Source organism: Sturnira hondurensis, unplaced genomic scaffold (genome assembly GCF_014824575.4).
Source record: "Sturnira hondurensis isolate 20B ecotype Veracruz unplaced genomic scaffold, ASM1482457v3 Scaffold0007222, whole genome shotgun sequence".
NCBI classification, from domain to species: domain Eukaryota; kingdom Metazoa; phylum Chordata; class Mammalia; order Chiroptera; family Phyllostomidae; genus Sturnira; species Sturnira hondurensis.
Window position 1 is genome coordinate 1,032,953 of NW_028079853.1, and position 282,402 is coordinate 1,315,354.

At 41.2% G+C, this 282,402-nt stretch overlaps 5 protein-coding genes across 8 annotated transcripts; 2 read left to right on the forward strand and 3 right to left on the reverse strand.

Annotated features, from left to right (window-relative positions):
- Positions 1 to 5,006: 5,006 nt before the first annotated feature.
- On the reverse strand, positions 5,007 to 80,946 carry SLC49A4 (solute carrier family 49 member 4). Its single transcript, XM_037051472.1, has 9 exons — positions 80,179 to 80,946; positions 69,769 to 69,862; positions 52,635 to 52,900; positions 43,704 to 43,833; positions 36,191 to 36,299; positions 33,009 to 33,076; positions 29,561 to 29,688; positions 13,983 to 14,165; positions 5,007 to 6,229 (listed from the first exon to the last, which is right to left on the reverse strand). Exons 1-9 carry the CDS (start codon positions 80,531 to 80,533, stop codon positions 6,114 to 6,116), a joined length of 1,449 nt encoding a protein of 482 aa, XP_036907367.1. The 5' UTR covers positions 80,534 to 80,946; the 3' UTR covers positions 5,007 to 6,113.
- Positions 80,947 to 81,897: 951 nt separating this feature from the next.
- Positions 81,898 to 141,739, forward strand: HSPBAP1 (HSPB1 associated protein 1). The gene is made up of 8 exons (XM_037051473.1): positions 81,898 to 82,115; positions 96,951 to 97,136; positions 107,415 to 107,596; positions 120,839 to 120,975; positions 123,089 to 123,260; positions 125,271 to 125,354; positions 140,923 to 141,033; positions 141,148 to 141,739. Exons 1-8 carry the CDS (start codon positions 82,052 to 82,054, stop codon positions 141,679 to 141,681), a joined length of 1,470 nt encoding a protein of 489 aa, XP_036907368.1. The 5' UTR covers positions 81,898 to 82,051; the 3' UTR covers positions 141,682 to 141,739.
- Positions 141,740 to 150,398: 8,659 nt separating this feature from the next.
- PARP14 (poly(ADP-ribose) polymerase family member 14) lies at positions 150,399 to 201,197 on the reverse strand. The gene is made up of 17 exons (XM_037051475.1): positions 200,891 to 201,197; positions 194,782 to 194,915; positions 193,583 to 193,616; positions 186,894 to 187,103; positions 182,092 to 182,328; positions 177,158 to 179,403; positions 174,646 to 174,879; positions 173,895 to 174,116; positions 171,643 to 171,727; positions 167,346 to 167,495; positions 166,567 to 166,629; positions 166,056 to 166,223; positions 162,389 to 162,595; positions 158,514 to 159,113; positions 157,121 to 157,254; positions 152,542 to 152,716; positions 150,399 to 152,212 (listed from the first exon to the last, which is right to left on the reverse strand). The coding sequence occupies exons 1-17, from the start codon at positions 201,075 to 201,077 to the stop codon at positions 151,926 to 151,928; spliced, it is 5,373 nt and encodes a 1,790-aa protein (XP_036907370.1). The 5' UTR covers positions 201,078 to 201,197; the 3' UTR covers positions 150,399 to 151,925.
- A 47,378-nt stretch (positions 201,198 to 248,575) lies between these two features.
- On the reverse strand, positions 248,576 to 279,805 carry PARP15 (poly(ADP-ribose) polymerase family member 15). Of its 4 annotated transcripts, XM_037051477.1 has the most exons (14): positions 279,462 to 279,711; positions 274,204 to 274,323; positions 270,592 to 270,828; positions 269,386 to 269,607; positions 267,967 to 268,045; positions 266,593 to 266,742; positions 263,524 to 263,586; positions 262,025 to 262,192; positions 258,857 to 259,063; positions 258,625 to 258,771; positions 253,431 to 253,567; positions 250,289 to 250,463; positions 249,756 to 249,982; positions 248,576 to 249,268 (listed from the first exon to the last, which is right to left on the reverse strand). In XM_037051477.1, exons 1-14 carry the CDS (start codon positions 279,543 to 279,545, stop codon positions 249,245 to 249,247), a joined length of 2,040 nt encoding a protein of 679 aa, XP_036907372.1. In that variant the 5' UTR covers positions 279,546 to 279,711; the 3' UTR covers positions 248,576 to 249,244. The 4 variants fall into 4 exon arrangements, with proteins under 4 accessions (XP_036907372.1, XP_036907374.1, XP_036907371.1 ...); XM_037051479.1 differs by having other exon boundaries at positions 248,576 to 249,982; positions 279,462 to 279,805; XM_037051476.1 differs by having other exon boundaries at positions 248,576 to 249,982; positions 274,204 to 274,311.
- Positions 277,380 to 277,962, forward strand: LOC118990744 (ATP synthase subunit d, mitochondrial-like). Its single transcript, XM_037051480.1, has one exon. It carries the CDS (start codon positions 277,411 to 277,413, stop codon positions 277,891 to 277,893), a length of 483 nt encoding a protein of 160 aa, XP_036907375.1. The 5' UTR covers positions 277,380 to 277,410; the 3' UTR covers positions 277,894 to 277,962.
- Positions 279,806 to 282,402: the final 2,597 nt, after the last annotated feature.

Here is a 282,402-nt window from a genome sequence, read left to right on the forward strand (position 1 = left end):
GGAGAGTGGACCTGAATTTCTGAACTGGAAGAAAACTCAGGGAACGTCTTTGTTCACGCCCTCATTTCAGAGATGTGAATAAATGAGAGACGGCATGACTTGCTCATGGTCAGATCGCTGAAGATGCTGGACCCCAGACACAAGCCAGGCCGTGGGGCTCCTAGGCCAGGGTGCTTTCTCCGTGTCCGCTTTCACCTAGTTCGTGAAGAAATAGCTCCGCCAGCCTTCCTCTCTGATCTGGCAACTCAGAGAGCCTGCATTTCACACTTGCTTCCAACAGAGTCAGAAATACAACCAGAACCCAACCAGAAAGGAAAAGCTGGACGGGAAGGCAGGCTGGAAAGAAAGTGACCGAACAAAGTTGAAAGTCCTTGTCCTGCTGGAGTTCATTGGTTTTACCACGAGCTTGAAGGTAGGATAGCTAAGGAAGTTCATCAGGAAAATAGTAAGGTTCCCAGAATCTTCATCACCTATTATTTTTTCAAAAGGTACTCCCACGAGCTGACTCTCTCGACTTTCCACAGTGCTGCGTGCCTCGGCCGAGTCGGAGAGCCAAGACGGCCCTGCCAAGGGAACCTGTTTGGCTTTTGGGAGAGACTCATGTATTCTCTTCTCTCACAGTATAGAGACCTCAGTTGGTGACATAAAAACAGAAGCTGTATTTCCTACAAGAAAAACAGCATATTGCATATTGAAATTCACCTTCACATTTTAGAATATGATAGAGCTTGATGGTGCTGCCGCTGCCTGAAAAGTCAACGCCAACGTGGCCTACAGCACGGCTCCCTGAGCACTTGATTTTAAATCCCTGTAAGCATTTATGCACATGCACGTAAGTGCACAAAAAAAGTCCTGACTCTTAGGGGTTACCTCTGGAAAGAATGGATTGGCCAGCACTTGTCAGTAGAGTTCACTTTATATGTCTGTACTGAGTATCTTGTGAGTATCCATTCATGCAGTTCTTGTTTGATTTTTAAAAATTTAAAAGAAATGAAAACGTTTATTTATAAGAATTTACTTTTGGTTAACACGTTGATCCTTTATAGAAAAAAGGCTGGCCTAGTAGTTGGCGACCTGCTAACCCGACCTGTATCATTTAACTTAGGTTTTCTGTTTACTTATTTATAAAATGAGTGGTTGGATTAGATCATCATTTTGATTCTATGATCCTTCTGGAGCCAATCTGAATGAGAGGAAGTCCAAATTAAATTGTATTTCTTAAAGAAGTATCATTTTCTAACGTTAAAGTACATGAAAAGTCATTCTGGCCATTTTGGTCAAGGCTGCAGGACCCTCCCTTTTAAACTGGAAGAACCGGGAGGGAGCCCTGAGAGCCCTGTGCTGGGGGCTGCCGGCCGGCCGTTACTTTGGAGGCCCAGGCCCTGCAATGCACCACGTCCAGCATGTTTGGAGCTAACACAGTACGATGTGTGTGGGTTTTTTAAAAATCATTTGACCAAAGTTGCTGAAATGAATTCTGTACTTTGTTTCATTTCTTAGCTTTACAAGGAAATTTTTAATTTTGCATTCTTGAATGTACAGTGCAGCTCTAGTGGGATAACTTTTTTATAGTTAGTATTTTTATTTAACAATTTTTTTACATTTTTTAATTGTATTTGTTTTCCATTATGGGGTGAGATAACTTTTTGCTCTGTTTGCTAGTATGGGCTGAGGTGGAAAGATACTGTTTGAGGCCTACCAGGTTCCAAAGCACAACAGAAAGACAATGTAATGTAATTCAATGTCCGTATCTGAAATGTAACAAATAACAACTATAGAAACGTGTTAGAGACCTTTGTAATTCTCATTTCAGGGAATCAGCCTAATTTATTAGACTTGGCCACGAGAAGAAGTGTGAAATCTTTCTGGAGTACCTGGGTTTACAGATGTTCTGATCCTGTTAGCATCCTGTTCAGGAGAGGGAGGTGTAACTTCCTGCCAGGACCTGACCGGGTTTCTGGCCTCAGAGCTTAGGGAGGGGCTGAGGGGGTGAGGGTGCCTGGGCCAGGAAGACAGTTCAGGAGGAGGACATCTGGGAGCCTCAGGGATGGAGCTAAGGTGTGATTCCTGCAGGGGTCGGTTCAGAAGGCTTCGGAAACCAGGTAAGGAGGGTGAGTGCAGAGCCTCAGAAAACTGTTCTGTGAAACAAGAGGCTGACATTGTTTCAGTCCCAGCCCAGGGCAAACTTAAACTGTTCACAAAAAGGAGCACGGCTCAGGGCAGAGACTGCCTGTATTCTCTGCCCGCAGCCTCCATCACTCCCACCCCCTGGCCAGAAATGACACTTTCAAGGGCCTTGGGATTAGTCTGCCTCCTGACTTTCAGGTTCCAGCTGAGCCAGGACACTATGTGAAAGGGAATGAATGTGCAGGGCAGCCAAGGTGATGTCTTGCTCACTGAGCAGACAGCTCGCCTCTACTGTGCACAGAGTGCCCGATGGATGCTGTTATAAGGGAAACTCCAAATCTCCCTGCCAAATTCTGTTCTTCTAGGACGGTCCAACACTTCTCTCCAAAATACTGCTTGCATTTCCTAACATGCTAGCAAACTGCTTGAGAGTATGGAAATAAACTTTATCTCTTTCCTTTCTGTATAATTCTATTTCTCCTATATTTGGGTCAAACAGGCCTGATGGATTTTTCTCATATACATATATTTAATATGGCATTTTCTTCATATCACAGCTTTTGCTCTTGCTTGATATTATGGTATAGTTATACTAATTCCTGTAATTATTATTTCAGGGACAAATGTGGAATTAAATGAGGTTTTTAACATTGATTTAAAGCAAATTTACTATGTATCCATATTTGATCAGGAGTCAAAATGAAGCATGTACTTATGCAAACAGCAAGATGAGTACCTAGATTTTAGTAAATGTAACAGTAAAAAAAAATCAATTAAAAGATAAGTAGATGAGAATTTAATCTCTTCAATTTAAAATCTCTTAGCTTGAATCTCTCAATAGAAGGGCTTCATAAAAAAACAAGTCATAAACATTTTCAATAATTAAATATGAATATGTGATCTATGATAAAATTTAACCCTTAGGCCATATATGCTTAACTATACACAATTACACTTGTATGGGTTCCCTCTTTCTATCAGTTCCATCTTCCAGTGCAGAGTGTGTGTGTGTGTGTGTGTGTGTGCAGCCATCTTGTTCCTATACCTCCACCATGGACCATATCAAAAAATGCTTCCTTCCCCCTGGCTGGTATGGCTCAGTGGATTGAGCACGGGCCTGCGAACCAAAAAATGCTTCTTTCCATAGACTGTGAAGAATTCACTGATAAGTCACAGGGAACTTAGACTATACCATTTCCTTCCCAATTAATAAGGCTGTTGCCTTGATTTATGTGGACTGAATTATTCATCGGAATCTTTCTACACCATCTCACAGCAAGCTAAAACAGGGATGTTAGAGCACCAACTGCATTAGGATGAAGGCAGTAAACTAATTTTACTTAAAAACCAAATAATCACCTCAATTTAATCCCTGTACTTTCCACACAAAGTAGCAGTTTACGCTTAAGCCCCATTGCTTCTGAACGTGGGGAGTATTCATGGACACCCCCGAACGTCCAAACTGAGCTGCAGTCTGCTTTGTGAGTCAGCAGATGTGGGTGTCACTTCCGCTTTTGTCACACCCCAGGGTTGTGACCTCGGACAAGATCCTTTACCTCTCTGGGCTTGTGTCCACAACCTCTAAAATGGGGGCTTGGATTCATGGAGGGTTAAGATTTCTTTTTGTTATAAAATTTCACCAGAGCTCTATCATGTTTGTTTAGAAGATGCAAAGATAGCAGCTGGCCTATTTTAATGCATCCTAGAAATAAAAACGAAGAGAAAAAAATACATAATTTGAAATGCTCAAGTAAATAAATAGTATGCAGCCCCCCCCCCCCCAAAGCATGTTGGTTCTCCTTCTATCAGGTTTGGCGTATGAGGCTCTGGTCACTTGAAACAGCTGTGGTGTGTGATCAGTTACCCGCCGGAGGGGGGAGGGGCTACGACGAGGCAGAGGGGCTCATGTGTGCCGAACGCAGCGGTTGGTGTCTGGCACATGCAAGAATTTTTAATCACCACCCACTTGAGATTTTTTAAATTAATTAGTCATTTAGGTAATAGCTTTAAAGTGTTATTCTTTACTTTGCATTAAAACTAGAATTAACCATAATTAAAATGTTCTTCATCAGCAGTCTTATTACAGCAAAGTTTTTTTATGCAGCAATGTTCTCAATCACAAGAGTTCTGACTGAAACCAAACGATTTAGTTGAACACTTAATGATGCTTCCCTCTGCTGTCTATCTGCTAAATAGAAGGGCTGGTGGTGATTTTGGCATCTGAAGCATGAACTACTGATATCCTTAGTGGCTGGCTTTCAATCATCTTTAAGAATTCTGTTTTCTTTTTATTTTATTTTTATTCAAGAATAATGATAGTTCATTGGAAATAAGCCTAGTTTTCATGGATATTCTTCTATTTTTTAATAATTTCCTTGGTTCCTTTGGTTCTTGTTGCTAAACCAGTAGAATGGTTATAAAAGGGACATGATTTAAAGGTGACTCACAGATGTTAAATTTTAGGGTTTTCTTACTTTCCAAGTTGCACAATTTAGGGTCTTAGAAGGCTCAGCAGTAATGGAATCTTCCTGCATAACCGAGGTGGGTTAATGAATAGCACCGAACTTATCAAGGGGGCAAGGAGGGACAGTTGGAACTACGTGAGTGTGTGTGACGGTGCGTGCACACAGGTAGAGATGGCCAGCTTTCCTTAACCATACTTCACTGTCTCGGGTAGCCAAAGGATCTGCCTTGTACTCTGCCCCAAAGTACAAATTATATACATATCTGGCTGACAAGGAAGACACAATTTCAAGTGAGGAAAAAAGAAGAAGTAGGGTAAGTTTCCTGTGTGAGGGGAATTAGGTAAATGTGAATAGTGGTAATGATCATAATCCCGCCAGAGAATATTTTATGTCGAAGTGAAATACATGTCTGAGAGCCATTCAATGAGTCATTGTTATTTTTTACAAAGTTATCATCCATAGAAAGAAAACCAGTACTGACAAAATACTGCCCTCCCCAATGCATTGACTTCATATGAAACTGAATGTTTTACAACCTGAATTGAATACAAGAATGTAATCAGAAATCACTTAACAGAAGTTTTAATGTTATAAGTTGTTATTTTCAAACAAGGCTCATTTAATAAAATATAACCCCTGTAAGTAATAGCTGATGTTGGATTTAACATCATATATATATATATATATATATATATATATATATGCTGAAGACACAGAGTATTCTATGTAATTTGTTGTATTTCTCTTAACAAAGTGCTAAATCAGAATGAAATTACACTTTGCATACAATTTTAATGAGTCTGCATCAAACATTTAGTCACCTTTAATATAACTTTTAAAAGCCTAATAGATGAAACTGTATTTCACAGAAACGAGGGTAAGTTAACACCGAGACACAGTGTGTTCTGAAGACACTGGAAAGTACGTGACCACCATCGTAAAGGTGGCCACTGGTTTCTGACCTAATTAAAAATAAGGAGTCACGTAAGAAATGGCTTTATTAGGAAAAAAATGTAGTGTACACATGGCTAATCTCTATCATCGATAAACCTCTTGGCTGTTGCAGAGTTAAAATTGCAAATGAGGTTTAAACTTCTTTAGAAGTTGTCGGCATTTCTTCCTATTCTGATATGTGACTTGGGGAGGGTTATCTCCATGGGCAGACACTCTGTTTCTTCTCATAACCACCAGTGGGTCCGTAGTTTTAGCACTGGCACAGAACACAGAGGGAATTATTCAGGCTGTGCCTTGTGTGGGAGACATCAGTCACACTTCCAAACCCAGAATCACGCACAGGCGTGCCCTTTCCAGAATTTTTAAGTCTCCTTTTATCACTCAAGTCCCACATTATTATTACTTAGTAGTAATTAAATCAATGTAAACCATCTGTAACCCAACAAAACCTCTGAATGAAGTTTCTCTCTTCTCCTTTTCATCCTGTTAGGTGTACAAGTCCAAGCAAATGTGCAGGATGCAGTACTGATTTCCAGTCTCTTTGTAAACTCCTTCAGGTCTGTGCTACTAAACGGAGACAACCACATCAAGATAGAGTCTGTCATAGGATTCCCTGAAGCACAGAATGAGGAGGAGACTGAGCAAACACGACCCAGGAAGGCACCAGTTGAACCAAGACAACTCTGTAAGACAAAAACATGTGGATGTAAGCGTTGGGCGGCCTGCCGGGAGCAACCCGCTCTGCGTTCAAAGGCACTTGGGATCGATGCGCCTTAGCAGGGCCCGACGACCGGCCTTTGGTAAACAGTGATGCTCTGGAGTCGATGCATGTCACATATTACAGAGCTCTCATGTGGAGTGTTTTTAATCAGTGATGTTCATAACTTTTCATCAATTGAATCCACCTTGACTTTGATAGCAAAAAAAAATCTATTAACTACAAAGAAAGAAACAATCACCTTTAACTTTTAGTTCCCTAATTTTTTTTCAGTGCCCTCTAATCACTCTCACTCTTGTCCTTGTTTAGAAATATCTGCTGGATTAGAAAGACAAATAAAATCACCTGAACTTTGAGATAACATTGTCATATATTTTTTGGACAGAAACATCTAATTCTCAGCAAAAACATCAAGTAATAATTCATTGTGAAACAGATGAGAAAATATATTAAAAATAAAGTAAAACATAAAAAAGTTAATACTAACTCTAGCCTCAGAGAAACTACTGTGACTGTTTCGGCTTATTTTTCCTAGTATTTTTCCCCCTGCAAGCATAATCATTATGTGTGATGCCAATTACCAGAAAACCTATAAGAATCACCTAAACAGACAATCTGTTGCGATCTGATTTAAGAGAATGGAGAACATGCTTCTTCATAGAGGCTTGCTCACGACTTCCGGACCCTGCAACAGCCCGCGCCTGGGTCTCTTGCTGGGGCTCCAGGCCAGCTGACGGAGGCTGCCTCCGGCTGCTTCCTCCAGCTCCAGCAGCCCTTGAGCTCTGCATCTGTTCGGCTTTCCTCCGCCCGACCCCTTTACCAGCCCGTCCAGAGGCTCTGTGTGCAGAAGTGAGCAGCTTCTTGGCACTGGGGGCAGGGTAGGGGATAACTTCTGTAGTTTAATATTCATTCAGCAGTTCCGATTTTGTAAAACAACAAATGAGATAAAGAAGTTCCCTGGTACGTTTTTCTTTGGGCCCTGCTATCGGTTTATATTTTTCCTTTGTACTTCTAAAGAATGCTAATCCTGCTCTAATCTTCAAAAATCACCCTAAGATTTCCACTCTGCTGCTTCAGTGTAATCCACAATTCATATGACTAAAAGAGCAATTTATGCCAAGAATGAAAATTCAACAACAAACCAGTGCTGAAATACCTTTTTTTGCTGTACTATGCTCACAAAACATGCCTCCTCGCCTCTCAATTTCTACATTTTAAAAGTTAGACATGTAACAAAGACATGTCTTTCAATGATACTTTCATGCACAACCATTTTCTGTGCTTTTCTTGGATTCAATATAATCTAACATTCAGAAAGGCTGTGACCTCTGGGATCTGGTCTTTATCCTGATATTCCCTGGAGTGACACACAGGTGTTTTCTGTTCTTATATTAGCCACACAGCGTCTGGAGTTCTCTTCTGGAGGAAGAGAAAAAGCAGCAAACAGTGACAACAGCGCACGGCTTGTGGCGAGCATTTGGACTTTAAAGTCAAATTTGCCACTGCATTTTATGGGGAGCTAGAACAAACACAGAATGTGTCCTTGCTCCTCTTAAATCTCATCAATTTTTTTGCCTAAGCAGACCTCATTTTATCAGAGTTGTAAAAGTATCCCTTCTACCTGGGTATGAATGAACCCTTAGATACGCCGCATGATGGCCTCATAGTGTCACAGCGGGTTGGCTTGTTTTTAGTTACGCCTCTCTCTGCAAAGTCAAGTCCACCTGTCAGGGAGTGCACCTGACTCGGCCAACTGAAAGTGTTCTTTGAAATCCTTTGCCTTTTAAGAAAGCAAAAGGTCCAAGTGGGGAATGGGCACACTTCCCGCTGATAACCACTCACAAAAACCGCAAGTTAGGTGCTCTGACGAACCGGAAATGGTTCCAAAGCCTCACTGCTGTCCGGAAAGGACAGCAAAGCCAACTGCTGTCCTTTCCAGGCCCGGTGTCATGTGACGTCACTGAGCCAACACAGTCCTTATCCAAGGAAATTTTCTTATTCTTACCCTTGAAATCTTTCAATGTGAGCACATTTTCTAACATCCCTTCCCTTTGTCCTTAATTGGAGAAAATGTAAATCCGTACTCTAAGGCTCCACAATCTGCCTCTATATTTCTATTATTTATTATCCACACCCTAACCTGAGTACTCCCTTTGCTGATGTGTGTAGTTCAGACAGGTGCTGCTCCCCTCAGTGAGGAGGACTCCACCGAGTGGTGATGCTCGGTTGGGACCAAACCAATTAGGATTCTGCTCATCCTCTTGGGAAGCAGTTTCCTCCAGAAGCAGTGTGGTACTTCCCAATTCCCACTCCCGCCTTCCCTTCAACGACACCAGGTGCTTGTCTGGTTCCATGTACCGTCATCCAGAGCCAACCTTCTATTTTTGCTTGGTGGTTCAACCGGAATCACAATGATGTAGCAAAACTGTCTCCATTCTCATTTAAGAAGAGCCAGCTGACACCGTGATTTCACACACAATATAACACCCTGCTCCCTTCGCCCCTCAGGAATTACCCAACAGACCTGACCATTGACCATCGAACACATTGCAGTGTTTTACTCCTTAGATATAAAAATCCTTCTCACCAGCGCACAATCTGTTGAACCTGCTCTGGTAACCAGTAGTCAACGCCTCCTACCTCAGCCAGTCGCCTGAATCTTTTGAGCCACAATGCAGCCTCACATTCATGGTCAGCTACTTTGAAATGAAAGGACTGAGGTAAAAAACAAAACAAAACAAAACAACCTTCTATTGCTTTTAGTCAAAAGCTGTTGCAAAGCTTCTAGGACAACAACCAAAAACCCAGATAATACAAACTTCAGAATCAGTTACACACCATAAAATAGAACACTGGAACACGTTCCAGGGCATCTGAAGAATACAAGAACATTCCCAATTGACTCTGTGAGTGAAGTTCTCAGATTGAGACAGCACAGTGCCATCTGAAACAACTGGCCGAGACTCTCAAAGCAAGTATTATAAGAAGCAACTGAGTTTTACATGCATGTTTATGTTAGGAAACAAGTAACAATTTTTTAAAAAGTGACCGTGAAAAAGCCAAGCCAAAAAGCTCTTAAGAAACTTCCGACACTGTCCCAGTTACCCAAAGCAGAATCAAAACAGAACGTGGGAGACCGGTGACCTCGGCCTCCGAATAAGCCGGTGGCACTGGCATAGGACCCCCTGTGACATCTGCTGTCAGTGACGGTGATGGGCACAATCTGCAAGCAAATCACCAGGGGAGCCTTTCTTGCCAAGCAAATCAATCTCATGTGGTCATTTTGGGGTTCGTCTGCACAGCCCTGAACAGCTGCCTCGGATATAACTGCCTCCCAGATCACACTGTGAGGAGATAAAGCCCCAGTTAGGACGTGCAGCGCGTCTTTGAGGAGAGACTCAAAAACCCACAGATCCTTGTGATGATGAAACAGCTGGCCCTCTAGTCATGTGACTAATAGTTGAGCTATAACATGTAACTTAACTTCTAGGTATGTTTTTCAACTTTTAAAAATGCCTAAATTACGACATCTGAACACTGGCTTTAATGGAAGGGAATTCAATTTATCACAGAATTTATTGAGCCCTGGCTGGGTGAGCTCTCAGTCGGAGTGTCATCCCATACACAAGAAGTTGTGGGTTCCACCCCCGAGCAGGGCATGTGCAGGAGGCAACCTGATCAGTGCTTCTCTCTCACACCTCTGTTTCTCCACTTTTCCTGGTCCTCTCTGTAAAACCAGTAAAAACTTATCCTTGGTTGTGGATTACAAAAGAATGTCAAGGGTGAAAGATATTTTTAGGAAATAATTTTACAGAATGCTCAGATTTGCAATTTTGGTGTCCCCATACTTCAGCTGTAAGGCAGGGGGAATTGGTTACACAACACCCTAACACAACAGGACTTCTGGGACAGCATCAGCTCATTCTGCGTGAAAGCCCCACAGCAAAGTTTTCACAGGTCTAGCGGCCATAGCCTTTGAGAGACATGGGGTATGTCTGTGTGTGTTCAGTGGACACACTCACAAACATACACACAAAAGCATCTCTTTCAAACTGAAGCGTAGATATTTAAATTCCTAACTCCAACCAGTTACTTACCTAGAAAGAAATAAAACAAGTATTTGGGGAGTGCCAGTTATGCCCTGGTCTAGGCTCTTGCACAGAGGCCTTCTCATTAACTCTATAAGATGTAAAAATGTGCTCAGATTTTTCTTCCTGAAATCACCTTGTTGGAGTAAAAATGTTTATTTATAGGAGACTGTTCTGCGTGGCATGGGCCCAGCTCCCACTGGGAGATGCACAGGACCCACGCCCACGGATAGGTTCTCCCATGGGAAATCAGGCCTGCATTGTACCTAGGCTGCTATGAGACTTGCTTTTGCTAAAACTCCCTCACCCTAAATTGAGGCAGAAAACATTTACTGCAAAGTAACTTCCTAAAATCCATGCTAAACCTTCCTAGGACCAGTGTAACCAGTTCAACCACTTTTGCCTTTTCATTTGTAAATATCCCTCTTCTGTGACGTGATTAGCAGCAGCCTCTCCTTTGTTTTCTGTATAAGGTAATCACCTAAAATGCACCTGTGCATAATTGATGAGGACCTTCAAGTAACCCAGAAAGACAATAAAAGCCCATCGAAGCAAGGTCACAAACTTTTGGCTCCTCTTGAGAGCGAAACTGCCCGCCCTTCTTCTCCACAGAATTCAGTAGTCTGTGTGAATTTCTTCTGTCTCAGCTACAACGCCGTGGACCCCACAAGCCAGGGTCGGTGACAATTATTTTAAAAGTTTCCATAATGATGAAGTTCAGGCAGAAACCTTTAACATTTACACAGACATGTCTAGGAACATGTGATCAGACACCAGCCAAAAAGAGGAAAGCTTTTTTTCCCTTGCTAGATAAATCCTTGATTACATCAGTGAGACAGGAAGTAGAAGAAATGCTGCTAAATGTTTCTTCTGCTGGCTGGGCCAAAGAAACAAAAGTATCTGCTTATATCTGGCCACTATGAATCTGCAGAATGAGAGCCCATTGCCTGATGTCAATATCAGTGAACTCATGTTCAACAGATTGACAGCTGCAGCTGGATCTAGGGGAGTGACAGAGACGTGCTACTGGCCAAGCACAATGGCCAGGAGTGCACTGGGCTCCGCCACAGTCAGTGTAGGGATATTCCCTGCCTTAAACTGATCAATAAATACATGTTACAGTCTAAAGACCGCATGCAAGAGGTGTATGAGGGAATAACATTATCTGGCATCTACTGCTGTTTTTAAATATTTGGAGGACGTAACCCTACTTCCAGCAGACAGGACAACCCACGCGCTAGTGGGCTGCAAGGGCCACTGCCCACGCCTGTGCCCATGAGCTGAAAAGCTGCCCTGGAACAGGCAGCACAGCCACCTCTGATACTTTACCAGGCAAAAGAGAGGCCCTGAGCCTCTTAATCGCAACTGTGACATGAGTGAAGTTGATTAAAGCGGATATGTCATAATTATCTGATGATTCTGTTTAGAAAACTCATTGGAAGCAGATACCTTAGTCCAACGCCTGGGGACAGCACGCTCCCGAATGGAAACAAGGTTCCCGAAGGACAGCCAAGAGTGGTCTGATGCCATTAATGGCACTTCCTTCACACGATCAAACGTACACCAAGTCTGACCAAGTTACAAGCTACTTTACACACATTACTCATCGACAGAAATAATCTAGTTTGTTGTTAACTAGAACAAGGAATTAATATATCATTTGTATGCTTTTTGCAGTTAGGTGAAAGTACTAGGCCAAAAGCTGAATCCCAGGGCAAATTCTGTTTCATCAGCTTTGAAAGTTTCAAAAATTTATTTTCCTAAGGAGGTTAACATGGTTACTATTTTAACTATAAGCCTGTCAGAAAGTCTTCCATTAACAAGTAGTCCCCCTGGAGCATCACATTTTAGACCATTTATTATTACACTTGAATCTTACAGATTCCTTTATGCACAGATTCACCAAGTGGACTGATATTTATTTGATGGGTAGTTAGGAGAACAGCAATGGGCGGGGTGAGGGAAGGTAATAAATATTAGATTTGTTAAGATGAGAAATAAAATAAAATATAAACCTTACAGAAATTAATAAAAACTTTATATTCAAGAATCACAAGTATAAATTCTTATTTTAAGATGCAAAATAAGCCCTGGCTGGTGTAGCTCAGTGGATTGAGCATGGGTTGCAAACCAGGGGGTTGCCAGTTCGATTCCCAGTTGGGGCAAGTGCCTGGGTTGTGGGCTGGATCCCCAGTGGGGGCCACCTGGGAGGCAACCACACATTGCTGTTTCTCTCCCCCTCTTTCTCCCTCCCATCGCCTCTCTTTAAAAATAAATAAATAAAATCTTTAAAAAAAAAAGATGCCCCCAAAAATCCTAGATAATTATGTCAAAATTTTCTGAAATAGTAAAACAGAATTTGGATTACAGAAGACAGAATATCAGAACATCAAACATCTGTTCAAAATGAAGCCAGTACAAACCCACGGACGCCAATGGCAGCAGGGCCTGCCCTCAACAAGCCCGGCAACCTCTCCAGCTGTCCCTGTAGCGCCTCCTCCTGGCCCCCTAAAGGTTGTCTGAAAGTCTCATTCTCTCCTGAAGTCCCTTCTCAACTTTCTTCCCATCAAATCTTAATAGATCAACAGCCTTCCAAGCAGAAAGATAATGCCACAAAGAAAGAACTCCTTCAACAGTCTGCCCAGCGAAGGTATCTGCCTCTGGGCCCGCTGACACTGCCTTCTCCTCCGCTGACACTGCCTTCTCCTCCGTCTCCTTTTGTCCAGGGTGAACCCCCTGGGTTCAGGACTCCATCGCTGCCTCCTTTGTCACGGCTCTCCCTTTTCTTCAAAGGTATAGCCCTGGGGTTCTAACCTCAACCCTCTTTTCACTCTATACATGCACTGACCATGTGTAGCTGTTAAAACTTAACAAGATAAAAAACCCAGTTCCTTAGCTGCACTCACTTCATGTGGCTAGTGGCTACTGTATTGGACAACACAGACAAAACACATTCGCGTTATCACAGAAAGTTCCGTTTGGGCAGTGCCGTTCTGCACACCCTGTGCACTCCTTGGGTGAGCTCTCACTCACCGCTAAGGCTTTAAACTATGTACCCTCGACATTATCAGCAACTAACACTCTATGTTAAGACAGGAGATTCTAAGTATTTTTTTTTAAGATTTTAATTTATTTATCTTTTTTTTAGAGGGGAAGGGAAGGAGAGAAGGAGAGAGATATCAATGTATGGTTGCCTCTGGTGTGTCCCCTGCCGGGAACTGGCCTGCAACCCAGGCGTGTGCCCTGACTGGGAATCGAACCGCGATCGTGTGGTTCGCAGGCCCGCGCTCAATACAATGAGCTACACCAGCCAGGGAAGATTCTAAGTATTTTTTAAACAGAAACAAGAACCTGCATATTAGAATCACCAGTGGGGCTTTATATATAAATGGTGGGCTCCAGTCCAGGTTAATTAAATAAAAAATTCTATGGGGGCAAGGGTGCATTAGATCAGATTAGGATGCATTTTAAAAAATAAATAACTGGAGGTGTTTTCTTTTATTGGTATGTAAAAGCTCAAATAAAGTAATATGCCCTAGTGAGAATTCTCCATATAAACTCCCTCTACAGCAGTGCCACAACCTCTCTCATAACACAGTTAGATAGTAATCAAAAAGTCAAATTTCTTACCTGTGTGATAAAATGTGAGAAAAAATAAAAGTACTCCCATGAATATATTACTTAAAAAAGTGACAACTCCACAAGTAATTCCTTCTGGAACTGGGTAGACAGTTTCCACAAAAAGCTCAAAAAATATAGGTATACTGCTATTCAAGAAGACTCCCAGGAGGATACAGGAGGCGTACAACGTCACTGAAAGAAAAACACAAACACTTTAGTTCCCCGGCGGCAGCAGTGAGTCCTACCAGACAGACCTTCTGGGTCTTCTTTCTGTAAGATTTGACTCTGCAATTTCACCTCTTGTCACTGTGGCAGTTGAGGAAGTTTGACAAAAGCATAGTACACCTGCCAGCTCTTCGCTCAGGTGAGCCGACAGGGAAAGGTTTTGTTGCTGGATGATTACCAGTGTATGTGCTTTATCTTTTTGGTGGATTATTCCAAAGCACAGGAACAATCCTGCCATTATAATATAATTTAAAGGATTCTTACTTCTTAGTCACACACTCCTGGCAAATAGAGAGATAGATAAAATATAGCAACTTAATGTGAAATCTAGACTCATTCTATAATTTTAAAGAGAACTTAAAAATCTAAGAATAGACATAAGAAACATTAAGTGTTACTGAAAATTATATATTTAAAGGGGCTGGTTCATATAGCCCCTCAAGTACAAAATAAAATTCAGTATGCAATTCCGAGAGAAATGCTTGAAATAGAACTAGTTCTCAATTGTTTTAAAATTTGTAATATTTTGGAACAGAAAAATTTTACCCAGAAATATATAATCAATCCCCAATTAACCAACAAACAGCTTATTTACCTCATTCTGTAGTGAAATCTTTGAATAAGGACATTATTCTTTTTCTTAGACAAAAGTTTAAAGAAATACATCCCACTTCAAATAACTATCATTTGCTATTATCTGCATACAAACCTTCATAAACTTTAGTTTGAAAGTGTAAATAGAACCAATGAGGAAAAAAACTATATCCTATTTAGAAATCTAAAACATCTCCTATAGACTAGTGAGTATATCATACCCACTAGTGATAATGAGTAGAATTTATTCTAAGCTCAAGGTTACCAAAAAATATTTTTAATAAAAATATTTGTTAAGGATGGGGAGCATTGGGGGGTGGGTGGGCTGGTATGGGAATAAAAGACAGAAAACTGTACTTGAACAACAATTAAATTAATTAATTAAAATATATTTGTTAAGGAAGAAATTTCTGTACAGGAACTACAGAAAGTGAGGGAGTTATCTAAAACCTGTATGTATTATTCACAAAATATATCAAACTACCAGAATTTATCATAACTGATTACAATAATTAACAGTCCATGACACTGTTGAAGAGGTAAAAACATAATATCCACTGTTTTCTAATAGAATTTCTCCATTCATCTCAACTCCCACTTCTTCTTCCAATTATACTGGTCTTTCAGGGTCATAAATATTTTGTGCATCCAATTAACGTAAACAGCTGGTGATTTGACTTTCTTTGCACACACAGCACATGAGAACAGAGAACAAAAGATGACAGTGAGTAACAAACACACTACTGGTTAAAGTGGTGACCATGTGATCCACAGAATCACATGGGAAGCATTGGATACTCACAATAAATACCATTTAAATCACGAAGTAACAGTCAAGAGAGTCTTAGAAACAACAAAACCTAACACTTCTCGATCACTGTTTATTTGCTAGACATAGATCACGTACATCAATCAACCCTTTCAACTTAACAACATGACTCATTAGCAGCCCATTAAGAAACCTAGGGATGGAATATCACTGATGGATTTTGTAGAATATTCTATCTACAATACACTTTATAATAATTTATTGGTCAGTTAGTGGTAATCAGAGCAGAGATGGCCAGTGACCCAGAGATGAGTCTAGGAGTTTAAAAATGACAGGAAAATGCAAACCCTTAAGACCCCAAAAGTGTTACTTCTAAGTAAGAATTCACAAACCAGTGATAGACTTACCATTTTTTAGGAAATATGTTTGGAAATAATCCTTTTTGACATTTATATTTCTGAAGGAAATATGCCCTCACATGTAATTTGTGATCAGGCAAATTTAAAATGTAATACCTAAAAAATAATCATAATCTGTATTTAATAGATTAAATACATGTTGTAAAAGAAAGAATGGTAACATAATGATGAGAATATACTGTAAAGGGACTCGCAACTGGTTTAAAGTCTTGAAGACAGAGATTTGATTTTATTGATTTTTATTAACCATGATTTTAAAAAAAGAGCAAGAGCGGGAGAGAGGGACATGGGATGTCTCCGAGGCGGGTGCGATGAGACAGGGCCTCGACTGAACCCCTCATGGCCATGCCACGCCCATGGCCTCATTTTATGCTCTGCACAAATTTGTTGACTTTGGTTTCCTAGGTATCTAAATTCTGGGAAGGGAAGAGGAAATAGTTGTCACTGGAAAAACAAAATTTGTATTGTGATTAAACTTTGTTGATGGAACTGTAAATAGTTCCTCTTGTGGTGGGTAATTGCAAATGCCTCTCAAAATAAATAACGCACACTGCTTGACCCAGCAATTCCAGGTCTAGACAGTCATCCTGCAGCTTTTCAGGTACAAGTATGTAAAGCAGACTCACTGAAATGTTGTTTGTAGTATAAAATGTATTAAAACCAAGCTACATGTCTATGAACAGGAGGTTGGTTGTTAAAAAACTTACCAAACAAAGGAACACTACGCAACCACTAAAGAGGAATTAATTCCATCCAGCCCTGACCAGGTGGCTCAGCTGGTTGGAGTGTCAATCCATACACCGAAAGGTGTGGGTCTGATCCCTGGTCAGGGTGCGTATAGCATGTGGGAGGCAAGCAATTGACATTTCTCTCTCACATTCATGTTTCTCTCTCCCCCTCTCTCTCAAATCCATAAACATGTAAGAAAAAAATGAGTTAACTCTGTAGGTACTGATATTAAGAACATCTGCCCTGGCTGGTGTAGCTCAGTGGACTGAGAGCGGACTGTGAACCAAAGGGTCGCTGGTTCGATTCCCAGTCAGGGCACATGCCTGGGTTTTGGGCTAGGCCCCCCAGTGTCAGGCATTCAAGAGGCAACTACACATTGCTGTTTCTCTCCCTTTCTTTCTCTAAAAATAAATAAATAAATAAAATTAAAAAATTAAAGAAGAACATCTAAGATATATAAGTAGAAAAGGTGCTAAAGTGATACATGAAGGCCTGTCCAGAAAAAGTTCAGCCACTATTAATATAACAAGAACAGTTTGTGCAACATCAGTGTAACCTGGGTGCCAAGGAGAGTGGACTGGAATGCACATGTGTGAACAGTGAACAATGATGACTTCACTGTACTAGTCAGTGGGAGTGGTAGATGCTTGAGTGAGCATGTGCACTGTGTGGCCATCACATTCAAAATGACTGAGTGAGAAGAGCAACAGATCTGCATCAAATTTTGTGTTAAGCTTGAACATTCCTCCACGGAAACTATTCAGATGATTCAGAAAGCTGCGGCTATGGGCAAGTGGTTGACTGGCAGTTTCATCACAACATGCCCACTCATGCATGGCAACTCATGCAGAGTCTTCTGGAGACACATCAAATCTCCCAGGTGACTCAGCTCCATTACATCCCAGATTTGGCACCCTGTGACTTCTGGCTTTTCCCCAAACTAAAATCACCTTTCAAAGGGAAGAGATTTCAGACCATTGAAAAGATTCAGGAAAATGCAACAGGGCAGCTTGTGGCGACTGGGAGAACTATGTGAGGTCCCGAGGTTCCTACTTAAAGGGGACTGAGGCATCATTGACCTACATACCATGTTTCTTGCACCTTGTATCTTCTTCAATAAATGTCTATACTTTTCATACTACATGGTTGGATACATTCTGGACAGACTGATTTTTTTAAAAAAGGGTATGTCGACATTTGCAAATGTATAGAATACTCTGGGCAAATGCTCAAGAAAGCGAGATTCAGGGTTGCCCCTAGAGAGGGAAACTGGGGATCGACAGGGGGGTAGACCCTTTTTCTACTATTTGAATTTGACTTTTTTACTATGTGTATATCTACCTATTTGACAAAATTAAAGGGGAAATTTCACTGGTAATAAAACAGTGAACTGGTAGCTGACCCAGCTCTACTTCATACGAGTCTGTTAGTGCACTGGCTCGTCAATGACGTCTAGGCCCAGGGGGCACGTGACCCAGTCCTGGTGCAGGATCCTGCACCTCAACACTCCCACTTCATCTGTGAGAGCCCCCGTTACACGTGGGGAAAATGTGCCTTGATGGATGATAACCGCAGAGGTCGGTAATGGAAAAGCAAGTATTTTCATTCAATTCCTTCACTCTCAATGTTTGCTTCCTGTGTTACTATACACATGACGAGCTAAGGGTTGTTTTACACTGGATAGATATACTGAAATCACTTCTTATTGTGGAAACAAAAAATCAGAGTAATTTGCAAGGAAAGGGTTAAATTAAGATCTTCATAATCAGAATAGGGGAAAGGTGGCTGTGTCATGACTGATTGAATCCATTCCTCCCCAGTGTTCTGGGGCATGCCTAAAGTAGAGGCTGATTATTTAGAGTCTGAATTTGACTTCCATTTCACTTTTCAGCTTAGAGTCTGATGCAGTGTCTTTATACACTGGTCTGGCAGATCTTGTCGGTGAGTGTCAGCTATTAAAAGTTAGGCAGACAAGATAATTCTGTGCCCACCAGAGAGAGCTCAAACTACACAATCATTAAATAGTTCCATGGCTTTCTATAGTGCTGATGCTAAAATTGTAACAAACTGTATTTTAGTTAAAGACTCAAGGTAATTTAGCAGAACCAATACAATGCTTATGAAGAGTTCTTTCAAAGAAGCTAATAAAATTCACAAATTCACAGGCCCATGATTTAAATTGGAAAAAAACCCACCTCCCATGTAGCGTAAAATACAATCACAATGGATGTGTTTCTAGAACATAAATCAGAGTAAAACCCTGAAAGTACTGGTCCCCCAATCCCACTCCCAATTTTAAGTTACTAAAATTCAGGGAAATAAAACTATGTGTAAATACATTCTTATTAACTAAAACAATCAAAGTTTAGATGAGTAGCAGTTATAAAGCAAATCACAAAATTTCAGATAAGAATAGTAACTATTTCCATTCAACATTTAATGATAGATTCTCAAGATATCATCAATAACAAGAACAATTCAAATCTTAGATTTATATAACTTTTAAAACATTAAAAATGCTTTCAAATATATTATTACGTTTGATCATCCTACCAATTCTTTGAGGCAGGTTAGGTATTTTACAAATGAACTGACCAAACAAAATTCTGAATGTCAAAATGACTTATTTGGAAACAATGCAGGTTAGCCATGGCAATAATAATATAATCAAGGCCCACAAAATCTAGAACATTTCCCACCAATCCACTGTGTCAGATTGGGGAAAAAAAATAAAAACAAGCTTGGTATTTCTTTTACTCAATGGTACTGACACAATAGGCATGCTCCCCAAATCTGTCTTCAGCACAAAGCTGGAAGTGGTGCGCACTCAGACAGACGGCAGAATCAAAAATAGAGCACTGAAAGGTTACAAAGGAAAAGATGAACTTTAATCGCATAAACGTAAAATGGGTCCAAAAATTATTGCTTAGATATGTAATAGGGAACACTGGAGCTTCAACCTGTCTTCCAAACCATTTATCAGGGGCCTGCTATCTGTGAGCCACTAGGCTAGAGCGATAAATAGGACATACTCTGTCTTCGAATCATTCCCAATCTAAAGGAATATGAGAGATGCCTATTGGCTCAGCAGCCAGTTTTGTGCACAAAAAGTATTCAGAAGGTGGTTATACTTCATTGTCTTAGAAAAAGCTACGTCTAATCATGAGAAACAAGAGCCTCCCAGTATTAGGTGCTGAGTGCTGCAGGAAAAGCATGCGACATCCTAGGAATATATTTTAAGAAGGACAATGACAAGCCATAGTAGGTTTACAAGAGAGGTACCACGCTGGTCAGTGATGGGAATCCATGCTCAGTGAGAAAAGGCTGTAAGAACTAGAGGATGTTTAGATTAAAAGGCCAAGGTCAGACATGATACATATCTTCAAATGTCTGAGGACCATCAATGGAAGAGGGAGGGAGCTGACTTGCACTGTGGAAACTGTTGTTCCAGGTCAGTTATCTCAATAGGAGGACGAATTTCCCAGGACCCAAGCTGACTAACAACAGAACTGGCAATGTCTTTCCTCTTTTGAGAGGTATTCAAATTGCAGTCAGAAGAAGATCTATCTGGACTGTCATGGAAGAGATACACTGATACATTTATGGTATGATAAGTTATATCAGATGATGACTAAGGTTCAATAAGTACATCATTAACAAAATTAAATTGATGTAGGTAGGCAAGCTTAACTAGGACATTAAAAATAAAAATGTTACAGGTGATCTAGGTAGTTAATAATAATAGAGGCCCTGACTGGTGCGGCTCAGTTGGTTGGCCATCATCCTGCAAAGCAAAAGGTCAACAGTTTAATTCCCAGCCAGGGCTCATGCCTGGGTTGTGGGTTTGGTCTCTGGTTGGGGCTCATGTGAGAGAGGCAACTGATTAATGTTTCTCACATTGATATTTCTCTCCCTCTCTCTCTCCCTCCCTTACTCTCTCTCTAAAAGTAAATAAAATCTTTTAAAAAATAGAGAATTTGTTTATAGTTTTATAAAGAAACATAAAAAAGAATTAAGAAAGATTATAAAACAACACTACATTTTCATTGTGAATTATGTTAAAGATTATCATTGAGAAATTTCCCTAAAGAGTAGGTTTATAAAATTAATATACTTTATTAGATACATTTTTATTACTGTGCATACTGACTGAATTTTTATTTTATGATAGAGTTAGAAAAGTTAACTGGGAATTATTAGATTAGACCTTTATTAAAAATATTTTTACAACCTAAATTTGGTATCACAAGTGATAATAATACTTTTGGAAATAAAGGCACATGTACCTACAAAGAGTAAACATCCACATTGTGGACTTCCAGCCAAGATGAACACATAGGTGGATACACTTTGCCTCCTTGCCCAACCAAAAGAAGGACTACAAATTTAAAAACAAAAACAAGCAGAACTGCCAGAAAAATCAAACTATATGGAAGTCCAACAACCAAGGAGTTAAAGAAGAAACATTCATCCAGACCAGTAGGAGAGGTGGGGATGAGCAGTCGGGGCAGAGAGGATGTGTGGCAAGGTGGAGGACCAGGTGGGTGAGGAGGCAGCGGGTGGACGAGGCAGCCCCACATTCATATGCAGATAAAGTGGGAAGAACAACTGGAGAGCCAAACAGATTGTGCAACCCAGGGTTCCAGCGATGGGAAATAAAGCCTCAAAACCACTGACTGTAAAAATCTGTGGGGGTTGTAGAGGTGGCAGGAGAAACTCCCAGACTCACAGGAGAGTTTGTTGGAGAGACTCAGTGTACACAAAACCACCCATCCAGGGAATCAGCACCAGAAGGGCTCAATTGCTGGTGGGAAGCAGGGGAAGTGACTGAAAGCTGGTAGAGAGCTAAGCAGATTAGCATTGTTTCCTTTTGGGCCCCTCTCCAACGTACAGTGCCACAGTACAGTGAAGTGGGTTGCCCTGCCCTGGCACATATCTAAGCCTCTGCCCTTAGAATGTAACAGGAATGCCAAGGGGGGAAAAAAAACTCCAGAAAACAACAGATCAAATCTCCAAAAATAGAACTGAGTGGTGAAGAGATAGTCAACCTATCAGATGCACAGTTCAAAACACTGGTAATCAGGATGCTCACAGACATGGTTGAATGTGGTCACAAAATAGAGGAAGAAGTGAAGGTTATGAAAAGTGAAATAAAGAAAAATATACAGGGAACCAAAAGTGAAGGGAAGGAAACTGGGACTCAAATCAATGATAGGGAGCAGAAGGAAGAAGTAAACATTCAACCAGAACAGAATGAAGAAATAAGAATTCAAAAAAAATAAGGAGAGGCTTAGGAACCTCTGGGACAACTTTAATCACCCCAGTATCCAAATTATTGCGATGCCATAAGGAGAAGAAGAAGAGCAAGAAATTGAAAATTTATTTGAAAAAATAATGAAGAACTTCCCCAATCTGGCAGAGGAAACAGACTTCCAGGAAGTCCAGGAAGCTCAGAGAGTCCCAAAGAAGTTGGACCCAAGGAAGCATACGCCAAGGAACATCATAATTACATTACACAAGATTAAAGATGAAAGAATCTTAAAAGCAGCAAGAGAAAAGGAGACAGTTACCTATAATGGAGTTCCCATAAGACTCTCAGCTGATTTCTCAAAAGAAACCTTGTAGGCAAGAAGGGGCTAGAAAGAAGTATTCAAAGTGATGAAAAGCAACTGTGTTGTCATGTAGGTCCATGAAAGGACCTACAGCCAAGATTGCTCTATCTAGCAAAGCTTTCATTTTGAATGGAAGGGCAGATAAAGTGCTTCCCAGATGAGGTTAAGTTAAAGAAATTTATCATCACTAAGTCATTAGATGAAATGTTAAAGGGACTTATCTAAGAAAAAGAAGATGATCAAAAATATGAACAGTAAAATGACAACAGACTATCACAATGATCAACAACTGAACCTAAAAAAACAAAAAGCCAAACTAAAACTAAGCAAGCAAGTAGAACAGGAAACACAGCCACAGAAATGGAGATCACATAGAAGGAAGGGGAAGGGAGAGAATAGGGTAAAAGGTACAGGGAATAAGAAGCATAAATGGTAGATACAAAATAGGGAGAGGTTAAAAATAGTATAGGAAATGGAGAAGCCATAGATCTTTTATGTATGACCCATGGACATGAACTAAGGGCCGGGGGAGAAAGTAGGGAGAAATGGGGTGCAGGACTGAAGGGAATATAGGGGTGGAAAAATGGGACAACTGTAATAGCACAATAAATAAAATATATTTTTAAAAATCCACATTTTTAAACAACATAGTTATTTTTTCATAGATTTTGAGCATGTACAATAGACAGGATACATATGTACACACACATAGATATGCATTTCTGTATCACAGAGCTGCGTCTCTCAGAGACTCATATTTTCTACCTAAAAATGACAGCTGTGGCCTTTACCATCTACTGCTTATTAAAATATGCAGTGCATGAAACTGTGGTTCCCAAAGAGGATGGATGGACATATTTTGTTGCGATATTCATTAATGGAGACGTTTTTTTCTGTCTTTGTGCTATTAATCTTTGGTGTCCCCTGTTTAGCCTTTTTGTTGACACAGTCGAGTCCTATAAAGGTTGACAGTTGTGTGCAGTGTCTAAGGGCTACATGGCAGAGTAATTATCTCACAGGAATGATGAACAACTAATAATCCTTTGTAACACTGGGCCCAGAGTAGAGACCAGTTGTGAAGCCAGGTATCGTAGAACTAGGTTTAATCAGTAACTTCCATGCTGACTTATGGTTCTGGAGAAGGCCGTGCACTATTAAGTCACGAAACACCGACTGACGCCCTGGTCAAGCCCTCTATTTTCAAGAAGTACAGATTCTGCTGGAGGGCATATTTTTTCCTAAAAATGTCACGGATAAACAAATAGCACAGGGCCATCCTCATAGGGCCCTAGGAGCATTTCATGACTCTTAAGACTTCACAAATTCATTTTCTTCTTTTAATTTATGTTCTATTTTTTTTCATTCTCGATCAGTCATAAACATGAGTAACAGTCACTTTTAGTTCATAAAACTGAAAATAATTAAGTCATTTCCAGCCTTCTTTCCTTAAAGCTTAAAACCACTAATTTCCTTAATAACATGCATTTGTTTAATCATGTTCATCATTCTTTTCTGAATTTTCTTACTTACCACCCATTTTTTGGCAAGTGTTTGTATTTCTTTGCATGCTAATTAAAATGAAAAATAATTACCTTAATAAATGCAAAATACATGAAAATATATTAAAAGGATTACTCTTCTACATGTGACCTTTCAATATGACCAAATATTTTTCCTTTCTTCGAATACCACCTGAAGTCAGCTTGCAGCCAGCTATCACTCCCAGGGGGCGAACGTCTAGCTAATCCCCCTCTCTACTTCCCACCCACCGTCGTGCTGACCTCTCCGTCATGGCCGGCTGGAGCTTGAATCAGATGAAGAACCTCTCCCAAGGCAACTTCTGTTGAACACTCAGATTATTGTTTCAGCAAACTCAACACCAAAGTGCTAACATTTTTCAGAATGCCATTTTCAAAGGATTCATCTGTTCTGTGAAAAATGACTGGGTGGGTTGTGGCTAACAGGGCTGGATGTCAAGCTCTCAGATGAGGTGAGTAATGTAGTTTCATAATTTTGTTCACGGCAGAAGCTTCAAGACTTTGAAACGTACATTATCTAGTCATGAGTTAATTTATTTGCCCTATTGTAGATACTTCAATGAACGAGGATATAATGTAATTTGAAATGCTGAGCTTCCTTAAGGAAAGGAAAGCGCACTGCTGTAGTCTCCAGGAAGATGTGTGTCAGCAAGTTCACACACCAAAGCAGTGTCCTCCACACGCCATGAAATGACCCAGCTTTCCTCTGTATGGCACAGTCACGCCGGGACCAGGGGGCTACGGGCAGACTGCAGGAAAAGGTCTTGGTGGCAGGGGCACTCACAACGGACACATGGGTTGAACAAAATTAACTCGTTTTTAACTTACGTTGACAGTCATAATTAATGCATGTATTTGCAAATACTTTTAATGCACATTCTTCTTACATACAAAGAGCAGTCACAGAGACACTAAGTTTGCTAGAAATGAGGAATAAGACTAGATAGTTCCCTGACTAAAAAAAGAATGACTGGTAAAAAAAAAAAAAAAGAAACACGAATTTGCTGTTACTGACTCTAAGTAGCCTAAAGGTCTAACTTTGTCAATGATTAGATTTTAAAATAAGTTCCCCTTTGTGAAGCCTCTTCTACTTAAAAATTAAGTCAGATTTGTATAAAGGCTATAAGAGTATCTGTGACAGATTTATTCAAATGCTCCATTGTTCCTTTAAAATGTGCTCTTTTGTCTTGCTACAGTGAGTGCCAAATAACGAAGAGTGGCCATGATTGCTGACTATTACTTGCAATAAGCCATATCTCCTGAAATTAAACATGGAGATAATATACATTACCTCCCTCCCTTACCTCTCCCTTCCTTACTATGTTCTTTCTCCCTCCCTTACTTCTCCCTTCCTTCCCCAGGGCTTCTGGTAGGTACTGTGCTGGGAGTTGAGGCCAGAATTTACAAGGCACAGGTCCAGGCTGCAGATTTTCAGGCAGGTAGGGGAAATGCAACATATATTCAAGTAACTATTAAGTGGTATCCGAAAAGAGAAATAAATATACTATAATTGAGAAGGAATGTGAACAAATCTAATCCTTAACCCAGTATATTTATGAAATATAAATATGCACAAATATTAAAAATGCATCTTCCAGGAGTATCTAAGTGACATTCAAAAACTTACTTGCAACTGAAAACAACAGTAGAATTTATAAATTCAGTAGGTAAGATAGCTATATCAAATTCAACCTCTCAGTAATGGTTTTGATTTAATTTAGAATTCTGCTTTCCTTTCTGTCCAACACAATTATTTTCAAGGACAGACTGGGGAAACATCTTGACCTGGGTTAATTACATCACTTTTAAGATTAAAAAGATGTATTATGCCCTGGCTGGTGTGGCTCAGTGGATTGCATGATGGCCTGAGAACCAAAGGGTGGCTGGTTCGATTCCCAGTCAGGGTACATGCCTAGGTTGTACCCTGGCCAGGTCCCCAGTAGCAGGTACATGGGAGGCAACACCACATTGATGTTTCTCTCCCTCTTTCTCCCTCCCTTCCCCCCTGTCTAAAAATAAACAAAACCTTTAAAATATATATATATATTGTTTTCAAATACAAACTTTTTCCTGATTATAAAAGTAAACATGTTCACTATACAAATCCCAGACAAAAAAAGGAGGTAAAAAAATTAAATTCATTCCTAGTGCCTGCATTCCGGGACAAAACTGGTGATTTATGTTAATTAGAAAATACATAAAATTTAATGAAAGTACAATCTTATAATGAATGTCCTACACTTAATTCAAAGAAAAGAAATCTGCTTGTTAGGTACTTGTGAGTGTTCTTGTTAAACCTAGCAGATGCACACTGACATACAGAATCACAAAAAAATCTGAGGGGGATGCCATGAATAAAAAAAAGTTATAAACTAAAACTGTTCCACCAGAATGTTGTACAACTGCTAAATTATGAAATTATACCAGAATAAAATAAAATAAAATTCTGGCCCAGAATACTTTCTCAAATTGCTCAAAACCCAAAAGTTAGTGTATAAAAGCACATGGTATCCAAAAATTATTACTCTGGATAACTGGGCTCTACAGGAAAAGCGATAAACATTACATACATGGTAACGGAGAAATAGGATAAAAAATGAAAAACCAGCCAAACACTAGAGCAGGAGAAGGACCCGCGGCGCCTGCCACAGAGCAGCGGCCGCCACGCCCGCCTTCCCGCACTCTTAGTGCCGCAGCGAGTTTCTCACGGTGCTCTGAAGCCAAAAGGAACAGCAAATAATTCTCTTAATTACATGGTTAGATCCAATTTAAAAAATATACATCCTAACAGTTTAGTAGCTATTTAAAAAACAATACCCACACATCGAAAGAACTATGTGTTTATTTCATTCTTTAGTAACCACGAGTACTTAGTAATGGGATGTGTGCATGAGACGGGCACTGTTTGGCTTCTCGAATCTTGGTCAAGGTCGACACCGCCACTCTCATTTCCTGTTCTACACTGATTTTGGTGCAGTATTTGCTTTTTATTACAGCATCCACAGAAAGCCTAACTTGCCCAAGATAGGCCATTATCAAAAAGAACATGGCAGGCTCTAATGCTGAAAGTGGGGACGCCCTGGAGCCAGCGGTTCACACAGGGTTTGGCAGATTCTGAGTATCAGTTTCCTTTGGAAATTTAAAATAACTTCGTTGCTCTTGTGAGTTTGCTGTGGCACTCCAGGGCAACTGGCTTGGCATGGTCTGGTAACTGTGGCTGTAGGACCACCTTATCCCATTGCCCTGTTGTTACCATGAAACTGGCAGGAACTCCCGAATAAATAGGTGTCTTGGAAATATTTGATGCCTCTGATGTGTAAGCTGCTGGCCCTTTTATCACAGAGCATGCAAGTGCAAAATGGGACATGCAGTATACTTAGTATTCCGTAGACAAAAGGCCCTCCTCTCATGGAGTCCCACAGAAACACACGCTACTGGGTACTAGGTGGCTGTAGAGACACTTTCAGACTGTTTACTCCGACCCACGCAAGTGCCTATTATAACAAATAATCCTACAACCTAGCTTTATAACAAATACTCCTATAATTAAACACATAATCCACTGGGTGGCTAAATATCATTTGCAAATAGAGTAAAAAATATTGTCCTGGGTTGGCCAAAAAGTCCATTTAGTCTTTTCCCTAAAATTAAAGACACGGTTTTCATTTTCACCAACAACTTCATTGATCTGCACATTTTGAGTATGTCAGCTATCTCCCATGTGGTAGAACATTGACTGTTCTCAGTTAATGTCTTGATTTGATTGCTGTCAGCTCCAACTGGTCTACCTGACTGTGGAGCATCGTCCAGAGAGAAATCCCCAGCATGAGAAACTTCACAAACCACTTCTGATGTAGTGGATTAGTCACAGACCTTCTCTCTACACTGCACAAATCTTCTTTCAGTTGTGATTGCAGTTGTGTTTTCACTTGTGTTTTTATCTTTCTTGAAATAATAATGCATAATATACTAAAATGTCGTGGATTTTCTTCCATCTTTAATATTTAAATGGCTACACAAAAATTCACCAAATTTGAGAAGTTTTTTAAATGCACACTGATATGAAGGCTGTCATAGCACAACTAAGCGCTACTAGAGCCATCTTATGGGAAAGAACAAACGGACGTTTTGGCCAGCCCAACACTTCTCTCTAAGGTGCGTGGTTTTGCTTTCTGTGGTTTCAGTAACCTGAGGTCAACTTCGGTCCAAAAATATTAAATGAAAAATTCCAGGTAAAAATAATTTGTAAGTTTTAAATTGCACACCTTTCTGAGTAGCGTGAAGAAATCTCTCACCTGGGACGTGAATCATCCCTTGGTCCCACACGTCCACGATGCACATGCTACCTGGCCGTACTCACTGACTAGCCTTCTCTGCCACCAGATCAACTGTCATGGCATCTCATTTTACTTAATAATGGCCCCCAAACATCAGAGTAGTGAAGCGGGCAATCTGAATGTGCCAAATAGAAGCCATAAAGAGCTATCTGTAAGTGAAAAGTTACGTATGTGTAGGGAAAAACATAGTCTATCCAAGGTTTGGTACTATCTGGACGTTCAGGCATTCACTGTGGGTCGTGGAATGTACCCCCCGGACAAGGTGGGACTGCTGTGTGCATCTTAAACGATCCCTGTTGAAGTAAAAGAAGGAGCAATCCCAGAGCCCTCTTGGTTTATAAGATAATCTGTCATAGTAATTTTACAAAGATTCTGTGGTAGGCAGAATAATGTCCTCCCAATTCCCATTTCAAAATATATTCATGTCTTAGTCCCTGGAACCTGTGAATATGTAACCTTACCTGGCTACCAATGGGATTAAGGTTACTAATCAGTTGACTTTAAAAATGGGATACTATCCTAGATTATCTGAATGGGTTCAATGCAATTACAAGGATCCTTAACTGTGGAAGAGGGAGACCACACATGAGAGTTCAGAGGAAGATCTGACCTTGGAAGGAAGGTGCAGATGGTGCAATGTGAGAGGGTTGTAACAGGCTGTTTGGGGCTTTAAAGAGGAAGCAATCACAAGCCAAGGAATGCGGGCATCCTTTAGAAGACAGAAAAGGCAAGGAAACAAATCCATCCCGAGTCTGCCTGCATTTTCATTTTAGCCTAGTAAGACCCATGCTGGACTTCTAATGCACAGAAATATGAGGTGATAAATTTGTGTCGTTTTAAGCCACTACCTTTGTGGTGACTTGTTATAGCAGCCAGAGAGAACTAATATAGACCCCCCAATGATACCAGTAACAGCAGGAAAAATAGCAACTATAGATATTTCAGGTCAAATGGATGAGCTAGGTAAGATGCTTTCCTGGAGTGGGCTAAAAACATCATAGCTTTTTGCCTGTGTTCACTGGCTTTTCTGTTGCACAGTGATATAATAGCTGTGAAGAAGAAAAACATGTTTGTATTACGCTTCAATATGAAATTTAAAAGCATATAAGATTTTCCATACTTTATAAGCTTAGGTTAAGGATTATACATCTTTTTTTCATATGTAAAATACCAGTGAAAATATTCAGTTATTTATTGAGAGTTGTTGTTTTTTTAATGGGATGATGACTTGATGGCTGGACAAGGGGAGACCTTTTTGTATACGTAAAAATTACTTACAAAAGCAAGAAAAAGCCTTATTGTCAGAGTATACATACTTCTATGAACTAAAAATACTTATTCAAAGTTCTAAAGTCTGTGTTCACCTGTGGTTAAAGGCAGGTGTGTGAAGCTGTTCAAACAGGTCAGGGTAAACCACGTGGATGATAGCGTAGCCCCAGAAAACAGGAGGAGAAGAATTAGTTTCAGCATACCCCTGATAAAATCTGCAAACCTAAAACAGAAACAACGTTCTATTAATTCTAGCTGGATTTAAAAAACAGTATTTACGTCGGTGATACACTTTCATTTAATAATTTCTTAAAATTCCATACATTCTTTTAAAAGCAAGTTTAAAAAAATTTTAAATTGATGCATTTTGCATGTTTGATAAATGTTACTTTGTGATAAATGTTTTTTTCTCTTACAAAACACACAAAAGGTGATCTCTCTTCAGGACCTATAACTTACAGGGTGCATTCTCAGGTTTTAAATGCCACTTTTTCTTTATATTTTTCTATAATTGCTGAACACCCCATAAGGAGTGCATATTGTTCTGGCTTTAGAAACCAGGCTAACTGGTTGACACAATCTTGCAGAGATGGCTCTCCCAAAACTCAAACTCAGAGAACAAATACCAATGCTTGCAGGAGAGTCTCTGGTCCTACGTGATCCAGTCTCTGCCTCCAGCCTCCCTTTGCCTGTGCTCCAGCTGGACGGCCTTGCTTCTGCCCCTCATGCATGCGGGGCTGCTCCCACAGCAGTGTGCTTGTCCTGTCTGCCTGGAATGCTGGTGCTTCCTCCTGCTTGTTCCTCAGGTCATTCCGGTCTCAGTTCAACAAGGCTCTATGCTCCCTGAGAAACCCCCTCCTGCCCACTGCTTGATTTTCACAGTATTTATCTCTGTTGGAATATTTTTGCATTAGTTTATTTTCTGTCTTCCCTATTGGACTGTAAGCTTCATGAAAGCAACAGCATAACTTTTGGAATAGTGAATACTATTCTTCAAACCTCGTGTTCCATAGCATTTGAAGTGCTTAAAAATCCCTGCTTTTTCACCCTGAATTAATAGGAAGCTAAAAAGCACCTGAGATGCTCATCATTTAGTTATGATCAAAAATTTTCCTTTTGTCAATTGCTTTTCCTCTTCCGCTGACTAACGGTTGGTGGTAAAGGCACAACCCTCTGGCTGTGCCTGCACACAACTTACTCCGTCCTTCGACTTGTTCCTATCGCAGAAAAACAGATCCCACCCCAAATATGACATTTACCATGTTCTCTCGTTTTAAAATGATTTTACTTTCAATTGGAATTATGTGGCTGTCCCTGTCAACACTCTCAATACTCGCTTTCACTTTGCTTATTTGACGTGATGTGGTTCATCACGTTTGTAAGCACTCTCTGGTCTAAACTGACTGCCTATGAGGGCTGGTGCCACCTTTTGGTGGGAAAAATGGCTGCACCTTTGCCCAGTGAGGTTTGTTCTCAACTATAAAAGTTCACAGACAGAAAATTATTTTGAAAAAGATTCCACAGCTTGATAGCAATGTTCCTCAAGAAAATCTAAAAAGTTTGTTTTAATCCCATGTTCACCATATACTTTTGCGATCTGTATTTTTGGTATGCTGCCCAAACTTCCTTGCCAGGTGGACAGGTGGCCAGGTATGAGAGATTAAGACAGTTTCTGGTACAATCAGAACCGAGTGAAGTTGAACAGGGAGACGGTTTCACAGGGCCAGATCACCAGGAATAAACTGACCACTGGGATCTGCTCTTTTTGGAGACCTAGCCCGTTCAAATGGGTCAATAACATCAAAGTGTACTGTTAGGACCAGAGAAGGACATTTAGCAGTGGCCTCTGGCAGCATAATTACATTAAAAATCATCTGAAGCGCTCAGGTCTATAAGGAGATTGCATTCTAGAATGCAATTACACCAAATGGTGTTATAAATGTAATTTTATGATTTACTTAAGGCCTAGGAGATACCTACAATTGACTTCAAATCCCAGAGTAAAGATAATACTTTTTATTTTTTTATTTTTTTTTTAATTTTTTTATTTTTTTTTAAAGATTTTATTTATTTATTTATCTTTAGAGGGGAAGGAGAGAGGGAGAGAAACATCAATGTATGGTTGCCTGTTGTGAGTCCCCTGCTGGTAGTTAGCCTGCAAGGAACCGGCATGCAACCCAGGCATGTGCCCTGACTGGGAATCGAACCGCGACCGTCTGGTTCGCAGGCCCGCGCTCAATCTCCTGAGCTATGCCAGCCAGGGCTTAAAGATAATACTTTTTAGAACTTCCATTTCAACAAATTAAAAACAGAAATGTCCTCATGTTAATTTTTCCTTCTAGTTCTATTTCTGTGTAGTAAAGATTTATAGAAAGAAAATAAAGAGAAAGGAGAAATTGAGATGTCATTTCTGATATATAATGGTTCCCTCCAACATATTTGGTGCTCAGAATAGAATTTGGTAAATGATGACTCACTCTAATTGTCTTGGACATTTAATACAATAATTGGGCATGATTTTTGTTACATGTGACAGGTCAATGCATTTTGGTATCAGCATAGTGATTTGCTACAATAGCTATCTTCCTATTCCTCTTCCTTAGCTTTTAGGTTTTATTCTTATATTTTATTAACTTATAAAAACCTCAAAATAGAAATCACAGTGTCAATTTGTTCTTTCATTATCCCAGAACACTATGCAAACTTTAAGATCTAGATATAACTCTATCCTGTGTCAGTCATGTTTAGGTGTTTAGATACTGAGGTGACTTACACCTACCTTATTTCATCTCTCCAAATATGTAATTAGATTCTTCCTCTCCTGGTAAAGCTAGCTGCCTGATTTTGTGTTTGATTAAATATGGTAAAATTATTTGAGAAGTGAGTATCACCTCTTTGGAAAGACCAAGAGTAGTTTTATAGGTAGTCACATGCAGGAGTGACATTCATTCTTTTCTTTTTTTTAGAATGAAACTTTTTCCTTCTTCTGTCTCATTCTAAAAATGTGTTATCACAATGTGTTAGATCACAGGCAGTTTGATGAAACTGTAAGTCTTTGTGGATATTTTTCCACCAAAATGGAATAACAATTGAGACACACCTGCTGAAAAACCCAGAAATAAATACCTGCTAATTAGGGTTTGGCCTTTTCATGAAAAATCCTAGACACGCTCTTACAAATGATTCTTTACAATTCTTTCCTGTTCTCGATAACTATCAATTTGCCTTTATTACTGTGAAACCTTTCCCAGGGTTCTATTTGTAGATGTTGTTCTCTAACAAAATGGACAGAGGCAGTTTAAATAAATACACCTGAAACAGGTCTCCAGTCTCCAAAGACATTTCAGTACAAACTGCTCTTAAGAAGGTTTCTTATGGCAGCAAATTCTACCTCCTGCACGCCGATTTTCTCATAGCCCGAACAAGGACCTTGGCCTATTTTACTTTTCCTTGAATTCTGACATTTACTTAGGGGAGCCAATAGTCCCTCTGGGCATTTTGTTTGTTTCTGGCAACTCCATGTTTAACATAAAATATTTTTACCTTGCCATGGCTATTCCGACAACACAGCCTCCAACTATTGACCAAAATCCAATCCAGCCAGCATCTACCTGTTAAGAGAGTGGTAGACACATTTAATACAAAACTATCATGTTGCAATTTAGAAGGCATGAAAAAATATCCTCTATAATCAATATGTTAATAGCTAAATAGCAACAAATCTAGGAAACAGCACTTAAGAAAATGAAGCAAATGAAAGGATTCATGTGTGACTAATACGAATCTCAGTAAATACATCCTTAACCTATTGAAATATTTATATCAACAAAATAATCAATGTCATAACAAATATTTTTCAAATATGTTCTACATACCTAGCATTATAACAGGAACTCAAGAAACCAGGAAAATGACAAATGAGGTCAGTGACCTCAGAAAGTTTAAACATAGCCAACACACTAGGAATTACATCCAGCAACAGCTAGTGATGTATTAACAGAACACGTATGGGATGAAGAAGGTAAATATGGGGCAAATACAGATAAATGTTGACTGTGTAAACAGTAACGATAATGCCTTGTGCAGTGTAAAGTATCTGACAGGGATAGCACAAAAACTCTAGACGGTTAAATGGAGTTAGAGGGTTCTAAAGACTTTTTAGACTATTTCAATAACTTGCAAAAATCAACTATACTCCTCTATGCCAGCCAAGAGAAAACGTAATTTTTAAAATGACCAGTTATAATAGCTTCAAAAAGTATTGAGTATTTGGGAATAAATCTAACAAGTATATCGATGGCATCTTTGCAGAAGATCACAAAGCATCACACTTCAGAGACATTAGGGACTAAGCAAATGAAGGAAACAGAATAATCCTGGTTTGGAAGACACGGTATTACAAACAAGTTAATTCTCAAACTGATGTATAAATTTAAAAAATTTTTCATCAAAATCTGAGTAAAAAGGGGTATTATTCTACTGGACACCAAAACTTACAACATTAGAAAACTTAAGACAATTTGGTACTGGCACAAAGAGAGACAAACAGGCTGGAGGGGGAAATGGGTCAGAACCCATTCACGCACACGAGAGCTCTTCCCAATGACCAGGGTGACACCAGAGAGCAATGGGGAGAGCAAGATCTTCACAAAAACTGCTATAGGCTTACGGGTGTTTACATTGGGGGAAATTAACTCCCACCATGTGACAAGCACAGGATCCAATGGCAGGTTTAAATATGACAGGAGTAACGGTAAAGCTAGAACAGCACTATCCAACAGAACTTTCTGTGAAGCTGGAAATGTAACAGATCTGCACTGATCACTATGGTAGCCACAAAGTCACAAGCGGCTTGAAAAGCAGCTAGTGCCATTGAAGAGTGAATTTTTCATTTTTATTTCAACTTTTTAAAATGTGAAATTAAATAGCCATATGTGGCTAGTGGCTACTGCACTGGACAATGTAGTTCTACAAGGTAACATAGGCGAAATACATTTATGAACTTGGAACAAAGATTTCTCTCTCTCTCATTATAGTCTGTCTGCTAACTCCAACAACTAGACTGCCTCCAAGTTGGTTTCTATTGACTACATTATTTGTTTTGTTTTTTAAAATATGGGTCACATTTTACTGTTTCTTTGCATGATTTATGTTTAAGTGTTTTTTAAAAAAATGTATAGTATATACAATATAGTATATATTATATATAGTATATACTATATAGTATATAGTATATACATGGGCAACACAATATAAAGATTCTGGATAATTTCGTTTTTCTTTAAAATAGCTCATTTTTATGTTAGTAGGCAGTTTGATTACTGCATGAACTTGCATGGGCTTGATTTTGCATTTTGTTACGGCAGAGAGGTAGAGACCAAGTTGTTTCCCAAGAGCCTGTCGCGTGGTAGGAGTCAATCGACAAACTGTCTCCTCTGCAGGTTTTTGTTGGGGCTTGTTTGCAGGCTTTGTTTACAGGGGTGTAAGTAGGGTAGGTCTCCCTCTTTATAGGGCATGGTCCCATAATCTGTAGTTTGGCCTTTCTGGTGTCTCAGCAGAACCCCAAGGTGTTAATGAGGTCTTCCCACTCTGGCTGGGCCAGAGCTCCAAGCGCCCAGCAGTGCTTGCCCTCTCCTGTGTGTGTTCTGCTTTCAAACCTACAGCAGTCTCTCTGTCAAACCTCCGGTAGTTTTGCCCTTTACATGTGCAGTGCACTTCTCATACAGTGGGGTGCACACCCCACACAGTCTTCTGGGGACCCCTTCCACACAGCTCTCTTCTTTACAAATCAGTAAGAAAAAGAAGCCCAACAGGGGGCAAAAGACGTGAATGGGTGTGTCACAAAAAAAGAATATTCAAATATCTAACAAACACTTAAAAAGATGTTGTAAAGGTGTACAACTGCACAGCCATCAGGATGTCTAATTTTAAAAAGGCCAACTTTGTCAAGTGCTGGCAATGATGTGGAACAATGAGAACTTTCAGGCACTGCTGGTGGGACAGTAAGCTGACACAACCACCGGGCGGATGTTTGGCATCACCCATCAAACCGGGTGCACACTATAACCAGCAATTCCATTGCTGGCTACATACCCAACGGAAATGCGTACGGAGGGGCGTCAAGCAGCATGCATGGGAAGGGTTACTCGGCACTGTCTGCGCCAGTCAGAAACCGGAAACAACTGAAATGCTCACCAAAAGCAAAATGGAGAAACTGTTTTCTATGCACACAGTGGAGTATCAGACCAGTGTGCCGATTTCTAGCACGTGCCCCCCTAAGTCTCTACCCCTTTCCATCACGCTATCTGGAGGCAAGGGGAAGGAATGAACAGCATCGAGAATACAGGTGAAAAGGCTATTTTGAAAGACATGAGGTATTTTCATCCTGAGACTGGAAAGACAGTAAGAACTTAGATGGAGGACTAGCCATATATTCTATGATGGGATCTTAATATTTACAAAATATAAAGTAAGAAAAAAATGGAGCCAATAAAACTAAGTTTTTTTCCTTATTTTTCTGTATATTAGCATCATTAATAACACCCAAATAGATGTGAAATTTGTGACTTAACAAAATCCAGGAAGAAAATCAATGTTGTTTATAACTATTTCATACGGACCTTGCTTTTGCAACAATGGTATAGAATGATGTTTTACCCAGGCCTTGGAGCCGAAACCAAGAACACGTAAGACACCCACAACATAAAAAGAAATAAAATGCTTACTTGGCTGACATGCACCGGTGTTAAAATTAAGTCCAGAACTCCAGACCAGCCAGCAAATACTCCAAGTGGTATGGCATATGCTAAAGCAATCATCAAAAATCTCAAATTGCTGTAAGAGATAAGTAGGAGAAAACATTACAGGTTCAAAATCTAGAATTTAAACTCTTACTCATGAAAACAGTCATTTGAGAACTGGAACATAGGAATCAGAAATAAAAAACATTTGTCAGTTTGTTAATAAATTCAAAGTTCTTTAAATTTTTTACTTTTATAAGAATGGTCTTTTTTGTTTATATTGTTTAAAATTGTCAATGTTTATTACATAGATAAATTACCAACATTATTTCATAGAATAAGTACATAGGTTCAGTTCAAAAAGTTCTTATTAAAAGGACAAATTATAGTTGCTTAGGTGGGTACTAGACTTATCAGGTGATCACTTTTGTAAGTTATATAAATGTCTAATCACTATGTTGTATACCTGAAACAAAATCATATTGTTATGTCAACTATAATTGAAAAATAAAAGACTCAAATGTTAAAAAATTACTGTTTCTCTTCAAACAAGATAGAGAAAAAATGATTAAAACCAAACACGTAATTTGTTAGTTTTACCATTTTCAGAGTAGTTTTAATTTTTATTATCATTTGCCTTACTATTATTTTTTGTTTTATAATTATTTAACAGGCAATACAATTCAAAAGGCTCAAAAACAAACAGGTGTAAACACAGGGGGAAGCCCTCTCCCTGTAACCCTTACTCCCCTCCTCCCACAATTACCGATGTTACCACTTTCTCGGATAACTTCCTAGAAATAGTTCACAGTACACAAGCCAATACAAATATGAATGTATACACCCCACTCTTACACAAATGATAGCATATTACAACCATCGGCTGAACTTTACTTTTTCAACTTAAGCCTTAAAGCTCCTCTACAGTCAATACATAGAGAGCTTCCTCACTCTTCCTTCTAGCTGCACAGTGTTCCATTATGTCAGTGTATCACAATTTATTTAACCAGCCCCCTGCTGAGATATAGATATATAATTTTATATATTTTATGTCATGTATAGTTTACACATTTATCTATATCATACAATTTTATTCCTTTGCTCTTACAGGCAAAGGAACACACGTGAACACAGGTGAAACCCGTGGGCACTAGCACAAGGGAAAATCAGTTTCTGGAAGCGCATCTGCCACATCACGGTGTATGCACATTTGCAACTTTAATACAGAACGCAAACTGTCCTCTACAGAAATTGTACCTCTACGTACCTATCAAATGGCTAAAATAAAAACACAGTGACAACACCAATGTCTGGTGAGGATGCACAGAAACTGGAAAACTTGTGCACTGCTCATGGTAATGAAAAATGGTGCAGCCACTCTGGGAAATGGCATTTGTAAAAAATGAAATATGTAATTACCATACAATTCAGCAATTTATTCCTGGGCATTTACTCCAGAGAAATAAAAACTTATGTTTATACAAAAACCTGTATACAAAATTTATAGCAGCTTTATTTGTAATAGCCAAGAAAAGTAGAAACAACTCAGATGCCCCTCAAGAGTTAAATAAACTGTGTACATGAATACTGTGGAGTACTATTCAGCAATAAAAAGAAATAAAAATTGATACACAAAACCTGGATGATTCTCCAGGGAGTTACACTGAGTGAAAAAGCCAACCCCGAAATTTTTGTACTACGTGCTTCCAGTTATATAACATTGCTGAAGTGACAACATTATAGCAACGAGTCCCGATGAGCTTTGCCAGGGGTTAGGGAGTAAGTGGGAGGGAAGTGGGTGTGGCTGTGCAAAGGCAGCTGGAGTGATCCCGGTGGCGATAACAATGTTCTGTGTCTTGAACGTGTCAATGCCAATATCCTGGCTGTGAGGCTGTACTGTCGCTGTGTAAGGTGTTATCACTGGGGAAACTGGGGGAAGGGTCCATGTTTTCTGTTTGTGAACCTATAATTATCTCCCAATAAAAAGTTTAATTTTCTCCCTCTTTTTTATTGCCATTCAAGGACAGTTGTCTCCATTTTCTCCCCACCCCTCCCCTCCCTGGACCCCAGCCATCCCCACCGCCCACCCTCCATCCTACCCCCCTTTGGCTTTGTCCATGTGTCCTTTATACGTGTTCCTTGACAACCCTTCCCCTTCCCGCCCCCCCAAAAGTTTAACTTTCAAAATATAATTAAAGGTAGATATTATTCACTATAGCTACTAACAGTCTTTTAAACTATAAAGTAGCAACAAACTGCAAAGGCCCAAGACCTGGGCTGGGGAGCAGCGGAAGAAGCGAGTTTCAATCGAGAGAACAGAAGATGATCTCAGCAGGCGAAGAGCCGTCAGTGCTGTCAACTCACCCCAAACTCGTCTACACGTTCAACACGGTCACAGTTAAACTTTCAGCCGAATCCTTTAGAAACTCAAGAACTATGTTTTAAAGCTTATATGGAAGAATATAAGTCCTTGGAAAACAAACACGTCCTTAAAAAAATATGAAGACGGAGGCCACTGCCCTATCAGATATTAGGACAAACCACCGTACACAGCCAAAGCAACAAAAAATGTATGGGACTGGCTCGAGAACAAAGAGGACGATGGAGGAAAATAGACGCAGAAACTCAACATACGCTGAAGGTGGCACTACACACGAAAGGGCTAGGAAACCTGGGGCGCATGGTACTAGTTCATTTCGTGGAGAAAACCCCCCAGAGAAACCCTGCACCACTAGTTAATACCACATACAAAGGTGGATTCTGGGTAGGATGAAAACCTAAAAGAGAAAGAGAAAACCAGAAAATTGATAACTATGGAATTCATGGACAAAAATTAGTAGGCAGAACGGGAATAAATATTTGAACATTAAAAATTTTACATCAAGCCCTGGCTGGTGCAGCTCAGTGGATTGAGCATGGGCCTGCGAACCAGATGATCGAGGTTCGCTTCCCCGTCAGGGCACATGCCTGGGTTGCAGGCCAGTTCCCAGCAGGGGATGCATGAGAAGCAACCATACATTGATGTTTCTATTCCTCTCTCCTTCTTTTCCCCTCTAAAGATAAATAAATAAAATATTTTAAAAAGTTTTAAATCAACAAGGAATTTATACCTAGAATATATAAATCATTAAGAATATCATAGTAACTACTATTAATAAATGGGCAGAAACTAAAAGGAATTTATAATAGACAAAACCTAAAAAGCAAACAATTACATGATGAGTCTCAAACTTATTAATAACCAGGAAATGCAAATTAAAGACATATTATTTTATACCTACTTGACTAGCAAGAACTAGAAAGATGGATAATAGTGTGTTTGCTGGGCATACAGGGTAAAGGCCCTGCTGATAAGTGCAGGCATTTTTTAGAACAATCAAGCAATATCTGGCAAATTAGACTCAACATATCTATGACCCAGCAATCCTATTGTGGGGTGTGTTTTCCAAAGAAATTCTCAGATCTACTGTGATGCCTATGAGGATGTCACTGTAGCAGTATTGCGGTGACAATGAATTGGAGGCAATTTGGGTCCACAGGGGGAGTGGGTTGATAAAACGTGATGATTTCATACCATGGATTACAAAGAACTAGCTGTATTCAATCTTGAAAACAGGGTGCTAATATCACAAAAATGAATTATCCAGACACCATATGCCTCCTGATGGAAGAAGGAAGCATCACGTATGAAGTAGTTGTATAAAATCAAAACCGAAGCAAAAGCAAAAACATGAATCGGAACCTAGCTTTAGCTAACAATTTATAGGCGATATAAAGGGCAGAGACACATGGCAAACTATACCAGAAAGAGGCAATCCACAAAATCCAAACACTGGAGACAAAAGAGTTGGCTCCCCAACAAATAAATAACCAAGAAAAAAGTGAGGTAGAAAGGAAACCTATAGGTGATGATAACCAATAGATTCATACAAGTGCACTGTGTGAATCTAATTTGGGCCTAATTCAAACAGTCTTAAAAAAATTATGACATTTATGAGACAACTGAAAATGTAAACACTGATGTGATATTAGCAAACTACTGTTCAGAAGTTTTTAGGTGTCACATATATGTTAAAGAGTCCCTATCCTTTTAACATATATTACATATATTGAAATATTTATGGATGAAATGATTTGTCATCTGGATTCATGACCTTGGACATGAACAGAGATGTGGGGATTACCTGAGAAAGAGGGGGGTGCTAGCTGGAGGAGGACAAAGGTAAAAAAATGGGGACAACTGTAATAGCACAATCAATAAAATAGAATTTAAACCAACATATAAAGGGAGAGAATGTTGACATTTGGTTACACAGATTAAATGCCATGAAGATACAGGCATCATAGGAACAGTAAATAATTGTGGTGGTAACTTTGGCACGTAACTATTGACTATTTCCCCCCAGAAAATATAATTGGTCTAGAAAGGAAATTATTCCAACTAATCCAGAAAGTAACAAGTAATCAGGGGTTCTTTGAAGGACAAGAGAAAACTGCATTGGCAGGCTAGGGAACAGAGCATGGTGGGCTCAAAGAACTCCCCTGGTGAGCCCAAAGGCAGAAAGAAGCAAGCAGCCCTGCAGAGCGAACCAACGAATACAGGATGAGACAAAGGGATGTTGGGCATTAGTAATAAGGGTTTTTTTTTAAGTAGAGAAGAAAGATCTTACACTTTATGGTTTAAACTGAGCATAAAGATCTTGATGCTAGAGCAAGTAGAAGCAAACAGAGGTTGTTCAGAGAGATCATTTTAAGTTGTTTTTTCTTACCAGAATAATCTTTTATGTAACTCCTTACCTTAAAATTAATGATCCTTCAATGACCACTCATTCCCCACATCTTCCAAAATTATTAGAATAGCATGCTGTGACCCTAACCTACATCTCTAGCCTTAGCCATTGCTATCTAATCTCTGGCTTGGCGTAATAAAAAAACTTAAGTAACATTTTAAAAAACCTATCACTTTACCTGTCATCTCACAAATGTCTGCCACTAACAATAATTCAATTTAACTACTATTTTTTCTTTGCCTGTTAAGTGGAAAGTAATGTACTAGGTACCATAGAGATGTGGTTCTCCAAGACCCTCTATAGCACTCCAGAGTAACAACTACATTTATTTTGTGACCTACCCATGTATATGTGTATATACCCATATATATGTGTGTATATATATATATATATATATATACACACACTGAAACCAAAGTCTAACAAGAGATATATCATTACTACATGAGATGCAGTATTATCTATTCTATTTTATTCCATTTTACTTTAAAAAAAGGTGATAAACCTACTTTACTTGGGTGTGAACCAAAGTTTGAAGAATCATGTTACATAGCTATGCTAACATGGTAGCCACTGGCCAAGTGTGGCTAGTCAGCACTTGCAGTGTGGCTAGTGCAATTGAAGAACTAATTTTTAATTTTAGACACAACTTTATTTTTTTGCTAGAACTACAATTCACTTTAACTCTGCACTGGGTAAGAAAGATATTGTATGCATGTTGTGGTATGTGTTGCTTTTTGTATTATAACCTGTCAGTGATCATCTTGGTGTCAGTGAACTACCTCATTTCTAAATATTTTTTTACATAATGACACAACATTATAATTTTCTTATTTGAATATTTTATGGAGAAAAGAGTAAGAGACTGGAAGAAAATATGTTGCAAATTTCACAATGAATGGCAATTGCAATTTGCTGCAGGAGAGCAATGTCTGTTGTGTAAAAAAATTTTTAAGATAAGTGGGTAATATTAAGAGACATGTTCAACAAATACACAGTGAATTTTATACGAAGTTTCCACAGAGGTGAACTAAAAGATCTTCAATTAAGGCCCAAACTTGTCTGTAGAATATAAGGCCTTTCAAATAATATCAGAAGTGTGTCAAGCTTGAAAAATTGCTGGTATTTATTTTTAACTTTTTAAAAAATATATTGATTTTTAGAGAAAGGAAGCGAGGAGAGAGAGAGAAGGGAAGAGAGAGGAAGAGAGAGAGAGAGCGAGAGAAATGATTTGTTGTTCCACATTTTTATGCATCCATTGGTTGCCTCTTGTACGTGTCCTGATCGGAGATGAAACCTGCAACCTTGGTGTATTGGGACAACACTCAAACCAACTGAACTACCTGGCCAGGGCCTAACCCTTATTTTTATTTTTAAATAAAATAATGCAATATGGGAGACCCTGCTCAGTTGTTAATTTAATAAAATTTAAGTGCAGACCAAGTATTTCTAATGAAAATTTAGCATCTGGATTTATATAAGCTGTAAGTGTAAAATACACACAAGATCCCAAAGGTTTTGTATGAATAAAAGAATGTATAATATCTCATATAATTTTGAATATGGGCTACAGGTTAAAGTAATATTTTAGATATAATGGGTTAAATAAAATATGCTACTAAATTCATTTTTAGCTGTTTATTTTTACCTTTTTAAATGAAGCTACTAGAAAAATTTAAATTATCTATTATGTGGTGCATATTTTAATTATACTAGACCATACTACTATACATGACAAAAAGACATAGTTCTTGACCACAAGGAACTTACTTACCATCTGGTGGGAGAGGAACACTAGAAAAGAAAGAACCAACCAGAGAGAGTTGGTAATGAATCACTAAAGACAGGAGGGAAAAGTTCAAGACCTAAGTTCTTTTTGTTTTTTTAAATATTTTATTTATTTATCTTTAGAGGGGAAGGGAAGGAGAGAGGAAGAGAAACATCAATGTATGGTTGCTTCTCACGCAACCCCTGCTGGGAACTGGCCCCTGCCAGGAACTGGCCTGCAACCCAGGCATGTGCCCTGACTGGGAATCGAACCGCGATCATCTGGTTCACACGCTCGCGCCTCAATCCACTGAGCTACACCAGCCAGGGCTAAGACCTAAGTTCTAATGGCCCAACTGCAAACCACGATCACCAGTGATGGTCTATAAAACTAAAGAATTGATTTCAGCACTGCAGCACTGGAGCCTAATTTAAGGGCAGAATTTAATCTAATTACATTTAAATTATAGCAATAAAGTATGATCCTACTGAAGGTATATAGGCATTACTTATTTCATTTACTTTGTTTTGCCTAGCATTTGTTTATTTTAATATGTATTAAGAAATACAGAATGAATAAAAAGAATTTACTTATAGGAAAAATATGATAAACACATAAAACTCATGATTTCACAGGTACTATTACATGATATGGTTCCTCATAAAACAAAATTATTTAAATAAAAGATATGGTTTTTAAAATATTAAGTAAGTAATAATATAGGTGGTATGTAGAGAAGGCAAAAATTACAGAGGTTTTTGTTTTGGGCAATTTTTTAAGATAGATTTCTGATACGAAGGTATTTAATCAGTTTTTTATCAATTATTTACAACCTGATTAATAGGTTACTGAAAAATTACTATTTTAAATTATCTCAAAAAAGGTGGAATTATTTTGAAGGTGCTAGTCAAAACCACTCAGTGATTCTCAGAATATTTACCTTAACAATCTGCAAAAGCTCCGCCGATAACTCAGCCGCTGGCTCGCTGCAGCGACACTGGGAGGAAGAGGCGGCCGTGGCGGAAAATAAACTAGAGTTGCAGAAAACAGCAAGCAGACAACTCCGAATTCTGGGAGGAGGGAAAAAAGAAAATGTTAACCAGGCAACACAAACAGTTCAATATTTCAAGTATTATTTATCTAACAAGTATTTATTGAGCATCAACTAAGCATCAGGCATGTGAAGATAAACAAAAATATAGTACCTAACCAAAACGTCTCAGTGTTGTGAAAAAGATAATATATAAAGGTACAAATTTCAGCAGGTCATTGGTAAGAAGTCATACTATAAGCACAAAGTATGGTGATAGATACAACAGACAAGAAGATTGAGGTGGTGACCAAATGTGACGCTATGGAGAAAACACATTAAAAACCACAGTACTGAACTGTAAGAGATTGTGAAATAGGTCCAGGATGACTGTCTAATAAGCACGGTCCTCAAAAATAAAGAACATGAGAAAACTGGTAAAAGCAGGACAGGAGAAGTCTGTTTGGTCAACGATAGGATATTCTGATGCAGGACAGACTCAATTTACAGGCTACATGGGAATTTGAACAGAACAGGGAAGCATACAAAATAAGAAACCGAGAGACAGAGAGCAAAACTTACTAACACAAGACTAGCTAATGCAGAATATTAAACAATTGGAACTAAAATGAATATCCCAACAATCGCAGTTTGGCAGCACCACAGGGGAGAAAGTTCCTAAGTGTTCTGATTATTCCCCCCAGAGTTCCGTCTCCTAGAATTCCCACTTTTTGTTAACTGTGCCTGATTTAGCAGAAAAGTTGGGAAGCCTTGTAGAATCGACCTGCCTATGCTATTAACTTTGGAACTTGAATGAGTCACTTTCTCTTTCCCGGCCAATAAAGGGATTGGACTAAGTGATTTCCAGAGGCACTTTGAGCAGGATAATCCCAATACACAAGCTAAGAAAGTACAATGTACTATGAGACACTCAATCACAAACAATGTCTTTATTCTTTGTCGATCTGAGAAGCAACAAAAGTTAATGAATTGTTTTACTTTACAGTTCTTTTATTTATTAGTAACAGCGAATGAACATCTTCCACATGCCTCCTGGCCCTTTGTATTTCTTCTGTGGTTGCCTTGTTCATACTCTTTGCCCATTTTTTTTTACTGGCATTTTGGTAGACAGTTTGAGGTATAATTTACATAACATACAATTCACACATTTAAAGCACACAATTCAATGGTTTTTTGTATATCCACAATTGTGCAACTATCACCCAAACAATTACAGAACTTTTGCATCATCCCAGAAAGAAACTCTGTATTCATTACCTGCACAAATATCCCAGCCCTAGGTTACCATTAACCTACTTAAAGTATCTATGGATTTGAGTATGATAGACATTTCTTATAAATGGAATCATGTAATATGTGCTCTTTTGTGACTGGCTTCTCTCACTTGGCATGTTTCCAAGGTTCATCCATGTTGGAGCATATATCAGTACTTCTTTTTTTGCCAAATAATATTCCACTGAATGGACTATATCACATTTCCCATACTTTTCCTGTTGTTAGCTTAACTGTTGTTTATTTAGAGGAATAGGGCAGAAGGGGCAAAAAGGTTTGAGGTGGAATTAATTCAAATACAGGCAATTTGCAGAGCAAGTCCATCAGGTGAAGTTCCCCTGCTTTCGGTGCCAGTATGATTTGTTCTTGTGGATTCTCAGGAGGGTTTGGGCCATTGTACACAGGCTTTCACATCAGGCTTAGAACATGAGCATAAATATTGTAGAAAAATAACAAGGGCTCTTCCAAAATTATCTCTCCTATGGAGGCAGGATAGATGAGCATTGCTTCAGCATCCTTTTCATTCTTCCCAAGCAGGGGCCTCACCCCTGAGCGCCTGGTCCTGTTCCCAGACTCGCCTGGGGCCTGGCAGATCTTGGGTGAGCACAGAGGTGTCTGGGAACTGGGAGGACACTTGCAAAGTGCTTCCAGGAAGTTCAGCTGGGAGGGTGGGACCTGAACTCCTATCGAGTAAGAAAGGAGGATACTCAACCTAGTTATAAAACAAAGGAGTGCCCATCAGACTGTCAGCGGATTTCTCAAAAGAGACCTTACANAATGATGTCCTGAGTGTTGAGGGCAAAGGGGAACTAGCCAGAACATAGCTGTAAGGAAGCAAAAGGTGTTTTACTAACTAACACAAAGAGGCTCCGGGACACGCCCGAAGAGCAGGGTGTGTTCCAGGATGTGGTGTAAGAGCAACAAGGTTAGTCAGGCAGATAGCCATCTGGACAGTTACTAGGGAGGGAAATTTTACCCCTCCTGTGCACAAGCTCAATTGACCAATCAAGTAAAGGAGCACGAGCCAGTGCACGAGTTAACTCACCAATAATCAGTAACCCTATTGTGCCCCTGAGCCAACCACTAACCGCCACATCTGCTTCTGTATCCAGCTTGCTTGTGCGCCTCCTTAAAACCCTAAGCCTGTAAGCGTTTGGCGCGACTCTCATTTGCAGCCCTTGCGGTACCGTGTCTCCGGACACTTTGGAGAGTTCGCCCCTGGGCAGGTTAAACTTGGCCAATAAAGTAACATCTTTGGAACCCTGAAAGTCTCCGACATTTGTTCTCGCGGTTGGTGAATGCAACAATGAGCATTGCTTCAGCATCCTTTTCAAAGGTGCGTGAGTTCTTCCCAAGCAGGGGCCTCACCCCTGAGCGCCTGGTCCTGTTCCCAAACTAGCCTGGGGCCTGGCAGATCTTGAGTGAGCACAGAGGTGCCTGGTAACTAGGAGAACACTTGCAAAGTGCTTCCAGGAAGTTCAGCTGGGAGGGTGGGACATGAACTCCTATCGAGTAGGAAAGGAGGATACTCAACCTAGTTATAAAACAAAGGAGTGCCCATCAGACTGTCAGCAGATCTCTCAAAAGAGACCTTACAGGCAAGAAGGGGCTGGAAAGAAGTATTCCAACTCATGAAAGACAAGGACCTACATTCAAGATTGCTCTATCCAGCAAAGCTTTCATTTACAATGGAAGGGCAGATAAAGTGCTTCTCAGATAAGGTCAAATTCAAGGGGTTCATCATCACCAAGCCCTTATTACATGAAATGTTAAAGGGACTTATCTAAGAAAAAGAAGATAAAAAATATGAACAGTGTGAGGACAGCAAACTCACAGTTATTAACAACCACACCTAAAACAAAAGCAAACTAAGAGGACAGCTACATCAGGAGTGGAACCATAGAAATGGAGATCACATGGAGGATTAGCAACAGGGGAGTGGGAGGAGGAGAAGGGGGGAGAAGGTACAGAGAGTAAGTAGCATAGACAGTAGGTAGAAAATAGACAGGGGGAGGGCAAGAATAGTAGGAGAAATATAGAATCTAAAGAACTTGAGACACGTGGTCATAAGCTAAAGGGGGGGGGAGTGGTGGGGGAGGGGTGTGCAGGGTGGAGGGGAATGAAGGGGGGAATGGGACAACTGTAGTGGCATCATCAATAAAATACATAAAAAAAAAACACAGTGACTTTTCCTCAGGACAAAAATACCCACAGCACCAGTCAGCAGCTGGGGAGAATAAAAAGAAGGAAAGGGCCAGAAAACCCGAGCACCACTCTGGATCCTTCTTCCTCCCTTCCACTGTTAAATTCGTTCCAAACACTTCTGAGGAGAGGGAGCAGAAGACTTGGACAAGTTGCACAAACATTTAGCGCCTGGTTTCCCCATCTGTGTGTCACAGGCTTTAAAAATATATGTATATTTTAATGTGTTTATTGATTTTAGAGAGAGAGAGAGGAAGGGAGAGAGAGAGAAACATCTATTGGTTGCTCTCATAAGCACAACTAGAGCCTGAATTTGCAACCTAGGTATGTGCTCTGACCAGGAACTGAACTCCCAACCTTTTGGTTTACGGGATGGTGTGTCAACCAACTGAGCCACCCAGCCCAGGCTGTCATAAGGCTTTTGACTCCCAATACTGCCCATGAGGGAACTTTTAGCACTAGCTAAACTCGATGATGCATTTGGGTTGTTTCTACTTTTAGGCTATTATGAATGATGCTACTATGAACATCCATGTACAAATTATTGCATAAATAGATGTGCTTTCATCTCACTTGGGTATATATCTAGAAATAAAATTGCTGGCTTATATGGCAACTATGTTTAACATTTTGAAGAAATGCCAAAATCTTTCCAAAGTGGCATTTTATATTGCTACCAGCAATGCATGAGGGTTCCAATGTATAATTTCTGCACTCTCTCACCAACACTTATTTTCCATGTTATTGATTATAGCCATTCTCCTGGGTTGGAATTTTATCTATTATGGTTTTCATTTGCATTTCCCTAATGACCAAAAACAGTAAGCACTTTTTTCATGTGCTTATTGGCCATTTGTATATCTTCTTTGGAGAAATATCTATTCTGTTCTTTGCCCATTTTTTATTTGGGCTGTTCGTCTTTCTGTTACTGAATTGCAAGTTGTTGGGGTTTTTTTAAAGATTTTATTTATTTATTTTTAGAGAGAGGGGAAGGGAGAAAGAGAGGGAGAGAAACATCAATGTGTGGTTGCCTCTCACGTGGCCCCCAGTGGGGGCCTGGCCCACAACCCAGGCATGTGCCCTGACTGGGAATCAAACTGGTGATCCTCTGGTTTGCAGCCCGTGCTCAATCCACTGAACTAAACCAGCCAGGCAGAATTGTAAATTTTTCAAAATATATTCTGGATTAAAGTCCCTTATCAGATATACAATTTGCAATTATTTTCTCTTACTCTGTGGTCTGTCTTTTTACTTTGTCGATGGTGCTCTTTGAAGCACACAGGTTTTAATTTTGATATAATCCAATTTACATATTTTTCTTTTGTCGTTTGCACTTGTAGTGTCCTTTACAAAAAGGCTTTGCCTATAACAAAGTCATGAAGATTTACTCCTATGTTTTCTTCTAAGAGTTTACACTTTTAGCTTTCACATTTAAGTTTACAATCCATTTTGAGTTCATTTTGTGTATGGTGTAACGAAGGGGTTAGAATGGATTCTTTTGCACGTGGACATCCAGTTATTCCAGTACTATTTACTGAAAAGACTGTTTTTCCCCCACTGAATTGTCTTAGCACTGTTGTGCTAATTGCAATTGACGATAAATGCAATAGTTTATTTTTTGGAATTCACTTCTATTCCATTGACTTATACATTTATCCTTATGCCAGTACAATGCTGTTTTGATTAGTGTAGCTTTGTAGTAATTTTTGAAATTGCGAAGTGTGAGTTTTCCAACTTTGTTCGTTTTCAAGATTGTTTTGGCTATTTTGGGTCCCTTGCATTTCTGTATGTTTCAGAATTAGCTTGACAATTTCTGCAACAAAGGCAGCTAAATATTAAGTGGAATTGCTCTGAATTTGTAGATCATTTTGAGGATATTAGCACCTTCACAATATTAAATTTTCCATCACTTAAACATGGGATGTCTTTCCATTTCTCTAGGTCTTCTTTAATTCCTTCCAACAGTGTTTTATAGTCTTCAGAGAGCAAGTTTTATACTTATTTTGTTAAACTTATTCCTAAATATTTTACTCTTTTTGAGGCTATTACAAATTACATCATTTTCCTTATTTCATGTTTGGGTTGCCCGTTGCTAATGTATAAAAATCCAATTGATTTTGATATATTAATTTTGCATCCTAAAACTTCTTTTAGGATAAACTTGTTCATTCTTACTAAACTTGTTTTTATTTTAATTTTATTGTGTTTCTACTACAGTTGTCCCAATTTCCGCCCCCCTGCAGTGGCCCCACAGTCACTCCTCACCCTGTTGTCCATGTCCGTGGGTCATCCGCACATGCTCCTTGACCAGCCCCTTCTCCCCCTCCCACCTTCCCTCTGGTCACTGTCAGTCTGTTCCTTGTTTCCATACCTCTGGTTCTATTCTGCTCATTTGCTTTGTTAATTAGGGTCCTGTTTTCAGGACCCTTTTAATTTTTAATATTTTATTTATTTATGTTTAGGAAGAAGGGAAGAGAGGGAGAGAAGCATTGATGTGAGAGAGAAACATCAATCTGCTGCCTCTTGTATGCACCCCAAGCAGGAACCAAACCTGCAACCCGAGCCTGTGCTCTGACTGTGGAAATGGAACCAGTGACCTGTAACATTGTGGGACGATGCCCCACCAACTGAGCCTCATGGTCAGGGCTTAAACTTCTTTTTTAGATCTAATATGTTTTTAATGGATTACAGAGAATTTTCTATATTCAAGATGATGCCATTTTCAACTGAGATAGCCTTACTTCTTCCTTTCCAATTCAAAATGCCTTTTATTTCATTTTCTTACTTAGAAAATGATCAGATCACTGATCTCTCAGTGATCCTGGCTAGAACCTCCAGTATAATGTTAAGCAGATATGGCAAAGAGTGGACATCCTTGCTTTGTTCCTGATCTCAGGGGGTGGGGAGTAATGCATTCAATCTTTGACCAATAACCATGATTTTATTTGTAGATTTTTCATGTATGTCCTTTATTAGGTTGAGGAAGCTCATGTCTTTATTTCTGGGTGTTTTTTTTTTATCTTGAAAGGGTGTAGGATTTGTCAAATGCTTTTTTGCTCATCTATTAAGATGATCACATGGTTTTTCTCCTTTATTCGATTGATACGGCATATCCTATCGGTGAGTTTCGAATGTTTGATCAACTTTGCATTACAGGAATAAATCCTATATTGTTATGGTGTGTAATCCCTTTCATACGTTGCTGGATTTGGTTTGCCAGTATTTTTTTAGGACCATGGATCTACATTCCTCAGAGATACTGGTCTATTCATCTGTGGTTTACTCGTGATGCCTTTATCTGGAATAGTTCAGTTTAAGATTCATTAATGTTTTAAGGTAGCAGTTCTAGCAAATATTTTTAATGGAATGAAGGTTTATGGGGCAATATTTCAGGAATGCAGATTGGCGAATATAAAAGCAATGAATAACTGTGAAGCTTTGAGTAGGGTTATCTGTTATAGCAAAAAGTGCCTAAAATGCAGTCATTTAAAGACTCAATCACTGTTTAAATGTTCAATTAAAAATGATATAACCAAAATAAAAATAAAAATTTGTTTTACCTGCTTTAAGTTTGATCTACTTACTCACTTTTACATTTCACTATTTTTTTCTTTAAAAGGGGTAAGGTGTCTACAGGAGGGTTATACTGCCACTACTTCTGTTTTCACTTTTATTTCCTCCAAACTGTACTTCGAAATATAAATCTCATCATGTAACTCTCTAGAGTAAAATTCTTCAGAGTGCGGCCACTGTCCACAACGTTGTGAATGTCAAACCCTTCAGTCCTGATTAGAAGGTCTGCACGGCCTGGCTTACCTTCATCTATCACTGTCTAGCTGCATCTGTTACCTGTCTATTACCTTCATCTATTACCTGTCTAGCTTCATCTATCACTACTCTCACCAGATCTAAGCCACTCTGGGCTTCAGACTGCTTCAATGCAGCTCCTCTTACTGGGCTTCTCCTCCATGGTTCTCTCTGCCTAACACATTCTTCCTCCCAACCTTTGTACTTGGCGAACTCTGCCATCTCTCAGGTTCCAACTTAGACGCTTTATCTCCAGGAAGCTCTACTTGAGCTCCAAAACCTGGTTATCTGCGCCACCTCTGAGCACTTACAGCAACTGCAGGCCTCTGGCAATAGCACTTACCACCCTGTTCTACAGCCATGTGTTTACCTGTTTGTATCCTTTGGGTCACTCTAAGTCCTATAAGGACAGGAATCCTGTTCACCTCAGTGCCTGGTGCAGTGACAGATCCATAGGAGATCAAACTATATTTGTTAAGCCAGTAAGTGAATAAATAGATCAATACAAAGTTTATTATAACCTGGTCCCTTATCTCTCCAGCCTTATGTTATGCCACTTGCCGCCTACATCCAAACACACATATTTACTCTAACATAGCCTTACCAAATGACATGCAGATCCAAGACATACTGAGCTCTCTCCAGTTTCTCTGACTTTGCGGTTGCTGTTCCTTCTGTACACAACACTCTAACTCACTTAAACATTTAGTGAACTCCTATGAAATTCTTAATTTTATTTATGACAATCTTGGTGAAACCTTCCCCAACTCCTTAAATTCTTTCCAAACTCAGGCTGCTTAGGCCTTCCAAACTCTGTAAATGTCTATTTGTATTATAATGATCTCATTAGTGATCTCACCAATTTCTGGTACTTGGCACAGTGCTTGGTATAGAGTCAACATGCAAAAACATTTCTCAATGCAGAAGGAAATAATAAACAGGTGTATGGGGAAAGGAATGTATTTAAGGAGATCTGTAAGAGACTGTAATGTAAGAGTGGACTATGGCTCTAGAAATAAAGAAAAAGGATCTAAGAAGGTTTTAGAAGGATCATTATCCCTTATTCATAGACTAGACATACAGAGAGTAGGAAATGAAGGAAAGAATAAATTGTGGGTGACGTGGGTTTATTAGATTACAGAACATGGCTAATAAAGGGGAAACTGTAAGGGAGAAAATGGTTTAACACCTACTGTTGGTAGTGCTGTTTAGTTTTATATACCGGTAAGATATCTAGAAAAGGCATTAGACAATATGTTACACAGAACTTAACTGTAAGTGGATGGGAAAAGTAAAGTCAAGAAATAACCTTCCATGTAGCAATAACACATTTGAAACTTAATAACTTCCTAGAAAGGTTAAGTTTCAAATGGGCATCTCCATATTATGTACCAAAGAAAGTACATACATACATACATACATATGTGTATATTAGTCCTGTTAAGTATTCATAAGAAGTGATCTAGTACATAAAAGCAGAGTGAAGATGCTGGGATAAAAGACAAAATATAACAGGAAGAAAACGAACTTCAAAAATACCTGCATATAATACAGTCTCTATACGATCTTGAATGTGGGCCCTGCTATTCTCTGAAGCAAGAAAAGGCGACGTCCCATTGGGAGCTGGAACAAGAAGTGGTCCAACTAAAAACGCACATGCTCCACCAAGATAGCTGAGCATTGATGCAATAGCTGTGGCAGTGGCCCGCTCATCTGCTGAAAACCACGTTGTGGAGAGGAACGGAGCTGCATTCGTTACCGTTGGACCTGCCAGGCCGTTTAAAAGCTGTCCTCCATGGATCAGTCTGGAATTAAACAAATCGAAACGCTATGAGGTAGGTGAAGCAGGCATTTTCTACACAGACAGTAGCCAAACAGCAGTAAACTAGGACAGTAGGGAAACATATCCCACACCTGAAGGGTAAAGAACGGTGACTCTCTCTGAGGGAGATTAAATACAGTAATAGTTACCTCTTATTCATTTCACGGATATTTACTGAGGCCTACGATCTGTGCAACATACCAGACTAAATACTTCCAAATAACCTCGCTTCATTTGTTTTAACAACAGTATGTAGGAGCTATTATTGTCCCCATTTACTGAGATGCGAGACCTTCACTAAGAAAGAATAAGAAACTTGCTCAAGTGCTAACAGGCAAAGCAGACTTAAGTCTGACTCCAAAATCCATTCTCAGAAAGAGACCTAGCAAGTGCCACCAGCCTACAAGTAATACAGTCGGGGTCCACATTTCATGCCTACAAAGAAAGAGAGAAAGAAAGAAAAGAAAGAAAAAGGTTATTGGTGGAGGAATCAGATGACCTGGTCCACAACTAACTGGTTGAACGGCACTGAGTAAAGCATTTTTGGGATTCGATTTCTTCCATAAAATGAGATAAGCCACATAAGCAGGTACTAAGCATCGGTTACGTTAAGGTACAGTAGTCACAGGATCACTAGGTCCCTTCTGGTTCTAGGTCTCTGACTGGCACTAACTGCGAGGCTTGATGAGGAGTGCCATTCCACTGTCCGCTTGCCCTTTTCTCAGTATTCTATTCAGTGATTTGTCCCGCTCCTTGCTGACCAAACACTTTCCCCCCATTTCCTGCTCCACACCCAACACACACATTCCCATTCATGAGTAGTCTTGGAGAAGAAAAGAAGCCGGAAGTCCAAAAGTCAGAGACAGAAAAGGGAGGTGACTCCACTTCTCCTGCCTCACAGGTAAAGGGAAGGGCAGGGACAGTGCACACAACACACACGATAATTACTTTTCTTGGCTTATTTTGCTTTTTAATCACCGTGTGAGTGTTAAATTCTCTTTTTAAACAATTGCCAACTTAAGCTACCTATTTAAAGGTTTTTTGAATGCGGAAGGAATAAACAAACCTATGAGAGAGAGGTAGGGCCTCAGCGTAGAAGCATAAATGGGAAGTAAAAAATGTTAATCAGGCCTGCTCACATCTTTGTAAATGTTGGGGAACTTATTTAAAGGCAAAACAGCTCCAAGTGTCACTACTAAATTAAGACAACTAAAGACATTTGAAACTCTTCTTGTTTTCTTGAGGACAAAAGAACTATTTTCTCCATGACAAAAACAATTTAAAGTGTCTGTAAACCCAATACCTCCTCTGAAAGTCAGTGAATCCCCAGCTGTCATGCAGCAATTTCACATAGAAATATTCTTGAAACAATGTCATTAAGTGGTTTACTCATGACTCCCCTAACCACGACTTGCGATGGTGCAACACGCAGACAGTGCGCGATGGCCTGCAGAAGCAGCTGCTTTGACGTGCAATGCTGTTAATGAGGTGTTCCTGAAAGACTCATCTCATCTGTAAAGAGAAGGGTTAGGATGGGCATATTTAGTATGCCTAAGAGTGTTAAGAGTAGAAGGAGAACATGGAAGAAACAACCTATCAAAAAGACAAAACCAGGTACTTCCGGCCAAGATGGAGGTGTAGGTGGAAACACTGTGCCCCCTCCCACAACTAAGTTTAAACACAGAAAAGTTTTAGGAACAAAAACGCAGCCAAAACAGTGAAAATTGAACTGTATGGAAGTCCAACAACAACGAACCACTCAGCCAGACCGGTAGGAGGGGCGGAGTCAGCGGCAGAGCAGTTGGGCAGGAAAGATTCTTGGGTCCCACCGACCCAGGAGTGGAGGTGGAGGCAGTTGGCGGATCCCAGGCGTGAGGTGGTGACGGGCAGACCCAGTGAGGGCACAGGGCGAAGGCGCAGGGCGGCTGGCTGACTGCGGTCACACATTTGCATGCGCAGATAAACGAGGCAAAGGAGTGAACAGTGAGACAGACGGCTCAGGCTAGGGCCCCAGCGACGGAAATTAGAGCCTGAAAGCACCAACTGGAAAGACTTTCTCCGGGTCGAGGGGCCGGGAGAGGCTTCCAGGCTCACAGAGAGTTCGTTGGAGAGACCCACAGGGCCCTGGAGAGTACATGGGCCCACAGACCCGGGAACCAGCACCAAAAGGGCCCAATGTCCTTGTGGGAAGCCACAGAGGGAACAGAAATCTGAGAGAGAGTGGAGCAAAGCGCCACTTTTTTTCCCTCTCTGACCCGCCCCCACGTACAGCACCACAACCCAGCAACTGGGTTGCCCCGCCCTGGTGAATACCTAAAGCTCCGCCCCTCATACATAACAGGTGCGAACAGACCAAACATTATGGCTCAAGAACAGCTCAAAGCCCGAGAGCCTATTATTCTAAGTGACCAAGAAATAGCCAACCTTTCAGATGCACAGTTCAAAACACTGGTGATCAGGATGCTCACAGAATTGGTTGATTTTAGTCACAAATTAAAGGAACATATGAAAGCTAAACTGATTGAAATGAGGGGAAATGCACAGGAAACCAATAGTGATGGAAAAGAAACTGGGACTCAAATCAAGGGAGTGGACCAGAAGGAAGAAAGAAACAACGAAACAGAAAAGAAGGAAGAAACAAGAATTCAAAAAAATGAGGACAGGCTTAGGAACCTCCAGGACATCTTTAAATGTTCCAATGTCCGAATTATAGGGGTACCAGTAGGGGAAGAGGAAAACTTATTTGAGCAAATAATAAAGGAGAACTTCCCAGTCTGCCAAAGGAAATAGACTTCCAGGAAATCCAGGAAGCTCAGAGAGTCCCAAAGAAGTTGGACCCAAGAAGGAACACACCAAGGCACATCATAATTACATTAGCCAAGATTAAAATGAAGGAGAGAATCCTAGAAGCAGCAAGAGATAAGGGGCCAGTCACCTACAAAGGAGTGCCCATCAGACTGTCAGTGGATCTCTCAAAAGAGACCTTACAGGCAAGAAGGGGCTGGAAAGAAGTATTCCAAGTCATGAAATCCAAAGACGTACAACCAAGACGTACAAACCTTTGCTGGATTGCTCTATCCAGCAAAGTTTTCATTTAGAATGGAAGGGCAGATAAAGTGCTTCTCAGATAAGGTCAAATTCAAGTTCATCATGACCAAGCCCTTATTATATGAAATGTTAAAGGGACTTATCTAAGAAAAAGAAGATAAAAAATATGAACAGTGAAAGGACTGCAAACTCACAGTTATTAACAACCACACCTAAAACAAAAGCAAGCTAAGATGACAGCTAGATCGGGGGCGGAAACACAGAAATAGAGATCACATGGAGGGTTAGCAATAGGGGAGTGGGAGGAGGAAAAGGAGGGAGAAGGTATAGAGAATAAGTAGCATAGATGGTAGATGGAAAATAGGGGGGAGGGCAGGAATACTATGGGAAATACAAAATTGAAAGAACTTAAGACACATGGACATAAACTAAAGGGGGGGATGGTGTGGGAGGGGTGTGCAGGGTGGAGGGGAGTGAAGTGGGGGAATGGGACAACTTTAATGGCATAATCAATAAAAAATATTAAAAAATAAAATCAATTAACGTAAAAAAATAAACTTTATGGTCCAAAAAAAAGGACAATACCAAACAAAAACAGGACACAACAGTAGGAATCCTGATAGTTAAGGTTAAAACTCAAATTGTTGCCATGGCTTAACATTTGGTACCCACTCTGCAGAATCAGGAATAGACTATTTTTCAAATAGCAAACCCAACACTGAGAACACGTGAGCTTATAATAATGGAAGGATCATTCGAGTCCAGTTTACTTAAGTCTCAGATCAGAGTATTTCTCTCTACAATGTGGTACACTAGGTAAAGTAGAAACTAAAAGCAGGTATGATACCAGGGGCATTTCTAAGTCACTGAACAGGGGGGGTAAAACTAGAACATATGTATTATCATACTGAATAGTCATCTCAGGAACTAAAACATGCTGGTTTGGACCTTAAAATTACTCTAATTTAAGTAATTATGTGCTTTTTGTATCAAAGTCATCATACATAGCACTCTCCTCACAAATGAGCTTATCAGGAAAACTGGGACCTGTGGGATCTTGGACTTACCCTGTGAATTCATAGGTAACCTGGCAGGGAAGCCCAGTCTTGTCTTACCAGTATCTAAGTTTTTCAGCACATAGTCCTGCTCCTTCTCACACTTGTACCCCCGCGTCCTTCGGGACCTGGCAGTCACCAGTATACCTGGTGATAAGCACCTGCTGTCCTAGTGAACATAATTTAACACCAACCTGTATTAACAAGATATTTATGTCTGCCTGACACTATTTTCTGTCATCTATCATTAACTACTTCTATTTTATAATTGTTTGTAGAAACATATTTAAAAATAAAATTCAGTTTGGTACTTTTGGCCAAGATGAAGATGTAGGTAGATACACTTTGCCTCCTTGCACAACCAAAAGAAACACAACAAATTTAAAAACAAAAAACAACCAGAACTACCAGAAAATCGAACTGTATGGAAGTTCGACAACCAAGGAGTTAAAAAAGAAACATTCATCCAGACTGGTAGAAGGGGTGGAGATGGGTAGCCAGGGCAGAGAGGACTTATGGCAAGGTGGCGGCTTGTAGACAGGGTGAGGTGACTGCTGGCAGAGTGGGTGGTCTGACATTTATGTGTGGATAAACTGGGAGGAACAACTGAGGAGTGAGACAGAACACACAACCCAGGGTTCCAGCACAGAGTACTAAAGCCTCAAACCCTCTGACTGAAAACTCCTGTGGGGGTTGAGGCGGTGGGAGAAAATCCCAGCCTCACAGGAGAGTTCCTTGGGGAGATTCTCAGGGTCCTAGAATGTACACAAACCCACCCACAAGGAAATCAGCACCAGAAGTGCCCAGTTTGCTTGTGGGAAGTGGGGGAAGTGACTGAAAGCCTGCCAAGAGCCCCGCAAGAGGCCTGGTTCCCTTTTGGATCATGTCCCCTCATTGAGCACCATAACGCAGCAACACGGGTTGCCTCACCTTGGCAAATACCTAAGGCTTCACCCGTGCTGAGACAAAAACAATGACCCAAATGAAAGAACAAACCAAAGCTCCAGAAAAAAATACAACTAAGTGATGGAGAGCTAGCCAACCTATCAGATGCAGAATTCAAAACACTGGTAATCAGGATGCTCACAGAAATGGTTGAGTATGGTTGCAAAATACAGGAAAAAATGAAGGATATGAAAAGTGAATTAAAGGAAAATGCACAGGGAACCAAGAGTGAAGGGAAGGAAACCAGGACTCAAATCAACGGTTTGGACCAGAAGAAAGAAATAAACATTCAACCAGAACAGAATGAAGAAATAAGAATTCAACAGTATGAAGAGAGGCTTAGGAACCTAGGGGACAACTTTAAACGTTCTGACATCTGAATCATACAGGCAATTCAGATGAAGAGGAGGAGCAAGAAACTGAAAACTTATCTGAATAAATAAGGAAGGACAATCTGGCAAAGGAAATAGACTTCCAGGAAGCTCAGAGAGTTCCAAAGAAGCTGGACGCAAGGAAACACACACCAAGGCACAACATTACTACATTGCCTAATACTAAAAATTAGGAGAGAATCTCAAAAGCAGCAAGAAAAAAGGACACAGTTATCTACAAAGGAATGCCCATTAGACTATCAGCTGATTTCTCAAAAGAAATTTTGCAGGCAAAAAGGGGCTGGAAAGAAGTATTTCAAGTCATGAAAGGCAAGAACCTATATCCAAGATTACTATATCCAGCAAAGCTTTCATTTAGAATGGAAGGGCAGATAAAGTGCTTCCCAGATAAAGTCAAGTTAAAGGAGTTCATCCTCACCAAGCCCTTATTACATGAAATGTTAAAGAGACTTATCTAAGAAAAAGAAGATAAAAAATATGAGCAGTAAAATGACAGCAAACTCACACTTATTAACAACTACATCTAAAACAAAAACAAACTAAGCAAACAACTAGAACAGGAACAGAATCACAGAAATGGAGATCATATGTAGTGCTATCGGGGGGTGAGGGGGAGAGAGGGGAAAATGTACAGAGAATAAGTAGCATAAATGGTAGGTAGAAAATAGACAGGGAGAGAATAAGAATAATATAAGAAATGTAGAAGTCAAAGAACTTATATGTATGACCCATGGACATGAACTAAAGTGGGGGAATGTGGGTGGGAGGAAGTGCGCAAGGCAGAGGAGGATAAAGATGGGAAAATGGGACAACTGTAATAGCATAATCAATAAAATACATTTAAAAAATAAAAAAATCTCACTTATCTAACACACGCATCGCACTGGTTCCACTTATAAAGAGTTTAAATTTAGCAATATGAAAATAAGGTGTTTAACAAGTATTTTGAAAATAAAGCCTTTAAAAAAAGACATTGAGAGTGGTGAGGCCAACACTTTAGTGCTGTCTCAAGCCCAGTGGACCTGGGAAAGGTGGAAGAAGCTAAGAAGAGTGTGCGAAGGCAGTTTTGTCTCCTGGGCAATAAGCTCTGTAGCAGAAAGGGAGTTCTCTGGACACTGACTAATTAATGCAAGGGGTCTAATTCTTTTTAAAAATTTATTTATTGACCTAAGAGAGAAAGACAGGGTAGGAGAAGGAGAGAGGAAGAAAGGGAGGGTGTACAGGAGGGAGGGCAGGAGAGAGAAAGGGAAAGAGAAGGAAACATCAATTTGTTGTTCCACTTCTTTGTGCACTCATTGGTTGATTTTTGCATGTTCAACGACCAGCGATCGAATCCACAACCTGGGTGTATTGGGACAATGCTCCATCCAACTGGGCTGCCCGGCCAGGGCCAAGGGGTCTTACTCTTGCTTCCTCATTTGAAACTTCATGCCTGATAAAGATGGGTGTATATCCACAGTTAGGGGATAGCAACCCTGACCTTTGCGGGTCAAGCTGTGACAGATCATCCCAGTCTCCCCTCATTGATTCCTAAACTTACTCCTTTTCCCTGTCTCCCACCCTCTCCCCTTTTCTTCCTTTCTCTCTCAGGTCTTTTTTCTTTTCTCCTGTTTTCTCTTACCTAGCTTCTGTCTACGTCCAAAGCCTGGTTTGTGCCATGCCCATCGGCCAGGTGGAGAAACCGATAGGAGGTAGGGGAATTTCCACAGAGACTGAGAAGAAGATTAAAGATCTATATTTAAAAACTTATAATTCTGCCTGGCTGGTATAGCTCAGTGGATTGAGCACCTGCTGCAAAACAAAGGGTCACCAGTTCGATTCCCAGTCAGGGCACATGCCTGGGTGCAGCCTGGTCCCTAGTGGAGGCCACGTGGGAGGTGACCACACACTGATGTTTCTCTTCTTCTCTTTCTCCCTCTCTTCCCCTCTCTAACAATAAATAAATAAAACCTAAAAAAATAAAATAAAATTTGTAAGCTACTGTATTTAAAAAATAAAAATAAAATAAAATAAAATAATAAAATCTGTAAGTTTCTCTAGCATCTGCAGAACTAGATGGCAGAGACTCGGAAGGCTGAGAACTGCCCACCAGTGTCGGTATTGCTGAGGTTTGCTGGCCTGCGGTAGGCCAGGGGGACACCAAAAAAGCCTCACCAAGTCCTGCCCTTGCCCTGCACACCTTCTGCTTCGGAGAGGCTAAGGCCTCAGTGGCATGCAGTATGGCATTTGTACACAGCTTCATTCCTTTTCAAGTTATTCAATATACCACAGCTTCTCAAACAAAAGCCAATAGCTAAAGTTCAAACTGAAGACCTACAGTTCACATTTTCTAATGTACTCGACATTTCAGTTTGTATTTAATGACATTCTGGTATCCTAACCTTTTGCTTTCTGACATCCTGGAACAGATACCTATCATTTCTAATGTATTTGCTATTTAGAATAATATGATGCTTTAACATTAGAATTTTTATAGCTGACATGACCTGAAACCTCACCCAGATAACCCCCCCTTCTCATTTTATGATATAAAAATTGAGTTCCAGAGAGGTTATTAACATATTTAAAACCACACTCATAATTTTGTAACTTTCCTACCTCTTAAAGTACTGGGGGAGCTCCAAGGTCACACAACAAGCTGATGGCTAAGCCAGGACTGTAAGTAACATTGGAAGTGATTCCATCAGCCCATGAATTGCCCTACTTTTCCACCTGGTCTCATTCTGAAGGTTCTCTGCTCATAATAATAATAATAACAATAATAACAACTGATTGTGAAGATAACCTTAGGTTCTTGGATCCAAAGGCATACTGTAGCTAGCATATTTTTATTCTGTGCATAAACCTACTTTATCAACTTTCAGTTTATTACGACTAGCATTGGTGATAACCTTGGAGAGTTGGCCTCTTAGAAACTTAGCAGATACTTCCTTAGTGTAAGTACTGCATTTTAACTTAAATTCTATGTATTTTTAATATGAAATAACTTAGAATCTATAAAAATACTTGCCTCTAAGGCTCAATATGCCAGTGGTTCACAAATTTTTTCCCAATTCCTAATCATCTACATTAGAATAAACTCATGTTATTTCTAGCACTTTTGCTATTTTCAATATCCAGAATTTCCTGGATATTGAAAATAGCAAAAGTGCTGGAAATAGAACTTTTTAAAAAGAAGGAGCCCAAGAAAAAATAGGGCAATAGAAGTGGTCAGAGTTGTTATATATTAATTACAGGAAAAAGGAAGATAGGAAGGGAGAAATAGAGATGATGGCGGGAAGCAAATGAGCCTTCTAAACACTGTCATAATAGCCCCAGTTTTCTTTCATAAAAATCTATTTCATTTTCGTATTCTTAATGATTTTGGCCAATTATATTTCAATTAAAATATTTACTGAGTATCTATTATTGTCAAGGTGCCTGCAGCTAAACACTAAAGGGAATATATATAAAGACGAATGTAACAGTCTTGGCCCTAAAGAAGCTTATAATAATAACTAACAGTTACAGAAAGTACATAAAAAACAGTGAAAGAATATTGGATTAGGTATCAGAAGACTCAGCTTCTAGTCTTAGCTAAACTTATTAACCATGTAATCCTTTTCTTCAAAAGTACTTTATCTACCTCACCAGGTTTTTATTAAGGCCAAATGCATTAATCTCTTGGCAAGGTACAGAGGGAAATGAGCTGATCTGAGGTGTCTACCTCCCCTGGCTTTATCTTATAACACTTTTCTTGTCTTCTAACTTTTATTTTGAACTCTTAGCTTAAAAGTGAACAAGAATTTAAAAGAAAAAAGTACATATACTAGAAAAAACCTCAGGAAAAAAAAAAAGGCCCTGGCTGGTGTAGCTCAGTGGATTGAGCACGGGCCTGTGAACCAAAGGATCATGGTTCAATTCCCAGTCAGGGCACATGCCTGGGTTGCAGGCCAGTTCCCAGTGGGGGACACACAAGAGGCAACCATACATTGATATTTCTCTCCCTCTCTCCTTCCCTTCCCCTCTAATGATAAATAAATAAAATCTTTTTAAAAAGTATATATTTTTTCAGACTATAAGATGCACGCCCCTCCTCCGTTCCAGAGGAAAAGGGGGTTGTATCTCATAGGCCGAATGTGGCTTACCTGGCTCGCTGTGTGTGTGGGGGTGGGGATGGGGGGGCCAGCAGTGGAGCGGGGTCATAGGTTATTAAATTTTTTCCCACATTTTTTGCTTCAATTTTTTTTCCTATTTTTCTCCTCTAAAACCTAGGTGCATCTTATAATCCTAAAAATACGGTATTTTCATAGTAGAGAAGTACAAAGCGAAGAAAAATGGAATATATTCAATAATTCAATTAAATAACTCAGACTGCCACTACTAATATTTTGGTTTAGTCATTCTTCCTTCCACTTTTTCCCCAATGAATCTCTCAATCAATACTTAAGCATAGGTAACCACAGATATGACACACAATATACAGTTTTATGCACCAAGTCTTTTAACTTTACAGTCTGTCATAAAGATTTTATCATTTCATTAAAGATTTTTTATAATTTATAATCATAATTGTTAATGGCTCCATGATAGTCTATTATGTATATGTATAAAAACCCATTTAAGCATTTTTTAAAAGATTTTATTTATTTATTTTTAGAGAGGGGAAGGGAGGGAGAAAGAGGAGAGAAACATCAATGTGTGGTTGCTTCTCGTGCTACCCGCTCCCTGCACTGAGGACAAGGCCCGCAACCCGGGCATGTGCCCTGACTGGGAATCGAACTGGCGACCCTTTCGTTCACCACACCAGCCAGCGCTAAGCATTTTTCTAATATTTGCTAATATTAATAATGATGATGTGACCACCTTTACATGTAAAATACTTGCCACTTTCCCAATTATTTCTTTAAGGTCAATGAAGTGAAGGCACGAACATTTAGGCCTCATAGAACCTACTCCCAAATTGTTTTTCAAAAGGGTTTGTAGTAATTTTCATTTCCATCAGTAGTGGCTGACAGGACCTGCCGCACCAGCAGTATCACTGAAATATATATACACACACATAACTCGGTGCACTAATTTTCCACTGCTCTTATAACAGAGTACCACGAACTTAGCAGACTTAAAACAATGCACATTTATTATAGTACAGTTCTATAAATAAATAGTGCAACAGGGGTCTCACTGGTCTAAAATCAAGGTGTCTACACGGCTGCAATCCTTTCTGGAGGGAAAACATTACTAAACGGTTCTAGAGAAGTTTAAGACTGCTGCTCCCTAAAGCAATCCTAGGTCCCCAAATCAGCACCGGGCTGACAGTGAACTGCAAACACTGTGCAGCCCTCGCAAGGAGCATTTCCCCCAACATTCACTCACAGACGTGGCCACTGAGAACATGGGACCAACAAAGAGCCTTCCAGAGGGCAAAGCCAAAGCTGCAAAGAACAATCAAAGAAACAGTCCCAGAGAGCCGTGAAGACGGAACGGAACCCAGAAATTCTGGATTTTGAGTCAGATGCAACAATTGGGTAAGACTGTGGGTTTTCTCCTTTGAGGAACCTGTTCAAATTCTTGATTCTGGGATTCAATCCAGAGTCTGATGGAGTAGGACTGGAGTGAGGCCCAAGGATCTGTATTTCTAATAAGCAGGTAGTTTATGGACCATACTTCCAAAAAATATTGATCTAGATTCAATACATTGAATATGAACCTTAAGTATTTTACAGGGAAGAATCTTAGTTCTTAAATCTACCACTTGTTCATTTTTGCATCAAAAGGTTTACATTTCTGTACTAGGGAAATTTATGTATCTTGTATTTCTTGCTTTTCCTCCTGTTATTACTGAATCTCTAATTATTTTACTTAACTGGTGTTCTCTGTCAAAAAATAATATATTTGCACACAGTGAAACATATTCCCAAGAGTAGGAAAGAGTTTAACGTAAAAAGTATATCTCCTTTCCATCTAGACATCTAGTTCCCCAGAAACAAGCCATGGTAATGGTTTCCTTCAGAGACAGTCCTTGCCAAACAATGGCACATATATCCTTCCACTTTTTTCTATGTAGGAAGATATTAAACATAATATGTTACATAATAAGTAACCTTTGTCTTTTTATAAAACTCTAAAGTATGTATTTTGGAGATTATCCAATATCAGCACTTACAAAACTATATTTCCTTTTCACAGCTGCATACTATTCCAGTACATATGTCACCATAACCAGTCCTCGGTTGAAGACAGTGGGTTGTATCCAACCTCATACTATTACAAACAAAGCTGCACAAACACAGTTGTTCTTGAAAATTGGTAGAGCTTTACATGGGAGCTAATTTTCTAGAGGTGCAAATACTGAGTTCTAGGATATATGCATTTTGAATCTGCTGCCAAAATACTGTATCAGATGTATACATCTGATACAATGTACATAAAATAAATAACACATTTGCAGAGGTAGAACACCATTTGGAAGGTATTTAGGACTAGTTATGACTGAGGAAAGGGCTTGTCAGAAAGCCACTATTCTCGAGACTTGAGACTTACGGGAGCTATGAAACAGGAAGCCGGGGTGCAGGGACACTATTCCAGAAGGCTGGGTCAAAAGTTCAAAAAGCTCAAAAAGAAACAGGGCGGCAAACACAGACTGCTAAATGCCGTTTCAGTGCTGGACAAATGCACATTAATGGTCTTTGTCCCTTTGCACTGAGTGTCAGATGGAGACTGAAGCTTAAAAGGGATGGTCTATTGAACCTACTAGTCAAAGATACACATTCCAGTCATAGCAGATTCATTTTAATGGCTGTACATGCACTACAAATAATACGGCTTAAAGGAAATACTGCATAGACATAAAATGCAGTCTCATTTTAAGGGGATAATATTCCTACATTTTTTATCGGTGAACACACATGGATTGAAAATTCAATTTATATCCTTTTTTCATAAACAATTCAATCTCTCTGAACTCTTTATTTTACTTCTTCTATTCCCTTCTTTGTTTACATTTCTCTATGAGCTCTATTTCTTTTTCACACCACCTTCTCCACCAACAGTGAGTCAACTCTTTATTATTCCTTGAATTTTACATCTGGAAAGGATATGAGACTAGACGGAAAGAATAGTATGGATGGCCCAATACAGAAGAAAAGCTAACAAAAATATTAATAGACATTTTTAAACAATGCACTGTTGAATTTAAGTTTATACTGAAGTTTAAACTTAAAAGTTGTGGAAGTTTACAAAAAAAGTGGGTGCTTGAAAAATTTAAGAGCATCTCTTACACAATAATGAAGCTCATCTGCTAGATCCTCACACAGAAGGACAGAAAATAACATCAGCTTTCCACAGGAAGCCAAATCATGCTGCTGTCTTCCCTTTGAAATACGAAACACTTGGCCCCACCTGGGAATCAGCACCAGAAGGGCCCAATTTTCTCGTGGGTAGAGGGGCAAGTGACTGAAAGCTGGCCAAGAGCTGACCAAGTGACACTGTTCCCTCTTTGATCCCTCCCCAACCTACAGCGCCATCGCACAGTGAGCACCTAAGGCTCCACCCCTTACAACTAAAAGGGTACACCGAGGCAAGGACATATGGCCCAAATGAAAGAGCAGATCAAAGCTCCAAAAATAAAATTAAGAGGTGAAGAGATAGCCAACCTATCAGATGCAGAGTTCAAAACACTGGTAATCAGGATGCTCACAGAAATGGTTGAGTATCGTCATAAAATAAAGGAAAAAGTGAAGGCTTTGGAACATGAAATAAAGAAAAATAGAAAGGTAACCAACAGTGAAGGGAAGAAAACTGGGACTTAAATAAACAACTTGGAGGAGAAGGGGAAAAAAAATCATCCAACCAGAACAGAATGAAGAAATAGGAATTCAAAAAAAATGAAGAGAGGCTCAGGAACCTTAAGGACATCTTTAAACGTTCCAACATCCAAATTATAGGGGTACCAGAAAAGGAAGAGGAAGAGCGACAAGTGGAAAACTTATTTGAACAAATAATAAGAAAGAACTTCCCCAATCTGGCAAAGGAAATAGACTTCCAGGAAATCCAGGAGGCTCAGAGAGTCCCAAAGAAGCTGGACCCAAGGAGGAACACACCAAGGCACATCATAATTACATTAGCCAAGATCAAAATGAAGGAGGGAATCCCAGAATCAGCAAGATATAAGGGGACAGTCACCTACAAAGGAGTACCCATCAGACTGTCAGCTGATTTCTCAAAAGAGACCTTATAGGCAAGAAGGGGCTGGAAAGAAGTATTTCAACTCATGAAAGCCAAACACCTGCATCCAAGATTGCTCTATCCAGTAAAGCTTTCCTTTAGAATGGAAGGGCAGATAAAGTGCTTCTCAGAGAAGGTCAAGTTCAAGGAGTTTATCATCACCAAGCCCTTATTACATGAAATGTTAAAGGGACTTATCTAAGAAAAAGAAGACAAAAATATGAACAGTGAAAGGACGGTAAACTCACAGTTATTAACAACCACACCTAAAACAAAAGCAAACTAAGAGGACAGCTAGATCAGGAGCAGAGCCATAGAAATGGAGATCACATGGAGGGTTAGCAACAGGCGAGTGGGAGAAGAAAAAGGGGGGAGAAGGTACAGAGAACAAATAGCATAGACAGTGGGGAGAAAATAGACAGAGGGAAGGGCAAGAATAGTATGGGAAATGTAGAAGCTGAAGAACTTATGACACATGGACATGAACTAAAGGGCCGGAATGTGGGTGGGAGGGGGTGTGCAGGGTGGAGGGGAATGAAGGGGGGGGGGGAATGCGACAACTGTAATGGCATAAAATCAATAAAATATATTTAAAAAAGGACTTACCTAAGAAAAAGAAGATGGTCAAAAATATGAACAGTAAAATGACAACAAACTTAAAACTATCAACAACTGAATGTAAAAAACAAAAACAAAAACCAACTATGTAAACAACTAGAACAGGAAAAGAATCACAGAAATAGAGATCACATGGAGGGTTATCAGTGGAGTGGAGGAGGGGGATGGGAATGGGAGAAAGGTTATCAGTGGAATGGGAGAAAGGTACAGGGAATAAGGAGCATAATTGGTAGGTACAAACTAGACAGAGGGAGGTTAAAAACAGTATGGTACTTGGAGAAGCCAAAGAACTTGTACGTACAACCCATGGACATGAACTAATGGGGGGTGGTGCAGGGTAGAGAATAAAGGGAAGAAAAAAATGGGGCAACTATAATAGCATAATCAATAAAACATGCTTTAAAAACAAAAGAATGAAAAATTCCATTCCAAATGAAAGTCATCATCTTGTCCTTAAAATTCCCTCCTTCCTCCTCCTGGGTCCCTCTAGCAAAACCTCAATCACCTTGCCTTTGATTCCTTCCTCTCGTGTTCTCTCTCATCTGTGCTATCCTTTCCATTCCCACTACTTCCCAGGGCAAGAAGTCGCTTCGGACTCCACTCTTTCTCTTATTCCCCTTATCCAATCCATCAGCAAATGCTTCAAAACATAATAAGAATTTGACCACTTCTCACCACCAACAGTGCCTCCACTGTGGCTCAAGCCACTACCTAGTTTATTGCACTGGTTTCCTAACAGGTCTCCTTACTCCCACCCTTGACCTCCAGCCTCATTCCATAAAGCACACTGTGCCTATGGTTCTCCTTTGCTCAAAACTTCCGATGGCTTCCTAGTTCATACCCCACCGCCACGCATAACTGCTCTGCTCACATTTTCTATCACTCTTCATCTGACGCCTCTCACTGGGCTCTGACACACACCTCCCCGCCAAGCCGTGCTCTTCCCTTCCCACTTTTCACCCTTGCTATCTGTGCTTAAATTCTTGTCCCCTTGATAATGCATCATTCCTTCCGGTTTTTATCCAAAAAAACTTCCCAGTGAGGTTTTATCAACCAGTCTTTCTGAAATGTTACCATCCTTCCCCTGACATAGCAAATCTTTCTTCCCTATTTGTTTTCTGCACAGCACATACTAAATATTTTACTTGTTTAACTAGTTTATTGCCAGCCTCCCTAACTGGAATGTATACTCCATGAGGCAGGGATTTATCTCTTGTGTTCTCTGCTGTATTCCTCATGCCCAGAACACACAGTAGGATCTCAGTTGATTGTGCTGAATAAATGAACTAATACACAAACAGACAGACAGACTAAAGAATGCCTCCAGCTGGGGCTCTTACTGCATCTTCCCTGGTCTCTGGCCAGCAGTCTCTGTAACTAACCCTACGTGATTCTGATCAGTAGTTTGCCTAACACAGGTCTGATTCTATCGCTGCTCTGATGAGGAACCTACATGGCTCCCAACTGTCTGGGGAGGAAAATACAATGCTACAGAACGGCATCAAGACTCTTCATAATCTGGATGATCTTTTCTCAACTCATCTCTACATCCCATTCTTAGAGCTTATGCTATAGACCAGTGTCTCCCAAACTTGAGTGCTTTATGGGTCCTTTTTAAAAGGAAAAAATTCCTCAATGGCTTTCAAGGTCACATGTAAGGACCTCCATTTTAAGAAAATTAAACACTATTTTAAGAAATTAGCCCTGGCTGGTGTAGCTCAGTGGATTGAGTGTGAGCCTGTGAATCAAATAACCGCACTTTGATTCCCAGTCAGGGCACACGCCTGGGTTGCAGGCCAGGTCCCAGCATGGGATGCATGAGAAGCAACCATACAGTGATATTTCTCTCCTTCTTTCCTTCTCTTCCCCTCTAAAGATAAATAAATAAAATCTTTTAAAAAAAGAAAAAAGAAATTGATGTCCTGGTAAATAAAAATGTCTTTTAGTTACAGATTATTACTGGTAGAATAATTCTTATTATAACCAAAAGGAAAACAAAATTTAAAAAATCGTGTTATACCTTGTACCCTGAGAGTAAATCCAGGAACTCCAGTTGCAGAAATGAAATCACCTACCCACCTCGGAAGAGACCTGTGCTTACCTGGCTCCCTGTCTCTGTTCCTGCTATTCCTGCCCCCGAGTATCCTTCCCCTGACTATAGTTACCGAAACCCTACTCATTCTTCACTGCCTACTTTAATTATCACCTCCTTCATGAACTCATCTAAAACTTCTCTCAGTCTCTCAGGGCAACTGTATACCTCTTCTATGGCATCAACTACATTATTTTTCCTTATGTTACACTATTATTTTCCTGTGGTTATTATAGCACCTGGATAGCGTGAAGATGAAGTTGTTCTTTTTTTATTTACATACTAGTATATAGTATCTTTCATATGACAACTAATAAATGTCCACTGAATTAATCATTATAGAGGGGAAAAAGTAAATGCCACCATAAATATGACCCTCTACTGATTGTTTTAAAAATAGAACTGTTCACTAAATACTTATAAGCAAACATATATAACATACTCATAACGAAAGAAAAAATGTGGGGAAAAAACTTTAAGTGTCTATAGGAGTTACCTTCTTTTAAGCATTAAGTCTGATATAGGTATGCATCTTAGCCCAGTTCCCAAAACCATAAGGAAGGATGTCAGAAGCACAGTTATCCGAAGACCTGAAAGGAAACATAACACCTGGATTATTTTCTATTTTTCTCTTCAAGATAAGTACAATGTTAATGCTAAGAACAAAGATATTTTTACTCAATCATACTGATATTATATCCTAGTATTATAGCTTTCTCTATAACTCCCAACATGGAAAAAAGGACTGTACATGCTAAAAATGAAATTATTCTAACTTTTTTAAAGAGACTTTTCTTTGACCTTTTTTAAAAAGATTTTATTTATTTATTTTTAGAGAGAAAGAAGGGAGGGAGAAAGAGAGGGAGAGAAACATGAACGTGTGGTTGCCTCTCACGTGGCCCCCACTGGGGACCTGGCCCACAACCCAGGCATGTGCCCTGACTGGGAATCAAACCAGTGACCCATTGGTTCACAGCCTGCGGTCAATCCACTGAGCCACACCAGTCAGGGCAAATTATTCTAACTTCAATAGAAAACTTGAACTACCATATTAAGGACAGAGGAAGAAGTTCCACTAGGTCTCATTTTAAAAAGTAAATAAATGGCTAGAATGTTTTGTTCATGTTACGCTAAAAATATAGAAAAGAATTTCAAAGGACCAAGTATTTTAATTTTATATCTCTAATATAAAATTTCTCATTCTCAAGTATAAGCTGAAAAAACTCTTAAGCTTTGCCTAAAATATTTTTTTAATCACTTTATTGTTGTTCAATTACAGTTGTCTGCATTTTCTCCCCACCTATCCCCCTACTCCAGCCAAACCCATCTCCCTTCCTCGCTTCCACTCTCCCCCTTGGTTTTGCCCATGTGTCCTTTCGAGTAATTCCTGAAAACCCTTCTCCCCACTGTCCCCTCCCCCCTCCCCTCTGGCTATTGTTATATTGTTCTTAATATCAATTACTCTCGTTCTATTTTGTTTGTTTTTTTCTTTTGTTGACCTAAAATGCTTTTTATATGATATATTATTGCTTTAAACTTTCTCCAAAAATAACTGACCAATTACATATTTTATATTATAATCAGGATAAGCTAATGCTTGTTATAGGGTTACAAGAGGTGATTTTTAGAATCCTTTGATTATTAACACAATAATGGTCTTTCTCTTTATTTTTTTTTATTTATCAGATGGTTTTTCAACTCATAGAAAGATTTTGCTTTTAAAAAAAGTAGAAGATAATGTGGGTTAGATAGCTTTCCCCTTTGTATCCCAATACAATCAACTATTTTGAAAATGTGTGCCACTGGTTGGTCACATGGATATTAGGATAAAAGAGAATATGAAAATAAGGTTACCAAACATTGACACAATAACCTATCTATGGCAAAATAGTACAATGGGACTGTATCTGCTATTGGGAAGCTGAACTTATTACTATTTGTTGGCCAAAAAAGTTCGTTTGATTTTTTCTGTACGATGGCCCTAGCAGTGCTTAATTGTCTTTATCTTCATTTGAAACAATTTTGTTAGATTGTATTGTGACAGCTCTTGTATCAATGTACATTTAAAAACAAACTTACCAAAATGGGTAAATTTGTGCAGCCACTTTGATACTGAACATGGAAGAAAATACACATTTTCAGTGTATTATGCTTTATTATTTCAAAAAAAGTAAAAACACAACTGAAACGCAAAAGATGACTTGTGTAGTGTACGCAGAAGGTGCTGTGACTGACTGAATGTGTCGAAAGTGGTTTGTGAAGTTTCTTGGTACTATGGTCACTTTGGCCAAGTAATCCTTTGCTGTGGGCCTGTCTTATGCATTGGAAGATGTTTAGCAGAACCCCTGGCCTCTCCCCACTAGAGATAGCTTACATGCTCAAAATATCCAAATCAATAACATTACTGGTGCAAATGAAAAATGCGTCTTTTATTTTATAGAAAAAACTAAACAGAATTTCCTGGCCAACCCAACGCTAAACTAACACAGCCTTCCAGTTTGCAAGCAGCCACATCACCCAGGCAACTCACACTGAGCATGTGGCAGAGGTGGCAACGCTTCTTCCAATTGCTCCCAAACTCAACACCTCTTTGATGCCATTTCACAGTGAGTGGGCAAACTGTTTAACGCAAACTTTTTTCAGACCTATCTCTTGTTTTTACATAGGGAAGATGGTTAAATGGTTGGTTTTCAAAGGGCATGTTTGGTTGAAGAAAACTGAAAGTCAACAAAACATTAATTATTCAATTGAGGAAAATAAACTTGAGGTCTGGATTAGGCACATGCACGCTACACTGAGGATGACTGGTGATATGGCCTGGGTTAACTCTGTAATATTCGTACATGATCTGAACATGATTAATGCAACTTGCCAGAAGGAATAGCACATAAAATTGTGCTTCTCGATAACAAGTAATACATACATACTGCTCATTTATTGCTTCTACTAACAGAACACAGATTTTAAAATCCCATTATAGCCACAGCAAATAGAGTATAATTAATAAAAGCATATTTATAATCATCAGCATCCTAAACTTTTGAAACGTTGCTTGAATAAGTTATATTTGGTGCCCTATAAGATACTGAATAAAATTTTAGAGATTTGGGACTATAAGGCTTGTATTTTATATAATATTTGTTTATCCCTAAATATTTGGCTTGTAATTAAGGTAGACGGCCACCAAGTGAGCAGTGGGGCACTGCTCATGGCAATATGATCAAAATAACCAGGTTCTCTATTACTATAGCTCAAGGTCAGCACACTTTTCTACTCAATTATGCTTTTTATCAAGCAAATGACAATATAATGGCTAATATAAATACTTAAGAATAAAGCTGTAAAAAGCTGATTATTAAAGCAATCTCACAGATACAGCTTGTGGCTTTCCTGCTTCTTTTAAAGTGTTGCTAAGTATCACTGAGTCCACACCTGCTGATGCTCAGCTTTGCATAGAATGCTTTATTTCATTCAAATCTTGACAAGGCAGGACTCTATAAATGCATGTAATAGAAAGATGTCAACTGACTTTGGGAAGGAGAGGTAAGAAGACCCTAGGAAAACAGGCTTAAGAGACATCTAAGACATTTATATAAATAGATCCCAAGTGATTCCAGTACCAGAGTGTGAGTGCAAACACCATTTGATAAAACATACCAGAACAATTTCAAAAAACCAAGCATGACTAAAAATAAAAATAAATTCTATTAAAATATGGAGTTCAAACACTGCAGGGAACTTCCTTCCAGTAGATGAGATAACTCCTTTTTTGCTGGGAACCTATTTGCTATAGAAATAGAGTCTCTACAACAGGTACCTAAACAATCAGGATGCACATTGACAGGACGGACACACACACACACACACACACCCTTCGCTGAAGCAAGGAAAACCAATTATGGCTCCAAAGTTTATCTGCCCTTTTCAGGCTCCACACTTTTATCGGCTGGACTGAAGATAAGTTCTGCTTGTCTCGGGCAAGACCTCTAGTCTCCCTACGCCCCAAGGCACAGCCTTGCCACCACAATCTGCCTTGGAGACCATCAGGACTAATCACATTGTGTTTTTCCTGTTTACATCAGTCACAAGAGATCCTATGTTGGGAACCAAGTTGTATCCCAAAATATCGCTCCACATATCCCATTATCTAGCCTCCCCTCTGCCATCTCCCCAACGTTCCACCATGCCTGCCTTCTGAGGTACTCAGAATCAGAGGAATCCCTATATTCTCAAGCTCTTCTCTAAATATTCTCCTCACCATATTCCCACGGAAACCTCTCCTGAGGACACGGCTTCCCCAGCCACTTGCACAGCTCATTGTTACTCTTTTCTCCCAATGCTTTTAAGATTTTCTCTGGTTTTAAGCAATATGATTAAGATGTGTGTTGTTACAGCTTTCTTCTGCTGGGATTCTTGAATTTCTTAGATTTGTGAATATCAATTTGGTAATTTTAAAAAAGATTTTATTTTAGGGAGAGGGGAAAGTAGAGAGAAAGAGGAGAGAAACATTAATCGGTTGCCTCTCACATGCACCTCAACCAGGTACCAGGCCCACAACCCAGGCACGAGCCCCGAGCCCTGACGGGGAACTGAATGGGCAACCTTTGGCTGTGTGGAATGAAACCCAACCAACTGAGCTGCACCAGCCAGGGCAAATTTGGTAATTTTTCTGCCATTATTTCTTCATCTTCCCCCTCCCCCACTTCATCTCACTCCATACCCTCTGCCATTACCTCTGTGTTCTTCTTCTGGGACTCTAATTACATGTATATTATTAGGTCACTTAAAACTGTCCTGCAGCTCACTGATGCTTGCAGGGTCAGGGGGCGGTTTGTTTGTTTCAGCCTTTATTCTCTGTGTTCCATTCTGGATAGTATTTACTGCTATGTCTTCAAGTTCACTTACATTTTTTCTGAAACATCTAATCTACTGTTAAATCCTGTCCAATATACATATATTTTTTTACCTCAGACACAGATTACATTTTCATCTCTAGAAGTTTAATGTTGGTCTTTTTTTCTATGCCTCGCCTTGCTTTCTTCTACCTTCTTGAACATATGTAGTACATTTAGATTAGTTGTTTTGATAACCCTGTCTATTAATTCTATCATCTGTGACATTTATGGGTCTGTTTCTATTGATTACTACTGAACTTTCCTGCTTCCTTGCATGCTTAATAATTTCTGATTTGGATATCAGACCTTCTGAATTTTACCTTGTTTGGTGACTTTTTTTTTACTCCTTTAAATATATTTAAACAATGGTCTGGGATACCACTAAGTTACCTTTGATCTTTACAAGGAGTACTTCTAAGCTTTACTAGATGGAACCCAAGCAGCCTTTAGGCTAGCGATCATCTTCCTTTACTACTGAGGCAACGCCCTTCTGAATATTCAACCCAACCTCCCATGCATGTGTTATGAGGTTTCTCCATTATGGCTGTTAGGAAAGTGAACTGCTCTCAGCCTCGTATACACGTTGTTCTGCCTACTCCTTTTTGGTGCTCTTTTCCCTAGACTTGGGCAGTTCCCTTGCATGTGTCCACTGATGTGCTGAACTGAAGACTGAAGAGAAACTCCCTGTAGATCTAGACCTTTCTTTCTGTGAAGCCTTTTTCCTCTCTGGTAGTCTATCCTAAGAATTCTAGCTTGTTGGCCTCTTTGAATTCTCAACTGTCTCCCCAACTTAAGACAGCTGCAGGGCTTTATTTGGGTTCACTGTCTGTCCAGTGATGCTTGGAAATTCTCTCTAGGTAGTAAGCTGAAGCAATTATAGGCACCACTGTCCTCTCTGCCTGTTGGCCAATGTCTGAAAACTACTGCTTCATGCACTTTGATTTTATTTTTTGCTTTTGGTTATTTAAGATGGAAGAATGAATTCAGTCCCTATTTCTCCACCACGGCCTAAACAGCCGTTGAGTTAACTTTATCAGACTGTAATTCTCACCACTCCTGGCTGCCATTGTCTACAGATCACCACATACCTACCTCCAGGTCATTCACTCTCACTATTGAAAATGAATTAGCTCGTCATTACTCATCGGGACACTACTTCTTTCATAAATCTGGCGATTTCATATCCACTAGATGATGCTTTCAATAGCCTGGCCTCTCAGTCTCCTGACTTCTTATTCCACAATCACATCCTATACCCCACCTCAGTCATATACTCTCTCAGTTACACTCTGACCTTAAGTTTACCATAATTGCATCCATGACAATTTTAAGCATTCTATTTTTCAACCACACCTTGTTTCTTTCCCTCTAGTACGTTAAATCTTCAACTAATTGGAAACTGTCATGCACCTCATGTGTTTTCTTTTCTCCTTTACCCAGTTTAGATTCCATAGTCCATTGTTATCACTGTCTACAGAACCCTCTACTCTTGGCCTGCATTTTCTTAGTCCTACTCCCCTGGTAAACTGCAACTGTGGTTAAATCTCTCTGCCAACTCTGCCCATGCCCATGCTTGCCTGACAAAACAGGCTGGAGGAAAATACACAAACATGCTTTTGATATCAATGCCCTATAACAAAGCAGACCCTTGGTGTCCAATAATCCAACTAACGTATAGTTAGTTATGATGTTAGTTAGTTAGTTATGATGTTTCGGATAATCATAAACACATACAATGAGATTGGATTTGTCCTATAAGATTATAATGGAGAGGAAAAATTTCTATGTCCCAATTACATCATAGCTGTTGTAACATCATAGCACAAAGCATTACTCACGTGTTTGTGGTGATGCTGCGCTGCTGTATAAATGTATAGTGCATAGAATTACATAGAGTATATAATACTTGATAATGATAAACAACTATTTTACTGGCTTATGTATCTACTATACTATACTTTTTATCATCGTTTAAGAGTACTCTACTTATAAAAAAAAATGTTTGCTGTAAAACACTATCTATGTCACCCAGGCAGTGGCCGCATACATCTCGCCTTTACCACACACCTGGATTGCACCATTTTCTTGTATGTTTGATTTAATCTCATGTCACTTTGTACAGTAACAAGCTGTGCAGGCTTGCAGTCTAGGAAAATAGGCTATAACATATAGCCTGGGTGTGTAGTGAGCTACAGAATTTAGTTTAGTACAAGTGTACTCTGTGATGTCCACACAATGATTGTACCACCTAACAATGCATTTCTCAGAAGGTATCCCTGTGGTTAAGCAGCTTATAATGATAACTTCTAGGCCATCTTTCTCCACTTTCCTAGGAAATAGTTTCACAACTTATCCTTTATCTTCAATCCCCCAGTAACAGTTTCCGTATCTTCACTTGTGAGGTGACAATTTTGCTTCCTATTTTAATGAGAAGTATAAGCAAAGATAACTTCCACAAGCTCCTACCACTCACCATATGCATCTATATCTATATGCTCTATCTTCTCTCCTGCTACTACTGGAGAATTAGCTGTCGATGATTCTACCAAAGCTCACCTGTCTACTTGTGCTCTGGAGGACTGCACGTCTAGCCTACTCAAGGATATGGTGGAGCAGGCCTTACCTCTACCTCCAGCATTGTCAATTTCTATTGGGTCCACTAGGATAATGTATTACAGAAATATGCTTCAATATCTATTATCTTTAACAATGTCTTCTTAGTAGCCACCTTTCCTGTGGCTATTGTCCCATTTCTCTGCTACTTTTTATAGCATAACTGCTTGAAAGAAATAGCAACACTCCTCTTCTCCAACTTTATCCTTGGAATTTATTTTGAACTCATCCCACCACTCCAGTGAGACTATTTTTCTTAGAGGACACCAAAGCGCTCCATGTTGCTCAATCCAAGGCTCTAACGTCAGTCAACACTAGCTGGTTCTTCCTTATTGTTGCAACTGCTAAGTGTTAGAATGGCCACAAGCTCAGCCCTCTTCTGAAGCAGCACCTATCTCCACGGGTGATCTCTTTCAGCTCCAAGACTGAGTACGTTACAGGTTGGCAAATCCCAAATTTAGTGCTCAGGCCTCTCCCCCGCACTCCAAATTTTAAGTCCAACAGACAGTTTAACCTGTCTACTTGGATATCTAATAGGCATTTCAAACCCCTGATCTTCATGCCATCTGCCTCCAAATTGCTCCTTCTACAATCTTTTACATGTCAGTAAACTGCAGCTTGATTCTCTCATTCACTAATGCTAAAAAGTTGAGAAACATCTTTCCCTTCTTCTCTCTCCATGCCACCACCAATCCATCAACAAATACTGGTGTCTACTTTCGACATATACCTGGAACCTGACCACTTCTCAAACCCTCCACTGCTATCACCCTGGCTGGAAGTCACCATCAGTCCCATCAGTGTTATTCCATTACCCTGATAAGTCTCTCTGGCTCTTGTTCTCAACATAATAGCAGAGCCATCATTTTACTCTTCTGCTCAAAGTCTTCCTCAAATGGAGAGAGCCACCCTTATTCCTCAATGACAAATATCTGTAAGAATATTTATGTGGCCTACGAAGCCCTGGGTGATTCAGCCTCCCACTATCTCTGATCGCATCTCCCACTGCTGTTTTCCTCGGGGCTCAACTCAGCCGCACTGCTCTTGGATATGCCAAACAAGTTTAGGACATTTGTCTTTTCCCAAAACAGTCTTGTCCAGAACTGGCAAGTCAGGCTTCCTTTTAATCTCCGGTCTCTGCTCAAACACACCTTATCAGTAAGACCTTCCCTGACATTCTATACAGAGTATCACCCAATCACATCCCCTTTCTCCCTTGTCTCGCTTAATTTTTCTCCAAAGCACTTTTCACCATTTGACACAGTATATATTTAATTTTATTTTTGTTGGATCCTGGATCTTCTTACTAGAATGTAGACTCTGTGAAGGCTATCTCCCCAGGGCTTAGCACACATTCAGGTGCTTTCTTCTTCTTGAACCTGTCTTCATCTGGCTTCTAGGGCACACTAGCTTTTTGTTTTCCTGTTATCTCACTAGCTAGTCCTTTTTTATCTCCTTGCTGGAAATGAAAAGTGGTGAGTGAGAGCACAAAATCGATCTCAGGAGGATAAGCAGTCTTCTAAGCTAAGCTGGACAGGGCACCTGGCAGCAGGAAGGCCAGGGGGAAAGATACTTCAGAATGCAAGGGTAACAGGAGCTTACTTCCTATGTATGCAAGGGACATGTGCAGGACAGCCAACATATACGAGTTTATCAGCCTTCTCCCACTGAAAAGGAAAACTACTTCCTAAAAGAGAATTCTTAAATTTATTTTTTATTGCTTCAACCAATGGAAAATATAAAAATGAATTCACCACACAGTCATGGGAACTCTGAAACAACTCTTATGGTAATTTATTTTCTGAAGAGAATAGGTAGTTCTCAATTTTTCTGGCCAGGATAGTAGATAGAATTATAATAATAAGGGTAAAAATGAGCATTTCTCTGCCATAAAAAGAAGGTTGGCTAAATTTAGCAAGTAATACTGAAAAAATGCTTCTGATTAAAATAACTAAATAAATAGAAACAACAAAATAGCATTTCCCTCTAAATTTAGCCAACCTTATAAGAAGTGACTGAGGAATTGTCACAGACTGTGTGAGGTTAAAGGGAAATAACAACTAAACACAATTTGGAACCCTCCACTGTTCCTGTGGAACGGGGTGTGGTGGGGGAATATACTGGAGAAAAAACTGGTGAAATTTAAATAAAGACTATAATTTAGTTTAAAAGCAAACAAGCAAAGAAAACGTCCATTGAGCACAAGAACCCGAAACCCAACCTCAGCACCTAGTGCACGTTCTCTGCACAAGAAATTGCTCCAGGTGAAAGTCCCACACCAGTCAAGACACGCCTCCCAGGGCTGGGCGCCTTTCATTGTCACAAGGTTCTTCCTTGTGTGGCTTCACCCTGGGCAACACCACCCAGTTTAGTTCTTCCTTCCCGAACCACACACACATTCAATCTAATTCCTCTTTTACTTGATCTCCACGTTTTATATTCTGACTCAAGTTTCTTTTTGAAGCTTGACACACCCAGTTCCCTTTATGTTACACATCGTGATTTTTACATCCTATATTATTCTTGCCACACAACTTCTAAAGTACTCCATTTGTCAATAGCCTTCTTAAAATTAATGCTTAGAACTGAACACTGGAGTACAGCCTTATCAAATTATTTCTCTTCTTGTTTTAGACACTACGCTTCTCTGCCTAAAATCATCCTCCCTTCTTCCACAGCTACATCATATTACGAATCATTTACCCACACTTGTGTTGTAGAATTCAATGCCTTGACATTCAATCCTATGACCTTTCTATTTTCTTTCTCACAGAATCGCAAGTGGTAAAGTGAGGTATCTGCCCAGAGTATTCTTCTGTGAAGAGGAAGTCTCACTCATATGTACGTTTTATCTGATGACTATAAATCTCAATGGACACAGCCACCTAGTCACATTCACACACTTTAAAGCTGTCACGCACTTCTCCCCAGAAACCAGAGAGTCAGATCCGAGGTTCCCAACAGCTCTTCCTGGGCTAGAGTCATCTATTATGCAAAGGCAACTCATTACTTCCTTACATGTGGGCATCGTGTTTATTTTCTGATCTTTCACCCTCAACATTCTCCAATCCCTCTGAAGTCAAAGCGCCAGTCATTTTTGTTAGGTGTAAAAATGTACACAACACGTGCACAGGGATGCTCTGAGATCCACAGTATGCAAAATCGTGAACATAAAGAGAACGCTTAATCCCTGTTGTTGCATAATGGGCCTTGATAAAAATATAATAGCTGCAAATAAGGTTTCCCGGATTTGTTGCTTTGGGAACAGAGGGTTCCTAGTCAAGAATGGGATGCCGGCAACACTTCCGTCACCTCACACAACCTCTAAGACGAAAACCGAGGGAGGAGGATCCCCCCCAGGACGGACCGCGCGGGCCGGGTTTCCCGGAACCCCTCACCTCTCTTGTCCAGGAGCCACATAAACGCGAAGCAGGGCAGGAAACCTATGGGTCCCCACAGCACGAGCAGCGCGATGTCCCAGCTGGAGAAGCCGTAGGCCTGGCGCGCCGAGTTCTGGATGGGGCCCCAGGTGTTCCAGACCAGGCCCTGCGCGAACCCCAGCAGCGAGAAGAGCAGAAGCACCAGCCAACGGCGCCCGTACACCCGCCCGAGACCCGGGGTCGCCACGGGCTGGGCCGCCGCCGCCGCCGCCGCCGCTGCCTCCCGGCTTCTCCAGACAGTCCCCGGTGCAGGCCCCAACCCGGGCCCCAGCAGCGGCTGGCGCTCCTCCTCGCTGCTCCAGCCGGAGCCCATGGCGACGCGCGGCCCGCCGGGCCGGTGCCCAACGCTGTCCGGGTAGCCACCGACCAGCCCCGTGCAGGAGCTGCAGGAGGCTGGAGGAGGTGGAGACCAAGGCCGCTTCCGACGCCCTCCGCCGCGGGGGGCCGCGCCTGGTGCGCCTGCGCCGGTGAGCCGGGACGACTGACGGGCGCAGCAGCTGGAAAAGGCTGGGGTGCAGGGATGGGACGACCCCCCGGGGGGTGAGAGGTAGAGTGGAGCCGGCGTCCCAGAGGAAGGACGAGGAGGAATTGGAAAGGCAGGAAGGAGCGCGGCCGAACCAGGGGAAAAGGAAACTCCCGGAGAGACTGTATTAGAGGAGGTTGGGCCAGGAACCCGGGTTGCTTGAGGAAGTGTCCAAGTTGTGCATCATGTGCCTAATAAACAACTCGGTGACCTATGGTCACTTAAGCTAATGCTTACTTGTATATTGGGTTACTTTTTTTCCCCTTGGGTTTGCAACTTCATAAATTATAGGGAAAGGTAGCATAAGTTGGAGGCCTAGTACAGACCCAGATGTTGACACTTGGAAATCATTTTGTCTTTATGTACAGTAAGTACTGCCTAGTTTTACCAGCTTTTTGTATTACATACCCAATATCATAAACTAGCCAACTTTATTCATACATAAAAGCTATAGGAATGTTCCTACTTTCTCTTGTCATTAATAGGCGATCAATAAAGGACTGTGTTCATTAAAACTGGAAGGTTTCCCCCAAATGACTTAGATCCGTATCGTTATGGTTTTGACGTGACGGAGAGTAAACGAGAAAGGTGGGGGTTGTCGATCTCTTGATCAAGATGCCAGTTTATTTTGATCTACAAATCTAGAAGTCTGACAGCTGTCGGATAGTGCCTTTGAAAGCAAGCAATTTGACATGTGTGGGTAGGAAAAGGAGTCGCAGGGAACACAGTAAAAGGACATGTGATCTAGGTTCATACTCCCCAGCAGCTACTAAAACAAATGGAGTCATGCTGCTGTCGGAAGAGCAAAAGAGGTGGGAAGAGAACGGAAGAGCGTGAAATCCCCTATCGTGCAAGGCTGTAGCGGTAAACGAACAAGACCCTGGTCCCCCGCTCCCGGCCCCTCCCCCCAAAACCAAACAGCCCCTAAATCTGCAATACAACTGGGTAGACGAAAGCGCCAAGGCTAAAGGGAAGGACTCGACTAGAAAATCAGGAGAAGCAGAAACGAAGCCAAGAAAACAACATTGAAAGAAGGATCAAGTCTGGGTACGGTAAAAGGAGCCCCAACTGACACCATGCGGTTACATAACAACAAAGGCAGAGTAAAAACAAACCCGCGTGGCCCCGCCCGGCGCCCGTCACGTGACGTGACTTTCACGTGAGCAGCGCTTCCGGAAGAGCCGGGTGGCAGACGCTGCGTTGCATCTGGGGGGCGCTTTCCACACAGAAGTCTTTCTCCTCCTGGACGGGATCCCTCTCTGCTCCGCTCTACTTTTGGGTTTCCGGCGGCCTGCAGTGGTGCTGGCCATGGCGGCAGGCCCGGGGGCGACCGCTGATACGAGTCCTGCGGCTAGAATTGGAGAGGAGGAAGGTAGGTGCCAACTGACTCCCTTGGCACCTCTCAGGTGGCCGTTTGGTCTAGTGGCACTGCGTTGAGCTGTGAGGAAAACTATTTGTGTGTAGCGAACGTGGCTTTTCTCAGGTTGAGGCATCCAGATTTTTTATCCTTACCCAGGCCCTGCATCCCCGTATCTTACCGGGGGTGGGGTACGCATGGCGGGGTTTGAATGTTACGGTGGATTAAAATTAAAATTGTGAAATTGCAGCTCTCACCCTTGAGGTAAATGGAGGTATCTGGTATCTTTGTGAACAAGGATCATGAACTTTGTTTGATTTCGGTGGAATCCTGCTGTACAGAACGGTTGGGGTTTGTAAGCTCCTGAGACTGACATCCATGTTAGCAATTATTGAATGTGCGGTTCCTGGTTCTGCCCTGGGGACTGCCACAGGACCCAGAGATCGTTTATAACAATGCTTTTTCCCAGTCGAGTAAAGATATACAAAAGGAAAAAGAATGACTAACGTAAGTGGTGACGTAAATACTATGAGAAGTGCACCCTGGGTGAGGTCTGTCTCCGGGAGGAGAGTTTCCAGTGGGATACAAGACGCTTCAAGGTGCACATAGTTGGAGGTGGGCCTTCATGATTGGGTTAGGTAGTGACAAACTCAGGTGGTAGTAATGGGGAGGCGTGGGAAACATCAGGAAAGCACAGGATGGATATGAATGGAGATCAGTCATGTTTGCCTAGAGGGGGAGATGACCGTTCCAAAGAGAAGAAACAAATTATAACTTTCAGTCTGACCACAGTCTCCTGCCTTTATAAGGAGGAGACTCACTTGCTTGTGTACCCCAAGGAGACAGTTTTTGAACTTCATCTATACCTCCAGTTCATTGATGGTTTCTTTTCCTGCTCATCTGTATCCCCTAATCCGAGGGGATTAGAGTTCATGTCGTGGTTTAGCATTATGATCTCTCCCTTGAAAATACACTGTCTCTTGTCCCCCCTGCCTTTTATTCTTCTGGCAAAACCAATACTCTAGATGAACCCAATTTTTTTTCCCTCTGCACCTCCACCCATACAGATGAATTTTGCTGGGAAAAGCCCTGGCAAACTGATGATACTATAAAGTGGAAAGTGGTCAACTTCTGGAATATTCATTCAGCATTGGCCTGAGATCCTTTCGATCCTCTGTTTCTGTGTCAGCCTACTTGTACTCTATCTCTTTTTATTATTAAAAAGAGATAAATATTATGACCATGGGAAGCCTTTAATAAATGCACGATAAGCTTTTTATTTTTTATGGTATTCACAAACCATAAGTTCACCCTTTCAAAGTGTACAGTTTACTGGTTATTTTCAGCTGATGACTTCTTTGTAAATCAGGTCAATTCTGCATCTAATCCACCACCTTTACCTCCTTCACTATCAGATCCTTGTCTAGATTATCCACATTTCTCACCAAAATCTCTACTTCAGGTCATGTGCCCTGTTTCCCAACTGGTACACCTCTAATCCCTTCTCTGTTCAGGAGCAAAAAGTGACATTTCCTTACTTAAAATTCTTCAGTGAATTCCACTGCACTAGAACATAGAATAAAATCCAGATTCCTTACCATGGCCTACCAAAATCTTTGATGTGGGCTCTGCTCTTGTCTCCAGGAACATGTCAATCACCCCCTTCCTCTTAGCTGCTTTTCACATGGCTGGTTCCGTAATCTTCAGGTTTCAGAGTGTGTTACCACCTGAGACTTTATCAGAACAACCTATTTGAAACACTCTTTGTAGTTTAAATGGCCGCTAACCCTAAATGTTCTATAATACACCATGTTTCTTTCATTTTACTTATCACAGTCTGTAATTACTTGTTTATTATTAAACAATAATGGAAGAAACTTCTAATGGAAGAAACTTCCATTAGACCTTATGTATTTGGTGATAGGACCTATATCTGCTTTTGTTCACCTCAAGCAGCAAGTACAGTGCCAGGCATAATGGACACTTAATACATATTTGTGGAGGGAACGAATAGGGCACCCTGTGCCAAGTCCAGAGGCAGGAGAAGAGAGAGCTTGGCTTGTTCCAGGAACTGAAAGGAATTGGTTTGGGGAGTGGTGAGAGAAGAGGGATCCTGAAGGGCACCCTACACCAATTTAAGAAGTCTGGACTTTATGACCATGGGAAGCCTTTGAAGAGCCTGGGGTGGGGGGAACAAGTAACATGATCAGATTTAGTTTTAGGAAAGTTACTGTGGCTGAAAGGTAAAGCATAGAGTCAAGGGAAAAAGACAGAAGGACAAAGTACTTAATCCCCATTAGTTTCAGTTTTCTGTGTAAAATGCACAATTATTGTGAAAGTTTAAAGATACTTATAGATCATCTACCATAGTATCTGGCAGGAATTGTGTATTTAAGAATGGTAACCATTTTTATCATTGATGGAAGAAGCTGGCGGTATTGGTGACTGACTGATGTTGCAACTGAGGGAAAATAAATTAGGGATATCCGAAAATGTCCAGACTGAGAAATGACATATAAATTAGGAACCTGAAGAAGAGGGGAGATGGTTGGGGACAGCACTGTTGAGTTTTAATGTGAATGTGTAGAGTTTAGGTTCGGAAGGGTGCTGCTGAAGAAGATGTCAAGCGTGTGGCAGGGGGAGATAAGCTCTTTATTTTTTATGGTATTCACGTACCATAAGTTCACCCTTTTAAAGTGTACAGTTTGCTGGTTTTTAGTATTTTCATAAAGTTGTGCAGCCATCACTACTATAATTCCAGAACATTTTCATCACACCCAAAAGAAATCTGGCACCCATTAGCAGTTGCTCACCACTCACCCCTCTCTCCAGCCCCTGGCAGTCACTAACCTACTCTGTCTCTATGAATTTGCCTATTCTGGACATTTCATATAGATGAAATCACATAATACGAGGCCTTTTGTATCTGGCTTCTTTCACATAGTGTAATGTTTTTAAGGTTTACCCATGTTGTAGCATGTATAAGTATACTTCATTCCTTTTTATGATTGAATAATATTCCATACATAGGTTGGATGTACCGCATTTCGTTTATCCATTCATCAGTTGATGGGCACTTAGGTTTTCATTTTGGGGCTATTAGGGCTAATAACTACTGTGAACAATTATATGCAAGTTTTTGTATGAGTGTATATTTTCAGTTCTCTTGTCCAGCTTGCTGGGTCATAGGATAATTCCATATTTGGCTTTTTGAGGAAATTGGTGATTCTTGATCTGAAAATCCGAAGGAGAGGAAAAAGTGATCAGTTTAGTTTCATCCCTGGTAAAAGTGTACTATTCTGGTGAGTGATGTCAATAATGGGGCGGGAGGGCATACATATGTGAGTGCAGGGGATATGTGTGAAATCTCTATACCTTCCTCCTAAGTTTGTTGTAAACCTAAAACTGATCTAAGAAATAGCCCTAAACAAACAAGTATGAAACATTTTGTTAAGAATCAACTTAGATTCTGAGTGTGAGATGTTACGTCCAGGATCCCACATTGGTTAAAGCATTTCAGTGAAATAAAAATTGTAATTCTTTAAATCTGATTCTTTCAGATTTCACTTGGGCTCTCATAGTTTTAGTTATAGCTCGATTCATACCTCTATAAAGAGAAGGATGTGTTCTTCCTAACTGCTCCGCTAGTCCTGCCCAGGGAGGTATCTCATTCCAGGGTTGTGCAGACTTGACTCTCGTGCATGGCTGATGCTCCTATACAACCAGGTTTACTCTTTGGTAGTGATGCCATACTGTCTGGGTCATTCTTGTTCTCATTTTTTAAAAAAAGGTCAGGGGAGGCACAGGAATTTAAAGAAAAACAAAAATCTGTGTGATGTCAAAGAGTAAAAAATTCCCGTGCTAGAGCACATGTGTAATTCATATGTAGCTAAAATACGTCACACTCGATAATGATGAATAGTAGGAAAATAATACTATTGAATATTTTTTAATTGTGGTAAACAAGTAATGAAAAGTTTACCATCTTTGCCATTTTTAAGAGTACTGTTTAGCAGTGTTAAATATATTCACATTGTTGTGAGATACATCTCCACAACCTTTTTATCTTGCAAATGAAACTGCCTTCCCCACCCTCTGTCAGCTCTGGTAACTGCTGTTCTAGTTTCTGATTCTATGAATTTGCCTGTATTAGATACTTTGTGTAAGTGGAATAGTACAGTATTTATCTTTTTGTGATTGGTTTCTTTCACTTGGGATAATGTTCTCAAGGTTCATTTGTGTTGTAGCATGTGATGGAATTTCTTTAAAAAATGTTTTTATTTATTTAGTTTTAGAGAAAGGGGAAAAAAGGGAGAAAGAAAGGGAGAGAAACATAGATTGATTGCCTTTCACATGCCCCCAACTGGGGACCTGGCCTGCAACCCAGGCATGTTCCCTGACTGGGAATCAAACTAGTGACCCTTCGGTTCACAGGCCGGCGCTCAATCCACTGAGCCACACCAGCCAGGGCTCTTTCCTTTTTAAGGCTGCATAGTATTTCACTGTATGTCTGTACTACATTTTGTTTATCCATTCACCTGTCAATGGACATTTGGGTCGCTTCCACCTTTGGTTGTTATGAGTAGTGCTGCTGTGAATATGGATGTGCAGACATCTCTTCCTGACTCTGCTGTTGAATGTTTTTGATGACACTTGAAATAAAATAACCAAGTATTTTTAACCAATTTACTTAGTGGAAGCTGAAGAGATGGGAATATTTTGGTAGAAATTTTGAAGATACTTTGGAGCATTTTAAAGAGCTTTTATTTAGTCTTTTGAGACACTGTTCTTTCTAGTGTCTCATCTCACTTAAAATGTATATTTACTTTCCCTTGCTTTAGGTTTAAAACCAGTATTACTTTGGAATCTGTCTGGTTCATAAGTGGATTAAAGTAAGAAGGAGGGGTAACTGGGCAAGAGTGACCAGTGTAAGAAGATGGAGGAAGAGGGTGGTGGCTGTCCAGCATGTAATTGTCTCCCGTCTCCAGGTGAACTGGCTTGGTTGTTCACTACCTACCATGTATTGGCATTGGCAGGGTAAAGTCATAACAGCCTCACCATTTCTATTTGTGGTATCTTCAGTGACAACACCTCCTAGACCTTGAAATCCAAAGGTTTTATAGCTATTCATCCATTTACTGAAGTATTATATTAACTTCCAGAATTTTGTTAGTCTGTAGTAATGTCTTTTAAGTTAGTCTTTTATGTTTTAAAATAGTGACTGTAAAATTTAAACATTATCTTTGGCGTACATTTTACCATTGGGTCTTCAGTCCTTTTGTTAAGTAGTACTTGCATAATTCCATCAGTGTTCATTGTTTTTCTGACAAGGCCAGATGTTCATTATTTTTTACACTAATATTGACCATTCCTACCATCTTCCATTTCAGAGGTTTTAAAATTTCTTGTTTGTATTTTCACTAGTTGGCAGACTGATGAAACCCTCATAGGTTTATATGTATATATTTAGAAATAAATTAGATCACCATGCCAATTTTTTATTCATGCTGTATCACTATGGTGAGTCTTCTCTGTATTTTAACTTGTGATGTACTCTATTTTTAAATATTTTATTGATTATGCCATTACAGTTGCCCCATTCCCCCTTCATTCCTCTCCACCCTGCACACCCCCTCCCCCACCATTCCCCCCCTTTAGTTTATGTCCATGTGTTACAAGTTCTTTACATTTTATATTTCCCATACTATTCTTGCCCTTCCCCTTGTCTGTTTTTTACCTACCATCTATGCTACTTATTCTGTGTACCTTCTCCTCCTCCCACTCCCCTGTTGCTAACCCTCCATGTGATCTCCATTTCTATGATTCCACTCCTGATCTAGCTGTCCTCTTGGTTTGCTTTTGTTTTGGGTGTGGTTAATAACTGTGAGTTTTCTGTCCTTTCACTGTTAATATTTTTTATCTTCTTTTTCTTAGATAAATCCATTTAACATTTCATGTAATAAGGGCTTGGTGATGATAAGCTCCTTGAATTTGACCTTATCTGAGAAGCACTTTATCTGTCCTTCCATTCTAAGTAAAAGCTTTACTGGATAGAGCAATCTTGGTTGTAGGTCTTTGGATTTTATGAGTTGGAATACTTCTTTCCAGCCCCTTCTTGCCTGTAAGGTCTCTTTTGAGAAATCAGCTGACAGTCTGATGGGAGCTCCTTTGTAGGTGACTGTCCCCTTATCTCTTGCTGCTTCTCTCCTTCATTTTAATCTTGGGTAACATTACATATTACATAATTACATATTATGATGTGCCTTGGTGTGTTCCTTCTTGGGTCCAACTTCTTTGGGACTCTCTGAGCTTCCTGGATTTCCTGGAAGTCTATTTCCTTTGCCAGACTGGGGAAGTTCTCCTTTATTATTTGTTCAAATACGTTTTCCACTCGTGTTCCTCTTTCCCTTCTGGTACCCCTATAATTCAGATGTTGGAATGTTTAAAGATGTTCTGAAGGTGCCTAAGCCTCTCCTCATTTTTTTGAATTCTTGTTTCTTCCTTTTCTGTTTGGTCGTTTTTTTCTCCCTTCTGGTCCACTCCCTTGATTTGAGTCCCAGTTTCCTTTCCATCACTATTGGTTTCCTGTGCATTTCCCTTCATTTCTATTAGTTTAGCCTTCATTTGTTCCTCTAATTTGTGACTAAAATCAACCAATTCTGTGAGCCTCCTGATCACCAGTGTTTTGAACTGTGCATCTGATATGTTGGCTATCTGTTCCTCCCTTAGAAGTATTGGCTCCAGGGCTTTGCGCTGTTCTTCTTGAGCTATAATGCTTTGGTCTGTTCGCACCTGTTATGTATGAGGGGCTGAGCCTTAGGTGTTTACTAGGGCAGGGTGACCCAGTTGCTGGGTTCTGATGCTGTATGTGGGGGCGGGGTCAGAGAGGGGCAATGACGTTTGTTCTGCTCTCTGTCAGATTTTGGTCCCCTCTGCTGCTTCCCCTCAGTGCCGGCTTCCAGGTGTGTGGGCTTGTGCACCCTCCAGGACCCTGTGGGTCTCTCCAACAAACTCTCTGTGAGCCTGGGAGCTTCTACCCGCACCTGGACCCTGAAAGTTTTGCCAGTTGGTGCTTTCAGGCTCCCAGTGATTCCCATCACTGGGGCCTAGCCTGCGTGGTCTGTCTCACTGCTCACTCCTTCGCCTGGTTTATCTGAGTGTGAATGTGTGACCACAGTCAGCCAGCTGCCATGCGCCCTCACTGGGTCTGCCTGTTGCCACCCCACACCTGGGATCTGCCAACCGCCGCCTGCATGCCTGGGTCGTCCCGCCACTTTTTCCTGAACGACCCTGCTCTGCCAGCCGCTGACTCCGCCCCTCTTACTGGTCTGGATGAATGGTTCGTTGCTGTCAGACTTCAGTATAGTTCAATTTTCTGTCTGTTTTGGTTGCATTTTTGTTAGTAAAACTTTGTTGTCTTTAAACTTGGTTGTGCGAGGAGGCACAGTGTTTCCACCTATGCCTCCATCTTGGCCGGGAGTGTGTGGTATACTCTTATGTCACCTTCTGAAAGTTTTTGAATAATATTGAAAATATTAAATTTAAATTTAATCATTATGAAATTTTCTATTAAAATTCTATGTGACTTGAGCTGTGATTTAATTTTAATTTCAGGATCTTTGTCTTTGTTGTATTTTATTACTACTAGGAGAGTATTCTGGAAACTTGTGTCAGTACATGCAGATTCAGGGAAAGTTCCTGGGACTGAAAATCTACCTCTGTAAGAAGAGGGCAGGGAAAGACTGAAGAAAGAGGCTGACCACTCCAGTGTAGTAATTAGTGGAGATCAGTAAGGGAAATTTACATATGAGAAGCATCGTGTGTGGCTGCAGGATGAAATGGTTTTCTCCACCTCTTGGCAGGTGTCAAAGAATTACATGTGGTAAAGGGGGGCATATCATAGTTACTGGTACATGAATGCTACCAGGTACAGAAAATTACTTTTTTACTTGTTCAGGACAATGGCCTGTTCCAGGAACCAGCACCGAGTGAGAGGCAGGGAGGGGTGCTGGTTTGTGTCAGAGTGCACGTGGGTTACAATCAGACCATCTCTGCGGGGGTTTGTAGTAAGCAGTCTCAGCTCTGGCCCACGTGCAGCTCTAGCGGTGACGTCATGGAACAGTCTCTCCTTCACGACTTAGTATATTTTTCTTATTCTTGTCTTGAATTGTAAATCTCATGTACAAACCCACACTAGATATTAATTGACTGAAGCAGGTTGCTAGGAAATTCAGAAAAATTAGATTTCAAATTATGTTGTTCCTTTCATTAATTAACTAAAGAAAAAATTACTGAGAAAGCGCAGTTTGCTTTTTGATGGTATTTCATGATCTCCAAAGAATTAGTTGTTAATAAAGCTGTAGTAAATTGCCTGAATAATGTGCAATATTTAGAGGGAGGAGAGACTGTTGTATAATACCTAAATTACTAATTTTTTTAGCAGTTTCTAAGTCATCTAATTAGACATTGCTGCTTCCAGCAATTTTAGACTTAAATACACTATCCCTTAAAGGCTGTTAAGGTTGCTTCAATAATTTTTATAGCTTTTTGCAAATACTTTTGACATGGAATGACTGGTGCATCCCTAGGCTATTTAATTATTACAGTGTAGATTGCATTCTTCTCTAAAGGAAATTGTAACTCTTAAATGTATTAATTTAATGGCCCGGTTCATTGTTGAATAAACTTTCAGAAACCAAATTAGTTTTATCTCACAACCAGCTGATTGTTTTGTTACACTGATTAAAAAATTCTGTGAATGTGCTAATTTACAGAATTAAATTAAATCCTACTGCTCTGCACTGCATACATTTTATAACACTTTTCACTCACGGAGCAGGTTTGAGCATTCCCTATATTCCAGTCACTGGGCCAGCTGCTTTAGTTTGTAGACTTTCCTATTAAATAATGTCTTGCATTTTTAGATCAGATCGTTAAACACCTTAAAAATTTAACATTATGTTAGAGGAAAAATACGAATTTACTTCTTTGAAGCTATTCTGTCCAAACACTAGTCATGTTTTGGGAACTGTCAGAGCCATATGATCTGCTGGCTCTGATTTAAGATGAGCAGAATAAGTAAATCCCCCATCCCAGAGAGTTGGTGTTTCTATTTATCTCTGCCCTTTAAATTTCTAGAAGTAAAATGTTCAAAGCTTGAATATTTTGCAGCCTTAGAGCTGACAGAATGCTGCAGGGGATCAGACCAGCCATGGTTCATCCCACGTAAGCCACCGTACTTCCCAGGGATGTTAAAAAGAGAAAACAACAAAAAACAACATTCAGCTGAGTAAAGTGTAGACGTCTCACTGGCTTTATTCAGCAATTCATGAATCAGGCAGAGTGGGAGTACGGAAGTTTTACTAGCAAAAAGTGGATTGGTTGTGGCAAGATCATTTTCCTTAGAGAATGTCAGGGTCTGGCAGGCAGATTGCCTCACTACTGCTGACCAGGTGAGGCCTGATTGGTTTACATCCCGTTTCTAGGACAGGCTGAAATTGTAATTAAGTCTTGAATTGGTGACTTGGAGTTTAACATAAGTGACTCCATTTTGGGCCTGTTGTCTTGTTTTTAACAGAAGGAATATGGTTGTCCTTGAAAACAATAACCTCAGAAGGCTAGGTATCATACTAGTTATGCACTAATAGCAGAGTCTTGACTATAGGAGTTATTTTTTTCTATGTGAAAGGATCCAGGAGGTAGAATTTCGCTGGATTTGGCTTAATGGCACAAAGCTGGGCATCTTTGTCCCTTTCAGCTGAAGTTGCAATTTCCTGGGCCTTTCTTTTATCTTTCAATATGTCTAACCATTATGTCTGTTTTCTAGGCCAAAGGTAAGAGAGGAAGATAAGGGCAAAAAGGCTGACTAAGCAACTTCCAGATATAACTCTAGCCATACCCATCTGCAGAGGAGTCTAGGAAATGTAATTTATTAGCTACTCCTGTTGCCCAAAGTTCTTTTAGTAAAAAAGGAGAGAATGGTGGGTATTGGGTAAGGTAGGCAACCAACAGTCTCTATTGCAGGGGTTAACACCTCCCCCAGCACACACACATGGACACACACACATGTACACACCAAAATGTTTCTCCCTCCACCAAGATACATACGGATTTATTATCTATGAATCAATCTAAAGCTTTCCGGAATCTGTTCACCTTCTCAGCTTATATTGCCTCTCCTGAGTTTTTAGTGCTAGTGCAAGTCCCTCAGTCTCAATTCTTGGGACCAGGGTTGTGCAGGAGAAAGAGCACTGGCCTGGGAACCAGGGAACCTGACACAGTTCCAGTGCATCCCCAGGGTGTTGACCTTTGACATCTGAGCTTCCATGTCTTCCTTTGCGTAGTGGTAATAAAATACCTCCTCAGCCTGTGTTTTACAGGCTTCTTAGAGGATCACATGTGCATTTTTATTTTATTTTTTTTAAGATTTTATTTATCTTTAGATGAGAAGAGAAGGAGAAAGGGAGAGAAACATCAATGTATGGTTGCCTCTTGTGGGTCCCCTGCTGGGAACCGGCCTGCAACCCAGGCATGTGCCCTGACTGGGAATTGAACCACATTCCTCTGGTTTGCAGGCCCGCGCTCAATCCACTGAGCTATAACAGCCAGGGTGTGCATTTTTATTTTAATGTATATAAAAGTATATGGCAAATTTCTCCATCTTTACCCTCTCTTCCTTCATCACTGCCCCTCCTTGTTGTTCAGGGCCCTATTAGACTTCTCACATGGCAATTTCAGTAGCTCTCTGAGTCAATTCCAGTCCCTACATCTCTACACATTTCTACATAGCCCTTTATTTTTAATGGAGATAATCTACCATGGAGAAAATGTTTAGTAAATAGTTTTTTCTTTTAAACATTAGGTTGTTTATATTTTCAGATTTATGTTGTGGTAGTGGATATTTTATGTATTTGTGTATACATATATATGTGAATGTATATATTGCTTATGATTAATTATTTTGTTAAAAGCAAATTCCATACCCTGGCCGGTGTGGCTTAGCGGGTTGAGCTCCAGCATGCAAACCCAAAGGTTGCTGATTTGATTCCCAGTCAGGGCACATGCTTGGTTTGAAGGCCAGGTCCCCAGTGGGGGGCTGTACAAGACGAAACCTATTGATGTATCTCTCCTCTTTCTCCTTCCCTTTCCCTTTCTCTAAAAGTAAATCAATAAAATCTTAAAAAATAAATAAGCAAATTCCTATAACCTGGGTTACTAGGTTAGTGGGTGCTTCTTTGAGACATCTGCTTTATTTTCCCAGTTGTTTCTGAAAGCATAGTTCTAATTTATATGCCATGAATGAGGGAGTGTTATGAATGTATTGTGGCTTTTTATGCATAGTCTAGCAAAACTATAAAAATATGTAATAAAAAATGTAGCCTGTCCATTTTCACACTCATAGAATCTAGCGGCTGCGAGTCCAGGAAGACAGAGTGCACTGCCATCTTGGTAATCCTGTGTTTATAGGCCAGTATTGGTTCAGGCCTTAAAAGTGAATTTATCATGCACATTCAAAGTGAGAAAAGAGAAACATCTCAAGGAAAGAAAAATTTTTTATCCCTCATCACATCCTGTTTTCTGTAACAGGGCTCTTAAGTACTTAAAGGTCACTTTAAGATAGACGTGGGGCTTCTTTTACAATGAGAGCGAAGAGTGCCGGCACCCTTCCTTGCTCCATGTGGTCCCCAGCTCTCCTACGTGCCCGTACCCACTAAGCATCTCCACTGATTTCCTCCTTACTCGGAAGCCCTGACTATGTAGAAGGTCACAGATCATTGTCAAATGTCAACTGCTGAAGGCTTAGAGCCTGCTTATAACCAAGCGTTGACGAAAGGATTCCGAGTGTTTGTCCTTATCTGAGGAACAAGGCCAAATTGGCTTACATTTTTATTGTCTTTAAAAACAAGCCTTATATTCAAACAAGTACCAATTACTACTAAAGTTCCTCATTGAGTCCTTCCCCATCCCTCTTCCTTTTATCAGAATATTTAGGAAAAAGTTGGATGATGAGAGAATTTGTATTATTTATGAGCTTATTTTTTTTAGTGAAGTGTAACTATAGATTAGGTAACTGAAATTATAGATTAGGTGGTTTAAATGACTTAGAGACACATAAATACATGATTTGGGGGTCAGAGTATGAAGCGTTTTTTACCTTTGCCAAAAAACTTTCATCTTATGATGTCTTTTACTTGTTCTTTTATTTAACAACATTAATATTTACTATTCTATCCATAATTAACATCCTCTGATTCTGTGAAATTTATTGAAGCAGTTAGTGCATAGCCCGTATACGGTTTATAGATGCAATTAAGTCCAAGGATAAACATCCTAGTACCTAGTACCTTTTTTATCCCTTTAAATCTTTTTTAAAGTATATTTTATTGATTATACTGTTACAGTTTTCCCATTTTTTCTCCCTTTATTCCCCCTGCATCCTGCCCCCCGGCCGTCCAGCATACCCCCCACCCTTAGTTCATGTCCATGAACATATAGGTTGTACATATAAGTTCTTTGAGTTCTCTGTTTCCTATACCATTTTGATTTCTCCCTGTCTATTTTATGCCTACCAATTATGCTTCTTTTTCCTCATTATCCCACCCACTGCTCCCTCCCCACTGACATCCCTCCATGTGATGTCCATTTATCTGATTCTGTTCCTGTTCTGGTTGTTTGCTTAGTTTTTGTTTTCGTTGTTTTTCTTTCCTTTTAGGTTTACTTGTGGATAATTGTTTGCTGTCCTTTCACCGTATTTTTTATCTTCTTTTTCTTAGATACATCCTTTTAACATTAAATATAATAATGGCTTGGTGATGATGAACTCCCTTAACTTGACCTTATCTGGGAAGCACTTTATCTGCCCTTCCATTCTAAATGAAAGCTTTGCTGGATAGAGCAATCTTGGATGTAGGTCCTTGCCTTTCATGACTTGCCTTTCATGACTTGCCTTTCAATACTTCTTTCCAGCCCCTTCTTGCCTGTAAGGTCTCTTTTGAGAAATCGGCTGATAGTCTGATGGGCATTCCTTTGCAGGTAACTCTCTCCTTTTCCCTTGCTTCTTTTAGGATTTTTTTAGTCTTGGTAACTCTTTATTTTTTATCTTGGGTAACTTAATGATGATGTGCCTTGGTGTGTTCCTCTTTGGATCCAACTTCTTTGGGACTCTCTGAGCTTCCTGGACTTCCTGGAAGTCTGTTTCCTTTGCCAGATTGGGGAAGTTCTCCTTCATTATTTGTTCAAGTGAGTTTTCAATTTCTTAGTCTTCCTCTTCTCCTTCTGGCACCCCTATAATTCAGATACTGGAACATTTCAGGTTGTCCCAGTTTCTTAGTCTGTCTTCATTTTTTTGAATTCTTGTTTCTTCATTCTGTTCCGGTTGGATGTTTGTTTCTTCCTTTTGTTCTAAATTGTTGCTTTGAGTCCTGGTTTTCTTCCTGTCACTGTTGGTTCCCTGAATATTCTGCTTTATTTAAATTTGGATATCTTTCATTTGTTTTTTCATTTTTTTTGACCAAGCTCAATCAGTTCTGTGAGCATTTTGATTATCAGGGCTTTAAATTCTCCATCAGATAGGTTGGCTATCTCCTCATCACTTAGTTCTCTTCTGAAACTTTGCTCTGTCCTTTGACCTGGGCCATATTTCTCTGTCTCAGAGCACCTGATAAGTTATAAGGAGCGGGGCCTTAGGTATTCACCCTCCTTGCTGCACGTCGGGGAGGGGCCAGAGTGGGGACAGTGCAGCTCGCCTGCTGGGCTCTAGCCTACTTTCCAAGGAACTGTCGAACTTTCATGTGAGACTGAGAGTTTCTCCTGCTGCAGCAACCCCCGTAGTCCACAGTCAGCTCTGAGTCTGTTTCCCCTTCAGCCAGCCCACTCAGCGTGGTCCGCTGCCTGGGAGCAGGCAGCCCCGCCCCCACGGTCAAGTTGCGACACTGAGGTTTCTCAGCTGACCCTGCCTGCATGTTCTGCCACCTTGCCACAGGTTCTGGTCTGGTTGGTCTGGTTGACTGTTTCTTTAATTCCTTGGTTGTCCAAGTTCCATGCAGTTTGATTTTCTGTCACTTCTGGTTGTTTATTGACTTCAGATTGGTTGTTAAGCTCCTTTTGGTTGTGCGAAAGGGTTTCTACCTACACCTCCATCTTGGCCGGAACTCCCCTTTTAAATCTTTTAGTAAAAATAATTCCCCTTTTCCTGTTGACTGATGTATATTTATTAATTCATTAGTCTTTTTGGCATAAATGTGTGACAAAGCAAGTAGAATTGTTGCTAACTCCAGCAACTTGACTTATTCTAGAGATGTTTCTACCAGCGTTTCTTACATAATCTTCTATTTAGGAAGTAATATTTTCAAAAAATTGCACATCTTAAATAAATAGTTGGGAAATCTCTTAAAAACATAGAAAATTGTAAATATTTTCAAACATTTAATATTTAAAATAAGAAATATTTAGGCCCTGGCTGGTTGGCTCAGTGGATTGAGTGCCAGCCTACCAACGGAAAGGTCTCCAGTTCAATTCCCAGCCAAAGCACATGCCTGGGTTGCAGGCCAGGCCCTCAGTTGGGGTGTGCCAGAGGCAACTGATTGATGGTTTCCCTCACACATCGATGTTTCTCTCCCTCTCTTTCTAGTTCCCTTCCCTTCTCTCTAAAACTAAATAAATAAAAAATTTAAGAACTTTTAAAAAAGAAATATTTAAGAATTACAGTTGAGGCTAAATATTTCTGTGAAGTGTAAATGCAGTGTAATTACACAAAAAGATTTGCCATAATAAAAACAGTGCTAGATACTTTTTTATATTATATGAAATAACTTTATAGTTATCTGTATGTTGCTCCATTTCTCTCCCTAGGTGAGCATGTCAAACCTTTTACGCCAGAGGAAGCAAAAGAAATGATCATGTCTTTGCAACAACCTGCGGTCTTCTGCAACATGGTTTTTGATTGGCCAGCACGACACTGGACTGCTCAGCACCTTTCCGGGGTCCTTCGTGGCAAGCAGATTCGATTCAGGATGGGAAGGAAAAGCACAGATACAGGTAGGACCACAAGTGATCATAACAGTGTTGTCTCTTCAATGGCATTTCCACATTCCTAGTAGTGGTTTCTTGATCTCTAGAAATCCTTTATTTGTAATTCTCTCTTTGACCATTCGTAGATAGGGAATATTTTATTAGAAGTTCTAGAAGGAGATTTGTGTTCGGATTGTTTTTTAAGAAGGAACAACTTGTAGTTTGTAATTTCAAGTAAAATGTTTTTGTTCATGTATGTGATAGGCACGTCATAAATCATTGTTAATGTGCTATTATTACTGTTCCCATGTGACTGAAAACGACCAGTGCTAGTCTCGTAGATCCTCCCACTTGGACTCCTATCGAGCGTGTCCTTTGATTTGGGGCTTCAGGCACTATTTATAGTGCTCAGTCTTGGTTGATATTTTATCTCTGCTTTATCTGCTGTGTGACCTCTATTGCATTGCATAACTGTGAAACATGTAAAGCTGTACTTTTCATTCTCTTAAGCAGTGAGATTTTGCCAGCTCCCTCTCCTTCCCTAAAGACTTGTAACATTTGGGTTGTTTGCCTAGTCAGATAAAGCAGTTGTTGTTATCTCTAAAAATAGTTAATTTAAAGGGAAGGTGCCCTGGCCAGTTGGTTGGAGTGTTGTCCGATGCACTGGAAGGTTGCAGGTTTAATTCCCGATCACGGCACTTGCCTAGGTTGCGAGTTCAGTCCCCAGTTGGGGCATGTACAATAGGTAACCATTGATCTCTCCCACCCCGCACCCCACTTCTTCTCTGTTGGGAAGCAATAAAAAAATGTCCTCAGGTGACCATAAAAAATAATAATAAAGGAAGGAAGTAGTGCTGTTTCTAATCTAAAGGAATTCCTAGCCATTGGCTTCAGAATGTGTGCTTAACTTATATTTAGATATGGGTACATTTGGTAGTTTAGAAATTCAGTGTTTTAAGTATTGCTGCAAAGTGGTTCATGAATATCCATTAATAACTGAGATGGAATAGAAAATATCTCAGCTTCTCCAAGCTTCTTTCTTTCACAGTGACCCTCTAGGAGATAGAAATATATGGATTTTGGTGTCTAGAATCTCCTTGCAGTCCCATTACAGGTAAAGCGAGGTTAATATACCTGAAACTCTGTGGTGTTTCATTCTGATTACAGACCAAAATGTTTACTGAATTTTAAAATTAAGTGCTAGACCAGCAGCAGCTACGTAAAAGTCAGCTTGTGCTTCTTGATTGTAGTCAAATATACCTTCCACTTATTGAAGGCAGTAATTTGGAGAAACATAGGAATTGTAATTTTTTCCCATGTTGATTAGACTCCAAATATAGTACTATTACTAATAGCTAACAGTTATTAAGAGCTATTGTGTCAGGCACTGTTCTGTGTGATTTATACATATTAACTCTCTCTTTTTTTTTTAGAAGGCAAGGTAGATTTTTTAAAGATTTTATTTATTTATTTATCTTTAGAGAGGAAGGGAAGGAGAGAAGGAGAGAAATATCAATGTATGGTTGCCTCTTGTTAGTCTCCTGCTGGGAACTGGCCTGCAACCCAGGCATGTGCCCTGACTGGGAATTGAACTGCAATCTTTTGGTTCACAGGCCCGCACTCAATCCACTGAGCTACACCAGCCAGGGCTAACTCTCTTAATTATCTTCAAACCCTCTTAAAATGGTACTATCATTATCCTGTTTTATAGATGATGCACAGTAATTTGACATTTTTAGGTTGATATTAAGCATTAAACAAAGAGAAAGAATGTCTTGGTGATTGTGAGCAACTCCTCAGAGTTTTTCCTAGAGATATTTTGTTCTTTTTTTTTATGATTCAGATAAAATTCACATAATGTAAAATTCACCATTTTAAGTATATAGTGGTTTTAGCATTCTGACAGTGTTGGGCAACCATCACCAGTATCTAATTCTAGAACATTTTTGTTGGCCATAAGGAAGCCCAGTACCTGTAAGCAGTCGCCCCCTGTTCTGCCTTCTCCACGGCACCTGGCAACCACTGGTCTACTTTTCTGTCTTTATTGACTTGCCTGTTCTGGATACATCACATAAATGAAAGCACACACTATGTAGTCCTTTGTATCGGCTTTCACTCAACGTAGCGTGTTTTCGAGATCCATCCATGTGGTAGCATGTACCTGAACTTCATTTATTTGTATTGTTGAATAGTTTTCCAGTATATGTATATATCACATTTTGTTTATCCATTAATTAGCTGCTGGCCATTTGGATTGTTTCCACTTTCTGGCTGTTTCCATCAGTAAGGCTGCTATGAATATTTATATACAAGTTTTTGTGTGATTATATGTTGTCATCTCTCTTGCGTTTATACCTAAAAGTGGAACTGCGGAGTCATACAGTAACTTTGTTTTGTTTTTTTATACTTATATAATACATGTTTTAAAATTTATTTTCAGTTACAATCTGAAAATTATTGAACAAAAAATATAAAAACATAAAGATTAAAAATCTTTCTTTTCAAATAACAGAAACATGGGTATTGCTAAAAAACACAACCAAAAACTGTCAAGGTGAATTAATCAGACTTTTCAATAGTTGTCTTTGCAAACATTTGTAACAGTCACTGCAAACGATATTGCTGTCTCAAGGCAAGTATTTTGCACAGCACTTGCAACACTACTGTGATAAGGGATTCATTCTGAATTTACAGCACCTAATACATTTTTTCCTTTTTCTGCTTGTCAAGGGAGCTGTCTCTGTCTTTGTGAGAATTTCCTTCAATTTGTATTTGAAATTGATGAAGTTTCAGGTATAAAGGCTTACGCACACCTGTAGAGGGTTCTGAATACCTTTTTATTTGTTCTGACACTGATAGCATTACGAGATTTCTAATAAATATTCTGCTCCTAATTTTCACATTGCTGTTCAGCATATGACCAGTTGGAGGATTTATTGCTGAAATATTCAAAATTGTATAGAATATAACCATACGCCACCTCTTGGTGTTCCTGGCCACATTACATGTACCTGTCCTTTGGTCCACAGTGTCAACTCCTGACTTTGGTTGTAATATTCCATGACATCAGGATTTTGCAAATCTAAATTATGGCATCATGGAAATGCATATTTGAGACTAAAATTGCATTTTTTCCTATTGGGTATGAGATACAAGTGTGCAATCTGCACCAAAAGCAAGGAAGTTGGATTTCTAAGGCCCGTTTTTCAGAAGACACAATTCAGGGGATAGTTGGGGTTTATCCTTACAAACAGTACCTACATAGGAAAGTTGCTTCCCTTTCAAGTTGGAGATGAAATTTATATCAGTGAACCAGTTTTCTGCTATATTACATCCTGATATACAAATGGATTCTACAAGTCTCTTGATTATGCCTGCTGGTTTATTACCAGTCAAGTAAGGACCTTCTAGTTGCTTACTGGCATATATTTCAGGATTTCCTGTGTAAAATACTTTTGAACCGACCATAGCAAAAAATTTTATACTGTGTTTACTGGGCTTGGATGGAATCTAATGTCTAAACCCACATCGGCCTCTAATCCAGGTAACATTTTTCCTATTGTTATGTTCTGTCCCATTGAATGACGTACTTCATAATTTTCTACAAATGCTGAGAAAATGCCTGACAGCTGCTAATCTGTCCACTTTCAGGCGTTCTAAGCAGGTAAGTTTGTCATTAAACCTGATACTATTATGAATAAACCCGAATCTCTGTAAGAGACTCTGTAAGTTCAACCCCCCTACCATCCGTAGTCTGAAAATCCTGCTGATTTACCTGATCACTGACGCACACCAGCTATGTATGAGATGCCTAAAAATGCGTTCGATTCAGTTTTGTCTATTCATTTAGCATCTCTCGTCAAAACAGGTTTGAGATAGAATTGATGTACTTATTGGTATATAATAAGATTTGATCTAAAATATCATTTGTGGTAAAGCAGTTTCAAGTTCCGTCTTGGCATTTTTTGCATTTGGCCAAATTAATAGAAGTTGACCCAACATATTCTGTGGCTGTTTTCTAATTTGTCTTCTTATTGGATTTTTCCTTCATTTTGATTTTTCATCCTTTCCAAAAAAATACTCTTTACTCATGCCTAATTCATCTTCACTTTCTTCATTAGAAACATCTTGCTCAATATCTGAATCTTCTGAACGAACTTCCACATAACCTTCATTCTTCTAAATCACTTTCATTTTCACATTCGATTCTATCGTTCTGATCATTGGATTCTAGTAGCATTTGCTGAAGTTCTTCAACATCTCTGGGGGCTGTGCCTCTGGACACTGAACTGGGGGTTGCCTGCGAAATAGTCACAATGTCATCGTCCCCTCCATCCTCATAAAAGCTTCCTAGGGCGATCTGCAGGTCCCAGCTGGTCGACTCGAGGAAGAAGCGAGCCCGGTCTTCTTTGGTTCCCGTCATGGCCACGAACTCCCTCAGCGCCTCCTGCCTCTCGGCCGTCATCTTTGCCCTCGTAACTTTGTGTTTAAACCTTTTGAGGACCTGCCAAACAGTTTCCCAGAGCAGCTGAACCATTTTACATTCCCACTCCAATACATGAGCATTCCAGTTTCTCTGTCCTTGCCAACACTTTTTCCAGTTTCAATTCTAGCCATCCTAGTGGCTATGAATTATCTCATTATAGTTTTGATATATATTTTTCTTAACCAATGATATTCAACATTTTTTCATGTGCTTATTGACCACTTGGATATCAACTTTTGAGAACTGTCTGTCCACATCCTTTGCCCATTTTCTTTCTTTTTTTTTTGGCCAAACATTTTATTTATTTATTTTTAAAATATATTTTATTGATTATGCTAATACAGTTGTCTCATTTCCCCCCTTTATTCCCCTCCACTCCTGCCCACCCACATTCCCCACCTTTAGTTCATGTCCATGGGTTGTACATATAAGTTTTTTGGCTTCTTCATTTCCTATACTATTCTTACCCTCCCCCTGTCTATTTTCTACCCACCATCTATACTACTTATTCTCTGTACCTTTTCCCCTTCTCTCCCCCTCCCACTCCCCAACTGATAACCCTCCATGTGATCTCCATTTCTGTTCCTTTGCTTAGTGTTTTTTTTTAGACTCAGTTGTTAATAGCTGTGAGTTTGCAAGTCCCTTTAGCATTTCATATAATAAGGGCTTGTTGATGATGAACTCCTTGAACTTGACCTTGTCTGAGAAGCACTTTATCTGTCCTTCCATTATAAATGAAAGCTTTGCTGGATAGAGTAATCTTGGGTGTGGGTCCTTGCCTTTCATGACTTGGAATACTTCTTTCCAGCCCCTTCTTGCCTGTAAGGTCTCTTTTGAGAAATCAGCTGACAGTCTAATGGGAACTCCTTTGGAGGTAACTGTCTCCTTTTCTCTTGCTGCTTTTAAGATTCTCTCCTTATCTTTAATCTTGTCTGATATAATTATGATGTGGTTTGGTGTGTTCCTCTTTGGGTCCAACTTCTTTTTTTAAAATTTTTTATGTAATTATTGTTCAAGTACAGTTTTCTGTCTTTTAAAGTTTTCAATTTCTTGGTCTTCCTCTTTTCCTTCTGGCACCCCTATGATTTGGATGTTGGAAAGTTTGAAGTTGTCCTGGAAATTCCTAAGCCTCTGCTCATGTTCTTGAATTCTTGTTTCTTCATTCTGTTCTGGTTGAATGTTTCTTTCTTCCTTCTGGTCCAAACTGTTGATTTGAGTCCTGTTGGTTTCCTGTTGAAACTGTTGGTTTCCTTCTTGTTGCTGTTGATTCCCTGTAGATTTTTCTTTATTTCTCATAATGTGACCTTCATTGCTACCTAGGTCTTTTTTATGCTGTAGAAGTACCCAGTGAGTTCCTGCAGCATCCTGATAACCAGTGTTTTGAACTGTGCATCTAATAGGTTGACTATCTCTTCATCACTTAGTTATTTTTTTTTCTGGAGCTTTGAACTGTTTTTTCATTTGGGCCTTTTTTTTTTTGTCTTGGTGGGCCTGTTATGTAGTAAGGGGCGGAGCTTTAGGTGTTCACCAGGGCAGGGCAAGTCACTGGTTGTGACACTCTGTGGAGGAGGGGTCCGAGAAGGAACAATGGCGCTTGCTCCACTCTGCCGGATTTCAGTCATTTTCTCTGCTTTCCACAATCAAATTGGGCCCTTCTGGTGCTGATTCCTGGGTGGGTGGGCTTGTGTACGTTCTAGGACCCCGTGGGTCTCTCCAACAAACTCTCCTGTGAGGCTGGGAGTTTCTCCTGCTTCCACCTCAATGCCCCCAGGTGTTTTCAGTCAGGGTTGAGGCTTTACTTCCCCGGGCTGGAACCCTGGGTTGCAAGGCCTATCTCACTCCCCAGTTGTTCCTTTCAGTTTATCTGCATGCAAATTGTGGGACCACCAGTCCGCAAGCCACTGCCTTCTGCAAGTCCTCTCTGCCAGCTGCCCATCTCCGCCCTTCCTACCAGTCTGGATGAATGTTTCTTCTTTAACTCCTTGGTTGTCAGACTTTCATACAGTTCGATTTCCTGTCAGCTCTGGTAGTTTTTTGTTTTTGAATGTGCTGTTGTCCTTTTGGTTGTGTGAGGAGGCACAGTGTGTCTACCTTTGCCTCCATCTTGGCTGGAAGTTGCCTATTTTCTAATTGAGATTTTGTTTACTTTTTTTAATTGTATTTTTCCATTACCATTTGTACCCCTTATATTCCCTCCCTCCTGCAGTCACCACACTGTTGCCCATGTCCATGAGTGCTTTTTCCTCTTTGTTCCGTCCCTCTACCTCCTAACCTCCCCCCAGAGCTGCCATCCTGCTGTGAGTCTGTCTCTACTTTGCTTGCTAGTTCGGTTTGTTCATTAGATTCCACATATGAATGAAATTATATGGTATTTGTTTTTCTCTGACTGGCTTTCTTCATTTAACATAATGTTCTCCCAGTCCATCTATGCTGTCACAAAGGATAAAATTTTCTTTTTTATGGCCAAGTAGCATTCTATTGCGTAAATGTCATAATTGTTTTATCCGCTTGTCTACTGATGGACACATGGGCTGCTTCCAGATCTCGGTGACTGTAAATAATGCTGCGATGAACATAGGGGTGCTTATGCTCCTTTGAATTAGTGTTTCTGCTTACTTTGGGTATATTTCCAGAAGTATGCTCTCTGAGTTGAAAGGCAGATCCATTTTTAACTTTTTGAGATATCTCCACACTGCTTTCCACAGTGGCTGTACCAGTCTGCATTCTCAGTACGAGAGGGTTCCCCTTTCTCCACATCCTCCTCAGCACTTGTTGTTTGTTGATTTATTGATGATGGCCATTCTAACAGCTGTGAAGTGGTATCTCATTGTGGTTTTAATTTTCATTTCTCTGAAGATTGGTGAAGTTCAGCATCTTTTCATGTGTCTGTTGGCCATCTGCTCTTTCTCATCTCTCCGGATCCACCCTCGTCTCTGCCTTTTCTTATTTGCCTGTGGTACAAAACTTTGCATTTAATTATATGATATCCCAGATTCCATGTTATTCTGGTTAAAGCTTTTATCTTTGTCTGAATATATTCTGACTCACAAGTACTATTTATTTATGTTCCCACAAGCCTGAGCACAGTGCTAGTTACAAATTAGATACTTGATAAATGATTCTGAAATAAATGAGTTAATGAATAAATGAACAGACTTTAAATTGCCAATGCCATGTAATGATTCTGAGGATCTGTACGTGATATATATATATATATATATACACAGCATAGAGTCAAAAAATTTTCAAAAGACTCTTTTGTATTGCCTTTTTCTTTTAATCTGAAAAATGGTTCTCAAACTTTTTGGTCTGAGGTTCCCTTTACACTTAAAAATTATTGAGTAGTTCAATGAGCCTTTGTTGATATGGGTTATATCTAGTGACACTTACACTAGAAATTGAAATCGAGACACTTTGAAATAGGAGAACATAAACACGTATTCTACTAGCTGTCAGAGCGGTTGGCATCGGTATGTAGTGTCTATAGCCTCTGGAAAACTCCACTGTACACTCGTGAGAGGATGAGAGTGAAAAAGGCAAATAGTCTCAAGAAAAGAAAAGGAAAATAATTTAGACCTCACAGACCCCTGAAAAGATCTTGGAGAATTGATAATCTAAAGTGTTCCTTTGGCTCACTGTGACAAGAGAAAAACTCTGAGATGTCTTAAATTACAGCAGGCTGGAGGGTAAAAAGGAGACGAGGGAGGCTAATCAGTGAACTGCAAGGCAGAACCAACAAAAGACTGTTACATTCCTGACTATATGCTGAACCTGAACTTCCAAGTGGCTGTTTCCTCCATTATACATGAGAAAATAGCCGAGTTCCGTAGCCACCAGGGGCCACTGCATCTTGCTGACGAATGAATTTCCCAGACTGTTGCCCACAACCTGAAGAGCAAACGCTTGTTCCTTACAGACTGTACAGCCCTGTCCCCGACTATCCACACTTCACCTTCTCTCGCCCCCATAATCTACAGCCGGTGTAAATTCCTTCAAAACAGCTTATATCTTTCTTCCCAAAACTGTTCATATAAAGGAGTCCCAAGGATTAGACTGCCCCAGGACCTGGTCCTTTTTCTGGCTAGCTTATGGCTCAATAACCCTTTTCTTTCAGAAGAGCTTTTGGCTTTTTGTTTAACAACATTGAATCAGCCAATATGAGGATAGACTTTAATCTTCAGGTTAAAACCATGTCTTTTTTTTTAACTTGGAACATTTCACTCTTTTACTTAAAAATGAACAGTTAATTTAATAGTGTCTTTAAAGAATTTTTAATTACATTTATTGAGGTCATTGGTTAATAAAGTTACATAGGTGTCAAGCGTGCAATTCTGTAACACATCATCTGTATGTTGCACTGTGTTTACCATCACCATGTTTGACCGCCTTTACCCTTTATATCTCCCCTCCATCCCCTTTTCTCTCTGGTAACCACCACACTACTGTCTGTATTTATGAGTTTTTATTGTCTCTTTGTTTTGTTTCTTCATTTTTTGCTTTCAGTTTTATATTCCACATATGAGTAAAATCAAATTGTTGCGGGAAAAACTTGATTCTTGCTGATGCAGTAAAGAATTACAGATCAGTATGTCTATTAGCGTGCACGCGAAGTTTATTAGGGATAAGTTTATTAGTGATGCGTTCCCATGGAAGAGAACAGGCCTTGCTGAGGTGGTGGTGAAAGGCCTAGGCCCAAGGCAGGGCAGGACAAGGCAAGGACGGCTAAAAGCAAGGGTGGCAAAAATCATCAGGTCCTTTGTCCTGAAGACGATATAGTCAGCGGGATGAAGTGAGGGGGTTATATATTGATTGGCGGGTAAAGGTGGTGTCAGCTTCCCCCAGGAGACATGATTACCTAAACTTAGGCATGTGTGGAGGTCTGTTTCCCCGAATCCTGATCTTGCTCCAGACCACATTTGTTCATCTTGTTGTAAAACAAGATACGTGACAGGGGCCGGTTAATTAAAGTTGGAGCAGTTACCCAAAGTTATTTGTGGGCTCTTTCTGTAAGCACTGAGGACCCCCTGCAAAACAGATGTTGACCAGAAGCAGGCAGTTAGCCAAAGTTGTTTTACGGGCTTTTTCTTGGGCATTGAGGACTCCCTTCCTCTTCCCGCTTCTAGACCTTGGGATGAATACACAGTTTCAAAGCTTTCTTTCCCAGATAGTGGAAATGAAACATACAGAACTTTAAGGGCTCACCTTCTTCTGTGCTAGCATGGTGTTTCCTGTGATGTTGCAACACCTGGCAATATTATCAGACCAGGCTCAGGACTGCTGAGTTAGTGGGTGAGACATGTCTCCCTCCTCCTCCTGCCTTGGTTTACTATCTGTCCTACCTAACAATATGGTTCTTGACTTCTTCCGTTTGACTTATTTTGCTCAGAATGATATTCTCAAGATCCATGTTGTCACAAGGGGCAGTATTTTATCTTTTCTTTTAAAACATTTCTATTGTTGTCCAAGTACACTTTTCGGCCTTTTCCCCCCACCCCCTCCCCACCACCCCAGCAAGCCCTACCTCCCTCCCCTATCATTTTTTTATGGCTGAGGAACATTCCACTGTATATGTGGTACGACATCTTTTTTACCCAATCGTATATTGAAAGATACTTTGGTGGCTTTTATGTTTGTGTTTAATCCTGAATATTGTGAATGTTGAAAATTATTTTAATTCTATAGCAAGTACAAAATTAATTTTTAATTAACTTCAATTATAGTTAACATTTTTGGTTGACATCATGTTTATTTTTTTAAAAAAACAACAATTTTGGAAACTGTTTCATATATAGGTAAAATTGGGTTCTCTTACATTGCAGTCCCTCAGTTTGAAACTGGATGTGGCTACGTAGATGCGGCACTGCAGGAGTTTTTGACCTGGAGCTGTGGCCATTCTAATACTCCCGGACCTTTTACGGATTATGATTATTCCAAGTTCTGGGCTTATGCTGACTATAAATATGTTGCCAGTTTATTTGAAGACAAGACAGATATTTTTCAGGTGAGTCAATATCCTCTTTTTAATCGTGGTAATAATTGGTTTTTGAGAAAAGACCACAAATTAGGGTTTTCCTAGTATCTCTTTCCTTCACTGTCTTTTTGTCTCAAAAGAGGTCACTGTGAGTGTTGAGTATTTCATCCACCCAAGCCAAGAGATTTGAACAAGGGAAGCGAATGTTTGGCGCACACGGATGAGCAGCCTTCTCATTGTTTTTCTACCCGCCAAATTTTCCTATGCACTCTCTCCATTGTGTATAAAACTTCATTTCCTCTGAACCTACAGATAAGCTCTTGGCCTGTCCTGTTGCGGATGGAGGTACAAAGCTGATGACATGAGGACGCGTTCCTAGAATCCTGGAAGCATTCCAGACTGCTGCTTCCATCTCTCCCTGCTCTGGGGCTTTGTATGGTTTATGGCCTTCGCCAGGTGCTGGGCCCTCAGTATTTGATGGTAGATGTCCTGCAGAAGTGTGGGCAGACTTGCAGAAGTAGGAATGTGGAAGTTCTTTGCCATGTGTTGATGTAATTGCCAGCCGAGTTTGCAAGCTGCAATATCCGCTTTCCTTTTAAGTGTTTTCTACTTCAAACTGCCAGTTTATCTTGTGGGGTGATTTTGCAGATTGCCTGCTCTGGTTTCAGGGTTAGTTTTAGGCCTGGGGCACAAATGAGAGTAGTTCCATGAAGCTGTTAGGATGGCTTTGCCTGGCCCACAGTCAGGCAAGGCTCCAGAGTCCCATATCCTGCCCCATCCTTTGTGGAGAGAAGCCTCTTTCTGTCACTGCAGGCGGTTCACCCCCACGCCTCTCCTGCTGGTCACCACCTCTGGACTTCCCTCTCACATAGGCTGGTTACCAGTCCTTGGACTTCTGAGTAGTTTTCTATTCAGCCTGTATTTCTTTTCTCATGTTGACTCAGGGTGTAGATGCTGATATTTATGTAATTATGGTGATGCAATTGTTAATACTTTGTAACTTCCCTTTATTAAATTTTTAAAATGTTTACTTAATTTTTGCTTCTTTATTAAAAATGAAAAATATATCATCTGCTTCATAATTGTTAGTTGAGGGTATATTTTCATTTTCATGACCATCTAAGAAATACATTAGTTTTCAAAACATTCAGTAGATGTTTTCTGAATCCAAAGTCTATACCAAATCTAGTGTTTACTCATTTTTAAATAATTTTGAGGTAATTTTTTTCTTAGAAACTTAGTTGTTATCACTTTATGGATCTTTAACACTGGACTTTTTAGATATCATAGTTAACTTTTGCAGTATTTTATTATATTTCTTGTACCCCCCACCCTCCTTGTAAATCAGATTAATGCTTGTTTACTCTATACCATACTTTAGGCAAAACGTTGTGTAATAGTAATACTTATCAAGTATTTTCTTATAAATATTGGTGCTTTTCTAAGTGCTTTACAGTTAAATACAGTAACCCTATGATTTAATAATTATCTCTATTTTAAGAACAATGAGACACAAAGTGGTTAAGTAAAACTTTTTTGAAAATACACAACTAAGGAAAGGGTAACTCAGGCAGTAGTTTGCCCTCCGCGCTTTACCTGCTGCACAGTGTGCCTACAGAGGCCATAAACACCCTCATTCTGTGGGGACTCTGCAGCCAGAGTGGAAGAATTCCGTTTGGGAGGAGACTTTCGCCAAGATGGAGGCATAGGTGGAAACACTGTGCCTTCTCCCACAACCAAGTTTGAATACAACAAAGGTTTGGAGAAACAAAGACACAACCAAAGGACAGAAAATTGAATTAGACGGAAGTCCGACTACATCTAACCGTTCAACGGGGATGGTAAGAGGGGCGGAGCCAGCAGCGAGCAGGGTCGGGCAGGGCAGGACAGGGCCCCCGACCCAGGCGCGCAGGCAGACGGGAACCAGTTGGAGTGCGGGGCAGACCGTGGGCGCATATTCACGAACAGTGAGACAGACCACGCAGGCCCCAGGGGGTGAGGGCTGACGGCGGTGGCACACTCGCGTGCAGTGGGACAAAACACATGGGCCCGGTGACGGCAGCAACTGCGGCACCGGTGAGGGCCATGGCGGCAGGCGGTGGACAGGACGCCATAGTCCCTCTTCGACCCCGCCCCCACATACAGCGTCACAACCCAGCGACTTAGTTGCCCTGCAAGACCAGTGAGAGCCATTGTCCCTCTTTGACCCCGCCCCCACATACAACGTCACAACCCAGCAACTGAGTTGCCCTGTTCTAGTGAACACTTTAGGGCTCTGATCCTGCTATGGAACAGGCACAAACAACCCGAAAGATGGCACAAGAAGAACTCAAAGTCCCAGAGCCAATAACTCTAAGCGACCAAGAAATTGCCAGCCTCTCAGAAGCACAATTCAAGACACTATTTATCAGGATGCTCACAGAACTGGTAGATTATAGTCACAAATTAGAGGAACATATGAAGGCTAAACTAATTGAAATGAAGGGAGATGCACAGGAAACCAATAGTGATGGAAAGGAAACTGGGACTCAAATCAATGGAATGGACCAGAAGGAAGAACAAAACATCCCACCAGAAAGGAATGAAGAAATGAGAATTCAAAAAAATGAGGAGAGGCTTAGGAACCTCCAGGACATCTTTAAACGTTCCAACATCCGGATTATAGGGGTACCAGAAGGGGGAAAGAAACAGCCACGAGTGGAAAACTTATTTGAACAAATAATAAAGGAGAACTTCCCCAGTCTGGCAAAGGAAATAGACTTCCAGGAAATCCAGGAAGCTCAGAGAGTGCCAAAGAAGTTGGACCCAAGAAGGAACACACCAAGGCACATCATAATTACATTAGCCAAGACTAAAATGAAGGAGAGAATCCTAGAAGCAGCAAGGGATAAGGGGACAGTCACCTACAAAGGAGTACCCATCAGACTGTCAGCGGATTTCTCAAAAGAGACCTTACAGGCAAGAAGGGGCTGGAAAGAAGTATTCCAAGTCATGAAATCCAAAGACCTACAGCCAAGATTGCTTTATCCAGCAAAACTTTCATTTAGAATGGAAGGACAGATAAAGTGCTTCTCAGACAAGGTCAAGTTCAAGGAGTTCATCATCAACAAGCCCTTATTATATGAAATGCTAAAGGGACTTATATAAGAAAGAGATGATGAAAAATATCAACAGTGAAAGGACAGCAAACACACAGTTATTAACAACCACACCTAAAACAAAAGCAAACCAAGAGGACAGCTAGATCAAGAGTGGAACCATAGAAATGAAGAACACATGGAGGGTTAGAAACAGGGGGGTGGGAGGGGGAGAGGGGGGAGAAGGCACAGAAAATAGCATAGATGGTAGGTAGAAAATAGATAGGGGGGAGGGTGAGAATAGTGGGGGAAATACAGAATCCAAAGAACGTGAGACACGTGGTTATAAACTAAGGGGGGGAGAATGGTGGGGGAGGGAGGGTGCGGGTGGAGGGGATTGAAGGGGGGGAATAGAACAACTGTAATGGTATAATCAATAAAATATATTTAAAAAAAAGAATTCCGTTTGTGCTGGGTCTAGGCTCACTCCGCCCTGGACGAGCCTCTCATCGGACCCGTTGGCGTCTGTCTCAGCCCAAGCAAGACAGCACCGGGCCTTCACATGTCCCGTCCATTAAGTGTGGATATAAAGGCAGTCTTTTGGTAATGTGCAAGAATTCTAATTAATTGAGCCCTTATAAAATCTGATTTTTTTAGATGCATTTTTCTGAGTGCAGCTAAACTCTGATTTTTCTGAGTTTTCTGTCGGCTCACATTATGGCGATCATATTATTAATGCTCAGGATTAGAACAGGCAACTCTGCTATGAACAACTGAGACCAGTAAGATTATATTATTTTTTAGCTCAGTTTTCTGAGTACCTCCTTGTTGTGGACCACTCTGCTTGATTCTAGGAATTGTATCTCAACCCCTTGTGGCTAAGGGCGAGGGACGACCTCTGGAATGCGAACCGCAGGAGGCAAAGCTTGTCTCTGGTAGCAAACGCTGTCTCAGTTTCCTCTCCCTGCCCCTAAAGCTTGGTCAGAAGTCAGTGACAGGTAAGACCCCTCACAGTGGGGCAACCTAAGCCAGACTCGATCACTTGGAAGGCCATAATGGAAGGACTGGGGTGGGGGATGCAACAAAGAGCAGTGGACTCTCGTGTCCCCACCCCAACCCCCTCCTGCTTTCAAAAGCCTGAGTCCCCATGACCTCTGGGGGAAGCGCTTCCTGGCTCTAATCCCCTTAAGCCTGAATACCTGTTGGGAGAGGTGCAGCTCCTTGCCTTGCTAGAGCGAGTCCCGGGGAAAAATCTGGCAGCACAGACTTCCTGATAAACCTGTGAAATCTGCTCTGCTAAGAGTGCTTTCATTCCTATGTTGAGGGTTTGAGCAGGAAACCCTAAAACTCTGTTCCTGACAGACTCTGACTCATACTAAGCCCTCAGACTTCTTTGAAATGTTATCTGCTGTTTGATCCTTGCTGCCCTCTATTCCTATGTATTACAACCCAATAAAAGCCCCTGGAGGAGGGAGCTCAACACCATTTTCCCCGGAGAAACTGGCCACTGCTCACGGCCTTTTCCCTCTGGGAAAATAGCCACTTCTCCTCCCCAAGCAGATCACATCATATCTCTGTCATGATTACTTTCATCCATGGCGCCTGGGGGGACTTTCGAAGAAAGTCACGCCCACACCTCCTTCTTACAGCAGGTACCAAAGATGTTGTCATTTTGCTTTCACTGCTATAATTCATTCAGGCACTAAGTCGTACTGTTGTTTCAGGCATTCTGTGCGTCATAAACTGGTGGGTAAACATTAAAACTGATCAATTTTCAAAGTATTTAGTAATTCATTTTAAATCAACCCATTTGAGTATAAGTAACATTTTTAATGACAATAACTATTTAAATGTTTTAAGTTCTGAAAGGAATGGTATCGTTTTCCATTTTTCATCTTTGTAATGTCTGGCTTATTAGAAGACAGCGGGATTCTTCTGTCTGCTTCTTCATTTAGTCAGTTGTAGTTTGTTTGTTTATTTAAAGTATATGAAGATCATCTTGCCTCACACACATTAAACTGAAAAAGAGAGTTTTTTAGCAGCCTTTTTAGATAGCTGCGGGTTTCTTTTAATACTCCACCGAACTTGACAAGAGGCAGTTTCTCAAAAGGTTTTTTTTTGCAGTAGGAGGTGTGAGGCCGTGGTTGTCAGGCTTGTTGTGCTCACAGGAAAACCCATCGGCCTGTCTTGCATGGAGTGGAGCTTTTGTAATACCTTTCATCAGCTATTTGGAAAATTTGGTGTATTTAGTTAGGTAGATCTTCCAACCACTAATACATTTCCATATGCTTCATTATTTTTTTAAAAAGCAGTATTTCTTAGTATCATCACCATTCTCATCAGAAAATCTTTTAAGTATTAGGAAGCTTTCAGGCTCATGTGTTTCGGGATACAAGTTTTTAAGATCATTTTCATTCTGTTCAAAATATTTTCTTTTCCTTTTTTAAATGTTAAAATTTTATTTACAAAACTTTTTTGTTGTATAGAAAGTGAAAATGCTTTCTTGGTATGAATGGCAGCAACAGACAGCTGCGTCACTCACCAGTCCCAGCTGTCCACACCACAGCCAGGACCTTACGCGAAGACTAACGACCCTTACAGTTTTGTTGGTTTGCAGTCCTCAAGATTAGCGGTGAAGTTCCAGAAGGAACTAAGTGGAAGAGAGCATAATGCTGTTCAAAGTATTTTCTAATTTCCCTTGAGATTTATTCTTAGATTTATGGGTTATTTAGAAGTATAATGTTTAGCTTCCAAATATTTGGGGATTTTCTAGCTATCTTTCTGTTATTGGTTTCTAATCAAATTTCACTATAAGCAGCCCTGGCTGGCATAGCTCAGTGGATTGGGCGCGGGCCTGCGAACCAGACGATCGCGGTTCGATTCCCAGTCAGGGCACATGCCTGGGTTGCAAACCGGTTCCTTGCAGGCTAACTACCAGCAGGGGATGCACAAAAGGCAACCATACATTGATGTTTCTCTCCCTCTCTCCTTCCCCTCTAAAAATAAATAAATAAATAAAAATCTTTATTTAAAAAAAAAATTTCATTATAAGCAGAGAATATACTTTGTATGGCGTCACTCTTCTTAAGTTTATTTACTTTATGGCCCAGAATATGGCCAGTTTTGATAAATATTCCAGGTGTACTTGAAAATAATGTGTATTCTGTTATTGTGTTTTATAAATATCAGTTGATTGTTAAAGTCTTCTGTGTACTGACTTATCTTCTGTACACTTGTTTTACTCTTTATATAGTGACATGTATTGAAATTTCCCAACTATAATTGTATACTTATTTCTTTTTCACTTTAAGTTGGTCAGTTTTAGTTTCACGTATTTTGAAACGATTAGGTTCATGCGCATTTAGGGTTATTATGTCCTCTTAACGGATTGATCCTTTATCATGCTTAAATAACCCCCTCTCTCTCCTGGGTTCTTCCTTGTTTTGATGTCTGCTGTGTCTGAGGTCAGCTTTGTGTGGTTTGACTTTGGGTAAGTGTTAGCCTGAAAAAGGAGTACTTCCTGTGTAATTTCATTCATATAAAACTGTAGAATTTGCAAATAAATTGACAGAAAATAGATTACTGGTTGTTTGAGAAGAGGGAGTAGAGCGAGTTGGGTTATAAAGGGTCACGGGGAGCCCTGGCTGGTGTAGCTCAGTGGACTGAGAGCAGGCCTGTGAAGCAAAGGGTCACTGGTTCAATTCCCAGTCAGGGCACATGCCTGGGTTGCAGACCAGGTCCCTGGTGAGGGGTGCAAGAGAGGCAACCACACACTCATGTTTCTCTCCCTCTCTTTCTCTCTCCTTTCCCCTCACTCTAAAAGTAAGTAAATAAGATTGTTAAAAAATACAGGGCTGCCAGTACCCTTTGGTTCCACTATCTTGACAGCAGTTTTATTCACCATTGTTTTGTTCCCTCAGTCTAAATGTTGACACAGTGAAACAGGCAAATAACATCTTGGTAGTCATATGAAAATAATTCTAACCTTACAGATCCCCTGAAAGGATCTCAGGGATGCTGAGGGGGGGTGTGGGCTACTCTGAGAACCTCCAGTCTATGTCACTTCTAGATGACTCTTTATTCCTCCAGTTTTGACTCCTCTTTTAATTAGTTCTAAAACAGTTCTTATGAAAATACATTTCAAGTCAAGCTCCAGATTAAACACTGAAATATGTTAATCATGTTCACAAACATTTCATGACTTAAAACTGAATAAGGAGCCCTGGCCAGGTAGCTAGCTCAGTTGGTTAGAGCATCATTCAGGTACACTGAGGTTGCAGGTTTGATCCTTGGTCAGGGCACATACAAGAGTCTACCAGTGAATGCATCAATACATGAAACAACAAATTGATGTCTCTCTCTCTCTCTCTCAAAATCAATAAATACAAAATTTTTTAAATTGTAAGAAAAAGTAAGGATAGTATTTAAGACTCTCCTCCGCGTGACTGGTGAGACCTTTGTCCTCTCTGTTAGTCCTGGTCTCGTCTCGCTGAGTGCTGGACCACTCTGACCTTTCTCATCTTCTGGCCTTTGCTCATGCTCCTCTCAATTCCTGCCTGTTAAATCTACTTCGAGCCTGGCTCAGATTCAGCTTTGACTGTGAAGTCTTCTCAACCACTTGTACCCACATCCATTCAGCTCTAGCTTTCATTCCTCTGTGTTTTATTTGGGTAGTTAGTTAAATGGTGTATGACAGAGAGTTCCGCTAACAACAGTAAGCTCTTTGGGAATGTGGACTGTTTTGTGACTTTTCATTCTCCAAAAGTGCTAACATGATTCTGAATGCAGTAGCCCCCTTTATCTACTGCAGATGTGTCCCAAGACCCCTTGTGGATGCCTGACACTACAGATAACACTGAACCCTATATATACCATGATTTTTTCCTAATCATACATGCCTATGGTAAAGTTTAATTTATAAATAAGGCACAGTAAAAAATTAACAATAACTAATAATAGAATGATTATATAACAATATACTGCAATAAAACTTCTTTGAATGGCTCTGGAGCCATTGTTAAGTACAATAAGGGTTCCTTGAACACAAGCATTGGCCACAGTCAGTCTGATACCCCGGAAGGCCCCTGTGTGTGTGAGTGCCAACAGCGTGTGCAGCGAGGATGCACTGAACGAGTGATGATGACTCCTGTCCTGGGCAGGGTGAAACTGGACTGTGTGAGATTTCATCACTCTACTTACAGGGGTGCACAATTTGAAACACATGATTTGTTTCTTTCCAGAGTTTTCCATTTACTACATTTGAGCCCCAGAAAGTGAAACTGCACGTAAAGGGTTGGGGGTGGGGGGTAGGACCACTGTACGTGGTAAGTAATTGAACGATTACATAAGTATATATTTTTTCTACTCTTATTTCTTATTTTGATATTTCTTTGGTCTTTGGGGCCTTTCAGAGAATGTTTTAACTTAAACCCCTAGCTTTACCATAGTCAAAATTTTTGTGTCTTCTACTTAATCAGTTGTAGCATTTGTGGATCCTTTTTTAAAAAAAGATATTTTACTTATTTATTTATATAGAGAGGGAAAGAGAAAGAGAGGGAGAGAAACATCAATGTGTGGTTGCCTCTCATGCACCCCCAAGTGGGGACCTGCCCTGCAACCCAGGCATGTACCCTGACTGGGAATCGAATTGGAGACCCTTGGTTCACAGGCCCACACTCAATTCACCAGCTGTATCAGCCATGGCACATTTTCAATCTTGATTAAGAAATTATTAGCTTTCTTCTGCCTTCTACTAGTTTTATAAATTTTTACTATAAGTAAAAATTAACGTTTCTATGTGTTAATAACCCTCTGCACAAATTAAATTCATCCACTGATAAATTTATAATATTCATACTAGTAAGTACACTGGCAAATATACTGATATGATTAGTAAATATCCAGTGGCCAGAATTATGATTTTGACACTTAACTGACTCTCATGTGTGACAAATGAAATTAATTAGTTTCACTATTTTTTAGTTAAATATCATATCATTGACTAATCTAGGTAAAGCATTTATTTGGAATGTTTTGTTCTCTACGTCTGAAGGAAGATAGGGACTTTTTGACATTATCACATAAAATATTTTTATCTCTGATGTATTAGGTAAGAATGGCAGCTGTTACCTTTTATAATTATCAGTGAGTATCATCATAATTGAAGTTATTAAAAATCAACATACACTGCCCTGGCTTGTGTGGTTCAGTGGATTCATCACCGGCCTTCAAGGTCAGCTGTTCGATTCTCAGTCAGGGCCTGGGTTGCGTGCGGACCACGTCTCCAGTAGGATGCCTGTGAGAGGCAACCCATTGATGTTTCTCTCAAACATCAATATTTCTCTCCTTCCCTTCTCCTCTCTCTAAAAATAAGCAAATAAAAGTTTTTTTTTTAAAAAAATCAATATATAGCAAAAGGGATTTTGTCCCAAGAATGTTATTCAGATAGATTCTATTTTTATGTTGTCGTTCAGATTGGCTACTCAGAGTTAGGAACCTTGTTAAGTCCCCTGGGTGCAGAGTCCCTGAATGCAGACATGGGAGATTAGTTCTGTCTAACGTGTCTTGGACTTTATAACAGTTATGAGAGTATGTTGAAATTGGATCAGGTGATTTACTAGTGATCCAAGGGGCTTGATGGCCAGTAACGCTTTCTGATGAAACAAATTGGAATGTAAGAATTTGGGTGTTCATGCAAGCCTACCTGTTTTCTGTTTATGTGACTTAAGGTAATTTTCCAAAGGAAAGAGAGCCTTAAGTACTTGCTAATTTGTAATGGTCATTTAAAGGTTGTTTGAAATTTAATTGAAGTCTTTATTCTTTATAAGTTTCACATAATATTTATAGTTAATTGTATCATTTTGAAGTTCCATTCCTATTGTTTTGACCAATATTAAGTTTTTTCTTTTTCCTTTTCTTTAGATGTAAGTTCATTATGGAATTATGTGTAGTTTTCCTGTATGTATTTGTGATCTAGGCATGGAAAAAAATGGAAGACAGCTTTTTTTTTAAAGAAGAGAACTTCTATTGTGACAGGCTCAAACTAACCATGATCACAAGTTGCCCAAACAGCAAGAAATAGGCAAAAGAACCAACACTTTTGAGTTGGTGTGTTCTCAGAGCCTGAGTTCGGTGTGAGCTGTGGTAAGCTCATTTAACCTGCTTGACCTTAGACGACTTATCTGTAAAACAAGAATGAAAACAATAATAATGTATATTTGAAATTGTTTGCCCTGGCTGGTGTAGCTCAGTGGATTGAGCACGGGCCTGCGAACCAGACGATCGCAGTTCGATTCCCAGTCAGGGCACATTCCTGGGTTGCAGGCCAGTTCCCAGCAGGGGCCATTTCCCAGTAGGGGATGCACGAGAAGCAACCATACATTGATGTTTCTCTTCCTCTCCTTCCCTTCCCCTCTAAAAATAAGTAAATAAATATTTTTTTTAAAAAGAAAAAAATCATTTAAGTATTTCACCAAATAATATGCCATCTTCTAGAACTAAACAACTGAATAATTTTTGGTGACTGGTTTACAGAAGAGGCCAAAAAGCCACCCTTCTCTGTTGAAAGCGTCTTACTCATTTCTCTTTAGTTCTGTGGTTAAAACTGTAAAATTATGGAGGACTTGGTTACTTGTACAACATTGTAAAGTGGTGTTTGATTCTGCAACAGTTATTTACCTTGTTGACTGGAACAGTTTGGGGATTTGCCAAGGACAGAATCAGATCTAGTTATCTAGGTCCGTGACTGGGCCTTGTTTTGCATTTGCGCGCTGGCTGTGTTAGGGGCCGGAGGGGCCAGCTCCAATGAAGCCGGGACTCCAGGGGATTTGAATGTTGAATGCAGAAGCCAAGCTTCAAGATGGAAGTGTATGAACTGTTCTATTAGTGTTCAGTACTGTTTATGACATCATTTTATCAGTTAAATGCTGTAATAATTTTAGAATACTACTTATGATCAAGAATATTGAATGATCATTCAAAAATATGCATATTTTTGAATTTTATTTATTACAACCAGATTTTTAGAGTCTTTCATTTTGGTTAAAGTGTCGGGGGACATTTTTTTAATTAAGCAGTTTTAAAAACATATCCTCATTGTTTTCACATGGAATCCAGTTTCAAAATACTGTGGTAACAGAAAATAGATCAGGACTGAGGGTGGAGGGAGGCAGATTGACTACACAGGAGTTAGAGGGGACTTTTTGGAAGGGGGGCGGGGTGGGGGGGAAGGGAAGTAAGGAAAAGAAGCATGACAGTTATTCAGGTAATTTAAGACTGCAGTTTTGGGCCTAAGAGAAAATGAACTTGTCTGTATCAGTAGAAAGCAAATCCAGGACCTTCTGGAAGTTACAAGAAAGTGGAGTGTTTTGTAGTAAGCGGTTACCTAGACACTTGGTTGCTCTTTTCAGAGGTAGCATTGGAATAGAATTCTCTGTATATAGATGATTTCTAAAGACTTTTCCAATGCTTGAGGTGGATGTGAGAATACACTCCAGGTTGCCTCACCCCATCAGTCACCTGTGTTGGTTTCCCTGAGGTCATGGCCTAACAAGGCCACTTGTTTTTAACAAGACTTAAGGCATATTCCTTCTGGGCCTGTGTCGGTTTCAGACATTTGGCTGCCCTCACGTAGCTGAATTCAGTTGGCAAGACAAGCTCAACTCTCAAGAGCCTGTGGGAAAAGAAACATTTTTAAATAGGTACCTCAGATGCTGTTTTCCGACCAGTTTACTCTGATTCACTGTCTCTCTGCAGCTGTGCCACCACCCTTGCCGCCTAACTCTTCATCCTTTGGTTTTCCCAATTTACTGCTGAAGTTTGAGTAGTTTAGGTCACCTTGATTTAATCATTTCCAAACAATTTCTCTCTTTTAGTCATTATTGTGTTAAATAAGAGATCGGGGAAGACTCTTGTCAGTCTTTCATATAGTAACCACCCTCTCCCCCCCCACACACACACACATCTACCCTGCAGAAAAATTTTTTCTGTGATTCTTTCTGAAGCAGTGCTATGGAACAGAGCTTCTCACCTGCGGTCAGTCTCTCGACTCCCTCCCAGTATACGTGAAATTTTGTGTGTGCGTGCATTTCTTTGTGGGAAAAAAGTGTTGGCATTCTTTAGGTTCCAAGGGAGTGTATCTAGAAGATTAAGAATTACTTAACCCAGTGAGCCAGCATCTTCTTAGCTAAGGCAAATTCCTATTTTTTTGTTTTTATACTGCATGCCTTTCAGCTACCTTTAGTTAAATTCCAGGCTGAGGTGTGGTGAACTGTTCTACAAAGACCCAGTCATTGGACGCCTTCCTATGCTCCCTGCTTGAGGCCTTCCTCTGTTATCTCAGAGCAGCCTCTGCTCGCTTCTTTCAGAGTGTTTGCCACATTATAGTGATAGGGACTATCACTGTTTATGGGACTATCTCCCTTTACTACATGTGAAGGGTAGGTCTGTATTGTATTAATTTTTATATTCCAAACACCAGGTATCATACTAACTATGTGGGAGATGCTTAAAAATGTTCTTGACCTGAACCATTTACCCATAACCCGCCAACAAATTCTTCCCCTTCCCAATCAGCCAGTGTTTTGAGCACTTGCCCTGAGCCAGGCTTTGGAAATACAGAGGTGAGCTCACTGCATCCAGTGAGCTGCATCTATGGGCTGTATCCAGAGGACACATGGTCTTTGCCACTTCCTGGAGCTGCTGCCTGTGAGCATCTGCATTTATAATGGTTCCGACCTTGCGAAAACCCCCTTCTCCAGCAGATGCTAGTTATGTGCACGTGTGCTCCTGTTTTCATTGCTCAAAACAAAGATGGAAATGCTTTTTGTAGTCTTCCTCAAAACCGTCTATTAAATGTCTCCCCCAAATACTCTCTTTCTGAATGCAACTATTAATGGTTTGTCTCTAAAGATAGAAAATGTAGATTGAAGGTACTGATAAAAGAACTGTCAGCATTTAGAATCATGTTCTGCACATAGAAATGTGTTTTTTAACTCAGTTTTAACTCAGAAAGAAAAAAGTTCATGGTTAAAAAATGAATAAAACAAAACCTTCATTCCTGGTTCAGTAGTTTGCTCCTTTCTAGCTTATACATACTTTTAATTCCATAGATTTGGGTTTATGTCAAACTAACTGTGCAACACTACCACACAGAGGAATTGCTTCATGATGAACTGTAACTGTATTTTCAAAACAGGATGTGATATGGTCTGACTTTGGGTTTCCTGGAAGAAATGGACGAGAAAGTACATTGTGGATTGGCTCCCTGGGGGCTCATACACCCTGTCATCTGGACTCCTATGGTTGCAACTTAGTATTCCAGGTACAAGGCAGGTAATGCACCCATGTGTGCATGAGAGTGTGTGTGTCTGTGTGTGTGTCGCACAGGAAGAGGAACCAGGACTGAGTAGGCAGTAGGACCCCAAGGTTTAGTCCCAGCTCTGTCCTGTCATCCTGCCTCGTGACCGGGGCAGATCTCTTGACTTCTGGTGTTTCCTCCTTTGTGAAGTGAAGGGAACAGTTGGTTTAAATGGTGGTTTCCATGTGAGTCTCAGCCAGTTCAGTATTTTCTTCAGAAAGCTGATCATGGAATTCCAGAATTTCACTTCCAGTTCAGCTGAACAGCTCTCTGCTTAGATCTTTTACCTAAGAGGCCATGTAGTTTTCAGACCTTTATTTTAAAGCAGGAATACCCTTTCCTCAAACCTGAATAAGTAAGAACAGAGCAGTTTGGTTGGAAGAAAGAGGCTTTGCTGGTACCCCCAATCCCTGAGGGGATGCCAGGGATCCTGGTTTGAGAACTGCTGGACCAGAACCTCCTCCTTCACTCTGAATTTTAGTTTGTGCCAACCTGTGGGCACAATGCAGTATTTTTTTTAACTTTAGGTCAGTTTTGTATCTCCATCTATATGTGGACCCCGGAGATACAAGAGCTAAGTCAGGCGATGCTTTTGGTAGTTGCTGCTTCTAGGAGCTGTGTAACAATTTAAGTGTTTCTGCCATTTGGAGGATGTACTTCGCCTGCTGTATGTGCAGCCTTATTTCCCCTAATTAATGACATCCTGGTTTCCTCTCTTGGCCTTTCAGGGCGTTTGTAGGGCGGCACATAGGGAAAAGCAGAAATGATCAGGAGGGTCTTGACCCCCAGGCAAATAGTGCTTATTTTCTGTTTTTTCAGCTTGCAGAGCCCTGAGAGGGGTTTTGAGCTGGGGACGACATGATGATTGACTACTTTTTCTGATAAGCAAAAGAAGGATGCATCTATGTTACACTTTAAGCCAAGCCAACTGAATTGTGTGGGGCGGTTGTCATGATGGCTCTCCCTTTGGTAGCCAGGCTGTGGTGCAGAGGTGGGCCCTGGGACCTGAGAGGTCAGGACGACTGGGACGGAGTTCTGGCTCTGCCACCAACCATTAGCCCAGTGGACGACCCAAGCGCGTGCTGGGGCGCTCTTCCACTACTGTGAAAGTGACTGATGACTTAGGAGTCCTTCCGCCTCTAACATTCTAAACATACTAAGTACAAAAATGTTTCTAAACCAGTCACAGGTATAGTGAAATGGAGCAGCTTGATCATCTCCAAGGCAGAAAAAGCCTTCAGTATATAATCCTTCCTTTGAAAATAGCAGCCCGCTGCTTCCCAGTCTGAAAGGACAGGCTGGCCCCACTGTGCGTGCATTGTGGGTCACAGGAGGGCTTCAGGCTTTCCTCAGAACCGGGGTTTTCTCTCACTGTGTGTCTCTTTGCTTCCCCTTCAGTGCATTTCGGTCTGCATGTCCTTCTTTTGACACTTCTCCCTCCTTTGCCTCCCGTGTCCTTCCTCTATTGGCTTGACGTATGCATGTGACTGGTGTTTCGTAAATTAAAATTTATCACCTTCATTTAAAAAAATTTTTAAAGCGACTGAAACATCTTACAGTTTTTTCTTTTTGAAAATTTCTATATTATACTACTTTTTAATTATGTGACATCATTTATGCATTTCTCTTCCTTAATGAATTAACAGATGTTTACCTTAAGGAATTTACAACCCAAACAAGAAGTCTGGAAACTATTTGGTGGATAGGACTACAGTTGGTTGCTCTGGATAAGATAGCAATACAGACACTTGAAAGGGCGAGGGTTATTCAGGGTAGCTCTAGAATCAGGGCTAGAAACAATTTATCCGGACTTTGATTTTCCATAAGAAAGAACGATCTTTCAAACTAGATCCTGTCCCAGCAGAGGGGCTGCCTTAGGGCATCATGAGGTGTCCATCAGTAACTGCTGTAGGTACCAGCAGAGGAGATTTCCAGCACTTTCTGAGAGGCAGGCCTGGTGACCACGGACATTGCTCCTCTATTCTTTTGTGGATTGAATGAAAATGAGTAAAAACACTTAGCTGCTTCCTTCTTACGTGTTTTGTCTCAAGTTCAGAGTACTAATTCATATTTTATTTTTTTAATCAGGAAAAGATGGCATCTCTTTCCTCCTGAAGATACTCCTTTCCTTTATCCAACTAGAATCCCTTACGAAGAATCTAGCGTGTTTAGTAAAATCAATGTCGTCAATCCTGACTTAAAACGTTTTCCTCAGTTCCAGAAAGCTCGAAGGCATGTGGTTACACTGAGCCCAGGACAGGTAAGGGGGCTGTAAAACCTTGATGACCTGTCTGAGGACACCCTAGCTGTAACTTCTCTCAAGTCATTGCGCCACAGGTCTCTCCCTTTCCTCCCCTTCCCCCAATGCGAATAGGAATGGTTTCTTCCCCTGGTGCTCTGCTGTTGGAAGGTAGTTTTCCCACTTACAGGCTTCACAAACCTAAGTCTCTGCTTCTCAGGTCATAGAAGGATAGGAGCCAGGAACACAGCTCCCTCTACTGGTAAAGAGGAGAATGGACTGTGGAGGAAGACAGCTTTAGAACATTTATTCACAATTTAGTATCTGTTCAACTGTGCTAGAACCCAAGTACCTATACTCAAGTTGTAATGCGTCTAGGTATTGGGCCAACAGAGGCAGAATGAACGGAGAATGATTTGCTTTTAAGGAAGAATGGATGTTGCTTTGGGAACTGTCTTTAAAACACTTTCAAAGGTATCATACCAAGTAGGGTACAACCGTGGCATTTGCTCTCTCATGTTTTATTAACAATTTGAAAGCTGTTCTTAGTCAGCTTTCCCTTTATTATTATTGTCATTATTATAAACATTTTTCTTTGATTTTAATATCCAAATTCAAATGAGTATTTGTCCTAGTTTTTCTTACATCCTGCTTATTCCTTAACCCACCACAAACTGGCTCTCTCCCTCACTACTTCACTGCAGTATCCTTGGCAATAGGACATTCGTGACCTTGTAATGATGAAACCCAGTGGTGGTTTCTGGGGTTCCGTTACACCAAAGGAGCTCTCTTCCCATCTCTTGGCCTTACTCTGTCCACAGAAATTGCCACCAGTTCCCTCAACTTGAAGCCCAAAGCTTCAGGTCATCTCCATCTGCTCCACTCAGCCTTCCCTGGGAAAGGTCACACTGAGTCTGGACAAATGCAGTCCTCTTTGGGTCTGCCTGTTGCTTTTGTCTACTCTACCTTCCTGTTTAGGGCCTAACATTTTATAATGGAGCTATTGCCAGAATCTCTTGTCCTTCCCAGACTCTCCTATAATGTCACTATTGTAACCACCCCCCTGCTCAGAGTTTCTCAGCAACTCCTAATGTCAGTAGGATGAAATCCAGATTCTGCGTGCTGGTTTCAGAGCCCCCCCACCCCCCCCAGTCCCTGACCTAACATTCTTCCACCTCATCTCATTTTCCTGCAGGAGTAAGACTGGCCTGCTTGCTGTGCCTCGATAGTCCCCTCTCCCTTGTCTGTGCCACCTCTCCCTTCTACTGTGTCTCATTCTTTCCTCTCGATTTTCTACCAGTCCTGATTCAAACCACACTTCCTCTATCCAGGTGCTCTTGACCTTGGTTCATGCCTGCTTCTCCCATCTTCAAAGTTCTCTTGTAGCAGTGTCCGCTCGCTAATTTACCACCTATGTAGTACCACCTTTCTACTTATTGCCGCTGCACTGGCTGCAGTTTAGACTGTGGGGAGACAGAAGCCAACGTCCTAGGTTTTACCTGTGCCCTTTCTCAGAGTGCACCCAACTGTTCCGATACGCAAAGGAGGGAGCACTAGACTCTCAGAATCCTTGCCTGAGATTTAGATGTAAGCAGAGATGGTCTCAGATTAAGGAGAATAGAGATTAGAGAAGCTGATACTATCCTTTATAGAACATATGAGTTTGTCATTTAAAAAAAAAAGGAATAAAAGAATTGTAGGGTTTTTCTCGTTTCCTTTCCTATAGCAATATTATTATAAATTCATTTGTATTACCGTACATCTTTTTCTAGTATCATCTCAGTTAGGGTTTGAGTCTGATTTAAAAATAAAATGTCTTTATACCATATGATTTCACTCATATGAAGAATCTAATGAACACACTGAACTAACGAACAAAAACAGGCAGACTCATAGATGGAGAGCAGAGGATAGCTTGTGGGGAGGGGGCATAAGAGGACTAAATGGTAATGGAAAAAATACAATAAAGATTAAACTTAAAAAATGAAAATAAAAGGTCATCTTGTGCTAACCAGTTTTGTTTGGTTCCAGGTTCTGTTTGTTCCCAGACACTGGTGGCACTACGTGGAGTCCACTGATCCTGTCACTGTCAGCGTGAACTCGTGGATTGAGCTGGTACTGTTTTTTTGTAGTATATATATTCCCTGCTTTTAAGCTGTACAGTTCATCAAACATGGTGATTAATTTTAAACAACATGCCAGTGTTACTTTGTGTTGTTAAGCTATAATTTATGTATTCTATGTTCTGTTGATGGATATTTAAGTTGGAAATAGGATTTTTGGTTATGTGCCATTTTTCCTTTTCAGGGCACACAGTGTGCACCCTGAGGTGCACACGCAGGGTCTTTTCCTTTGACCGGTGTTGTCAGGAGAGTGGCGTTGGGCCTGGCTGGATCTGCCGCATGTGTCCCATGTTGCCGGTCCCACTTCACACGGTCTGGGCCAGAAACGTCTGCTTCTTGGTTCAGGGCTCTCAGAACTAAGTGCAGAATTCTCAGTCCTGGCTTATACATTTTCTCTCTTTTTTTTTAAAATATAGTTTATTGATTATACCATTACAGTTGTTCTATTCCCCCCCTTCATTCCCCTCCACCCGCACCCTCCCTCCCCCACCATTCTCCCCCCCCTTTAGTTTATAACCACGTGTCTCAACTTCTTTAGATTCTATATTTCCCCCGCTATTCTTGCCCTCCCCCCTATCTATTTTCTACCTACCATCTATGCTATTTTCTGTGCCTTCTCCCCCCTTCTCCTCCTCCCACCCCCCTGTTTCTAACCCTCCATGTGTTCTTCATTTCTATGGTTCCACTCCTGATCTAGCTGTCCTCTTGGTTTGCTTTTGTTTTAGGTGTGGTTGTTAATAACTGTGTGTTTGCTGTCCTTTCACTGTTGATATTTTTCATCATCTCTTTCTTATATAAGTCCCTTTAGCATTTCATATAATAAGGGCTTGTTGATGATGAACTCCTTGAACTTGACCTTGTCTGAGAAGCACTTTATCTGTCCTTCCATTCTAAATGAAAGTTTTGCTGGATAAAGCAATCTTGGCTGTAGGTCTTTGGATTTCATGACTTGGAATACTTCTTTCCAGCCCCTTCTTGCCTGTAAGGTCTCTTTTGAGAAATCCTCTGACAGTCTGATGGGTACTCCTTTGTAGGTGACTGTCCCCTTCTCCCTTGCTGCTTCTAGGATTCTCTCCTTCATTTTAGTCTTGGCTAATGTAATTATGATGTGCCTTGGCGTGTTCCTTCTTGGGTCCAACTTCTTTGGGACTCTCTGAGCTTCCTGGATTTCCTGGAAGTCTATTTCCTTTGCCAGACTGGGGAAGTTCTCCTTTATTATTTGTTCAAATAAGTTTTCCACTCGTGGCTGTTTCCTTCCCCCTTCTGGTACCCCTATAATTTGGATGTTGGAACGTTTAAAGATGTCCTGGAGGTTCCTAAGCCTCTCCTCATTTTTTTGAATTCTAATTTCTTCATTCCTTTCTGGTTGGATGTTTTGTTCTTCCTTCTGGTCCACTCCCTTGATTTGAGTCCCATTTTCCTTTCCATCGATCGCTATTGGTTTCCTGGACCTCTCCCTTCATTTCAATTAGTTTAGCCTTCGTATGTTCCTCTAATTTGTGACTAAGTTCCTCTAATTTGTGACTGTACTCTACCAATTCTGTGGGCATCCTGATAAATAGTGTTTTAAATTGGGCTTCTGAGAGGCTGGCAATCTGTTGGTCGCTTAGAGTTATTGTCTCTGGGACTTTGAGTTCTTGCACCATCTTTTGGGCTGTTCATGCCTGTTAAGTAGCAGGAACGGAGCCCTAGGTTTTCACCAGATCAGGGCAACTCAGTCGCTGGGTTGTGACGTTGTATGTGGGGGCGGGGTCAAAGAGGGACAATGGCTTCCCTCTGGCACCCGCCTCTGTGACCCCCACCAGCACTGCAGCCACCACCGTCACCAGGTCCACGCGCCCCGCTCCCTGGCACGCGAGTGTGCCACCGCTGTCAGCCCTCCACCACTGGGTTCGCCCTCTGGGGCCTGCGTGGTCCGTCTCACTGCGCGCGAATGTGCGACCTTGGTCAGTCTGCCCCGCACCCTGACTAGGTCCGGGCTGCCTGCGCTCCTAGGTTTTTCCTTCCCGACCCTGCTCCGCTGCTGGCTCTGCCTCTCTTACCGTCCCCATTGAACGGTTCGTAGCTGTCGGACTTCCTTATAATTCAGTTTTCTGGTCTCTGGGTGTGTCTTAGTTCTCCAAAACTTTTGTTGTATCCAAACTTGGTTGTGGGAGAAGGCACAGTGTTTCCACCTATGCCTCCATCTTGGCGGAAGTCCCTGGCTTATACATTTTCTCCAAGCACAGTCTTTGGTGCTAGGATTTTATCATTTCATTTCTGCCAGAAGCCTTTTCCCTCCAACAGAGCCTAATTCTGGTGGCCTGTTGTGTTTGAGAATTAAAATGGCTACTCATTCGGCTCAAGTCTCTCTCTTCAACCAAAGGCCTTCATTGCATCTCTGTGCCCTTTAACCAAAGATTTTGACTGTACCTATACCCTCTTTATCCCAAGGGCTTCATTGCATCTCTGCTGTCCCATACCCAAAGCCATGGTTGCCCCTCTTCCCTTTGGCAGATGTATTCTCCCCTCAGGCTTTTCTGACCCTTTGGTGATGGGAAAGGCTTTGATGGAACACAAAGCACTACTGCAGTAGGACGCTGTATTGTGTGAGCGTAGAGAAGAGTTGTAGCCCTTGGGAATTAGGTGAGAGGTGTGACAGGAGATCAGTGGACTCACAGAGAAGTGTTGCTGGTCGCCTGCTGAATTGGAGTTGGAGTGAATGGCAAGGTGTAGAATCTATGGGGTCCACTTCCCCTCCAGTACCAGTCACATCGGCAGCAGCCCCGACAGGTGCTTCTCCTTCCAGGGGAGCTCATTCTGTTGTTGAACACTGGGGCTGTCGTCTGCCTGCTTCTTGCCATACCCATTATTTCTGAAACCATACAGAATTCTTTCTTTTCTAAATACAGGGTCTGTCCAGAAAGTATCCATCCATGTAGTATGAAAAATTGAGACATTTATTGGAGAATATACAAGAAACATTGTGCATAGGACAATGATGTCTCAATGCCCTTTCAAAGTAGGCATCTTGGGACCTCACACAGTTCTCCCAGTCACCATCAGCTTCCTCATCATATTTTCCTGAATGTCATCAATGGTCTGAAATCTCTTCCCTTTCAAAGGTGATTTTAGTTTGGGGAAAGGCCAGACATTACAGGGTGCCAAATCTGGGTTGTAGGGGGGCTGAGTCACCTGGCTGATTTGATGTTTCACCAAAAAAGTCTGTATGAGACGTGATACATGAGCAGGTGTGTTGTCTATTGTGGTGAAGCTGCCAATTAGCAGTTGCCCATAGCTGTGGCCTTCTCTCATCCAAATACTTTCCATGGAGGAATATTCAAGCTTAATGAAAAATTGGGTGCAGATTCGTTGTTTTACTCACTCAGTCCTTTTGAATGGACGGCCACATGCTCACTCATGAGTGTCTACCTCACTCATCAGTGAGCAGTACACGTGCTCACTCAACATTGTCTACCCCCTACCCCCCACCCCCCATTGACTAGTATGGTGAAGTCATCATTCTTCACGCATGCGCATTCTAGTCCACTGTCTTTGGCTGCCAGGTTACATTGATGTCCTGCAAACTGTTCTCATTATATTAGTAATGACTGGACTTTTCCCAGACAGACCTTGCATTTGAGGATACCTGCTATGTGTTTCCTTAATCTTTTTTTTCCAGGCTTAAAACTTCCAGTTTCTTGAACAATATTTTTGTGTGACTTTCTTTTCAGACTCCCCACCATTTTGGCCATAGACTTTGGAATTAGGCAGACTTAACAGGTCTATACCTTTGTTAGCTATCTAACCTCGGTGGTTACTTAATCTCATTGAGCCTAAATTTCCTCACTAGTAGGACAGATATTGTAATTGCACTCACTTTGGTAGGGTGTTTATGTGGCTTAAGTTGGGCAAAACATGTATGAGCATCTAATACAGTGTCTGGCACATGAGAAGTGTTTAAAAATAGAAGTTGCTGTGAGGAGGAGTAAGAACTATTATGCCAAGTGTAGATGTCTTAATATGTGGCACCTAAACTGAATACCAGTGGGCCTCATTTGGTAGAGTATAAGATTTCTCCCTCACATGACTTAGATCCTGAATTTCTTCAGTACTGCTTATAATATGGCATTAACTTTTTTAGTAATCTTATCTCACTTTGGGTATCTCATATTCAGCTCTAAAATACCCATGCTTTTTTTCACATGATCAGCTCCCAGGTCAGATTGTCTGCTAACCTGAACCTGTAAAGCTGGTTCTTTAAACCTAAATCCTGTTGTTTACTCATCTCTTAGTTTTCATCATGTTGATTTGGTTGAGCATTCCAGCTTCCAAAGGTAATTTTGAATTTGAGTCTCATTTATGCTTTTAGTGAAACTCTTTCAAGCTGGCCTGTGCCTTTTCTGTACGTCAGTCACCATTGATCTTCGTGTTGATCCTCGCTTGCTGGTATATAGTAGATGCCCCAGGATCACCTTGTACTTGCCCTGCCCCAAACTTGGAAGTCAGTCATTTCTCCAGGTGGCCAAGGTTTCTTTTAGTGGGAATGGTATTTAGAAATCCAGGTTTGGGCTGCTCATTGCTACCGGTGTCGCTGTTTCCAGACTCTTTAAGTGACAAAGCTAGAATGCAATATAGGTAAATAGATGAGAAAGAGAGAGAGATTGATGGACTTCTAATTCACGGTTAAGGTTGTAGGTTTTTTTTCTTTTTTGTTTCTGTACTCCAACCTCCTCATACACTGAGTTTCTGGGTCCTTAGTTGCAGTAACATATTTATTTCTTTGCTTTATCCACCAGTGTTTTTTAAGATGTCAGACTTACAATTCCAAAATTCTAGTATTGATATTACTAACCATGAAACTTGCCAGTGAAATTTGATTTCTTCGCAGTCCTTTTTATCGTGAGACCACACCCTGCTCAGAGGTACAGAGCGCTGTGTCCAGTGGTCATCGCAATGGAGGTCTTCCCACTTGCGTTATGTAACTGATGTCACTTGGGTTCTTTGTTCTGTTTCCAGTGTTATACTTTATTTGTTCTGTTTTGATCTAATTTAGTATTTTTGATATGTAAAACATTTAACTTACCAAAATTACATTGAAAGGTGTATTTAGAGAAGGCTCCTTTCACCCCTGACCCTGCCCTCCCTTTGCTCGTCCCCCGCGAGGATCCGCTCTCTCTTGCTCCTGATTCACCCTTCCTTTGTGCCCTCTTTGTGGATACATATACACATACAGATTTACTGTTATGTATGTATTTATATAGTAATGTATTTATTGTTATATATTATATATGTATAATGCATATATTATTATAGTACAATAATTTCTGTAGTAGTACAGAAAAATCTCTGTTTTTCAACAGCTTTATAAGTAACCTCTCATATGGGTGCAGCATTGCTAATTCAGTAGTTCCCATACGGGTGCGTGTTTGGTTTGTTTCCAATCTGTTGTGATGCCAGTGAATAACCTTGTGAATATGTTGTTTAATATTTGCTGAAGTGTGTCTTCAGGGTAGAGCCTCACTAGTTGGTTTATCAAGTCATAGGGTAAAGGTATCTTTAATTTTGTTAGACTTTGCCAGATCCCACTGCTGTGATTGCACCATTTTGCATTTCCATCAGTAGTGATGAGAGTGCTTCTTTCTCCCACAGTCTCGCCAATAAGATGTGTTGTTAAAATAAACTTTGTAGCTTCTGGTGTGTGCATCATCGTTAAGACAGACTCTTCTCTCTTCCAGGTCATGAAGGAATTCTCTAGTGTTTTTAGAATTTGGGTTTTTTTCTGACATTTAGATCTCTTGTTCATTTAGGGGTTTCTACTAGCATATGCTATGAGGTCGAGATCCAGATTTACCTTTTAGTAAATGACAATAGAATGGTCAGGGCCATCATGTGTTTTGAAGTCTGTCTTTTCTCTGGTGATATGAAATGTCACCTTAATCACAGACTGGATATCTGTCCTTGGGTCTGTTTCTTCCATTGGTCTTTCTTCACATTCTTTCATCACTTCTATCTTTTCTTATGTAGAGATATATCACTGTGTGTTTTTAATATCTGTAGGGCTAACTTACAGCTTTTCATTTGCAGTCGTTCCCTGGCTCCTCTTGATTTTATTTTTCTCCTGTAATCTTTAGAATCAGTTCGTCTAGTTTCATGGATGAATACCATTTGATATTTTTATTCAATCCATATTAAATTTTATATGATGTTTATGAGATTAACTTGTCCTATCCAAGAATGAGATACTTCCCTACTTGTCCAAGTCTAGTTTTCTTTATTTCCAGTAGTGACTTAAAGTTTTCACCTCATAGCATTTACATATTTCTTTTTAAGGTTTATCCCAAGGTATTTATCTTTTTTGTTAAGTAGGATCTTCTCTCATTATATCATCTGACTGGATAGTATTTGTGTATATGAAGACTATTGGATGTGTTCATTTGAATTATTTTATCCACATGTAGTGATTTTTTAATTGACCATCTTGTGTTTTCATTTATCTCTCAGACTAAAAATTAAAATAGTTTTGCCTCTTTCTTTCCTATTTGTTTGCTTGTTACTCTTTTCTTTTATTCCTTTTATCTGATTACATTGGCTAATACCTCAAATTCAATAATAAATATTAGGTAGAAAGTGGCATCCTTGTCTTTTTTTCTTTGTTTTTAACTTTAGAGGGAATTTCTATAGTTCTTTCTCTTTATATAAAATTCTGGATTTGGGGCCAAGTTGTGTATATATTCTATCTTGTAAAGTATTTTTAACTCCTATTTCATTACTTTTTTGTTTCCTAAAATCAAGAAAAAGTGTCGAATTTTGTTGAGTGCCTTTTAAGCATCTCTGGAGATAATCATACAATATTCCTTTTTGGTAAATGTCTAGTATTGTAGTAAATGATACCAGTGGGTTTCCCAAAATTGATCCATCCTTAGTTCCTGGAACAAATACACTTGATTGTGATGTGTTATTTTTTAACGTACTGTAGAATACTATTTTTACATACTTTATGTAGATTTCAATTCAAACAGCCTCAAGAGTTTGAAAGCTTTCACCCTGGTCTTTTTAAAGCTTGTTATTGGAACTGAATTCTAGGACTTCTGCCAAGATGGAGGCTTAGCTGGAAACACTGTGCCTTCTCCCACAACCAAGTTTGAATAAAACAGAGGTTTGAGGAAAAAAGACACAGCCAAAGAACAGAAAATTGAACTATGCGGAAGTCCGACAACAACCAACCGTTCAACCTGACCGGTAAGAGGGGCAGAGCCAGCAGTGGAGCGGGGACAGTCAAGAAAGATCCTCCAACCCCAGGCACCTAGGCAGCCCCAGGTAGGGCTGACCCAGTGAGGGCTCGGGGCGGCGGGCTGGCTGCGATCACACATTCACGTGCAGATAAACCAGCAGAGTGAGCAGTGGGACGGACCGTCCGGGCCCCAGCGGCAAACTCAGCAGCAGCAGGCTGACTACTGTCACACATTTGCTCACAGTGGGACGGACTGTGTGGCCCCAGCGCCCACCACTGCTCTCCTCAGATCCCGCCCCCACATACAGCGTCACAACCCAGCCACTGAGTGGCCCAGCCCTGGTGAACACCTAGGGCTCTGCTCCTCATACATAACAGGCACAAACACTCCAAAATATGGCTCAAGAAGAACTCAAAGCCCCAGAGCCAATAACTCTAAGCGACCAGGAAATAGCAAACCTCTCAGATGCACAATTCAAAACACTGGTGATCAGGATGCTCACAGAACTGGTTGATTTTAGCCACAAATTAGAGGAACATATGAAGGCTAAACTAATTGAAATGAAGGGAAATGCACAGGAAACCAATAGTAATGGAAAGGAAACTGGGACTCAAATCAAGGGGGTGGACCAGAAGGAAGAACAAAACATCCAACCAGAAAAGAAGGAAGAAACAAGAATTCAAAAAAATGAGGAGAGGCTTAGGAACCTCCAGGACATCTTTAAATGTTCCAACATCCGGATTATAGGGGTATCAGAAGGGGGAAAGAAACAGCCATGAGTGGAAAACTTATTTGAACAAATAATAAAGGAGAACTTCCCCAGTCTGGTAAAGGAAATAGACTTCCAGGAAATCCAGGAAGCTCAGAGAGTCCCAAAGAAGTTGGACCCAAGAAGGAACACACCAAGGCACATCATAATTACATTAGCCAAGATTAAAATGAAGGAGGGAATCCTAGAAGCAGCAAGAGATAAGGGGACACTCACCTACAAAGGAGTACCCATCAGACTGTCAGCTGATTTCTCAAAAGAGACCTTACAGGCAAGAAGGGGCTGGAAAGAAGTATTCCAGATCATGAAATCCAAAGACCTATAGCCAAGATTGCTCTATCCAGCAAAGCTTTCATTTAGAATGAAAGGGCAGATAAAGTGCTTCTCAGATAAGGTCAAGTTCAAGGAGTTCATCATCACCAAGCCCTTAGTATATGAAATGTTAAAGGGACTTATCTAAGAAAAAGAAGATAAAAAATATGAACAGTGAAAGGACAGCAAATGCCCAGCTATTAACAACTAAAACAAAAGCAAACCAAGAGGACAGCTAGATCAGGAGCAGAACCATAGAAATGAAGATCACATGGAGGGTTAGCAACAGGGGAGTGGGAGGAGGAGAAGGGGGGAGAAGGTACAGAAAATAAGTAGCATAGATGGTAGGTAGAAAATAGACAGGGGAGGGCAAGAATAGTATGGGAAATATAGAATCTAAAGAACTTGAGACACGGGGTCATAAACTAAAGGGGGGAATGGTGGGGGAGGGGGTATGCAGGGGGGAGGGAAATAAAGGGGGGGAATAGAAAACTGTAATGGTATAATCAATAAATTTTAAAAAATAAAGCTTGTTACTGTATATACCATCTGTTGTAGTTGTCCCTCCTAGAATTTTCCAAAGGATTGGTATCATAACTTCTTTTGTATACATCACAGTTTGAAGACCATTCATTCTTTCTTTAAAAACTAGAGTGCAAAATAGAAGTTTAGTAATTGTATCTTTCACTGTCATGTATTGCTTTTATTTATGTGTCTATAAGCACTGACTAGAATTCCTTTTCGTTGCTGAATATAGCCCCCAAAAGCCCTGAGCTCTTAAAGCCTGTCTGCCATATTCATAAACTCAAGCCACCTCTAGGCTCTGGTGTTCCTGTCATGAGTCGCATTGATTGGAGGAAAGTAGATACTGTTTCAGTTCAGGAGGTGCAACAGTCATTTTTTTCTCATTTTTTCTGTAAAATATATGTAGATTCTGTCTGTTCTAATATGCCCAAGATATAAAGTAAATTCTCCATTCTTCCCAATGGTGCCTTTTTCATTCAGTTTGCATCCTTATTACTTGAGTGTTGAAATATATTTTCTTTATTATGTATTTATTATATGCATACATATAGTAGAATATATATGTTGTTGGGAACTGTCCTGCCTCGTTTCAGGAGCTGTAACCTTACCGACAGATGAGAAGGTCCCACAGCTAGGGCTAAGTAAAGAGATCCTGGGACCATAAGGCAATAAGGAAACAAAACTTATCCTCCCAACAGGGACGCAGCCTCTGCCCCCTTTACTTCACCCTTCTTGGCCCCTGGAGGATGGCTGGATAGCCAATGACAGGCAAGATTCCTTAAGGAAGGAACAACCTAAGACAGGACAGTCACGGAGGGACCATCAGGGAAGGACTTAGGAGACTATAGAAAAGGGGCAAAAGACCCTAATCCCTTGGCTTTGTCATAGCCTGAGTCCTCCTTCTATCTGTAAAAAGTCTTCTAATCTCTGGCTGCCTTGCTTCCCCCACCTGACTCAGACCTGAAACAATGCCGGAGGTGGGTGCAAGTCCTGTGCTGGAATGGGCAGTTCCCGGGGGTGATCAGGCCTAAGAAAGAATGCACTAAATCCTGTGAAACCTGCTTTGCTAAGAATGCCCTCAAGTCAATGTATACTAAATGTTTAGGCTCCAAGCACAAAATGAGTTTCTTTCCCCAGGTTTTATGGCCGATTGGTGTCACTCTGTCTGCCAGTCCCTGACTCAAAAGACCATTGTGATCCCAGAAATGTTATCTGTAAATCATATCTTCTTTCTTTGATAAGTGTCCCTGTGCAAGCTAAACTCAATAAAAGCCCGAGGAAAAAGGTACTCAGGGCTCGTGTCCACGGCAGAGAAGAGAGATTAGGCGGCCTTTTTTCCTCAAGCAGATCATATCTTGGTAGTTTTATTCTCATTCATGGCAGCTGGGGGAGCTCTGCAGGATGGAGTTCCCCCACAATATGTAGCATATATATCTTCAATATAAAGGGCAATATAATGAATACTAGTGAACCCAACCCTAAAACTAGCACGTTACAGAAAACTTGCATTGGTGTTGTGCTTTCCCATCCTGTCCCCCATCTGAGTCCTTCACTAGCTTCATTCTCTTGCTTAAACAAAATTTTATTATGTATTTATATGTCCCTATAAAATATACTGTTGTTTTGCATATTTTTAGCTTTATGCAAATCAGATCATATTTAGTGTAGTCTTTCTGGGCTTGTGTTTATATTATTTTATTTTTATTTTTTATTATATTTTATCAGTTATGGTATTACAGTTGTCCTGATTTTTTCCCCTGTGCTCCCCGCATCCCCCTCTACCCTCTCAGGCAATCCCCACATCTCTGTTCATGTTCCATCAGTCATGCATATGTTCTTTGGCTACTCCATTTCCTGTGCTGTATCTTACATTCCCTGGCTATTCTGTAACTACCTGTTTGTACTTCTTAATCCTCTCACTTCTTCACTCATTCCCTGACACCCCCTCCTATCTGGCAACCATCAGAACGCTCTCTGTATCCATGATTTCTGTCTCTGTTCTTCTTGTTTGCTTCTTGTTCTTATTGGTTGTGTTTTTAGATTCAGCTGTTGATAGATACGTATTTACTGCCATTTTGTTGTTCATAGTTTTGATCTTTTTTTAAAATAAATCCCTTTAACATTTCATATAATAATGGTTTGGTGATGATAAACTTCTTTAGTTTTTTCTTGTCTGGGAAGCTCTTTATCTGCACTTTGATTCTAAATGATAGCTTTGCTAGGTAGAGCAATCTTGACTGTAGGTCCCTGCTTTTCATGACTTTCTTGCCATTCCCTTCTAGCCTGCAAAGTTTCTTTTGACAAATCAGCTGACAGTCTTTTGGGAATTCCGCTGTAGGTAGCTAACTTCTTTTCTCTTGTTGCTTTTAAGATTCTCTCTTTATCTTTAACCTTTGGCCTTATAGTTACGATGTGTCTTGGAGTAGACCTCTTTGGGTCTATCTTGGTTGGAACTCTGGGCTTACTGGACTTGCATGTCTGTTTCCTTCACCAAATTAGGGAAGCTCTCGCATTATTATTTCAAATAGATTTCCAATTTTGTGCTCTTTCTCTTCTCCTTCTGGCCCCACTATGATGTGAATTTTGGGCCACTTGAAGTTGACCTAGAGGCTGCTTACACTAGCCACATATTTTTGGGGGGGCAGGGGGGCATTTTTTCCTTGTTCTTCTTCTTACTGGTTGTGTTTTGCTTCCTTATGTTCCACATCGTTGATTTGATTCTTGGCTTCATCCACTCTATTATTGTTTCCTTGTGAATTGTGCTTTATTTAAATTAGTGTGTGCTTAATTTCTGACTGTATCTTTTTTACACTATTGAGGTCCTAAGTTCCTTGAGCATCCTTATAACCAGTGTTTTGAGCTCTGCATCTGATATTGCTTGTCTCCTTTTGTTTAGCTCTTTTTCTGGAGTTTTGAACTGTTCTTTCATTTGGGCCATGTTTATTTGTCTGCTCATTTTGGCAGCCTCCCTGTGTTTGTTTCTATGTAGTAAGTAGAACTGCTCCATGTCTTGATAGAGTGGCCTAATACAGTAGGTGTCCTGTAGGGTCCAGTGGCAAAACCTCCCCTATCACCCAAGCTGGGTACTTGAGGTATGTGCTTCATGTGGGCTGAGTACACCCTCCTCTCGTAGTTGAGCCTTGATTGTCATTGGCAGGTCACTGGGAGGGTGTTACCCAGGCCAGTCAGCTGCAAGGAATGGCTATGACCACTGACTACCAACCTCCACCCTCTGGAGAATCAGCTGTACAGGGGCAGGGTGCTGATGTTCCAGTGTGGTCTGTAGCTGTCCACTGGGTGTGCTCTGGGGTTCCCCAGATGGTGCAGGCCAAGGTCAGCCCCTACCTGTGTTTTGCTCAGGACCACCCTGCCTGAGCTATAAAGTGACTTGAGAAGGCTGCTTCTTGTGCTAAGTTTGGAGATTCTCAGGTGAAACCAAGCTGTGAATTTAGTCTTGTTGCCTCTAGTGGCAAGCCTGGGACCCTAGAGCAAGAGGTACAGGGGCTAGGGCCTCACTGAGGCTGGCTGCCAGTTGTTTGATAGGATTTAGGAAGTTGTGTAGTATGAACCAAGACCAGCCATTTGTATGGAAAAGCAACTTTGATAGGCATGTATGTTGGGTGGGACAGAGTCTCTGGGGATCTCCAGGGTGGGACAAACAGTGTGAGCCAGGTTGATGGAATGATAGATATGGTACCAGTCTGTTCCTCTGTGGCTCCAAGCAGGGAGGGCTCAGAAAAGGAACAGTAGCCTCTGTTCACCTTTCTGTCTGGGAGAAAGCTGTCCGCCTGCTCTCACCTTGATGCCAGATACTTCAGTTCCTCTCTGTCTGCCACTGGTGCCTTTCAAGCTGCTGCTGTGGTGCCAGAGCCCAGAGAGAGTGAGTTTGAGTAGCTGAGTAAAGAACCCATAAGAGGAGCTGCTTGGAACTCCAGAAATATCTTCCACTGACTCAATCCCTGCCAGTTTTTGCAGCCAGAAGTTATAGGGACTTATCTTCCTGGTACTGGAACCCTGGACCAGGGGTCCTGGTGTGGAGCTGGGGCTCCTTGCTCCCAAGATATCCCTCCTAAATTTTTATCCATTGCACATGGATGTGGGACCAACCTGTTCCACATCTCCGCCCCTATTACCGGTCTAGATGGATGTGGTTTCTTTAATTACATAGTTGTTGGACTTACATTCAACTCTATTTCTGACAGTTCTGAGTGTAGTTCTATATTTTAGTTGTAATTTTGATGTGGTTATGTGAGGAGGCGAGCCATATTTACCTATGCCACCATGTTGCTTAGGGTTTTTTTAATAATGGCTTTATTAAGGTACAGCTTACATACCATGAAATTTATCCATTGAAGTTTACAGTTCAGTAGTTTTTAGCATATTCACAGAATTGTGCAATCCTACCCAAATCAAATTTGGTACATGTTCATTATCCTAAAAAGAAACCCCATATCTATTAGTAGTTCCTCGCCCATTTTCCTCTCTAGCCATAGGCAGTCAGTAACCTTTTTACTGTCCCTTTAGATTTGCTGGTTCTGGAATCATATAATGTGGTGTTTTTTGGCTGGCATCTTTCACTCAGGATAATGTTTTCCAGATTCATCCATGTAGTAGTGTGTATCAGTACTTTATTCCTTTTTTTATGGCCGAACGTATTCCATTGTATAGACATAATCATGTTTTGTTTGTCTACTGAAAAGTTGGTAGACATTTGGGTTGTGTCTGCTTTGGCTGCTGTGAATAATAATGCTGCTGTTAACATTCAGGTACAAGGTCTATGTGGGCATGTGCTTTCGTTTCTCCTGGATGCACGCCTTGGAGTGGAATGGCTGGGTCACATGGTGTATTAGGGCAGCAGGCTGGAAACTCAGACGAGAGTTGAAGTGGGGGTCTCAAGTCTGACATCTGTGGGACAGTAGTGCAGGCTAGAAACTCACTCGGGATTTCTGTTACAGTTTTGAGGTAGAATCCCATCTTTTCCAGGAAACCTTGGTTTTTGCTCACAAGACCTTCTACTGATTGGATGAGGTCCACCCACATTCAGGACACTGTTATTTACTTACTGTTCAGGACACTGTTATTTACTAAAATTCAACTGACTGTAAATGTTAATCACATCTACACATGCCTTCACAGCAATATCTCTGCTAGTGCTTGACCGAGCAACTGCTCACCCAAACCCACTCACGTTGACTTACAAAATCAGCCATCACATAGAGTAACTTTATGTTTAACCTTTCGAGGAACTGCCAGACTATTTTCCGAAGCAGCTGTACCCTTTACATCCCCACTAGCAGTGTATAAAGGTTCTGGTTTCTCCACATCCTAGCCATTCTAGTGTAAAGTGGTATCCCTTTGTGAAGATCTTCTTTTTTAAATTTAATACTATTTTTCTAAAATGTATCTGTGTTGTCACATGTAGCTGGTCATTCATTCTACTGTGGTGTATTTTCTTGTGTGAATGTACCACAGTTGGTTCATTGTTCTATTATGGATAATTATAAGTTTTTACTTTTATAAATAGAATATTCTTGTGCAGATGTGCACGGGTTTCTCTAGAAAATATGCGTATATCCAGAGTGGAATTGCTGGGCTGTAGGGTATATAATGCTCAAGTTTACAGGATAGCGACAGCATGCTGTCCAATCGGCTCTGTCCGTTTGCACCCCATCATCAGTGTGTAAGATTTCTGTCAGTGCAAACTGCTCTACCACTCAGAATCGTCAGACCTTCTTTTACTAGTTTCACGGGTTTCTCAATTTATGTTTCCCATATTATAATGAGATTAAACATATTTTTATAGGTTTGTTAGTCTTATAGTTATTCTTTGTTGAAATGCTTATCTTCATGTCTTTTGCCCATCAAAAAAAATTGGGTCATTTTTGTATAGAGGTGTGTGCACATTCTTTGTATATTCTAGATATTAATCTCATATCAATTATGTGTTTTGACATTTTTTTCTTTTATGGTATATTTTGATGAACAGAAGTGAATGATTTTTAATGTAATTTGTCATTAATGCTATAGTTTATACCTATTGTATTTAAAAAACATATTTACATGTTTAACCATCTCATTCTTGTGGCTAAGCATATTTATTATAATTTTTCTCCCATTCCTGAAACAATTAGCTTATCAAAATTAGTAGGGATTTTCCTCAATATATATAACTTTTTTTTTTCTTAAACATGTCAGAGAATGGAAAAGATCAGAAAAACATCACAGGGTAGTTCATACTCCAGGCCTGTGCCTTATAGACAGGATATATACTTAAATTTGGTTAGTGAAATATTCTGTAGCTCTTCTAAATGGCAGATGATAGTTAACACATAAAAATTGTGATTTGCCAACGTATTCATTCCTTATGTAACAAAACATATTAATGAGCGCAGTGTACATAATTAAGAGACTCTACTCTGTTGGCCCTGGCTGGCGTAGCTCAGTGGATTGAGCACAGGCCTGCAAACCAGAGGATCGCGGTTCGATTCCCAGTCAGGGCACATGCCTGGGTTGCGGGCCAACTCCCAGCAGGGGACACATGAAAGGCCACCATACATTGATGTTTCTCTCCCTCTCTCCTTCCTCTCTAAAGACAGACAGACAGACAGACAGACAGACAAATAAATAAATAAATAAATAAATAAATACTCTCTGTATTTAGAGACACATGAGACACAGAGACAAATGAAAAAAAAGTTTATTGGTGTTTTGTTGTTGTTGTTGTTTTTGTCTCAACTTAGGAAGAGGACCACCAAGCTCGGGTAGAAGAGGCAATCACCCGCACTCTTGTCTGCGCCCTGAAAACTGCAGAGGATCCGCACAGTACCAGAGCTTGGTTAAACCCAACTGAGGTAGGTAGGCTTCTGGTTTCTTCATGGCTGTTAGCTTCCTGTGGGACATCAGCCCTGACCAGATTTCTTTTCCAGTTTGTGTAACTGCTCTAAAGGGTTTTTCTTTTTCCTTAGGTTGAGGACACATCTCATGAAGTCAATTGCCTCTACTTAAATAGAGCTGTTTGTGCCTTTTTCGATCATTACAGAGCATCTAAGACAGTAGAAATCCAAGCACTCAGAACAAACGGAGAGTGCACAGAAAAGGAAGAATTAAATATGCACAACCTCACAGAGGTAGAACAGACAGGTAGCCAGAACTTAACCTTGGGGACCCCAAAACAGAAGGCAGCAAGTCCCTTTGGCCCTGCTCTGGTTCCTGTACTGCCAAGTTCTGAAGAACCACCTTCAGAAAGAGGAGACATATTTAAAAATGACGGTAAATACTTGGTTGGCAAAGATGGAGAGCACTTTGGAAAATCACACTGCACCAAGAAGCAACGCATGATGAGTAAAAGGGAGAATGCGATTGTTGACCCAGTTGCTTCAAATAGCACCGGGGCCCCATCTCAAGCTTGCGTTTCGACAGATGACTTGCTGGACTGCTTGGTGCATCCGCAGGTAACCAAAGTAGTGGCACAGCTTTTGATACAAGGGAGAAGTTTGTGATTATAGTAGAAAATGACTTTTTAAATAATATTTTAAAATATTTTTAAATAAAAGATGAAAAAGCAAAAAGTCTGTTTGCATGTGTTTGTAAATGTACTTATTCTTACCAAGTTAAATATCGATCTCGTGTCACCTTTTTGCATGCACATTGCTTGTTGGCCAAATTGGCTCTTTATTATTTGTGAGGCCTCCTTTCCATGCCTTTTCCTTTCTTCTCTCATCACATCCCTTCAGCCCATTTCAAATGTAAGCCCCAAATGGTCTCAACAGGAAACAGTCTCTTCATCAGCTTTAAGCAGGGGTCAGCCTGCTGCTTGTTCTGTGTTAGTTTTACTGGAACACGGCCGTGCGATTCATTTACATGTTGCCTGTGGTGGTTAGGGTTGCAGTGGCAGAGTTGAGTACTGAACTCTGTGGCCCACAAAGCTGAAAATCTTTCTATTCTCTTACCCAAAAAAAAGAAGGAAGAAAGAAAGGGAAAAGAAAGAAAAGATGCCAACCCCTGGCCTAATGCATCCATTGGGTGGATTCTATCCTTAACCTGAAGTGATCACACTTCTAACGCCTGCAGGATTCTCACATTAATCCTTGTCATCCAGGCCAGGATGCCAATCAGGAGAAAAGTAGGTGGGGGGCCAAAATGGAAGGAACTGGAACATGTAGGAATACCAGTCCCAGGAATAAAAAGGCCCAGGTGCTACTGACTCAAAACTTGGTTTGGTGAAATCCCGCATTTGCAAGATCTGGAGATTCATTGTTACCATTACTAAGTAAGAATTTAGAAATTAGGAAAGCATATTGGTCTCTGTAACTATTTGTGAAACAAATACATAACAAAGATACACAAAGGATGCTACTGACCACATCCTTCTCAGTCTTCAGACTGAGGCGATCAGTAAATCCAAAGAAAGTATGTGCCTTCCAGGAGAGAGGGAGGGAGGGCAGTATGATATGAACATGTCCAGGAAAAGAAAGGTCTGGAAAAACCCTTCTGTAGCCTAACCACCATCTGACCACTATATGTTTACCTATTAATTTGATTGCTGTTTTTCTTCCCTAACCCGTATGTCACTGCATGAGGGTTTGGACTCTCATTATTGCTGTAATTACAGAGCCTAGATCAGTCGCCAGCACATGGCAAATGCTCATTACATATCTAACCGAGGAGATTATTTTAAAAAGGAGACCTTGTTGGCAGTACTCCGTCAAATACATTGGGGCAAGGGATGTTGTAGCCAAGGAAGGGTACAATATTTGTTAACCTTGGTAGGTGTGTCTCTGTTGCAGAAATAGACTTACCTTTGTCTTCAGATATTTTTTTGTCTGTTACTCCTTTGACCACCATTTTTCAATTTGCAGGCTGTGAACCATTAGTGATACATAAAATCAATTTAGTGGATGAGACCAGCATTTTTTTAGAAAATATATTTTATTTATTTTTAGAACCAGGGGAAGGGAAGGAGGAAGAGAGGGAAAGAAATGTCAATGTGTGGTTGCCTCTCACATACCCCTCCGTGGGGTACCTGGCCCACAACCTAGGTGCCCTGACTGGGAACCAAACCGGCGACCCTTTGGTTCACAAGCCTATGGTCAATCCACTGAGCCACACCAGCCAGGGCAAGAGAGCAGCATTTCTTAAAAAATGGAACATAATAGGTGATTTCAGTGAATTCAATAGTAAAATTAGTATTATGTGAAACTTTACACCAAAAGTCTTTTTTCAGGGTAAATGTATTTCATAAAACTTTTCCATGTTACATCTATGTATGTACTGAGCCTAATATGAAATGTATTTTTTAGTGTAAGTTGGGGTGAGAGATGTTTGCAAATTGTTCTGAGACAAAGCATTGAACACAGTGGTAATAGACTTTGATGTGTCGAAACCTGGAAAAAGACTTAAGACATTGGCGTGAATGGATTCTAGGTGTAAACAGTAATAGGAGATAATTTCCTGACTTCATATGAAGAGGGACTGTGACACAGCAGGAGGTCCTGGCTGTCTGCAGAAGGGGAGCCAGGGGATGAGAGAGGACAGCGAAAGGGGCAGGCTGTCAGCCACCTGGATACCAGGGCCCCGTTTCATCCCACATTTCTCGGATGAGTGCACTGGAGTGAGTGAAATAATTTTTTTTTAATTTTATTGATTATGCCATTACAGTTGTCCCCTCCCCGACCTTCATTCCCCTCCACCCTGCACACCCCCTCCCACCCAAATTTCCCCCTTTTAGTTCATGTCCATGCGTCACAAGTTCTTTAGATTCTATATTTCCCCTACTAGTCTTGCCCCCCCCCCCTATTTTCTACCTATCATCAGTGTCTGTACCTTCTCCCCCCTTCTCCTCCTCCCACTCCCCTGTTGCTAATCCTCCATATGATCTTCATTTCTATGGTTCCACTCCTGGTCTAGCTGTCCTCTTAGTTTGCTTTTGTTTTAGGTGTGGTTGTTAATAACTGTGAGTTTGCTGTCCTTTCACTGTTCATCTTTTTTATCTTCTTTTTCTTAGATAAGTCCCTTTAACATTTCATATACTAAGGGCTTGGTGATGATGAACTCCTTGAACTTGACTTTATTTGAGAAGCACTTTATCTGCCCTTCCATTCTAAATGAAAGCTTTGCTGGATAGAGCAATCTTGGATGTAGGTCCTTGCCTTTCATGACTTGGAATACTTCTTTCCAGCCCCTTCTTGCCTGTAAAGTCTCTTTTGAGAAATCAGCTGACAGTCTGATGAGTACTCCTTTGAAGGTGACTGTCCCCTTATATCTTGCTGATTCTAGGATTCTCTGCCTAATTTTTACCTTGGGTAATGTAATTATGATGTGCCTTGGTGTGTTCCTCCTTGGGTCTAACTTGTTTGGGACTCTGAGCTTCCTGGACTTCCTGGAATTCTATTTCCTTTGCCAGATTGGGGAAGTTCTCTTTTATTATTTGTTCAAATATGTTTTCCACTTGTTGCTCTTCCTCTTCCCCTTCTGGTACCCCTATAATTCGGATGTTGGAACCTTTAAAGATGTCTTGAAGGTTCCTAAGCCTCTCTTCATTTTTTAAAATTCTTGTTTCTTCATTCTTTTCTGATTGAATGTTTCTTCCTTCTGGTCCATTCCATTGATTAGAGTCCCAGTTTTCTTTCCATCACTATTGGTTCCCTGTGCATTTTACTTCATTTCACTTAGGGTAGCCTTCATTTTTTCATCTAATTTGTGACCAAAGTCAACCATTTCTGTGAGCATCCTGATCACCAGTATTTTGAACTGTGCATCTGAAAGGTTGGCTATTTCTTGGTTGCTTAGAATTATAGGCTATGGGGCTTTGATTTGTTCTTATGTGTGAGCCATAATGTTTTGGTCTGGTCGCGCCTGTTATGTATGAGGGCGGGGCGACCCAGTTGCTGGGTTGTGGTGCTCTGTGTGGGGGTGGGGTCAGAGAGGGAGCAATAGTGCTTGCTCTGCTCTCTCAGATTTCAGTCCCCTCTGCTGCTCCCCACAAGCAAATTGGGCCCTTCTGCTGCTGGTTCCCAGGTGGGTGGGCTTGTGTACATTCTATGACCCTATGGGTCTCTCCAACGAATTCTGTGAGGCTGGGAGTCTCTCCTGGCACCTTTTATATGGATGCTTTTAGGCTTATTTCCTGTTTCTGGGGCCCTGGGTCTGTCTCACTGCCCGTTTTTGCTTAGTTTACCTGTGCACAAATGTGTGTCCGCGATCAGCCAACCACCTTGCGTGCCTCACTGGCTCTGCTTGTTCCTCCCCACGCCTGGGGTCTGCTAGCCCCAAGCTGCCTGTCCTCCCCGGCCTGGCAGCCACCACCTTTTCCTGCTGCAACTCCGCCCCTTGTACCGGTCTGGATGAATGGTTCGTTGTCGGACTTCCATACAGTTCAATTTTGTGTCTGTTCTGGTTGTGGTTTTGTTTCTAAATGTTTGTTGTCCTTAGTTTTGGTTATGTGAGGAGGCACAGTGTTTCCACCTATGCCCCCATCTTGGCCGAAGTCCCCTACCTGAAATCTATTATTAAATAAAGCACTGACCCTCTGAGGCCTGAGGGATTAAAGAATACAAACTAAGCATATGCCCAAAGTCACCATATCCGGGTGTCAGCAGGTGCCAACCTATATAGTAGGCACACTAGCTAGGGCCCATGAGCTTTTAGTGGTCCAAAAAAAAAGTTTTCATTTCTTCCAAAATTGTGTGTGTGTGTGCATATGCATAGATGAACATATATGTGCCTGTGTATATACATATATATGTATACATATATGTATATATACATGTGCGTTTCCAGTCTTGATTCTATTCATGTGTGTATCAGTGCAACTGCAAAGTACAATTTTAAATACTTCTTGTAGAGTAAGAGGCCCACAAAGGCAAAAGGGCATGGGGCCCAGGAAAGTCCTGAGTGGCTGCGGGAATCGGGGATTTCAGAATCATTTGAGATGCTTGCTGAAGGGCAGATTTCTGGGCACCCCTCTAAGAGCTACAGGATCTGACTCCTTTGGGAAGGGCCAGGATTTGCAGTCTCAGCAGAGACCTAGGGTGATTTAAAAACCAAAAAAAGTATCAGGATCTCTGGACCTAGAGGACACCACTAAGACCCACCACAGGCTCCAGGTGGGCTTGTTTCAGCAGGGGCTACTTGCTGGGGTCAGTTTTATCTTCGGATTTACTGAACTAAACCTGCACTGTAATTTTCAGCCAAATATTATTAATACTCTGAGTATCGCTTGATGTTGTTTTATTTAACCATGGTCTTTTATCAGTCTGTGTTCATCATCAGACTCTCCTGTATTTGCCCTTAATAATAAAGACGTTTACCACCAAATGACATTTTCCAGGTATTTTACTCAAAAGAGGTAAATGACCTGTTTTTCTAGATTGGGGGGTAAAGGTAACATTTACTGACTGGATCACTGTACCTTGGTTCAGTGCACCCTGATATTCAGCCTTGCCCTAAGTTAACCACTAGAGGAGGAGAAAATTAGACAGCAACCCTCTCCTTTTCTACTTCTTTCTTTTATTGTAAAGCCCGAGTTGACATGCTGGTGGCTGAACACTTCTGGGCAATAAGGAGTGTCTGGCAATCCACTTAAACAAATAGCAACAGCAAGAGTACTGTCAGGATGTCTGTAGTAATGACACAGCAACTGTGGCCCTCTACTGCCTCTGCAGTAGGGCAGGTAGTGTTCCCTGGGCTTGGGAAGAGCTCCTTTGTTCCCCTGTCGCCCCCTGGTGCCTGGGTGCAGCATCTGCACTGGCTGTGCCTGGGCATCTGCCCTGCCCTCAGCCTGCAGATCTTCAAAAGAAAACTATGATAGGAAACAAAGCCAGAAGGAAATAAAGGGGGGGTCACAGATTGGCTGATAGGTTCCTGAATTAGTCATATTAATGAGGGGTCATGTTCTCTAGTGGGTAGAACAACAGGCTTGGCGACACAGGGACCAAGATTCAGTGGCTTGCTGTGAGGGCCATGACCCCAGTGACTTCAGGCAAGGATGCTTCTTGTACTCCGAGTATCAATTTCCTCAGCCTTAAAATGGGGATAAAAAAATTAAATGGGGATATAATTCTTACCTCACAAGACTTTGGGCGAGTAAAATAAATACCATATGTGAAAGCATCTATTGGGTTGGCTAAAGAGTTGAGTTTTTTCTGTAAAATAAGTTTTCATTTTTACCAATTACTATTGATTTGCGTATTTTATATCAGCTATTTTCACATTGTATAATATTGATTGTTCTCAAGTAATGGCTTGATTTGATCGCTGTCAACTCCAACTGGTCTGTTTGACCTTGAAGCATCATCCAGCAAGATATCTCTAGCACGAAATTTTGCAAACCACTTTTAACATATTCACTTAGTTACCTTCTCCATACACAGCATAAAATTTTTTTTGTGTTTCAGTTGTGTTTTTACCTTTCTTGAGATAAAGCATAATGCACCAAAATGTTGTGTGCTTTCTTCCATCTTCAATGTTAAAATGGCTACAGAAAAATTCACTAACTTTACTTCTGGCCAAGATGGAGGTGTAGGTAGACACACTGTGCCTCCTCACACAACCAAAAGGAGGACAACAACAATTTAAAAACAAAAAACAACAGACCACCAGAAAATCTAAATGTATGGAAGTCCGACAACCAAGGAGTTAAAATAGACACATTAATCCAGACCAATAGGAGGGGTGGAGACAGGCACCCGGGAGGAGAGGACTTGCAGTAAGGTGGCCGGCACAGGAGGACCCAATGAGGCGGCAGATTGTGGAGGGGTGGGGTGCACAAGTGGCTGGTGGCTGGGACCCAGACAACCCAGGGTCCCAGTGCAGGGAAATAAAGCCTCAAACCAGTGATTGAAAACACTTGTGGGATTTGAGGTGCTGGAAGAAACTCCCAGCCTCACAGGAGAGTTCTTTGGAGAGACCCACAGGGTCCTAGAATGCACACAAACCCATCCACCTGGGAACTAGCACCAGGAGGGCCCAGTTTGCTTGTGGGAAGCAGGGGAAGTGACTGAAACTTGGCAGAGAGTGGAGCAAGTACTATTGTTCCCTCTCAGACCCCTGCTCCACATACAGCGTCACAAACCAGCAACGTGGGTTGCCCTGCCCTGGTGAACACCTAAGGCTCTGCCCCTCATACATAATAGGCATGTCAAGACAAAAAAAAAATGGCCCAAATGAAAGAACAGATCAAAGCTCCAGAAAAAATACAACTAAGTGATAAAGAGGTAGCCAACCTATCAGATGCACAGTTCAAAACACTGGTGATCAGGATGCTCACAGAATTGGTTGAATTTGGTCACAAATTAAATGAAAAAAATGAAGGCTATGCTAAATGAAATAAAGGAAAATGTACAGGGAACCAATAGTGATGAGAAAGAAACTGGGACTCTAATCAATGGAATGGACCAGAAGGAAGACAGTAACACCCAATCAGAAAAGAATGAAGAAACACGAATTCAGAAAAAATGAGGAGAGGCTTAGGAACCTCCAGGACATCTTCAAACATTCCAGTATTGAATTATAGGGGTACCAGAAGGGGAAGAAGAAGAGCAACAAGTGAAAAACTAATTTTACAAATAATAAAAGAGAACTTCCCCAGTCTGGCAAAGGAAATAGACTTCCAGGAAGTTCAGGAAGCTCAGAGAGTCCCAAAGAAGTTGGACCCAAAGAGGAACACACCAAGGCACATCATAATTACATTACCCAAGATAAAAATTAAGCAGAGAATCCTAGAATCAGCAAGAGAAAAGGAGACAGTTACAAAGGAGTTCCCATCAGACTATCAGCTGATTTCTCAAAAGAGACCTTGCAGGCAAGAAGGGGCTGGAAATAACTATTCAAAGTCATGAAATGCAGTGACCTACATCCAAGATTGCTCTATCCAGCAAAGCTTTCATTTAGAATGGAAGGGCAGATATAGTGCTTCTCAGATAAGGTCAAGTTCAAGGACTTCATCACCACCAAGCCCTTATTACATGAAATGTTAAAGGGTCTTAGAAAAAGAAGTTAAAAAATACGAACAGTGAAAGGACAGCAAACTCACAACTATTAACAACCACACCTAAAACAAAAATAAAAACAAACTAAGCAAACAACTAGAACAGGAATAGAATCACAGAAATGGAGGTCACATGGAGAGTTATCGACAGGGGAGTGGGAGGAGGAGAGAGGGGGAAAAGGTACAGAGAATAAGCAGCATGGATGATAGGTACAAAATAGACAGGGGGAGGATAAGAATAGTATAGAAAATGAAGAAGCCAAAGAACTTACATGTGCAACCCATGGACATGAACTAAAGGGGGGGATGTGGGTGGGAGGGGGTGTGCAGGGTGGAGGGGAGTGAAGAGAGGAAAATGGGACAACTGTAATAGCATAATCAATAAAATATATTTTTAAAAATTCATTAATTTTGATTTTTAATGCATAATGATATGACAGCTGTCATAATACAATCTAACAAAAATGCTTCTAATGAAGTTAAATACAACTAAGTGCTACTAGAACCATCTTATAGGAAAAACCAAATGAATTTTTTAAAAAGATTTTATTTCTAGAGAGAGTGGAAGGGAGGGAGAAAGAAAGGGAGAGAAACATCTGTATGTGAGAGGTACATAAGTCGGTTGCCTCTCATAAGCCCCCTCTTGGGGACCTGGCCTGCAAACCAGGCCTGTGCCCTGACTGAGAATCGAACCACAGACCTTTCTGTTCACAGGCTGGCACTCAATTTGCTGAGCCACACTAGCCAGGGCCCAAATGAATTTTTTGGCCAACCCAATACTATCTGGTAAAATCTAAGTGCTAAGTAGGTGTTCGAATCTGAAATTTACTTGTGGAAATTAACAAAGTTTCTTACTGTCCAACAGATACTGAGTTAAAATATTAGCATTTCGTTTAATATTTTTGGTTTATTTATGCACCTTTAAATCATCAAAAGTTAGGCTGCCAAGGGAAATATGCCATTTAATAATCTCAGAATTCATCTTTAATCTTTACCTAGCAGAGTGTTTCACACTTAAGACATGTAGTAGGCTGCTATCCTACTTTTTACACTGGGCAAAATTAACACCAAAACAACTTATCAGAAGGCAGGTTTGGAATCAACATAGTAGGACCAGTTGGAGCTGTTCCCAGGGAGAGACCCAAGTCAACCCCCCACCCCTCCCCTCAGAGTTTGTTCCTCCAGTCTTGCCTCACTCCCAAGAGACGGATTCAAGCAAGAGACAACATGTACAATGGAAATGAGATAGCAAGTTTATTTATGAAACATGAATGCAAAGCTGCAAGCAAGCACCCTGCTAGTCTGCTCCACCTACAGAGGAAATGCAGCTAGTAAGTTTGTTCTGGGCATACGAGCGAAGGCTACAAGTGGGCACACAGCTAATCCGACTGTGCCGACCATTGAGTTCCGGGGTTATCATGTACCTCAGCTTCTAGACTCACCTTTTCTCCCTCCCAAAACTTGGGAATAATGTACAGCCACAAAGGCATGCTTTCTCAGCTAGTAAAGGCTCTTTGCCTTAGTGAAATTGCTACAGAAGCTCCCTTTCCCAGTACAGAGTCTCAAGGACTCCCCTCATCCTGCGCCATCCTTGCTTGTGATGTTCGGAGCACCCAGCAATCTTACCAGCCCAGGCTCTGGACTGCGGAGTCAACAGGTGAGACACGTCTTCCTCCTCCCTGCCTTAGTTTCCTACCCATCCTACCTAACAGGAACCGTGGTTGACGTGCTGCACAAGTCCGTGGGACGTGAGTCATCTGACCACAGCTCCTGGGCTGTGCAGGGTGCAGTGGCACTGTAACCCCAGAGCCCTGACTGGAGGCCCTATGTCATGGCTGGCTCATGAAAAACAAAGTTCACTATCACGGAACCTGTTCAGTCTGAGGCAACGTGACAATAGGTCAAAGATGTTGAAGAAATGGTTCCTACTCGAGTAGGAGTTTGACTTAGGATTTTTCATTTTTAATTGGCTTATGAAACATTTCCGGAACTTCCATTGGACATCAGGCACACACCTCCGACCAGGGATTAAAGCAAAATGAATAAGACACCCTCTGTGCCCCCAGGAAAGACAGCAGTCCGACGCACTTAGTAAGCCTGCCTCCCACAGTATGTGGCGTCCGGACGTGGTACCAGCTGTCTCCTCTGGTGGCAGCAGAAAGTGCATAGCTGTCCTCTCTGCTTGTAAGATTAATGTTATTCTCATTCCTGACAGTATAAACCTGTTCTTTTCTTCTGCAGATTTGATGTCCATGGTTGTGGACACACAGTTGTAACTAAGTTACCTGATTTAAATCCCCAAGTTCACTGCTTTTAAGAATGATTCACTCCAGTTATAAAAGAGAAACTGAAGAAAGTCTGACTTCAGTGGCAAGGATCCTTTGATCTTAGAAAAAGTTGTTAAGAGAAAAAAATCTAAAACTTTTTTTACAACTACACAGGTATATAGATCACCAACCTTCAACCAGTGTGCCACAAGAATTTTTAAAACACGCAATACCTGATTATTTAGTCAGGGGCACAGACCTCCTTTCCCTTAGATTGTCAAATAAAGCAAATGACAACCGCCCACACCACAATAACGTCCAGTGTAAATGAGTCAAAATCACCTTCTTTTGTCAAATCAGCAAAAAATATATTTTTTTGGTTTTCCGCAGAATTTTGGCAATTCGTTTATGTGTGCCGTCCAGGAGATGAAAAAGGTTGAAAATCCCCTGGTAGAGGTGAATAGCATCTTCTAGGAAGGATACCAAAATGTTATTTAAAAGTAATGAGGTACTCTGGGTAGGTATGGTTATCATAAAATACCACGAACAAACTTGGATTGTTCACATCATCTGTGACAGTGTCATACAGGTCAGTAGAATTTTGAAGGTTCTTTGGAGGAGGCACGATTAATGACGCATTCCCACAGGTGTACAATCCAGTAAGTACTCGCACATAATACATATGCTTTTTCCCATTTGCATCTGGTTTGGAGTATGAATTATGGGCAGAATAACTGGCATGGACAGCAAAATAGGTTCCCTTTCCAAATGCCGTAGCTGTGAAAAGAAAAACATGTTTAGGAATTCCAGTTTAGTCCATACTTTGATATATGGACCCAATACATCAAATAATGTTAATATAATGTTCAGCTCTCTCTAACACCTCTTAACATTTTTTCTATGTTTTTAATTTTAAAAAACCACTCCTCCACCTCAAAGGGCCAGTCAGCCCCTTTGGGATGAAACATGGTGAGTCTGAACACGTTGGATGCCACCTACATGGCCATGAACTCTGAGGGGACGCAAGGCTCCACGTGGTTCCTTAGCCATTTTGGCTTCTCGTGGCTGAGCCTCATTTGGAGGAGCCACATCACTTGCTTCCTTACCATTCTTTCCGGCGTAACTGCGGTTAAAGCCATTTTTGTTGACATGTGGCAGTGAGTCAGCATCTGTCCCATGGAAGAGCAGCTTCTCGTTTTTTACATGACCATTCTTCTCATCCATATTTTTTTTCTGTGTCTGGTAGGCTTTCCAGAGGCGCGGATTCTGGATCCTCTCAATCTGCAAATCAGTCAGGAAAAATACTCTGTCAGTGCTAAGAGCCTGTAGCAAGATAGAGCGAATAAAATATGACCACTATTTTTTTTTTAGTATCTAAATTCACCCATTGTTACTTTTGTATTTACCTGAATAATTTTGTGCTTTCTTAGGTCAAATTACAGGATGTAGCTTATATTAGCTTGACTTTTCAAAACCGATTAAAGTGTTTTGTGATATTACACATGCCTATTTTTTAAAAGTTCATAGCATTTATATGTATTTTTTATTATTGTTGTTCTGGTACAGTTGTCTCCATTTTTTACCCCACCACACTCTCCTGCCCCACCCATCCCCACCTCCCACCCTCCAACCTACCCCCTTTGGCTTTATCCATGTGTCCTTTATACGTGTTCCTTGATGGCCCTTCTCATATTATCCCTCTCCCACCTCCTCTCTGGTTACTATCAGTTTGTTCTTTATTCCAATGTCTCTGATTGTATTTTGCTTGCTTGTTTGTTTTGTTGATGGGGTTCCACTTATAGGTGAGATCATATAGTATTTGTCTTTCACCGCCTAGCTTATTTCACTTAGCATAAAGCTTTCCAGTTCCATCCATGCTATCACAAAGGGTAGGCGCTCCTTCTTTCTTTCTGCTGTATAGTATTCCATTGCATAAATGTGCCATAGTTTTTTGATCCACTCATTTACTGACGGGCACTTGGGTTGCTTCCAGCACTTGGCTATTGTAAGTTGTGCTTCTGTGAACATTGCGGGGCATAGGTTCTTTTGAACTAGCGTTTCAGGATCCTTAGGATATAATCCCAACAGTGGTATTGCGGGGTGGAAAGGCAGTTCCCTTTTTAGTTTTCTAAGGAAATCCCACACTGTTTTCCACATTGGCTACACCTGTCTGCATTCCCACCAACAGTGCACTGTTTCCATAACCTCATCGGCATTGTTTGTTGATTTGTTTATGGTGGCTATTCTGAGTGGTGTGAAGTGGTATCTCATTGTGGTTTTAATTTGCATCTCTCTCTTTTTTAATTTTTAGAGAGAGGGGAAGAGAGAAAGAGAGGGAGAGAAACAAATGTGTGGTTGCCTCTCACATGCCCCCTACTGGGGATCTGGCCTACAACCCAGGCACATGCCCTAGACCAGGAATCGAACCCGAAAACCCTTGGTTCACGGGCCCTCACTCATTCCACTGAGCCACACCAGCCAGGGCAATTCTCTGATGGCTAATGATGCTGAGCATCCTTTCATGTGTCTCTGGGCCCTCTGTGTGTCCTCCTTGGAGAAGTGTCTGTTCAGGTCCTTTGCCTGTTTTTTAATTGGGTGGTTTTATCTCACTGCCATCCCCCACTGAAAAGAATCAGGATTTCTTAGAGAAACATTTGATCCCAGCCTAAGACAGAGAAAGCAAAAGGTGAGCTGAAGAGATCTTGTGCCAGAATGTGAAGAAATGCCAAAAGATTAATGGGGTCATCAAAATGACCTCAGCGCCCATTTGAAGGGGTCCCTACTAGCCAAATGTATATTAACTTGTGCATCTAAAGGAATAATCACTATAATTAAATATAACATACTGATTTTTTAAGCAAGGGATAAGAAAATTTCTTCTTTATAAAAATGCCAGATAAAAAAAATGTAGAATGACAGAACTAAAGATTCCCATTTTCAACCTCCACTGCAAATATGGATTTAGGAAAGGATCATCAATAACTGTTGATGTAGCTAATCCAAAAAGGCTGCTGGGGAACGGGGTGCTTACTCTACAGTGACTAGAGTGTCATCCCACAGATCACCAGCTGATTCCAATGGGGAGATGTGGTGGGCACCACCCTAACTCGTGGCCACACGTAGCCTTGTTAATAGTGTAACAGCCTTACCATGTGAAGTCACCCAAGAAATTTTCTTACAAAAAACTATTTACCTGAATTTAACCAAGCCCTCCAACCTAGTTTCTGGTTTACCAGAAATAAAGAAGATAGAGGAATAAACTAAACGGCACTATGCTGAATCAGACAAATCTAGAACCTATAAGAAAACTGGCTTGGGTTTTTAAAAAAAAAAATCAACAATGACTGGCAGACAGAGCCAGAATGTGAGACATTCTGTTACACAAGTGGTTTAAATGCTTTAAAAAATTCAGTGTCATAAAAATATACTTCAAAGTGCAGTAATACGAGTACTGTTCCAGATCAGAAGAGAGAAGGGGGCATAATGACCTAATGCAGTGTCTGAACCCAGATTAGGGACAGAGGTGGTGAGAATGAAAAGAAAAATGTTTTCAGCAATTGGAAAAATCTGACTATGGCTTGTATATTGGAAATTATTGAATTACTGTCATTTTCTTACATGGGATAATTGTATTTGTTATTTGGGAGAGTGTCTTGAGTCTCAGGAGATATGTGCTAGAATATTTAGGAGTGTCATGATGTCTGCAACTTACTTTCAAATAATTCAACAAAATCGGAAAGTAGGGGAGAAAAAGCAAACGTGGCAAAATGTTTGAATCCAGGTGGAAGTTTATGCATGTTACAAATTGTAGTCATAAGACATAATAGTCATGAAGGATGACAGACCATCCATTTTTCATGTTAATGTTTTCACATGACCAGAGGCCTCCACAGAGGTGCCTTAAGTATTACTTAGCTGTCATGCACCAAGATTTCACATAATTTTTTTTTAAAAAAAGGGTTCCGCTACAAAAGAGTAGTGAAATCATTTCTCTGGCGAAAGCTTGACAACACGTGGCAAGCCTCCAGGTCACCGCAGCCACTGCTGGTCAGCAGGACGGTCCTGCTGGCTGGTCTTGGCATCCCATTGCAGGACGCCAGTCAGTTACCATCAGATGGTGTTTGAAATGAAACTTATTTGTCATCTCAGAACCGTATCACACTTGAATCACATTGTCTTACTGCCTCATGGATTTGTCTTTGCTCAACTGGTTTTCATGAGAGATGTTTTAAAGTGGTATAAAATTTGGTATTTCATTTATTGTGAGGATGATTTTGAAGATATTCTCCAGTATTTGATTCACAGGATAAATCTCTCAAGAGTCCGTCTCAGTACTATGAAAAGCTGTGAGTCTCCTGATCAAGTGGTTTGCTTTTTGATTTGTGGACAAGATTATGAATCTTGTAGCTGGTTATTTACTTCTTTGCTCTGTCTCCTAGGAAGCTCAGGGACAAACTTGGTGGACCTCCTCTAGTAACTATCTAGAACTTCCTGTTACATTTTTTTTTTTGTGAAATAACAATATTTCAGTGTTATCTTACTTTCCCTTTTCTCCTTTTCTCTTTGTCCATTTTCTTCACCTATGTATTTTATCTGAACATGTGGTATATATCTTTTAGGACACTTCAAATCTTTTTTGAATTATTATGTGCTTAACTACAGGAATAAAGACAATGGCGGGAGTGCAATTAGAAAGTCTGCAAATACAGGAAGCGCAGACTTTACTGGCACACTCATTACTCTGGATAAAGAGAAGGCACTCAAATCTCTAGCTTTACTCAGACAGTGGTGGAACCAAGGACAGAAAGGCAGAAGGGGATAGATCATTATTTAGAGATGATGAATTAGGTTTTAGGAAAATTGATTTAGCAGATCACTAACCAAGTGGAGTTGTTTGGTTTTGTTTTGGTTTTTGAGGCCACTGAGAATATGTTCTAGAGCTGGGATCAAAGATGCGCACTGGCGATCTGTTGATTTAAGAGCTATTAACATTGAAATAATAGCTGCACTTAAGAAGAGTAAAAACATCACCTGGTGAAGCACAGAGACAGGAGACCGAAGTAGAAATCCTACGGGTAAAGCTGGGGTTAGGGGTTTGGAGGAGAAACAGGCACCAGTGATAATGAAGAGAGATTTAACGAAGAAGAAAGCATCGAAATAATATTGCCACAGAAGTCAAGAAAGAACATAAATTTCAAAGAGCAATATTAATTCTTAAGAGTGGAAGATGCCAAAATAGATGAGATGATCAGCGAAAGGACCAACGCATTTCCTAAGGAAACGAGCACATTGGTCTGTGCCCAGTGGAATAACGGCACAGGCAGAGCCCTGAGCTGAGAAGCCTTTGTGCATCTCTCTGCGGCGGTTTGCTCCTTATGAACTCCGACTTTAGAGCCGTATCTCTGAATTTTTACTAGCTTGCTTTACAAAGGACATGTGTGCCTTTAGTAGTCTAATATCATATGGTAACCTGTTATATTGCAATAAATGACACAAGAATTTCAGTCTTAATGTCTCGGCAATTATGGTGACATGAACAGAATCTAGAATCTAAAATGTAATGACCACAAACTATTCTAGTTCTGGGTTAAAATATGTTAGAAAATGAATCAAAATGTATGTATTGAAGACCACAATACCCCTTACGTCTCCTGTGAAGCAACTCCATGCCACCAGAAGGCTTACCTTCTCAATCTTGAAATTTGAGCAGGTCTGAGAGAACACACTTGCCACTTTGTTGTATTCTGGGTGACTGGGCGGCAGCTCCACCAGAAGGACATCCTGCTGCGTCATATCACACCAGTGAGCAGGGCTCCCAACTGCAAAGCAGACATCTGAGGATACTGTCCACCCAGGAATGCTCATCTAGCTACACAGTCCCCCTTCCCGGTACGCTTTGAAAAACTGAGTATCCCTTGTGTTCTTGTTCGACAGTCTCCTAGTACAATGGGTTCAAGACAATTTCTTGGCTTTCCAGGAGAATGTTTTCTAAGCGTGAACCACAGACAACCACAGAGCCAACCATGATGCTTGTTTAAAAAAACAAAACACCCACAGATCTATTCTATCAAAATCTCCGAGGGGCGGAACATGTGTCCCTACATCTTAACAAGTTTTGATCGTGTTCGGATCTGAGAGCTGCTGGTACAGTGAGACCCAGCTGCACAGGCTGCTCAGTCTCCAATCTGTCACAAGTTAAAAACAATAAATCATTTCCCTGCAATGTCTTAAATAGTCATTATTGTCTTCTTTCCAGTGCACGGATGTTTGCCAGAACTCCCCTCTGCAAGGCCCTCCACATCTGTCCTCACTGTCCCTCCCAACGCCCTGAGAGTTGAGCCGGTGGTGGGCTTTGCCATGTGGCAGTTTGTGGTGGCAGCTCTGCCTCCCTTCTGCTAAACAGAGTATCATTGCGACTGCTCCTCTCTCCAGGGCTGCCCAGGGTCTGAGGAGTTCACTCACATTGCTCTCACAGAGATAAAGATAATGTACTGGAGGGGGAGCCATCTTTTACTACCTTTCAGTGAAGGTCACGCATTCCCTTCTCGGGAAGCAGACCGAGCCAGAGAATCTGAAGGCTGATGTGTGTGTATCAAACAATCTTATTTCCAGGACAGAGGAGGGAGTAGCTTCTGGGAGAAGATCTACAGGCCCCCGATCCTCTCTGGGTATCAGTTACAGATCCAGAAAGTGCCCACCCTCTGACCAAGCTGTCTTCTGCCTTTTGTTCTACAAAACCTCGGGCCACTTTTCTTTGAAGTTCATGGCTTTCCCTCCCCTAACAGAAGCAACCATTACCACCCAGAAGAACTGGCTCTGGGAAGCTTGTAAACTGTGAAAATGCAGGGTTTGGCTCGTGTTACCACTAAGACGGTCGTCCTCGGGCTGTGGGGCTCCCGTGCTGTATTTTCCCAGCCATAATATAAGCTCTTTAAGCTGAGAGACAAAGTTTTCTATTTTATTCCGTAAGGGTCACTTGAATTTTATCTATTTGAATACAATTCTGATGTATGTACAAGAGTGTTAAGCCCCGAGGAAGTGTAAAATAATGGGTAACAAGCATGAAGGTTTGACTCACCTTCAGATTTTGTGAGGCGCTGAACAGGTAAGCTGTGTCCCTTTGCATCTGTAGCGACCCATGATTTCAAGTCCACAGTGTAGCTCTGATTATTAATTTTGACATTAACTGTATTTTTCTTGTTTTTTTTTGCCTCCTCCAATCGCAGATTGGTCATTTTGTCAAACTGATGAAAAGCGTTATTGACATTATATTGCCATTCTACAAACTCACTGACATAGTCTGCTCTGGATTCCTGCTCCCTGGCTGCTCTGACCTTTCTGATCATTTCCTCAACTGCCTTCCTAACCTGTTCCACATCTCTGCTAATTCCTTTCACCTTGATCAAAGGCTTCTGAGAGTTCCAGCAAAAGCTAATATTCAAGTTCTCGTGCAGCTTAATCAATTCCTGACATTCCTTCTCATCAAAGTCTTTGATACACTCATCTTCACTGGTATAAATACTCTGTTCATTTTTTATCAGCTCTTGGATACAGGAGAGGGCACGATCCACGCATTTTTCATTTTCACCGCAAACCTGAAAAACTGCTGATTCTGTTTTCTTTTCCAAAACCAAAGGCTTTTGTTTTTTGTGAGTTTGCTTTGAGAAGCCAAGGAATGCTAAAAAAGAAAAGAAAAGGGCATGTAACAAACGTTGGGATTAAAAAAAATTAGCTATTACTACTTTTCTTTTCCTTCTCCTCCCTTCCCTCCCTCCTTTCCAACTTCTTCCTTGTTTAGTCACTGAGCTGAGCGACGCATCCCCAGGACTTACCTAGGACCGGAAGTTTGCACCTTTTAACCCCTCCACCCATTTTGCCCGTCCCCTACCCCCCCACCTCTGGTAACCACCCATCTGTTCTCTGTATCTATGAGTTTGGCTTTTTTAAAGATTTGNTTCTGAGAGTTCCAGCAAAAGCTAATATTCAAGTTCTCGTGCAGCTTAATCAATTCCTGACATTCCTTCTCATCAAAGTCTTTGATACACTCATCTTCACTGGTATAAATACTCTGTTCATTTTTTATCAGCTCTTGGATACAGGAGAGGGCACGATCCACGCATTTTTCATTTTCACCGCAAACCTGAAAAACTGCTGATTCTGTTTTCTTTTCCAAAACCAAAGGCTTTTGTTTTTTGTGAGTTTGCTTTGAGAAGCCAAGGAATGCTAAAAAAGAAAAGAAAAGGGCATGTAACAAACGTTGGGATTAAAATAAATTAGCTATTACTACTTTTCTTTTCCTTCCTCCTCCCCTCCCTCCCTCCTTTCCAACTTCTTCCTTGTTTAGTCACTGAGCTGAGCGACGCATCCCCAGAACTTACCTAGGACCGGAAGTTTGCACCTTTTAACCCCTCCACCCATTTTGCCTGCCCCCTACCCCCCCACCTCTGGTAACCACCCATCTGTTCTCTGTATCTATGAGTTTGGTTTTTTTTAAGATTCTACATATTAGAGATATCATACATTACTTGTCATTCCCTGTCCTTCTTCATTTAGCATAATGTCCTCAAGGACCATCTGTATTGTGGAAAATGGCGGGATTTCCTTCTTTTTATGACTGAATAATATAGTCCATCGTATATACAGGATATGGCAAAATTACAATTGTTCGTATGAAAAATAATACAATCAATAACAAATAATAATACAAGAATAAACTGTTTCACACACTCACGACTGTGAACCTCCGTCTGACCCCGTGTGTGTGCATCACATCTTCCTTATCCATTCGTCTGCAGCGGACAGCAGGTGGTGTCCGTGCCTTGGCTATGTAATGCTCCAGTAAATATGGCGGAGCAGATACTTTTCGAGATAATGATTTCACTTTCTCCAGATACATGCCCAGAAGTGAACTTGCTGGGTCATGTGGTAGTTCTATTTTTAATTTGGGGGGAACCTCCATACTGTTTTCCATAATGGCTCACCAATTTACATTCCCACCAATAGCGCACAAGAGTTCTCTTTTCTCTACATTTTTGCCGACACTTATTTCTTGTCTTTTCTATAATAGCATTCTAACATGAGACGATATCTCATAACGGTTTTGATTTGCTTTGCCCTGATGATTAGAGATGTTGAGCTCTTTTTCATGTTCATATTGGCCATTTATATGTCTTCTTTGGGGAAAAAAATCTGTTTGTGTCTTCTGCCCATTTTTAAATTGGATTATTTGTTTTTCCTATTGACTTATATGAATTCTTCATATATTTTTTATGTTAATCCCTTCTCAGGTATGTGATTTGCAAATATTTCCTCTCAGTCAGTTGCCTTTTCATTTTGCTGCTGGTTTCCTTTGCTGGGCAGAAGCTTGTTTGCTTGATGGGGCCCCACTTCTTTATTTTTGCTTTTGCTGTTTGTATTTTTGATGTTGAGAAGCTTACCCCCTATATTTTCTTCTATGAATTTTATGGTTCAGGTCTTACAATCAAGTCTTTAATCCATTTTGAGTATATATATATATATATTTTTTTAATTTTATTTATTTACTTTTTAGATTTTATTTATTTATCTTTAGAAGGGAAGGAAAGGAGAGAGGGAGAGAATTATCAATGTATGGTTGCTTCTCATGTGTCCCCTGCTGGGAACTGGCCTGCAACCCAGGCATGTGCCCTGACTGGGAATCGAACCATGATCCTTTGGTTCGCAGACCCGTGCTCAATCCACTAAGCTACACCAGCCAGGGCATTTTGAGTATATTTTTGTGAGTGGTGTCAGACAGTGACCAGTTTTATTCTTTTGCATGGCTGTCTGGTTTCTCTAACACAACTTATTTTAGCATATGTGCTACCAGAGTGAGCACCCAACACTAATTATTAAAGAGACTATCCTTTTCCCATTGTATATTCTTGGCTCTTTTGTTGTAAATTAATTGCCCATATGTGCACAGGTTTGTTTCTGGGTCCTCTATTCTCTTCCATTGATCTATGTGTCTGTTTTTATACCAGTACCACACTGTTTTGATTGCTATAGCTTCTCAATTGCTATGGACTTTGAAATCAGGAATTGTGATGCCTCCACCTTTGTTCTTCTTTCTCAAAATTGCTTTGGCTATTCAGGGTCTTTGTGGTTCCATATGAATTTTAAGTTTGTCTGTTCTATTTCTGTGAAAAATGACATTGGAATTTTGGTAGGGATTGCACTGAATCTGCAGATTGCTTTAGGAAGTAGGGACTTTTTAACAATATCAGCTCTTCTAATACCTGAGCAAAATACATGTTTCCATATATTCATGTCTTCTTCAGCTTCCTTCATCAGTGTCTTACAGTTTTCAGTGTACAGGTTTTTCACCCCCTTGGTTACATTTATTCCTAAGTATTTTATTCATTCTGATATAATTGTAAATGTGATTATTTTCTTAGTTTTTTCTTCTGATAGTTTATTAAAGATTAGCCTTTTCAAGTTGGACAGAAAAAGGCGAATACCATAAAACCGTACTTATATGTGGAATCTAAGCAACAACAACAAAACCAAAGTCATAGAAAAGGAGATCAGATTTGTGATTCCCGGAGGTGGGTTGGGGGAAGGGAAAATTGGAGAAAGGTGGTCAAAGGTACAAACTACCAGCTACAAAATAAATAAGTACTGGGGATAACTATAGTTAACACAGCTGTATGATATACGTGAAAGCTTTTAATTCTAAGAGCTCTCGCCACAAGGAAAAAATTCCTTTTTTGCTTTCTCTTTTATTGGAAGTGTGTGAGATGATGGATGCTAACTAAATATATTGCAGTGATATATGTAAGTCAAACCATTATGCTGTACGCCTTAAACTTATACAGTGATATATGTCAATTGCATCTCAATAAAACTGGGGGGGTGCTAATAATATAGAATTTTAGCTATTTCTCATGCAACATCAATATTAGGAACATGCACTTCATAAAATCAACAACTCACATGCAATTTTAGATATCACAGACTGTGAGGGAGAAGCCTGAGAGTTTTCTCTTTTTTTCATGTTGGCATAAAACACATCCAGTATTTGAGGTAGAAAGATAACAGCTTTAACTTTTTTCACAGACTGGACTGGTCCTTTCTGGATAAAGTCTTCAATGGCATCAATTATGGCTTCAGCAACCTTATCTGGGTCTTGTTTAGCACTTCCTGGAAAGACAAATAAAAATGACTAGGAAAAAAAAAAGACCCAAATGAAAAAGGCTGAGGAATAAATTAGGGATTCCAATTCTCACCAGAATGAATCCACACTCCCCAAATTTTTTTTATCTCCACAGATTTTTCTAACAATGCATCAGCAAACATTTTTGAAGTCCTAGATGCAATGGAGAGTTCTTGTCAAGAAGCCAACAGCCCAGCAATGAACAAAGGACTGAGAAATCTAACTTTTGGGGTCCAATGTGGAATCTGCCCTACTCAGCGGATCCTAGCTCACTGTGTTCCTCTGTATTGCAAAGCACACTTAATCTTTCTTGGCTTACTAGTGTCCTCAAAATATCCATTAAAAGTAAAAGAGACCAATATATGTCAAAATGTCATGCTCTATAAAAACAACAACACTTTTTTTCTCAATCATCACTTCCTTTATGCATGTATCCTTATTCTCCCAGAATTCTTTGGGGACTTGATGTACACTAAGATAATTTTGCAAGACACCTGGAGCTATAAACTATATACTTTTTTACATGCAGGTTGTCCATGAGCCTCCAGGAAGTCTTTTTTCTCACACCTGAACTTTTAGCTTGACTAGCAGGGTTCACGGTTGCCACCTGATCTGGCCTTTTCCTAATTAAGCATGTTCTATACCTTGTTTCTCGAACCTACTGTCTAGGTAAGATCATGAAAAGTTCCTTGAAAAGTCTCATGAAAACCATGGAAGAAGTCTCATATGAATGGTAGCTGTCACATGGGGTGAGGGGCGGGAGGGAGGGCGGTTAGCAATGTAAAAGTCCCTTGACCAAATCGGTATGATAGACTCAGGGCCCACTTGGATTACCCTCCCTGGTGGTGTCCACCATTATTGCAGGAGTAAGAGTAGAGCTCTTTGACTTGACTGTGCAGATAATTGTGGGAACATAGACAGACACCATATAAAACTAACCAGGAAGATTTGTTCAGGTTTTCTTTGTTTGATTGTTTTTTTAATTAGAGAGCAGGGAAGAGGGAAATTCTCTTTTGCAAAGCTGTGGTTATCTCATGATATCTGGAAGAATTTAAATTGGAGTGTTTAGATATATTCACTCACTTTCTATAAACATTTACTGTGTCTCATCAAAAGCTAGACACTCATCTAGGCACTTAGGACACCAAGGATATGTAAGGATGAACAGATGTTCAACAGGTGTAGTATGAAAAAATGAGGGAAAGCCTAGAACTGTGTAACGAGGGTGTGATTTGTTCAACTTCAACCTTGTGTGTTCAGGAAAATAGGTGTTTTTGAGAAAAATCAATCTGGGGTCGGGGAGGTGGTGGGGACAGGAGTCACTGGAGCAGAGAACTCAGGTCTAGATAGGAGGCTATAATGAAAGTTTAGGCAAAAGGCAAGAGCTAGTAGGAGAGAGGGGGCCGGAATGAAGATGAGGGTGTTGGGGCCAAGGAGACATTTAGAAGTCAAGTCAGCAGGACCTAGTGACCAATTGTGTGTGCCCTTGACCTTTCTCCCCTTCTGCCACCCATACACCTTCCTCTGTTCATCACAGGCATTCTGTATTGCGTTGTTGTCTTACATGCCTGCCTCTCATGACAGGCTAGGTGCTCCTTGTGGACGGCATCCTTTTCTTAGTCATCTTTCTGTCTCTCGTGCCTTAGCATAGTGCCTGGCACATGACAGGCACTCAAAAATATTCCATCATACTAATTAATAAGCAAATGAACATGGGAGTGATAAAGAGGGTAGAGTCAAGGATTATAGATAAAAAGTGATGCTTTTAACATCATCAGGGATGTAACAGAAAGACAAGGTTTGGGGGAGGAGACAGTGAATTGGAGTTTGGAGTTTGCATTGACCTTGAGGTACTTGTAGGAATCACTGACCACCCATTCTCCCCACTGAGGGCAGGTATCCGTGGGTAACAGGTAGAGGGTTTCCTTTACTGCCAGAAGCTGTCCTGCTCCCAGTCAAACTCAACTCATAAATACCACCAAGGGAGAAAGCTTCCCCATCCAGGAGTCTAAGGATAAGCTCAACTGGTGAGACATACAGGTAAACCTGGGAATGGACACTTATTCGTGCAGAACAGCAATGCCACCAGGTTGTTGGAAGGAACAAGAGGTCTGCAGTAATCCAGACATATTCAAACATGTGTACATATTTATACAAAACTGCCTCATTTCTTTGCTTATCTTTGACTCCATCCAGTGGGCTCCCTTGGGAAGAGCCATGCCACCCCTGGGCTGCCTGCTTTCTTGGCCCACATAAAGTTAAGGTGGAAACACAAGACCAGAACAAAGAGGAAAAAGCAAATGGAGATAAAGACTGGAGAATCATCTGTGACTGTCCATAAAAGATGACAGATACATAGACAGATAGATAACATGTTGGCTAATCTGCTAGGATTGGATGATACCACAGGGTAATGAAAACATAGAGGGGCTATAAATTACATTTTTTAAATACAAAGAAACAAAGTAGACATAGCATTCCACGTGAGAACATTAAGAGGAATGGTAGAGATTTACCTAAGTTAAAATATGAGATACAGAATTGGAAGGCCCAGAAATGACGAGGCTAAGCTTTGGAGGGCCTAGCATGCCAATACGGACATTCATACTTAGATTCCTGAGCAATGGGATGATCAATCCGGTGCCCAGAGTTCCCTCTCTGGCACCTGTCAGCTCCACTACCCTTCAGGCCTGCGGTTGTCTGCCTCTCCTGATCAGCTCTCTTAAGGGAGACCAAGCAAAAATTCCTGATGAATGCACATGACTCAGATTTCTGGGAAAAGAGCTTAAAGGGCATCATCTTACTAATGATAAACCCAAAGCACCACCTTTAAATATGAAGAATCAATCACAGAATCATTGTACAGTTTGAGGAAAACAGAAAACTCCAAAGAGGCAGGTAAGCTGAAAAGAGGAAGGTGGCGAGTGTCTGGCCCATTGTGTTATGGTGATCGACAGATTTCTGTACAGTGATGCCCTAAGCCAAGCTACACAGCCACTGCTGAAGAGGTGAGAGAGGAGGGCTGGAAGGCTCACATGGGAGTCAGTTGCAGGGCATGGAGGTCCATACACTGATGTTCTCCATGGAGAAGGGATGGAGTGGGAAGCTAAGGACTAAATGATAGGGTATATGTAGAGGGCGGAAAAAAGAGAAAGGAACAGATGAAAAGAGAAAGAGGGATGGCCTTACTTTCTGTTGGCTCCCTTCCCCTCTTTTCCTCTCCCTCCCCCACCATATTAGAGAGCAAATGTCTCCCTAATATCCCAACCCTCTCTTTTTTTTCATTTTCCCCCCTTTTCCACTTAAATCACTCACAGTCCTTGCTCTCTTTTCGGCTGCCTTGGGGTGAGGAAGCTGCCCTTCCTCAGACTCAGCATGACATCTGCGTTAGCACCAAATCCGGGGGAAAGGGTATACCTAGGAATTTAGCCTCAAGAGGCTACAAACCTGTCCCAATGGCTGGGAGGCAAATGGACGAGTAATTCCGTTTTTCACACTCTTGCAAAATACAGGAAACTGATCTCTTGACATCATTTCCGCCAACGACATGAATAATATTCTTGCACTTGAGTAATCCACCTTCAGTAATTATATAACCATCATTGCTCTGTTGAGCTAAGAAACACAAAACAAAAAGATGCAAAATCAGATTCTAAACCCATTCTCTAGTTGTTAAGAAAGCAAAATGTCTCATTTGGCAAATAAAACATTTTACATGAATAAGAGATTCCTGAAATATTACCTTTCATGAATGTTTCTTGCTTACCTTCGCTTTTTAACTGTGATTTCATTTTTCACTTCTTTTCATTTCTAATTCTCTATGACTGGAATTCTTTAGTAAAAAGTGTGATGTTAAGATTAATATGGTATCTCCCCAAGCCCTAGCCTCTCTACAGCCTCCATTTTCAGCCTTCCACCTATGACTTAGGATCAGAAAACCACACTGCGCCTTACTCACCTAGGCGAGAACATTCTGTTTCCACAGCTTGTCCAGCCTGTTCCAAAATTGCTTTGGACACGCCTACATGAGAACATCAACGTGGTCACAAACATGGATTAAAAAAATCAGTACAGTACATTTGGATCAGAATGATTGCCTCGTTGTCTAAATGCTTTCCCCATCATCAAAGAAATCCTATAACCTGAGTATTTCTGATCACAAAGAAGAAAATTTCATAAATAACTGTTACCAATGATAAGAAACCATGTCAAAATAATTTTTATTTATTTTTATTTTTTAAAATATTTTATTTATCTTTAGAGGGGAAGGGAAGGAGAGAAAGAGAGAAATATCAATGTATGGTTGCCTCTCGTGCGTCCCCTGCTGGGAACTGGCCTGCAACCCAGGCACGTGCCCTGACTGGGAATCGAACCGTGATCCTGTGGTTCGCAGGCCTGCGCTCAATCCACTGAGCTACACCAGCCAGGGCAAAATAATTTTTAAATTATTAGTTAATACTAATAAGCCAAAGTTATAAAAGCCAGTTTGGCTATAGCAACTGTACAATATTTTGGCTATAGGAACCCTCCTTCATGGGATATACTGTGACTATTAAACTAGTAAAAATCAATATGCCTGGGTTGCAGGCCAGGTCCCCGGTGGGGGACACACGAGAGGCAACCACACATTGATGTTTCTCTACAACACTTTCTCCTTCCTTTCCCCTCTCGCTAAAAATAAATAAATAAATAAAATATTTTTTAAAAAAAACTAGTAAAAACAAAAAAGTAAAGTACCTGCTTTGAGAGTAAATGTCTTTGACGTTGAATTAACAATCACATCTGCCTCTTCTTTAGTAATATCTCCAGGGGCCACCTGGAAGGTGATGGGACCAATTTTCATTTCATGTACTCCTGAATCAGAGCTAGTTACAGTCCTATGGAAACCTGAAAAGAAAAAAACATGAAGTCAATAATCAAGCCAACAATAGCAAGAATGACTTAGGTCTTATACTGCTCACATGTGCCCCTCCCATACTTCTCTTTCTCTCCCCCAACCCCCATATCTCTGGCCTTTAACCTGATCCTGGCCATTGGCCCCAAAGACAGTCTGTTTCTAAACAGGGTTATAAAATGTAATGCATTTCAAATGTGGACCTCTGGTAATGGCCAAAGTGAAGTTAGCTTCCTAAGGCCTATCTCTCCCACTGATTACAGCTAAAGCATGGGACGAAGACAAAACGCTCCAACCAAGTTCTGAAAAGCAAAAAGCAGGCAGATTGGGGACCAGTGTCAAAAACCTAAAGAGGCAACCTGTACAGAGGGGAGTTTTGTTTTGAAATGTTTCTTCAATTTCTGGCCAAGATGGCAGCGTAGGTGGAAACACTGTGCCTTCTCGCACAACCAAATTTAAGGACAGCAACGATTTAGAAACAAGAACACAACCAAAACAGACAGAAAACTGAACTGTACCAAAGTCCAACAACAAGGAACCATTCATGCAGACCAGTAAGAGGGGAGCAGTCGGCGGTCAACAGAGAGGGGTCGCAGCAGGGAAAAGCAGTGGCTGCCAAACCGACACAGGCACGCAGGCAGCGGTTGGCAGATCCCAGGTGTGGGGTGGCAACGGGCAGACCCAGCGAGGGCAAAAGGCGGCTGGCTGACCGCAGTCACACATTCACACTCAGATAAACCAGGTGAAAAAACGAACAGCGAGACAGACCGCACAATGCAGGGGCCCAGTGCCGGGAAATAAAGCCTAAAAGCACTGGTTGAGAAAACTTTTGGAGACTGAGGTGCCGGGAGAGGCACCCAGCCTCACAGGACAGTTTGTTGGAGAGACCCACAGGGTCCTGGAGAGTGCACAAGCCCACCCACCTGGGAACCAGCACCAGAAGGGCCCAATTTGCTTGTGGAAAGCAGCAGAGGGGACCGAAACCCAAGGAAGAGTAGAGCAAACGCCATTGCTCCCTCTCTGACCCCACACCGACATACAGGCTCACAACCTAGCAACTGGGTTGCCCAGTCCTGGTGAACACCTAAGACTGCCCCACATATGTAACAGGCCCCAACAGACCAAAAAATTATGGCTCAAGAAGAAGAACAGCTCAAAGCCCCAGAGCCAATACTTCTAAGGGACCAGGAGATAGCCAACCTATCAGATGCACAATTCAAAACACTGGTGATCAGAATGTTCACAGAACTGGTTGATTTTAGTCACAAATTAGAGGAACAAATGAAGGCTACACTAAGTGAAATGAAGCAAAATCCACAGAGAACCAATAGTGATGGAAAGAAAACTGAGACTCAAATCAATGGAGTGGACCAAAAGGAAGAGAGAAACATCCAATCAGAAAAGAATGAAAAAACACGAATTCAAACAAATGAGGAGAGGCTTAGGAACCTCCAGGACATCTTTAAAGGTTCCAACATCCAAATTATAGGGGTACCAGAAGGAAAAGAGGAACAGCAATGAGTGGAAAACTTATTTGAACAAATAATAAAGAAAAACTTCCCCAATCTGGCAAAGAAAATAGACTTCCAGGAAGTCCAGGAAGCTCAGAGTGCCAAAGAAGTTAGACCCAAGGAGGAACACACCAAGGCACATCACAATTATATTAGCCAACATTAAAATGAAGGTGAGAATTCTAGAAGCAGCAAGAGATAAGGGGATAGTCACCTACAAAGGAGTGCCCATCAGACTGTCAGCTGATTTCTCAAAAGAGACCTTATAGACCAGAAGAGGCTGGAAAGAAGTATTTCAAGTCATGAAATCCAAAGACCTACATCCAAGATTGCTCTATCCAGCAAAGCTTTCATTTAGAATGGAAGGACAGATAAAGTGCTTCTCAGATAAGGTCAAGTTCAAGGAGTTCATCATCACCAAGCCCTTATTATATGAAATGTTAAAGGGACTTATCTAAGAAAAAGAAGATAAAAAATATGAACAGTGAAAGGACAGCAAACTCATTGTTATTAACAACCACACCTAAAACAAAAGCAAACTAAGAGGACAGCTAGATCATGAGCTGAGCCACAGAAAATGAGATCACATGGAGGGTTAGCAACAGGGGAGTGGGAGGAGGAGGGGGGGGGGAAGGTACAGAGAATAAGTAGCATAGACGGTGGAGAGAATATAGACAGGGGGGAGGGCAAGAATAGTAGGGGAAATGTAGAAGCTAAAGAACTTAAGATACATGGACATGAACTAAAGGGAGGGAATGTGGGAGGGAGAGGATGTGCTGGATGGAGGGGAATGAAGGGGGGAAATGGGACAACTGTAATGGCATAATCAATAAAATATATTTTAAAAAAGAAAAAAAAAAAATGTTTCCTCATTTCTCTCTCACCTTTGACCCAAGGATGGCCCTAGTTGTGGAATCGCCCAATGAGCTCAGGGAGCAAAACTGTCAGAGGATCCCTGTCTTTGTGGCTGGAGGACTGAGAATAGGGAGTCCTGTGAGCTTAAGAGCGTGGCAGGCATCTTCCTTATTTTCCATATTAATTCCTTGGTAATACAGACCCTACCCCCAAGGTGACCCCAGTTGCGGAACACAATAGGAGCACCACTGGGAGCTAAAATTCCAAGAGGCATTCTGTGTTTCTATCCAGAAGAATCAGAAAAAAGGGCCCTTGTGGCCTGAAAAGCACATATAGGTGGGTGGGAATTCTCTGTTATTTTTTCCCTCTCTTCTCTCTCCACTTTACCCAAGGGCAACCCTGATCATACAAAGTTTATGAGGCAACAGAACAGGTATCTTAAACTCCACGAGAGCACTGTCTCTCTGGCAGGAGGCTGGAGAATGGGCCCCTGCAAGCCAGAGAATGTGAGGGGAGTCCTGAAGAAGGGGATCCCCTCTTCTGTGATGAACTGGAATAAATCCTGAGCCCGCCCCAGAGCTGCACGTGTGGGAACAGTCCCAAGCAGCACAGCAAGGGCTTTGAGAACTTAAGTGACGCTGCAGCTGCTGCCCACCCACAAAGTGAGACACAACTGTTGGGATGAACTTAACCGATGGCCTTCCTGCTAAAACAACAGCCACTATTTTCCAGAGGATTTTAACAAGACCCAAGTTTCACCATGTAATATTTAAAATAAGCAGTCTATAATCCAAAACTGCTTGTCATATAAAGAACCAAGAAAATGTGATTAGTTCTTAAGGATAAAGACACTCAGTACAAGTGCTAATCTCAAGATGATTCAGATGTTGGAATTATCAAAGACTTTAAAGCATCTACTATCAATACGCTCCCTGAGGTCAAAGGTAACATGTTCGAATGAATGGAAATGATTATGAATTAACAGAAAAACAGGAGTATCTGCAGAGAAATATAAAGTAAGAATCAAATGGACATTTTAGAACTTAAACATACAATATCTGAAATAAAAAAAATTCACTGGTTAGGCTCAATAATGTAGTAGAGAAATGAATCAGTGAACTTGGAGGTAGGTCAATAGAAATTAGCCAATCTGAAGAACAGAGAGAAAAAAAAGATTAAAAGAGGAAAAGAAACACATTCTCAGGGAGGGGTATCAAAAGGCTTAACATTCATGTTACTGGAGCCCAGGAGAGGAGAGAGAGACCAGTCCAGAAAAAATATTTGAAGAAATGACTGAAAAAGTCCCACATCTAATGGAAGGCATACAGACTGAGATTCAAGAAGCCTCGGCAAACTCCAAATAGGATAAAGTCAAATATGTAACAGCAAAGTTGACAGAGAAGCATTTGGTTGGCGTTGTCTCTGTAAATGTGTCCATTTCCGAGAACACGGGTCACATCATCCCTAGGAAATAGTAGCCTCATCCCTACTTAACAACCCATTGTACAGATTGTCTAACTTGCCCTGCTGGCTCTTCCGCTCCAGATCACGCATACACTGCAATGTCTTGCCTGCTCAGGTGTATGGAATGTAATTTAGAATCATTATCACAGATTGATTTTCCCATTAAAATCATCACTATCATTTTTCACTTATTGGTAGTTATCTAACAACTAGAAATAATTTCTCAATCTAAAGTCTTTATCGAACCCCCAAAGAAACAACAAATAAGAACAACAACAAAAGAATAAAATAAAAATGAAAAAATCTTTACTTGAACCTTGTGTATTCTTAGCCTTGGGAATTTTGTCACTGACGAAATTTTTATTAGCCCTTCGGTCAAATTCATCTGAAAATGCCTGGAATTACAAAGACAGTTATGACCACCGCAGTCCTCCATAGGTGAATGAATTTGATTCATCACAGTTTTGAGCCCGCATCCACAAATATTTACAAGAGAACAACTCTCAAAATATTGTTTATTATCATTATTGATTTTTAAAGCTATAAAAATACATATATTATTTCTACATGAAATAATATAGTATCTCATCAAAATTATCAACAATAAAAACAAAGATATAAATATAAAAATGTTCATTACAGTGCTTCTATAATCAAGAAAAAAATGGAACAGCTTAAAATCCAGAAGGGAAATGTTTAAATAAATTTTGGCATATCCATGTGATAAAATATTTAGCACACTAAGAAGTGCATTTTCAAAGAATAGTTCATGGAATAGGGAAATACTCACTTTATACTAGTAAACAAAAGAAGAATAACTTCCATTATATGACACCATCTTACAAAGTGCATATGTATAGAAGACTAGAATGAAATATGACTAAATGAATTTATGTATTTCATATTGTTCAAAGCTTCTACAATGAATATGTATTACTTTCATAATCAGTAAGAGCAAATAACTTGCCAGTTATTAGATATCCATACAGCTTTAAGGGAAAGACAATCACAAAAACCCAGGCACTTCAATTTTAACTTCCTACTTGTGCCAGGAGAGGAACGGCTAGGGAAGTAGTGCATTTTGCAGCAAGAGGCTGTATTTCAGGGTTAAAGGTCCAGTGAATTCCATTTCTTTGCCTGACAGTAACACACCAAAATCATCACTTTCTTCCTCCTTGTAAACATTTCCCTCTCGCATCTATGTCTGTCTCATCTCTTTCTCCCTCCCTTCCCCTCTCTCTAAAATTAAATTTTTAATTTTTTTTTTAAATTAAAGCTTAGCCCTGGCTGGTGTAGCTCAGTGGATTGATGTGGGCCTGTGAACCAAAAGATCGCAGTTCGATTCCCAGTCAGGGCACATGCCTGGGTTGCAGGCCAGTTCTGGGGGGGCGGGGGATGGGGCAGACATGAGAGACAACCATACATTGATATATTTCTCCCTCTCTCCTTCCCTTCCCCTCTAACGATAAATAAATAAAATCTTTAAAAAGAAAGATTTCTTTGCTCCCAAAGAACTTAAAGGTAGTATTTAGATCTAGAAAAAAATTAAGTATGACCTAAAAATTCAGATAGTCCAATGATCCATGGACATCGCCTGGGTTACTGGCCTTAATCTACTTGTTTAATTCTTGCACTGTCATGGAACTTTTCAAACATTTAATGTCATTTACTCTACTGGACTCTAAGGACCTGGAGGGTAGGGACAATGGCCTCATCAAATACCTCTTGTTCTCCCACAATAGAGTCCGATGGCTCACCCCTGGCTGATGTTCAGCAGATGGGAGCTGGTCAATGGACTCAATGACTGAAGAGGGTTCTAGCACTTCTGGTCCCACTTCTATTCCCATGGGGATGTGCTGAGTTGAGGTGTATTTCATCCTGACAATCTCCTATTGTAAGGCCACACCTGTGCTTTCATAGTATGCATAAAAATTCCTGTGTTTATATAAAAGGGAATCCTACCCATTAAAAAAGAATTAAGGACATGTCAACTCCATTGCAATATGTAAGCCTCATTTAGATTCTGAGTCACACAAACAAGCTGCAAAAACAAAACATTTATGAGGTAGTTGGCATTTTGAACATTGACTTGATAATCGATGAAATAAAGGAATGATTGTCAATTTCTTTTGTGTGTTAAATAGTACTGTGGTTATGCTACTTTTTAAAGTAAATACTGAATTGTTTATGGGTAAAATGTATATCTGGGATTTGCTTCAAAGTATTAAGGAGAAAGGTAGAATAAATGAAGATACAGATAAAACATATTAGCCATAAGATGATAACAGTGAAGATAGGGATGGGTAGAAGGGGGGTTTATTATATTATATAATATTATGTCTACTGTTGTGTATGTTTGAAATTTTCCTTAACAAGAAGTTAAAGTTTTTCTTATATCCATAAATTTGCTTGAAATTTGCCATGATAAAACGAGTCTACAGTGCTCTTTTTACTTTCCTATATGAGAAATAACATGAAAGAAACAACCTAATACACCAAGAAGACATGGGATACCATTAGGGCTCAAATTGCCAAACTATGCAGAAACGAGTGAGGCCATACCTGAATATTCTCGTGATCATTCGGGTGCAGCAGAAAGCAGACCTCTTGTAAAGATGTTGGTTGATTGTTGCTACTAAATTTGAACACTTCTGAAATGATTAATTCAGCAAAAATGGTTTTAGGAAACCCCAAGTTTCCTGTTCCTATGGCTGGAAATGCAATTGATTTTAAGGACAAGTTCTCCGTGGTTTCCAAACATTTTCTGATTATGTCTTCCATTATCTGAAAAGTACAAAGCACATCCTTATATATTCTGTCCAGAAATGGAAGCTATAGCCAAAAAAATAAGAATTTAGCAACCTTGTGAACTCTGCCCACTTCTTTTTGCTTTCAACAAAGGCAGGCTAAGGGCAGTCAGAAGTGAGAAAAAGAACACAGGAAAAGGAAAAGAGAATGGGAGAAACTCTCCCAAGAGTCCAACTCACTCAGAGTGAAGGAAAGCAGCAAAGCCCCCACCGTTCTAACCCCTGTGCTCTTCCATTCCTCATGGCCTCGCCTTGCCTTCCTCACTAAAGGTGTGTTATGTTCAATATAACCCTCTCCTAGCCCCAATAATGATTGAGTACTATAATCAATTTTTATTATTAATTAGCCTTCATGAGAAATCAGCTACAGCTCCAAAAAGGGCCATAATATCTGCCAAGAATGTGAAGTTATTACAGAAGAGAAACAGACAGGGCCCAATCGACATCATACTGGAAGGAGTCCAAAGGGGCACACAATTCCTGGAGAATTTAAAACCAGGCCCTACCTTGCGTGATGTGTTGTCATTTTGCCAGTCCGGAGCCACCGCATGAAGCACTTGATGACAATGCAGATTGCAACCACTGGTTTGGAGAATTGTGCCCACATCAACAGGCAGCTTTTGTTCAGCTGTGTACAATTCCTTCTGGAGATCTGGCCCAGCTTTCTTTAAGAGGGCCTGAGAAAGGGGCCCTCTATTAAGCTCAAGATTGCCAGGAATGGAGTTGACGACAACGTCGGTCTTAAAGACAAAATCAACAATTTGTTTCAAATTCCAACAAAAAGCATTCATCAAAGATTACTATATTCAAGCCACTTGACTTGGCATAATGGAAGACAACTAAGATGATTATGTTTTCAGAGACTGAAATGCCACCCAAGACAAAGTATTATTAGACACTTACTTAAATTACACTTCAGGAGAAAAGAGAGCAGTCAAAAAGCAATATATCATGGTATCCCATACCACTCATGGGATGGGATCAATGAAGAAGTCCAGAGGAAGTGCTTCAGTGGCCAGTGAAAACACCATGAGTGATGTGGGGTCCTAGAATTGGCCAAGTTGCAGCAGGCAGAGAGAGACAGGGAAGTCATTCAGAAGAGGGAACACATTCATGGTAGGTTGTGAGCTAATAGCAGATTAGTGTGACCTGATAGAGAGCTTCCGCAGCAAAATGATGCGAGCCAGGCTAGAAATGATACACTGGGGACAGTCTACAGAGGACCTGAAGTGCTAGGCCAAGTGGACTTCCCGACGGACAGTGAAGAGCCAGGCAAGCTTTTCAGCAGGACAGTTAACGTGAGCAGGTTAATGAGCTAGATTAAGGTACCAAGAGAAGAGAGGAGAAGGAATGTGACCGAGTCATTTCCAAAGCTGCCCTGCATGGGTCAACAAGGAGCAACACTCAGCAGGTACTGTGGCATCAGAAGCCAAACACCTACAGGAGTAAAAGGAATGGAAGGAATGTCTTACTATTTATTTGATGTTCAAGATGGACATCTTAATTGGAAGATGGTAATCTTCCAATTACTGACTCGTGGTCAAAAGAGTTTCTTATTTATTTGTTTGGTTTCTCAAATGAGAAACAAAATTATTTTTAATATTTTTGAAAAAGTGCAATGGTTAAGAGCCTGGACAAACTCCAATCCTGGCTCCACCATTTGTTAGCCGTGGGACTCTGGCAAATTACTTAACCCCTCTAAGTCTCATTCCTTCATCTGTTTGAGAAGAGTAATTATCCTGGAATCCACCTCATGGCCCTGAATAAGAAAATACAAGCCAAGCACTTAGCATGGTGCCTGACACATATTAAATAATCAATGTTAGCTATTATTTTTGTATCCTCACCTGGGGACATTTTTTCATTGCTTTTAGAGAAAGGAAGAGGAAGAGAGAGAACCAGAGAGAAAAGGAGAGGAGAGGAGGGGAGAGGGAAGGGGAGGGGAGTGGAGAGGAGGGGAGGGGAGAGGACAGAAGGGGAGAGAAGAGAAGAAGAGAATCACCGGTGTGAGAAACATTGACTGGTTGCCTCCCGTGCACCTCCTGACTGGGGATGAAATCTGCAACCTAGGTATGTACCCTGACCTGGAAATTGAACCCAAAACTTTTCAATGTACGAGACTGAGCCTCACCAGCCAGGGCAGCTCTTATTCTTGTAATTATTATCTAAGCTTAAGGAGAATGACCCACAAAATGGGAAAAATATTTGCAAATCATCTATCAGGTAAGGGACCTGTATCCAAAATATATAAAGAACTCTTAAAATTCAGTAATGAAAAGATAACCCAATTTAAAAGTGGGCAAAGGATCTGAATAGACATTTCTCTGAAGAAGACAGGCCAATGGCCTTCCCTAGGAACCCCTTCTCTGGGCCCGCCCGCAGCCCTCCAGAGCTGCCGCTCCTATTCGGCAGAGCCTGTGTTGAAAAGGCTGTTAAATACATTTTAAAAAAAAAATCACCCACTGGCAGACCTATGAGAACTGTCCCCATGTAACACCCAGGCCCTTCCCAGGTCAGGCCTCTACTTTCCTTCCCACGTTCTCTTACTGGTGTTGGGCACTGATGGTCCTGCAGACTCAGGGTGCCCTGCTCAACCTGGTTCAGCTCCATTGACAAGATCCCTTTCTTCTGTCCCCACTCTGTGCTCTAATTTTTTCTGTATCTGATATCAGTAAATTTGTTAAGAAATTAACCTTAGATTTGCCAAAATATGACAGGTGTGAAGGCACTGGAAAAGTACCGAGCCTTGTAACTGCAAGTTATTATCGTGGATTTTCACATTTACTAAAAGCCTAGGGATCTGAATACATTGCCAGTCCCCACACATAACTGGCCAATCTCCATCAGTAAATGCTGAGATGAAGTAGCCCAATTTTCTAAGGAAACCTCTTTCCAAGACAGGATGGAGGACATGGGATTCTCTCCTTTAATTCTGCCCTTGATCCCAATCTTCATTTGGCGAGAGACTCCCTGGAGTTGCAGCACCTCTCGGTGGGCACGCTGTAGACAGACACTCACCGTGGCATTCTGCACTTGTTCTTCCACCAACAGGATCCTCAGGCCACCGGGGCACAACAGCACTTTGCTGTTTCCATCCTTCTTTCTCAAGCTGGGCTGGACTGCAGCTGGTACACTAGGCTGGGGAGAAGTATCAGGCGTGGTGTTTTTAAATACAGTTTTCACAGTTTCAGCAAAGGCCTCAACAGTCTTCTCAGATGTATCCACAAGGTAAATCTCCTTCAAGGTGCATCCATCCCAGTTATACTGGAAGGTTTCCTTGACTGCCGAAACGATGGCCTCCACACACTGAGATATGGGAAAGCCAAAGACTCCAGAACTAATGGCAGGGATGGCTATGGATCGGTACTGGAGTTTTTCAGCCAACTGGAGGCTTTGTCTCACGGCTTCCTTCAACTGGAGCACACAGCCCTGGGCATCATCCCTCTTCCACTTGGGTCCTATTGCATGGATGACGTGGCGATATGGGAGCTGTCCTGCTCTCGAAACGACGGCATGGCCAACTGGGATTATGCCTTTTTTCTTCACTATTTGGTCACAGTCTGCTTGGAGCTCAGGGCCAGCTTCTTTGGAAAGGGCAGCGGCAAGGCCCCCGCTGTGCCGGAGGTTCTCATTCGCCGCGTTCACCACCACTTCAACAGGAAACTGTGTCAGGTCGCCTTGCTGTACGATCAGAGAGACTCCGGGGACCACCACTGCCCGAAAGAAACACTTCTGCCCAACGGCGCCACCTCTCTCCCTTTCTTCGTTCTGCAGCAGTTCCACAAAGCAGCCATGTGACCGTACCTCACGTTTATAATACCATGCCTTATCCAGGAATAACTGCTTGACCCCTGGCTCATCAATACAGATACTTTTAACACAGACTGAATCCCTGGCTTGACTCAGGATGTACATTCCCTCCATGACTTCAGCCTTCGAGCCAGTTAGCAAAATGCCCTTTGGTTTGCTCCCAGGATTGAAATCCACCTGAACATTTAACTTCTTTTGCTTCATCTTTTGTAAGAATAGCTTCTTCTCTGCCTTTAAATAATCAATAACTAAGGGAGGCTTTACTTCAACCAATCTCTCTATTTTCATGTTTTTTCCCACAAAGTCCAAAAGGAGGCTGTAGATCTCGTGTACTTCTTTCACACAGCCTGCAATAATGGCCTCCGGTGGGGTTTTTGAAGTTAACTCACTGATTATTACAGTCTTTGAAGAGGAATTATGTTTCTTAAGCAAATTGCCAGTGATCGTTTTCCATTTCCTGCTATTAAGAAATTCCCCAACCTCAATGTCTATGCACTTATAACTTAAGGCGCTGGCCATATGCTTTTCAGCTTCTAATAGGACTTCAGTAGAACAGCCGATTAAGAGAACAGTGGTACCCTCTAGCTCACAAACTGCAAGAATTTTCTGTGCTATAAAAAAAGACTTGGAGAACTCTGCACAGTCAACCTGTTGCAAAAACTGAAAAATTTCAGGCGGAAGCTGAATGTGTTTCTGAGCCATGGCATACACCTTTTCCTGGACTTCACACTTTACTTTATACACATCCACACCGAGGCCTTTAAAGCACATGTGTTGAGTGTCTTCATCATAAGAAATCTCCATCTCCGGGTACTCCGTGTGGAGGCGCCCCAGGTCGCTGTAGAGCAAAAGAGAATACTTTCCTGGAGAGAGGGCCACTTTTTCCTTCACACTTTGCTCTTCTCTCTTAATTTTTTGACTGGTGTTTTCTATTAATTCCTTGATTTGTGGCTCACTGTTTTGCACATCTTCTGATTTCCCTGCCAAAGTTACAATCCCCATAAGCGCATCGAACTCGATCAAAATGCTTTCATATTCTAAATCATTTTTTATAGTGTCCCACACTACTGGATCTGCTTTAAATTTGGAGACTTTATATCTAGACCTGATGCCAGAGAACGCCGAGGAAGCATCTTTCTTCCAGTTCTTGATTGTCTGTCTTCCTTGGTTGACTAAGGTGGCCGCGGGTCTGATAGTAACTTCACCATTGAGCTGGGACCACGTTAGCTCACAGTGAAAACGGCCCACTTCTTCATTTATCGCCTCAACCAGGTGATTCTTTTTGTATAAGAACTTCCATAAAGAAAGATCCAAAGATTCTCTGAATGGTGCTGGAAGCTTGATCAGAGGCTTCTCCTTGCCGTACAAAGCTGTGCCCAGAGACGTGTAGTATGGGAACACAGAGAGCGGCATGTTATTGAGATCAAGTTTCCTGGTCAGGATGGTGTCTAACACTAAAAAGGAAAGAAATAAAATGAAGTAATCCCAGAGTAATATGTTTCAAATGAAGACAAACAAACACAGGAACAAAACCTTTCCTATTCCAGAGAGGGGAAAATCCTAACGCCTGTAGAACTGCGATGTAGCACGGTATTAAAAGCAGCTCTACTCTCAGAGTGCTCAAAGACCAGTGAATGTGTATTAACATTGCATACGTATCCCTTGCTTAACTGAATAATTACTTTACAGCCAAGATCACTCTATGTTGAAATCCTGTTACGTGAATTCTGTGCTCTGTTTTTCTGATAACACTATCACCACCAGGTTAAGAAGTGGATATGACTTTGGTCACAAGCATGGGGATAGTGTTTGCCTTAGTGTAAAGAATATTTTGGCACCCCAAGCCCAGCTTGTCTAAGAATCATGCTATTTACCATTTCTTGCATTTCTCACAATGTCAGACTTCACAGATGACTTAGATTCCATGAATACTTCTCAGGAGAGGAGCATAATAATAATTATCATAGCTTACCATGTGTCAGACACTAGTCTAAGTGCTTTATACATGTTTACTTAATTTAATCTTAACAACCCATTGAGGTAGGGGCACTATTAATGGAATCTAAGTCATCTGTGAAGTCTGACATTGTGAGAAATGCAAGAAATGGTAAATAGCATGATTCTTAGACAAGCTGGGCTTGGAGCACCAAAATATTCTTTACACTAAGGCAAACGTTATCATCACTATTTACCAATGATAAAACTCAGATTAATAAAGATTAAATAACTTGAACAGGGTCATGTGCTGTAAATATTGGAGCTAAGACTCAAGCCAGAATCTGTCTGACCCCAAAGCCCATGCTCTTGCCCTTCTACTGGGGGTCCAAACCAAGGTCATCCTCAAAGTCATCAAATTGCTCATCCCAGAAACTGACTCACCTCCCCTGTCCCAGCTACAACCTACTTCCTGCTACTTTACTGGAATAGCACCTAGTTACACAAGCTCTGTAACCTTTGTCAAGTTATTTGATCTTTCTGTCCCTAAGTTTCTTCATTTGTTTTTGTTTCTGTTTTTGTCTCTTCCCCCCGCCCCAAAACCACCACACTGTGTCGTATCCATGAGTCCTTTTTCCTTTTTGATCAATCCACCCACCTCCTAACTTTCCCACCCCCTCAGCTGTCATCCTGCTCTCTATCCATAAAATAAGGATTACAGTAATAGCAACACCTAGACAGCAATGTCTATAACTGCTCTTTGTAGCACCCTGCAGACCTACACAAATGTCCGGAGAGAGAAAGGGAAGGTCAGCGGATCTCAGACCCTGAAGTACAGGGAATGAGTGAGGTTAGAGGAGGAGGTGAGGCCAACACAGTAGATGATGCAAAAAAGTCAGGTGAAATGGCTTTTCACATGACTCCTAGGAGTCTCCTTTAAGAGACTCCTAGTGTGCAGAGGTGTAGCTCTGGTATGAAATAAATCTTAATCAATAGTTCATATTTTTAGTGGTGCACATGTAACTAGACATCCTGGGGACATACACAACTGCCCCATGCCCTCCAGATGTTCGAAAGGCCCTAAGTTGTCCACTCCCACCATTAGCTGGAAGTTAACTTCCACGGTAGACAGATTTATGTAACTCTCTACCTGAGGCCAAGCACAGGCTGAGGAAGATTTAAAGAACACGCAACAGAAAGTCCTCTTTTGTTCCTTTGCCCAAGGAACACTAGGTCCCTAAGTCCATTTTAATGTAAACCACACCCTCACCCCATTTTCTCCAATTTAAAAAAGCTGAAGAGGGGTTCCTCCAAGTACCCCACGAAACAACATTTCTTAAGTTGGTGGCACATGACATGATCCTGTCTCATGCTCCCCCAGTTAACACCAAGCACAAGGTTCCTTCTTTCCCTAAGGAATCTGGTCCCCTAATTCCTACTCCTCAGCCTTGACCTCTAAACATCAACAGACTCTCCAAGCTGACTTTGCACATGCCTCAGAGAGCTGGCACTCTATGTCCACACAACGCCCAGGAGTGTTTCTCTACGGTTCAACTGGACACGGTCTTCACAGCGTCACAGCCCAGAGCAATCCAGCAGGCATCCACCGACTGTGGGAAATCAGCCCTACTAATTTCCGAATGATGACAATGACAAGGTAGGAGGGGAAGTATTGCCACTGTCTAGGAACTGTATGTGTTTCTGACTATTTCTTTACCTAAGCTTGCTGAAATTAACTGAAGAATTTCTACCAAGTATACAGCCAAAACACATTTCTTTTTTAATACAGTATTTCCAGGATTTTAAGAATTACATATTTTTCAGTTCATCATTGGTAGAAACTCATGAGAGAATCTCTTTATATCCTTCAAAAATCTGACAATACTCCTCTAAAGTTTGAATCACTGGACACATTAAGCATCATATGCCAAAATGGGAGGGAGGGGGGAGCATGGGGGGTGGGATGGGATGGGAGTAATAGACAGAAAACTGTACTTGAAAAATAATTAAATAAAAAAAATAAATAAAAGAAAAAAAAAGCATCATATGCCAAATGAACGAGATTCCTAAATTGGATTACCAATTAAATATATGAATAAGAAATAGTCAGAGAATACATCAGAATTCAACTAATAACTGTTAAGATCTGCTAATACAGTTTAAATTACGCTTGGTGAGGTTTACAAAATCAGGCTAATAGAAATTACCTTTTCTGTCAAAAAATTCAATCAGTGCTGAACTCTCTTCAGGAAAATATTCAACATTGACAACTCTTCCCCCTCCGTTTTGAGGGTCTTCAAATAAACATTTCAAATTATCGTTGTTAACACCAGGTGGCAGGTTTTCGACCCTGATCTTTCTTGTCACTTCCAGAAGTCTTGGAGAAAGCTGAAGATTTTTCACTGAACGGTTCTTGGCACAATCATCAACAAATTTCATGGGATCTTCAAACCAAAATCAACCATTCAGAAAATTATGATTATATCTTTATATCACATAGAAAAAAACTGTTCGAATATTATTTGAGATAAAGGAAAGAGCTAAGCATTCAATTTTTAGATGCAAGATTTTAACTCCTAAATGAGAATCACACCCCTAAAATTCCCATTCTCTGAACAACATTCGTCTTACCAGGATTACTGCCACTGAGCTGTGTGTTCCTTCCTCCATTCACAGCCCTCTCCACCCGCTCTGACAGGGCCACCTGAGTACTCTCTCTACCATACAAATCCCATTTCACCCCTTCCTTTAGTCCTTCAATGGCTCCCTATCACCTGAAGGCATGAGTTCACAAACTCTGTAGCTAAGCTTACAGGCCCTTTGCTATTTGACTCCAAACAAATTTCTAAATTTCGCCTTCGGTTATTCCCTGCCATTCATTTTATTTTCCATACTGCCACAGAAACTCGTCATTATTTTGAAAAGCCATGCTCTTTTGCCTTTGTATATATAATTTCCTGTGCCTAAAATGTTCTCCAATTTTTTATCTTGGTCCTATTCCTCCATTGAGACTCAGCTCAGTTAACTCTTTCAGATAAATAAATATCGATGATGGGCCCATGATGATGAGACAGAGAGCACAGCAGTGCCATGAAGTAACACAGTATATTTGGGACCCAACAGACTGGTGCAGCTGGAGTCTAAACTTCACAGAATGGAGTAGGCAGGGCAAAGCCAAGCCCCCTTGTTTGGGTGCCCTTTCCTCCCATTCCCCACAGCCTGCTGTTCACAGCACAGGGAGGGCAGCTTCTTCTCTTGCATCTTCACTACTCATTACACATGGGTTTTCTCCTTGTTCCATATGAGTTCGGGGACCAAGAGCAGGGACCAAGAATTATTCACCTCTATACCCACAGCACCTAGACAAACACTCATAGTAGACATTCAAAGTTTTTTTCTTTGAAAGCATTTTTTTAAAAGATTTTTTAAAATTTATCTTTAGAAGGAAAGGGAAGGAGAATGGGAGAAAAGTATCAATGTATGGTTGCCTCTCATGTGTCCCCTGCTGGGAACTGGCCTGCAACCCAGGCATGTGCCCTGGCTGGGAATCGAACCACGATCCTTTGGTTCGCAGGCTCACACTCAATCCACTGAGCTACATCAGCCAGGGACATTCAAAGTTCTGATCAGTGCATAAAAGCAAGTCCATTTAGTTTTACCTTTATAAGAAATAATCATAAATTTGAAATAAGAATAGCTCTCTGTATTGATTCTTTACTATGTCTTAGGTACTACATTAAGAGCTTTTCAAACATTATTTCATTTACTCTTCACAGAAACTATATTGGGTAGAAATTATTATCCTCATATTATAGGTGAGGCAAGTAAGGCACACATACGATAGTAACTCAGACAACCTCAGGTAATTAGTTAAATGGGGAGGCTAGAATTCCAACTTTATGATCTGTGCTCTTAATTAACCAACCCACTGCCATGGCTATGGAATAGTGAGGCTTGAAATTGGAAAATGTCCTTGTTTTTCTGGAGATGGCTCTTCCAAACCACAGATTCCTCCCCCAGACCTCAAAGCCCACTCATTTGCTGCAACACATGCGCTTTCTCTCACTGCATATGTGGGTGACCATGAAAGTACAAAGAAGACACACGGTAAAGGGGATAACACAACAGGCTGCGGAGAGGTGATGCTGCCTGGGTCCGAATCCAGTTTACCCAGTTATTAGCAACTCTGCACCTCTGTCTCCTCAAGTGTAAAATGAGGAATGACAATAATCTCAAAAGGTTGTTGAAAGGAACAAGTCAATTAATACATGTAAAGGACTTAGCATAGCACCTGCCTTATAGTGACACCATGTAGGTGTTTGCTATTATTATTGTTATTACCTTCAAGTCCAGTTTGGTAACACAGATCAATATTTACTTCTCACAATGAGGTACCCATGTGAAAATGAGTACTCATGCATGGAATCACTTTAATAACCTTGGACTTCAGATTTCATTTTGGGGGTGTTTTTTGTCTCCATCTCTCTCTCTATCTGTCTGTCTGTCTCTCTCACACACACACACAGCTCATACAATAAAGTTTAATTTATTAAACACACCTGTTGTAGACCGCTCTGCCTAGTTTTAGGAATTGTATCTGTACCCCTTGTGGCTAAGGGCGAGGGACAATCTTTGGAATGTGAGCTGCAGGAGACAAAGCTTGTCTCTGGTAGCAAACGCTGCCTCAGTTTCCTCTCCCTACCCCAAAAGCTTGGTCAGAAGTCAATAACGGGTAAGACCCCTCACAGCGGGGGGCAACCTAAGCCAGACTCGATCACTTGGGAGGCCTTCATGGAAGGACTTGGGGGGGCTGCAACAAAGAGCAGTGGACTCTCGCACCCCCCACCCAACCACCCCCGCTTTGACATAGCTCCCCCCCCATGTCCTCTGGGAGAAGTGCTTCCTGGCTCTAATTCTCTTAAGCCTGAATATCTATTGGGGAGAGGTGCAGCTCCCTGCCTTGCTAGAGCATGTCCTGGGGAAAATCTGGCTTCACAAAGACTTCCTGATAAACCTGTGAAATCTGCTCTGCTAAGAGTGCTTTCATTCATATGTTAAGGGTCGGAGAGGAAATGAGTATGTCTCCCAAAGTGTCTCCCTACAACTCTCTTCCTGACAGACACTGACTCAGACTCCGAAGCCCTCNCAGGTACTACATTAAGAGCTTTTCAAACATTATTTCATTTACTCTTCACAGAAACTATATTGGGTAGAAATTATTATCCTCATATTATAGGTGAGGCAAGTAAGGCACACATACGATAGTAACTCAGACAACCTCAGGTAATTAGTTAAATGGGGAGGCTAGAATTCCAACTTTATGATCTGTGCTCTTAATTAACCAACCCACTGCCATGGCTATGGAATAGTGAGGCTTGAAATTGGAAAATGTCCTTGTTTTTCTGGAGATGGCTCTTCCAAACCACAGATTCCTCCCCCAGACCTCAAAGCCCACTCATTTGCTGCAACACACGCACTTTCTCTCACTGCATATGTGGGTGACCATAAAAGTACAAAGAAGACACACGGTAAAGGGGATAACACAACAGGCTGCGGAGAGGTGATGCTGCCTGGGTCCGAATCCAGTTTACCCAGTTATTAGCAACTCTGCACCTCTGTCTCCTCAAGTGTAAAATGAGGAATGACAATAATCTCAAAAGGTTGTTGAAAGGAACAAGTCAATTAATACATGTAAAGGACTTAGCATAGCACCTGCCTTATAGTGACACCATGTAGGTGTTTGCTATTATTATTGTTATTACCTTCAAGTCCAGTTTGGTAACACAGATCAATATTTACTTCTCACAATGAGGTACCCATGTGAAAATGAGTACTCATGCATGGAATCACTTTAATAACCTTGGACTTCAGATTTCATTTTGGGGGTGTTTTTTGTCTCCATCTCTCTCTCTATCTGTCTGTCTCTCTCTCTCACACACACACACAGCTCATACAATAAAGTTTAATTTATTAAACACACCTGTTGTAGACCGCTCTGCCTAGTTTTAGGAATTGTATCTGTACCCCTTGTGGCTAAGGGCGAGGGACAATCTTTGGAATGTGAGCTGCAGGAGACAAAGCTTGTCTCTGGTAGCAAACGCTGCCTCAGTTTCCTCTCCTTACCCCCAAAGCTTGGTCAGAAGTCAATAACGGGTAAGACCCCTCACAGCGGGGGGCAACCTAAGCCGGACTCGATCACTTGGGAGGCCTTCATGGAAGGACTTGGGGGGGCTGCAACAAAGAGCAATGGACTCTCGCACCCCCCACCCCACCACCCCCGCTTTGACATAGCTCCCCCCCCCCATGTCCTCTGGGAGAAGTGCTTCCTGGCTCTAATTCCCTTAAGCCTGAATATCTGTTGGGGAGAGGTGCAGCTCCCTGCCTTGCTAGAGCGTGTCCTGGGGAAAATCTGGCTTCACAAAGACTTCCTGATAAACCTGTGAAATCTGCTCTGCTAAGAGTGCTTTCATTCCTATGTTAAGGGTCAGAGAGGAAATGAGTATGTCTCCCAAAGTTTCTACAACTCTCTTCCTGACAGACACTGACTCAGACTCCGAAGCCCTCAGATATCTTTGAAATGTTACCTACTGTTCGATCCTTGCCACCCTGTATTCCTGTGTATTACAACCCAATAAAAGGCTATGGAGGAAGGCACTCGTGGGCCTTTTTTTCCTCAAGGAAACTAGCTGCTTCTGGCCTTTGTCTCCCTGGAAAAACTGGCCACAGCTCACTTCTCCTCCCCAAGCAGAGCCGTCCTGTCTCGGTCATTATTCACTTTCGTCCATGGCACCCGGGGGACTTGCGAGAAAGTCGATTCCACACACACCAGAATTTGGATTCAAAGCAAAATTATTTCTCTTTCAAATAAAAAAGGATCTATATTAACCTGGACTCCTCTTACTAGCTACTAAAAAGCATCCAACTTCCAGAGACATTCCATCAGCTAAGTGTCCCAAATCCCAAAAGTGTGGTGCAGAGAAGACTAAAAACGAATGTCACTTAATCTTACCTATATGTTTTTGGAAGGTAACCACAGCAACATCAAAATCTCTGATTACTTCCACTTGAAAATCATCACTGGACAGGCCACTTATGTTCTCCACCAACAAGATCAACATGACATCAGTCACGTTTTCTTTGAGATTTCCAAATGCAACCAAAGAAGGAATATTTTCACATTCTTTTGGGATATCTTCCATTTTTGTATCTTCTGACATATCTGATTTTAGAAATACAAAAGAGGTCAAGATGTTATGTTTATCTACCACGGTCTTAGCAAAGAAAATTGTCATAAGACAATGTAATTTTTCATTCCCAACCTCTTAGCTAACTCAAATAAAAAGAGATCTTAGAGGCTTTTTGCTTAAATTAATTATGACAGTGATGATGATGTTCAAATTTATTACACCTATTGCTGCTGATGTATACACAGTACCATATTATAATTATTGAACTCAGTTTCTCAAAAGCAAAGAACACTCCTGGTCAGGTGGCTCAGTTGGTTGGAGCTATCCCACACACCAAAGGATGCAGGTTCGATTCCTAGTCAGGGCACGTACAGGAGAGAACAGATCTACGTTTCTCTCACATTTCTCTCTCTCTTGCTCACTCTCTCTTTCTCTCAATAAAAATATCTTTGGGTGAGGATTTTAAAAAAGCAAGGACAATGTTTATGCATCCTTGTATTGCTAGCACATGGTATATATATTTGAGGCTCAATAAGTGTTTGCTGATTTGGAAATTGAGTTCTTGGACCACTGGAGAAAAGCAAGAATATCTGATGATGCTAAATGTGAGCATAATCTAACACTTTATGCTCTGAAAAGCAGTAACTTCCCATCTCTGAAGAGAAAAAAGATACTTGTACTGAATGACTAAGGAATACACAGAGAAGGTAAAATGGTCTAGAGATATACGTATACATCAAACTTACTGGCTAGCAATCACCCCAGCCAGCTTGTTCCTCCCCATTGTGGACCGTGAGTTACACATATGCATAAAGTCAGTCTCACTCTGTGCTTGCCTAGTACAGTGAAGCATAATGGGTACCATATGATCTTTAGGCCTTCTCTGAGCAACTATTCAACTGGAGCCCTTATTATGTTCAAGGCACAGGATATGGGAAGACAGGTGCATACAAAAAACATTGGATAAGGACTTACAGATTTTCTAATGGAGGCTTTAAAAAAAAGCCCTAACACTGGTAAATGTTTCTTGTGGCAGAGTAAAATGCCATGCACTCATCAAATCCATTTTGCTTCCTTTCTGGGAAACATTGCCCAGACTTCCTGCAGTTAAATTCCCATGGTAGAGCCCAGGTGGCTAACAGAATACAGGTGGAAGTGGTGAATTCCACTTCCAAGGATGGCCAATACAAGTCTCCTTCACACGGATCTCCCTTCTCCCTTGCAGTGACCTTAGAGGCCACATATCAAGGATAATGGTATTAAAATACAGAAGGAACCTGGATTCCCAAATGACTGTGTGAAGCAATCTAAACTCCACCCACCACACTAGCTGCCAGCTATTGTGATCTGGGGGGTTGTTTGTTACAGCAGTTAGATCACCCCGACAAGCATTCCTGCTGTGTGCTGAATGAGGCACCACACACACACTCACTCACTCATGCCAAATAAAATAGCATCAGGATTCAATACCAACATAAACTAGCATTCAATGAGGCAGGTATGACAAACCAGAATGAGTACTGGTCTGGGAATGAAGGCATAGAGTTCAACCCGACTCGGCCCCTTTTAGCCATCTGACGTGGGGCACATCTCTTCATTATACAACGAGAGTGTTGGACTAAGTGAATGATAGGAGCCTTTCTAGCAATATAATTTTATCATCCCATGACTATTAGAAGCTTCATCACATGAAAAGCTTGGTTAACTTCCAAATAAAGAGCACCAACAATCAAGCCAGGATCCAAGAAAGAGAGAAAAAAGTATTGGGCTCGCTTGAAAAGGCTTTAGAGAAGCGGAGAAAGCTTGAAGGGTCAGTAGAATTTAGGTAGAGAAAAGCAGGGTAGAGAGGATTGTGAGCAACAGAAGTACAGGCAGAGTATCGTGACTGTGCCAAATTTCCTACTTTTTAAATGGTGATCTGACTGATAATTCTATCTGATAATCCTCAAGGAGCTCTTGTGTATGGAGATGTAAGAAATGGTAAGTCTCTAAGACTGGTAAGTCTCTGTGACCAACATATGTGAATGTGAAAGCTGAAAGAAAAAACTAAAAGTTCTAATTGGTTCAAGCAAAATAAAAAAGACAGAGGAGGGCACTGATTTGGAGGCAGAGGACACAGGCAGCTTGAGGCACGTTGGCTCTGACACATTTTCCAACAGAAAGGTCCAACACAAGGTCTGGAACTCAGAAGAGGGTCCAGGCTGGAAACACAGACTTAGAAAAACCAGAATTTGCGGACTGCAAGTGGCCACATTTCTCTACTCTCGCCTGTTACTCTTCTCCCAGTCCTTTCACTTGCTGGTTTCTACCTTTGAGGCCCAGCCCAACTCAGCTTAGCCTGGAGCAGGACACTGGCTTAGTGCTCACATCCCCTGATGTTGGTGTGCGCCCTGACTGACTTTTCCCTGATCTGTCAACTACCTGTCGATCTTTAACTTGAAGCTCGGGGTTTCAGGCAGGCCTAGTGTATCCATGATGCAGTGTCCTCTGCTCTCCTCATCCCTGAGATATGGGACCTATTAGGTAACCACCCTCCATACTCATTTTGCTCAGTTCTGAAAATTGTCTACACCATTCCAACTAACTTCAAGAGTTCTAGCCTTAGAGTGATTGTCAGGGCTCAGTGTAGACCAACCATTCAACAAGGACCTCCACTGCTATCTCTTAAAGGGGCCAACTTAAGTATCTTGTTGAAGACTACTCAACGTTTTGGCTGGTTAGAGTCTGGATCAAGTAAAAACAGGTTAATAAATGAGTTTAAAATTTCCAGGACAGTGAAAAGTCAACTGGGGCTGGATGACTCTCCCTGAGAATACAGACTCCTGGGATCTTAAGCGAACCTGAAGCAGTGCTAACAAATCAGTAAAGACATACTTGGGGTAAAATCTATGAAACCATAAGAAACTCAGACTTGATTAAACTCTCACTGTGGGAAAGGGTACAGATACAAAAATACAAATATAAAATCACTTCCTGGTCTAAAATCGAACTTGAGGGTACAGCATATACCTTCCAAGAAACAGATAAGGATTTAGGGGGTCACAATGAACAATGGGAGTTGGCTGAGCCAGTCTGATATCTGAAAAAAATGGAAAGCAGGAATTACTCTAAAAAGACCCAAAAAACAAAATCTCAGCTCAGCACTGACCCATGGTTCAGTTGGTTGTAGCATTGTCCTGTACACCAAAGACTGCGGGCCTGATTCCCTGTCAGAGCACATACTGGGGTTGCAAGTTTAATCCCCAGCTGGGATGGGTCTAGAAGGCAACCAATCAATGTTTCTCTCACATTGATGTTTCCTTCTCTCTTTCTCCCTCCCTTCTTCTCTCTCTAAAAGCAATAAACATAGCCTCAGGTAAAGAGCTTTTAAAAATCCTATCCCAAAGAATCATGATTTTCTTAAGAAAACCAAGCATACTAGATTCCAAGTTTAATAGTATATCCATGTTAAGTAAAGACAACCTATAAATCCCTATCCAGTCATTTTACCAAGTAAAGACAGCTCTTATCCCAGTGCCATTTAAAAAATCTAAACATGTTCTCAAGACAATTTCAACTTTAGAGAAAAATATTTACACATTTTTTGCAATTTCTTTTCCCTAAGGTCTGGATATGTGCATCACTTTGTCTCTCTTAATCAGCCACTCAACACGTTTCATCATTTCCTCCCCTTTATACAGTGTGCTTAGCCAGGAAAACTAGTCATTTCTTTAGTAAATACCAGGTGCTATACAGGCCAAAGCCCAGACACTAGTTAAGCAACAGAGTCCAAAACAGCTACTAGGTTTCAGGCTCTTTTTAAAAAATATATATTTCATTGATTATGTTATTACAATTGCCCCATTTCCTCCCTTCATTCCCCTCCACCCTGCACACCCTCTCCCTCCCACATTCCCCTCCGTTAGTTCATGTCCATGTGTCTTAAGTTCTTTAGCTTTTACATTTCCCACACTGCTCTTGCCCTCCCCCTTGTTTATTTTCTCTCCACCGTCTATGCTACTTATTCTCTGTACCTTCTCCCCCTTTCCCCTCCTCCCACTCCCCTGTTGCTAACCTTCCATGTGATCTCCATTTCTGTGGTTCTGTTCCTGTTCTAGTTGTTTCCTTAGTTTGTTTTTATTTCAGGTGTGGTTGTTAGTAATTGTGAGTTTGCTATCATTTTAGTATACATGTTTTTTTTCTTCTTTTTCTTAGATAAGTCCCTTTAACATTTCATATAATAAGGGCTTGGTGATGATGAACTCTTTGAACTTGACCTTATCTGAGAAGCACTTTATCTGTCCTTCCATTCTAAATGAAAGCTTTGCTGGATAGAGTAATCTTGGTTGTAGATCTTTGGATTTCATGACTTGGAATACTTCTTTCCAGCCCCTTCTCGATTGTAAGCTCTCTTTTGAGAAATCAGCTGACAGTCTGATGAGAACTCCTTTGTAGGTAACTGTCTCCTTATGTCTTGCCGCTTCTAAGATTCTCTTCTTCATTTTAATCTTGGCTAATGTAATTATGATGTGCCTTGGTGTGTTCCTTCTTGGGTCCAACTTCTTTGGGACTCTCTGAGCTTCCTGGATTTCCTGGAAGTCTATTTCCTTTGCCAGACTGGGGAAGTTCTCCTTTATTATTAGTTCGAATAAGTTTTCCACTTGTTGCTCTTCCTCTTCCCCTTCTGGTACTCCTATAATTTGGATGTTGGAATGTTTAAAGATGTCCTGGAGGTTCCTAAGCCTCTCCTCATTTTTTTGAATTCTTGTTTCTTCATCCTTTTCTATTTGGTTGTTTCTTTCTTCCTTCTGGTCCACTCCATTAATTTGAGATGCAGTTTCCTTCCCATCACTAAAGATGTCCTGGAGGTTCCTAAGCCTCTCCTCATTTTTTTGAATTCTTGTTTCTTCATCCTTTTCTGTTTGGTTGCTTCTTTCTTCCTTCTGGTCCACTCCATTAATTTGAGATGCAGTTTCCTTCCCATCACTATTGGTTCCCTGTATATTTTTCTTCATTTCACTTAGTGTAGCCTTCTTTTGTTCATCTAGTTTGTGACTAAAATCAACCAGCATACTGATCATACTGAGCATACTGATCACCAGTATTTTGAACTGTACATCTGATATGTTGGCTATCTCTTGGTTGCTTAAAGTATGGGCTCTGGGGCTTTAAGCTGTTTTTCTGCTTGAGCCATATTTTGGTCTGTTCGCACCTATTACGAATGAAGGGCGGAGCCTTAGGTGTTCACCAGGGCAGGGCAACCCAAGTTGCTGGGTTGTGATGCTGTATGTGGGGGCGGGGTCCGAGAGGGAAAAAAATGGCTCTTTGCTCCACTCTCTATTGCACCTCAGTCCCTCCCTCTGCTTCCCCCAAGCAAACTGGGCCTTTCTGGTACTGATTCCCGTGTGGATGGGCTTGTGTACATTCTAGGACCCTTTGGGTTTCTCCAACAAACTCTCCTGTGAGGCTGGGAGTCTCTCCAGGTGCCTCAACCCCACAAGTGTTTTCAATCGGTGTTTTGAGGCTTTATTTCCTGGCACTAGGACCCCGGCATGATCTGTCTCGCTCCCCAGTTATCTGCGCATGCACGTGAATGTGGGACCACTGCCTGGTCAGCCAGCTGCCTTGTGCATGGTGCCTCGCTTCTCAATCGCTGCCTCGCTGGGTCTGTCCATTGCCACCCCACACCGGGGGTCTGCCAACCGCCACCTGGGTGCCCAGGGTCTGCCCGGTGCTGCTTTGTGTGCCCAGGGTGTCTTGCATGCCTGGTATCACTGCTTCCTGTTCCACGACCCCTCTCCGCTATTCTGCCCGACTCCGCCCTACCTACCAGTCTGGATGAATGTGTCTATTTTAACTCATTGGTTGTTGGACTTCCATACAGTTCAATTTTCTTTCAGTTTTGGTTGTTACTTTGTCTCTGAATTGTTGTTGTCCTTATTTTGGTTGTTCGAGGAGGCATGGTGTGTCTACCTACGCCTCCATCTTGGCCAGAAGTTCCAGGCTCTTTCTTACAGCAGATGGGATGAGGAGAGCCACTGCTGGTCTGGAGGGCTGCACCCACATCCTGAGCACCCCACTCTGAAGATTTCATCCACAGAGGACCCACACCTTCCTGTTGTGGCTCAGAGGACAGCGCTTTCCACACCCAGTGCTCAGAAATCGACTCAGCCACATACAGCACCCACTGATACGCCATGTCCTTGCTTCTTGATGGCAGCATGGGTAGAAGTGGCCTCTGAAGGTCAGCGATCATCACCTTCCAGGCACCTTTTGCCCATGTCTCCCAGTGCCCACAGAGAGAGTCGTTCCCATCGTTCTGACCTGAACCCTCAGAGCTTAAGAGGCACCCCCAGTGTTCACCCTCTCTACAGCTGGCTAAGAGTATGAAGATGATGCAGCCCCAGGCACCTCCAAGCTGATAAAGCCCTGCCTTATGAGGTAAAGAAGATAAGGATGATGTCTGCCTCTGCCAACTTTAATAAAAGCAAAACTGCCTTTCAAAGGCCAGTCATCTCAACTGAAGCCTTACCTGGTTCTTTGGCATGTTCTTTGGTCTTGAATTCCTGAAATTCAAACAATAAAGTAGAATTAATAAATTACTAATAATTTATTTTTAAATCCTCACCTGAGGATGTGTTTATTGATTTTAGGGAAAAAGGAATGGAGAGAGAGAACACTGATTGGCTATCTCCTGTACACACCGCCATCAGGGATCAAACCGTGGTAGATAAATATGACAGCTTGACCCCTTTCGTAACCCTAAAATCAGACCCTCCAATTAACTGTACCACCTGGCCAGGGCTACTGATAGTTCCTTTACATTAAGAAAATGTGCTGACCCTGGCTGGTGTGGCTCAGTGGACTGAGTGCCAGCCTGTGAACTGAAGGGTGGCTAGTTTGATTCCCAGTCAGGGCACATGCCTGGGTTGTGGGCCAGGTCCCCAGTAGGGGGCACTCCAGAGACAACCATACGCTGATGTTTCTCTCCTTCTCTTTCTCCCTTCCCCTCTCTCTAAAAATAAAATAAATAAAATCTTTGAAAAGCAAAAGAAAAGGCGCTGGAGCCTGGCCTAGAGCTGTAGGAGGGTCAACAGAAATGATCATGAAAAGCTCCGGCAGTGGTGCTGTTGAGGGCACCCCATGTGCAGTAGCACATCCACTCACTCAGCACAAAAATCATTGGTGAAAATAAGTCACAAACAACAGAAACCCCAAGGAGCAGCAAGTGTCCAGGGAATGGGGTAGGACCTAAATCTTTTCTCCATTTAACATTCGTTGAGTGTTTCCTATGAATAAGCACTATGCAATTTGTTTTACAGGGGTTGTCTCATCTAATCCTCACAACAATCCCATGAGATAGATACTATTACTATACCGTGTAGGAAATACTTAGTACAGGCAGATGGATCACTATCCCCTCAGAACAATTTTAAAATAAATATAGTAAGTTCCAGGTTAAGAGCACCCAGGACAAACACACCCAACATTTTACATCTCACACCACCCTTACTATAACCCCCAAATCTTGACTTTTCCAAAGTGTCCAACATTGAACAAGAAGCATCCCTCCCTCATTATCCCGTATCTGTTCCACCACATCTGTAAGTTGCATTTCTCACTACAGTTTGACTTACACTTTTTATTCCACTAGGTTTTCCTCATTGTGCTTCCCATCCCACGCCCCTTGGAAGAACACCCTTCTTCCCTTTTACTCACTCCTTTACTTACCTTTGTTGGAATTTCCTCTTCAGAAATATCATGGGCTTCATCTGGGGCTGGAGGCAGCTGGACAGTTAACTTAAATGTTTCTTTTTCTGGCAATACTAACTCATGGTTCCCTCTCTCCAGAACTCTCTGGCGAACTGAAAAATCAGAAAAGAAGAAAAAGAGGTAGAGGTGGAGGAGGAGAAGATGGAGAAGGAAGAGGAGAAGAAGGAGGAGGAGGAGGAGGAAGAAGGCAAAGTTAACTGTCAATCAATGTTTATTCACAAAATTATTTCATGATTTCCACAGGCTTTGTCATCATCAATCAAGGGAGGCCTTATGTGGTGAAAAAAGGAGAAGTTTAGCAAGCAGGCATGGATTTGAATTCTATCTTTAAACTTATTTTTTAACCTTAAGCGGGACTTCTGCCAAGATGGGGGCATAGGTGGAAACACTGTGCCTTCTCCCACAACCAAGTTTGAATACAACAAAGGTTTGGAGAACTAGGACACACCCAAAGACCAGAAAACGGAATTATATGGAAGTCCAACAACTACGAACAGTTCAACGGGGACGGTAAGAGAGGCGGAGCCAGCAGCAGAGCTGGGTCGGGCAGGACAGATCCCCCGACCTAGGCACGCAGGCAGCCCGGAACCAGTCAGGGTGTGGGGCAGACTGACCACAGCTGCACATTGGCGCACAGTGAGACGGACCACACAGGCCCCAGGGGGCGAACCCAGTGGTGGAGGGCTGATGGCCGTGGCACACTCCCGTGCAGTGGGACGAAACACGTGGGCCTGGTGACGGTGGTGGCCGCAACGGCAGGCGGCAGACGGGAAGCCATTGTCCCTCTTTGACCCCACCCCCACATACAACGTCACAACCCAGCGACTTAGTTGCCCTGTTCTAGTGAACACTTTAGGGCTCTGATCCTGCTACGGAACAGGCATAAACGGCCCAAAAGATGGTGCAAGAACAACTCAAAGTCCCAGAGCCAATAACTCTAAGCGACCAACAGATTGCCAGCCTCACAGAAGCACAATTCAAGACACTATTTATCAGGATGCTCACGGAACTGGTAGATTATAGTCACAAATTAGAGGAACACAGTCACAAATTAGAGGAACATATGAAGGCTAAACTAACTGAAATGAAGGGAGATGTCCAGGAAACCAATAGTGATGGAAAGGAAACTGGGACTCAAATCAATGGAATGGACCAGAAGGAAGAACAAAACATCCCACCAGAAAGGAATGAAGAAATGAGAATTCAAAAAAATGAGGAGAGGCTTAGGAACCTCCTGGTCATCTTTAAACATTCCAACATCCGAATTATAGGGGTACCAGAAGGGGGAAGAAACAGCCACGAGTGGAAAACGTATTTGAACAAATAATAAAGGAGAACTTCCCCAATCTGGCAAAGGAAATAGACTTCCAGGAAATCCAGGAAGCTCAGAGAGTCCCAAAGAAGTTGGACCCAAGAAGGAACACACCAAGGCACATCATAATTACATTAGCCAAGACTAAAATGAAGGAGACAATCCTAGAAGCATCAAGGGATAAGGGGACAGTCACCTACAAAGGAGTACCCATCAGACTGTTAGCTGATTTCTCAAAAGAGACCTTACAGGCAAGAAGGGGCTGGAAAGAAGTATTCCAAGTCATGAAATCCAAAGACCTACAGCCAAGATTGCTTTATCCAGCAAAGCTTTCATTTAGAATGGAAGGACAGATAAAGTGCTTCTCAGATAAGGTCAAGTTCAAGGAGTTCATCAGCACCAAGCCCTTATTATATGAAATGCTAAAGGGACTTATATAAGAAAAAGAAGATGAAAAATATGAACAGTGAAAGGACAGCAAACACACAGTTATTAACAACCGCACCTAAAACAAAAGCAAACCAAGAGGACAGCTAGATCAGGAGTGGAACTATAAAAATGAAGAACACATGGAGGGTTAGAAACAGGGGGGTGGGAGGAGGAGAAGGGGGGAGAAGGCACAGAAAATAGCATAGATGGTAGGTAGAAAATAGATAGGGGGGAGGGTGAGAATAGTGGGGGAAATATAGATTCTAAAGAACTTGAGACACGTGGTTATAAACTAAGGTGGGGAGAATGGTGGGGGAGGGAGTGTGGGGGTGGAGGGGAATGAAGGGGGGGAATAGAACAACTGTAATGGTATAATCAATAAAATATATTTAAAAAAACAAAACAAACAAACAAACAAAAAAAACCTTAAGCATCTTCCAAAACCTCTGTATTCCTGTATATTAGTAAGTAATTACCAGTAATAAAGGTGGTCTTCCATGGGTGTTACATGGATTAAATTGAAGAAACATTATAAAGAATTTACTAGAGCACCCAGTGCTCAGCAGGCACTCAGAAAGGGGGCAATATTTATTGTACAGTAAAGGGAAATAAATAGAAGACCAGGTGCTGGGCAAGGTGTGATAAAAGCCATGTTTTAGGAAGGTGACTCAGGTAACCAGGAGCAGAATGGCCAGGAGACTAGTTAATAGGCTATTTCAATCAATTCTTTAACTTGTGAAAATAGCCTCACATCTGATAATAAAACGATAAGGAAAGAATGGATGAAGAGGTTTAAAAAAATTAATAGCACATCAGGCAGCTGAATGGTAGTAAAAAAAGGGACAATAGACATAAGTGTTCAGAAAATCTGGATTTAAATTCCAATTCTGTCACAAACTCGATGCGTGACATTGAGAAGATATCTTAACTTCCCTTAAATCTGTTTCCTCACTCAAACGAGGGTCAGTGAACGAGTTTTGTAACATCCACAAGAGCTATGCAGACGTAGTTTTCATAACAAGAAAGAGCAGCCAGAGAGAAAGGGAAAGCTGTGCATCTGAGACTGTGAAGAACAGGCAATGAGTGTAGAGGAGGAAGTGTGCTCGGCACAGTCAGACGGCACAAAGAGGTCAGGGTGAAAGAGAACCTGTGAAACCAAGAATAGGAATCTTTCAGAAAGAAGGGCTTGAATAGCTTTTCCACCTCAACCTCCATGAAGAGGTAGGAGAAGTGAGGTCTTAACTGGATGCCAACTGGACGAAACATCACCAGAAACAAAATGAGAAGAAATGCCAGACTCTAATTCACTCTTCCTGGGAGTCTTTACCTAAAATCCTTAGGGGCTGCCCTAAGCTTGAGTGAGGCCTGGGGAAGACCCCTGAAGCCAGAAAGGAACCTAAGTTTTCTCAGTTGTGGACCTCTGTGATGCATTCATTTTATTCTAGACTTTGGTAGAATCCCATCCAGGCATTTAAATGTGCCAGCCTGTTCTCTGTGCAGCATGTGTGGGCACCACTACTTCAAGAGGGCAGGTGGTAGCAAGATCAGTAAGTGCTCCCCAACCAAGAGGAGGCGAACCCGGGAGAAAAAAAGACCTGAACCTCTGATGTCCAGCCAGGCTTGCCTGTGTGACCCATGTCCCTTCTGCACGAACCTCAAACCATCCACATTTACTTTTTAAATGAGAAGATGGGTTCAAAGAGAAGATGGGTTTCCTTACCCCAGAGAGACTGACAATAATCGGGAACCAAATTATGACCAGAGAAGATGATAAAAGGACACATCTGAAACAGGACCTAAAATCTTCTAAATCAATTTATGTTCAACTTTTCAGAAACTCAGCGAACTATGTAAAAGTAAGATACAGCTTCTACATAGTGCCTGTGTGCTCTAGAGTAATTTCTACAGAGAAATGCTGGTGGGCTTATTCTTATTATGTGATTTATATGACTAAAGCCATATTACACCGTGAGCCTGCACCTGCTGAGGCCACTTCTGGTATGGAGAGGGAGGGTATCCATGTAGGAGATCTATCCTGGGGCTGCTAGGTCAGGTCATTCACTGTTAGCAAATTCCTGGCAACTTGCTGCTGAGAAACCTATTCTTCTGATAGGAAACTGAAACTGACTGGGACTTTCCACTTCCCAGGAACCATGTCAGCTGACCATGTCAGCTCTTGAGTCACTAAGTTTTGAGGTGTCTGTGCAGGAGGTACACAAAGGGATCACTGGAACAGCCTAGGGGTGCAGGAAGGGGACCACAGGTAGAATATGTGAAGGAAGAAGCCTGGCAGGAGACCAAAATTAGTTCTGCTTTGAGGGCTAGAACAGAATGATGGTATCACCACAAAATTGTATTTTGCACTGATTGTATTTTTATGCTGATTGTGTTTTCTATAATCATCTCCCTTTTTGCTCATTCAGCGTCAACAACAGACAACGGGATCTCAGACTTCAGTGCGTAGAGTCACCTGGGGTGCTGGTTCAAAGTGCTGACTCCCTCTCACCCACACACACTCAGGATTCCTGAGTCTATGGGACAGAGCTTGGCTGTGTCTGTGCAACCTGAGGTGAGTTGGACGCAGGGGGTCTATGGCCCCAATCTGAGAGCTAACTCCTGAGGGTAAGGGGATGCCAAAGAAGAAAGAAGCATCCCTAAGGGCCAGACCCAAGGTGATGTTAACAGTTGGAATCAAAGTGGTAACATCCCCTAAGAAAATGACTTACATCACATGGTTGCCCTTCTGAGCATTCCTTGGTGAAATTCATTCTTGGAAAACTTTGTACTTTGTTTTCTTAAAGGTTCTGAGCCAAGTGGGTCTCCTGCCCTGCTGCCCGCTGCACTTTCTCCACACTTTATCTGTGTATCCCTCTCCTCTCTGGGTTTCACCTTTCCTTTCACATTTCCTTGCATAAAGCTTTCCAGTCGCTCTCATGGCCTTGTAAGCCTCCTTGCCACTCCTCCCGCCTGAATGGTTCTCAAATTCGTGACAGAAAAGCAGGATCAGAGAGTGTCCACATCCTTTCTTAGGAGATTTCAATGGAAAAGAGCAGGCGGAAGCAGGTGGTCACGTGGCTCCTGCTACAGGACCTGGTGGGTGTCTGGTGGATATTTGTCCTCCGCCTTTCTTAAACGGCAGCGACAGCAAGCAGGAGGAGAGGAGAACTCAGCTGCTCAACTGCCTGCGAGGAGGGAATTTCCCCCTCAAAAGCGCAAAACTCCTAACCTTGGACAACCCAGTCCGACGGCCACCCTGAACCCCAGGGACGAAGTACCGAACGACCAACAAAGATACCGTGTTGGACCAACAAAGATACCGTGTTGGTCAAGAACAAGCTGTCACCCCCGCTCCAGATACTCTCCCTATTTTGCTCAGACAAAGGGATTTTAAGCAGCATCTCTACCCCTGTCTCAGTTGACCCCAGAACCACGGGGCATCTCCATGACCCCTGGGGCAGTCATCCGGACTCCTCCCAGTGCTTAGCCCCTCTCTTTCCCCACCTACTAGTTTACAGAAAGAGAGGGGCTTTCCCTCTCCTTTCCTCTCAAACGGAGCACTGGCCATTCCCACAGAATCGGTCACCACATCCAGAACGGCACACAAACGCGCCTTCCTTCCCCACGCTAACTGCCATTGTTTAAGGACTCACTGTCTTCGCCAGAGCACTGCACAGACCTCCAGCGCCCAGGGTGGCTGTGAATGCGGCCCAACACAAAATCCTACACCTACTTAGGACAATATGAGATATGTTTGTGATACAGGTAGCAGTGTATTTAATGTGTGGCCCAAGACAACCCTTCTTCTTCCAGGGTGGCCCAGAGACACCGAAAGTTTGGACGCCCCTGTAAAGGGCTGAGTTTCATGGTGTCTCTCAGAAGAAATCAATGTACTTATTTTCAACCAAATTTATCTCACTAAAGTATTCCATATATTGGACATACTGTCCGTAGAAACCGTTTCTTCCCTTAAACTAGTGTTCCCCTAAACCTTGGGGGTTCTAGGACCGCTGCTTTAATAGGCAGAAGGCAATAAGCACAACTGATGCAACTCTGCCATTCACACAGTACGTCCTCTTGTGAAATGAGGTGAGAGATTCGATACCTTGCGTGGTTCTGCCGCCACCTCCCCGGCACCGCTGAGCGCCCACAAGCGCAGGGCAGAGGAACCGCAGCGACCCCCAGCCCGCGCACCCTTGGTCCGTTTTGCAACTCTCCACGCCCGTTGTGAGAGCCAGGCGGGTTCTCCCACCGTGGGCCCCAGTCCCAGGTTTCCCCAGCCCGGAGAGCCGGAGGTTCCCGCCCACACCTGCCCCAGGCGCCCCTCACCGTCCTGCCGGTGGAAGAGCACCAGGAAGCGGACCGGGTCCCCGGGCTCCTGGTGGACCTCACACTCTCCGCCGCCCGCTCTCTTCTGGCTCTGGAAGTATATCTGCAACTTGGTGCTCAAGTTCTTCGGGGGGTGGGGGCCCCAGGACCCCTCGACAAGCAGCGGGAAGAAGCGGGTCGCAGCCATCCTCAGCTCCGCAGCCGGCACTGCCAGTCCCACCCCGACTCTGGGCGGTCAACTTGGGCTCTTTCGCTTTCGTTTCCTGGAGAACTCCCTACCCCTAAGGTCTGCCTTTGTAAACAGCGGCCAGATTTGATTAGTCACCAACCCTTACTTATATCTGGGGCCCCGCAACAAAGGCTTCTGGGCGTGCACGCATACCTAAGCTCATGTCTTATTTGCCACTCACACAAGTCACAGGTGAAATCAGTAGCTTTGGGCCCCAAAACTTTATGTGAATAGTTTTATTTTTGCCGCACCCATCCTTTTTACAAGGAAATAAAATAGCTCATCAAACTGTGTTTCTCTAGAATGCTTGGGGCCCACTCGGGAACGTCTTTCAATCAATTAATTGTCAGGATTTTACCTTCCTTCCTTTGCTCGCAGTTTGTTCCATGATCTGTTAATTACATTATATATCTAGGAATGGGGTCGGGAGGGGAGAACGGTACATTAACAGTTTTTTTTTTGTTTTGTTTTGTTTTGTTTTATCCTCACTCGAGGATATTTTCATTTTTAAGAGACAGAAACATGGATGTGAGAGAGAAACATCCATTGGTTCCCTCTGGTAGGTACTGGACCCGGGATTGAACCCACATTCCGGGTATGTGCCCTGACTGGGAATCAAACCTGCAACCTTTTGTTGTGCAAGACAATGTTCCAACCAACTGAGCCACCTAGCCAGAGTCATATATAAAAGTGGAATATTTACATGATGCCATGCACTCAGGGTGGATTCAACCAGCCCACCCGGGTCCGGCCCTCTCTGAATTCAGGAAGCTGTGGGACTCAGAGGAGTTACAGCCCAGTGGAATAAATGCTCTTGGAGGGAAGAGGCAGGTGATCAGGGAACAAATGGGAGGGGTTCAGGGAGGGCTTATGGGGAGGTGACCTGTAACCTGAGGTTTAAGGGTAAGGGGCAAGGTAACCTTAGAGAGTTGAGAGGAGGAGCGTTTCCTAATGTGATTTCCTTGTAAAGAATCATTCTGTCTGCTGTGTGGTAGCTTGAGTAGAGAGGTAGGGAGGTCACCAGCGGGCTGTTGTATTGTCCCAGGTGAGAGACGGAAGTGGCTGGGACCAGGGTGCTGGCAAAGGAGGAGCTTCTGAGAGAAGGTAGGGTTCTAAATTAACCTTGAGGCACAGCTCAGGCCTGGCTGACGGATGTGGGGAGTAAGAGCAGATGCTCAAGGATGACTTCCTGGTTATCCACAGACGGCCTGAGCAGCTGGCTAGATCAGCGACTTTCAAACAGTGTGCCTTGAGCATGTTTAAAACATGCAACACCTGACTCTTTAGTTATGGACACTGACCTCTTTTCCCTTAGATTGTCAAATTTAAAAAATATATATGATAATTGCCAACACAGCAATAGTTGTCTGGTGGGGATGAATGAAAAAGGTTGAAACTCACTGGGCTAGATAATAGTGACATCATTCAGATGGGAGCACCAAGTGGAGGCCAGAAAGGGAGAAGAGAGGCTAAAAATGCGTTATTATTGACTCCATAACAGAGTGTTTCCAGTGAGGAGAGATCATCATTCAAACATCACCCATGCATCCAGTGAGAGAAGTGTCCCGAGGACTGCTGGGGACCTTGCAGGCACTGTCTCCTAGTGAGGGGGCAGCCGATGGAGATGGCAACAGAGGGAGGACCGGAAGCAAGGGAAGGAAGTGGAGGCAACAAGAGAGTCGGCTCTTCCAGAAGTGTAACTAAAGCGGGGAGAGGAGTTAGGCAGCAGCTTAGAAGACTACAGGATCCAGCTGTTGTTGTGTTTGTTTTCTGGTTTTTAAATTAATTTTAAGATGGAAGAGTTTTAGGCATGTTTAATATTGTTAGAAAGAAGGGAAGGGAAGGTTGAAGAGACAGGTTGTGAGACAAGGTGGGGTGGAATCCTGGAGGCGGTAACCTTAGGAAGGGGACACTCTCCCGCGGCACCGGGAGCAAGGTGGCGATGGAGTACAGAAGTAGGTCATTCTGAATGACTGTTGATGGACGGTGTGGGAGTCCTCCCCTGACGGATTCTGTTTCCTCTGAGAAGGAGGTAGTGAGGTCTCTTAGACTCTGCCAAAATTAGAGCTGCATTTCCCTGCAGAGCGGGACCTGACATAGTGTCCCTTGATCACAACAAAACTGAATTTTGGAGATGCAGGGAGCCAGAGACGGGCCAGAGTTCACCAGGCTTTTGTCCCTGATCTGTAATGATGCTAAAGAGTATTCAGGTATTTTCTCCCATTTTCTACCTGCAGGTAGCACTCATCATCCAGTCCAAACCTCCCTGGTTTCTGGTGGAGGAAGTGGGGAAGGTGCAGAAGGGGCTAATGATAGCTGTCAGTCACACAGTGGGGTTTTTTCCACACAAAGCATCCTGCCACAAATCACAACTAAAATCAGCATTCTCTTCTCCCCAAAGTTTTGGGGTCAAGAACTGGACAAACAGTTTATCTTTCTCCTCATGTCATCATTTTACAAGAAATAAAATCAGAGTGAAACTGAAATCCTTTATAGCAGAAGTTTAACTGGCCATTTCTATTTTTTTCTTTCAAGGATTCATTTAATTATCAGCAGCAATGTGGCTTGCCACTGGGGGTCTGCTCATCATCCCTGGGCAGATTGGGAAAAAGCCATCAGGGAATCAGGATGGCAGGTCTTGAAAGCCAAGGAAAGAAAGTTCTACAAGAAGTAAATTGTTGACTGTCTTCTCCTAAGTTGTTTTGACCTGATTCACTGTTGGACTGGTACCCTTTCCCCTCCCGCAGTGTACTTGTCCTCTCAATTCTCTCTCTCGGATGGGTATCTACCTCCTGAAACTCATTTCCTCCCAAGAAAGCAAGTATCCTCTCCGGGCCTGGGGATGGTCGCCCTCCAGCACAGGAGTGGCAGTGTTCACATGGCTGTTCTAGGTTCTCCTTCCACCTCATAGCCACAGCTGATCCTAGCATAAAAACCCGCATCTGTATTTTTGAGCTGAACTTTCCTTGCTCTGCTTCCTCTAAACTTCCTCTTTCGGATTCTCTGAAACTGTCAATGCAAACTTCTAACAGCAGGCTCCTTTCAACTTCTCTGCAGACTTCTGTCCCGCAAACTCTCCCCATTTCTCCCACTGCAGTGTGCATCATGGAAAGGATGGCTTTCCCATCCGTTCTGGGCCAGCGAGTTGCGAGCCCTCATGCCCACTTCTCTGCCTCACTTTGCCCCTGGAACTCCTGGCCTCTTTCCACAAAACAGGATGTGACTTCAAAAGAAGAGGGCAAGCTGTCTGTTACCACTGCAAGTTTAGGTCTCAGAGAGTCACCTGATGGACACACCCAGTTCCTGGCTTTGTTCCCTGTGCCCATGTCCCTTTCAGGAAATTCAACTTCTTCAAGCCTGCGCAGAGAAAGTCTCCAGTACATTCCAGTCTTCCAGGACAGTAATTCCTAATGTCCATCTTCCCAAACAGGAGTCATTTAGGTTCACTAATACTACCGTCGAGTGAGACGTGGAGGGAGGCTTCTGCAGAAGAGTCCAGAATAGACTGGATCTTTCCAAATTTGTGTGAGATGAAGAGTAAAGCAGAGTAAAGATCCTTCCTGCTCACCTAGTAGGTAACCACCGAATCAGACAGACAGGCGTATATCTCAAGACAAGCCCTAACTCTCAGAAAGAGTACAATCTAGGTCATATTAAAAAAGAAAAACGCAGTATTTTATTTTTACACCATGTCATCATGATCACTATTAATGTGCTGTTAAACACTGAACAACCAGCTTGCTGGGGAAAAGAAGTTTGCATATGTCTTTGTTTGTTATAAATTTTATGAATATAAAGGGTATATAACACATAATTTACAAGTAATAATAAAATGTACAGTATTCTTTATTTCAAGTTTCCAGTAGCCGGTGGATTCCCACATAATGTTTCAAAGATTTTTGCCCAACACACATCTGTAGCCAACCTATGGCTGCAATTAATGAGTGCAGCTCTGACCTAAAAGTTAATTTGTACTTTTGTTCACATTACCAAGTGAGATGAAAATGAGACAGTAAAGACATACATTAGAACTTCTCTTTCTTTGTCAGTGGCATGAGCTCCTTCCTGCCTTGCTGAATTGGATGACAGTTTTCAAATACTGCAAGAATATTTTCTCAATTGTCTGTGCTCTTTACAATGTAGTGGCTACGGACATGACACACTTTTAAACTGAATCTTTCTAAGTTCAGACAATCAACAAAACAATAAATCATAAGGCCCTGACATAGAGTGTTTGCCAAATCCACAGTGTAAATATCCTTGCCATGGCTGATTCTAAGTTCCCCATGTAATTTCACGGAATGCAGAGTTGAGCAGAGATGACCAGCAACACTCCCTTACTTAATACTCCTGCCTTACAGGTACAATAGACATCGACAACTCAAGAGTACAGATCATAGTGAAGTGTAGTAAGTAATTAGGAAGAGACGACTTTTCAGTATTCAGTATTTTTTAAAAGAGAATCTATCTTATTACACATTTATACAATGTAATTCTAAATGATGATAATTCATAACTGGCTCGCAAAATGTCTGAAAATTTAGCATCAGCTCCGGTGGACCAAGATGGGCCCGCTCCAGCACAAAACCCCACCCTTCTCCCAACAGAGGTAGTGTTATCAGATAGAGCAGTTGGTACAGCCCCCACGCCCAAACCCCACCCACCAACTGCTGTACTAATATTCTCCGAGTTCAGCAGTTGGTGGGTGTACTAATATTCTCCCTTTTAAAAGGGATTGCTTCCCTACAGCCAGTTAGTCACCAAGACAAACATTCATTAATCCATGTGTGACTTTTGAGACATCTATCCTGAAAGAAATAAATATCCTTGAAAATCATAAAACCAGCGTAAATGTAGTAAACAAAATTTAAAGTGTAATAATTGATCGCTATAACACATTTATAAGAAAATTAATATTAGCTCCATATGACTATGAGGGATCTGAAACACACAAAAAAGATTAAGTATCTTATCCCAAGGTCACACACCCGGTGAAGGATCAGGCTAAGACACAAACCCAGGTGATCTTGCTCTAGAGTTCAGCAGTATGCTACACTCACATGGTAATGCTCTGCTCAGATCTCTTCTTCAGGGTTACAAAAACATTTTTCAGCTGCTGGGGCTGTTGAAAGCTGATGGAGGTGTCCCTGATTGGCTTTGACTTTGTCTCATCTCTCCTACCTATAGTTTCTGGCTCCTGCATTTGAGTCCAGTTCTACCCCCAGGCCAAGCAAACCATATCACACTTATGTGATCCAAACAACAGAGCTGTGGCAGTGAGAGGATAGGGTCCCATATGTGATTTGTTCATTTCTCTTCGTAAAGTAGTCCCTCCACCTTATCTTCAGGGGATACACTGCAAGCCCCGCCCCCCAGTAGATGCCTAAAATGTGCAAATAGTAAATAACCCTCTATATACTCATATACTATGTTTTCCCCATACGTTCATACCTGTGATAAAGTTTAATTTATAAATTAGGCATATTAAGAGATTCACAACAATAACTAATAATAAAATAGAACGCTTAAAATAATGTACCGTAATAAAAGTCATGTGAATGTAGTCTCTCTCAAAATACATTATTGTACTACATGCACTATTCTTGGGATGACATGAGATGATAAAATGCCTTCGTGATGAGATGAAGCGAGGTGAATGACATAGGCATGTTGATGTAGCATTAGGCTACTGCTGACCTTCTGACGATGCTTCAGGAGGACCATCTGCTTCTGGTGATCCTGGATCGCTGAGCCATGACAATGTTGATGGTTAGATGTCAGGGGCAGATAATGTTGATGGTTGGGGAATTTAATATTTTGAAGTATATTTTATTGATTATGCTATTGTAGTTTTCCCATTTTCCCCCCTTTATCCTCCCTCCACCCTGTACTCCCCAACCCTCTAGCATTCCCCCCTCCTTAGTTCATGCCCATGGGTCATACATATAAGTTCTTTAAGCCCTCTGTTTTCTATTCCATTTTTATCTCTCCCTGTCTTTTTTATGCCTACCAGTTATGCTTCTTCTTCCCTGTACATTTTCCTCCCTATTCCTCCCTTCCCCCTCCCCACTGAAAACCCTCTAGGTGATGTCCATTTCTCTGATTCTGTTCCTGTTCTTGTTGTTTGCTTAGTTTTTCTTTTCATTGTTTTTCTTTATTTTTTTAGGTTCATTTATTGATAGTTGTGAGTTTGTTGTCATTTTACTGTTCATATTCTGTATCTTCCTTTTCTTAGAGAAGGCCTTTTAATATTTCATATAAGAAGGGCTTGGTAATGATGAACTCCTTGAATTTGAGCTTATCTGGGAAGCACTTTATCTGTCCTTCCATTCTAAATGAAAGCTTTGCTGTATAGAGGAATCTTGGGTGTGGTCCTTGCCTTTCATGACTTCAAATACTTTCCAGCCTTTTCTTGCCTGCCAGGTTTCTTTTGAGAAATCAGCTGATAGCTGGCTGATATGGGCACTCCTTTGTAGGTAACTCTTTCCTTTCCGCTTGCTGCTTTTAAGATTCTCTCCTTATATTTAATCTTGGGTAACTTAATGATAATGTGCCTTGATGTGTTCCTTCTTGGGTCCAGCTTCTTTGGGACTCTCTGGGCTTCCTGGGCTTCCTGGGAGTCTATTTCCTTTGCCAGATTGGAGAAGTTTTTCTTCATTATTTTTTTGAATAAGTTTTCAATTTCTTGTTGTTGTTCTTCTCCTTCTGGCACCCTATAATTTCTATATTGGAACATTTCAAGTTGTCAAAGAAGTTCAAAGTCTCTCCTCATTTTTTTTGAATTCTTGTTTCTTCATTCTGTTCTGGTTGGATGTTTATTTCTTCCTTTTATTCCAAATCTTTGCTTTGAGTCCTGGTTTCCCTCCTGTCACTGTTGGTTCCCTGAATATTTTGCTTATTTTATTTTAAGGTCCTTCATTTTTCAACCAAGTTCAATCAAATCTGTGAGCATTTTGATTACCAGGGCCTTAAATTTTTCCTTGGGTGGGTTGACTATCTCCTCATCATTTAGTTCTCTTTCTGAGGTTTTGCTCTGTTCTTTCATTTTGGCCCTATTTCTTTGTTCTGGGCACCTGATAAGTTGTAAGTGGACAGGGCCTTAGGTATTCACCAGAGCAGAGCAACCGTCCTTGCTGCCCTGCAACACTACTTGTAGGAGAGGGGCCAGAGAGGGAACAATGCAGCTCTCCTGCTCACCTCTAGCCCACTTTTCAATGAACTCTCATGTGAGACTGGAAGTTACTGCCCCCGTGGTAACTGCTGTAGTCCACAGCCAGCTCTGAGTCTCAGTTTCCCCCACAGTCTGCAGCTTCAACTCAGGTTCTCTCCGACTACCACCTTACCAGTCTGGTTGTTCTGTCTGACTGTTTAATTTTGTGGTTGTCAGAATTCCATGCAGTTTGATTTCCTGGCACTTCTGGTTATTTATTGATTTTAGATTGGTTGTTATGCTCCTTTTGGTTGTGCGAGGAAGTGAAGGGTTTCTACCTACACCTCCATCTTGGCTGGACTCCCAGAAATGTAATATTTTCAAACTGGTTGACCACAGGTAACTGAACTTTACTGTGGAAAGTGAAAGTGTGGACAAAGGGGGTTACTACGGTCATTAAACCACTTTTTGCATATCTTCTTTTGCTTAAAATAAGACTGCATTAAAGTTCATAATTTTATATTATCCAAGTGACTTGCTCCTTTTTGTCATTGGTATCAATCCTCCTTTATTCATTCTTGTTATCTTAAAGTCCCTCTTATTTTGTATTAATACTGCTATGACCACTTTAATTTAGTTAGTCCTTGCTAAATGTTACAGACACTTCTTCAAGTAGGTTGGTTATTTACTCAAAGGCAGTCTCTCCTTCCTTGTTAGAACTTCAATTTTGTTTAGATACTGAACAGCAAAGTACTCAGGTAAAGTAGATAGATACCCTTTCAAATCCACACTTAACTAGTGGTTGGGCTAAGCCAGTTTTAGTCATCTTGTTCCCCTCTAGTGGGATTGGTTTGGGGATGGCCCTGTTCTAGGCAAACAAATACAAAGGAAATTCTGCCATTTGTTCATAGAAAATACTGCCTTCTTCCATAAATAGAGGCACTTAAGGAGAAATCCTTTTTCTCTCCTGTTTTTAAGATGTTATGGAGTGGGATGGGATGACGAGAAATGCTACAACCATTTTGTAACCATGAAGGTTAATATCTCAGAAATGCCAAGAATGGCGAGTTGGAAAGATGGAAGATTCTGGTTCTTGACGGCTTCATTGATCTTGGGAACCAGTCCTAGAACCACTCACCACCAGATTCCTTATTGAATCAGTAAATGTCCTTTTTGTATAGGCCTCTTTGAGTTTGATATTCAGTTGCCTATGGTAGAAAGCATGCTATAGGATATACCTGAACAACTTTTTCACCGGTTTTCTATCAAATGGTCTATGTCCTTAGTTTAGTTACACCTCTTGTTAGTTAATCCTCTTGGATTATTTTTAATCCAATTTCTTTTCATCAGTAAATATAAATTTATAGACATTGTTAGTGACTAATATATTCATGTATTCCCACCACTTATTTTGTGAGGCTTAAAATTAACTGTTTTTACTTGCTTATTTTTCTTCCTTTCTTGCCTTATATTAGATTGATAGTTTTTCTCTGTTCCTTCTTTAACACTCTATTTGGTTTGAATTTACAAATTCTATATCTATTCTTTTCCAGATCCTAGACTTAACAAAGTCTGAGGTTAGTCAATACTCCTCAAACAATGTACAGACCTGAGGAAAAAATTATTTTTATTTTGCTATCCTTATGCTATTGCTGATTTTCAAAAGTTTAAGTCTTTTAAAAACTGGTCAGTATTTATTTAGATTTATCAACAATTTCTTTGTTTTTGAAACCTCTCCTTTCCTCTTCGTTCAGTTTTCTTCTTCCTAAACTAGATGCTTATGCTTTGCAGTTCTTTTTTTTACGTTTGTATATATGAGTTTATTTTTAATATATTTTATTGATTATACCATTACAGTTGTTCTATTCCCCCCTTCATTCCCCTCCACCCTGCACACCCTTCCCTTACCCTTCCCCCCCTTTAGTTTATGATCATGTGTCTCAAGTTCTTTAGATTCTATATTTTCCCTACTATTCTTGCCCTCCTCCCTATCTATTTTTACCTACCATCTATGCTACTTATTTTCTATATCTTCTCCCCCCTTCTCCTCCTCCCACTCCCCTGTTGATAACCCTCCATGTGTTCTTCATTTCTATGGTTCTGCTCCTGGTCTAGCTGTCCTCTTGGTTTGCTTTTGTTTTAGGTGTGGTTGCTAATAACTGTGAGTTTGCTGTCCTTTCACTGTTCATATTTTTCATCTTCTTTTTCTTATATAAGTCCCTTTAGCATTTCATATAAAAAGGGCTTGGTGATGATGAACTCCTTGAACTTGACCTTATCTGAGAAGCACTTTATCTGCCCTTTCATTCTAAATGAAAGCTTTGCTGGATAGAGCAATCTTGGATGTAGGTCCTTGCCTTTCATGACATGGAATACTTCCTTCCAGCACCTTCTTGCCTGTAAGGTCTCTTTTGAGAAATCAGCTGACAGTCTGATGGGAACTACTTTGTATGTGACTGTCCCCTTATCTCTTGTTGCTTCTAGAATTCTCTCCTTCATTTTAATCTTGGCTAATGTAATGATGATATGCCTTGGTGTGTTCCTTCTTCGGTCCGCCTTCTTTGGGACTCTCTGAGCTTCCTGGATTTCCCGGAAGTCTATTTCCTTTGCCAGATTGGGGAAGTTCTCCTTTATTATTTGTTCAAATAAGTTTTCCATTCGTGGCTGTTTCTCTTCCCCTTCTAGTACCCCTATAATTCGGATGTTGGAATGTTTAAAGATGTCCTGGAGGTTCCTAAGCCTCTCCTCATTTTTTTGAATTCTTGTTTCTTTATTCGTTTCTGTTTGGTTGTTTCTTTCTTCCTTCTGGTCCACTCCCTTGATTTCAGTCCCAGTTTCCTTTCCATCACTATTGGTTTCCTGTACATTTCCCTTCATTTCAATCAGGTTAGCCTTCTTTTGTTCCTCTAATTTGTGGCTAAAATCAACCAATTCTGTGAGCATCCTGATCACCAGTGTTTTGGACTGTGCATCTGAAAGGTTCGCTATTTCCTGGTCGCTTAGAGTTATCAGCTCTGGGGCTTTGAGTTCTTCTTGAGACATATTTTGGAGTGTTCATGCCTGTTATGTATGAGGAGCAGAGCCCCAGGTGTTCACCAGGGCCAGGCAACTCAGTCCCTGGGTTGTGAGGCTGTATGTGGGGGTGGGGCCAAAGGAAAGCAATGATGGTCCCCCTCTGCTGCCTCCCGCTGCCACCGCAGGCTGTGCAGTCTGTCCCACTGCTCGTGAATGTGGGATCATGGTCAGCTCACCACTGGATTCGCCTGCTGGGGCCTGCGTGGTCCATCTCATTGCTTACTCCTTTGCTGGTTTATCTGTGCGCAAATGTGTGACTGTAGCCAGCCCACCGCCCTGCAGCCCAACTCGGAGCTGCCTGAGCACCTGGGGTCGGGGGATCTTTCCTGCCTGTCCCTGCTCCGCTGCTGGCTCCGCCCCTCTTACCCATCCTGGTTGAATGGTTCGTCGTTATTGGACTTCCGTACAGTTCATTTTTCTGTTCTTTGGCTGCGTCTTTGTTCTCCAAACCTTTGTTGTATTTAAATTTGGTTGTGGGAGAAGGTACAGTGTTTCCACCTATGCCTCCATCTTGGCAGAAGTCCTTCTGCTTTGCAGTTCTCTGCGCAAGAACTGCACAGTGAAACTTCTTATTCTGTTTGTTTGAAAGTGTCTTTAAAGGTAATTTTTACTTTGAAATAATTTTTACCTTACAGAAAAGTTGCAAGAGTAATGCAAAAAACATTTTTCTAAACATTATGAAAGCAATTGACATGATTATTTCATTTTCCATCAAGTATATATTAATTTATTTCAATTGTTTGATATTTAATTTTACTTAGAAAAGCACACCATAAAAGTCCTGGAGGAGAACATACACAAGAAAATCTCAGCTATTCCATGCAGCAATATTTTCACCAATATGTCTCCTAGAGCAAGGGACATAAAAGAAAGAATAAACCAATGGGACTACATTAAAATAAAAAGTTTCTGTATGGCTAAAGAAAACAGCAGTACAATGAAAAGGGAACCAACTGTATGGGAAAATATATTTGTCAATGATACCTTGGACAAGGGTTTGATCTTCAAAATATATAAAGAACTCACACGACTCTACTCCAGGAAGACAAACAATCCAATTAAAAAAAAAATGGGCAAAGGACCTGAACAGACACTTCTCCAAGGAGGACATACAGAGGGGCCAGGGACATATGAAAGGATGCTCAGCATCACTGGCCATCAGAGAGATGCAAATTAAAACTACAATGAGATACCACTTCACACCAGTAAGAATGGCCATCATTAACAAATCAACAAGCAACTAGTGCTGATGAGGTTGTGGAGAAAAGGGAACCCTAGTGCACTGTTGGTGGCAATGCAGACTTGACACAGGGTGTGGCTGGGGGGGGCAAAAAAAGGATTTGGGATGGGGTCCAGAGCTCAGGGTATCCAGGAAATATTATTAAGATGTCCTTACTGCCCGTCCCCCAAGGTGTCAGTTGGGGAAAGGGACAAATGGAGCAGGGCCATTGAGAGTTGTTTTGCATAGTAACAGTTTTGCAGCTGACCTCTGGAATAGTCATTTAACATATCTATAACTTTTAACTGGTTTCATGGATATGTTAAATAGCTGTGGCCAAGTTTTGAGCCAGGGAGAGAAGTGAGTGGCTTCTACCCAGGATGTAACTGGGGGCTGATCCTCTGAGACAGTGCCTGCGTGAGAGCTTGGAATAGATTGGCTCTAGGACATGGGGCCATACTTGCCCAGGTGAAAAGGAAGAGCCATGCTGTTTTGGAAGAAGGCAGACGCAGCAGCCATTAGAGAGAGCCATGTAGCTTTAGCAGAGTAAGGGTCCCCTCTTGCCCAGGTGAGGGGAGAGAGCCATGTGGTTTTGGCAGAGTGCAGACCCCCTCTTTCCCAGGTGAAAGGGAAGACCACGCAGCTTTGCCAGAATGGAGATCCTTGCGGCCAGGTGAAGAAGAAAAACATGCGCTTTTGGTGGAGTGCGGGCCCCTGCAGCTTTGGTAGAAGAAGCCCATGTGGCTTTGGGGTGCTCCCTTTGGCCATGTGGCCTGGAAAGCAGGAGAGACTTTGACTGGAACTTGGTACAAAGACTCTTGCCAGTGGAAGGTGCTGCATGACTTTGGATTAATTGGAGATCTTGCCTGGACAGGCGACACAGCTCACGGTGCCAGCGACCTGAAAAACGGATGTGTGCCCTTTTCCTGATTTATGGTACCCGGAGTTGGGACAGTGGGAGAAAGGAGCACTATGTGTGTGTATAGATGTATATCCTTAGAGACTTTGATATTTTAATAAAGGCATTAGGCCTGAATCGCATTAAATAAACATTTTGTTTCCTTTTCACTAATCTCTGGCATTGAAAGATGTCTTTCCAATTGGTGGTGGACAGAAAACCCCAGTAGATATTAGTATACCATCCTTGGGAGGGGCCTCTGTTTTCTGTAGCAGTTTTTGGCATCCCTCGGTGGGCCAAGTATTGCCCCCCCGCCCACCCACTTGGACCTCTGTTCAATAACAGACTGATGCAGCCACTGTGAAAAACAGTTTGGAATTTTCTTAAAAAACTAAAGATGGAATTGCCTTTTGACCCAGCAATCTACTGTTGGGATTATAACCTAAGAATCCTGAGACACCAATTCAAAAAAACCTATGCACCCCAAGGTTCATAGCAGCATAATTTACAATAGTCAAGTGCTGGAAGCAACCTAAGTGCCCACCAGTAAATTAGTAGATAAAAAAAAAAATGGTTCATTTACACAGTGGAATACTACCCAGCAGGAAGAAAGAAGGAGCTCCTACCCTTTGCAACAGCATAGATGGAGCTGGAGAGCATTATGCTAAGTGAAATGAGCCAGGTGGTGAAAGACAAATACTGTATGATCTCACCTATAAGTGGAACCTATTCAACAACAACAACAACAAAAACAAGCAAGCAAAAAAACAAAACAAACAAGCAGAGACATTGAAATAAAGAACAAACTGACAGTAACCAGAGGGAAGGAGGGAGAGGGATAATGGGGGAAACAGGGGAAGGGCCATTAAGGTACATGTATAAAGAACACATGGACAAAACCAAAAGGGGGAGGTTCGAGGGTGGGAGGTAGGAATGGGTGGAATGGGAGGGCATGGTGGGGTGAAAATGGAGACAACTATACTTGAACAATAAAAAAAATTAAAGAAAAGCATGCATTAATATGTAAAAGATGTGTCTTATTTGCTTCCTCTGGAAGCAAACTCAGAGACAAAGAATTGAGTGCAGAGGTTTATTAAGGAATGCCTTAGGGAGATTTACCTGTAAAGAATTAAGGAAGGCAGGTATGGACACAGGCAGAAACTGACCTGTGATGCAGTTGCAACTAAAGCCTCAAGCATCCTAGCAGGAGCTCTGGAACTAAGGGAGCGTTTGCAGTTGTCCCAAACTGAATAAAGAGACAACTTTTTCAATCCTCTAGGGAGGGGAGCAGTTCTCTGCAGGCTCAGATCAATTTCCAGTGAAGGATGCAGCTGTGACCTGTCAGTGGCAGACATTCCTAGCAGCTGGGAAAAAAGTTAGATGCTCCTAAAATTGGGATCTGGATGGACAACCTTGTATCCTCTTCAGGGGCATTAGGAGTTGGAGTAATATGATGGTTAAGGTCTAGGTCAGACAGACTTCAGTTCAAGATTTTACCAGCTATGTGACCTTGGGCAAATTAACCAAAATCTATAAATCTTAGTTTTCTCATCTTTAAAAAATAGGTGTACTATTACCTACCAGGAAATGTTGTTTTCAAAATTATGTAAGAAAAGTATAAGCAAATAAAGAGAATTATATAGTGCCTCACTTAAGTTTCAGTTATGCTGTTATGTTTTATTAGTCTGCTATAGATCTATCAATTTATTGATATTGTCAAAGAACTGGCTTTCATATTTACTGATTTTTTTCTGTATTTATTTTTATTTTTATTTTTTAATTTTTTAAGTGAAATATTTAAATACTTTTATTTTTATTTATTTTTTAAAGATTTTATTTATTTATCTTTAGAGGAAAAGGGAAGGAAAGAGGGAGAGAAGTATCAATGTATGGTTGCCTCTCATGAGTCCCCTTGCTAAGAACTGGCCTGCAACCCAGGCATGTGCCTTGACTGGGAATTAAACTGGGATTCTCTGGTTCACAGGTCCACGCTCAATCCACTGAGCTACACCAGCCAGGGCTTTTTTTTTTTTTTGATGGCACTGATTTCTACTCTTATCTTTATTATTTCCTTTCTCTTGCTTGTCTTGGGCTTAACTTGCTCTTCTTTTTCTAGTTTCTTTAGATGTTTAATACTACTGACTTTGAGACTTTTCTCTTTTTTTAGATAAAGCGTCTAATGTTATAATGTTGTAATTTCCCCACTTTTTACTTAAGATGCATCCCATCTCTTGCTTGGGGTGGAGCACAGGGAGGGGTGATGAGGAGTGGTGAGGTGAAGGCTTCTTTCTGAGGCTCCTTAGAAAATACAATGGTGATCTTGGTTATAGAGTTTTAGTCCCAAATTGTATCAGCTCTATGGAAATGGCCAATAGTGGATATAGCCTTTCTATAGTTGGCCCTGAAAATGTATCCTTTGTCTTCTATGTTCGGCACAGAGCCTTCATTCACTCAGTGTTATGAGTAAATACAACTATTTCTGGCTTTTAGTAAGGAAGAAGTACAACTGAGAGCTATAATGTGCACATGTAGGCTGTCACAGAGAAATAGAATTTAATTATATGTACAACAATAATGTCATCTTGGGTTCCCCTGCCCTGAGTTCAGTAATTCTCTAGGAGGACTTGTGGGACTCGGCAGACAGTTAACTGGCAGCTGTGATTTATTACAGCAAAAGGCTACAGAGCAAAACCCGGAGAGGGAAGCGTGCATGGGAAGAAGCCTGGAGGAAACCAGGCATTAGCTTCCAGGCACCAGGGTTTTCTCCCAGTGGGATCACACAGGATGTGCTTCATTCCTCAAATAGTGAATTGTGTGACAACACGTGTGAAATGTACACTAGGGAAACTCACAGGTGACTCAGCGCCCCTGGTTTTTATTTGGGGCCAGTCAGGCAGGCAGCCTCTGCCAAGCACATACCAAAATTCCAGGTTCCCCAAGGAGAGCGGGTGTGCTCCACACACCATGTTGCCTGTACCAATGAGGCACTCTGTGAGCGACTCTTCTTATGGGTCAGGGAACTGGGTGGGCCCTTCCCAAATCTAAGTTGAGACACAAGCCAGGGAGCAAGCGTGCAGGCCTTTCTAACTGTGTCCGGCCTGCTATGTTAACTCTCTTTTCTCTGCACGAGGATGTTCCTGTCAAGTCAATCGGCTTAAATCATATTCTTCAAAGTAGTAACTTGAAGTATAATGCGGTCACTTGGGATTACAAGATTCCTATAACTAAATAAGACACAGGGTACAAGAAAAGTGGATTTTAACAATGTGACATCCACATATGTTTTTATTAAGTCCTGTGTCTTTTCTAATTTTACTTCAAAAAAAATTTTAAAGCCTGTGAGCAGTAAAAGACATGGTCAAGTCCAAATATCAGAAACTAAAATATATTAATAGACTTGAGTTGACAAAAACGTTGCTCAGAATTTGGCCACATAACCAGAAATTGCAGGCTTCGAGGGTTCATAAAATCATCCCTTCTTGACTAAGAAAGGATGACCGAGAAAAGGATGGTCCTTTTCTCATGGCTCAGTCAGTTTCACTTGAAACTCACCACCCTGGTTGGAATCTTGAGGTTTGCACTCCAAAGTCAGACTTTGAAACAAAGTGGATGGTGAGAGGTTTCCTTAGGCTCCACTGAGATAGAAATGCCAATCAGCCATAAAGTAGGCAATAAAGAGCTTTATTGGAGTTTGTGCACACGGGCGAAGTTCCCCGATCTGCAGAATCAGGCCAGGGAAGTCGCACCCAAGCAGGGAATGTCGTGGGATTTTATTTTCGTTGGCTCCCTGTGGGAGCTGGGGATCGGTGCCCTCTGAACAAAGCAGCAGTACAGCATTGGTGGTTTCTGCCCTGAACTCAGGTTACTGTGAGGATGTCCGTCTTGGCAAAGTCCAGCCAGAGCTTCCTCCTTTCCCCACCCACCCTAACAGATGGCCCATACTCAGCCAAAATTTTAGTCTCTTTTGAAGTATTTAGCAACCTCTGGTGGTCACAGTGACACACTACACAGTGTCCCCTTTAAGGAAGGACTTGTTGACTCAGCTGCTCAAGGACACTGCCTAATAAACACCCTGCACGGTACACTGCAGGCCAGAGTCTGATCCCTGGAGAAGCCAGCCCGTGACATAACTGGGTTTGACATTTTAAAGCATCAGCGACTGGGAACGAGTGCCATCTGCTCAATCCCAGTGTCTTTCACAGCCTGGCCAGAGTACCTTCTGAAGAAATCAGCAGTGTCCTTCCTCGTTGCAGTCTCAGATTCAGAGTATTTGGGTGCTATATCTATTATCAGTCAGAGGGCACTGTCATGTGAGTTATTCTACATACAGGAAAGCCCTTACATTTTAGCAGTCTTCGATCTGTGGAAGAGGTTTGGTACATTTTTTCTATTTCTATTAAGTTACTCATATGCACAAATTAAAACAAATAAAATCTCCATCCTACATATTAACTTCTTCCCTAAATTCTATAACCTGTCAGTGAAAGAATGGCATGAACATAAAGAAATTTCAGTATAAATTACTCACTTTTTATATCAGGCAATGTGCCTAACTTAAAAATTCTTTTTTTGAAACTTTTTTTCCCCTTTAAACATCAATGTGTGCTTGCTTCTCACACATTCCCTAATGGCCGAACCCCTGGCATATGCCTTGACTGGGAATTGAACCAGCGACCCTTTGGATTTGAGCCAGCACTCAATCCACTGAGCCATACCAGCCAGAGCCTGACTTTTAAAAATTCTTGACTGGGACAACTCAAACAGTGGTGGGGGAGTGGGGACTGCAACATGGGCAGCTGGACTTCTGACATGGCAGCTCAGTTCCTAAGGCATGCAGGTTGGCAGGGGTGGGAGGAAAGGAGAGAGAGAAAGAGAAAGAAAGAGAGAGAGAGAGGGGAAAGCTGTATCAGTTTTTATGCCTTAGCTCTCAGAAGTTATCAGTGTCACTTCTCCGGCATTTCATTCGTTAGAGGCGAGTCACTAAGGCCAGCCCATGTTCAAGGAGAGGAGAATTAGACCACTCCTTTGTAAGAAGAGTATTTAAGAATTTACAGACATGTTTTAAAATCACCACATGTACCAAGCCTTTTCCTTTTGAGCTGAAAAGTGGTAGCGCTTCCTTTATTTCTTTCTTGCAGCTGTTGCATCCTGGCCAAGTGATCTGTTTCTGGATGTATTCCAGAAAACAATAGCTAATTACAACAGCCACAATTTATTGAGGGCTTGTTATATGCTAGTCATTACTCTAAGTCCCCAAGTTCACTATCTTGTTTGAATTATTATCCACTAATACCCATAAAATATCCCAAGGTCCTATCCAATGTATGGTTGGAAGGTTCAGAGCACATTCTAATATATCTCTTTTCAGACTACATTTTTTCCAGAGAAAGTCCACATTGAAATCTGCTTCTTGGCTCCTGTTCCCACCCTGCTTTTATGCTAGAGATGACACCCCTTTTCTTTCCTCCAAATCATCATTCACACATTCACTGAAGGCTTACCCATTACATCTCAGTGCAGGAATCAACTCCAAGGTCAATGTCAAATGTAAGTATTTCTAGGAATTTATCAGCTGTTTCTTACACTTACATTTTCTCACTTAGCGTTAATAGGGAGAGGTCCTCTTCTACTGTCTAGATCAGAAGTTAAACTTGGCAGTCACCAAACTGAAGCTCGCCCTGAGACCTGGTTTTCAAATTTGAATTAGATGCTCGCATTTTAAGAGCGAGTTTTTATATCAAACCTCAGATTTTGAGCCCCTCTTAGGAAAAAATTGGGTGGTTTGCTTACACTGAATTGGTTTACTTCCTCACATAGCAGCAATCGAGTGGAGCCAGGACCAGACGACTTCTGGCTTCTATTCACTCAAATTTCCATTTGGGCCACTTCACTCATTTACTTTAACTTCCAGCCCCTCTACACATTTGGGTTTGCACCCTAAGGTCCACCTCCCCCTCTATACCTTCCCCATCTTTCCATGCCCCTGCCCACAAACTTAGCTTTTCCAGGTGTCCTGTGCGCACACCTAGACCAGGAGTCAGCAGCAACCTTTTTCTATAAAGAGCCAGATAATACATGTTTTAGACCATTTATATAGTCTTTGTTACATCCACTCAATTCTGCCATCATAGACCAGAAACAACTGCTGGGGAAATATCATTAAAAAAACCTATCTTCTGCAACCCAGAAAACCTCTCTACAAAGTAAAAGCGAAAGAAAATAGTTTTATTATTGATTAAGCACTAACCCTGAGTGTGATACTCATCACAGGCAATCCACTAACGGGATTGCAAAGACAGAAAGAAATCTCACTTTTTTCTACAGCCAGGCAGATATAATCCGTCACACACATTTTCTCACGACAAATGGTAACTAGTTCTCAAGTAAGTGAACTTGACAGCACCGCCTGTCACACTAGTTCACCCTAACTGCACCCGGCAATTGCGGCGTCCACCTGCGTTAGCTAATTGTTTTATTCAGAACAAGTTTCTCCTATCTCCCTGACAGGCACGCAGTTACAACCTGGAGCCAGATGCTGGTGGCAGATAGGCTCCTGCCCTCCAAGGGAGACTGGGCCGTGGGTGCCATGGTCCTTGATGACTTCGTTTCAAAGAAGTGGTTCCCTGATCCTTGGGGAAACATTCCTGGGTCGTAAAACTGGAAAGAAGCCTTTTCAGCTTTCAAAACCATTTACATACATCTCAAAGAGGCAGAGATGGAACAAACCACTGCAAAGTTTTTTAAGTGAAAATGAAGAGTGGAGGGAAGATTTCTTCCCTTTTTATCACCTGGGCAAATTAATTTTTTTAATGTTTTCATTTATATTCACTCTTACACAGTCATAGAATACATTTAAACAAATGAGTAAGAATGTGTTTTAATAAAACTCTATTAAGGGTACAGAAACTTGAATTGCCTTTAATTTTCACATGCCACAAAATGGTATTCTTTCTTTTTTTTATTCCTTCCCCCAACCATTTAAAAACGTGAAAGCTATTCTCAGCATGCAGGCAGCAGGCTGGATTTGGTCCGAAGGCCATAGCTTTGCCAACCCTACGTAGCCTGTGCAGGGGAGGGGGCCCCATACAAGGTAGTTTTCTGAAAACCATGCATCATGACTTTTGCCACTGTCCGAGAGGCTGCAGTAAGTCTTTTGTTTTAATTAGTATTTCTGCCAGGCCACTCACATTTAGTCCCTGTGTTAGTTTTCCAGGGCTGCTACGACAAAGCACCACAATCTGGGCTCCTTAAAACAGCAGAAATGGACTCTCTCCCTGTTCTAGAAGCCTTGCGTCTGAAATCAGGTCAGCAGGGTGGGTCCCCACTGGCGTCCCAGAAGGAGAAACCTTCCCCTGCCGCTCCCCTAACTTCTGGTGCTAGCCCCCAATCCTGGGCATTCCTTGGCTTGTAGCTGCGTCACTCTGGCCTCTGTTCCCATGGGCATAGTGTGCTTTCCTGGTATCTGCCTGCATCCAGATTTGCATCTTCCTTTAAGGACACCAGTCACCAAATTAGGGTTTGCCCTAACCCAGAAGAAGTTCATTTTAGCTTAACTACATCTGCAAAGACTCTGTTTCCAAATCATAGAGGTGCCAGAAGGAGAAGAGGAAGACCAAGAAATTGAAAACTTATTTGAACAAATAATAAAGGAGAACTTCCCCAATCTGGCAAAGGAAGCAGACTTTCAGGAAATACAGGAAGCTCAGAGAGTCCCAAAGAAGTTGGACCCAAGAAGGAACACACCGAGGCACATCATAATTACATTAGCCAAGATTAAAATGAAGGAGAGAATCCTAGAAGCAGCAAGAGAAAAGGAGACAATTACCTACAAAGGAGTTCCCATAAGACCATCAGCTGATTTCTCAAAAGAAACTTTGCAGGCAAGAAGGGGCTGGAAAGAAGTATTCCAAGTCATGAAAGGCAAGGACCTACATCCAAGATTACTCAATCCAGCAAAGCTATCAGTTAGAATGGAAGGGCTGGTAAAGTGCTTCCCAGATAAAGTCAAGTTCAAGGAGTTCATCATTACCAAGCCCTTATTATATGAAATGTGAAAGGGATTTATCTAAGAAAAACAAGATGATCAAAATGTGAACAGTAAAATGACAACAAACAACTGTCAACAACTGAACCTAAAAAAAAAAAAAACAACTAGAACAGGAGCAGAATCACAGAAATAGAGATCACACAAAGGGTTATCAGTGGGGAATGGGAGGAGGTGAAATTAGGAAAAGGTACAGGGAATAAGAAGCATAATTGGCAGGTACAAAATAGACAGAAGTAGGTTAAGAATAGTATGGGAAATGGAGAAGTCAAAGAACTTATATCTACAACCCAGGGACATGAACTAAGGTGGGGAGGGAACACAGTGCGGGGGGGTGGGGGGTCATGCAGGATGTATGGAAATAAAGGGGAGAAAAAGTTGGACAACTGTAATAATAACATAATAAATTAAATATGTTAAAATATATCTACTTGTATTTGATTGCTTTATTTTTTTTCAACTTTTAAATTTTGGTGTCTCTTTTTTTTCTCCCCCCTCTCTCTCTTTTTTCTAATGCAAACCCTAAGCAGCAAGTCAACTGGCTTTGTGTGGCAGGGCAGTTCACACCCCAACCGAGTCAGAGATGGCGAAGTCAGCAACTGGCATGGAGGGTTGGTTATGTGATCATTAGTTTTACTTGTCAGCTTGGATGACTCATTGTGCCCAGTTATTTAGTCAGACATAATTCAGAGGTCACTGTGAGTGTGTTTTGGGGGATGAGATTAACATTTAAATTAATGGACTTTGAGGAAAGCAGATTGCCCTCCATAATGCGGATGGGCCACCTCCTATCAGCAGAAAGTCTTAATAGAATAAAGACTAACCTTCCCAAAGCAAGAAGAAATTCTAGAGCAAACTGCTTTCAGGCTCAAACTGCAACTCTTCCCTGAGTCTCCAGCCTGCCCCATCAGATTTTGGACTCATCAGGCTTCCACAGTCCTTTAAAATAAATTACTCTCTATAGATACATAATCTATTGGTTCTAGAAAATCCTAACAGTTTAGTACCTTCAAGGCCAAGTTAATAGTAAAAAGCTTTTCTAACTTCTAGGACTAAAATGTAAAAATGACCCAGAAGCTCTTTTAGAAAAATATGATCTAAAAGTTATGATACAATAGATATGAAACTCATATAGAAATATTAGCTCATATCTCGATTTATTTATTTTTCTTTTCTTTAAAAAATACTTCAGGGTGATGGACGGAAGGAAAGAGTCTGGAAGGAAGGAGGGAGGGAGGGCAGGCTCTAAGTTGGGAGGAGTAGAAATTGGAAGGGCCCTCGGAGAGGAGAAAGTGAAGCGGCATTCTGGATTTTACAGGCTTTATGTGATGAAGCTTGGGGTGAGGAAACTATGTATTGCCTCTATGGGCGAGTTACATTAAAGGCTTGCGATATCCTTTCCTCCCTACAGTGTAGCTTCTTCCTTGGGGAACCAGGAGTAAAAGCACATGGAGCATTGTTTTGGGATGGTGTGCATGTGTTCACACCACAGAGGGAGGAGAATACACCAAAGTAACTTTCTCATCCTCACCCTCCAAGTCAGTGACAATCACCTGAGCCACCTTCCATGTAGACAGAGCCCACTCTTGGAGGTGTCTCTGGCAGAGTTAGGGTAGGGTCAGATGACATGAACAGCTGTCCTTCTGGAGAGAGGAAATAGACATTCTCCCAAGGGCAAAAATGCAGGTTGAATCCAATTTGAGATTCTATTTTTTTTAAATTTGGGAACTAGTTTACTCATGGTTTTTAAATTTATGATGTCTTACATCTTTCCTCCTACTTTTTATTTGGTGGGGATTTTTTTTGAAGATTTTATTTATTTTTAGAGAGAGGGAAGGGAGGGAGAAAAGAAAGGTAGAAAAGCATAAATATATGGTTGCTTCCCCCACACACCCCTATTGAGGGCAGGATTCTCAACCCAGGTATTTGCCCTTACTGGGAATTGAACTGGTGAACCATTGTTTTGCAGACCACCACTTAACCCACTGAGCCACATCAGCCAGGGGTATTTATTGGGCTTTTAATTGTGCCTTTTCTGTAGTACACCTGCAAGCCCTGACCTGCTCTTCAAAATAATTGCTCTTATTTAGCCTTCTAAATCTTCAATACGTAGTATTGTCAGATATTACATTTTCTCAGGCTGGTAGACATGAAATAATATATCATTATTGTTTTAATGATGCTAAGCACTTAAAAAATCTAATAGTCAGGCCAGTTCCCTTTTCTGTAAATTGCTTCCTCATGGTCTTATCCATATTTTTGTGGGGATTCTTGCTTTTTCTGTTGATTTATAGAAGTTCTTTTGTATTTTCTGGATACTAGTCCTTACTGGCTATATGCATTGCAAATCTCTTCTTCCAAGGTTTTTCTTACTGTATTGATTGCTTTTCAAAATTACTAGACAGAAGTTTTAAACATTGGAGGGAGAGTGCTTGTTGTTCTTAAGTAGGTAATACAGTTGTGAAATTCAAATTTTAAAAAGCATAAAAATATGCAGCTTTTTTCTGCATCTAGCCATCTAGTTGCCTTGTTTGCAGAGAAAACGAAGCAAAAATGCTGTGATGCTGCAATAAATAACCTTGCACATAGATCATTCCTCACTTTTATCTGTATGACATGTTCCTAGCAGGGGATTGCTGGGTCAATAGCTTCTTGTGTAACCTTCCAGAGCTCTTCCAAGCATATCAAAACACGTGTAAGTATGGAAGAATTTCTCTTATTTGAAGAGACTTGTATTTTCTCCTGAATTATAGTCTATAATGATTAGAAAGCTCTTGCCAATATTGATAGTTAGAAATCTCTTTCTACAGGAATTTTGAAAGCATTTGTTCCATTTTCTTTAAGCTTCTGGAATTAATTTTGAGAAATCGGAAAACATTCTGATTCTTTATCTTTCATTTTGTTTTCTTCCCTCTAAAAGTTTATTCGCAGTGTTTCTGAAATTTCCCCATGATATACCCCGGGATTGATCTTTTTTTTCCTATTGTACTGAACACTAAAACTTTCGTCTGAAATTTATGTCCTTTAGCTTGGGGATGTTTTCTTGAATTATTTCATTGATGAGTTCTCTGCTTTCTGATCTCTTTGCTTCTGAAATTACTATCAATCAATGTTGGGCCCTTTGGAATGGTCTTCAAATTTTATCTTTGTTTTCTATTTCTTACTTTTGTGTGTTTTTATTGTACATTCTGAGATTTCCTCAATTTTCTTCTCGTTTCTTCTATCATACTTTTTAAAATTTCAGTACCCTTTGTTTATTTCTTAAATGTCCCCCTTCTATAGAATTTTCTTTCCAACAGTAGTTTTTTTTTTTCTTTAAATTTTATGTTCTGAGTTAGAGGCTTTCTTGAATGTCCGATAGACTTTGGTTGTCTGTTCTCAGAAATCTAAAAAGCTATGGGAAGCTCTGGGCGAGTGAATGGGGTTTATTTACTTCCAGTTTTACTGTAGGAGTGCTGGCAGTTTGCGATGGGGAGGCCCTGCCATCAGTGTCTCTAGGTTAAATTTCCTCTTGACTTGGACAGGCCCAGAGTCACAATTTCTGATCTCTTGTTTGGAGAGTCAAAGTGTGGATGCTGCTGTTTTGGGGGCCAAATGAAAAGGGGATTTGGGGAGTGATCATCTCAGGATTTGGTGTTTACAATAGTTAGCTATGGACTCTCTTATTTTTGCTATAATACCCAAGACCTCACCCGTGCATGGTGTCCTCCGTAGAGATCCTTTACTTTACCTTTTACAGAAAATAGCCCCCAGATTCCTTCTGGGATAGGTGAAAGGCCATTCTGGGCAAGAAGGGTGGGAAGAGTATCTAGGGATTTAATGTTCTTAAATGGTTTTCAACTTGCTATTTCAGCACCTGCCCTTCTTCCCTGCTTCACCCTTAACTCCGGAGGCGCTCATGTTGTCAGTTTCTGAGCCTTTTAAGGGTAAAGCAGGTTGGTTCTTGGCTTTCTTCCCACCTCCTAGCTTAAGGCTGAGATGTCTGCAGTCATCACCACAGATCCATCTACTTTCTAGCTTCTAAAATGGTTTGCCATCATCTCCTATTCTCATTGTTCTTAAAGACTTATGTATACTTTGCAATTCCTTTACTGTGGTTTTCCTAGAGTTTGAGGAGAAAGCAAAATTAGATTCACATGTTCATTCTTAACCCTGAACCCAATTTTTAAAATATTAATGCACTCAAATGTATTTATCTTTGCCTCAATAGTTTGTGCTCTTTATATGTTGCCTTCCAATTTTTAGTTTAAAACTAGAATATGTATTTTTCAATATAATTTTGGTATTACTTAACACTGGAAAGTAGCAAGGCAGGGTCATTATCCTAACTTTAAATATGAAGAGCCAATGCTCTGAGAGTTTCCTGTGATTTATCCAATTTTACATAAGTAACATTAGTTCTGGGAGCAGGACTGAATCCAGGTCTGTCAACACTGGGGTAATATTAAGTGATGCCATCTATTAGTATTCTAACAAAACTAAACTAGTTTTGTTTCTTTCTCATTTTTATTTCCATTTTTGTTGTATTTACATCTTGAATTTTTATTGTCTTTCAATCTGACTCGCACACCAACCTATTCCTTATTGATATGTTGGCCTTATATTGATTACTGATGGAAAACAGTGAAGATCCCAAAGCCCTGGAACATCTGGCAGCAAAGTAGAATCTAAGAAAATGGGTTTGAAACCAGAAAAGTTGGTATTTATGCTGTCTGTCACTATCAGAACCAGTAAGTAGAGACAAGGATTGAATCTTTATGTGCACTTCATTCAGATGCCAATGATCTGAGAAGATGGTGAGTTAGGTACCCTATAAACCATTTTTTAAAATAAACATTTTATTAATTATGCTATTACAGTTGTCCTATTTCCCACCATCACTCCTCTCCACCCTGCACACCCCTTCCCACCCACACCATCCCCCTTTAGTTCATGTTCATGGGTCATACATATAAGTTCTTTGGCTTCTATGTTTCCCATACTATCCTTACCCTCCCCCTGTCTATTTCCTATCTACCACCTATGCTTCTTATTCTCTGTACCTTTCCCCCCCTTCTCCCCCTCACACTCCCCTGTCGATATTCCTTCATGAGATCTCCATTTCTGTGGTTCTGTTCCAGTTCTAGTTGTTTGCTTAGTTTGTTTTTGCTTTTGTTTTAGGTGTGGTTGTTAATAATAGTGAATTTGCTGTTATTTTACTGTACATACTTTTTATTTTATTTTTCTTAGATAAGTCAGTCCATTAACATTTTATATAATAAGGGCTTGGTGATGATGAACTCCTTGAACTTGACCTTATCTGAGAAACACTGTATCTGCTCTACCATTCTAAATGAAAGCTTTGCGGGATAAAGCAATCTTGGCTGTAGGTCTTTGGATTTCATGACTTGGAATACTTCTTTCCAGCCCCTTCTTGCCTGTAAGGTCTCTTTTGAGAAATCAGCTGACAGTCTGATGGGAACTGCTTTGTAGGTGACTGCCTCCTTTTCTCTTGCTAATTCTAGGATTCTCTGCTTAATTTTTATCTCGGATAATGCAATTATGATGCACTTTGATGTGTTCCTCTTTGGGTCCAACTTATTTGGGACTCTCTGAGCTTCCTGGACTTCCTGGAAGTCTGTTTCCTTTGCCAGAATGAGGAAGTTCTCCTTCATTATTTGGTCAAATAAGTTTTCCACTTGTTGCTCTTCCTCCTCTCTTTCTGGCACCCTTATGATTTGGATGTTGGAATATTTAAAGATATCCTGGAGGTTCCTAAACCTCTCCTCACTTTTTAAAAAAATTCTTGTTTCTTTATTCTTTTCTGATTGGGTGCTTCTTTCTTCCTTCTGGTCCACGCTATTGATTTGAGTCCTGGTTTCCTTCCCTTCACTTTTGGTTCCCTGTACATTTTCCTTTATTTCACTTAGCATAGCCTTCATTTTTTCATCTAACTTATGACCAAATTCAATAAATTCTGTCAGCGTCCTGATCAGCAGTGCTTTGAATTGTGCATCTGTTAGGTTGGCTACCTCTTCACTTAGGGGTATTTCTTTTCTGGAGTTTTTATCTGTTTTTTTTTCATTTGGGCCATTTTTTTTTCTTGACTCACCTGTTATGTAGTAAGGGATGAAGCCTTAGGTGTTCACCAGGGCGGGACAACCCACGTTGCTGGGTTGTGATGCTGTATGTGGGGCAGGGGTCTGAGAGAAACCAGTGGTGCTAGCTCTGCTCTGTGCCAGATTTTAGTTACTTCCCAAAAGCAAATTGGGCTCCTCTGGTGCTAATTCCTGGGTGGGTTGGCTTGTGTACATTCTAAGACCCTGTGAGTCTCTCTGGTCAACTCTGTGAGGCTGGGAGTTTCTCTCTGCACCACAACTCCCACAGGTGTTTTCAATCAAGGGTTAGAAACTTTATTTCTCTGCACTGGGACCCTGGGCTGTGTGGTCTATCCCACTACCCAGTTTCACCTGGTTTATCTGTGTGTGAATGTAGGACCACCTGGTCCACCAGCCAACACTTTGCTTCAAGTCCTCTCTTCCCTGGCTGCCCAACTCCACCTCTCCTACCAGTCTGGATGAATATGTCTTCTTTAACTCCTTGGTTGTCAGACTTTCATACAGTTTGGTTTTCTGTCAGTTCTGGTTGTTTTTAGTTTTTAAATTGTTGTTGTCCTTCCCTTGGTTGTGCGAGGAGGTATAGTGTGTCAACCTACACCTCCTTCTTAGCTGGAAGTCTTCTTTTTTTTTAACTCCTTATTTCTTCCTTTCCCTTTTTATTTCTTCTCCCTTCATTCTTTTATTTATTTTTTAAGTTTACTTTTAAAAAATTCCTTCTTCCTTTCTTTCCTTCTATCATTATTTCTTCTTCCTTCCTTCCTTCCTTCCTTCCTTCCTTCCTTCCTTCCTTCCTTTCTTCTCTTTTTTTTCTTCTTTTTCCATGGGTGAGAAAATAAAACCTATGAAAAGACCAGAGTTAGACCCAAACAGGGGTCATCCCAACAACGGAGACACTGAGACAAATTTCACTTTGCTACTTCAGAGAACTTGCAAGGTGGGAGTGGTGAACACCTGTACACCTGCTGGAGGAGAAAACCCACCAACAGATAACAATGGAAGGGACTTCCGGCCAAGATGGAGGTATAGGTGGAAACAATGTGCCCCCTCCCACAACTAAATTTAAAGACAGTGAAGTTTTAGAAACAAAAAATGCAGCCAAAACAGTGAAAACTGAACTGTATGGAAGTCCAACAAAAACGAACCACTCAGCTAGATCGGTAAGAGGGGCAGAGTCAGTGGCAGAGTGGGGTCAGGCTGGAAAGATTGTGCGGTCTGACCAACCCAGGAGTGGAGGCGGAGGCGGAGTCGGTTGGTGGATCTCAGGTGTGGGGTGGCAATGGGTTGACCCAGTGAGGGTGCAGGGCACCTGGCTGACTGTGGTCACACATTTTCATGCAGATAAAACCAGGCAAAGGAGCAAACAGTGAGACAGACCGCTCAGGCTAGGGCCCCAGCAATGGGAATTAGAGCCTGAAAGCACCAACTGGAAAGGCTTTCTTGGGTTTGAGGGGCCGGGAGAGGCTCCCAGGCTCACAGAGAGTTCATTGGAGAGACCCACAGGGTCCTGGAGAGTACACGGGCCCAACCACCCAGGAGCCAGCACCAGAGAGGCCCAATTTGCTTGTGGGGAGCAGCATAGGGGACAGAAATCTGAGAGAGAGCAGAGCAGAGCAAAGTGCCATTTTTTTCTCTTTCTGACCCTGCCCCCACATACAGTGTCACAACCCAGCAACTCAGTCACCCTGCCCTGGTGAAACCCTAAGGCTCCACCCCTCATACATAACAGATTGCAAACAGACCAAACATTATGACTCAAGAACAGCTCAAAGCTCCAGAGCCTATAATTCTAAGTGACCAAGAGATAGCCAACCTTTCAGATGCACAGTTCAAAACACTGGTGATCAGGATACTCACAGAATTAGTTGATTTTAGCCAGAAATTAGAGGAACATATGAAGGGCTAAATTGATTGAAATGAAGGGAAATGCACAGGAAACCAATAGTGATGGAAAGGAAACTGGGACTCAAATCAAGGGAGTGGACAAGAAGGAACAAAGAAACAACCAAACAGAAAAGAAGGAAGAAACACGAATTCAAAAAAATGAGGAGAGACTTAGGAACCTCCAGGACATCTTTAAATGTTCCAACATCCGAATTATAGGGGTACCAAAAGGGGAAAAGAAACAGCCATGAATGGAAAACTTATTTGAACAAATACTAAAGGAGAACTTCCCCAATCTGGCAAAGGCAATAGATTTCCAGGAAATCCAAGAAGCTCAGAGAGTCCCAAAGAAGTTGGACCCAAGAAGGAAGACACCAAAGCATATCATAATTACATTAGCCAAGATTAAAATGAAGGAGAGAATCCTAGAAGCAGCAAGAGATAAGGGGACAGTTACCTACAAAGAAGTTCCCATCAAACTGTCAGCAGATTTCTCAAAAGAGACTTTACAGGCAAGAAGGGGCTGGAAAGAAGTATTCCAAGTCATGAAATCCAAAGACCTACAACCAAGATTGCTCTATCCAGCAAAGCTTTCATTTAGAATGGAAGGGCAGATAAAGTGCTTCTCAGCTAAGGTCAAATTCAAGGAGCTCATCATCACCAAGCCCTTATTATAAGAAATGTTAAAGGGACTTATCTAAGAAAAAGAAGATAAAAAAGATGAACAGTGAAAGGACAGCAAATTCACTATTATTAACAACCACACCTAAAACAAAAGCAAACTAAGAGGACAGCTAGATCTGGAGTGGAACCACAGAAATGGAGATCACATGGAGGGTTAGCAAAAGGGGCGTGGGAGGAGGAGAAGGGGAGAGAAGATACAGAAAATAAGTAGCACAGATGGTAGGTAGAAAATAGACGGGGGGGGCAGGAATTCTATGGGAAATACAGAATCTAAAGAACTTGTGACACATGGACATGAACAAAAGGTGGGAATGGTGGGGGAAGGGTGTGCAGGGTGGAGGGGAGTGAAGAGGGGAATGGGACAACTGTAATGGCATAATCCATAAAATGTATTTTTTAAAAAAAACAATGGAAGAAGGTGAAGGAGGAAGTGGAAACCACACTAACCTCAATTCAAGACCGATCTGGAACCACAACTAAATGCTAGAGAAATTACCTGCAACAAACAACCGAATAACAGAGAGAAAGAAACCTCAAAACTTTGTACACACAGAAGAATCGGCTTCAACAAAACCTGTATACACCTGAACAACAGAATACAAGATGTGGTGGATGGAGTGACCCTGAAGTGACCCTCAGTTAACCAGCTGGAGGGAAGGACTCACCAAAGAAAGATCCAACAACAATCAAAACCCCAAAACATACAGAGACCAATATAAATGACAGCCCAAGACCAGCAACCTCAGGAGATTAAGGAGACTGCATCACTGAATCTCACAGGTATTCTACCACAGAATTTCACACCATAAACCCAGGGAGTCAGAACCGATCAATTTAAGAAGCAGAGGCTAACAAGAAGAGTCTCACAAACAATGAGAAGACAAAAACAAACAAACAAAGAAAAACAATCCCCAAATGAAGGGAAAGGAGGAAGCCTCAGAATGCTAAATGAAATAGAGGCAAGTCAACAATCAGATACTGAGTTCAAAGCAATGGTTATCAGGAAGCTCAATGAGCTCACAGAGAATTACCAGAAACTACAGAGAAACTACAATGAACTCACTGCAAACTATATCAATATGAAAGAGGAAATAGAAACTATCAACAAGGGCCAAGAGGAAATGAAGAATACATTTTATGAACTGAAGAACACAGTAGAAGGAATCAAAAGCAGGATTGATGAAGCAGAGTATTGGATCAGCGAGCTGGAGGACAAGGTAGAAAAAAACACCCAGAAAGAGCAAGGAAAGGAAAAGAGGCTCAGAAAGAATGAAGAGGGATTAAGGGAAATGCAAGACAACATGAAATGTAGTAATAGCCATATAATAGGGATACTAGAAAAAGATGAAGAAGAGCAAGATATAGAAAACCTGTTTGAAAAAGTAATGATGGAAAACTTTTCGAATTTGATGATAGAAAAAGTCACACAAATTCAGGAAACACAGAGAGTCCCAATCTAGAGGAATCCAAAGAGGCCCACTTCAAGGCACATCATCATTAAAATGGCAAAATTCCAAGACAAAGAAATAATCTTATAGGCAGCAAGGGAAAAACAGAAAGTAACATACAAAGGAGCCCCAGTAAGGTTAGCTACTGACTTTTCAATGGAAATGTACCAAGCCAGAAGAGAATGGCAAGAAATATTCCAAGTAATGAAAACCAGAGGCCTGCAACCAAGGCTGCTTTACCCAGCAAGGCTCTCAATCAAGATGGAAGGCCAGATAAAGACCTTCTCAGACAAAAGAAATCTAAAAGAATACACCTCCACCAAACCAGCTCAAGAAATGCTAAAGGGTCTGCTTTAAAGAAAGAATGGAAAAGAAAGAGAGAGAGGAAAACAGGTATGAAAAAATGGCAATGAATAAGTACGTATCAATAATAACCTTAAACGTAAAGGGATTAAATGCTCCAAGCAAAAGACATAGAATAGTTGAATGGATAAGAAAGCATGAACCACACAAATGCTGTCTACAAGAAACCCACCTCAGGACAAAAGACCTACACAGACTGAAAGTGAAGGGCTGGAGACAAATATTCCAAGCAAAGAGGCAGGAAAAAAAACCAGGGGTAATAATACTCATATCAGACAAAACAGACTTTTAAAAAAGGGCCTAAAAAGAGACCCAGAAGGGCACTTCACAATACTCAAGGGAAGAATCTGTCAAGATGACATAAACATTGTAATATATATGCACCAAACATAGGAGGACCCAATATAAAGAAAATCTTGGAGGATTTCAAGAAAGATATTGACAGCAACACAATTATAGTAGGGGATTTCAACACCCCACTGTCAAAAGTGAATAAACCTTCCAAACAAAATATCAACAAAGATATTGCAGCATTGAACAATATCCTAGATTAAATGAACTTCACTGATGTCTGTAGAGCCCTTCATTCCAAAGAAGCAAAATATACATTTTTTTTTCAAGTGCACGTGGAACATTTTCAAAGATAGACCACATGATAGGATACAAAACAAACCTCAAAAATTTTAAGAAAATTGAAATTATATCAAGAATATTCTCTGAAACTAGAAACCAACCCCAAGGGAAAAACCTGAAAACACTCAAAAACATGGAGATTGAATAGCGTACTATTAAACAATGAATGGGTCAAGAATGAGATTAGGGAAGAAATCAAAAAGTTTCTGGAAACAAATGAAAATGAACTCACAACAACCCCAAACTTATAGAACACAGAGAAGGCAGTCCTGAGAGGGAAGTTCATAGCAACACAGGCCTACCAAAAAGAAAAAAATAGAAACATTTCAAACAAACAACCTAACCCTATGCCTACAAGAACTTGAGAAACAACAACAAAGACAGCCCAGAGCAAGTAGAAGGAAGGAAATAACCAAAATCAGAGCAGAATTAAATGACATAGAGACTAAAAGCACAATTCTAAGGATCAATGAATCCAGGAACTGATTCTTTGAAAGGATAAACAAAATTGACAAGCCTTTAAGCAGGCTCATGAAGAAAAAAAGAGAGAGGACCCAAATAAACACAATCAGAAATGAAAGAAGAGAGATTACAACTGACACCACAGAAATACAAAGGGTTGTAAGAAATTACTATGAAGACCTGTATGCCAAGCAATTTGAAAACCTAAGTAAAATGGACAAATTTCTAGAAAAATATAATCTTCCAAAACTGAATGAAGAAGAAGCAGTAAACCTGAACGGACCAATAACAGCAGATGAAATTGAAGCAGTAATCAAAAAAACTCCCATCACACAAAAGCCTTGTACGAGATGGTTTCACAGGAGAATTCTACAATGCATTTAAGGAAGAGCTAACTCCTACCCTTCACAGACTATTAAAAAAAAATCTAAAATGATGGAAGACTCCCAAACTCTTTTTATGAAGCCAGCATCATCCTAATCCCAAAACCAGATAAAGACACAACAAAGAAAGAAAACTTCAGACTGATATCGCTGATGAACATAGATGCTAAAATCCTCAAGAAAATATTGACAAACCACATCCAGCAATACATTAAAAAGTCATACACCATGACCAAGTGGGATTCATCCCAGGGGTGCAAGGATGGTACAACATTTGCTAATCAATAAACGTAATACATCACGTAAACAAAAGCAAAGACAAAAATCACATGATCATATCAATGGATGCAGAAAAAGCATTTAATAAGGTATCATGCCTATTTATGATAAAAACACTCAGCAAAGTGGGAATAGAGGGTGCATTCCTCAATATAATAAGGGCCATATATGAGAGACCTACAGCCAATGGGCAAAAACTAAAATCTTTCCCACTAAGATCAGGAACAAGACAAGGTTTTCCACTTTCACCACTTCTATTTAACATAGTATTGGAAGTTTTAGCCACAGCAATCAGACAAGAAAAGGAAATAAAAGGCATCAAAATTCAAAAAGAGAAAACAAAACTATCATTGTTTGCAGATGACATAATAGTGTACATAGAGAATCGTATAGACTCTGCCAAAAAACTGCTCTACCTAATAAATGAATATGTCAAAACAAAACTTTGTGGGATACAAAGTCAATATCCAAAAATCAAAGGCATTTTTGTATACTGACAATGAAATATCAGAAACAGAAATCAGGGTAAAAATCCTATTTGATATAGCAAAAATAAAAGTAAAAAACCTAGGAATAGACCTAACCAAAAAGGTAAAAGACCTATATGCAGAAAACTACACAACACTGGAGAAAGAAATCAAGGAAGACAAACAAATAGAAACATATACCATGTTCATGGATTGGAAGAATTAACATCATTAAAATGTCCATACTACTCATAGCAATTTATAGATTCAATGCAATACCTATTAAAGTTCCAATGGCATATTTTACAGATATAGAACAAACACTTCAAAAATTTATATAGAACCATAAATGACCCTGAATAGCTGCTGCAATTTTGAGAAAGAAGAACAAAGTAGGAGGAATCACAATACAGAAATAAAGAAATAAACCCAAGAAATAAACCCAAGTCTCTATGGTAAATTAATATTTGACAAATAGGGCAGCAACATAAAATGAGTAAAAATAGCCTCTACAACAAATGGTGTTGGGAGACCTGGACAGCTACACGCAAAAAAGTGAAACTTGAGCATTAACTTAAACCATACACAAAAAATAAATTCAAGATGGATAAAAGATTTATTATAAGTCATGACACCATTAAAGTCCTAGAGGAGAACATAAGCAGGAAAATCTCAGATATTTCACACGGCAGTATTTTCACTGATATGTCCCCTAGAGTGAGGGACATAAAGGAAAGAATAAGCAAATGGGATCTCATCAAAATTAAAAGCTTTTGCACAGCTAGAGAAAACAGTCTTTTAAAATAAAAAGACAACCAACTGTATGGGAAAACATATTTGCCGATGATACCTCAGACAAGGGTTTAATGTCCAAAATATATAGAGAACTCACATAACTCCACTCTAAGAAGACAAGCAACCCAATAAAAAAAAATGGGCAAAGGACTTGAACAGATACTTCTTCAAGGAGAACATAGACAGGGTCCATAGACACATGAAAAGATGTTCAGTATCACTAGCCATCAGAGAGATGCAAATTAAAACCACAGTGAGCTACCACTTCACACCAGGCACAATAGCCATCATAAGCAAAGCAACAAACAACAAGTGTTGGAGAGGTTGTGGAGAAAAGGGAATCCTAGTGCACTGTTGGTGGGATTGCAGACTGGTGCAACCACTATGAAAAACAGTATGGAATTTCCTCAGAAAACTAAAAAATGGACCTGCCTTTTGACCCAGCAATTCCACTGCTAGGATTATATCCTAAGAACCCTGAAACACCAATCTAAAAGAATGTATGCACCCCAATGTTCATAGCAAGCACAATTTACAATAGCTAAGTGTCAGAAGCAACCTAGGTGCCCATCAGTAAATCAATGGATCAAAAAACTATGGTACATTTACACAATGGAATTCTATGCAGCAGAAAGAAGGAGCTCCTACCCTTTGCGACAGCATGGATGGAACTGGAAAGCATTACCAAAGACACTGAAACAGAGAACAGGCTAAGAGGGGAGAAGGGAGGGAATTTCAGGTGAAAAGAGTGAAGGATTTGGAGGAACAATTATAAAGGACACATGGACAACAACAGGGGGGGGGGTGAAAACAGGAGGGAGGTGGGGAGGGCTGGCAGGTTGGGCTGGGGTTGTGGGGAAATGCAGAAAACTTTACTTGAACAATTAAAATACATATTTTTAACTATCATCTGCAATAAATTAAGCATAAAAAAAGAAGCATAATTGGCTGGTACAAAATAAATAGGGGGAGGCTAAGAATACTATGGGAAATGGAGAAGTCAAAGAAGTTATATGTATGATCCATGGATATGAACTAAAGCAGGGAATTATGGGTGGGAGTGGGTGTGCAGGGTGGAGAGAAATAAAGGGGGAAAATGGGACAACTGTAATAGCATAATCAATAACATATATTTTAAAAAAGAAAAAGAAGAAAGGGTAGAACGGAGGTTTGGAAAAAAGTTAATCAGATAAGAGTTCCAGCTGGTAGCAATTTTCCTAGTGTTTCTTTTTTCTCTGATCAACAATTCTTTACCTGCACAGTGGGTGCTCCCTCCCTGGAACACAATGGCTCAGATACCATCTCTATCACTTGTAGACAACCTGGGGCACAACGGTTGAATTTCAAGTCAATCTCCTGGAGTCACAGAAGTCATGTATCCCAGTTCCTGGAACAACAGCTTTCCACATGCATTAATCGCTTAACCCTAATAACAGTAACTAAAGCTGAAATCTTTAACTCTTGAGTTCTCCTATCAGGTTGCCCTCACTTCTAATTATTACTTGTTTGTAATGGCCTGAACCTTAGGCCGTTACCTTTGTAATATTAATCCTTCGGGTCCTTGTACAATGCAATAAGAGAACTTGGTAGAAAGATGAGCCAAAGGAAAAGAGCTTTTTTTGAAGTCAAGGGCCCAAATGGCCTGTCTTCCACTCTGAAGCTCCTTTCTCTCTAAGCCCATCATGGCCCCATGAGGCCTATCAAAGCTGGAAGGGCCTCTTCCAAGGCAGAGCCAGTTCCATGCTCTTCTCATCTCTAGATCCTCCTCATTGTTCTGTTTCTCTAGCAGGAGAGAGAAGAAGGAACTGGGAAAACAGAGTCAAAGAGTCAATCCGAAACAAACACATGCCTTAACATCTTGTCTCATCTATGTATTACTGAGAAAGCCATTTCTTCTTGGCACATCCTAGAGTATTTTTCCTTTGGGGGTTGAGCCACAGGGAAAGCATTGAGTTTTGTAGCTAAACATATAGGTCACATGATTAATTAAAATTCGCTTTAAATGTATTTAAAAACTTGGCTCCTGGTTGACAACCTGGGTAATTTTATTGGAGTTAATGTGAAAAAATCCCACATTGCACTATAAAACACAAAGGCCTAAACAAAAGAATTTTCATTTTTTGGCAGAAAGTTTGTTCTTGCATTATAAAAATCATTTCCAATTTATTCTCTCTGACTAAGTAGAATGTGAAGAGATGTTGTGAGATGAAGAGGATGCCAGGTTTGGCATAAAGAAACAAGAACATACTGGGCACTTTAAAGGAAAGGCTTGGGTTGGAGAGGTGCGGTTGGATTTTGTGAAAGTCAAAAATATTTATTTGATGTGTCTTAGTTATAGAGTTGTGATTTTAGGTAATGAGGGGCTTTGGAGAAATAACTTGCTGTGTTGAAAGAGACTTTCTTGCCTTGGCTGGTGTAGCTCAGAGTTTTGGGCATCATCGCCCTGGGAACCAAAATGTTGCCAGCTCAATTCCCAGTCAGGGCCCATGCCTGGGTTACAGATCAGGTCCCCAGCTGGGGGGTGAGTGAGAGGCAACCAATCGATGTATCTCTTGCACATTGATGTTTCTCTCCCTTTTTTTCTCCCTCCCTTCCCCTCTATCTAAAAATAAATAAAATCTGTAAAAAAGAAGAAAGAAAAAATATTTTCTTAACGGAATAAAGAAAAAGTTAGAGAATATTTATATTCTAGTGACCACAAAAATAATATAAACAAGGGAGAAGGAGCAAAGTTCTTTTAAAATTGTTTTTCATTCTAATTACAAGATTCCCTTCATATATTTACTAATAGTTTTGGTAAAGACCGAGGCTCATATGAAATACTAGAAAAAATATATTGGTCTCTGCCCCTGGTTCTTGGCCCACAACTCCTAAAATCCTTGTAGTTTCCTAAGTGATAAGAACATTGTTCTAAAATTTGACCTCAGTTCCTGATGCAAGAGTCCTTAAATAACTTGGAATTTCCTCAGTGTGGCAATGTCTTTTGGTGAGCTCCTGGGTGGGGGCTGGTCACCAAAGAGACAAAGCTATAATTAGAAATGTGGAACTGTCGACCTTAAGCAAAAAGTCAGCTAGATATTCCTCCAACAAAAAGGGTTTATTCAGGGAAAAAGAGAATCGCAACCCAGAACACACAGCCATGGCAAGTTCAACAATACAAATAAAGAGAAAGTTCTTTTGTAGTTGGGTAAAGGAAATTAGGAGGGCTGTCCTTTACCCAGAGTTCCTTCTATAGGTTTTTTGACTGACATTGGCATATAGAATATAAATATTCTCAGAGAGTTCCCTCTGTAGACCCTCTGCGTTCCAATCTGGTTGAGGTCAACTATCAGTATTTTTTTTAAGAACTTTCAGCCTCATTGCCTGTTTTCCAGAGGGGGAAGGGAGGCTAGAAAGTGAATTAATAATTGATCATACCTATGAGTTGAAGCCTGCATAAAAATCCCAAAGGCATAAAGTTTAAGGAGCTTCAGATTCGGTGAGCACATGGAAGTGCTGAGAGAGTAGTTCTCTCTGAGCAAGCAAGAAAGCTCCATGCCCCTTGCCCATACTTTGCCCTATGTAACTCCCCCAACTGATTATTCATCAGTATCCTTTATCATATCCTTCCGTATTAAACCAGTAAAGGTGTTTCCCTGAGTTTTATGAGCCATTCTAGCACGTTATTGAACCTGAGGAGTAGATTATGGAAACTCCATTGAGTCAGAAGTACAAGTAACAACCAGGGACTTATAATTAGCATCTGAAGTGTTGGGGGCAGGGAGTGCAGGGGTGCGGGGAGTAAGTAGGTAGTGTCAGAATTGAGTTATATTGTGGGACACCCAACTGACATTACAGAGAATTGTTTCATGTACAAAAACACACACACACACACACATCTGGCGTCAGAAGTGTTTGTGGTAAGTAGTGTGAGAGTAAAAGACAAACACACAAGAAAAGTGCATTTTTTAAAAAACAGCTTATAAATGTAATAATTTAATCTACTAAGGCTGTAAGACATTTATTTTTTGTTTTTGAAAATTATTTTTCGTTGCCTTTGCTATTACAGTTGTCCTGATTTTTCCCCTTTGCCTCCCTCCATCCAGTACCCCCTACTCCCTCAGACCATCCTCACACCATTGTTCAAGTCCATGGATCATGAGTATAAGTTCTTTTTAAAATATATATTTTATTGATTATACTATTGCAGTAGTCCCATTTTTCCCCTTTCCTGCAATCCCCCTCCCACCCACACTCCACCTCCCCCTTAGTTCATGTCCATGGGTCATACATATAAATTTTTGGCTTCTTCATTTCCTATACTATTCTTAGCCTCCCCATGTCTATTTTGTACCTACTATTTATGCTATTTATTCTCTGTTCCTTTTCCCCCACTTCCCCGTCTCCACTGATAGCCCTACATGTGATCTCCATTTCTATGATTCTGTTCCTGTTCTAGTTCATTTTTGTTTGTTTGTTTTTAGGTTCAATTTTTAGTAGTTGTGAGTTTGTTGTAATTTTACTGCTCATATTTTTATCATCTTTTTTTCTTAGATAAGTCTCTTTAACATTTCATATAAAAAGGGCTTTGTGATGATGAACTCCTTGAACTTGACCTCACCTGGGAAGCACTTTATCTGCTCTTCCTTTCTAAATGATAGCTTGCTGGATAGAGCGATCTTGGATGTAGGTCCCTGCCTTTCACGACTTGGAATACTTCTTTCCAGCCCATTCTTGCCTATAAGGTTTCTTTTGAGAAACCAGCTGATGGTCTTATGGGAACTCCTTTGTAGGTAACTGTCTCCTTTTCTCTTGCTGCTTTTAAGATTCTCTCCTTATCTTTAATCTTGGATAGTGTAATGATGATGTGCCTTGGTGTGTGCTTCCTTGGTTCAACTTCTTTGGGACTCTGAGCTTCCTGGACTTCCTGGAAGTCTATTTCCTTTGCCAGATGGAGGAAGTTCTTCATTATTTGGTCAAATGAGTTTCCAATTTCTTGGTCTTCCTCTTCTCCTTCTGACACCCCTTTATTTTGGATGTTGGAATGTTTAAAGATGTCCAGGAGGTTCCTAAGCCTCTCCTCATTTTGTTGAATTCTTGTTTCTTTATTCTGTTCTGGGTGAATGTTTATTTCTTCCTTCTGGTCCAAACCATTGATTTGAGTCCTAGTTTCCTTCATTTCACTTTTGGTTCCCTGTGCATTTTCCATTTTTTCACTCTTCATAGCCTTCACTTCTTCCTCTATTTCGCAACTATACTCAAGCATTTTTTGTGAGCATCCCGATTACCAGTGTTTTGATTACCTGCATCTCATAGGTTGGCTATCTCATCAGTGAGTTCTACTTTTTGAGCTTTGATCTGTTCTTTCCTTTGGGATATATATTTGTCTCAACATGCCTGTTACATTCTAAGAGGTGGAGCCTTAGGTATTCACCAGGGTGGGCAACCCAGGTCACTGGGTTGTGGCACTGTGTGTGTGTGTTGGGGGGGGGATCCGCAAAAGGACAATGCCAGTTGCTCAGCTGTCAGCTGGCTTTCAGTCACTTCCCCCACTACCCACAAGCAAATTGGGCCCCTCTGGTGCTGATTCCTGTGGGTGGGTGGGCACGGGGGGGGGGCTTGTGTACATTTTTGGATCCTGTGAGTCTCTCCAATGAACTCTTCTGTGAGGCCGGCAGTTTCTCCTGCTCCTACAGTTCCCATAAGTTTTTACAGCCAGAGGTTTTGAGGCTTTTATTTCCCCATGGTAGAATCCTGGGCTGCACAGTCTGTCTCACTCTCCAATTGTTCCACCCGGTTTATCTGCAGATGAATCTGGGGCTGCCTGGTCTGCCTGCTGCTGTTTCACCCACCTGGTCCTCCAACCACAGCCTTACTGCAAGTCCTCTCTGCCAGTCCTGTCTGCTCCAGCTGCCCATCTCTGCCCCTCCTACCAGTCTGGATGAATTTTTCTTCTTTAAGTCCTCAGTTGTAGGATTTCTATACAGTTTGATTTTCTGGCAGTTCTGGTTGTTTTTTGTTTTTTAAATTTGTCGCTGTCCTTGTTTTGGTTGTGCGAGGAGGCACAGTGTATCTACCTATGCATCCATCTTGGCTGGAAGTCCCCAGTATAAGTTCTTTGGCTACTGCATTTCCTATGCTGTACTTTACCTCCCCATGGCTATTCCGTAACTACCTACTTGTACTTCTTGATCCCCTCACCTCTTCACCCATTACCCAACACTCCCCTGCCATCTGGCAACCATCAAAATGCTCTCCATATCCATGATTTTGTCTCTGTTCTTTGCTTAGTTTGTTTTTTAGATTCAATTGTTGATAGGTATGTATTTATTGCCATTTTATTGTTCATAGTTTTGATCTTTTTTCCTTAAATAAGTCCCTTTAACATTTCATATAATAATGGTTTGGTAATGATGAACTCCTTGAGTTTTTTCTTGTCTGAGAAGCTCTTTATCTGCCCTTCACTTCTAAATGACAGCTTTGCTGGGTAGGGCAATTTTGGTTGTACGTTCCTGCTTTTCATGACTTTCAATATTTTTTTCCTTCCCCTACGAGCCTGCAAAATTTCTTTTGAGACATCACTTGAGAGTCTTCTGAGGACACCCTTGTAAGTAACTAATTGTTCTTTTCTCTTGCTGCTTTTGAGATTCTTTTTTTATCTTGACCAATTTTTTAATTATGATGTGTATTGGATTGGGCCTCTTTGCATCCATCATAATTATGACTCTTCATGCTTCCTGGACTTACATGTCTATTTCTTTCACCAAATTAAGTAACTTTTATTATTATTTCTAATAGACTTCCAATTTCGTGCTCTTTCTCTTCTTCTGGCACCCCTATGATACTAATACTGGAACACTTGAAATTGTCTGAGAGGCTACTTACACTATCCTCATTTTTCTGTAGTATTTTTTCTGCTTGTTGTTCTGATTGGTTGTTTTTTCGGTTCCTTATATTTCAAAATATTGATTTGATTCTTGGCTTCATCCACTGTACTGTTGTTTCCCTGCAAATTGTTCCTTATTTCAATTAGTGTATCCTTCATTTCTGGATAGATCTTTTTTATGCTCTTGAGGTCCTCACTAAGTTCATTGAACATCCTTATAACCAGTGTTTTGAACTCTGCATCTGATAGATTGCTTATCTCCATTTTGTTTAGTTCTTTTTCTGGAGTTTTGATCTGTTCTTTTATTTGAACCATGTTTCTTTGTCTGCTCATTTTGGCAGCCTCCCTGGGTTTGTTTCTATGTATTAGGTAGAACTGCTATGACTCTTTGTCTTGGCCACACGGCCTAATGTAGTAGGTGTCCTGCAGGGCCCAGTGGCACAGCCTCCCCTATCAACCAAGCTGGATACTCAAGGTGTGCCTTCCATGTAGGCGGAGTATACCCTCCTCTTGCAGTTGAGCCTTGATTGCTGCTGGCAGACCAATGGGAGGGATTTACCCAGGCCAGTCAGCTGCAAGGATTGGCTATGACCACTGACACTAGCCTCTACCCTCCGTGGGAGGTCAGTTGTTCAGGGGCAGGGTGGTGGTGCTTTGATGTGGTCTGTAGTTGTCCACTGGCTGTGAAGGCTTAGGAATATCTCTGGTGGTGCAGGTGAAGATTAGCCCTGACCTGTGTTCTCTCCAAGGCCACCCTGCATGAAGCAGTCTGTGATATCTGTGATATCTGTGATATAAAGCAGTCTGTGATATCTGCCACTTATAATGGGCTTGGAGATTCCCACATGAAGCCAAATTGTGAATCTAGGCTGGCTGCTACTACTGCCAGGCTGGTGGCCACTTAGTAAGCAGTACAGGGGCCTTGGGGCTCACTGAGGCTGGCTGACGATTGTTTGATACAATTTAGGAAATTCTGTGGCACTAGCCAAGACCAGCCAGTTATGTGGTAAAGTCATGGTTAACAATTTGGGTGGGCCTGTGAGTTGGGTGGGATGGTATCTCAGGGGTTCTCCAGAGCAGAGCAACCATTGTTAGCCAGGTTGATGATGTTTCAGATATGGCATTGGCCTGCTGGTTCTATGGCTTTTTGCAGGGAAGGCTCAGAAAGTGACAATAGCCTCTGCTTGCCTTTCTCTCTAAGAGAAAACTGTTCCCCAGTTCTTGCCTTGATTCCAGATATTTCAGTTTCTCTCCATATACTATTTTTGCCTTGCAAGCTGCTACCCCAGTGCTGGAGCTCAGAGAGAGTGAATCTAAGTAAATCTGTGTATGGGTTCTTTAAGGGGAACTGCTTGGGACTATAGTAGTTTCTTCCACTGACTCAATTCCTGCTGGTTTTTGCAGTCAGATGTTATGGAAACTTACCTTCCTGGCACTGGAACTGTGGGATGTGAGGCCTGGGACACCTCACTCCTGAGATAGCCCTCCCTAATTTTTATCTACTACAGGTGGGTGTGGGACTAGCTTGTTCTGTGTCTCTGCCCCCCACCAGTGTGGATGGATGTGGTTTCTTTAATAGTGTAGTTATCAGATTTCAATTCAACTTAGTTTCTGATGGTTCTGAGTGATCGTCATTCTATATTTTAATTATAATTCTGATGTGGTTGTGAGAAGGCAAGCCATGTTTACCTATGCCACCATCTTTGTAAAGCATATTTACTATAAGAAACTATGGGAGTAATAGACAGAAAACTGTACTGGAAAAATAATTAAATAAAAAAATTGGAAAATAAATAAATAAAATAAACTATGTTTGTTTAATGAAGTATTTAGCAGAAATGGAGTAGTAGCTACAAATGATCTTGCTAGCCCTAACAGTGTGGTTCTAACCCACCACACTGTAAATGAACTTGCTAATATTGTGTTCAATTAACATATCATCATATATACTACATGGAATGTGACTGGCTCTGCACTACAGATGAAGGAGGAAAAAATGAAAATGTGACCCCTAATTCTTCCAAGCAGAATATCTGTCCTCATTTTTCACAAGTGAGAGAAGAGATTGGAGGAGGGGAGAGGGAAGGAATAAAGACAAAAATGCTAAGAAAAGTAAACAGAGAAGAGAAGGTATGTGAGATAGTAAAGCCCTCTGTGGAAGCAGAGTCCAGAATGGTGGCCTGTGGTCTATGATCAATCAGGTACAATTGCCTGAACTTGGGAAATCTATACAGAAGAATGCCTTTTCAGGGCAGAGCCAAAATGATGGGACAGTAAGTGAAGACACACTAACCTCCCAGGACCAAACTGGAATTACACCAAAATTAGAAAAATCATTTTGAATAATCAACGGAATATTAGCTGGAGAGAAGCCTTATAACCAAGGATTTATGGAAGCAACCACATCACCACAGTGAGACTGGTAGGAAGTGCAAAGGTGCAAAAGGGCTGGCTGGGCTCCCACGGGTGGCTGCTGAAGTTCCAGAGGCATATTTCAGTAGCTGTGGGAGTTTTCAAGAGGTGTGGGGTCTAAACCGCAAGCTGGGCTCCCTGGCCTAAAGCACCAGAATTGGGAACCTAAACACCATCTGGCTGTGAAAAGCAGCAGGTTTCTGTCTGCCAGCGAAAGACCACCAGAGACACAGAGACCCTCTTAAAGGGCCAATGAAAAAAATTTCATTTACAGCTACTACCTTAGTTTCCAGCAGAGGGAGGGCAGAGTGACTAGAGACAAATGAGGAAAGTCTGGCATTGGTGGCTCTGAGGAAGGAGCTGAACGCTCAGCCACCAAGATCCCTGTGCTGAGTCATCCCCCATATCGCAGAAGCCATGTTTCTTGGGCAGAATACTCCCCTCCAAGTGGCATTAGCCTGAGGGAAACAATAGCTTCTACTCATAAGAATTGCTCTCGCCCCACCCTGTGGAGTTTAAGCCAGACTGAGGAGTACAGCTGGAGGCTATTTCAGTCATTAAGTTTAACAGCAAAGGTGATTCTCAGAAAACTCTGAGACTTTAGCTGACCCAACCCCTGGCCTGCTGCTGGTAAAGGTAGGCTTTCTTGTACATCCTGGTTCTTCCTGCATGCACCCATGCCCAGCATAGGCAGACACAAGCTGTGGATCACTGATAACTCCAAACGCGTTTCACAGGGCCAGCCACAGGCAGCATCTGACATAGATCTGCACCAGAGTCTTTGAAGATCTACCTTATACATAGAAATGAATAGAAAGAAGCAGCAAAAATGGGAAGATAAAGAAATAGGCCCCAAATGAAAGAACAAGAGAATTCTCCAGAAAAAGAACAAAATGAAATGCAAGCAGGTAATTTATCAGATATAGAGTTTAGAGTACTGATTATAAGGATACTCAACAGCATGAAAAAATACATAAAAACCAGAAGAAAGAACCAGTCATAAATAAAGAATGCAATATCTGAAATAAACACTACACTGTAAGGAATAAACAGTAGGTTAGATGAATCAGAGGATCGAATCAGTGATTTGGAGGACAAGATAGAAAAAAACACCAAAGAAGCAAAAAGAAAAAATATTTTTTTAAATGAGGAGAGCTTAAGAAACCTTTGGGACAACATGAAGTGTAACAACATCCACATTATGGGAATACCAGAATAAGAAGAGAGTGTGCGAGGCAATCGAGATCTATTTGAAGAAATAATGACCTCATACTTCCATAATTTGATGAAAGAAAAAAAACACAAAAGTCCAGGAGTTCACAGAGTCCTAAACAATATGGAACCAAAGAGGCTTGCACAAAGACATCTTATAATTAAAATAGCAAAATGAGCCCTGGCTGGTGTGACTCATTGGAATGAGTGCCAGACTGTAAATCAAAGAGTCACCAGTTCAATTCCCAGTCTAGAGCACATGTTTGGGTTGTAGGCCAGGTCCTCAGTAGAGGAGACTTGAGAGGCAACCACACATTGATGTTTCTCTCCCTCTCTTTCTCCTTCCCTGTCCCTCTCTAAAAATAAATAAATAAATAAAAATCTTTAAAATAAATAAATAAAATAGCAAAATTAAAGACAAGGAGAGAATCTTAAAAGCTGCAAGACAAAAGCAGGTAGTTACCTACAAGAGAGCTCCAGACTGTCATCTGATTTCCCAACAGAAACACTTCAGGCCAGAAGGGACTGGCATGAAATATTCAAGGTGATGAAAAGCAAGGACCTATAATCGAGGCTACTTACCCAGCAAAATTATCATTTAAAATTGAAAGAGAAATAAAGAGCTTCCCAGAAGAGGAAAAGCTAAGGCAGTTGGTTAATACAAAACTAACACTGCAACAAATGTTAAAGGGCTTTCTTTAAGAACAAGAAAGAGAAAAACAGAGGACATGGGCAACAGTGTGATGGTTGGGGGGGGCATATAAGGGGAATAAATGGTAATGGAAAAATAGAATAATAAAAACAAAGCCTTTTCTTCCATGATTAGCAAAGCTGGAGGAAGACTTCTCTTGTAGTTAACTTGAAAGTGGGCTCTCCAGAGAAAAGTGGAGCCCATTCTAGTCATATGGATAGAGAATGCCAAGCCAGCTGGGAAAGAGATTAACTTAACAGACCAAAGGACATGCTTTTGCTTCAGACTGATGGAAAGTAGAATTTATATATAATTATATATAACTGTGTAATGATCAATTGGTTTGTATTTTGTTTCTTAAGAAACCATTACAACTTAATAACATGGGTGTTTTACACTCAAGGCTCTGTGTCTTCCTGCTGAAGTAGGAGCAGAGTGAAATAAACTGGGGAGTCACTGAGTAGCAGCACCAGATGAGACAGAAGACAGGAGTTTACATTGTAAGAAAGAGTCTGACTTACCAACGGAAAAGTTGTTCCATGCTCCATCCTGGCTCTTTAGAATTCTACACTGGGATTGGGAGCCAAAGCCCAGGCAGTTAACAGGGCATTATTTAACCTGTTTTTGTGCTCTGTGTTGTATGAAGGGAGAGAAGGCTAACATGGTTTTTGTGCTCTAGGACTATATTTCCCTCATGAAATTCAGGAAGTGGTGTCTTGTTGAAGGTAAATTATGGTCTTTGCATCTCATATTCCAATCATATGTTTATCAAGAAATTTAAGCACCCTATTTTGACATGACATATATGTAAAAACATACATGCAAACAATTATAATTATGTATAAGATATTTAATGACATGGGGAAAATGATACAGATATATTGCAAAAGAAAAACTGAATTATTAAACTCTAAGTAAATATGATGACAAAACTTTATCTATACACAAAAAGGAAAATACATAGCAAATAACTCAATCATTAAGAATGTTTAAAGAAAAAAGTAATAACATGAGACAAATACTTGTAATGTTAAATGGGAAAATAGAGGTACAGTATCATACAATTAGTAATTGAATAAAGTGTGATCATTTTACTTTCCTGAAGGTGGATAAAGAAACTAGAAGGGAGCACAAACATAAGAACACGGGCAGTGGTCTCCCTGGAGTGTTGCAATTATGGGTGACGGAGTTTGGGGAGACTTTTTTTATTGTTTATTGTATTATGGTCACCCCAATCTTCCCCCTTTGCTCCCCTCCATTCTGCCTGACCCCTACACCCACAGTCAACACCACACCATTTTCTATGCCCAGGGGTCATTCACATGCGTTCTTTGAGTAGCATCTGCACATTGTTTTAATCAGCCCCCACCCCTGCCCTCTCCTCTCACAGCTGTCAGTCTGTTCCATGTTTCCATGGCTCTGGTTCTATTTTGCTCACTAGTTGATTTTTCATTAGATTCCTGTTATAAGTGAGATCATATGCTATTTTTCTTTCACTGATTGGCTTATTTCACTTAGCATAATAGTCTCCAGTTCCACCCATTCTGTGGAAAAAGATAAGAATTCCTTCTTTCTTTCTGCTGTGTAATATTCCATTGTGTAAATATACCACCGCTTTTTAATCCATTCATCTACTGATGGACACGTAGGATGTTTCCAACACTTGGCTGTTGTAAACAGAGCTACTATGAACATTAAGATGCATAGGTTCTTTTGAATTGATGTTTCAGGATTCTTAGGGTATATTCCCAGTAGTGGAATCACTGGGTCATAAGGCAATTCCCTTTTTAATTTTTTGAGGAAATTCCACACTGTTTTCCACAGTGGCTGCACCATCTGTATTCCCATGCACTAGGGTTCCCTTTTCTCCACATCCTCACCAGCACTTGTTTATTGGTGAGAGTTTTAAAAATACATTTTTGTACTCTTTAAATTGTGCATGTGCTTTACTTAATTGTGCATGATAATATAAGCACTTCTTACATGTTTGCAACTTGTTTATTGGTGAGAGTTTTAAAAATACATTTTTGTACTCTTTAAATTGTGCATGTGCTTTACTTAATTGTGCATGATAATGTAAGCACTTCTTACATGTTTGCAACTCTTGAAAAGTAGTGTTGCAGGATAAATAAGCTGCTAAACATTTTTTAGAATTTAACTAACATTAGTATAAGGGCTAAATCTGAAGGGCCATCATCTCTAAAATAAATGAGATGTTTTCTGGGTCAGTGTAGGTAGGACAGTGATCAGCAGGTAATAGACATAGAAGGATAGATTTCAACTCAGTGTGAGCAAGTTTTCCAATAATATGAGCTGTCCCAGAATAGAATGGGTCCTCTCAAGACCATAAGTTCTGGACATAGTCGGGCAGAGGCTAGAAGGCTTTTTGCCCTAGGAGTGAGAGATAGTGAAGGAAGAAAGGTGAGGGGACAGTGGGACTAGATGATGCAGTGTCTTTTTTATTGCTAACATGTTATCAATTTATCATTCATTCATGTATTTATATGGCTTCCAAGATGGTCCCCAATGATCCTTGCCTACTGGTGTCCATGCCTTGTTTAATTCCCTCTCAAACTGAATGAGCTGATTCATTTAACCAATAGGATATTGTGGAAAAAATGGAGTATGACTTCAGAAGGTAAGCCATAAAAGAGATCGTGGCTTCTGCCTTCTCTTTCCTAAATTTCTCATTGTAGAGTAAGCTAACTGCCATGTCATGAGGACACTAACGCAACTCTGCGGAGAGCTCCAAGTGGACAGACAAGAACTGAGGGCTCCTGCCAATGACTAACGAAACCTTGCCAGCTATCTGAGTCATTCACCTTGGAGGCAGATCCTCCAGCCCCAATGAGGCCAGCAGATAACTGCATCCCTGGCCGACATCTGTACTGCAACTTCATGGTAAACCTTAAGTCGGAATGACTCAGCTAAGCCAAGCCCGAATTCCTTTCCCACAAAGCCACTAAGTTTGGTGGTAACTTGCAATGTAGCATTAGATATCAATACAACACATTTTTTTGCCTGATTTCTTCCACAATAGAGTCAATGCAATATTCTTTGATTCAGTCATTCTATTGCTAATAAGTGTTTCTGAGAGAGACAAAATCCCCAGCTGTTACAGATGCATAATAGCGGCCCCTTCATTTAATAGTATGCTTTAGCTCAACAGTCTGATGTCTTAACATAGTCCAATAAGAACGGTGACAACCTCTCTTTATAGTGATTCATCTTATTTCTTTTCTAATAGAAAAGGAGAAAGGTGCTCTCTGTTCTTACATGGATTTGGTGTCTATAGTTGTAGCTCTAACTGTGTCATTTACATTTCTCAGCTTCTAATACCCATCAATATATTCAGAAAACAGGTATGATACAAATTGTAATAAAGCACTTTAAAAGCCTTTTTTCACCATTATAGCACCTAACATGGAGATTTTAAAATCTATGTAAATAAGCCAAAGGCAAAGACAAAAACTCTATAAATTGTTCTTATAAATAGATGACTAAATCCTATGTTTTAACATCTGAAAGTTATGAGATATTCTGGATAAGCCTGATAATCAAAGAATACCACGAATATCTTTGGATGTTGTATATCATCTGTGACAGAGTCAAACAGATCTGTGGAATTAAAAGCATTCTTTGATGGTGGGCTAATTAATTCCTCATGTCCAAGTGTATAGGCTCCTGTGAGGACTCGTGCAACATACACATGCTTCCTCCCATTGCCATCTGGTCTGGAGTAGTTATCATTAGCAGAATAACTGGCATCAACAGCAAAATAGGTTCCTTTTCCGTAGGATATAGCTATAAAGAGAAAGACAAAAACTTTCCTAAGAACATAAAATTATCCCAGTATGTAGAACCATGCCCAAACCTGCCAAATAAAATTTTAATACAGTTCTTGATCCCCAAAGCCACTTCATCATTTCTAAAATTCACTCCATCTGTCCTCAGGAGGTTGCCGGTCTCCTTTTGGGTGAGACAGAATAAGCTGTATCCTCCCAATGACAACACGGCTGCCATCTACAGCTACGCTGCTTGGGTGTGAATAGTCCACCTGAGAACTTCCATTCACCTCATTCCGATCAGCCAGATTACTCCCTTCCTTACCATTCTTCCCAGCATAACTGCGATTAAAGCCATGCTGATTGATGTGCGGCACTGAGTCTGCATCTGTCCCATGGAAGAGGATTCTCTCATTATCCATATGGCCATTCTTCATGTCCATGTGCTTTTTCTTTATCTGGTAGCTCTGCCAGAGAAATGCATTCTGTATCCTCTCAATCTGTAAATGGCAAAGAGCAAAACATTTTGGAAATTACCTTAGAGCTCAGTATAGTGTTTATTGTGGCAATAAACACAATAAGCAATATAGAGGAGGAGAAGAACATGCAACTAGCAATATAGAGTAGGTGATGACAAAAGAAAACTTCTGAGATGTTCTAAATTGAATTACAGTGGGCTAGAGAGTGAGAGAAAGACAATAGCTAGCAAGATTGCTCACATTCCTGAATGTATGGTGGAACTGTTAATTAACTGCCAGGTGGTTATTTCTGAGATTATCTGAAAGAGAGAGTATCCAGGCATCATCAGACCCCAGGAGACTCCGTTTCTTGTTTACACATGAACTTTCCAGACTGTTGACCACCTCAATTTGAAGAAGCAAATGCTGCTTCCTTGCGGACTCTGCACCTACCCCAGAACTAGCCCTGCTTCACCTTCTTTCTCTACAGCCAATGTAAACTCTTTCAAAGCACATCTTCCTCCCCCTACCTGATGTGCAAAAACGCTGGCCAACTCCAGGACAGTGGACATTTTGCCTTTTCCACCTGGCCCTGCTGCTGGAGGTTTAGACTTCATGCCCCAGGTCCTAGTCTTTTTATTTTGCTAGCAATGGCCCAATAAATCCTTCCTTTAAAGAAAATTTCAGCTGTGGAAGTTAAAAATTTTGTTTAATGATAACTCTCTGCCTTCAGGAAAAGGATAAGCTATCTGCATATTGTGTTTATTATTATCTATTTTTCATAGAGGAGTTTATAATTTATATAAAAATGTTTACCTATATATATTCCCTGGAATTCTTGGAAATTTATTGACATTCAAATTCCTACTAAAAAATTATAATAATTTAATAATTATTTCCTTAACTCCTCCTGGTCTCCCAATCATAGTTCTTTCTGCATTTCTCCACTTATGGTCACAAATCACCTCATAACTGCCTAATTTAATGACTGATCCTTTCCAGAAACCTCAATAGCAAGCACTTCAAAACATAAATCATCCCCTCCTTGAAACTTTATCTTTCTTTAGCTTTTTTCGGAAAATCATTCTTTAGAAAATAAACTTAACATACATTCACTAATCATCTATTAAAAGCCTAGTATGAATCAAGCACTGTGTTGGGTCTCTTCCCTCAAGACACTTTCATCTTAGTGGGGGAGAAAGACAAGAAAACAAATCACTACCCCTCATAATGGTAAGCGATGGGTTAGGAGGACATACAGGGAGTAGGAAAGCATCAGAAAGAAATCCAGATAATCTGTCTAGGTATAGAGTTGATCTGAGGAAATAATGTTCTAGAAAAAAGGCAGAAGAGAGGGTGAAGAAGAAAGAAGTGGATAGTTGTAGAGGGTAGTGAGGAGAAGTCAAGGGATAGAAGCAGAAGGGCAAGTTGTTTTGCTGGGAGTGATGGAGACCTCAAGGAGAGTGGTGAAGGCCTGGAGTAGGGAATGCATGAAGAAGGTGACTGGAGGAAGCCAGGAAGGATTCCAGCTACCTGGAGGGTCCAGCTGAAGTTGGAGACCATGAATTAGTAGTGATTTTATCTAGCCGCCATAGGAAAGAAGGTAGGTTATAGACTTAATCCAAAGTTGGGGTTTTTCTAAATGGGTATGATAGGACAAGAGCCAAGAATATTGCAGATATCCGGTAAACACAATTGAAGCGAGGTTCCAGGACTCGCAAAGCTTTAAACATAATGATGCAACTCCTCCTTTAAATCCTATGCTTTCCATGGAGTCTCTTTTCTGATTCTCCTTTCTCAGCGATTTTTATTCCATCCTTCAGTAGGTATTGTGTCCTACAACATACTAAGTTCTGGGAACGTAGAGATGAGTAGGAGGTGATTCCTACTTTACGAAGTTCACTGCCACCCTGGCCAGTGTGGCTCAGTTGGAGCATTGGCTCATAGACCAAAAGGCTGTGGGTTCAATTCCTGGTCAGGAATTGAGAAGGCAACTAATCGAGTTTCTTTCTCACAGTGATCTCTCTCTCTCTCTTTTACTATCTCTGTCTCTCTCTCTTCCTCTCTATCTAAAAGCAATTTTAAAGTGTCTTCTGGTGAGAATAAAAAAAAGAAGTCCACTGTCAAATGGGGAAGTCGGGTATGTGAAAGGTTAACCAAAGCATGATTTCAAAAATGCTCTAATACAGTTAAGTACACAGATTTAAGGAAGCATTGGCTAGATTTTAAATTACTAGAATGCCACACCCTGCTCTGATCTCTATGGTATGATAAGGACTTTCTCACAAACTGCTATACTTTACTGGCTGATATTTGTATGCAGTATAGTGCATGGACAGTGTGAAACCTCCAACCATGCATTCCATTTTATCCAAATTGTGGAGCAACTTCTGGTTTGGGTGGAGTTGGCTGTCCTTATGGTTCTAGAATGGAGCCCAACTGGGGTAAACAAATTGTATGGTGGGAGCCAATAGCCCAGGTCCACGCCAATCAGCATATGGCACTCCCCCGATACAGACTGGTTGGAGTGGTCCACTCAACACAAAGCCTGGGGCTCTTATCTATTAATTCTGCAGAATGTGGAGAGGGGAGGCTGAGATTCTCTGATTGCCACAGGCAGCCATCCTATAATCACAAGACAGTCCTGCCTTCAAATGAAGCTGAGACTGTGAACAGCAAATCCAGAGAATCTGGATCTATGGCATCGTCAAGCCGCTGGATTGAACTGCTCCAAACACCATCCTACTCCTGACCTTTCCATTAAGTTTCAATACATTTCTTCTTTTTCATCAGTTTCAGTGGGTATATGATTGTACATGTGACTGTGGGGAGTCTCCTTCATTATTACAAATGGATAAATCATGAGATTTGAAGTCTATGGAACTTGAGTTAGTCTAATTATAATAAATACAGTAAGATATAAAAGAAGAAAGAGTGTTGTATAAAAAGAGAGCTTTCATGTTAGTTTTTCAATATTTAAAAGAAGTAGTTTTTAAAATGCAATGTTACCTTCTCTATTGTGTAGGAACGACAAGTCCGAGAGAACCTCTCCTTCACAGTGTCATATTCTGACTGTCCGGGCTGGAGCTGGATCACACAAAACGGCTGCTGATTCGTGTCAGTCCAGGGCTCAGGAATACTATCATCTGGGAAGTTAGCATTTAGTGAACACATGACATCCATTACCAGCAACCTCTGAAAATCAAGGCTTTGTTTTTGCTCTTTTTCTCATTCATCTAATCCTGGTCTTAGGGGGTAGGGAAGGAGCTTCCTTAAATCTGTGTACTTAAGTAAGGATTTTACTATCCTGAACTTGAAACACAGATGAACTGAACAGTTCCAACACTAATACGACATAGGTTAATTAATGGTTTAGCTAAAATATTTAGATAAACTTAGATTTACTGTAGCTTGAAAGTATAATGTTCCCAGAAAGTTCTATGGCATTAATTCCACAAGAAATTGATATTCAAACATGAAAGCTAATTTATTGATGTTTTCACTTTTATTAGTTTTATTTAGTGTGGTTCTTCATTATTTTTCTTTTACAACATGATTACCCCGCTAAAGATATTTAAAGCACCTTGTTCTGTCTCCTATCTTCCATGCTAAACAAACACTACATAAAGAAAATAATGGAAAAAAAGAGAAAATAATGGAAGTGCTAAGCCAATGTTTTCATATAAAGTGGTGATGCTCAAAGTTTTTTTCTTTCCCATGCCTTCCAGAAAATTCAAACACACATCAGCTTCCTGAGATGGCATTACTAGTAGAAATATGGACAGATTGTATTAGAGAAGAAAATGCCATGATATCACAGATAAAAAAAAACAAAAGATTTCTCCTTATAAACAAGCCACAGTTTGCCCATTTTGTGAAGGATACTCTGGACCTGGGAGAGGGGTCCAGGGCACTCCCTTCCTGTTTAGCAAGTCCACTCGGGGAATGAAACTCTAGTGACAAAGGGAAGCACCTAGCCCTAATTTGGAAGGTCTTTTCAAATTCCATTTTCAAAGCATTTTTCTGGAGAATTTCCCATGGTGGGGTGTTTAGTTTCTGCAAATTAAGTTATTTTCTTTTCCCCACTGTCCACTGATTTCCGATCTTTTGGCTTAATCATTTCTAGTCCTAGGTGTTCAAGTCCTCTTGGACTTGCTTTTCTTTTTCTGAATGCAGCAGGCAAGACTGGAAAGTAAGTGAAAGTAAGTGCTTGTTTCTTTGGGCCCCTCTTCCTTTCATGACAAAAGGTTGCAGAGCAGAAAACTACCAGCACTTGGAGTCAGAGACCTGATGAGCCTCAACCTGTGACAGCCATATGAGTCTTTCTCATCTGTAAACTGGAAATGATAAGACCTGCTCTCTTCACCACTTCATGGGATTGTTACAAGTTTAAAATATAATAAGAGGCATTAAAGCACTTTAAGGAATGCCAAGTCCTTTATGAACATATTAATATTATTCTTAAAAAATGATTAGGCTTGACCTTTTCTACATCCCAGAGGTACATGTACTTAAAAGGAGAGTGAAGGGTAAAGCCAAGGGTACTTTCTTAACAGAAGCAACTTTCAAATTACACCCTTAAGCCCTATCAAACTCTACCTGTGGACAAATGGTGTCTCTGGCTAAACAATTTAAGGATAATAAAGTTGTGTCCCAGGAAAGCGAAATGAATACTTGAGCATTTAATACTACCTGGGAGGCCACCATCAAAATAAGGAAGAGAATTGTGTTCTGTTGTTGTGCAGCCCAGTGTTTCACAAAAAATAACATATTAGCTGCTTTTCTTTAAAAGTTTAGTTGGGCTGGCTAAGATGGAGGTGTAGGTGGAAACACTGCGCCCCCTCCCACAACTAAATTTAAAGGCAGCAAAGTTTTAGAAACAAAAATGCAGCCAAAACAGTGAACATTGAACTGTACAGGAGTCGACAACAATGAACCACTCAGCCAGACCTGTAAGAGAGGTGGAGGCAGCAGCGGAGCGGGGTCTCGCAGGAAAGATCATTTGGTCAGACTGACCCAGGAGCAAAGGCAGAGGTGGTTGGTGGATCCTAAGCCTGGGGTGGCGACGGGTGGACCCAGTGAGGGCGCAGGGTGGCTGGCTGACTGCGGCCACACATTCGTGCGTAGATAAACCAAGTGAAGGAATGAACAGTGAGACAGACCCTGCAGGCTAGGGCCCTAGCGCCGGGAATGAGCCTGAAAGCACCAACTGGAAAGACTTTCTCGGGGTTGAGGGGCCGGGAGAGGCTCCCAGGCTCACAGAGAGTTCGTTGGAGAGACCCACAGGGTCCTGGAGAGTACATGAGCCCACACACCCAGGAACCAGCACCAGAGGGGCCCAATTTGCTTGTGGGAAGAAGCAGAGGGGACAGAAATCTGAGAGAGAGCAGAGGGAAGCAAAGCGCCACTTTTTTCCCTCTCTGACCCTGCCCCCACATACAGTGTCACAACCCAGCAACTCGGTCACCCCGCCCTGGGGAACACCTAAGGCTCCACCCCTCATACATAACAGATGCAAACAGACCAAACATTATGACTCAAGAACAGCTCAAAGCCCCAGAGCCTATAATTCTAAGTGACCNAAAGAACGTGGACCCAAGGAGGAACACACCAAGGCACATCATAATTATATTACCCAAGATTAAAATGAAGGAGAGAATCCTAGAAGCAGCAAGAGATAAGGGGACAGTCACATACAAAGTAGTTCCCATCAGACTGTCAGCTGATTTCTCAAAAGAGACCTTACAGGGAAGAAGGGGCTGGAAAGAAGTATTCCAAGTCATGAAATCCAAAGACCTACATCCAAGATTGCTCTATCCAGCAAAGCTTTCATTTACAATGGAAGGGCAGATAAAGTGCTACTCAGATAAGGTCAAATTCAAGGAGTTCATCATGACCAAGCCCTTATTATATGAAATGTTAAGGGGACTTATCTAAGAAAAAGAAGATAAAAAAGATGAACAGTGAAAGGACAGCAAACTCACAGTTATTAACAACCACACCTAAAACAAAAGCAAACTAAGAGGACAGCTAGATCAGGAGCAAAACCATAGAAATGGAGATCACATGGAGGGTTAGCAAAAGGGGAGTGGGAGGAGGAGAGAGGGAGAGAAGGTACAGAGAATAAGTAGCATAGACGGTAGGTAGAAAATAGACAGGGGGAGGGCAGGAATACTATGGGAAAAATAGAATCTAAAGAACTTGTGACACATGGACATGAACAAAAGGGGGGAATGGTGGGGGAGGGATGTGCAGGGTGGAGGGGAGTGAAGGGGGGGAATAGTACAACTGTAATGGCATAATCAATAAAATATATTTTAAAAATAAATAAATAAAAGTTTAGTTGGCACTTTCTTGAGCCCTTTTCCTATAAATATTTTTTAAAAGACAAATGTGTTGAAGATAAAGTCCCTCCTACACCTCTCCTTGCGTGCTCTGCCTCAGCTCCTCTCCACTTTGTACAGGTGGGATTAGACACCAGGAGTCCTGGCTCTGCCTTTAGTCTTCTCTCTCTTCACCCTTCATACTCTCCACGGATAATCCAATCCACACTCAACTGCCCCCTTCTTACCCGACTCCCAAATATATATCTCTAGTGTCTGATATCCAGTGGGTGCTCAGTAAGTGCCCTCTGGACCAATAAATAGCTTTAACATACATTGGAAAAGTAGTTGTGTATCATCTGTTCAAATGAAACCCAAAGCTATCCTCTTTCAGTTTTCTTTCAAAGAAGTCCATATGATAAATTCGCACTAAAACTTAAGTTCATCTTCGCCAAGAGTTCCTTTTTACCTGGCATTTTATCTGTATTACCCCTGTCAGCTAACAAAGATTATATAAGGCAGTTTTGTTATTGTTTGTTTTTGCCTCAAGTACCATATGGTCACTTGCCTGCTTATTTTAGTCAGTTTTTCTTTCCTTCTCCAAAGTTTCTGTTTTATTACATAAATTTCATACATCAACTTAAATTCTGGGTGAACAGGCTTAACTTTATTTTTTACTTTACTAACAATGACTTACTGCTCTTAATATTTAAATAAAAAATTTCCTCTACAAAGGCCAAGGTAAAAAAATGTTCATTTATATATCCCTAGATACTATAGTAGACATGTGTTATTTTTAACTGGCATCCTTTTTCCTTTTCTCTGGTAAAGGCATCCTGAATTTCCTTTGGAGGACAACCCCTTGCTTCAGTAGTGCTCCTCTCCAGTTTAAGTGTAGAGCATGGGACTCCAGCTTGGCCAAATAACATAATTCTGCACAGATGACCTGAGCTGGTCCAATCAGAAGAAAGCTCGGGCCTTATACTGGTGCCTCCCAGGCATCACGCTCCTGATAGGTTATATGGCTCCTGGGTACTCTGTCCTGTTGGAACGGAGCATACAAGGATGTGGAGCTGAACCTGCAAGCAGCCATCCCTCACTGGGTGAAGCTTTATCATAAAGACAGCACAGTTGAGAAGAGAAGGGAGATGAAGAAAGCCAGAGTCCAGATGACATCATCTGAGCCCCTGGATCAAAATGGACATGAAGCTAAGTATGTCTGAACTTTATAGACATATAAGTGAATGAGGGTTTTTTTTTTTTTTTTTTTTGCTTATGGTAGTTTAAATTGGATTTTCTATTACTTGCTACTGGAAAAGCCTTAACAGATCCAACTATTATTTTTATGTATTGTGCATGTGTCCACAGAGCTCTTACGTGTACTGGGTGTTGCAGCACGTGGAGAACAGTTGTCAGGAAATAAGTGTAAGGAGAAATGAAGTTCCTGCTGGCAGACAATTTTCAGTTTAGGAAGGCAGCTTGAGATGCGTAGGTCTCATTACCAGTAAAACCCACAGTACTTTCCAATAAGTGCTCAAATTGGGTAAAAATAGTGCAAGACGAAGAAGTCACAAAAATAGTGCATAAGTCACAACATGAGAGAAAGCTAGATGAGAGGAGCAGGTCAGTGCAGACACTTTCACACCAGGAACCTGTCTGCCCACGATGTGACACAACCAGATGACCTTGGCCACTCTTTTCCTGCATCTGTCACTGTTCTCAGACTAACCTGTCTAGAGACGGAGGATCAATAAACTGGCATTAACCACTTAGTTCATAGCTGTAAGGGGCACCAAGTGTCAATACCCATCAGTGAAGGGGAAAAAATGGATCATTGGTTTGGATTTTCAAACTCTATTCCCCTCTTTCTGCTTTCTCACCATCGCTTTCCTCTTCCTGTTCATTTGTTATTCCTGCTTCCCAGGCACAATTTTGTCCCTCAGAAGAACAATCGGTTGACAGATTTTGCTCCACAGTTCTTGCACTTTTCCCGTGTACTATAAGATGCTGTCTGTGAAGTCCTGAAACTAATAGAAACAGTGAGCATTCACATCTAAACATTTTCTAAGTAATATCAGAGGTAACCACATGATTTTTAAAAGAATATCTTACATGAAGCCTCGTGGAATATGGACTGAAAGGTGGGTGATGTGGTTATTTCTCTTTTCTTCATGCTGCCATAGAATACATTTAGCAGCTCAGTTAGAAAAACAACAACTTTAACTTTTTTTAATGATGGGATAGAATGTTTCCGTGTGAAGTCTACAACAGCATCGATCATGTCATCGGCAACCCTGGTTGGGTTTTTCCCAGCATTTCCTGAAAAACAATTTTTTTAGTGGCAAAAAAAGTTTCAGCTGGTGTTGGTCGTGTGACCTGACTTGGTGAATGCGGTTCTTGGTGCTGAGAGGAAAGCAGCACCTGAAAGCCAGGAACTGCCCTGGCACTCACAGCTGGATCTTGGAATTTTCCAGCTGAATACAAACAAAATAGTGCAAGAGGTTTCACAGAAACCTCTTTCACAGAACGTCATCAAATGTAACTACTCTGAAGCTGTGATGAATTAAGCCAAAACTAGACCACTGCATAATCATGTCTGACCACAGACAAAAATATGAACACTACCCATACCACATCATGGCTAATGTGATGCAAGGTGGCTAAGCATCCCCCACCTTGACTAATGTGAGCAATCGTTGCTTCATTACCAATCACTGCTTTAGTTACAGTCTTCTCTTCTTCTAGGTAAGATACCCAATCATAGAATGACATCTGCTTCCTGAAAGTATCCAGAGCTAAGCCCAACTTATTTGTGACTACCATGAAATCACCTAACACAAGTGCAAATCTCCTTATAAGTCCTCTCTAACAACCTTTTTGCTAAGATGCTGCAGAGTCCCCGAAGTGTGTGTTCCTACTGGTCTTCAGCTGAAGGGCATTGCAAGTTCAAGAAAAGAACATGTGATCTGGATGCAAATCTGCGTCTTCGTCCTGGCTCTCCACTGATTAACTGCGTAATCTTTTTTTTAAGAGTTTATTTATTTACCATTAGAGGGGAAGGGAAGGAGAGAAATATCAATGTATGGTTGCCTCTCTTGAGTCCCCTACCGGGGACTGGCCTGCAACCCAGGCACGTGCCCTGACTGGGAATCGAACCGCGACGTGTGGTTCGCAGGCCCGCGCTCAATCCACTGAGCTACACCAGCCAGGGTATAGCTGCGTGATCTTAGATAAGTCCTTTGATCTCTCTTGTATTAGTTGGCTAGGTCTGCCAGAACAAAGGGCCATGGACTGGTGGCTTAAGCCACAGAAATTCACTTTCTTAAAATTTTAGAGGCTAAAAGTCTGAGAGCAAAGCGTTGGAAAGATTAGTTTCTTTGGGGGGCCTCTCTTCTAGTAGGTGGCCGACTTCTCTCCGTGTGTCTTCACCGCTCTTCCCCCTACATCCGTCAGTGTCCTCATCTCCTCTCCTGCAAAGCACCAGTTATGTTGGAATAGGGACGACTCTGATAACCTCATTTTAACTAATTTGCTTCTTCAAAGGCTGTATCTCCAAATATAAACACATTCTGAAGTTCAAGAGTTAACACTTCAATATATGAATTTGGGGGTCACAGCTCAGCTCACAACACCTCTAAATTTCACGTTACTCAGCTACAAAATTGGGGTGATTATAGAAAGTAATGGATAATAGAGATAAGAATAGAGTAGCTACGAATATAATAACTAAGAGCACAGTGGTAAAAATAAAACACACAGTGTAAAAAAAAAAAGTAATAGTTGGAATGTAGAGGCCTGGCTGCCTGGGTTTAAACCTCGTTATGCTGCTTACTAGCTGTTTGGCCCTGTGCTTTAATGCCTTAAGTTCTTATCTACAAACTGGGGAAAGAAACAGTCAAGGCTGGGGCCAGATTTTTGTAGGGTTTGAAATTTACACATCTCAGAAAAAGATTATAAAAATACAAATATAGCCCTGGCTGGCGTAGCTCAGTGGATTGAGCCCGGGCCTGTGAACCACACGATCGTGGTTCGATTCCCAGTCAGGGCACATGCCTGGGTTGCAGGCCAGTTCCCAGCAGGGGACACATGAGAGGCAACGATACATTGGTATTTCTCTCCCTCTCTCCTTCCCTTCCCCTCTAAAGATAAATAAATAAAATCTTTTTAAAAATACAAATATAAAATTATGGTAAAAGTGAACATTTAGAATCAAAAAGAGAACTCATAGCAGTATAACTTTTTTAATGCTGAAAAGCATATTCCCAAGTCAACTTGTTTTGGCTGTATTCCAAAGGTGCTTTCGGCCATTCCAACACCCAGGGCCAGGGAACTAAGAAGTCAAAGTAGGAAGTAACAATGATTTAACCCACAGTGGTTAAACCATGTCACTTTCGAAGTTTTACTCAATCACATAACTATGTAAAGGCATTACTAAGGCCCTTCTATGGGCTTTTTAAAAAGTCTGTGCAATTTGGTGTGAATGAATCAGGAAATAGGTTATTAACATCAGTGAATGATTGTATGATATGATGGAGATGAGGAGGAAAGTGTTCCTAGAAAACTGTGAGCAGAATGAACCTGAGCTTGTTGGCTAATGAGAGCGACTGCATCTTACACATGATTTTACCCCAGTGTCTTGCACAGGGCTGGGTTACCACCTTTCAATCTAATGAATGCACGAATGAGGAGCCAGCTGGGAGACACTGCTATAAACCAGATGGGAGAGGTACTAAGGGTTTGGAAACTAAAAGGGAGGCTGAAACGGAACGCCTCCCTGGAAGAAGGTTTAATAGGACCTGCTGACTCTGGGGGTATGGGACACAAAGAAGCAAGGAGGGCAGGACAGCTGAGAGCATTGGGGCACCACTGCAGGAGGAAACGAAAACCAAGGCAACTCAAGGGATAATGATGAGCTTGGATTGTGATATAATTAGGTTTCTGGTAACAGAGAAATCTCACAGAGGAGATCCTGGAAAAGGTTAGAAATGCTGAGTTGGGTGTCAGTGCAGAAACGGTAACTGATATAATGAGAACAAAAGAATCCCCCAAAGGGGGAAAAAGGAACAGTCAGAAAAGCATGAAGTTAAGGGCCAAACATGGAAAGATACTTAGGAACCTAAAATAAAGAAAAAGATGGATGAAAGAGGCACTAGAAACTTTGCCCACTCCCTGATTTACCTCACTCCCGCTTTCTGGACTCAGCACCGAGTTCACTAAAAGTGAGATTGTCTAAATGAGTTTGGATTATTTCAAATCTGTAAGGGACAAGGGGCTGCAAACCTGTTCCGATGGCAGGAAGGGAAACAGACTTGTATTTCCTCTGTTCACACTCTTCTAGAACACTGGAAACCGTTTTCCTGACATCATTTTCCCCAAGAACATGAATTATTCTCTTGCACATTAAGTATCCACCTTGTGTAACTATAAAATCTCTGTGAGACTGTGTTGCTGGAAGAAAAAAAGGAAGAAGACACACCCAGCACATTATTTCTGGGGAGCAACACTGATGACTGAGAAACGAAAATAGCTGACATCAGAAAAAACTGTGAAGATTCCTGACCAAGGCCAGCCTCCCTCAATCTGGCTGGTTTCACTCATTGTGGCAGGCTCATTTTCTTCATACTCCAGATTCTACATTGTTGAATATTTTGGTAGCTCTTCCAAAGGCAGGGTATCCAGTTAGCTACTCCCTAAATACCAAGCCAACTCTGGGCTGTATACTTATTTCCTTGTTCCTTGATCTTTCTATCTAAGGTCAGATATGCAACTGCAACCAATCACACACTGTTTTCACGGTTACAGTTCTAACTCTCCATAAAACTCACTCTTGCACATAATCCCTCAGAAACACTGCTTGCTCCACTGTTTGTGAGGCACTGTACTAGCCTATCCATGGCTTGTTTTCCCTTAAATAAAGGACTACAAACCTGTTACTAAATTGCTTTAGTTTTTTCATTGGACACACTTTTTTATTTGGCTGTCCCTGAGTTGTATCCTGTATAACGCACAGGTAAATGTAAGAAAAGTGTTTTCGCTGAGTTCTGTGAGTTGTTCTAGTGAATAGTTGAACCTGAGTAGGGGTTATTGGGAACCTCTAAATTTACAGCCAGCCAGTCAGAAGTACAGGTGGCCCCTGGGGCTGAAAACTAGCCTTGAAGCCAGGCCAGTCTTGTAGCACTAAGACCTTTAACTTGTGGGATCTGGCACTAACTCCCGGTAGATAGCGTCAGAATTGGAGAACTGGTTGGTGTCAGAAAACATCTCAGACCCACACTGACTCCTGTATCACTCATAAAGAGAAGTCAGCTACATGGTGTGCTATACGAAGCAGAACAAGATTGAGGAAAGTAAAAGGTGATTCGTACAGCACTTCACAGCTTATAAAACTCATTTTCATATTCATCGTTCCTTCTCATCCTCATAACCACAGGTGGGGAGCCATTACCATGCTCCTCAACAGCAGAACCGTCTTACGGGTGAGAGAAGCAGAGTCCTCAGAGGTTGGATCATGTGCCCAAGATCCCTCCGTACGTGGGGGAGCCTGGATTATTAGGATCCAGGCACGGGTTCTTTTTAACTTTCAGGAAGAAAAGGTGGGATGGTGGGATACAGGACCTCTCCCCCACGGCCACCGTGACATATACCACCTGTGTCTGCTCTCCCAGTGGACTGACCTTCTTTCAAAGCACTCACCACTTACTTCCCCGTGGACCCTCTCATAGTATTCTCAGCCCTCTAACTTTCAACAGGTTGTAGGCAAAAGCAATATGTGACCATACCGAGTACAGCACATTCATCTTCCACAGCTGGGCCAGCACCTTCTAAAATTGCTTTTGACACCCCTACAGAAGACATTAATGATATAAAGCATTCATTAAAATTCAATAAGTGGTTATAGCTTTTGTACATTAGACTTTTGTTCAGCTCACCCTTTGCATAATCCAATGATGCCATCTCCCTCAAACCCACCTTCTCTATAGCAACCTTCATTTAATGGTGAATGAATAAACAATCTGACCCAAAGTGTGATGGCACAGCTCAATAGCCAAAAGTCTCCAGTGTCTGCAGCTATATCATCTCTATGTGTACTGGGATATTTTTGCAGTTAAGTGTTTTTCATTCTATGCTTATTATTTTACACAATTGAACAAGCAATGCAAAAATAAAATTTCTGATACAAATGAGAAGCATGGATCTCAAAACTATAATAAAACTGAGCATTTTACTTAAGTTCTTTGATTTTGTTATTTAATTGTTTGGTTTGGTTTTTCACAATTAGATAGTTGGCTGGCTTCGGTCCAGTGAATGTTCCCCTCAGGACTGCGGCTTCACCACTCTGGACATGTCTAGTGACAGCTGGGCTGAGTGGCTGAAAAACCATTTTGGACTTTGCATTTTGGACTTTGGATGGATTTTGCATTTTGATACACTGGGTCCGAGTTGACTCCACCACTTACTAGCCAATATGTGACTAGTCAGTTCCTCCTCCGTTACACAAAGGCTGTCATAGTACTTTTCTTACAGAGTTGTTTGAACGTTAAAAGGATAAAAATGCTTAGTACAGAATCTAGCATCAAGAATTGAATAAATGTTAGTTATTTTATCACCATGAACAGCGACTGATCTATCTAATCTAAATATCATCTACCTATTACCTACCTATCTACCTATTTCTCCTTGATTATGCATGTGTTAAGAACTGTCAATTTTTTTGAAAAAAAAAGAAACTCCTTCTTTTTTCAGTTTGTTTTGGTCACTGACTTTGCAACGGTAAAAGTTTTCCTCAAACTGTCGGTCCATTCATATGTCAGAGTGAGTTCGGAAGCTCCATGTACAGGAGGCTTGCTGACAGACAGGCGTCAGGAAAGGTGAGCAGGCAGTAAGTACTGGACTTCAGGGCTATCAGGTTCTTCCCAGAAGGATCCTCCTGTTTCTTGTCTAAAGGGCATAACTCCATCTGCTGTTCAGGGAGCCACGTAGGGAAAGGGGCTGTGCACTCACTGTTCAGTATAGAGACTTTGCTGAAACCCCGTTTTCAGTCCAGTTCCCCACCCTCTCATCTCGCCTGTTCCTAGTATGTTAAGTCCAAGAATCTCTCTGGTTCAGCTTCTCTACAGAATACACTTCCCATCTCTGGCCAGGGAAGAGCAAGGGAAGTTACTGGTGCACAGGATGGGGGACAGCATCAAGAGGTCTGTGTGCTACTTGTTGGGTGGGGACTGCTCTGTGTGGTTTCGAAGATGGTAGCCCCATGAGAACAAGCCCTGAAAGGGGCTGGTAAGTCTCCCTGGAAAACCAGGTAAAAACACAGATGGCAGACATGACCCAACTCTAACACCAAGGGTTCCCATGGGAATCAAGTCTGAAATGTACATTTTATCCTTTGAAGCTTGCTCTGCCCAGCATAGCCCTGTTGATATAAACTGGATGTTTAAGTTCAAGGCATAAGGAGTAAACTCCTTATCTCATGAAACACGTCTTAAAGACCCTCTGGCATGAGCCTGACTAACAAACCCTGACCAGTGACAAGTCCCTGTGTTCCTTCAATTGTAATCTATAGATAATACCTGTTTTGTATGACTAGAGCCTTTTGACATTGATCGATGAGCTATGCATGTAAGCTGTACACATACTATTCCAATAAAAGCCATGTGGGAGAAGGGCTCCGGGCAGTCCCCACTAAAGAGAATCACCATCCCATTTCCCACCGGAACAAGAAGATTGTGTCCGGGATGACTTATTTTTCATCCGTGGTGGCCGGGAGGAGCTCTGCTGGATGGAGTTCCTCCCACAGTTACTGATAAAGAACTTCGTCCAATTCCACACTCATCTCTTCACTTGTCCCCTTTCCTGCTGCTTCCAGTTCCTGCACTTCTAGGGGTGCTGTCCTCTCCTGCAGGTACAAAGTTTTTTCCACTGACTAGCTGCATCCCTTCTTCTGAAAATATGTTGCTGTCTCTGTTCACTGTTGGTTTTCCTCCACCTCTTTTTTTTATACCCCTTTAATTCCTTTGTTGTTGCTTTAACGAAGTTGCAAGAGGGGGGAAAAGATAAACACATGTGTTTAATTTATTATATTTTAAATATTTGAATGTTCTTTATATTTTTTACATTGAATTGATATTCTACAGATTCCCTTCTGCATAATAAGTTCCAACATATTTTGCAATTTAGGAAATATTGAAATTTCTACTTCTATTTATGTTTTATCTTGCCCTTTTCATTTCAAAGTTAATGTTTTATAATATATAAAAGATAACAGCATATGAGTATATGTATACAAGTTATAGATAAACAGACATAAGTGAGGAGGGCATGCTCAGAAGTGTTATATCAATGCGGGTGGTCAAATATTTTAGGGAAAATCAAGGAAAAGAGGTTGGATTTCACTTTGGGTCAGTAAAAAGTACAGAGAAGAGTTACAGAATGTGAGAAGTAAATACCAACTGAATTACATTAAAAAGGAAATAAGAATAGAAGAACTTAAAGCTAACTAAATTATAAGTGTGGAATTTTGATAGTTCAGAGCTAACAAGGGGATGAGAGCTGACACTGACTAAGTACAATGCATTAATTACACCCCAACTTTACACCACTTATACCCCATCTAATGCTTCTTTGGGCAATGGGCATTTGACAGGCAGAGAGACTCAGGCTCAGAGGGGTTAAGTGATTTGTCCAAGGCCACAAAATGGGAAGTGGCATAGCTGGGATTCAAACCCAGTCCTTTCTGATTCCAGGCCGTAAATATTTACTACACACCTCTCTGTCTATTCAGAGCAACAGTAGCCACAATTGCCCTTCCAGAAGTTAGTCATACAATCAAGTACATTGCTTAAATGAAGTACCTGACTTCAGATTAAACATCCTTGTTGTTGAGTTTACAATAACATCTGTGCTTTCTTTTGCGATATCTCCAACAGCAACCTGGAAAGTAATCATACCAATTTTCATTTCATATCCGGTGGACTTGGGGTTAGTAACCATCCCAAAGATACCTGCAAAAGGAGAAGATGGATAAAGAATAGCTGGCTCCTGCAGGAGGAACAAACACGATGGGGCCCCGTTCTCTTCACAGTCCTGCGCTTCCTTTCCCCTCAACACGAATCCAAACATTGCCACGTCTCCTAGCCTGCTAACTTGCTGGGTGTTCTTTTTTAGGGAAATTAGAAAGCAATGCTTTGTGGCAGTTGAAGTACCAACATTTTCTCAGTTAGAGAGGATGAAGCAGACACATCTGATTGGGCCGTCTTTGTTTGCACAAGTTGCTGTGGTGTCAGGAGTGAGAAGGAAGGGGGGTGCAAAGTACATTCTCATTTCCTGCTGACATTTCTGGGAGATTCTTTTTTTCAGCTTCATTGATGTATGATTGACAAATAAGACTACATATATATTTAAGGAGGACATTATACATATATTTAAGGTGTACATTGTCAAATGATTGCATTGAGTTAATACACTCATCATCTCACATAGTGTGTGTGTGTGTGTGTGTGTGTGTGTGGTGAGAACCCTTGAGACCCACTCTCTTAGGAAATTTCAAGTATATAATACATTATTATTAACTACAGTCCCCATACTATACACTAGGTCTCCAGAGTTTGTTCGTCTTATAACTGAAAGTTTGTACTTCTGGGAGATCCTTTTATTATCATTTTACAAGAAGGGAAATGGTCTTAGAGTGGCTGAGTCATCTGTCCGATGTTGAACAACAGCTCGCGAACCAAACACGAGCTCTTCCTGCCCTTTTACATCCCACGGGAATGGCGCCATCAAGGCCGCTCTGAGAAAACTCCCTCTAACACGCTGGCATATCACTGTCCACTCTACACGCAAGCTGGACAACTTAAACGCGTCATTTCTATGCATCCTGTAAACTCTAGATCTCCCTTTCCACATTTATACAGTGGCAACAGAACCAACCACCTGCCCATGGGGCCATGGTATAGCTTTAAATAATATAATAGGCACGAAAGCAAGTGTGCCGTGTACACTTTAGTCACCTTTTATTGTCATATCTTAGAAATTCTGACCTCATTACCACTGATTAGGTTCACAGCAATAGGATTTACTCTTTGGGCGCCCAGACATTGGGATGCTCTAACATCTTTTCCATTACTGGTTTGTTCTCCATGGGAATTTGTCTCCTGTTGAACTTAACTAACACTGAACAGTCACTAGGCAAAGGGAGATAGTTCCTCAGCAGGACAACTTCACCAGACCTTGGGTATCTCCAGTCACGCGAATCCTGTCCATGTTGGGGTTTCCACTCAACAATCTAGCGAGTTCCTTTAAAAATGCCAGATAGAAGGAAACACAGTTACTGACCACAACAATGTTCTGTAGGAGTATTAATCCAATTCTCTAGAACACTAAGCCTCAGACATCAAATAGGAACAATAGTTTGTAATAGATTTTCTCCTTATCTTACAGACTTTTTAATTAATGTGTTGTGATTCAACCTAGGAATGTTCTCAATAAATATCAGTGTGGAAGACCGCACTTCTATCTTAAATTCTTGAGAATACCTAAGAACTCAGAAAACAAAATTATAGCCCTGGCTGGTGTAGCTCAGTGGATTGAGCGTGGGCCTGCGAACCACACGATCGTGGTTCGATTCCCAGTCAGGGCACATGCCTGGGTTGCAGGCCAGTTCCCAGTTCCCAGCAGGGGATGAGTGAGAGGCAACCATACATTGATATTTCTCTCTCTCTCTCTCTCTCTCCTTCCCTTCCCCTCTAAGACAAATAAATAAAATCTTTGAAAAAAATTATATTTGATACCTTTTTAAGTGCTAATATTAGAAAGTTATACCAATTGCCCTCACGGTGAGGCGATAATAACTACTTCTACAACCAGTTTTGAGGCTTGTTTTGTGCTAGAAACTTCAAATAAATCCTCCCCGAATCCTCACAACTCTGAGAGGTATTATTGTCACGTCCTTTACACATAACAAAACCAAGATTCAAAGAGGTGGCTTCACTCAACCTTTAAATAGCAAAGCCAAGATTCAAACTTAACTAACCTTTCTTTTTTTTGTATTCTTATCTATTGTTTGTTATGAGTACGCATAATTCATATAAAATCAATAGGACTTTTTCAAGGGCGAAGAATAGATTTTGGCCAGCCAGCTAAGGAGCACTTCTTAAGGAACTGCACTTTACAAAGGCAGTGCCAGTGGTAAGTACTTGGTAAGTGTGCCTTCACTGCTTGTTACTCCACTGCTAAATACGGTATAATATTTCTAGGTTTACACCCTTATAGACTGGTATATACTGGCTATAGTCTATCCAAATAAGTAAATTCTTGAGGTCTCTTGCATTTGCCTTCTTCTCAGTAGATAAGTCATGACTTAGCTTTCATTTAGTCGTTGTTAAAATGTCTGGCCTACTTTTATGCCAATCACGTTTTACTTCTTTCTAAGAATATATTTATCATAAATTATCTTGCCTTTTGACAAACTGTCGAGGACTGTATGTGTTATCAGTATTACCTCATAGTTAAGCCACGTGACAACCCCCATCAGCAACCAACACTTATGGGCAAAGAAATAGAAAATGCTGTTACTTATAGATCTACAAAGACATCAGACTGCACTTAGGTTAGCTTGTCAGATGACAGGAAGAGATATGTAACCATACCTGACGGCTTTCGTCATCATCTAGATGTACCAGAAAGTGAACTTCTCGTAAGGTTTTCAGCCACGCACTGCTACTAAATTTCAACACTTCTGAAAGGATTAATTCAGCAAATGTAGCTTTGGGGAAACCCAAATTTCCTGTTCCAATCATGGGAAATGTGATTGATGAAAAAGACAGCTGTTCTACAGTCGTCAAACATTTCTTGATTATATTTGCCATGATCTGAAATGTATGAAATACATTTATATAAGTTAGGGCTCAAGCTGGTGGAAAACAGAAAGAACTGTATCTCCAGCAACCCTGACCAGGCCCTCTCTGTCGCTGTTGGCTTGGGAGTCAGGACGGGAGGCTGAGAAGGGAGAGGATTCCTGGAGACACTCAAACTCATGCAGGAGGGGAAGTGTCCAACAGTACGAAAATGGCTTCATAAACAGTGGTATCTCATTGCGGTGAAAATTAATTTTTACAAAGATTTTTAAACACTATGAGGGAGTGTTCATGTTACGTTAAAAGAAAAAGCGAGATTATGAATGTTTGCAAGAAAATCTCAACTAAAAATAAATATGCATAAAAGCAAAGGAAATACAATAAAGTGTTCATCAAAGTTATCTCTAGATGGCTGGATTATGATTTCTGGTTTTGGACTTTTTGTATTTTCTATGATGTACATATATTACTTTTTATTCTGGAAAAAAAAGTCAGGGATAAAACTAGGTATAGAGGTGAAAATTAAGTCACCAAAAGAAGGGCACTGGTCCTTCTTCATTCTATGCCGCAGCTCTGACTGCACTTCTTAGTTACTACACTGAAGGTTGGTCACACCAATATAATCTTCAGACACCATTGCTGGAGAATTTCTATGATTGTTACTACTTTTATAGGTTGATTGCTCTGAAGTAAGTGGTAGCTGTGATGGGCTCTTCATGGAAGGTCATGAAGATTTCAATAAATAAACAAGGTTAAATAAATGCTAAGGTTTCTCAACCTGGGCCACATAATTCTTTGTTACGGGGTCCAGTATATGCTTTGCAGGAGATTTAGCAGCATCCCTGGCCTCTACCTATTGGCTACCAGTAGCAGTTGTAACAAGCCCAATGTCCCCCCGCCCCGAGATGAATTCACTTTGGCTGAGAACCACAGATCTATACCATGCCAGAAGACTACCAACATTATCAAATGAAATGGAGAGCTAAGGACTTTTTCTACCTGCCGAGAAGACCCAGCTCCACCATCCCAGTCTGGAGCCACAACATGGAGCACAGCCTTGCAGTCCAGACTGCAGCCACTTGTCATGAATATGCTACCCACTTCCTCCTCTGTTTCCTGTCTGACGGCATTTAGCTCTTTCTGGAGCATGGGGCCAGCTTTCTGCAAAAGAGCCTGAGAGAGTGATCCTCCTCCAAGCTGAAGATCCGTGGGAACAGTGTTGACGATCACATCGGCCTTAGGGAAAACAGCAACAAGTTGTTAGAGGTTGAATCAATAAATAATTATTGAGCACCAATGACTTGCTAAGTATTGGGGGGGGGCGCTACATATCAGATATGTTGTGCCTCTTCCACAGACCTGTCAGCCCTACCCTCAGGGAGCTCACACCCTGTTGTTAGTACTTAGACACCATGATGAGATGAGCCACAAAACTTAAAATTAAGGAAATATATCACCCACTACCATCAAGTCAACATGTTATGAGTCAGAGTAGAGCTGTCAAAATAACTAAAACAGAGATGGAGGCACAAAAAAACCCAAAAGTGAAAGTAAAAGGCAGAGGCAGAAAGAGAAATATAGTGAGAGAAGAAAACAAAGGTTGAAAGAAGCTGATGAAAAGAGAGAATTGTCTTTAGGCTGGCAGGAACTGAGTCACTGGGGTTTTTTTAAGATTTTTTATTTATTTATCTTTAGAGTGGAAGGGAAGGAGAGAGGGAGAGAAATATCAATGTATGGTTGCCTCTCGTGTGTCCCTGCTGGGAACTGGCCTGCAACCCAGGCACGTGCCCTGACTGGGAATTGAACCACGATCATGTGGTTCACAGGCCCGCGCTCAATCCACTGAGCTACACCAGCCAGGGCCTGAGTAACTGTTTTGACTTTATTAATATACAGAATCAAAGAATGGGCCCATCTGAAGGGGGTTCTGGGCAGTCCTAAAGGCCCAGACAAGGGAAGGCCGCTGGGGTGAAGGTAGGCAGTGTCCAGTCGGGCCTGTCCAGAGGCACTGAGCTCTCTAATGTCTGTACTGAGGGCACCTCTTCGGTGAGATGGGGTCATTGCCTGACACCAATAGACATTAGATATTCAATTCATCTCACCGTGTTTATTCTAATTTTGTGTTCAAATTTGGAGGGAGAACGCTATGATCATGAGGATTTTGAGTACTCTGGTTCCTTGGGGAGCTCTTCCTCATTGTAAATTAAAAGGTGTCTAGGACTCTGGGCCACATGACAGTTCTATTTCTCACACTAAGTTAACAAACAGCATTTGTGGGTTCACCTCAATCTTCTATGAGGCTAGTTAACATAACTAATGTCTAGGCCCAACAAGCTCCATGCAGGGACAAGAGGGAGTGGGTCTTCCAAAAAATCCAGATCCAGTCCACTCTCACCTCCCTCCACTCGCAGGCTCACTCTCTACCTACTGATTCCTACACAGTTTGGGGAAGCAATAGAATAACATGTAGAAAAAAATAGCCTTAATGTATAAGTCAGTTCAAGAGATAAAAAATTGTGTTAAATATGCAATTGTTAATTGCTATAGAATTTCAAAAAAGAGAGGTATCATTTAGATTGGATTGTTTAGAAAAGCTTTACAAAGAGGATAAGGGATATAACCAGGACAGGTAGAAAGAAGGCAGAAAAGCCTTCTACATGGGTTGCTATCTAAGCAAAGGCGTACAGTTGAGGAAAGTCAGAGAGTTGGCCAATTTGGCTAAAGAAAAGTTTCAATGGTGAGAGACAGGGCTGGGAAGAGATTTGGGGCCAGGTGATAGAGGATTCTGAAAATCCACATTTCTCTGGACTTTATCCTGTAGGCGGTAGGGAGCACCTGATAAAACAGTGTTTTTGGAAAATGCATTAAACAGCAATGGAGAGGGCAGATTGAAGGGTGAAAAGCTAAGGGCAAGGAGGCAAGGCCAGTACTAAGGGAATGAGATGGAAGAGGTGTGTATGAGAGGCACGGCAGAAAGAGGCTCGGAATCTAACTGGACAGGGAAAGTTTGAGAGGGTTCCAAAATTTATACAGCATCATCCCATGGTGAGACTAGGTGCTCTGATGTGAGTTAACAAGGGTTTAACAATCAGCCAACACACCGTGTTGTGGAAAGAGCTCATTTTCTTCGACTATAGGATAAGGGTAAATAATACCTCTCTCAATTAGATTATAGTAGTAATTGGGTGAGGTGAGATTTAAAGTGTCGGGTTTTAAATGGATAAGGATAACAGATATCATTTTCTAAGTCTTTACTAGATGCCAGGAAGGTACTAAGTGCTTTTATATGAACTATTTTATTTACACCTCACAACAATTTTAATAGCATCATCATCCATACTTATAGATAAGGACACTGAGGCATAAAGGAGATATTAACCAAGATTAATGACTGATCCGTGGTAGAGTGGCATTTGAACTCTGTTGGTACTGGCTTTAACCGCTACACTATGCCAATTTTTAGAGTGATAAAGAAACTTAGTGTACTTTCATGTCATCCAGTTCTTTTCTGGTCTGATTATATTCACCAAGCAGTCTCATAATAGTCATCTACAGAGCTCACTATTACCATTAGCCACGGCAGTTATCTCTCTCATTACAAATTAAATAAATACAATTCTATTTTACAAATGAGTCTCTTGAGTTTGATTAGGGTCGGATCAAGTCTGGGTAAAATGATGATAGTCAACTTCTTAACCGGCAGATCTGAGGACAAAGTCCTGAAGCCATGTGACAAAGCAGTCTAAGGATTCTATTCTAGAGAACATGAAGACAGTAGGTAGCTGCTGCAAAAGCAAAGAATATTTCCTGTGGCTCACAATCCATAAGAGTCTCTAAATTTCTCAGAAGGGTCTCTACCCATTATTCTCAAATGTGTGTCATCGGAAGTTCAATATCAAGTGCCAAAATGGTGGAGGCTATAGAATCCTGAAGAAGACTCCAAATCAATAATAATCCTCAGACCTAGCAACATATTAGAAGCACCTGGAATGCTCTCAAAACTCCTGACACTTAGAACACACACCTGACCAATTAAAATCAGGATCTCTAGGGGTGGGGACTGGACACTGGTAGGTTTAAAAGTTTTCCAGGGGACTGAATTGAAGTGCGGATTGAGTTGCATAGATGTCAACTAGAGGTGGAGCACAAGGCCTGCTAACTGATGATTCTAAGGCTAAGGAAGCAGTGGGAGGAGAGGGGCAGGTAAGAGCCTAGCTGAGCATTTAGTACCTACACTGGTCAACTTTCCCCCTCCTCATTCCTACTGTGTCTCGGAAAGTGCTCAGGCAGGAGCAACAGGGTGTGTGTGCGAAGGGTGATGTTATAATGCAATACACAATCAATGCTGATGGAACGGGAGAAGACAGAACTGGGTTGAGAGAAGGTCAAGATAATTTATTCAAATATAAAAGAGGTGGCTTTGCACAACCCATTTTGTGGTGAAACTTGGATCTCTCCACATGAGTAGAATATAGAAGATGGCAAGTATAGCACGGCACGAACCTCAGGTGAATTTAACCTCTCAAACTTATATGAACTTAATTGTCGACATCTAATCACAGAACCAGTTAATAAGACCCCATCATAGACTTACTAAATAGCACCACTTACACAGAAATATGAAACGTCTCCACTTATTAACACAAGGTTCAGACCTTCTTTGGTTTGGCTTGAGGCTACAACATTTCCAATTGAAAGGCGATCTTTCCATCTGTCCGACTGTGAAGAAAGCAGCAAAATGCATTACCAGGTAATTTCACCTGAAGACTTTCCTCATAGATATCCAAACAAAAAATAACTATTAGATTTCACAGACTTCTCTAATTCCATTCATAATCAACCCTAAGATGCCAAAGCAAGTAATTTATTATCACAATGTTTGAGTGTTGATTGTACTTCATACCCCAACTGCCAATGAGCTCTTTTACTTATTCCCCCAAGAATCCTAGCCCAGCAGACCTGGTCCATTTCCCCTGGCTCTTACTGTTTAAGGGCTTCCTGCGGACTTTCTCTATGTAGTGCCAAAGTCTGCTTTGCTTGCCAGTGTGGCAGAGGAATCAGAGAGGAAGTGGAGGTAAATTAAGCCGCCCTCCCCTTGTCCTCAAGCCCTCATTCAACGACTGTCAGGAGCTGGTGTAGAAGTCTCCCAGCAGCCTTGCCTCCCAGATAGGACTCACACTGATTTCCCCAGTGGGATTAAGTGGTAACAGAGTTGATAGCACACCCCATCAGTGTCCTTTACTCTCCTATTTAAATCACTTGCACTTGAATTTGTCTCAGGTCCTCTTCTGGGGGAACCCACAGTAAGACACACTCTGAAGCCCTCCACAATAATGCATTAGTAGTTTGACTAGTCATCAGTCATACAATTTTAAAATTTAAAGAGTCAACACAGATCCTGGAGCACAGAAGCTTCATTCTCCTCAAAGGGAAACTGGTTTGCAAAGAGACAAAGCTACTTGCTCAAAGTCAAACTACTAGCTAATGAAAGACACAATTCTTGAATCTGCTCTTGAATTCTTGAATGAGAAGAGGAACTGAATGTTGAAAACACGTCACATGTCACCTTTTCCCACCACCCCCTGCACCTGTGACAGACATTATTCACAGACATTATTCATTATTCCCATTATCAGCACTCTTTTTCAATGAACCCAGATACGGTCTCAAAATCTTTCTCAACACAGGCAACAGCTATCATTTGGTCAGTAGTAACCCATGTAATGAAGTGTATTTCCCCTGTCAGATCTAACTCAAAAAGGACATGAATTTTCTTTGCTTCAGTCTTGGAGAATTTTTTACACTCTAGTTTCTGTAACAAACAGAAAGCTGCAGACAGGGTGGTAATGGGTTTCTCGAGCAACCCTTTTCACTTGCTAGGGACTGTCGTTCTTCACTCTGCACTCTCCTTTGATGGTGACAGATTTGTCAATTATCTCCCACACCCAACATTCCTTGGATATAGACTCTTTCAAAGCACTGAAGTGAAGCTTAGAATCCCTTCCTGGAGAACCAGCCACATTCTCTGTCATCATGTTCAGGCTGCTCTTTAGTTGTATTACAGTTCTTTTCACATCCTCCAAACAACCTATTATTACGACCATCTCTTTGAACATGTCAATCAAAATCCTATCATCCTCTATGCTCTTTTTTATGTACCCCCATACCGTGCTGGCTTCACATTCAATTTGGCGACTTGTTATTTAGACATGATATGAGAAAATTATTTTAGAAACATCTCCTTTCCAGGTCTTGATGACATTAACCTTTGTTCTTCCTTGAGTGAACCGGGTGGCTGCAGACCTGAGTGTGTTACCTCTTGCCTCTTACAGCTGACTTGGGGCCATGATACCTCATAGTAGTCCCTTCCCTTTTATAAATTCTCATTCGAATCAGGTGATGCTTTCTCTGTAAGCTCCTTCCACATGAGAGGATCCAAGACCACCTGAAATGTGCCAGCAACTTTCTCAAGGGTTTCTTTCTTCCATGCAAGGCTGTGTCCAAACACATAATAGGGAAACACAAAGATGAGCCTTTCATTGAAGGCAAGTTTTTTGGACAAGTAGGTGTCCACCACTAAAAAAATGAAAAGTGAAAGGTAAATATCTTTCAGACAAAATACTTGGCACAGGAAGAAATCTTGATACTAATGGGATTCTGCAATACGGTGTGTCTGCTCCCTAAACTGGCACCACCGTCAAGCAGCTCACTGAAGGATGAGACATTCATGAATGCAACAGAGCTGACCCTCACCTAATGAAACATATCTATTCCATTCATGGTTACTTTGCAGTGAAGTTTTATAAAGTTAATTGGGTTTTCCCATTGACGATCATTATTATGTTGGAGAAGAGATTTTTTTCTGAAAAAAATCTGGCCCTTACAGATTCAACAAATACAAACAATGGTACCATGAGCAATTCAAAATAACCTGATAGAAGTTAAATGAATACCGTTTTTAAAGGATATTATAAAATGCAACTAACAGGGAGGACTATGAAGGGGCTTTTGGAAATTCATCTATTTCATCCACTTCCATTTCATCCACTTTACTCTTCTGAAAAGTATCACTGTTGTACTGCGGTCTTCCAAGTCAGCAATTTTGAGGCAGAGAGAAACACTTCAGGTGTTAGTTTTATACCTGATTTGACACTTGAAATGCTCCAGTTTGTATATTATTTGCTGATGTTTTAAATACTTTGGAAAATAATAGATTTTACTCATTGCCTTATTTTTAGAAATATTCTAGTTAAACATTATGCTTCGTAAAGTCCGATCTACTCACCAGATTGCAGGAGAACAAAAGTAACAAACATGGTAGTAAATGATGGTGCCCAAGCGCTGACATGAATTAATAGAGCTACAACTTGTTACTGAAAAGAAAGAAGTTTCTGTGATTGCATCATGAAAGGGCAATCTACAGAGGTAACCAAGGTTCAAAAATGCTGCAGATTCACCAAGACTGAGTATGACAGATATTCATAGACATTATGAGAGAATAGAGACTTCCATTTTTCATTATTTTGAACCCTTGATAGAGGGCCAATTTTACTGTGAACTTAAAACTACTCTAAAAACGGAAGGTGGTAGAGGGGAATTCCCTGCATCCTCTGCTCAGTTTTGTGTGAATTTAAAACTGCTCTAAAAATAGTCTTTTTAAAGATGCATTTTAAAGTAGTAATTATTAAACTAAATAGTTCTAAATTAAGAATAGATAATACGACAAGAGTACAATAGAAATTCCAAACATAAACCTTAATCTATCAGAAAGTTTAACATATGGACTGTGGGGCGCTGGGGTTGGTGAAGGATCTCAAGATGGCTGGGCAGAAACTTGCTCTGAAAGCCATTGACTGGGTAGCTTTTGGGGAGATAATACCCCGAAACCAGAAAGCCATTGCTAACTCCCTGAAATCCTGGAATGAGACCCTCACCTCTAGGTTGGCTCCTCTACCTGAGAACCCCCCTGCTATTGACTGGGCTTACTACAAGGCCAATATAGTGAAAGCCAGCTTGGTAGACGACTTTGAGAAGTTTAATGCCCTGAAGGTTCCTGTGCCAGAGGATAAATACAGTGCCCTGGTGGATGCTGAAGAACAAGAAGATGGGAAAAGCTGTGCTGAGTTTTTGTCTCTCTCAAAGGCCAGAATCGAGCGATATGAGAAAGTGCTGAAGAAGATGAGGAACATAATTCCATTTGATCAGATGACCAGAGAGGATTTGAATGAAGTCTTCCCAGAAACCAAGTTAGACAAAAAGAAGTATGCCTACTGGCCTCACAAACCAATGGAGAATTTATAAACTTCAATCTGGGAGAAGGCTCTGGCTTCTGTATTATAAATTGTGGACATTAAAAAAAATTATATAAAACAAGTTTAACATATGAAGTATTAAGAGGAACAAGAAAACGGAGAGATAAATTGTAACTTAATAAATATTGTTGGGAAGTTAGTTTTCATTATGAAGAAAATTAGACATCAGTTCATACTTCATAATTAACACTGAAACACAATATTAACCCCTGGTATGTAAAAAATATTACCTTTACATACCCCAGTGGTAGTGGAATGCAAGTTCTATATCTATTTAACTAACCGTACCAAAGTGAAAATTTTTCAACTAATGAAACAAGATATACAGACAGCAATTTAAATGGAGTCACATAAAACACCAAAACAATAAAAATTAAAAGAAATCTATAACATAGCAGATACTCAACAAATGAAGGTTGATAAATTAATGAAGTGGCCCATAAGGCGGTAAATTCCTAAATTTCCTGAACAGAATGAGCAGACTTGGGTGCATGAAATGGCCACCTTTGTTCTTCATCAGAAGATCTCAACACCATCTCAAGATGTCAGCTGTCTGTAATCTAATTCATAAATTTAATGAAATCCTGATGAAAATTCCAATGAATTTTTTTTTATGCTGAACATAAATCAGAAGTCAATCCTGAAGTTCACCAGGAAAGACAAGCACACAGAACAGTTGAGAAAACATTGAAGATATGAAAACACCGATGTTAATATGTCGGGCATATTAACGCCAGGACTAGCCCTGGCATTAATATGCCTGACATCCCCTGACACTAAAATGCAGGACAAAGTCTCTTTGCAACAAATGAATGAGCAGGTCAGTGGAACAGGAGTTCCAGAAACAGCCAAAGACATAGGAAAACATGGTGTGTAAGAATGGTTGCAACTCAAGTGACTGAGGCAGTGTTGATCTTTTTAACAAACCCGACTAATGAAACAGAAACTAGAGATCAGCATGGAGGGATTTAAATGGATTTGCCTAATCGGGCGTTGTGACGACGGGATACCCACTCAGAAAAGATTAAATTAGACCCATTCCTCACACCATATACAAAAATAAGTTCCAAGTGTAGCAGAGATCTAAATTTTTTTTTTTTAAGAACAGAAAAAAGCACGAGGCATGATAAGCTGGGTGTAGGAGAAAACTTCTAAGACTATAATTAAAGTCTAGATGTAATGAGACAAAAGATGGGTCAATTTTACTACAGTAAAAAGTTTGTGTGTGGGAAAATAACCACCATAAGCAAGCTCAAAAGACAAATGACAGAAAGAAAGGAAATATTCATAACATTTTTCAAAGATAAAGGGCCAATATTCCCAATTCACAAGGAACCTTTTAAAATTTCAGGGAGAAACGCTCAGACATTCTACGGAAAACACGCCCTGTCGTCTGCTCCCTTCTGGGGCCGGTCGGGGTGGTAAGCGCCTCCCGAGAAGAGAGGGTTTTGAGGGACGTGGGGTCTGTGCGCAGCCCTGAGCTGCAAATGTCCCGCCGGCACCGGGCGGTCAGCCCCGTCACCCCCTCCTCACCCTCCCACCGACCGAGCCCCTCACCATCCTCCCCGAGAAAGAACGCCGGGTAGCGGGGCGGGCTGTCGGGCACAGGGCGAGGAGCAGATCTCTTCGGGCTCCGTACATCCTCCTGCAAGTCGGTGGGCAAGTCCTCCTGCCGGGACAGCGGGCAGGCGGGGAGGAGGGTTCGGGCGTTGGGTCCCCAAGACTGTCACGTCGCAGCGGGGAGCCGGGCGCAGTGGCCCTCAGCTCCACCCGCCCCCACTGCCGGCCTGCCCTACGCAGCAGGCTGATGCCTAGATCTTTCGCTTTCGTTTTTATGTAAAGGGCTTCTGCCTTTGGTTGCAATCTTGAGGTGGCAAACAACAGCTGCCTCGGATTTATGTCCCCCTATTGGGACAAATGTTGCTGTCAGACAACTTTTAGGTCTAAGTCCTGGACTTTATAGTTTATAAGTCAAGTAACCTCAGTCGATGGCATCTGTACAATGGGTATAGCCTTGACTACTTCATGATATTATTGCGAGGATTAAAAGAGATAAAGCCCGTAGAGTGTCTAGTATTTATTTTAATCATTATTATCAGATATCTAGGCCCCTGGGTAAGGCCTGCCCTTGGGATCCTGAATTGCTGGAGCGGGGCCACGGGCATAGAAGGAAGTCCTGTCCATGGGGGACCAGCTGGTTCTGCCCACTGGAGACCTACAGCTGCTGTGCTTCTATGCAGGCCAGCGCCAGAGCCACCACTCAGCACTGTAGGCAACCCTGCTGTCCAGCACCTGGTCCAAGCAGCCCCCACGCTTCTTCTCGCCCCATGGCAAGTGGGTGATGGTGGCTGCTCACCCCCTGATGTCTGCTGGGAACACCCCGGGCTGGCTGACAGCCTCCGGTCCTTGCCAACACAGATCAGGGCTGCAGGTACAGCGCTGCACCAGGCATTGTGGGCTACGGAGCTGCCCTGAGCTACTCCTCCCGGTCTTCAGCCTCAGAGATGGCCCAGTGTGTGACACAGCAGGCAGAGCAGGCCCTGAAATTTGCCTCCCTGCTCACCAGCCTGGCCACCTGAGGACCCCTTGGCCCTTCTCTGCCCTCCCCTGCTTGCCAGAGTCCCCTTCCAGGCCTTGGGCAGCTGGAGGGCTCTGTTTTAGGGACTAGGAGAGGTGGCAGTATCTTCCCCCGTCCTGACCCTTCCAATCATCTCAGTCTCTCACAGAGGCACCTTTTCCCTCTTCCACAGCTTTGTATGAACCATTTTGTATAAATTATTTTCATTTAATATTATTTCCTGCTTTGTCAGGGGCTGGTGCCAGGGGGAGGAACTGAACTCTTCCTCCTCTCTCAGCCTGGGGTGGAGGTACTTTGTCACTCACTGCCCTGCCACCTCTGTCTGGCAGCATCACGGAAGCACTGAAGGCATATCGTCAGAGGAGTGATGAGATCAGAGCTACTTTGTTCAAAAGATAGTTTGCCGTGAGAGGAGGAAGAGAGTTGGGGACAGGGAGAGCTTTTGGTGGGTATTTTAATCATTTTGGTGAGAGAAGTCTGAAAATGCCAAACAGGTAGTGAGATTTAAAGTGAAGGAGAGGCAGGACTGGTGATGATGGACAGACAGGCAGAACAAGAGGGAGAAGCCAAAGGTGGCACTAAGATGACACTTTAATGTGCTCTAGCTGTAATACGTTCTACATTGTCTGTTGTTTCCCAGGAAATAAAACTAAATTTCCTCCTCTTTAAAATAAGGCATTTCAACAAAAATGATTACTGCAGTCTTTTCCAACTCCTATGCCAAGCAAATAAAGCTGCGGAGTAAACCTGCTGTGTCTTTTCAAAGCTCTTTGTGAAGCAGTGGCCCGGGTGATAACCCATGGCACTGCACTGTGTCACATCTTAGTTGACCTCACTTCTCTTTTTGTTTGTCCCTACCTTCACTGACCTGGGCTTGCACCTCGCAAACAGGGTGTTAACTTCCGGATTTCCTTCTAAGGCTCTGCGCTTAGAGGACTCAGAACTCTTATCAACAGAAAAGAAAATAGTGCCAACCCCCCACATGGAAATCAAAGCCAAACCAATACTACACCATAAGACCAATGTAAGGAAGTACCACAAAGGTTTGATTTTTCTCCTGATGACTGCTTCGATGCTATCTGTGATGTTGTGATCTATAAGAAAAATATATTTGGTCTTTGTCCCAGTTTGTGGCACAGATCTCCTAAGACCCTTGGAATTTCCTGATGGCTGAGAGCATAAAGGTGTGTTTTATGTTAATGAGGGGACTCATATTAAGGAGGTGACTACAGATGGGGCCTGGTTGCCAGAGGAAGCAACTACGCTGTGATTAGGGGGTTGACACTTTCAGCCCCACTCTCTGACCTGCTGGAAATTAAGTGAAGTCACCAATGGCCAATCACTTACTCAACCACACCTATGTAACGAAGTCTCCATAAAACCACAAAAGGACAGGGTTCAGAGAGCTTCTGCGTTGGTGGTAAGCGAGAGTGCCGGCAGAGTGGCACGCTCCATGCCCTCTCCCTGAGCACCTCTTTCATCTGGTCAGTTATTCTTGAGTTATATCTTTGTTTTTTATCCTCATCCAAAGATACACTTATTGATTTTTAAAGACGGGGGAAGGAGGGAAAGAGAGAGGAGAGAAACATCTATTGAAAGGACAAAGCATGTGCCGCTTGCTCTGTGTCTGCATTTGCCAAGCAGGCCTGTGACTTGTTAAACATGACTGCCATTTCACTCCTCTAAGCTTATGTCCCCAGGACTGGAAATGACGGGGAAAGCAAGAACAAAGCGGGACTAACCTCCCCCACGGCCCAAGGCAAAAGATAACATTGGAGCAAACTGCAGCTTTTGCAAAACCAGCTGAAACCCCCAGTGTTACAACACCCCCAACAGCCCAGGGGCCACACAACAGTAACCCCCCCACCCTTTTATAATCCAATTGTGATCCAATAAAAGCTCACGGCCCCCACCTTTTGA

Excerpts from the sequence above, each read along its gene's own strand:
- SLC49A4 (XM_037051472.1), bottom strand. The coding sequence starts at position 80,533 with ATGGGCTCCGGCTGGAGCAGCGAGGAGGAGCGCCAGCCGCTGCTGGGG. Across the intron at positions 69,863-80,178 it reads GTGGCTCCTGGACAAGAGAG|GTCTTCGGATAACTGTGCTT; the intron begins GTGAGGGGTTCC and ends GTTTCCTTTCAG. Across the intron at positions 43,834-52,634 it reads AGAGACTGTATTATATGCAG|AATTCGGAGTTGTCTGCTTG; the intron begins GTATTTTTGAAG and ends CCCTCCTCCCAG.
- HSPBAP1 (XM_037051473.1), top strand. The coding sequence starts at position 82,052 with ATGGCGGCAGGCCCGGGGGCGACCGCTGATACGAGTCCTGCGGCTAGA. Across the intron at positions 97,137-107,414 it reads AAGGAAAAGCACAGATACAG|TCCCTCAGTTTGAAACTGGA; the intron begins GTAGGACCACAA and ends CTTACATTGCAG. Across the intron at positions 141,034-141,147 it reads CTTGGTTAAACCCAACTGAG|GTTGAGGACACATCTCATGA; the intron begins GTAGGTAGGCTT and ends CTTTTTCCTTAG.
- PARP14 (XM_037051475.1), bottom strand. The coding sequence starts at position 201,077 with ATGGCTGCGACCCGCTTCTTCCCGCTGCTTGTCGAGGGGTCCTGGGGC. Across the intron at positions 193,617-194,781 it reads AAGAGGAAATTCCAACAAAG|GAATTCAAGACCAAAGAACA; the intron begins GTAAGTAAAGGA and ends TTTGAATTTCAG. Across the intron at positions 187,104-193,582 it reads AGAACATGCCAAAGAACCAG|ATATGTCAGAAGATACAAAA; the intron begins GTAAGGCTTCAG and ends TTCTAAAATCAG.
- LOC118990744 (XM_037051480.1), top strand. The coding sequence starts at position 277,411 with ATGGCTGGGCAGAAACTTGCTCTGAAAGCCATTGACTGGGTAGCTTTT.
- PARP15 (XM_037051479.1), bottom strand. The coding sequence starts at position 279,545 with ATGTACGGAGCCCGAAGAGATCTGCTCCTCGCCCTGTGCCCGACAGCC. Across the intron at positions 266,743-267,966 it reads CGTGACTGGAGATACCCAAG|GTATCTTTGGGATGGTTACT; the intron begins GTCTGGTGAAGT and ends CTCCTTTTGCAG. Across the intron at positions 253,568-258,624 it reads ACAGGAAGAGGAAAGCGATG|ATGATAGTATTCCTGAGCCC; the intron begins GTGAGAAAGCAG and ends CTAACTTCCCAG.